This window comes from Sitophilus oryzae, unplaced genomic scaffold (assembly GCF_002938485.1).
Source record: "Sitophilus oryzae breed Bouriz unplaced genomic scaffold, Soryzae_2.0 scaffold_578_pilon_pilon, whole genome shotgun sequence".
Classification (NCBI taxonomy): Eukaryota; Metazoa; Arthropoda; class Insecta; order Coleoptera; family Curculionidae; genus Sitophilus; species Sitophilus oryzae.
In genome coordinates this window covers 984,626-1,272,983 of record NW_022147171.1, presented here as the reverse complement: position 1 = coordinate 1,272,983, position 288,358 = coordinate 984,626, and the positions used below count along the sequence as shown (strand labels likewise).

The following is a 288,358-nucleotide window of genomic DNA, read 5'->3' as shown; positions in this document are numbered from 1 at the left end:
ATTTAACCGATGTTTTTCAGGAACCGCTCTTTACCGTAGTTTACAGATCTGGTTTGCCTGGTTTTGCAACGGATAAGCCACGATTGATATTTGAAGCAGGGTTTCGTTAAAAAATTCACACTTTATTCAAGATTATTTACTGAAAATTACTTCCCATACAGCACACTTCGTCCCAGGGACGTACATTTTATGTCCATTTTACGTCGATACGTCCCGGGACCAATAAGGGACGTACTATTTACGTTATTGTAGGACTTCACTACGGACGTACTTGCGAGTACGTACTACGTACGTATCTTGAAAATTTTTGAAAACGCATTACAAAATGTTATTTAATTTTAATATTATGACTGGATTATTTTGGTCAGATATACCCAATAATAATGAATGGACTGGATCAGTGGATCTTTTCTAGGCTAACGTTAATTCAAATCACTCTAACCTAACTCTACTTCTTTTATTAATAAATCTAACCCGACCGCTATAAAAAATGATTTCCTAAATTATCCAATCACCATAATGCATGACAGCCTTTGAAGAAATCTGATGGGTTAAAAATGCAATATATTATGCAATCAAGCCTAACAGGAAAATTATGCAGTCCTATGTTTAAATTTCCCGCTAAGTTATTCGTTCACATTCGAGTCTTGTCGGAATCGGAAGTCGGGTGGTTTCTAATGGCGTTTTCGATTGGCAGAGCTAGAGCGCACGTGCGCACTCAGTGTAGTTCCATCTTTTATTCATTAACGTAAAAAATAAAAACAACAATACACTGAGTGAGCACCTACTCCGATCCAGTTTTCGATTGTGTTGTGTGAGTGGGTGTCATGCATGGTGTCATGTGTCATGGTGGCCGTAGGTTGTTTCAGTTGTTTGGCTTAAGCCTTGTATTTTTTTGTCGTTGCCTTCGTTGCTCGTTGTTTCAAGGTAAGTTAAAGTGTAATAATATAATGTGACTATTTCACCTAGCACAGTCACAACCTCGAATGATTGAGAATCGGCTCCTTCAATTTTTTCAACACAGAGGCAAGAATTAGATATTTGAATACTTAGTTTTCTTTTTGTAAACTTTTTGTGTTTTTTTTAGTTAGAAGCAGTTCGAGAATAAAAAAATAAAATATCTATCAACATCCAATAAAAGACAAAGTGCGCTAAGGGTGTAGTTGCCGGACCGAAGCCAGACTCACGGGTGTATCAAGACATAAGGGATGACCCTGTACCTGAGTTTTTATATTAATAAATATTTTAAGCTGACTTCCATTGAATTATTTCTAATTAAATTCCTAGGTCGTATACATCGTTGAAAAATGTACGTCCATAGTACGTACTTTCGGTCATATTACATCCAGTTTTGGTCCGGAACAAAACATAAAATGTACGTACCTGGAATGTACGTACATGCGACGTACATAGTACGTACTTTACCACATCCCAGGGACGTACGTAGCGCTGGAAAATGTACGTCCCTAGTTCGTACATAGTACGTACCTGTACGTACTTGTACGTACCAGGGACCTCTACGTTCGTCCCAATATTACGTACCGTGGCTGTATGGGTTCTTCTGAAAAACTCGTCGAAATAACACTACTGGTTCAAAATAATAATATAAGTAATATCAGTTGAAGGAGGCTATTTTTTCATTGCACGTAAACTATAACTTTTATTAAGCATCGGTTAATGCCGTGAAAACGACTCGTTTAACCTTTGCGTGCGATCGACCAAATTCAACGACACTAAAATAAAACCAAACCAATTAGTAAGAGGAAAAAATCGCGGCGGTAAAGCCACGCAAGCAAACAAATAAACGGTAACAACTTGACAGACAGCCGTCACTCTCTGAGTCCATTATCTCGGCCGGAAGTAGTCTTTATGAGCGGGTGTTCGTGTTAACCCGAGTTTCCGGCAGGGACGTCGGCGAGGGCTACGTTAACAGTGGCGTCTACTACTCTTGGGTATTATTATATATTACACAAAATTTTCTGAGTATGTCGCTGTTAGGATCATAAACAATAATTATAAATACCGACTTACTAAAGAATATAAATATTTGATTTCAGCAAGCCATATAATATAAAAATATGAGATAATGCAATTTTAATTTAATTAAAATTAGAAACCAAATCAACAGTCGTGTATTAGTTATATTCTTTCTCCGATCAATTGTTACGCTCATTGTTAAGCTTAGATTAATATAGAAGAAATAGGTACATCATTCCTGTCTTCAAGCGTTTAGAAGTTATATTATATGTTACAGTAAAAGTTGGAATTCAGTGATAAACAATTACTAGTAAAAGCTCACATTCCCTGATTTGCCAAGACTACTCCAGTAAAAGTTGAAGTTGAAAACATGAAGTCATAGCAAAAAGAAACAGGTGAGTATATAGGAACCTAGTGAGTATGAACTTATTAAACATTTTGATATGCTTGAAGTAGTGGGTTTAAATAAACGAATAACTCTAATTGACGAAAATTCGGTTATACTTTATTTTATCCACGATGAAGAACTTTATTAAAAAAACCTTCTACCAATAAGTAATCTTATATTTATAAATGTTTTTTTTAAATGTTTTGTACCCTTTAAAATGTTTACTATGTTTTCTCTTTTAATCTTTAGCAGGTTATGTCGTTGTTTTCTATAATGTTTAATAAATATACTAAGGAAGTAAATTGTAATTTTAAGATATGTGGGTCAGCTTGAATATTGAGGTGATCCAATATTCTTAAAAGTTTTATTTGTTCTAACTTCCACCAACATTCTTCCTCACCACACTCACACATACAATAATACATATACAATAGTACAACGCACACATACACAACGTACAATAGAATAACTTTTACTGATAACCTTTAGTAAATGTTACTTTCGCTAGGGAATGATAGAAATTACTAAGGAAAGTCGACAAATTTGTTTAAAATATCACATTCACTGCGGTCCAATGCGTAATTGCTAGCATTTCCTAGTGAATGTTAACAATCATTGAATCTCCAACTTTATAAACATATATAAAAAACATTTGTTTGTGTGTCGGAGTGGCACTGTTCTTTTAGAAACAGTGTGCTGACACTGATATCGAAAAAGATGCCTATAGGTATAATATAACTGATAATCAAGCACCGTTAAAAGCGATCAGCTCAATATTAATAAATTCGAAGTTGGTCAAAGAATGCCTATAGAAACTGATTAAATTAGGCAAAGAAGACAAAGTCATTCTATTCTGGGTGCCAGCACGCCAAGGGATAGAAGGTAATAAGAAAACAAATGATCTAGCTAGAAAAGGAGCCGAACGCTGAACCTACCACTAACTGGACCAGAACCGTTCTGCTTCCCAAGTGGAAACCAACTAAAATTGGAACTCAAGAACTTGGAAGACTCCATCTGTTACCTGGAATGGGAATCCTGCAACGGTCTAAGATACTCTGTAGTCGAAGAAGTTTCTCAGGACTTATAACCGAGAAAAGATTTTCCTTGATTTACCAAGAACAATTTTACTTTAGTTGTCTCACCCTGTACAAGCCTCAGTATTTAGTACTACATCTATATTACGATAGTGAAAACCCTAATTATAGAAAAACTAGATCCAAACTGTAAATTACAGTTGGGGGTTGGAACCTTTGGTGTTACAACAGCAAAATAAAATACTAATTCATCACAATACACCAAAACATTTTACTTTTGCACTGGACGCGCGTTTCACTAACAATATTAGTATCATCAGCAGATTACAACTGTATATGATCATATTCTTGGAAAAAAATAGATAGTTATATATAATTGAGTACCAATGCAATCAATTTGTTAATAATAAAATTATTTTTACAAAAAGTGAAACAAAAGATATAACAATAACAACAACTTAGAGATTAGGATACCTCATTAATATTCAGGTAATTCGTGATAATGTAGAAGATATATATTCTGCGTTGGTATACTTATTCTGGAGAATGCAGAAATATTGACAAATTTTGAACTTTTTGAATAACATAATTCTGACAATAACAAATTTTATTGCTGGTTTTATATTTTGAATATATGAGTTTTCAAATTTTCATATATTCCGGTTTTTGTTAAAATAGGCGAAACTCGTCATATTTAATATCTTATACTTTTTCGTATAAATTAACTTTTCTATGTTTCTATTTATAAAATTAGCACGTCACTGGTTTAGGGCATGATATATTAATTACCACTGTTTTAGAATCCCTCAGTTTGTACCTAACGTATTCACATATAATTAATTTGTCATTACGGATCGTATAGCGAAAAAACGCGATACATAATATATTATCGCAGAGTTGACTTTTAAATTGCTCCATAGCACCACGTTTATTGTCCCGTGATTATATGATATATTTTAATATCAATATAAAAATATATAAAACATAAAAAAGATTATTCATTACATAAATTGATCATCATGCTAAATATAAAATAATAAAAAAGAATTAATATAAAAATTATAATATAAATATGTCAAATATTTTGATTGAAGAATGGCTTTTGCAACGAAGATAAACAGAGCGGTAATCGTGCTCGCGCCTTTTAAAATAAATCCATTTTAGATAAATAGTTGTAAATAAGTTTGTAAATAGTTCTTTAAGTGTTTTATCGTTATTGTTTTGTTACAGAGTAAAATAAATTGTGTTTAAATAGACTTTTTATCCACACGGAACCGACGTAAAACGTAGCAATATCACTGCTATCTCCTCTTCTTGAAACTTCATTAATCAGTTCTTTCATACTGCGAGTTTTGATGTCCTTGCTTTTTACCTCCTGCTTGAGCGTTTTCACTTTTCTCTAACACTTCCACCCTGTTATTGGGGGAGATTGACTTTCACGGTTAACAAACTCTGGATTAAAATGTGACAAAGACTTAGTGTAGAAGTAGACAGTAAATCAATATCCATAAGTTTACTTTCTGGAACATACTTAAAAAAATGCATGTTAATCTTAAAAAACTATGCGCAAATTTGTTTTATTATAAGAATATTTTTGCTAAAATGTGTCTTACATGTTTAACAATTTTTCTTCGATGCACAACCATCCAAACCAAACCAAACCAAACTTTGCAGTCAGTCCTGTGAGTCCTGGCTCTATTATGTAATCCAAAGGAAGAAAATGTCCCTTTTTTAGTATTGAAAATACTACTGGGGTCATTTTTATGTAACATTGGCTGTCGTGACCTCGACATCGCAAATCGACACCGAAACAGCGATATCGGTTGAAGTAACATAATTACATAATACCTTATGATAAGACCATATAAGACGTATCTTAGTAGAGAGTAGTTCGCATAATAAACAAGATTAATTTGTGTGTATTCTTAATGTTTGGCAAATGAATAGTTTTGTTCGATGATTAATAATTTGTGTATCGTTAGTTCGCTAGTTGGTTAGTTTACTAGTTCGTTAGTTCGGTTGATCGATAGTTCGGTAGTTTGCTACTTCGGTACTTCGGCAGTTCGTAGTTTGGTAGTTCGGTAGTTCAGTTGTTCGGTTTAAACATTTCAAAACATAAAAATGAAGGAAATCTGCTAAAAAAGAAAATCGAACGATGTCAGTCAAAGCGTACTGACAATATAAATCAAAAGGAGGAAGAGGTTTTGCTGATAAATAATACCGGTCTGATAAAAAAAAGGAAAAGGAAAGTTAAAGAATTCTTGTTGTAACAAACGCAGAACAATGTCGGAATTATATGCAACGTAAACTACAAGCAAATTCTCTACCAACAACTAAATATTCGTTAGTACCACAAAGGAAATCAGAAAAATCAGAAAATAAACAAAGTAACAGCTGTATATACAACGCAGAAAAATGTCGCAGTTACAGATACAATTACTTGAATAGAAGTAATGCAATTTATACGTATATAGGAGCCTTGATATAGCTAGTTCGTTAGTTTGTAGGTACTTCAAATATATTTAAAAATCCGAGCAAAAACAAAAAAGGAATTTTATTATAGATAGATATTGATATTGCCGAATGCAACAATATTTGTATCGGATCGCTATTGCGTCTGAAGATCACTTTACATTGTTCATTAAAATCATTATCTGTTATATTGGAAAAGCTGTAAATAAAGATAAACATAGTATAAATAGTATAATAGGTAATTAATTTATCATATTGGGAGAAATTAACTCACATCACATAGGAAGAAATGAAAACTTAAATGTTGTGCCAGGTATTTTCAATACATAGGAGGCTTGCGTAAGGTGCGAGATCTGTGAATTTTTCCTACGCTATGATTTTCCCAACCCACAGGACAAAATAATAGAAATGTATTAACCTATATAGTACGTTTTTATTTAAAATTAGGATAGCTATTTAAACTAATTATTTAATTTAACTAATTAGTTATGTACACTAAAACTAAATCTTAGAAACTTACATATGAAAAGGAATATTCCTCTTATTGAGTTACTTTTGAGTTATCGTGTTACAGACAGACGGACGGACGGGCAGACAGACAGACAGACACCATGAAAATATTTTGTATTTAGGTCATTTATGACCCAAATAACTCATTTTGAGTGAAATTAAAAAAAAATTTGCCGAAATAGCCTACCATACCTGTTGGTATGGTCGGCTAAAAAGTAACACGTAAACCTTTTTAATAGCACTTTTGATCGAAATATCAAGCAGTGACGAATTACATATTCAAGATACGGATCTTCCTAAAAATATACAGTGGTTAAAACTAGGAAAAGCCTTGGTACCTATGTAATAACTTGTTGTAAAAACTGGAATCATCCTTTGTTCACAACATTTTGTATATACACTATTTTCAGGTGGGAAAAAATCTGAACTTTTTTAGCAAACTCGTCCGTTTTTCAGGAAAAAAAAAATAAACATTGAATTGTTCTTAATTTAAGCCTTACATATACATTCACGACGTATTTAAATTACCAATACCTATCAACATTGACATAAATTAAACATGCTGGTTAAATATGTAGTTATTATAGACTGAAATCATATATTTGAAATGTTTTTTTCTACCAAAAGTTCAACAGAAACTGTTTTATCATCATTTTTTGGAAGAAAAATTTATGATTAATTTAAAAAAAATAAAAAGTACCCAAATTTATCATTTCAGTCTTATTTAGGAAACTATTTACTCAACATGCATGTTTATTTTTTGTCAATGGTTGTACAGTATTGCCTATTTCCATTATAAATATCTTGAAAGCGGTTGCTCCTAGCGATTTTTACCAAGAGACCTTTTCTACGTAAAAAACGTCGTAAATGTATATTTTTTTATTCGGTAGTTTTATATAGGTATAGAAGAAAAGTTATTACTTTTCAAACCCGTTAACAAATATGTAGGTAGTGCCCTAATATACAAGTTGGAATCATATTGACATCAAAATTAAATATCTCATCAAAAAACTCCCAGAGACCAATTTTCATCCAAAAATTACTTCACAAATTATTTGAAAAAAATAAATATAAAAGAAATAAAAATGAAACTTCTACACTCTATATCTCCGAAACTAAGCATTTTAGGACATAATTTATACGAACTTTTTTACTTATCTTGCTATCTGCAGAATATGTTGCCGAAGTTTCCGGAATAGCACATTCTAAAAAAAACTGGATATCCCACCAATGCATTGTAAGTCAATATTGACAACATGCGTTTAATTCTGAAAATGCAAAAATGTATAAAAATCATTTTGCTCTTAACTTCAATATCTTTTGTTTTTCTCATTTATTATTAGCCTGTACGTCGTATAGCTTATAATTTTTATCAGAATTAAAAAAAATGAAGTCTAAAAGCCATCTAAAATAGTACCGATCGATTCTATTGTTAGGGTTCGCCAAAGTCTCCGTTATTTATCTAAATGTATAATCTGACATTTGACTGCGCTCAAGCAATAACCCCGTTCATTACCCTTCTAGTCAATATTGACATTTAAGTCTCAGTAGCAACGTCCTTCGGTTGGCGACTATTCCGTCGTTTGTTTCATCAATTTTTAACATCTTTACAATAATTCATCAATATTTTTGATATAATAATCGGATACATCCCGATTTTGTTTTTAGAATGTGTCATTGCAGCTTTAAATATGTATATATGTATAATATGTAAACAGCCAAAGGGCCTAATTTTACCCTTCTTTTTTTCTTAACAAAATCAGGGCGAAAAGATTTATTTTCACTTATAATACATTCTTTTTTCATTTCCAATTATCATTCTTTAGGTTACATGAAGTTTGATTAGGATTCATTCCAGGATCCATCGATAGCCTCAAATGTTTTAATTATTAGCACATTAAATTCTCAGGCTATTTATCACCAATATTGTATTCAATTGAAATTAAACCAGAGAGTATATTATCCAGTGTGCAATATTTTGTCACATTTAAGGAACAGTTACGTATCTGCGTTTTATTTTTTATTTCTTACTAAATGGCTACATATAATATTTTTTATTAACTTCTGTATTTTAACAGTAAGCTAGGTGTAAAAAATTATTGTCTAACATTGATTAATACTTACCTTAATATTTTTAGTGTTTTGCTTTCGTTTTGATAAAAGCAGCATTGATCGGCATAATAAATCAAGATAGAAAATTGTTGACAATATGGCCGTTAACACAGGGTTCCTTAATTGTGCCTGATTTGTGTCTATAGGCACAATACAAGCAATGTGCAATACACTGAAAAAAATATTGTTCGTAATATTAATGAACATTGATTATTAACTGTTGTTTCATTGGGACAATGATTTTTTTCATTATATTAATAATTTGTTAATCATAGATCGATGCCTGATTTATTAATAGTATGAATCTAATTGCATCAATATAATGAAAATCTGGTTATTAAATTAATGTAAGATTTTCATTAATATAAAGAACGCGTTCATTGTCCCAGTGAATGCGTTCTTTATTTTAATGCTGACACTTTAATGACCACATATTCATTATATTAATGTACTAAATCATTGATTAATGAGTTGTACATTATTACAATGAACAACGTTATTAATACAAGGAACACACTACATTATATTAATGTACGCGGTTATTAATATCAGGAATAAAAAATGTCTGTGTGGTTGTGTTATTCAGTGAGGCTTTAGTTTCATTTTTCATTAGAGCGGTAAGTGTTCTCTTCAATATTTTAAATATTTTAAGTAGAAGTCCTATCGTATTGTAGTTAATTTGTTGTCAAATCAAATTCCGCTGTGTGAGATCTCTGGTGTGGGTATTCATTAAAACAGCGGTTTCCATATATGTTTCAGAAGATAAAAAACAAAAAGAAGAAAAACATAGTAACAAGTCGAGGCACGAAACTGATTATGGTAAATTCGAATGTTCTTTTAATATTTGGCAATTTAATTATTTTGATATACGTCGCTTTTAGAACCGAAACAAGATGCTGAGACCTGCCTTCAAGCCCTCAAATTCGACAATTTAACATCGGACCCACTTGATGCGACTTGGAAGGCCTGTTTCAAATTCGTCCAGACGATACAGCTAATATCTATAATGAAGAAATGGTCTTTTTATAAAAATCCCTCAAGATATCGACTGGTAAATTAATTTTCTTATTATAATTTATTCTAAAATTACGAATAACATTACTATTCTCTTCGTCGATTCGATTTTTTTTTAATTTTTAACATGTATATGCTATTCCAAATTTGAATAAATTATTATTAGTTTATTGCACTTGTTTTTTATTGCCCTAATGGAAAAATTTACTGTGCTCGTAAGTAAGACGGCACTATTGGTAATTTTGTTACCTTTGTAGCTAAGAGCTTGTTCACATGGAAATCTATTTATAGTAGAATTATTTTAGGTAGTTGACTGGGAAATGCATGACTATCAATGACATTTCATATCAATGACAGCGATCTTCATCATCGATTATATAATACGGTTTAACAAGAGTTACTAATAGTTTCGACTTTTAAATGTAAAACTAAACAGGTTATGAAATTATTTCATTGTATTAATGATACGTTTCATTAATATAAGGATTTAGGTACGTTATATTAATGGAATTTGTTCATTGTACCAATGAATGTGTTCTTCAAATTAATGAACACTGTTCATTGATTTAATGAACTTAAAATTCATAGAGTTAATGAATTACTTTTCATTGTGCCAATGAAATCGTTCATCGGATCAAAATTAATGATTTAGTTCAATATATTAATTAACTTTTTCATTATATTTATGTCGACTTTTGGTTCAGTGTACACTTCCCTATTAGTTTCACCCAGTTCCTACTATGTGTCATTAGTGACACAAACGAGGTATCTTGTTTTAACACACTTATATTCCGTAATTGCGTGGTCGATATCGATCGATGCCACAATGTTTGGAGATCATTTCTATTTTGTGACTTGTAGTACTAATAGTACATTTTCTGTTTTTTAAGCCAACTTAGGCACCACTCGTGGCGTCACTTTTATTTTTGTACTTTATTTGGCAAAAAAGAAGGTCCTGGTTTTAACAACCAATTTCCTCGAAGGAATAAAATGCTCAGTGAGTAGTATGTGACTATTATAACACTATTAATGGTCAACCAGCAAATTTTTTAAAATGTTTTTTAAAGTTTACATTGCTCACTTTTGAGGTCAAATTTTTCTCTGATTTTAAATGCATGGGATATCATTTGGGAACTTTATGCAAAAATCAGTCACACTATATTGTACTCAGAGGATATTAATTTCTGACCCAATTCCAATATTCCAATATTTTCAAAGATGTTTATACTTATGTTAAGAAATCGTCAAACCAATTGAAGATTAAGTAAAATCAAAATAAACATACCTAATCACTAAACAACAGCAAAAACAACCACCTTTGTGTCTTGTTAGTTTTAATTAATTTACACTATAATTTGTTTAACTGGATTTTGTATATTTACATATTACGAAATATCATTGTACAGGGTGGGTCAAATTCGACGCTTTTAAATGGAAACACCCTTTTCTATAGGAGATAGACAAAAACTAACATCGGTGTCTGAAGTTCAATTTTTATCAAAAACATGACGGTGAAAACCGCACATCGATATCTGTTACCGTTTGTGAGTTATGGGGTACTTTTCAAAAATGTGCATTTTTAACAAATCACTGTAACTTTTTTGCTATGGAAAATTTTGTATTTTTGTAAAAACATTTCGAAAGCATTTTTTTACGTAGAATTTAATGGTTTAAGTATAATTTTTTAAAAATTAATAATTTAAGAGTTATGAACAGAAAAATTGATTTTTTATATGGGACACTCTGTATATTTTTAGGTGAAAAGAACTTAAAATTACCTTTCCAAAAATATAGCACACTTGTTATAGTCCCCTTCGAAATATAGAATTTTCAGAAACAGAAAGTTCGCGACTTTTAACTAGTAGGCTTTGGACCCCTTATTAATGATCTGCCCGTAATGGAACTCGAAAACATATTTTTCCAGCAAGATGAGGCACGGCCTCAGAACTCTGAAGTTATCAGCAAATTCTTGCAACCAATTTCGAGAATAATTGAATAGCTAACCAAAATCCCAGCCGTTGCGTTGGCCGTCGAGGCCGCCGGACTTAGTGCTTGTTATCCTTAGTGGATTTTTATCTTTGCGGAAGAATAAACATTCTTATTTTAAAATTGCCCGTGTAACCTAGACAAGAATTTGAAGTACGTCGCGGTTATGCGAGGATATCTTTCACCCCCACTGAGTTAATGAATTCCGCGAGAAATGTTCAAAAACGGTCGCGTCTGTCCATAACAGAAGACACCTGTAGCAAAATATCATGTCTTGGTTTGCTATTAATTTTTATTGTTATTAGATATTATAGTTTAAATGTGTTGATGTTGAATATATCTCCGACCCGTTAAAATTTATTGAAGTGGTAACAATGGAGTTTTTGCTTCTAGTATAATACCTCCCCAGAACATTACAGTTCCTCCTTTATATCTTGGTAAAGATTTGGCAGCCTGAAGTCTCGCTCGTCTTCCTGGAGCTCTGAGAACCCGAATTCGATGCTTATCTGATCTTAGGCCAATTCTGGTCTCATCCGAAAAAAGAACATTTTGCCAATTCTCAGTTGTCCAGTTTTGATGTTGAAGGCATCAATTTAGCCGGTCAATTTTATTTTGCCGAGATAACTGTGGGATCCGTAACTCTCTCCTACCGTAAAACCCTCGGCACGAAGCCTTTTTCTTATGGTTTCAACTGAAATCACACTTGTAGCTGCCAGAAGTTGTCTTTATTGCTCTGGATGAGAAACATTGGGATTTATTCTAGCAATTTAGCACATAAGGCGGTCTTGTTGTTCAGTTGTGACTCTTTGACGACTTTTTATGGGCCTATCATTGTGTGTTCCTAATTCCAAGTATCTTGTATATGTTTTCGATACAACACCCTGGCTAACACCTACTATCTCTGCTACGTCTCTCTGGAGCATTCCTTGTTCGGTGAGAGCAATAATTCTTCCCCTCTATACATCTGTTAATCCAACATAAGGGATTTTTTAATTTTTTTGGGTTGAATGAAAATTACCGGACAATCGTGATTTTACCAATGAACACAAAATTCAAAAGAAAATAAATCGCAGCAGTCGTTTCTTCTTTATTATCATGTTTATTTAAAACAAAAAGTTTTATCTTAACGGTGTATACCAATTTTTATCCTTGCAAGAAATTTAGTCAGAAATAAAGAGTGATTCCATATAAGTTTGGTTGTGTGTAGTTTAAATTGTTACAAAATTCTGCATCTCTCATTGCAAATATTATTTTCGTTTTAATTGCTGTTCGCAACTAGAATGTTTTTGCGTTACAGCCGGTGTCGTTTAAAGCCTATACTTATTCAAAGTGGGCGAATTTTAAAAAACTCTATATCTCGAAGAGGAATCGAGCAAAATATCAAGTATGCTATATTTTTGGAATGGTAATTTTAAATTCTTTTCAATTAATTAAAAATATACAAGGTGTCCCATCTAAAACATCAAATTTTCTGTTAATAATTCTTAAATTATTAATTTTAAAAAAATTATACTTAAACCATTAAATTCTACGTAGAAAGGTGCTTTGGAAATGTTTTCTTAAAAATCCAAAACCATCATGTTTTTGATAGAAATTGAGCTGCAGACACCGATATTAGTTTTCGTCTATCTCCTATCGAAAAGAGGGTTTCCCTTTTAAAGCATCCAATTTGGCCCACCCTGTACATAAAATGCTAAAATTATTTATTTATGTACCAAGAAACAAAATTGCTATTGTAGATTTTCCAAACAAAAATGTACTCTCGCCGGTTAACTTGTGTAAAAAAGTCCTCCGAGGCCCCTGCAATTGTTACAAAACAATAGAAAAAAACCTCCAAAACCCAATACAACTGTCCGTGTTTTTAGATCTCTATCGCCCTATTTGCGTCTATTTCACCTACAACTGTTTTTAACCGTTAGCGGAAGTCCGCACCGTTCCGATATTTTTGTTTTTCGGTCGCCAAAATTTTGCTTTTACTTTTTTTTGGTTGGTGGTCGTTATCGATGTTTTTAGTGGAATTGCATGTCGACTTAATAATAGATGGGCACTTTAATGTGATTTTCTGTTATTCTGGTTTAATTTCGACGCTGCCTGTGACACTGGCAGCTACTTAATATTCATGGGTCGTTATTTCGAGCCTGACGCTATTGTCATATGCCGCTTTACTGCTTAACTAATGCGATAGTTCAGTTTGTTAACGCGATGAAATTTTTCGCGGTTTGGATATTAAAAAAGGTGCCACTGGTGATATCCTTTTATATTTATAGACATGTTATTTATAGCTACGTATTATTAATATTATATTTAAAATACACGGATAATTGCACAAGTAAATAAATTCATATAGAATTAAAAAATAATAAGTGAAATTCATTGATTTCGTATAGAGATGAAATTATTATTTCATTTGAATATGTTATATTGTTTTCTTTGTATGTCAATAATGTAAAATTAACAGGTCAAGAGATAACTAGCATAAATATAATTAGACAAGAAGAATGGATAGGTATGTCGTAGGCACAAAGCAATTTTAGGAAAATGGTAGGAAAATAAAACTTTTGATCATACCCTCTTGAAATAAGCAATCTTAATAATTCTGAAAATTAACAAAATCAAAGCCTATTTCAAATAAGTTCAATTTTGGCCTCAAAATGAGTTTGGAATATTGCTTTTTTACATACGATGATTTGAAGAATAAATATTTCGTGCGTATTATTGATGTCACTTCTTCTTCTTCTTCTTCTTACAGTTCCATACTCTATATAGAGCGTCGTCGACTATCTCTCGCATGTACTTGTGATGTGTGTTTATCGCCGAATCCGAACGGCACTATTTGAGAGTCTGTACAAGGCAAATATACTTAAGGTGGTTTGCCAGTGCCTTCCTTGATGTGGCGGCTCGCTGGTCGCTCTATTTAGATAAATAAATATTTTTATTTAAATAAATAAAGCGACCGTACTGGCTGTGGATCGAACCAAGTACCATACCATGTCTCGCACCGCAGATCGACACACTAACTGCTTGCGCTACGGCCGGCCACCACGGATGTCACTACTTGATAAACCCTTAAGTTTTATATTGCTAGATGTTATAGTAACGACTTTTCGTACAGAAAACTTTCGTATCCCATTGTACTCTCGAAGGATATTAATTTCCTAAATTCACTTTGACTAACTAATTAACTCATAGCTTTTAAAAAAATCTTTGTTCCAATTTTTATATGTTTTTTTAACTACTTTCAGCAAAAATGGAATTATAATGACGCATTGGTATCTAGCTTGCATCAATTGCAAATTTTGATAGAGGATTGTCGTTGAAAGATATGTAGAACTGTATGCAAAAAAAATTAGTTACTGTTGAAAATGCCTTGGAATAAATATGTTGCATCTAGACATAAAAGAAGACCTTCTTTTGTTATTTTTTTCGAAGCGGTCCAGATGCCTTCCAAAGCTGTATACCGTTTACATTAAAACTGTTCTCATTATATAACATGCACATATTATATATACACGTACTTCAACTTATATGTTGCATGATTCAGTTTAGTTCACGCAAGTGACGCAAGTTCATACAAGACGATATTTTGAGGTAAAGTGCATTAAGACAAAGCTTCGTTTTTTACTGGAGTAGGAACTGGTAAATATATAGATTGTCTTAAATACATCAGAATCAAATCTTCTCAAAAAAAGGTAAGAAGAATAGTGGCTTTAACGATCGACTTTTTGACTACTTCTACACTGAAAAAAAGGATCTCTCAGTCGAAATGAATATGACTTTGATCCAAAAGATTGGCGCTTTTCAATAGGGCCAAGAACGACGTTTCTTTGCCCAAAGCCTTAGCTATCTTTTCTTAAGCTTTAAAAAATTATTTTAGAGAATAGAAGAATCTATCTGTCCAAAGTATTTCACTCTTGACCCAAAATTAATATGCAAAGAAGTTCGTGCTACAAGAACAATAGTCTCTTTGATTCATGCAAAAATTCTTGATTGAAAAGGGACATTTCTTGATTAAAGAGACACTTTTCTTAAACCAATAGCGAATACCATTGACTCAACTAAAATTTATTTTGATCTAAGAGAAGTCTATACATCATATATTCAGGCATATTACGAGGTATATTATTTTCTGATAAATTTAGGTTTTCCTGGTCTGTAGTAAGTAAAGTGATATTATTTTCCTCGATAGTAGTTATTCCTGCTTCTTCACTTCTTGGTATTTTTTGTGGTGGTTCATCACTCTACAAATTACAAAAAAATATTACATCACGATTAATCAAAGTAAAGCAAACAAATTATTAAAATTATAAGCTTTGGTCACATTTTGAATTTTTTAATACGACGACTTGAAATTCTAAAATTTTTGTAATTATTTGCAGAAAAAAATCGATACCTATATTCTTATTCTATCTATAGTCACGCATGCATTATCTAAACAGGTGCATTAGGTAAATGTCTCTTACCTTCAAATATAGCAAATAAATACTCTAATTTCCATTTTTTAGAAGCTCCTTTAAAGAATCCATATATCACTAATTTGTTATACGATATGCATTTAAAAAACAAATTATGCAAAATTCCAAGTGGAAAATTCCAAGCAACAAAACCCGTGCGTACTATGATGTGCCTATGAAATGCGACGTGCGACTGATTGGACTGCCGACTGATTGTATATACCGTCCTTCGTCATCGTCTTTGCGTGTCGTTATTACTTTTTATCAAAAGAGTATTTAGCTACTGGAAAAATGGCCATGTTTCTTGAATGAAGTACTTCCTAGCGTATTTTTGTTATTATCTTAAAACAAAGTAACTTGCACTTGGTTGAATGAAAATAGATTCAAGAGAAATTTTTGAATTTATCAAGTTTTCTTGAGTTAAGAGAGTTTTTCTTCAAGCAAAATATTTTCTTTTACGCTAAAATAAATTCTCTTGCCACCAATTTTTTTTTTCAAGAACGATGACGACTTTAGTTCAAGTCTATCTTTTTTATCAGTGTACTCTCTTTACAAGATTGGCGGATTGGTTAGCTTTCATACAATTCAAGAAATTGGATATATATTTATCTTCTAATACAAATTATTAATTTACATTATTACCCATAGTTTAAAATTTACCATTACCCTAAGCTTGAGGAAATTCTTTAAAGTGACAATGCCACCCGAGCCCCTCTGGCCAAGTTCAGCCTGATATACGATATAAGATAATAAATCCTATCCCCGAATTGTCTTTACAAGAGGAAAACCTTTTTTATTATTGACATTTTGGAAAAAATACGTTCTTCATAAAAATTTTTGCTTCTTCTAAAATGGTCAATCTTCTTCTTTATGTGCCCTGTCCTCGAAGAACGTTGGCTACCATCAATGACACTTGTATTTTTTCACCGGCTCTTCCAAACAGCGTATTGGTATTTACTCCGTACCCTCCCGCAAGTTCTTGATCCAGGACTTCCTTCTTCTTCTAGCTGAGCGTCGCCCTTCTATTTTGCAACATGCAAATTTTGCATGATGTTTTGCAATAGCTGGTACTTCTTCTGTCTCATAAGATGTCCAAAGTATTCCAGTTTTCTGGTCTTTATGCTTTTTATAACCACGGTACTCGTATTCACAATCTCAAACACTCTGATATTCCCAATTTTGCCCACCCATGATATTCTTAATATTCTCCTGTAACACCACATTTCAAAGGCTTCTATTTTTTTCATATCACTCTTATTCAACTTCCAAGACTCCATTCCATAAAGCAAGGTCGAAAACACAACACTTTAATAACCGTATTATCAGAGGCAGTTGAAGGTCCCTACAACAAAGCAAAAAAATTGTCAATACCGTTTATATTTTTCCAGATTTTCATTCCATAAAAATAAAAAAAAACATAAAAGTATGGTTGAAGTCTTAAAAATAAAAAGGCATTTCTATGGTAATACAATTCCGATTTCATTCTTTGATAGATTAGAAAATTATTTCTAGCCCTTTCTCGCGGCAGATGCAAAAATATCTGATGATGATAGTTTTGGCGAAATATTTATTTACTAAGCTTTTGTATTTGCTTAGCTAATATTACATAGTTACTAACAGACTGTACCTATTGGTTTAATAAGGCGAAAAATATTAGTCCTCCTAGATACGTACTTGCAAAATTAAAGAATAAATAACTTTATCAATTTTTTAAAAAAATCAGTCAATTAGTCGGAATATCAGTGTAGCACACGTATTTTTACATTTTTAAGATCATTAGATCATAGAACATTAAGATCGTCAAAAAAAGTTTTTTTAATTTCACTCAAAATGAGTTACTTGGGTCATAAATATTTTTATGGTGTCCGTCTGTCCGTCTGTCAGTCTGTCCGTCTGTCCGTCTGTCCGTCTATCCGTCTATCGGTACCGCTATCGGTAAACCGCTAAACCGATTTTAACCAAATTTGGCACAAGAATACTGTAGCACCCGAGAATCTCTGGCCATTAGTTTTTGGTGGGGGTGGGGGGTTGGTAAGGGGATATGGGAGGGGGTTTAAAATTTTAAAAAATCGTAACTCCAAAATTACAGTAGCTAACGAAACGCGGTTTTCAATTTAAGATTAGGAATAATATTTGCAACAAAATTTGTAATATCAAAATCAAAGTCGCAGTTTTTGAGATAAAAAAATTGGAAAAATTCCTTTACTTTGAAATTAAAACAACTGCCTACCAACTTTTTATTAACATATTTTAGTAGGGCCAATTTTTAATTATACACTTAAATGCAATAAAAACGCAACGAAGAAATTTTTGGTCAAATTTAAAGAGTTACAGGGTTAATGAAGGGGCTCTTTTTTTTACCCTAACTTTAAAACACCTTGTGCAATAATTTCGTGTTTAAATGTTCCTAAAATATAATTTTGGATCATGTCAATACCATGCCTTGGTTAATTTTGAAGAGCAAAATGTAGTTGCCACCAACAATTTGCAATTTTTTCAATTATCATTTCCTTTTGAAGTTATTTTTCAATATGACAAGGCGACTTTGGTGATTATTGTGAACTATATACTACTATGAACTGCCCATCATGTACGATGTTTAGGAAATGCTTCGCATGAGGGTTAGAGGTCGCCAAGCGGTACCAGCTTCATTAAATGAACTTCGCTTGGTCCTTAAAGAAGAATGGGAAAACATAACGCAATATGATATATGCAGCCTCAATATGCGCGTATGAGCGGCGACCTATACAGGCAGTTATAGCAGCCAAGGGAGGCAATACAAAGTATGAGAGTATTTTTTACATTTTTTTCTGTTTGTATACTTGCATACTTTGGTATAGTTTGTCATACTTTGGTACAGATGTCTTTTTTTAATATCGTTAGTTCTGTTATTGCTATTAATATTTATTAAAACCCGGGCTGTATCGTTAATCTTCAACGTTTTTTTTTAATTTAGTATAGAGTATCCAATGCAGCGTATTATGACGGTATGACAATGGTCACCAAAACCATCTCGTCATATTAAAAAATTACATCAAAATATAATGATAATTGAAAAAATTGCAAATTGATCATGATCAGTTCATTTCGGTCTTAAAGATTAACCAAGGCATGTATTGACATGATCCAAAAACAAAATGCTCAGGAGACATGGTTCTGACTGTAAAATTATATTTTAGGAAAATTTACGAAAGAAATTATTGCACAGGGTGTTTTAGAGTTACGGTAAAAAAACAACCCCTCGATTAACCCTGTATAATATGCCAAATACCAAAGTTTATAAAAAACTGAGTTTACGAATTAAAGTTGATATAATTATTTATGAATTAAAATAAATGAATTTCCAGTTTAAGTGAAATATATTTATGTTTAATTTTTTAAATGAAAATGACACGTATGTATACTTTATGCTTTATGGGAGATTTAAAGTTGGTTTTTAAAGTTAACTGCACAGTATAAAATAAGATAATATAAATATAAGAACAATGCTAAAGAATTAAAAGAAATAATGGTCTCCCAACAAATTAGCAGTACATTATCAAGCATGCACACTTTGGCGCAAACTCTAGAAATACAAATTCGTTGGCGTCGTTTTGTGCGGATAGGGAGTCATGCGCCCCTGCGGTGGGTAACTGGCCAGGCCGCCCTCATTAGCGTGTAAAACTCGGGTTAGGTACAGTTTTATCATGCGTTCCGCACTAAATCCCCCGATAGCCGGGCACAAAGATTTATTCTCATTGCGAATTTAAACTTTTCTGCAGCGTTAATTAAAACTGATTGCATGGAGTTTTGGTACGGTTTGCGGCGCCCCGATTCGGAGTTATCTGTTTCGTTTTTTATACTCTTATATTCTTATTGATCGTTATTTTTAATGTTTCGGGAATTTAGTAATGTGTCAAAATTCCATTTTATTTTCATTTATATTTACTTTAATAAAACTCTCTCCAGCTAAAATCAATTAATTCTCGATAATTACATAGAATGGCTTTGAAAATAATATAATTAATCTGGACTATCATCTTTTCATGTCCTTTTTCACAATTTAAAATGAAAATATAGTATATTATAAATAATTATGTGTTGGTTTTAATAAGAAATAAATAAAAAAATTGGCGCCGGGATTAAATATGTTAATAAAAAGTTGGTAGGCAGTTCTTTTAGTTTCAAAGTAAAAGAATTTTTCCAATTTTTTTTATCTCAAAAACTGCGACTTTGACTGATTTTGATGTTATTACAAATTTTGTTGCAAATATTATTTCTAATCTAAAATTGAAAACCGCGTTTCGCTAGCTACTGTAATTAAGAATACGGAGTTACGATTTTTTAAAATTTTTAACCCCGTCCCATACCCCCTTACCAACACCCCAACCCCATCAAAAACTAATGGCCAGATTCTCGGGTGCCATAATATTTTTGTGCCATATTTGGTTTAAATCGGTTTAGCGGTTTTTAAGTTATCGTGTTACAGACGGACAGACAGACAGACAGAGAGACACCATGAAAATATTTTGTATTTATGACCCAAATAACTCATTTTGAGTGAAATTAAAAAAAAATTTTGCCGATCTTAATAGCCTTAATAGGCTATCTTAATGGCCCAAACCTATTGGTATGGTCGGCTAAAAAATGGTAATAAGAAAGACGATTGCAGAAGACATCAAAAACTACAACAAAAAACTTGTACAAACTTCAATCGAATACAGAAAAAGCTGTAAGGGCACTAAGAATTCCCTCATAATCGGAAAGAAGCAGCTAATCGCATTAACACACAACATGAAAATAACAGAAACGAAATAATAAGCATGGTAACAAGATTGTACAGCGATCTATATAAAACCCCAGAAAATACACATAAATAAGAAAGACAGCTTCTATCAGAAGACGACGCCCCAAAAGTTCTCGTGGGAGAAGTAGAACAGGCGCTTCAAGATGACGAACTTCAGGGAACGACGGAATATTTAAGTATGCTGGTAGAAGAAGTTGAAAAATCCTGAAAAATTCCAGCTTTCTAATGACAAAGAAAAACACATACAGCAAGGCTGGAATAGAGCAAACATAATTCTAATTCAGAAACAACAGAAACTATAGACCAACAGGCCTACTACAAGTCACATAAAGATATTCACAATAGAAAACAAAACACGCTAGACGCTGCACAACCAAGACAACAAGCATGCTTGAGAAGCGACTTTAACACGATTGGTCACATATATACACTAAAAGAAACTAAAAAAAAAAGACTAAAAGAATCAGCCGAACAAAAAAATACAAACTTCCACCACAATCTAAAACTGACTGAAAAGCCCGATACGTGATGTTATCCTTATATGTTATCTGCCTACCGCACTCCGGACATTCAAAAATCTCATTGCTTTGATGCCTCTTTTCTTTTTGGTTGTCGCTGTTAACTGAGTTTACAATTCTTCTCCACTGAGTTCTATTGTGAGCTGCTTCTTTCCACTCCTTCTGCATGTTAATCCCCTTTATGTTTTCGTGGAAAATGTCCTTGTATCTTTTCAGTTGTCCACCCGGCCTCCTCTTACCGTCTACAAGCTCACCGTAAAGCAGAGATTTTGGTATGCGGTTTTCTTCTATTCTGCATACGTGACCAGCCCATCTTAAGCGGGATTTTGTAACTATGACTTCAATACTCTCGCAGTTAGCTTTTTCAAGGACCGATACGTTTGAGACATGATGGAACCACCGAATTCTTAAGAGCTGTCTAAGGTGTCTCTGTTGCAACTTGTTTAATGCCTTCATGTGTCGGCGGTACGGCACCCAGATTTCGCTCCCATATAACCTGGTGGGGATTATAATTGTTCGGTACACTACAAGTTTCGTTTTTATATTCAAGTCATGATTATAGAAGACCCTGTCTTTTAATTTCCAGAATGCTCTTGAGGCGCTGCTAATCCTGTGCTGAATTTCAGAGTCAATATTGGCCTTTTCCAAAATCAAACTGCCGAGGTAATTGAATTCCGCCACGTATTCCAATAGTTCTTCTCCGATTTTTATAGCATTATTCTGTTCATAGGTGGAGTGCACATGATTTTAGTTTTGTCGATGTTTAGCTTAAGACCCAAAGCCTCGTATGTCCAGGTATATGTGTTCAACATTTCTTGTAATTGTTGTAACGTGTTTGCAACTAGAGCGCAGTCATCAGCGTATTGAAGTTCTGTGTTCTGTGATGAATTTTGTACGTTTTTTTTTTGTCCTGAGTCTTTTTATGTTGAACAGACCGCCGTCGTATCTGTATCTAATGCCCAATTTGTTAGAAATGGATCGCTCAGTGATCCATAATGTGATACTCTTGACTGGTTGTTGTTATGGAGGCTTTTACACACTGTAAGAAATTTGTTGGGTACTCCGAACTTTTTCATAATTGCCCAAAGAGCATCTCTGTTCACAGAGTCGAAGGCTTTTGTTAGATCAATGAATGCAATATAAAGTTTAGACTGCTTTTTCCTGTAGTTGGCGGATGGAAAATATGGAATCGACGGTACCGCGGTTGGAACGAAAACCCGTTTGCGATTCTGGAAGGATTTTTTCTAAATATGGGTGCAAGCGGTTTGACATAATTTTTGCAAGAATTTTTCCTCCGATAGCCAATAGTAAAATTCCCCGGTAATTTCCGCAGTCTGATGCACTTCCTTTGTTCTTAAATATATTCACAATATTCGCGTTGCGAAAGCTCTGAGGTACCTTTCCGCTTTCCCATATGACATCGAAGAGAGCCATAAGATGACCAATAAGTTCTTTACTTGCACACTTATAGATTTCCGCCGGAATCGCGTCACAAAAAGATTTATGGAGGTCTTTATTTCCTGTTCTGTTATTGGGATGTCTAATACATTGAGGCTGTTATACTGATTTCTGATTTGTTCTTCCTCTTTTAGAAGCTCGCCATTTTGTGCCATGATTGGGCAGCTTACCCATTGGGACAGCTGGGGGAAATTGCTTAGCCGACTATTAAAAATAGTTTGGGTACCTGTCCGATTCAGCCTTAAATGAATACTTGGGATTCACAAACCTGAAGTAATAATAGGCGGTTTAAGCGTAGGGCTAGCCCATTACCCATTACTTTTCTTGTATACCAACGTCTTTAGCATGGCAGATACCTCGTTATATAAAATGCAATATTATATAATTATTTATAGTGTGATTTCTTTTTTGAGGTGGTATTACCGTAATTCTGTAATGGCTTAAGGATATGAATTAAGATTAATTAACCGGAAAGGAGCCTAAGAACGGAATTTTATACAGGAAGTTTATATGAAACGTTGTATTATTTTTGGATTTGTATTAGTTTTGGGTTACACAGAGCATCTAATAGTAGACTAATTTAGTAATATTGTTTTTCAACGATATATCAAAATTTATATTCCTTTCTCGCAGTACCTATTTCAAATTAAATTTGGTATACAGCAATACATTACAATCCATCAAATTCAGTGACAATAACTACGCATGAACTGCCAGTTTCAGAATTTTAGGGTTTCGCTACGATTAAAAATAATTTATCCCTTCTTATGTGCCTTAATTTGGCTACAAATTTATATATTGCAGATCAAATCCATGTTTTTATTTCAAAATTAGACTAAGAGAATGTGAATGCAACTAACAGACATTATATTCTCCAAATCCATTTCTCCAGAAAAATAAAACTCTACTAATCTAATAACTGCTGCAAAATATGCTTTTTTAATTATTAATTTATTCCTCCGAATCTATAAAAATAAATTTATTAATAAATTAAAATTATATCAAGTGATCAGAAAGAACCCCATTTGCTATTCAAGAAAAAAAAACAGTCTACTCTTGGTTCTTTTATTCTAATGTTATAAAATATTGCAAAATTATGCGAAATTATTTCTTTTCCACTAGTAAAATATTGATAGATAGAATACTCTACACTCTACATACTGTATATATGGTATGGCAAAAGAAATACTCTACATATGGTTACCACTTAAACCTAGTTGAAACGGTCAAAATGTACTTGGACCAAATACACTTGGATGCTGTTTGGATCGTAAAAACTGATTTAAAATCGGTACCATCCAAATGTGATGGCGATGGCGCAGCGTCCAAACGTATATGAACCAAGTACATTTTGACCGTTTTAACTAGGCTTTAAATGAAATTTCTATCCTTTTTTAATTATAGAAGGTATACACACATGGCCTGAATTATTGCATATATATCGTTTAAAAATATACGGAAAGGAATTTAAAGAATATTTTTTTATACATAGCTTTGATAAAATCTGTAATAAACATTTTTTTGTTAAAATGGATATGGTAAACAATGTTTATCGTTCAGACCAAATATTATTACAAATTCTTGCACATTTCGATTTGTGGTCTCTTGGGTTTCAGAAGAAATTTGGAACATTATTTCACAGTTTAATAGAGTCAGAATAGTAACACTGTCTCAACAGGGCTACCGGCAAGTTGCAATAGCTGAAATTGTAGGAGTTAACCAAACCGATGTTTTGCGAATATTAAAAAAAAATCAGTGAGACAAACGAGGTTATAGACCGGCCTGGAAGAGGTAGAAAGAGAGTTACTACTGCTGTGCAAGACCGTCAAATATCCCTAATTGCACGACGCAATCTCCTGCTTTCTAGTACTGCTATTAAAAATGAATTAGCTCGCCTTGAAGGAGTAAATATGTTTCAAGAAAGACCATAGCAAGAAGACTCCATGACAGAGGATTACATTTGAGGAGGCCTCTACGTGTTTCAATGCTTAATTTACAGCACAAAATTACGCTACTATAATGGGCTGAGGAGATGAGAGCAAATGGACCTAATTGGAATTTCGTCATGTTTAGTGATAAAACAAGAATAGGCCTAGTGTCAGACTCGTGACGAACTTTGGTCTAGACAGCATCAATCTGGAAGACGAGCACGCTTGAATGCATCTCAACCCCGTGTCCCGTTTCAAGGTGGAAGCATTATGGTATGGGCAGGTATAATGCACGGAGCTCGAACTCTTCTTGTTTTTATTGATGGAACAATGACAGGTGCATCATATCTTAGAGACGTTTTAGAGCCTATTGTGCGTCCATTTCAAGGGGCATTGGGGGATGAATTTGTTTTCATGGACAATAACGCTCCTCCCCATCGCACTTTAGCGGTTCGCGAATTTTGTGAGGAAGAGGGTATAAGAAAACTGTGGTGGCCACCGATGTCTCCAGATATGAATGTGATCGAGCATGCTTGGGCCATGCTAAAACGCCATATTGCCAAAAGGAATGATCCCCCCACCCCTACCTTAAATGAATTGAAAATTGCTGCGCGCGAAACATGGGAAGCCATTCCTCGACATCTTCTGGACAACTTAATTGAGAGCATACAACGTCGTCGTCTCACAGCTTGCATTGAAGCTCGAGGAGGCAATACAGACTATTAGTTGTGAGAAATAATTAAAATTGTTTTCAATATTTTCTGTTTAAAATGAAATTTGTTTTTGTTGATTTTCACTCATTATGAAATAAAATTATAATAACAGCCTAGTTGCACTTAGATTTTTAATTTTATATCAGTTAGTCGTGTAGTAAGCCAATATGTCCAAAAATATAAAAAGAATCATATTAGGTCCAAAATAAAATAAAAATATCGTTATATGCAATAATTTTGGCCATGTGTGTAGATGTCCGACTCACTGTTACAACACCCTGTATAAAAATGGTGTGAAACGGGATTAATATGTCTATTCTAAATCTATAAAAATATAAACCTATAAAAACTAATGCCCAAAATATTATGGCGTTATGATAACAAGAATATTTTTGTGCCATTTTACCAATGTGCAAAAATTTATTTTTTTTAAATTTCTTTAATGAAATACGACATATTACCTCTAGGTATAATATAAATTGCTAAGTACAATATATGTTCGTACTTTGATGTTATCATAAATTATTGACGTTTCTCTTGTTAATTATCTAACATCTACATAAAAATTACTAATACCTGCACAAAACAACCAAAAGCTGTTTATAATCTACAAGCTGTCTAAGTTGTATCCTTTCTATAGCCAGGGCTAATAAATGGACATGAAAATCGCCGTAAAATTAGGGCAACAGCAGCATACGTTTGTGTACGCATCGTTAAATTGCTCATATATTATCATTTTTTATGAGCCGTTTAAAAAACGTTTATTGTTTTCTTCCTGCAGTAATATTTTAGAACGTCCGTTTTGTTAGTAAATTAAATTTTAACTCTTTTAGTTTTATACTAGTCTTGGGCACATTGTTAAATAAAATTCTAAAATTATGTTAGTTACTAAAAATTAAGATAAATGATTACCATAAGATACGCTGGAAAAAAATATAATAATTAAGTAGATTCCTAGTTGATTTGCAACAACGAATAATCATATAATCAGTACCTATCATTTTTATAACCATGTCATACTGATCAGCAAGGTGACAAATAAAAATCGATCAAAATTAAGTAAAAGCTGAATCTGCCGTTTTGTGATTTAACTACGAGGGTTGGCAAAGACGAATAACGCAATTTGTAGTCTGTGAAACTAATTGCAGCCTGGACAGTGTTTTAATGAAAGCGGCCGAAGTGGTAAGCCTGGCACCTAGGGGAATATGAATTGCAATTGGTAAGGCTGACATATCGTAACTTCCGCCTGCCGAACACTGAAAAGTAGTTGGACGCTTGATAGACATGGGCGCACACATTTTATTTGTAATATTTCGAAATTAAAATATTTCCAGCAAAAATATGATCACATCAACGATAAGCGTCGTTAATCTGTTTTAAATTGTCCAAATAATACATATACATTATGTACAGGATGATTCAAACTTGGCGTCTTGAACTAATACATACCTACCAGGAAAATGGCAAATAATGATGCAAATTTGGTAGATAACATTCCAAAGATAAGAAATACTAATAATATTTTTTATATATAGTCATTATACGTATGTGACGGTATAAAATGTCATATGTTGTGACGACTTTTCTGTCGTTACCCAAATAGAATGAAAAAAGAATCCGTTGCTCAGGGTTAGAGGAAAGCTGGGTTCGTAGGTAAGGCTTCTGACTCACAGTGACTTTCTAATGTTGTTAAATATTAAAATAAAAAAATGCTAATATATAGGCTGCAGAGATTTTAATATTGATGTTAAGAATTCAAATAGGTATGGTCAAAGACAGTGAAAAGGGCGCCACTTACTTTGTTTATGAGAGAAAGTAAGAAACCAAAAAGAAAATACGATATCACAACATAGCTAAAATAAAGTAATCAACAGCATTAAGGGTCTATTATGTTTATCAGGAATAAAAGTCAGAAATAACTATCCTACATTAAACATTTATTGAAAACGAACACAAGTATCATCAATTCGTCACAGTGATCCCAATAAAACCGCAAGTTATTTTAAATAGATTCGAATTTTTGAACTAAGTAAGCTACTTAATATAAAAACAGGTGAAATTTATGTATGTCTCAATACGATGATGTTTCGAAACATGTCGTGTACAAAAACCTTTAAAATGAATACGTGTTAATAATTTTCATATAAAATATCATAGCTAAGCAAGAGTATACTGTACGAATCAAATTATAACTTAAAACGTTAAATAAAAATAATTTTGACTACAATATGTGGGATAAATAGTGATAATTTACCAGGTTATTAAATCTGTTGTCTCAAAAATTATAAAATAAAAGCGTACCTTGTGTATCAAACTTAAGACTTATCTGTATATAGTTTCTTATGATGTAAACAGGTAGTTAGGTATTCTCCAGACTAACAGAAGTGGATGCAGATGACTATGGCAGGAGAAGTCTTCGATATCAGCCAAAAGAAGGATTGTAATGTCAGGAACATTGTCTTAAGGTCCGCATGGGTCCATACAAAATGAAAGTGGGTGAAACATACAATAATTACGGCATACCATGTGGTAATTACTGAGTACCATGTGGTAGTTACTGAGTACAATGTGGTAGTTACTGAGCACCATGTGGCAGTTACTTAATATCATGTGGTACTTTTACTGAGTACCATGGGGTAGCTTTACTAAATATCATGTGGTACTTTTACTCTATAAATAAAAAATAGTTCTCAGGACAGATACTAAATAAAAAAAACAACTTACGGTCTGAAAATCAGCTTTACATAAATATATTCAAACCATATGCCGATCCAAACCAGTAATTAAATACTCAAGTAAACGAAATGACAAACGGAAATAACTGAAATAGAATTTAGTTAGATAGGGCTATATAAAATGGCGGATAAACTTACGGTGATCATTCCAAGAAGAAACCAAACAAATACGATCTATACTCTGAATTGCATACTTTACAAGGTTTTCAAATCTCCAAATCGGATACCCATGCAATCGAAATCGAAAAGTGGATTCAGAGTGCTTTTCACTGAAAATTTGTCGGACGCCGAAACGCGTCTTCTTCAGATCCAAATTCCCAGAAAAAAAGACCTTCTTCTCAGTTTCAGAAACGAAACCAAAAACCCTTTTCACCACAGACAAAATGAGAGAAAAAGTGATATCATATGATCGAAATCATTAGAACAGAAAATCGCAATCCACAGCGACGTGAGATTGGGACAAGTGAAATGCAATTAAGGAAGTTTGGCATATAGCGAATAGATGGCGCTAATAAACAAGGCAAGTAAACTGTAAGAAATGAAGTTTGACATCTAGCGAATAGATGCGCTAATAAAAATTAAATATCGAAACAAGTGACCTGTAATAAATGGAGTTTGGTATCTTTGGCATCTAGCAAATAGATGGCGCCAATACTAAGAAATTTAAATAAAAATAGAATTTTAAATTCAATTTTATTAAAGGAAATAAAAAATGCTACACTGCCCCCCTCCAAAAAAAAAGAAAGGCCCTCAAAGAGGACTTTCGCCCAAACAACACTAAGGAAAACTAAATTAAATTGGTACATGTTTTTAGATTTTTGAAATTAAATTTGGTGGATGATAGCTTCGTGTATCACACGTCCATAAAGGAGTCACAATTGGTAAGTCGCAATCGGTATGTCAAATCAGGGAGGTTACACAATCGGGAAAGTCAAAATCACCACATAATCCAAAAACAAAATCATATACAAAATATATGATAAACTAAAACTAAACTTAAAACTAAAAAGGTATGGGATAGGAAAGAAAAAAAGAATCCCATGGAAGCGCAGATGTTTCTGAAGATTAACCGGTTAACCACTCAAGGTAACTCACCTGTATGAGAAAAAGAAGGAAAATTACAATAGAAAACACAATAGAAAGACACAAAGAAAGAGAAAAAAAATATTGTCACTAATGACCCAAAATATCCGTAACATAGGATTCCAGCCTATGAAACGCTATTGCAAATATGGAAAGAAGATCACAATAATATCCAAAACACAGTAAAACTTACGAAGTCATGAGGTTAGCTACGTCTCACTTCTAGGTTGCAATCAAAATCATAACAACTTTTCGTTTTTTCACGAAGTTGTGTTCTCAGAATACACAAAATACAAGAATCTCTTACATTTCAGATTCTTGTGAACTGAATAACAAAGAATAGAGCAAATGACATAAAACTATATGAGTGATTAACAGAATTACCATCCCACAAAATATTTACTCAAAATTAGGTAATCTGTAGAATACTCGAAGAAAAAAAAATACTGTCATATGCTCGCATTTCCAAATAGAAATACTATAACATATCAAAAATATAGGTACGCAAAAAAACTAAATGACAATATAGTTATACTGATTCGCGACAAATCCGAAAAAAAACGAGAAGCAAATGTTGTATAACTGTTTAATCTGAACTAAAAAGAAACTAAAATATAATCTATGTATCCGTTAGACTAAACCCTAAAAAGGAATCGGACATAATAGATTATTTGAATTACTGTGACGTAGTAGAGATATTTTCTGTATCATCGTCGTCAATCGTGTGACCTTGGTATGGTTTAAGATCTTTTATATGCCAGCGGCCTGCGTTAGTACCATTCTCGTCTACTAAAACATAAACTAAATTCGAGATTTTCTTTCGTACTGAAGATAAAATAAAACGAGGAGCTAACTTGGCTGAAAAGTTAATACCAGCATTTGATAAGACCTTATTACGTCTCCAAACCAAATCAACCTGAAAAGATAAATCACGCCTACGCAAATTATAAGACTTCGAGTTTCTTTCATAAGCAGCATGAAGTTTCTTACGGACTTCGCTAAAGACACTATAAAGATTTTTGAGTTCAGAAGCGTAAGAGTTGCGATCGCCAGGCATAATTTCAAAATCTTCAGAAAATTTAACTTGGCCATAATACTTACCAGAGATGGGAATATGTCTACCAAAAACTAAAAATGAAGGAGAAAAACCTGTGACCTCATGTTTAGAAGTATTTAAAGCAAACTGAATATTAGAGAGCTGAACATCCCAATCTGTATGCTGTTTAACATAAGTTCTAATAGCTGTTCCTACAGTTTTATTCATTCGCTCAACAAAGTTACATTGAGGAGAATACACAGCATTATACCAGATCTTCTGAACTTGGTATTTCTTAGCTAAATCTCTAAATTCTTTCGCAACAAATTGAGGACCATTGTCACAAATTATATGTTGAGGTACTCCATAGGTAAGAAAAACTTCATTCTCAAGATACTTCACAATATAGTGAGATTTTGATGAACGCAACGGACACAGAAGAACATACTTCGAAAACCAATCGCCAACAACTAAAAGCCACTTATGACCCTTTTTTGATCTAGGAAAAGGACCCATAAGATCTAAAGCGATTGTCTGAAAAGGCATATTAACTTGCTTTTCTTTTCCCATCTTACCTAACGGCATAGTATTAGAAGATTTTTGAGCTCCGCAAACACGACAACTCCTAACAAATTTAAGAACATCGGCTCTCATCTTGGGCCAAAAAATTGTTCTTGAAGTCTTGATAAAGTCTTATAGAAACCCAAATGCGAACAAGTTGGCGGATTATGACATGATTCGATAATATTACGACGTTGAGGACGTGGAACAACCTTCTTCCATTCTTGAAGATTTGATGAAAATAGTAGCTGTACCGGAATAAACTTAAAAAGAAAACCATCTTCAACTTTCCACTGTGGAAATGAACCAGGTGAAGCTAAAATCTTTTGCTTCATAGTCTCATACCATGCGTCAGTATGGTCTAAATCTATATTCAAAACGGAAATTTGCGGACATACAAAAGAATCATTATCTGAAATATCTGAAGGAGAAACTTTATGATTGGTAGTGGTGGATCTATAAAAATTCTTAACACATAATAACCACTTCTTCCAATCAGATTCTGAAAATAAATTTCTGGGTTTGAATTTTTGAACTGCACGACCAGAAACACGAGTTCGTCCAATTAGTTTTTTGAACATTTGGGACACGCCGGTGACTTAACACCTAAATTACCACATTTAAAACAAAAAACCTTACGTTTCTGTCGACAATCATGAAATGTATGATTTGGACCAGAACAATTCCAACAAACTAAACGCGAGGTTGCTTCCTTACCTGAATTTTCTACAGATCTGGGCATACTCGAAGAAGTATTTACCATATCAGGGTCAGAAGACGACGACGCTACAGAATAACTAGCAGACCGAACAGTAGTATTTTTATTTTTGTTTTGAGCATTGACATTCTTAGACTTTTTACAAAACTGTACTCGATGAGAATCAGACGAGCTAGAATCAGGAGTGGTATTCAATTGAGAAACATTTAAACTTCTAGATCGTTTTTCATTCTGATGTTTAGCATTTTCTAATTTTCTACACAAATTAGAGAGTTCAGACACAGATAAAACATCAACTAAAGCTAACTGAGTAATGTATTCAGGAAGTAAATTTTGTCTAATAATTTTAATCTTATTAACCTCACTAGGGCATTTACTTAATCTACTAAAAAGATTCTCTAAAGTTGCTATAAAAATTAAAATACTTTCATTTTTTCGTTGTTTATAAGATTTAATTTGCGACCAAATATTGTCATCATTATCTGGTGGCAAAAAGTCTTTCTTTAATCTTTCTACAAGAGATTTCCAATCTGTAACATGTTGTTTAATACTTCTGTACAAATAAAAGCATTCCCGGTAAAAAGTTCTACTGCGGAAGAAAATAAATCTTGTTCACTAACTTTACGTGATTCAGAAAGCTCAGTAACAGTTTCTAAAAATGAAAATAAATCTTGAGGATTACCATTAAATTTAATAGGCCAGTCTGAGACTGGACAAGGTTTAGCAACATAAGTCACAATAGGAGGCGGTACATTAATAACCGGTCCTGAAGGGACAGAACTAACATTTAAAATATCATGTGTCAGAAATTTTTGAAAATAAGTCAGCTTCAAGTTGATAACAACTAGTATAAACATCAGTTTGAATAGTCTCTGCATCAGCACGATTTTCATCTAAAATTACTCTTCTAATTCTACCAGCCAAATATACAAGACGAGATTTTATAACTTTAAACATTGAATCATTTACTCCACCCTCGAATTCAGAAATTGACAAAGAAATTGAATCTAAAGTTGCTTTAATTTCGAAAATTTCTTGATCAAAAGAAAGAGGATACTTAGAAGACCTGACAAAATTTTACGTTTACTCTCAACATTTTTAGATGTCTTAATACCCCTAATAAGAAGTTCATAATCTAATTCTACTTGTCGTAAATGATTAACTTTAAAAGATTCTTTCTCCATTGTAATTCAGTTATATACGATATTAAAGACTAAATGATTCAGAAAAATTTACTAATTTTAACAAAAAGCTGTTATGACTCGACGCAATCTATCAGAAAGAAATTATGTTCAATGTCAAAACCAAAAAAGACTCAAATATTCAAAACAAATTCCAAAATTTTACGAAGTACTAACAACGCTACCCTGTATACTAAAATTATGTCCACTTTGTATATTCAAAATATAACCTTACCTGTATATTTATATCAAAATCAAAATTTCAATAAACTATGTAGTCAGAAGTATCAAGTTATTTATCTCTGAGTTTTAAACCGATAAACACCCTCTATAACATAAAAAACAAAATTGCTGTTGTACTGAAATTACAAAAATTAAATTACAGAAATAATGAAAACAAAATTTCAAAACTATAGTCTTTGCCTTAAAGAAAATTTATCTGAGCCTAATAAAAATCATTTTACTAAATTAAGTTTACCAATAAAAGTCAAACAAAATAAACTAAGTTGATCCAATTAAATAGAGCATGAGCCAATCAAATTAAGCTGAATCAATCAAATTAAGCTGAGTAAATCAAATTAAGCTGAGTCCCACGTTACAGGGCGTCATATACTTTATTCTTCTATGTGTGACGACTTTTCTGTCGTTACCCAAATAGAATGAAAAAAGAATCCGTTGCTCAGGGTTAGAGGAAAGCTGGGTTCGTAGGTAAGGCTTCTGACTCACAGTGACTTTCTAATGTTGTTAAATATTAAAATAAAAAAATGCTAATATATAGGCTGCAGAGATTTTAATATTGATGTTAAGAATTCAAATAGGTATGGTCAAAGACAGTGAAAAGGGCGCCACTTACTTTGTTTATGAGAGTGGTAAAGTAAGAAACCAAAAAGAAAAATACGATATCACAACATAGCTAAAATAGAGTAATCAACAGCATTAAGGGTCTATTATGTTTATCAGGAATAAAAGTCAGAAATAACTATCCTACATTAAACATTTATTGAAAACGAACACAAGTATCATCAATTCGTCACAGTGATCCCAATAAAACCGCAAGTTATTTTAAATAGATTCGAATTTTTGAACTAAGTAAGCTACTTAATATAAAAACAGGTGAAATTTATGTATGTCTCAATACGATGATGTTTCAAACATGTCGTGTACAAAACCTTTAAAATGAATACGTGTTAATAATTTTCATATAAAATATCATAGCTAAGCAAGAGTATACTGTACGAATCAAATTATAACTTAAAACATTAAATAAAAATAATTTTGACTACAATATGTGGGATAAATAGTGATAATTTACCAGGTTATTAAATCTGTTGTCTCAAAAATTATAAAATAAAAGCGTACCTTGTGTATCAAACTTAAGACTTATCTGTATATAGTTTCTTATGATGTAAACAGGTAGTTAGGTATTCTCCAGACTAACAGAAGTGGATGCAGATGACTATGGCAGGAGAAGTCTTCGATATCAGCCAAAAGAAGGATTGTAATGTCAGGAACATTGTCTTAAGGTCCGCATGGGTCCATACAAAATGAAAGTGGGTGAAACATACAATAATTACGGCATACCATGTGGTAATTACTGAGTACCATGTGGTAGTTACTGAGTACAATGTGGTAGTTACTGAGCACCATGTGGCAGTTACTTAATATCATGTGGTACTTTTACTGAGTACCATGGGGTAGCTTTACTAAATATCATGTGGTACTTTTACTCTATAAATAAAAAATAGTTCTCAGGACAGATACTAAATAAAAAACAACTTACGGTCTGAAAATCAGCTTTACATAAATATATTCAAACCATATGCCGATCCAAACCAGTAATTAAATACTCAAGTAAACGAAATGACAAACGGAAATAACTGAAATAGAATTTAGTTAGATAGGGCTATATAAAATGGCGGATAAACTTACGGTGATCATTCCAAGAAGAAACCAAACAAATACGATCTATACTCTGAATTGCATACTTTACAAGGTTTTCAAATCTCCAAATCGGATACCCATGCAATCGAAATCGAAAAGTGGATTCAGAGTGCTTTTCACTGGAAAATTTGTCGGACGCCGAAACGCGTCTTCTTCAGATCCAAATTCCCAGAAAAAGACCTTCTTCTCAGTTTCAGAAACGAAAACCAAAAACCCTTTTCACCACAGACAAAAAATGAGAGAAAAAGTGATATCATATGATCGAAATCATTAGAACAGAAAATCGCAATCCACAGCGACGTATTGGGACAAGTGAAATGCAATTAAGGAAGTTTGGCATATAGCGAATAGATGGCGCTAATAAACAAGGCAAGTAAACTGTAAGAAATGAAGTTTGACATCTAGCGAATAGATGCGCTAATAAAAATTAAATATCGAAACAAGTGACCTGTAATAAATGGAGTTTGGTATCTTTGGCATCTAGCAAATAGATGGCGCCAATACTAAGAAATTTAAATAAAAATAGAATTTAAATTCAATTTTATTAAAGGAAATAAAAAATGCTACAATGTGACGGCATAAAAACTATTTAATCTACAATCATACGACTGTGTGATCTATAGACATAATATAGTCGTCACATCAGTTCTGTAAATCAAGAACAAATAGAATTTCAATTAGTATATTATCAAGAATATATCGTTTTAATAATTAAAAATAATTTTCATTTCTTAGAAGCATTGCTTTAACAAAGTAGGAAAAACTAGCTACTAAATAAGCTAGATAGCTAAAGACTAGACGAGGCCCAATCAACAATCTTAGGTAACTTTGAGTTTAAGTTACTATACAATTTATAGCTTTAGGCTCTGATATGCTCCTTATTTTCTTTTTTTATTTTTAATCTCCAAGTTCATCTAATAATATAGACACACCATACCTACGGACGAAAAACCAAACGTGTCTGGGACTATCACTTTTCAGCGGATTCGATCAATAATTATTTTCTCATTTTTATTCAATTTCCCGCAATATTATCTCATCTTTTTTAAATAAATTATGATCGAAAAATTGCGTTAAATTGATAATAAAAGGATAAGTTAAAGAAAGAAGAAATACATTGTATTTTAAAGATACTTGCGTATTTTTTTTCCTTCTTTTATTTTCCAGTTATTTTTAAAAGACTGAAATAATTGTTTTATACATTTTCTCATTCTATTGACTTCAAGCATATTATTGTTTAAATCAATATACATTTTATGTACGCCTCTGATATCACTCTTTCTATCGCTATCCACTTTCTTACCCTCCGTTCCTTTAGTTTGCATCCATTTACATTCATTTTAGCTGCCGGTGAATTGTTGCTGACCCTTTTTAATTACACTAATTGAGAATTGTTACACATTTGCTTGTATTTACGACTATATGACGTAGAATCTATATACTAACGGCATAAAAGTCATGTTTAGTTTATTATAACTTTTATGCTGTTTTTAACATTATCGTTATTTCAGTTTAGAATATCTTTAGACGGTGTTTCAGTTATTCTGTTAGTGTCTCTTATGATATGGTGAGTATTAAATAGGTGGAAATTTTTTTGGGGTGGTATATCTCGACACCAGAAACACTTCTATGAGGTTTTTTGGCATTTTTTTTTAATTTAGTATTTTTCGAAAAAAATTGAATTTTATTTTAATATTTAGTTAAAAAACGTATTATTTGGTATTATAGTAACATAGGTAATTTTAATAAATAGGTAAACATATTTTTTACTGGGAAAAGTAAACAATGGTTCTCAAAATATGATCTTTTTTTTAATTTTCAAAATAAAAAACCTCGGTTATTTTGGATTTGGAAAAAACGGTAGAGACAAAATATATTTCTTTTCTCGAGATATATCAGCCCTAAAAATATTCAGACTTATTTAAGACTCACCCTGTATATCTATAACATTAGGTTTAATTGGAAATATTCAAGAATATTGGAAAAATACATACATAAAATTTATTAGAATATAATTTGAAAAATTATCAACGAACAGTTTTATTTAAAGGTTTATTTTTAGTTGCATTATTCAGAAGTTTTAAAATCAAGAAATAATAATATTATGTAAAATAATATATTACTTTTTTTATTTATTTATTTTTTTTAACATTTTAACATATCTCTGGAATTAGATTACAAACTATCGAAAAGTATGGAGACAAAGATTAGAACTAATTATGTGTATAGAAAAATAGAAAAAATGACTCACTGAATCCATATTTTACCTGGTTGATTTTTAGAAACATAACCTCTAAAGAAATATCTGATCCGAGCTGTCTGTAGTGCTAAATTACAATTTCCGTTTTTTTGGTTTTGTTATGATGAGCTACTTGCTGCTGTTTGATTTTGAATTATACCTTCCATAGACTATTATTTTGATGCATATATAACTTTTTTAACACTGATGTCTACTGTGTTAACACTGTGTCTGTTTTGGACTTTTTTCCACGGCCTATCTGATAATTATATGAACTTATTGTATTTAAGTCTTGATTTTACAGTCACTCCATAATAATATTAACAGACTATTAAATTTTTGTGGCACTACACCTGGATTTCCATATTAGATAGCAGAGTATTTTCTGTTTCCTTTGAAATTGTCTTCCAATTATTGAAGAAAAAACTTACTGAAGAAATCTAGAAATTATTTATTATTACATTAGAATAATTCGAGTCATCATCCGACTCATCTTTAGTATTTTACCATTTTATTTTTTCTAATGCCCAAATTAAATGCTTGAACACATTATTTTTCGGAGCAGCATAACTAAAGTCATACTACCTCATACTATATAGATATGTGTACTATACTAAAACAAAATATCCGTTGGACGTAGGTCTGTGGTGTCATTAATTATTCTTATTTGGAGATATTTGACACCCTTGATCGTAGTAGTTGCGATTTAACTAGCGATTTTGCTGCAGTAACAATTCTGTTGTAAAAGTGACAACTACAAAAGTAGCGGTACCCCGTGCCGCTACGCGCTCCGTTATGTAAGTAAAATAGTTATCTTATTATTATTATTTATTTATTTATATTGCTTTATTTGGTGCAGTTTTTAATTAATTATTTTTTCTGGTTACTTTTATAATAACCTGTTAAATATATGTTATATAATCTGTAGTTAATTGGAGGAAAGGACCAGTATACAAACTCTTCCCAGAGATTTGCAAGTTTTCCTCGCTAAATATGCTCCAGAGGTAAAGGCACTAGTTACAAACATTTAGAAGCGAGTTGGACCCTGTCATGATTTCAAAACCTGAAAATCAACAATAAATATCAACGAAGGGGTGTGCCTTTTAATAACTTATTAATATTTAGGGAAAACCTGTCTACATTTTCTTTATTCATTTCATTAAACAATTTAATTTGAAGAGTCCAGTAAATATTAAGTTTGTTGAAAGTAGGCCCTTCTTTATTGCCATTTAATTGAGCCGCATCAAAGCCCTACACATATGTGGGTTCTCGTTAAACTTTCATTTACCAGATGACGCACGAGTAAAAACTTATTCATCAACGTGCCAGTTTAAAATTCTACGCCTTAAATATTTTATTCTAGTTAATGAGCGTACCCTTTTAATTTCAGGTTTAGGGCAACTCACTCTTTCTCTATCTCTTTCCTAATAAAGTGGTTGGGGGGTGTTTCAGTGCAAAGGGTCCAATTAAAAATGTTTATATTGTTTTCTAAGCACTTAAATATTATCGAAAAAAGTCTTATGGGTATTTCGCTACTGGAAGAAAATATACAAAATAAAATAGTTATTTTTTTTGTAAACACTGCTGGGGGCCTTAATCCAAACGGAGACTAAAAAAATATAAACCAATAAAGTTTATAAAAAAATCAAACGTACCGTGCAGCTCTTAGCAAATTTTTCATGAAATACTAGCCAGTTTTTTCATGAAAAATAACCTAGATATTTGGTGGCAGCATATGACCTTCGAACTCTATTGGCTTTAGTAAGCTATCTAGAGTGAGATATTTCCCCGGGCCCTTTTAAAGCCAAATCGTTTTTTAAGATTCCAGTGGAGATTTGCTTCACATTATCTCATACATGTACAGGGTGGGTCAAATTCGAAGCTTTTAAATGCAAACACCCTTTTCTATAGGAGATAGACAAAAAATAATATTGGTGTCTGGAGCTCAATTTTTATCAAAAACATGATGGTGAAAACCGCATATCGATATCTGTTACAGTTTCAGAGTTATGGCACAAATTACCTATAACAGATGCGAAAGAAAGCGACTGCATCGGAAACCGTTCGGCAAACCCGACACGCCTATTGAGTGGTGTAAATACACCAGTCGTTTAGTCCGGAAACCCATGCTGTGTCGTATTCGCTTGCTAGAGTGACATAGTGCGTGGTTATATGTTTCTTTTTAAAAACGCGTGTAGGATTTTTGTTGAACTTTTGAACTGTTATTTTTAAGTTTTGGTAATTTGTATATCTTATTTAAAATGGGATACAAATGTGTTTATTTATAAGGAAAAATAAGATATTTATAGTATAAAAAATTAATTTATTTAACAAAATTTAATTAACAATGTGACAAAATAGTTACCTTTCTATTGGTTCTATCGGACTTTTTTCGACTATATAAATCTTTATTTGTAAACTTTAATACATCAATATTTTCAATCTAATAAATCATTTAATGATGTAAATAAGAGGAAATTTCTCACATGGGTGGTCAAATTCTATAGTTTTCATTATATCAAACAGCCTCTGAGAAATGTTTTCAACTCAAAATGCCTTTAATTATGTTTGACTACATCAATTAAAAGGGTCTTCAAATACATCAATGTGATATTTGTCTAAAATTTGCAAAAGAATCCGAATCTCTGGATAACTCGAAATTATTTACCCATTTAAAAGCCTTTGATCATGAAAGTGGAAAAATTTGTTCATTTTATTTACTGGAAATGGAAAAATTATTTATATTAAATTTTGATGAGTTTTGCACTGAAGAAAACATTCAGAGGCTGTTTGATATAATGAAAACTATAGAATTTGACCACCCATGTGAGAAATTTTCTCTTATTTACATCATTAAATTATTTATTAGATTGAAAATATTTTATGCATTAAAGTTTACAAATAAAGATTTATATAGTCGAAAAAAGTCCGATAGGACCAATAGAAAAGTAACTATTTTGTCACATCTTTAATTAAATTTTGTTAAATAAATTAATTTTTTATACTATAAATATCTTTTTTTCCTAATCTCCTACGAACTGATATAATATGACGAGTAATCTATTAAATTACTGTGAGATTATATGCCTCGATAACTTATTGGTGCAGATTATTTTCACCCAAACAAATAATAACTCAAACTATACATTGATGCGGATTGTCTATGAACTTTCTGAAGGTCACAGAAACCTGAACGCGGAATTCGGTGTTCTTTCGCATCTGTTATAGTTAATTTGTGGTTATGTTTTTTTTTCAAAACTATGCATTTTTAACAAATCGCTGTAACTTTTTTGCTATGGAAAATTTTGTATTTTTATGAAAATATTTCCAAAGCACCTTTTTACGTAGAATTGAATTGTTCAAGTATAATTTTTTTAAAATTAATAATTTAAGAATTATTAACAGAAAATTTGATTTTTTATATGGGACACCCTGTGTATTTTTAATGAACTGAAAACAACTTAAAATTACCTTTCCAAAAATATAACACACTTGATATTTTGCTCGATTCGTCTTCGAGATATAGAGTATATAAAAATTCGCCCGCTTTAAATAAGTAGGCTTTGAACGGCACAGGCTGTAATGCAAAAACATTCTATCTGTGAGCATCAATTAAAACAAAAATAATATTTGCTATGAGAGATGCAGAATTTTATAACAATTTAAAATATATTTAACCAACATCAACACATTTAAACTACCTATATCTAATAACAATAAAAATAAATAGCAAACCAAGACATGAGATTTTGCTACAGGTGTTCGACATATCGACCGTCTTCTGTTATGGACAGACGGGGCAGTTTTTGAACATTTCTCGCGGAATCATTAATTCAGTGGTGGTGAAAGATACCCTCTCATAACTGCTAAGTATTTCTAATTCTTGTCTAGGTTATACGGAAGAATAAGGAACTTTTATTCTTCCACAAATATATCCATAGGATTAGATCCATCGGCTCTAAATCAGACGGCCTCGACGGCCAACGGCTGGAATCTTGGTTAGCTATTCAATTATTCCTGAAATTGGCTGCAAAAATTCGCTGATAACTTCAGCGTTCAGAGGCGGTGCGTCGTCTTGTTAGAAAAATATGTTTTCGAGTTCCATTAAGGGCATATCATCAAAAAGGGATCCAAAGCCTACTAGTTAAAACTGGCGAACTTTTAAAAATCCTGTATTTCGAAGGGAATTATAACAAAATATCAAGTGTGCGTTATTTTTGGAAAGGTAATTTTAAATTTTTTTTCAGTTAATTAAAAATATAGAGGGTGTCCCAAGTAAAAAATCAATTTTACTGTTGATAACTCTTAAATTATTAATTTTAAAAAAATTACACTGAAACCATTAAATTCTACGTAAAAAGATGCTATGGAAATGTTTTCATAGAAATACAAAATTTTCCATAGCAAAAAAGTTACAGCGATATGTTAAAAATGCACATTTTTGAAAAACACCCCCTAACTCCGAAACGATAACAGATATTGATGTGCTGTTTTCACCATCATGTTTTTGATGAAAATTGAGCTCCAGACACCGATATTAGTTTTCGTCCATCTCCTGTAGAAAAGGGTGTTTCCATTTAAAAGCGTCGAATTTGACCCATCCTGTACAGGGACATCATTTTAAGTGTCTCACTCAATTTATTATTTTCCTTTTTCGTATTTAAAAATAGTAGAAAGATTTTCTAATGTCATTTTTCGCGAGGATGCCGATTCTCTACATCAATTTTTTTTAAAACGTCAATTATGACAGATACGACGCCATCTTGATTTTTTTAAATGGAAACCCCCATATATTTCAGCACGGTCCGGTAGACATATTTTAGCTAATTTCAAAAATATATAGTTTAGTATACTTTGCACTTACCGTTTTCGATATACAGTGGATTTAAAAATGAATTGTTCCAGAATCATTATATGTCTCACCCAATTTAAAATTTTCCTCTTTTCTATTTTAAGATAGTAGAAAGATATTTTAATGTAATTTTTCGAGAGGATGCTGATTTTCTACATCAAAATTTTTTAAAACGTCAATTTTGACAGATACGACGCCGTCTTGATTTTTTTTAAATGGAAACCCGTACATATTCTAACATGGTCCGGAAGACATATTTTAGCTAATTTCAAAAATATATAGTTCGGTATAGTTTGCATTTTCCGTTTTCGATATACAGTGGATTTAAAAATGAATTGTTCCAGAATCATTTTAAGTGTCTCACACAATTTAAAATTTTCCTCTACTTTGGTAAGAGTATGTATACCAAACTATATATTTTTGAAATTAGCTAAAATATGTCTACCGGACCATGCTATAGACTGTATATAAAAAACGGAAAATGCAAAGTATACAAAACCATATATTTTTGAAATTAGCTAAAATATATCTACCGGACCATGCTAAAATATGTGCAGGTTTCCATTTAAAAAAAAACAAGATGGCATCGTATCTGTCAAAATTGACGTTTTAAAAAATTTTGATGTAGAGAATCGGCATCCTCGCGAAAAATTACATTAGAAAGTCTTTCTACTATCTTTAAATACGAAACAGGAAAATTATAAATCTAGTGAGACACTTAAAATGATGTCCCTGTATTTAACCTTTGAATTTACAATTTTTAAATGAATCACAGGTAAAACTGACTCTATTTCGTCAAACTCCACCACAGGTGAGATTTCGCAAGAGTCAAGGATCTTGCTCCTATTTTTCGAAATTGCTTTTGGTCTAGTAGTTCTTCCGTTCAAACGGTTCAGTAAATGGCGCAGAGCCGCAAATTGTTTATGTGTATTAGACATATCATCCACTGCAATAGTCTTTTTAGATCTGATTTTATATGGTTTGAATCACTTCATTAATAACTGGTACTAACTACGGTTCCGTCACAACGTCTCAATATCATTTAAATCAACTGAATTTTGTAAAAAGTTCATAATTGATGTTTTAATTGCATTGGCTTGGTTTGGTTTGGTTGCATAATTTGCACGCATTATAATGGTTATTATAACATATAAAACTCTAAATCTAAACGGTGCAATAATATTTTACACCATTATTTTTATGTTATTATAATTCTTTATTAAACGGTTAATTTAATTCATTTAAATATTATTTAAATAGTCTTTGAAATTATTCGAGCGGTATATCAAATACACGTACAGCAATGTTAAAACAAAAGAGTTGATTTTTAATTAAAATTCAGTTGTCGGTTTTCCTTCTCATTGTCTATGTTGTAATTTTTCCACATCAGTGGATAATTATACAAAGTCAAAATAAACCCTCAACATGAAAACGTTATCTCAAGTTTATGGTTGATAAATCAGAAGAAAATGTAAAGAAGCCGAATATAACAGAGATATTTAATTAAATGAAATATTGAGGAAAGGGAAAGGCAAACCGAGTTAGAAATGCAAATTGATTTTATTAGATTCTTATGAAAACTTATTGTAAACTTAGCGTTAAAAATGTTTAAATATTCAAATACACATAACCGCAGTCAATTTTTGCTTTATTTTTTTATATCAGGAATTTCTATGACCACATGCAAAAACAACTTATCTATATTTTAGTTTGTTAATCTGTATTCAGTGAATTCCTGGACCTGTCAATGCATTTTTTGACCCATATTGTCAAGGAAAAAAACTAAACATTCCATAGTCAATTTTTTTTGCCTGGTAAATAATATTATCTCCAGTGGCGGCTCGTCAGGTGCAGTAGGTTAAGGGGCACTTAAAAAATATTTATTAATTTAGTTTAATATATTTTTACATGTATCTAAATAATAAAATGGTAATTTTATATAAATTATTTTTTTTCCGAGCGGACCTCTGCATACCGCATCGTTAATTCCGGCCGAAAAAGTAGCATTATTGGCCCGCACGCGCCTACGTTTCCACGAAGCCACAAGTGAAGTAAAAATATTTGTGAGCCGAGCGGCTGCACGGTTCCCATGGTAACCTGACGTCAGTCTAGCGGCAGCATGTAAATTCCCCGCTCCGAAATTTTTTATCGGCGACCGATGTGAATGAGATTTTGGGCAGTTCGCTTCGTCTTCCTTTATGCTAATATTGGGCTACTTCGGCGAGTAATTAACCGTGTAAAGACTGTAAAGTTGTTGTTGATTATTTATTGTTGTTTGTTAATGGTTTTTGTTGATTTAACTTGTTAATTTTTGCTGTTTGTTTTGTTGTTGTGTTTTAAAACTGTTTTGTGTGTGTGTATGTTTTAAAAATGAACCCAGTCAATGACTTTGAAACATGAAAAATTGAGCTCAGTTACAAAAATTAGTAAGGTTAGTAATATAAATAAGTCAAATTTATTTTGGTTAATATTGCTTAGTAAACATTAACGTAATAATAATTAATGTAATAATTGAATGGTTGTAACCAACAATTTTTTCAATATCGTAATTTCAGTGAAAAAAACGAGGAAAAAACGTTATACCTATGAAAATTACAACCTTATTTCACTGAATTCTCTATTTTGAAAAAAATGTCAGTTACAACGTTTTTCGGGGAAGCCATTCAATAAATACAGTGTGTTCGCCATAAAGTTGGATCCATATGGACGTTTTTTTTTGGTATTAGAGTTAAAAAAAACACTTTTTGTGGCAATCAATTCTGCTTTAAAAACAACTTAAAATGCACCAAGTCAATGGTGAAACATAATTTTGTTAGTCACCTTTTTTAAAATAATAATAATTTAACCAATTTTTAAAAATTTCTTTTAAGTATTTTCTATTTGACAGCTCCCAGATGTTAGCTGTCAACTTTGATTTGGTGTATTTTAAGTTATTTTCAAAGCAGAAGTGATTGCCACAAAAAGATTTTTTTAAACTCTAATATAAAAATAAACGTCTATATGGTTCCAACTTTATGGGGGACACATTGTATATAATGTTTATTATATTTAATTATATTTTCACTGGAATGCAAAATAATGTGTTTATCGAAAACTGGTTGTATCTCTTTTTACTTAATGTGTTTTAGCCCAAACTAAAACGAAAATATTATAGATATTAGTGTATAAATAATAACAAAAAAAATGTTGACAAAATGGTGAATGCAGGAAAAATTTTTCAAATAATATTTTAAAAAATGTTGACAAAATGGTGAATGCGCCAAAAAAATTAACTCTTTACCTAATTTTATACCCACGAGCCGCCACTGATTATCTCAAGTGTTTATTTTTATTTTTATCATTACTCTTGCAAATAATGCAGCGAAAACATTTAAATCGAAAAGGAATTATTATGCCGAGGACAGAGCTGATGAACGTTACCATTCGTTCGGATTCGTTCGCGTTGCAGCCATTCGCACCATTGCTACCCGTTTGCAGCTGCAAATATGACAATCATATTTCATTCAATATCAATTCAATATTTGAACGATTATATATATATATATTTCTTTGGCTAAAATTTCCACCGTTCGCGCTGTTTCCACTTCCTGCATTTTTACCGAAACTTCCACACAGCAACGTTTCCAATCACTAGCGGCTCGCATTTTTCTTTGATCTATTCACTTTTACCGCCTGAATATGGAAAGATTTCCTCACGAATGCGAACGAATGGTAACATTTGTCAGGTCTGTCCTTGGCACAAACAAAGGCAAATGCAGATTCTGTGGGGAGAATGGGGAAACACCAGAACACCTTATCACTGAGTGCGCCGAGACGACAACCGTTCGTGCCGTAAACTTTGGTACGGCTGATGTCGAAGATGGAGGGCTGGCCTCTATAAAAAGAACACTATCGTATCTACAAAGATAATATCATTATGCCAAACATACTGTTGCGGACCCGTACCGTGTGAACTCGGCCTTAGGCCTGGCCACTCGCCTATGACTCATACGCCCAGCGACGCCGACGTTCTACAACGAATAAGAATTGTCGAGACAAACCTGGATTGTCTGTTGCTCTCATATATAAGCAGACGCCTGAGGCCTGAGGAGGATAGAGAAAAACAACCGGTCGACGCGTACAGTTACAATCGCCGCGCTAATTCAAAATAAATTCCTGGTAGATAAATAGTTAGATAAATTGTAAATAAGTTATAACTAGTTCTTTAAGTCTTTTATCGTTATTGTTTTTGTTAATTAGAGTTAAATAAATTGTGTTTAAATAAATTGTGACTTTCTATCCATACGGAACCGACGAAAAACGTAACAATACATTACTTTCTCCATGCCTCGACTATAACAGTTTTTCAATCAAAACGTATCATGTTATTGCTTACGGAATATACACTATCACTGTTTAACTATAGGAAATCATTGGTTTCCAATACATCATTTGACGATAACATTAATTGGATTTCAATGGGAGAGTATTTTTGTTACAAATATTATGAATTTGAATGAACTTAACCTTGTTTGAAGCAATTTGACTATGTATTGAAATTAAGTTTTTATTGTTCTTAGCGAGATTTTACTTTCATATTTAATTTAATGTATCACTATATATTTCATTTCATGCATTTTTATTATTGTTTAAATAAAGTGTTACATTTGATATAATAATAATTGACTTTATATTTTCTTCTTCCTTCGTATTAAACTAAAGTTTGCCAAATGCCACCTAGGCAGTAAATAACCATAAAAAATATCACACTTTCGACTACTACAATCCCTAGTTCAAAGTTTTTCTTTTTTCGGTGTATTTTTCCAACTCCTGTTCGACCACTGAGTGGTGCAAGTCTTGGCAAAACAGCAATTTGCAATGCTAATTTACTGTCTAAAATAGCGAGAGTGAAAAGATACTGATTTAATAAATATTAGAAATAACTAAATATATGTAGGTATACAGTTTATAGAATAAATACTCTTATTATGTATATATATATTCTGTAAACTTTGTCTACATGCATATTGATGTTGATGGCGAATATTTCCATTCGAATTTTGCAGGAAATTTCAGAAATTACCGAAATATTCGGTCCCAAAATCGCAAATATTCGCAGAAATCCGAATTTTGCAAGAAATTTCTTTTCAAAATTCAAGACATTGAGCAAAAATTTAACGAAAGTGTATCAAGTATGCCTATTCTTAAATCAGAAGAAAAAGAGTGCTTCTCCACCTTAGAAAATAGAAAACATATGGCTCTTAAACCAATGCATTTTGCCGCGAATCTCTTGGACCCCTCTGTTTCCTGCGAGAGCACCTTATCATTGAAGAACACATAGCCGCTATGGAATTTATCAACAATATCACCAACAAACATCCTCAGTTTGTCAATAGTAAAGAAGCCATTTTTACAGATAACAGATTTTTACAGGTAACAAATTATTGCGCCAAATCGGGTTTATGGGCTCTCGACTACGTTTGGATGTCAGTTAAAAATGTAGACTGTGTAAAAATACTCAGTTGAAATATTTAGCTGTTGCTCTGTTGTCTTTACCAACGTCATCTGCAGCCACTGAGAGAAGTTTCAGTACTTACTGTTTTATGCATACTAAAAAAAGGAATCGTTTAACTGCACAAAGAGCCGGCAAAATAATGTTCGTAGCTCATAACAATAAATTATTACTACAAAAACAAAAAGTGGATATGGAGCATGATACATCAAATATATCTGATTTGGAAATAGAAACTGACGAAGACAGTACTACTACTACTATAATACCCTATGAAGATGGGACCAGCTCGGCGCGGCGCCTGAAAGTATTCCGGAATAGAATAATTCAGTTATTTGTATTTTACGTTTTTTAAATTTATATTTCGTGCCTTTTTGTTTTTCTTTTTTAAGTTCATAGTCATAGTTCATGGTTTATGTACAAAGTACAAGCGTTACCAAATGAATTTTGTTGTGTTATGTTTATGACTTTTATGAGTTATGTATTGTTTATTAAAAATATAACAACTAATATTATGTTTATTGTTTTTTTTTCCACTTACATGTTGGTATCAAATGTCTATCTAATTTACTCGTTTATTGTATCAACAAGAAATATGTAAAATTGTAAAATTTCCTGCAACAATCAAAAATTTCTGAAATATTAACATCACTATACATGCATGATGAGTTCATTATGCTAATTCATGTATTCATTATGCTAATTCAACTTACCTTTAAAAACGGATTAGATGTGACATATCCCACGATTCTAATAAAGCATTTATTGATACCATAGAAACATCGTCGGTTTAATATCATAGAAACAACGTCGGTTTCCAATGTTTCATAGGTATTTCATACATGCGTCCTTATATAAAATAAAGTTTCTTGTATGCAACACACTGTATTTTATTTATAAAATTAAACGAAAATAATAATAAATTTGAATAAACAATATTTGGCGATATAATTCCGGAAAAAGCCGAACCGCTCCGAAATTTTCAAAAGTTCGGTCGCGACCGTTGCAAGAATAGCGCCAAATAGTGTTTACATTGTCCTTATGGGCACTTTCCAATCTAAACTTGTTTCATTTATCTATGTATTGATACTTCCGTTCAAAAGATTGTCATTTTTCATTGTTCATTTTTCATTTCATCAAAACAATTAAACACCAAGTATATTACCACCCTGTATATTACGAAAGATGGCACTTTTTGGGATTTTCCCTTGGGGCGAATAGCCATAGATTAATGAATTTTCTTCGACATAAAGTAAAGTTTTTTTTCTCGAAGCAATTCTGGTGTATAATTCATTTTGTCAATAGGTATTTCTACTGCCGCGAGACCGTCACATTACACACTGAAAATATTTTCTAGAGAATCTACATCTTAGCAAGGTACTACATAATATATATATATAGTACTAAACCAAAAAATATTTATATTTTGACTTGTTCGTGTATATCAGTCACATTGATAAATTCAGTTTCAGGACAATCTGAACTATTATCTCTACCATTAGTATACTCATTACAACAAATTAAACTAAAATTCTTTTTTAAGTTTTGTTCTTAACTTGCTTAACAGTCACATCAACTTTTTCATATATTATACATTTTTTAATGATTACTTTTTATCATGGCAAGTATGAAGTTAAGCGTTGTATTAAAAATACAGAAAAAACTGGAATAGATCGCAAACTATTAAAAATAGGTACCTATATGACATACGTAATAAAAGTTTAAAAAGTTTTGTAAAATCTATCTGAAAAATAAAATAATATATAGAGTCTACCATTAAAAAAATTCACAGTCCCTTACAAAGATGCAACCGGGGGGCATTGAAAATGATGAATAAAAACGTAAAAATATGATTAGTGTTAATATGAGTGTATTACATACATATGTTTAAATAACGAACTTAACAAAAAACAACAGATTTAAGGATTCACTGAAAAAGTAGTAATGCTAACATTAAATAAAACATTATCAATAATAATTATTCGATCGCACCTATCCGTAAAACAAACAAGCAAAAAACAAAATAACATACAAAACATCAGGTTAACATGATGACAGATCATGATCGATGACAGATAAAGAATTCTTACAGAAAGTTACACTTTACGATATAATTTTTTAACTGTTAAAGGCAAACCCCATTTAAACACAAAACTTTTTAATACCTACTACTGTATCTAAAAGACTTTTTTTTAAATTACTAAATTCTTAGCCACGCTTCTGTTCTTCTTGGCTGTTGTGCGTCACGTCACAGATTAACAGGCCCACGTTTGCACCACAAGGCGATGCTGCAGACCACTAGGTAGACCGGTCGTAGAAATTTATGTTATACAACTTGTAGTCAATCTACACAAATATTATCAAAAACTTTTTTTCTTTTAAAATGTGTTCAGATTTTGTAAAAAGTATAAGTCAAAATCGCAAAACTTAAATTTGATATGAGTTTCTTAGTTTTTAACTAATATAGTGGCGAATTACAAAAATTCCTTTTCAATGAAAATTAATGAGTTAAATAAAATAATTTAATAAATTACTAGCTTTTTCTCGCAACTACGTTCGCGTTACACCTCGAATCGTTTATGCATTGATTTAAATGATTTTTTACTTCTTTATAGAGAGCTAGTGAACATATAGATGTTTTTTATTTTTCATCTTTTTTTTATTTATTAAGAGCACTAATACTCTCTTTATAGGTTATTTTTTATTCTTTGAAGGATAATTGAGGAAGATATATTTCCTTATGATGTCACTAAATAAACCCTTGTATAAAATTTTATACTGTCTGGTTTATAATGTTATAGTATTGCATTTTCGTACAGCAAACTTTCATTCCCTATTTTACTCCCTAAGGGTATAAATTTCATAAATTCGCTTTACCTTTGTGCCAATTTTTATGTGTATAATCCAGACGTCACCAAGTTTTATATAAATTTTTACTAACTTTACCCATTTGGTTGATGAATTTCAAAAATTTCTTCTAATTCTTTTTGTAGGATTTCATTCTTCTAGACGAAATAGTAAGGAATTTTCATACAACAAACTGTTCCGAGATAATTTTACTCTCTAAGAGGATGAATTTCCTAAAATCGCTTTGTGTAGCTAATTCACTAATGTCGTTTAAACGAACCTTTGTGCTAATATTTATGTATCTAAAGCTGGCGGCATCAACTCACTCTAAAATATCTAAAAACGTAATATATAATCTAACTGACACACCACTGACAATGACAACTAATTTATTTCTGGAGGTATTGTGTGTAGGTGTTTTCAGGTATGTTTTAGTATTTAGTCGTTTTACACAAAGAAATAGCCATTAAGCACTATAAAAATACTTCATAACAAATCTACACATATATACCTTTCATTTAAAAAAAGAATCATCAAGATTGGTAAAGCGCTTTCGGCGGGATGGATGCAACAAAAAAACCCTTTGAGCTTTTATATATGTATGGACTAATTATTTTTCCAACATATTTTACTTTGCAAATTTTTAAAATATTCAGACTCGCCAATATCGTACTCCACCGTGTCCAGCCTGTTTAGCCAAACGTAGGCCGATTCCTCTTCGGCGGCGTCGTGACCCTGGCCGAAGGAAGAGTCTTGAAGACGCTCATCCGCGCATAGGAATAAGTTGACTGCGTAGCGTATTGCGTATTAATCGATTCTGAAACTTTCTATCTCGTGTATAACATGTTACGCAAGTTTATTATTTTAATCTCGATTTTAATAGATAAATGTGTGAAATGCCACCTGAATATCTTCCGCCATGACATGTTTTTACTTTTTTGTTATGGTAAAGTGATTTGTATAAACTTTATTCAATAACGTATATTTTCCTCCATTTGTGATTTTTTAATTTTAAGCGAAAATTAAGTATAACATTTTAGGAAAAAGAAACACTGTAATATTTAAAAGAATAAGAAGAAATTAGTCTTATTTTGAAAGGAAAATATAGAAAAAACTCTTTCTATAGAAAAAGTCTTTATACTAACCAGAATCCGGTGACATATACGCGGTCTCACCGGAAACATTACTTATTACTTCGCATAACTTGAAGAATATCTACTTTTAATAATGAACACTTCAGAAATACACCAGTAAAAACATTTATTATTTGAGATTAAAACTCGAATTAAATTATAAATATTAGTTACCTATGTTGTTATAGCTTTTATAGGCCTGTTTAACGACTTAATAAGTTACCTAGCGAAAAAATCTGTGCGCGTACCTACCACTATTGTTACAGGTTAATTCGTTAAAGAAATATGTTACACAAGTTAAAAACGCTAAAATTTTAATGGTATTACTTGTGCATTATTGGCCTTATAATGTAATTTGTTGGAATTATATCTTCTTTAAATATAATTAGACTTTTTAACGACTTTTAAGTTACCTAGGAAAAAATCTGTGCACGTACCTACCAGTATTGTTACAGGTTAATTCGTGAAACAAATGTGTTACATATTATTCGTGGTATTAGTGGTATTATATTGGAATCAGCTTGGCATTAGTGGGGCATTATATGAGAAATTTTGGTATTTAATTTGTATTTTTGGCATTACTTTGGCATTAGTATACAGACATTTGTCAGCGGTTTACTCCTTGTAGATAATCAAAAAGTTTTTTGATAAAATTTGCTTTTTATGTCAGATCATTTCTATGAAAAATTACATTAGATTTTTATTAAAGACGCTGGGTAATTAAAACATTGACTAATAAAGCTTGTCCACTTTAAATAAGGGGTCACGAAATATCCTCCTTGGAGTGTTTGGGTTAAGGGGTGTATAATAAATTAATCGTTGTTTTATAATAAAAACCATAAAACATTTATTTGTGAGTAAAATAATGCAATGGTTGGATATCTCTCCTTTATAATTAGGTGACTAAAAATACACTAAAATAATTAGAAAAAAAATCTTGTACTTATTTAGTAATTACGTCAATATTAATTAATTGACTTTCTAGTCTATTTTATTTTATGTACAAATATATTATTAAATTTTAAGCATTAAGTAATAAAACACTTTGTGCCCTCTTATATCGTAAGAGGTTACGAAATATACTCCTGGTTACACCCCTTACAGAAAACAGTGTAAGGGGTGTAAATAAATTGTATAATCACTGTTTTTTATAATAAAAACTATAAAACATTTCTTATTTGTGAGATTAAAAAAACAAAACAATGCATTGGTTAAAATAAGTACATTCAATACATATGTATGTGTTATAACATAATATAGCCATTACTATTATACTATTATTATTAAAATAATATGTGTGTAACATATTTCTTTAACGAATTAACCTGTAACAGACATTTATATGCCCAGTATATTTTTGTTTAACAAACCAATCAGGAAAAATCCAAAACCTACCGTTATAGGAGGTATAAGATGATTAAACTTATATAATGACAACTACTTATCGGATAACAAATTAATTACTACTGTCAGCTGTTCAGCTACTGTCTAGGTAGAATATACCTAGAGTACCTACACCTACCTATGATGTAGGTAGATTAAAGCTTATTTTGACGTTACCTCTCACTTCGGTGTCACAAGCTGAATTTTTCAGGAATGGAAGTACAGTACATGATATGGGGACCCTTATTCCGAAAGTAGTACAAAATTAGACCGGGTAAAAGGGCACTATCATCAAAAATCGATATATTAATACCACCGTATAGAGAAAACAAATACTTATTTTTTGATCCAGTACACAATAAAGTCTTCGTAGGGAGTAATTTTTATAATTATTTACGAAAAACATTTCCATTAGCGCTTATGACCAAAAAGAACTTTAAACATGAATAATCATTTCAATCATGCGAAAATTTGTTTAAAAATAGATTTTTTAATATAACTTTCATTTAACGAAAAACGAAGGCCTAAATGAAAAAAAGAAACAATTTAAAAGTTTCGCTTATGTCTTGACAAGGTATCAAAGCAAACCCCATATTTTTTGCTTTTAAACTAACAAAGATATATCAATAAACAATTAGCGATGTAATGGTTTTTGCGCGCGCTGGCCGACTGCCGCCGCTGCGCCGATATTTCCTATACCCTTGTATATATGACGTCATGGTGTGGCAAATGTAGCATTTTAATTCGATTTGGGCTCCCTTATATAGGATAACAGAAACATTTTCAATGTTAAAAAATTGAGATTTTTTAATTTTAATAGTTGAAATTCATAAATATATTTTGAACACCTGTAGCATCTAACTAAAATGTCTTTACATATACAGGGCGTTTCAAAAAACATGTGCCATCTCTCGTGGGGAGATTTCTCACGTAAAAGTAAGATTTATTTTTTATGACACCATAGGTCCGATCCTGCGGTTTCGTAGTTACAGGGTGTTAAAGTTATCTTAAAGTAATCTTAATAATCTTTGGATTTATTATAATTTTCTCCAAGTACTTTTAGTGATATAGTTTATATACAAGGTGTCCCAGAAATAAGTGCAAGTATTTTAACTGGTAGTATAGTTCAACCCCAGAAACACGCCTATGAGATTTTTTCCTCGAAAAAAAAAATTAAAATTCGAAATTATTTGAAAAATTTTTGGAATTTTTTTTAGTTTTTATTTAAAAAAATAATATCTTGATAATATGGCAACATAGGTAGTACATTAAATTTACAAGGAAGAAAATCCAGAAAAAATCCAGTGGTTCTCAAATTTTAGCAAAAAATATTTTTTTTTGGAAATTTTCAAGGTAAAATAACTCCCTTATTTTGGACTCCCTTATTTCTGGGACACCCTGTATAAATAAGTGCTACATATTTTAATGCTAAAAAAGCGTCAATAAATTCACCAGGGACGTGCATATGGGTATGCACTTGAATATTTAAAAAAAACATATGCGCCACTGATTCCTTTTTTATATCAAAATTGTGTAGGTCGTTTAATGCCAATTAAAAATTATATATTTTACCTAATTTATTATTAAATATTATTACCATTATTTATTATTACTATTAGTCCAATCTATACACAATTTCAAATAAAAAATAATGGTATTTAACATAATTATAAAAAACCTAATTTTAAAAATTATTAACATCCTGTAACTCTATAACTATTCGTTTTTATACCCATGTTTTCATAGAAACTTTTTTCATATTTTTTGATGAGGAATCAATGAGTACTTATTTAAAACTTTCGCAAGTTAATGATATTAAAAAAAAATTAAAGGGTGCTATTAGACTTGGATCAAGCCAAATTAATAAAATTGCGTTTATCTCACCAAGGAGGCCGAAATCGACAAAATATCAAGAGACAACTTTTAACCGGCATTAAACTGCTTACACTATTTCGCTAACACGAAAAAAAGAAGTCAGTGGCGTACATGCTTTATTTTAGAAAAATATTTCAGTGATAACCCATATGCACGTCCCTGGTGAATACGTAGACAGTTTTTTAGCTCTAAAATATGTCGTATTTATAGTAACTTGTGAAATTGTGAAGGTGAACAATTTCATTCGAATCGCTAAAAATACTTAAAAAATTATAATAAATCGAAAAAATATTAAGACTTTAACAACCCTGTCACCAAACCAAACAATGACATCACTGTACTATTAATTTTAGGTATAGAGCATTATACATATACAAAAAAGTTATAGCATTTTACGTAGATTCTAATAATAAAATAAAAGAAAGGTGTTTCATTAAAAAAAACATATATGTTATATCCGCCACACTTTTTGAAGCACTCTGTATACTCTAAAGTAATTTTACAATGTGTTAAGCTTCCCTATAACTTTTATATTTAACATTTTTTTTGTAAACCTCGAAACAAATGAGATATCCTTTATCTCTCTATTGTTAACTCATCCTGTACATACATAGTGTTATAGATAGTCCGCAATGTCAGTATTGCATGATTTTTTAATTATTGATATAGTTGAATTTTGTTATTGACATTATTTTTAATTTTATTTATAACTGGCAGAAACAATAAAAGAGGAATTTCGGCTATAAAAAATAGGTCTATTTATACCTAATTATTTTAATTTTTGTAAGATGAAGTTACCAAGAAATATGTTCTCTCAATGATTTATTAATATTATTTAGCGTATGGCATTTCAATTTAAATATTCTTTAAAAATATCAATTGATTCAATAAATCTTAATATCTAAATTATCAGATAAAACATAAAAACATAAATATCTGATTAGAAATCGGATACTAATATTTTTGCTTCAATCTCCAGAATCAGTTACCCGAGAGTTCCAGGTTATTGTAGTTATTGTAGTTGTTCGTTCATTTGAAATAAAAACTAATGTAAAAAAATAAACAATAAAGGTTCTAAATATTTTACCAATAGGTAACTAAAAATTTTCTGAATGCTTAATTAAAAAAGTTTTAACTAGTAATATATTATATGTTGGCACTTTTTAATTTATAGTATATCAAAAATTTGTTTTTCAATTATTATCAGATTTAAAAAAAGGTCGAATTAAAATATGTATATTCATTTAAATTAAATGTGTATAAAATTAACTTTCAAAAAATTAGTAAGGCAATCAATTTTGAATGCACATCTGCCATCTATGCTGTAGCAGCTGTATTAAAGCCATGAGCTTTCGACCGTTTAAAAATTGAAAAAATATACAGACTGCCGAATTCTTTAAAGTTTTTTCAACGCTGGCGCCATCTGTGAACAATCGTAGACACTATCCATTTTTATATTTTGTCGTTGCTTGATAGACGATATATTAATCACAATGTTAATTAATTTTACTGTTGCAATACCTGTACCTATATATTTCTGGTTTGGTTAAAAAAACTTTAAATTTCTAATATTCTTTCTTTGTTTGACACAGTTAATAAAAACTGAAGCCATAATAATTTAATTAATTAAAATAACGAAAATATATTATTTCGTATATATTATGTTTAAAGATGAATTATTGTAAATATTTTATTAAAATATTGTTTATCGTAATAAATGTTATTTATGTTTTATATTTATTATTAGATAAAGAAAATGTAAAATAAAAAAAGTGTAGGTTCCACCGAGATTTGAACTCGGATCGCTGGATTCAAAGTCCAGAGTGCTAACCATTACACCATGGAACCTTATATTATGAATTGAAGTAAACTAGTTAATAACAGTATAACATTGAAAAATCAGAAAAGAGCAATAATTAACGTATAATATTTGTTTAAATATATTTTTAATTTAATTATAGCGAGCTTGTGAAGACATCCCATAAAACAACAAATAAGTACCATTAGAATTACTCTTAGCAGTGTTTCAATATTATGAGTTCGTCATTTTGTGTTAATATACAGGGTGACGCCCCTCATACGACGTGGAGGCTCCAAGGAAGTTTGTATTGATATCAATTTTTGAATCTCCATCAGTTTGTATTGAAATGAATTTTTGTGAGTACATGTAGGTTCATTCAGAGCGCTTTTCAAAAATATAGAGAGTCTTACAGAGTGTCCCCAAAAAAAGTTACATTCATTCACCTCATTCGCCTCGGTTGATTATGCAAAACGGTAAAAAGATGTAGAAGCAAAATATTTTATGGGTATGTGTGGGAAGACAATGTGCATAATTTAAAATTATTTTCAAAAAAACAGGATGTGTCAGAACTAAGATCTATACCAAAGTTACCGAGCAAGCAAAATATATTGCTGAAACATTGCCAAAACTTCGCAAAACAAGGTGTAACATTGCTTTTTTCATTGTAGGGAGGTTTATGCAAGGTGGTATGATTGGTTGCGATCTTCAGCCAAATTACATTGCAGTGCAAGGTTGAAAAAATAATGTTGATGGCAAGTTTATTAATTGAAACCTTGTCACAACCTTACCTATTTCACAATATTATTGAAACGTTGAAGAAAGTACTAATTTGAGATGTATTAGCAATATTGTTAATTTTACGTCAATACAATATTGGTAAAATGATATTGTACCTATGTTTTAAAACTTATTATCCATTAAACTTTCTATTTTGTTATAACTTATTAACTGACTTATTGCTAAAATAATATAGCCAAAAAGAGATAATGTTTGCAATAAAAAACCATTTCATTAGCAACATTAGCAATTTTATGCAATTTTATGTTAACAATAATACATCAGTAATAGGTTATAATCAACAGAAACATTAATGGGTATTAAATTGTAGACTTTCAGATAGGTATAATATACTTTTACTAATATTTTATTGACGAAAAACATAAAATATATTGATAAAAATATGCAATCTCTATATCCAGTGACTTAGAAAGATTAAAAATGCTCGGTAAATATATCCCTACCAAGAAAGTCGAATTTGTCAAACAAATTGAAAAAAAACAAATAAAAACTAGAAATTTATCACTTACTCGTTTCAAAAATTTCAAAAATACTGTCAAGTACTGAGAACTTACTGATCTTTTCGGCTGCTCATTAAATAAGGAATTACTCAACGCTGACCTCTGAGTCGAATTTCTAAAAAAAAATCTTAAAGTTGAATGTCTGAAATAATACAAAATATATATAGGTACAGCATAAACATTATTATATATTTCTTATTCAAAAATACAAAAGGAAAGCATAACATTAAATATATACATATACAAGGAAAGGCAAACTTATATTTTAATTGATTTTATGGATCTTTCATATTTTGTCTTCGCATGTTGAATTGTCTTATTCATGGTTTCAAATTCCTCTTCGGTAAAGTTTTGAAATCTATATCCAATCATTTCCAAAGTAGTAAAAATAAAAACATCAGTTGTAATAAATAAAACAATGAGTCAATGAGAAACTTACCTCGTGTGACAGTAATCTTTGAGGCTCCTTTATATCCTTATTTTAAAAATCTCAAATGATTATAACATCTTATTATTGAGAATAATTAATACTGAATATTATTTGTGATTTTATCATTAGATTGATATACTGGTATCCTTGTTTTAAGTATCTATCTACTTCAATTTTCAGTTAGCTTCAAAAGTTAACCTAAAACATAAAATTTAGATTAAAAACAAACTAAACAAAATTTGTTATACTTATTAATGGCTAAGCATTATTAAAACACATATAATAATAAAATTATACTTACATTTACATTTACATTCATTAAAATCTCATTCGAAAAGCATAAAACGTGATACCAAAAACGTAAAAAAACAAGTGCGTTAACCTAACCTAACTTATACCCTTATACCATATGGTCGAAAAAAAGGCGTCAGCGATGAAAAGAAAAACACTGTCATTTTATATGTAAAATTATATAGGGAATGTCGTCGATATTCATTTCCAAGCCAACTAGACGCCATTTTCTTGGATCTTATGGTATATTTGTTATATTATTAATTATTATTAACTTGTGCGGATCTTTCATTTGAATCTTTGTTGCAATGTTGCAGAAAAAACGTTTTAATTACCATTCAAAAACAATGTTTCTGTAGCAAGGTTTCATCAATCACGACACAACATTTATAAATCAACATTACACAGCAAACTGTTTGAGGATTGACTGCAATGTTGCAAATGTAATGTGAGGTTTTTTGCTTGGTATGTACTTTTTCTTATGGAACACCCGGTATTTTATTTTATTTTTGAATTCTCGGGCATAAAATAAAGCATTTATTATAAAGATTTAATATGTTTAAAACCTTTGGTTTTTGAGATATTTAAAGATTCATGGTATAATAAAAAAGTTTGTCAACACCCTGTACAGGGTGGGTCAAATTCGACGCTTTTAAATGGAAACACCCTTTTCTATAGGAGATAGACAAAATATAATATTGGTGTCTGGAGCTCAATTTTTCTCAAAAACGTGATGGTGAAAACCGCATATCGATATCTGTAACCGTTTCGGAGTTACGGGGTGTTTTTCAAAAATATGCAGTTTTAATCGCTGTAACTTTTTTGCTATGGAAAATTTTGTATTTTTATGAAAACATTTCCAAAGCACCTTTTTACGTAGAATTTAATGGTTTAAGTATAGTTTTTTTAAAATTAATAATTTAAGAATTATCAACAGAAAATTTGATTTTTTATATGGGACGCACTGTATATTTTTAATTTGTTGACAAGAATTTAAAATTACCTTTCTAAAAATATAACACACTTGATATTTTGCTCGATTCCTCTTCGAGATATGGAGTATATCAAAATGCGCCCGCTTTAAATAAGTAGGCTTTGAACGGCACCGGCTGTAATGCAAAAAAATTCTAGCTGTGAGCATCAATTAAAACGAAAATAATATTTGCTATGAGAGATGCAGAATTTTATAAAAATTTAAGATATATTTAACCAACATCAACACATTTAAACTATATCTAATAACAATAAAAATAAATAGCAAACCAGGACATAAGATTTTGCTACAGGTGTTCGACATATCGACTGTCTTCTGTTATGAACAGACGGGCCAGTTTTTGAACATTTCTCGCGGAATTCATTAACTCAGTGGAGGTGAAAGATACCCTCCCATAACTGCTAAGTATTTCTAATTCTTGTCTAGATTATACGGAAGAATAAGGAACCTTTATTCTTCCGCAAATATATCCATAGGATTAGATCCATGGGCACTAAGTCAGGCGGCCTCGACGGCCAACGGCTGGGATCTTGGTTAGCTATTCAATTATTCTCAACTTTTAAAAATTCTGTATTTCGAAGGGGATTATAACAAAATATCAAGTATGCTATATTTTTGGAAAGGTAATTTTAAATACTTTTCAGTTAATTAAAAATATAGAGGGTGTCCCAAATAAAAAATTAATTTTTCTGTTGATAACTCTTAAATTATTAATTTTAAAAAAATTATACTTAAACCATTAAATTCTACGTAAAAAGATACTTTAGAAATGTTTTCATAGAAATACAAAATTTTCCATAGCAAAAAAGTTACAGCGATTTGTTAAAAATGCACATTTTTGAAAAACACCCCGTAACTCCGAAGCGGTAACAGATATTGATGTGCGGTTTTCACCATCATGTTTATGATGAAAATTGAGCTCCAGACACCCATATTAATTTTCGTCTATCTCCTATAGAAAAGGGTGTTTCCATTTAAATGCGTCGAATTTGACCCCACCCTGTACATTACTTTTCAGAATTAAATCTTGTGCTGACTTTAAAGCCAGAGAAATAAACTTACTAAAAAATTTGATTGCTTCCTAAAAAGTATACAGGGGCATCAAAAATTGTTGGTCTATTTTAAATATTTATTTTACATAAAAACTTCTTTATTTCAAATGCAACACTATGTATATTTAAAAATAAGTCAAAGCATATTTAAATGCTCTTTTAATTTATATTAGGGTTTCCTATACCTATCTGGACTTTCAATAAGATGGCTTAGTAGGTAGTTCGTTGATTTATATTACGATGACTTGTAGATATATTGGATTGGTTTGGTTTGGTTTGGTTGTTCTATAAAATAACCAATTAAGGCAAATTCATTTTCTTCACTTCGAACGACAGGTTTCTGCCTAATAGTTTTTATCAGCTCTGCGAAATAGGAAAAGTAATTATTGAAAGGAACGCTTGTCAAGAAAATTCCTATTTGGATATCTTTGGGCTAGGGCATTCAATCCCGGGATCCCAGACATTTTTTCAATCCCGAAATCCCGGGATTGTATTTTCTTTAATCCCGGGATTTTCGGGATTCATCATTACATTTTTTCCTTAATTTAAATCGTACACAAGTCTTTCATGATAGTACAATATCCGCTTATAAACAACCCTGAATGTTTGATCAAGTTTGAAGATGATGGAGATCTAGTTTGAGTGATAATACTCTTGATCGGCTTGTTTTTTTTAAGAAATTTTTTCAAAAACCAAGTTTAGATCCTCATCTTTGTTACTGCATAAGTTGTTATTTTAGTATCTCTTAGTAATCCTGTGTTATGCTGTATTTGATTGGTTATGTATATTAAATAAAAAATGTATATTTTAGTTCCTTTTATGTGTTTTTTTTGTTAAATAAACTTATATGTTATGTTGTTTTGTAATGGGTATGACGTTTAATTTATGTTAAATGTTTTTTTTGTTCAATAAAATTTTGTAAAGAAAGAAAATATAATATAATTCCAACGTAATTAATTTTTTCGTGAATCCCGGGACCAATCCCGGGATCCCGGGATCGAAAAATTATAATCCCGAAATCCCGGGATTGAAAATTTCTTTCGGGATTGAATGAACTTGAATTCTTACTTATTAAACCTTATTGTAGGTAAACTAAATAAAAGTAACGTGTTATAAATTTATATAAAGTCCATAAACTAATGTCGATTTAGTTATTATAGTTTATAGTTATTATTGTTATAGTTATATTTAAATTAATATTAGGTAAACCACTCTTGAGAATCATCCGGTATATTATGATCGTGGCTTTAGAAAAATAATACATTCTCTATAAATAAATAATATCAGAGAGAAAATTCAATCGCCGTTTACTATAAAATGCTTCGACAGACCACAAAATTACATTCGCAATAATATCGCAAATCGTAACTCCTAAAAATTCAAACTCGCAAATAGAAATCACAGTAGCAGTTTACAAAATCACAATATTATAATATATTTATGTGTAATATTTACCCAATATTACTACACTGCATAGGGTGTGCAGGGGTGAAACTCTGTAACGAAATAGCGATCGGTAGCGATGAAGAATACTCTCGCTTGCCATTTAGTTTGTACGGCCAAGGTCAGTGTTCTTTATAGTTACCAATTGCTATTTAGTTACATAGTTCCAGCCCTGATGACCTAGTCATGATTGCACGGGGCACCCTGTGTGATATTATCCATAGAGGACTCCGCATCGCTGAGAGATGGTGCAGGACTGTCGGGCTGAGTATCAACTTAGATAAAACCGCGGTAGTGTCATTGACCAGAAAGTAAAGTTTGAAAATTTTGAAAAGAATCCATCTAGATTGAAAGGAAATACTGCCATCACAGGAAGTGAAATATCTGGGAATAACCCTGGATAGTAAACTTCTCTGGAACAGGCATGTTAAGAACATTACCAACAAAGCCACAAAGGCTCTCATGATATTATGCAGAAGACTGACCGGAAATAGGTGGGGCTGCACCCCTAACATTTTGCGCTGGATATATACCATGATAGTAAGACCCATGATTGCTTATGGAGCAGGTTCTTGGTATACAAAACTAGAGCAACGTACAGCAAGGCAAACCTGTGCAAAGTACAGAGACTGGCATGTATCTGCATCACAGGTGCCATGAGAACATGTCCAACAGCAGCAATGGAGGTCATTCTAGACCTAACACCACTGCACATTGCCGTCGGTAGTTATGCCAATGCGACAATGATTAGAATGGTCATTGACGGAAACAGTACCGGGAGAATTTTCAGGTCAAGCGCTTGGAACACCCTCAAAAAGAAAATTCCACTTCTCCAACTCCCAGTGGATGACATACCAAGAATTTACAACTTTGAGAAATACCTCATTGTAGTATTGAGTAATAAAAAGGATTGGAAGGAAGAAACGCTTACTCAGCATATAAAAGACCATAACATAACGTGGTGTACTGATGCTTACAAAAAACCAAAGCTGGGACAGGGGAATAACCCTGGATATTGGTTAGTATTTTGGCCGAAAACTACTCCGAACCAATGGGCACCTACCCCAGTATCCTTCAGGCAGAAATTTACGCTATCGAAAGATGCGTACAACTTAGATAGGAACTATCGAAAACAGGAAATTGCCATCCTATCCGATAGTCAAGCAGCACTAAACGCGATCAACTCGGTAACCATCCATTCGAAGTTGGTCAAAGAATGCATAGAGAAGCTCAACAAATTAGGCAAAGAAAATAAAATCCTCCTACTCTGGGTGAGCAGGCGCTCACCAAGTGATAGAAGACAATAGAAAAGCAAATGATCTAGCTAGGAAAGGAGCGAACACTCCCCACTAACTGGACCAGAACCGTTCTGTTTTCTAAACGGGACCCAACTGAAAACGAAAGTGAAGAATCTGGAAGACTCCATCCGTAACTTGGAATGGGTATTCTCCAACGGTCTAAGACACTCGAAAAAGTTCCTCAGAACTTACGACCGAGAAAAATCAAAGGTTCTCCTTGATTTAAGTAAAAACAATATTCGGATTGTCACGGGGTCTAACAGGACACTGTGTCTTTAACGAACGCCTCAGTAGGATGAAGCTGAGAAACAACGGCGAATGCAGATTCTGTGGGGGAAATGGGGAAACACCAGAACACCTTATCACTGAGTGCGCAGAGACGACGACCATTCGTGCCATAAACTTTGGTACGGCTGATGTCGAGGATGGAGAGCTGGCCTCTGTGGAGCCGTCTCAGATACTTTGTTAAATCCTTGAGACTGTATGATGAGTTATAACTCGTTATAACTCAAGAAAGGGAACACACAATAGATCTGTAAGGTCGCAGTGATTAACTCCCCTCCTAAACATTCTGTTAGAAAATATCAAAAAAGGTACATGTTACGCCACCTATCAGTAGATGTCTGTACTATATTAAAATAACTTTTCTATTGTACGTTTTGTCTAATTAATAAACAGTCGTTTCCAAGTTATCAAAGAAGTAGCATCGTTTGATTTCCCGCAGCTTCCCGCGCAACAGGTTATGAGCCCAGGCAGTCCCAGGTCACAAAAACCGAATTAGTAAATTCAAGTTCGAACGTTGAATAAGAAAAAATGGCGGGTAATCATTACGTGGCTAGTGTTCCCAAACTTACTGGACGTGAAAATTATGATGAATGGGCCTTTGCAGCACAAAGTTTTCTAGTAATCGACAATTTAGAAGAATGTCTTCAGGGTACTGAAACCGATGAAAAGAAAATTGCTAAGGCAAGAGCCAAGTTAATTTTAACTATTGATTCAGCTTTATACGTTCACGTAAAGCAGACCACTTTAGCTAAGGATTTATGGGACAAGCTGAAATCTCTGTTTGATGATTCTGGATTTACGAGAAGAATAAGTTTGCTACGGCAGCTGATATCTATGCGATTGGAAAATTGTGAGTCCATGGGTGCATACGCAAATCAACTGGTAGAAACGGCTCAGAAACTCAGGGGTACTGGTTTTCAAATCGATGAAGAATGGATTGGTTCATTACTGTTAGCAGGTTTGCCTGAAAAGTTCAGCCCGATGATAATGGCGATAGAGCATTCTGGAATTTCAATTACGACACACGCCATTAAGGTAAAACTCCTTGACATGGAGGCAGATTTTTCAGTAGCCGGTAAAACAGGTAGCGCTTTTGTCAACAAATCGGAGCCTGCAGAAAAAATGAAACATGGCATCAGTGGCAGTAGATCAAATGTACCGTTTGTCAAACGTCAAGCAAATGTCAGATGTTTTGGATGTAAGAAATGGGGTCATTACAAAAATAAATGTCCGAATAAAGAAATAAACAAACAAGACGATTCAAGATTTTCCCAGAAATCAAAAGAAAAATCCACAGACGTTTTTAGTGTAATGTTTTTAAATGGAAAGTTTAAAAAAGAAGACTGGTATATTGACTCAGGAGCAAGTACACATATTACTGTAGTAGAAGACTGGATAGAAAATCCATTGAAGACTGAGATGAAGGAAGTTGTAGTAGCGAATAACAACAAAGTTCCTGTCAAATGTGTTTGTGATGTTAAAATTCAAACAATAACTGGTAAGAAAATGAACAATATCACTGTAAAAAACACTTTGTTTGTTCCAGAACTTACTACTAACTTACTGTCTGTAAGCCAGTTAATCAAAAATGGAAACTCTATAAATTTTGATTCGAAAGGTTGTAAAATTTATAATAGAGATAAGATTTTGATAGCTACGGCAGATCTTGTAGATAATGTATATAAATTAAATATTTGCAGTTCAGGAAAAACAGCACAGTGTCATTTAGCTTCCGCATTCACCTGGCATAGAAAGTTAGGTCACATAAATTTCTCTGATTTGAGAAAAATGCAGAATGGAGCAGTAAATGGATTGGATTGTAAAGGGAAAATAGAGAAAGAAAACTGTGAAACTTGTTATGAAGGAAAACAGACGAGAATGCCATTTAAACATATTGGAACTAGAGCTAACGGAGTACTTGATTTGGTACATGCAGATGTATGTGGACCGATGGAAGTGTTATCATTAAGAGGTTCAAGGTACTGTTTAGTTTTAGAAGATGATTATAGTAAAATGTGTTTTGTATATTTTCTAAAAAATAAAGATGAAGTTTTTCAATATTTTAAAGAGTTTAAAGAAATGGTAGAAACTCAGAAGGATAGAAAGATTAAAATTCTTAGATCAGATAATGGAGGAGAATTTTGTAATAGGGAATTTGATATTTTTCTAAAAAGAAATGGAATTGTTCACCAGACAAGTAACCCATATACGCCGGAACAAAATGGGCTAGTAGAACGGATGAACCGTACTATCATTGAGAAAGCAAGATGCTTATTATTTGATGGAGAATTGGAGAAGAAATTTTGGGCTGAAGCCATAAATACGGCTGTATACCTGAGAAATAGATCGATATCCAGTGGTTTAAATGATAAGACACCTTATGAAGTATGGAATGGTGTAAAACCAGATTTAAGTCATTTAAAATTATTTGGAGCAACCGTGATGGTTCATATTCCTTATAATAAAAGAAGAAAATTAGACAAGAAGTCGGAAAAAATGATTTTGGTCGGATATGGTAACAATGTGAAAGGATACAGGGTATACAATCCAAGGACAAATTCAATAATTACAAGTAGAGATGTTAAAATATTTGAAAATACAGATGAAAAAGAAGTTATGATAAAGCTTGATTATGAAGAAAACAAAGAGATTGATACAAAAGACAACACTGAATTCCAGCAGGAAGAAGCTTCAGTGGGGGAAGAAAATCAAAGTTTTCAGTCAGACAGTAGGTCAGAAAATCAAGATGATTACTATGAGACCATAGATGACTTGAATGATAGTGATTTTGTACCCAAGAATATTGAATTACCAAAAGAAACAAGAAAGTCAGATAGACAGAAAAAGCCGAAACAATACGATGACTATGTAACTTTTCAATGTCAGAATGAAGTCAACTTAGATGATGTGCCAATGTCAGTGTCCGAGGCGCTTTTCAGAGCAGATGGCAGCAAGCGATGGAAGAGGAGATGGATCTTTTAAGAAAAGTGAAGCATGGGAACTAGTTGATTCACCTAATAGTGGGACATTAGTTGAGTGCAAGTGGGTGTTTAAGAAGAAAATCGATCAAGAAAACAAAATGTGTTATCGTGCGCGATTAGTTGCAAAAGGTTATACGCAACGTGAAGGCTTAGATTATGATGAGACATTTTCTCCAGTGATTAGATATTCAAGTTTGCGATTATTGTTAGCACTTTCATTGAAACTAGATTTAGAGGTCACACACCTAGACGTGAAGACTGCTTTTTTGAATGGCAATTTACAGGAAACAGTTTTTATGTGTCAGCCAGAAGGCTTTATTACTAAAGGCAATGAAAATAAGGTTTGTCTCTTAAAAAAGGCAATTTATGGGCTGAAGCAATCTTCACGTGCATGGTATCAAAAAGTAAATGAAGTTTTAGTTAAACTTGGTTTCAAAAAATCTAACTATGAATCTTGTATTTTTATTAAACGTAAAAATAACAGTTTAGTTATAGTAGCATTATATGTTGACGATTTTATTGTTTTAAGTAATGATAAAAAGGAGACAGATTTTTTGAAAAAACATTTAACCTCAAATTTTGAAATTAAAGATTTAGGAGAAATTAAGTTATGTTTAAGAATGAGGATTCGTAAAGAAAAAGACAATTTAATTTTAGATCAGAGTGTTTATATAGATCAGTTACTAAGAAAATTTAATATGTCTGATTGTAAAGTTGTCAGTTCACCGATTAATAATTTTGATTTTTCAGAAGGTTGTTTATCTGAAAATGAGGCTGAAAAATATAAAAATCCATTGTATCAAAAATTAATTGGTAGCTTAATGTTTTTAGCGGTACTGACAAGACCCGATATTGCATACAGTGTAAGTTTTTTGAGCCAATTTAATAACAATCATACAGAATATCATTGGAATTGTGCGAAAAATGTTCTTAGATACTTAAAAGGCACGAAAGATCATTGTTTAGTTTATAAAAAGGATGACCTTAAATTAATGGGGTTTGTTGACTCAGATTGGGGTTCGAACAAACAGGATCGAAAATCTTACACTGGTTACGTTTTTAAATTATCAGGTGCGGCAGTCTCTTGGAAAAGCTGTAAGCAAAAAACTATTGCACTTTCCAGTACGGAGGCGGAATATATGGCCTTGAGTGAAGCAAGTAAAGAAGCGATTTATCTTAGAAATTTGTTGTCTGAAATTCAAGGAAGACTGGATATTATAACTCTTTATAATGATAATCAAGGAGCTCAAAAATTGTGCAGCAATCCAGTATTCCATGAAAAAACAAAACATATTGATATCAGACATCATTTTGTCAGAGAAGCTGTTGAAAATAAATTAATAAAGTTAGATTATTTAAGTACTGACGAAATGGTGGCGGACATACTAACAAAAGGCTTAAAAAATGTTAAGCATTCTAAGTTTTTAAGGGATTTAGGCTTAAGAGTTTTTTGATAAGTGGGGGTGTTAGAAAATATCAAAAAAGGTACATGTTACGCCACCTATCAGTAGATGTCTGTACTATATTAAAATAACTTTTCTATTGTACGTTTTGTCTAATCAATAAACAAACACGACAAAAAAGTCGTTTCCAAGTTATCAAAGAAGTAGCATCGTTTGATTTCCCGCAGCTTCCCGCGCAACACATTCTACATTCTACTATTTACCCAATTTTGGCAAATTGACAAATGACACAAAAGAACTTCCAACCTGGCTGGCCGGCTGGTACACAGCTCGCCACGGCTTGTAGCGTTTCCTTAACACGACAATTGCAAACGACAGCTTTTTGTCTAGGTGAGCAGTCGTAGGTTCGTTTTTTTAATTAGACCTTATAACAAACAAATGAAAATAAAAATTGTTGGGCGCCATGGTATTCATTCATAAATAATAGACCTCTTTACGCCAAACTTAAATTTATTTATAATTTTAAAAATTATTTGACAAACACAATAATTGATGGGATGAAGTTAAGTTTTTTAAAGTGATTGAAAATTTAAGAAGAATGAGTAAGCAAATGATTTGCAAAATTTAAATATTTGAGATAAAAAAATAGTATTACTTGTTTTTTTAATTAAAAATTATTGATCTATGCGCACATAAGTCCGTTAATTAATTAAAAGTTAATTAAATAAATATGTCAAGTGACACTATCACATAATACTTGACAATATATTAATATACCGGGTGCGCGTCTCAAAAGTGGCTCACCCCTATTTGGCATTTGGTATCTTAGTATATGAGATGAATTAGGATTGATTGATGTATTCAATTGTTTTCGGCCATTTCCTGTTTTAATGGAAATAACTACAACTTTTAATTTTTAAATGGCACCCTCGGTATTTTTTTACTTTGTTCAATAGAAAACGACACTTTGAATAGAATTGCATATCATATCATACGACAACTTTTGACATTTTCGCTTAAAAAATCGTTTATAAATTTCATTCTAGAATGCCATGGATGTTAAAACACTAATTTTTCATCAAGGAGCGTAAAAAAAAAGATTTATAGGGAGAAAAGAATAATAGATTTGATCTTATAATGATTTTTGTGTCTTGTTCGGGCCCGTTATAAGATGCCCAAATCGTATTTTTAATCATATCTCGATTTTTTCAAATGGAATGAGGGTGGCTCATTAGAATATTTGGAAAAACCATTTTTTACGAATAATTTGGTACCATACACTTGGTATTTCAAGTCAAATTGTCATTATGAACCGCGTGATACAATTTCAAATAAAAAATTGACATATGATATGTCATTCTATTCAGAATGTCATCTTCTCTAAAATATAAAAATATACCGGATGTGTAATTTAAAAATCACAAGTTGTAGTAATTTCCGGTTAAACAGGAAGTGAGCAAAAGCGACTAAATACGTCAGTCAATCCTAATTTATGTCATATACTGACATACCAGATCTCGTTTTTTTTCTTATCTGAAAAAATGAAAAAGATATATGTGTGAGCCATTTTTGAGACCGCATTCGTTTTCGCCAGACCCACGACGTTGCCGCTTTTAATTCTTTTATATTAGAATTAGACGAACGGACCTTTTGACGCGGTAATTGATCACAGTGCAGAAGTAAAAACGGTGCATTTCTGCTATAGTGAATATTATTGTACTTATTGTTAGTATTAGATATATTCTGTCTTATAAATGCATCTGTACGAAAGCGTTTTTATCTGAAATTTCTTTGTAATAAGCATAATCAAGTTACAATGCATTATCAATTTCGTTTAGTAGATTTTGTAAGTGTTTACTAAGTGATGATGGAGAACCCCGTTTATTATCTTTATACTTTAAAAGAAAAAAAGTTTAGCTACTTCTACAACGAAATCATAGCATCGAAATAAATTTTTAGATACTCGTACAATTTTTTGACACGACGATCGATTCCGACAAAAAAAAATTTAGTTACTTCTACAACGATATCGTAGCATCGATATAAATATTTAGGTACTCGTACAATTTTTTGACACGACGATCGATTCCGACGACTGTCATTTCTAAGGTAATTTGACGCCGTGTTTTGGAATCATAGGGTATGTGTGTATTTATCATTAACCTTTTTTCTATTTTGTTGTAAAGAATTATTTTAACTTATTTTTTTATTACATACAGATATGAGGGCGGCAATTTAAAAATTTGCACTGTGGGCAAGACGGGTAGAAAAAAGATGCTCATTTAGAATATTAAGAAATTCAGACAAAAAAATTAAAATAAGCATTCTTTAAAGATTGTTTCTACTAGTTTTATTTAAAAATATAAATAATATAAGGTCTAATCTGGCGAGTTGAGTTTGGATGAGACTGTAAACAAAATTTTTAAAAGTATAAATGTAGTAATTTAAATTTTCTGCGTCTGATAAAATTCATGTAGCAGTAAAGTAGGAAAAAAGTTTAGGTTTAAAAGCATTAATTTCTGGAAATTCCCTATTTGTAGAGGCTGGGAACCACCTACTTTTCTGGGAACCCCATATTTTCAAGTTTAAATTATTAGAACTGTGATTAAAACAAATCACTATTTTCATTCATATTGCAATCAACGAATAATAAGAATATTATATTATCAAATATTACACTAATTAAATTTTCGAATACAAAGTAAACATAGAAGATAAAATATATTATAGAGATGCAACCATAAAACGTGTTTGTCATATTTACATGGTGTTGGTAGATAGCATCCAGCCGTAAACTGAATATACAACGTATTACTGTACCCCGTCAAAATTTTTGTTTCACTGAAATTACTATTTTAGATCTTACTGAACGAAATAATGCAATAAAATTAATTATTGTGAAATAACTGAATTCTATCATATTTATGATCGAAAAAAAACGGCGTCAGCGATGGCTATGAAATGAAAATTGCTGTCATTTTATATGTAAAATTATATGGTGAATGTCATCGATCGTCATTTCCAAGCCAACTGGACGCCGCTTTTTTTCGATCATACGGTATCTTTTTGTTTAAACTTCTTCTTGTGGGGAGAAATATCATACAAAACGGCCTTATCGTACAGTCACTATCATATATACGATGATCGTAATTATTTTGATGTAATTACTTCGACAATGAAATCATACCACCGAAATAAATCTTTAGGTACTCGTACAATTTTTCGACACGATGATCGATTTAGATGAAAAAAAACTTTAGGTACTTCTGTATATGTATAACCATATGCGAAAATGTCAAAAATTGACATATTATGATGTCATTCTATTGAGGGTGCATCCACACTATCCTAAAAACGGCGTATCGGCGTAATGACCTTGAATAGATTTCCAGTAATTCTATTGGCTGAAAAATTCATCTGTCAGAAATATCAGCTAATAGAATTACTGGAAATCGATTCAAGGTCGTTACGCCGTTTTTAGGATAGAGTGGATGCACCCTCAGAGTGTAATTTTGTATCGAATAATGTCAAAACACAGATACGACGACTGATTTAAACGAAAAAAATTTAGGTACTACTACAAGGAAATCATAGTACCGAAATAAATTTCTAGGTACTCGTACAATTCTTTGATACGACGATCTGTTTTCTGAGGCGAAAAACATTTTTAGGTACTTCTACGTAAATTTCTAGGTACTCGTACAATTTTTGACCCATGGATCGATTTAGATGAAAAAATTTTTAGGTACTTCTGTAACGAAATCATAGCACGAAATAAATTTTTAGATACTCGTACAATTTTTTGACACGGTGATCGATTTAGATGAAAAAAACTTCAGATACTCGCACAATTTTTTGACAAAACGATCGATTCTGACGATTGTCATTTCAAAGGTAATTTGACGCCGTTTTTTGGAATCATATATATGCCATGTGTATACTTATCTAATAAGTAAAGTGTATTCATTTAGAATATATTAAGAAATTCAGACGAAAAAAATCAAAATAGGTAGTAAGTATTTTTTAAGATTGTTTCTACAAGTTTTATTTAAAAATTGTAACAGAGAACCATTATTATTATAGGGCCCCTCTCGGACCGCTTGGACCAGTCCATTATAAAAAAGAGCGAGGGATAGTAGGTAGAAAAAACATATGATTTGATTTGTCACGGAAACGTGAAGTTTATTAATAAAAGTGTTTTGTTGAAATTCTTCGAGTTTTATCATAAAGTTTATGGTTCGACACCCAATAAAATAATTGTAACGAATCCCCGTCACAAAATATAAATAATTTAAAGTCTAATCTGGCGAGTTGAGTTTGGATGAAACTGTAAACAAAATGTTTAAAAGTGTAATGTAATCATTTAAATTTAAATAAAATTCGTATAGCAGTAAAGTAGTAAAAAAAAGTGTAGGTTTAAAAGCATGAACTTCTGGGAATTCCCTATTTGTATAGTCTGGGAACCACCTACTTTTCTGGGAAACACATACTTTCAAGTTCAATTTATTAGAATTGTGATTAAAAGAAAGCACTATTCTCATTCATATTGCGATTAATGAATATTAATATTAATAATATTATATTACCATATATTACTCAAATTAAGTTTTCGGATACATAGTAAATAAACATAGATAGAAGATAGAACATATTATAGAGATGCAACCATAGAACGTGTTTGTTATATTTATATGGTGTTGGTAGATAGCATCCAACCGTAAACTGAATATACAACGTATTACTGTAGCAATAACATTTTTGTTAAAAAAAACACCACTAAAAAAAACAACACTAAAATTACTATTTTAGATCTTAGTGAACGTAGTAATGTAATAAAATTAATTATTGTACTGATTAACTACCATATAATCGAAAAAAAAACGGCGTCAGCGGTGGCATGAAATGAAGATTGCTGTCATTTTATACCGGGTGCGTCTCAAAAGTGGCTCACCGCTATAATTTTTTAATTTTTTTTAGATAAAAAACGAGATTTGGTATGTAAGTATATGACATAAATTAGGAATTATTGACGTATTCAATTATTTTGGTCACTTCCTCTTTCACCGGAAATGACTACAACTTTTGATTTTTAAATGACACCCCCGGTATGTTTTTGCATTATTTGATAGAAAATGACACTCTGAATCGAATGACATATCATATGTCAACTTTTGACATTCTCGCTTTAAAAAAATTGTATTTTAAATTTCAATCTAGAGTGCCATGGCTGTGTTAAAAACACTAATTTTTACTCACGGAGCCTTGGAAAAATAAATTTGATAATCTAATGATTTTCGTGTCTTTTCCGGGCCCGTTCTTATAAGATGCCCAAATCGTATTTTTAATCATATCTGAATTTTTCCAAACGGAACAAGGGAGGCTCGTTAGCATATTTGGAAAAAGCATTTTTTACGAATAATTTGGTACCACACACATGGTATTTCGAGTCAAATTGTCATTATGAACCGCATGTTACAATTTCAAATAAACCATATGCGAAAATGTAAAAAAAATGACATATTATGATATGTCATTTTATTGAGGGTGCATCCACACTATCCTAAAAACGGCGTATCGGCGTAACGACCTTGAATAGATTTCCAGTAATTCTATTGGCGGAGGCGTCTCAAAAGTGGTCCACCGCTATATCTTTTTTATTTATTTTTTTTTTTGGATAAAAAAACGAGATTTGGTATGTTAGTATATGACATAAATTGGAATTGATTGACGTATTCAATTGTTTTTGGTCACTTCCATTTTCACCGGAAATGACTACAACTTTTGATTATTAAATGATACCCCCGGTATGTTTTTAGATTATTCGATAGAAAATGACACTCTGAATAGAATAATCTATATTATTCTAGTTGACATTTGATATATCAAATGTCAACTTTTGACATTTTCGCTTAAAAAATAGTATTTAAATTTCTATCTATTATAGAGTGCCATGGATGTGTTAAAAACACTAATTTTTAATCAAGGAGCTTTGGAAAAATAGATTTGATAGTCTAATGATTTTCGTGTCTTGTGCGATCCCGTTATAAGATATCAAAATCGAATTTTTAATCATATCTCAATTTTTTCAAACGGAACAAAGGTGGCTCGTTAGCATATTTGGAAAAAGCATTTTTCTACGAATAATTTGGTACCACAATTTGGTACTCGAGTCAAATTGTCATTATGAACCGCATGTTACAAATAAATCATATGTGAAAATGTCAAAAATTAACATATTTATGATATGCCATTCTATTCAGTGTGATTTTCTATCGAATAATGTAAAAATATACCGGGGGTGCCATTTAAAAATCAAAAGTTGTAGTCATTTCCGGTGAAACAGGAAGTGACCAAAAACAATTGAATACGTCAATCAATCCTAATTTATGTTATATACTAACATACCAAAACTCGATTTTTTATGTGACAAAATAAAAAAAGTTGTAGGGTTGAGCTACTTTTGAGACGCACCCGGTATACGACGATCAATTTAAATGAAAATAATTTTTAAATACTTCTACAACGAAGTCATAGTATCGAAATAAATTTCTAGGTACTCGTACATTTTTTTGACACGGCGATCGATTTAGACGAAAAATTTTAGGTACTTCTACAGCGAAATCACAGCATCGAAATAATTTTGTAGTTACTCCTACAATTCTTTGACACGACGCGACTATCGCTGATCGATTTAGATGAAAAAAAAATTAGGTACTTCTACAACGAAATCATAGCATCGAAGTAAATTTTGTAGGTACTCATTACAATTTTTTGACCCGCCGATGGAAATAATTTTTTCTAGTATTTATTAGCCGAACGACCGGTTTCGACAATAAAAGTTTAGTTACTTCTACAAATCCGATGATGACAGCAATTCAAAAAAGATTAGACCGTAAATTATTGATATTTTTAAATGAAACTAGTAGGAATAATTTTAAAAGAATACTTATTTTCATTTTTTTCGTATTTTTTCGAGTATGAGCATTTTGTTTTCTACCAAATATAACACGGCTATATCTTCGTTTCCCTTTAATAGTTTGCTTTACCGTGTTGCCGGTTCTTGGGTCTGAATACATCGATTCAACGTAAATCGGCTTATACACTTATACTAATGTCGAAGGTGGCGCCGCCCGTGACAATACCGGTGTACCCCCAATCGTATATAAAAAACATAAAACCATTTTTTCAGGCCCAGCTGAAATTTGGTCAGGGGAAGTGGGGAAACCGTTCTAGACGATAACCACTGAAATCGTACTCAGACCCGACCCCGGGCCTGAAATGTCGAAATCGGGTCTGAGCCCAATGAAGCAACGTAGTTTTTGGGCTCGTATAAGCGGTTTAATAAATCTATATATATATATATATATATATATATATATATATATATATATATATATATATATATATATATATATATATATATATATATATATATATATATATATATATATATATATAAAGTTAAGAAAATTATATTTTTATGATGTTACTTTAAAAATATTAATAATTACATAAATAATTACGTAATTCATAAACAGTAAGTAAATAGACTTGAAATAAGTTTAATAAAAAATATATATGATATATGGCTAGTAGTGGATACAGAGGGGGCCCATGAGGCCTAAAATCCATAAATTGGGTTAAATATTAGGCTTTTGGATTTAAAATGGCGCCCTGAAAAGCATATTCTACATTATTTTTTATTTGGCCCCCCCTAAAATAAATTCCTGTATCCGCCTCTGTATATGGCCTAATTATCCGGTGCAATTCCAGGCTTCTGGAGCGGTCCTTCTGGATGGTGTGTGGACGTTAGGTGTGGAAGCTCATCCCCAATTTACCACAAACTCGAATAGCTCCTTACAATAGAACCAGCCATGTAGAAACTAGACATGGATCGTAGATATAGGCTGCTATTTCTTCAAACCACCAATTACGACATAAAACAAACCCTGAAAACGATGCGAAGCTTATGCACATGCAAATGTATTTTAACAGTTTTAAAACTTACTTAACGATGCTGAGGATTCACTGAAAAATGAAATAACATAACTAGACGGGACAACCCACAGGACCAAAACCACGTTCAGAAAATCTGTAAAGAGATAAGGATGAACCAAAAGAGCATAATGCGACAAAGACCAAACTTACTACAATAATACCCATTAACCCCATGAATACTAAAAATATATTCCTCAAATGTCAGGAATATTGGGACTACATCCCTAGTTTTTTTTAATGTTTAGCAAGATATATGCTTCTGCCGATGACTCTAGATAAATATCGTTGATGTCTCTTCCACGAAATCGGAATCAAAAATGATGACATCCGATGGTCAAAAAGATGCTCTAGTTCTGCGCCGATAATGACAAGTACCGATCAACAGAGTGTCCGAAATTAGTAAGAACTAATTCGGTAGGCTGTATGTTGGGTGGCCAAGAGTAGCGTTTTATGTGTGATTTTTCATTGTTGAAAAACCAAACCAAACCAAATCAAACCAAATACCTTTGTAATTTCATATATTTGATCATTGCAAGCGTTTCTTTGATTGGTTTGTGTTGATCTCCTAGTGAATGGAGTTGCAGGGGTCTGGCATCCGTTTGCTAAGTTAATAACACAATAGGTTGCGCTCGTCCTAAAGGAAACGAGTGTATGGCTAGCGAGGTCCTATAGACCGCACGTTAGCGGCTAATGGTTAAACAGAAAATCAATTAATGAAGCTCTATTATTGGCACCAAAACAATAATAATTGAATAATTAAATTGACTAATTACTTTTCTAAATAGATAGGGGATAAAATCACCACACACATATTTTTATTTTTATTACATCAATGTCATATGAAAATATTTGATTATACAAAGAACTATTGTTTATTTCTCATTATCAGCTGAGATCATTGATATAGTTTTTGTTTTGAACAACTTCGAACTCAGCTATTTTTATGATTTAGTTGACTATTTTATATAATTTATTAATGTCTATACAATTTAGTTCTTTACTGTTGTTGAACTATTTAATTATTATTTTTTATTATTAAAATTTAGTTCAACTATTATTTCATATACATATACCTCATATAATAAAGAAATGTTTTTTAATCGTTTAAGAGTTCGAAGTTGAGAGTCTGAATCCAATACGTGTCTAATTAAGCATTACCATTATTCTACTAAAGTAAAATTGCACACACAACCTCCGCTATCTTTCTTTTGAACCTTTATATATTCACCCCTTGGACAGTGTCCGAACCGACTCACCCTCCAGTAGGGGATCCTCAATCCCTTCCCCCATTTCAAAGAGTCGGCAAACGCTTTAAAGCTTTTGTGAAAGTTTCTTGTTTCGGGTTATACTTCTCGTAAAATATTCAAGTTACACGCCCGTTATTTGCGTAAATATATATAGTAAAATATTTTCTTTCCAACCGTTTATAATTATTCAGGATTTAACAAAATCTCTATATAAATAGATAAAGTGTGTCTAGGGCTCTCTTAAATCAAAATAGTTTTGTTAATGTGTTATTGAAAAAATTTATGACGAACCAATTCAGCAGATTTAAAAACAAAAAAAATCAACTTGCAACAAAAAAAATTGTTATGACAAAATATCAACAACTCTAAAACATACCCTGTTTTACCAAACCAAGTAGCATGAATCTCTATAGGATGTCCCAGGCTGAGCGTGCATTAGAAATTTCTAGAGAATCACAATATCTAGATCGGAGATTTTTTGTACATTATTGTTTTGTAATTTATTTGTTGAGATGAGAGTTTAAATGAGATCTATCGATTAAAAATATTCTCAATATGGCGGCACTTCAGGAAATACCGGAAATTGACAGCAACTTTCTTATTTTAAATGGGTGCCCCCATTTTTTATTACATACTTACATTATCTGTAAAATTCTATAAATATTGATGTTAAACACTCTGTACCTAACATTAACCGTTTTTGACAAAAAAAAATATTTACAATTTTTGGACGAAAAAAACTACCTGTCAAAAAAATTTGTATGTCCTAAAAGTCAAATTTAGTGATTACTACAGCTACTCTGACATAAAGAGAAGACATCTATTCAAAAAAAAAATCTATCTATTTCAAAAATTAAATTGTTCAAATGTCATATAATGGCGGTAGCTGTCATGGAATTGAGCGATTAGAAAATTATCATTAATCATTTTTTTCAAATGAAAACCCACATTTTTATTTCACTAATGAAAAGATTTTTCAATTCGTTACTTTTTAACCATACATGTTCCTATACCTAAAAGAAATCGTTTTTAAGTTATTTAAGATTTAATTTGAAAACGTATATTTTTCTTGATTTTATCTAGCTTCCTTTGACATTAAGTGTCAAACGGTCAGACAATTTATTTCCATCTGTCAGAAAACGAATTATTTGAATTTTCTATATTATAAATACTGTCTGCTTAAGAGTTTAAAAAGTGTATTTTTAAAAATATATCTCGTATTTTCGCTCTTTAGTGATATCTAAACTTGATATTATTAATAATATTCCGTATGATCGAAAAAATGCTGAAATGATGCTGCTTTTTGAACAAAGCGTCAAATATGACATGACCAGATCTATTGTTTTACATCACTTGACGTTTAAAGTCATAGGCTACTGGTTAAAATCAAGAAAATTATTATATGACAAACAAACAATTTAATTTTTGAAATAGATAGCCACATGTTTTCTCTTTGGGGCACAGTGGCTGTGGTAATCACTTGATTTGTCGTTTAGGCTATGTACACATATTTTTGACAGTTTTTTTTGTTCAAAAATTTTAAATATTTTTTTCTCAAAAACGGTCCACGTTAGATATAGAGTGTTTAATATTAATATTCATGAAATGTTACAGAGAATTTAAGTATGTAATAAAAAATGGGGGCACCCATTTAAAATAAGAAAGTTGCTGTCAACTTCCGGTACTTCCGGAAGTGCCGCCACATTGAAAATATTTTTAATCGATAGATCTCGTTGTAAAACAATGTGCAAAATGTGCAAAAAATCTCCGATCTAGATATTGCGGTTCTCTAGAAACTTCTAATGCACCCTCAGCCTGGGACACCCTGTATACCAATTTTGAAAACTATGCAAGGACTTTTTTTCTTATTGTCAAGAACAAGAATTTTAGATTTATCATTAAAATAGATCACCCAATATACTAAATAGAATATATTTTTATAAACATAATATTTGCACAATAAAAATTAAACTAGAACAAGTTGACGTCAGACTAAGATCTGAAGGTGAACTTTGTTTAATTCTATTGTATTAGAAATTAAAAAACATGTATTTTTTGCTAGAATTATTGCATAAAACTATCAGGAACAATTCTTCATAAAATATTTTTTCTCTTATTCTAACTATTCCAGAAAAAAATAAAATTGTAACTTATGACTACTGATTCATTTATTTCAGTGTTCATGGCAATGGTCTGTAGATACCAAAAACATCAACTGAACACATTGTTCTTTCTGCAAAATAGACAGTCATATAATTTACATTGTTTTAGAATATTTATTATTTTGTTAATTAAATTTTTGCGTTTTTTCTTTTTTATATCAATCTTGTTATCGTTGGCCATCAGCGGTTACGTAGTAAACAATTGACAATATAATTTTATGAACCTAGCGAGGACCGCGATGAACCTAACCTTCCGATTGTTAATCTATTTTTTTTTAATTCACAATGTTTATTTTAAAACAGAATCTAAGATTAAGATTAAAAGACGTTATAAAGAACGACCTTAAACAGATTGGTCATATATCAATTTGGTTTACTAATTACAATTTCTTCAATGAATATAATTCAAACGGCCATAATTTTGGTTCTTTGATATTATCATAGCTTATCTAAACTCCAAAGTTCTGGCGATTTGATAGATTTAAACTTTGGAAAAAAGATGCTTTTGAAGTGATTTGAGAAAGTGAGTTTAAACGTCAAAGTGTTATCATATCAACATTTTGATAGTCTCAGCAGCGATTGTTATCATTTGATTATTGCTTTCTAAAAATGCCTTAGTTACTTGAAGAAGCGGTTGATATCACTGCCACCGCTATCTTTAATCTAACACTTCCTAGCACCTCACACTACTGTGCATATGAATTTTAATAGAAGAAAAGTCAGTATTATTTATAAAATAGTTTGTTATAAATATATCAAAGACTCTGACAATTACCGTAGTTGGGGTTTAAATGGCACATATGCCTAACTATTTATCGTGTTTTAATTTCAGTTTGACCTCTATGTCGTCATCGGGGCATTGAATACTTTCCGTAGTACGAAAACGGCAAGCCAAGCGATTAGAATAGTAATAACAGTAGAATGCTACTGTTATTACGACTACTGTCGTAATAACAAGCCTCTGAGGATAATAAGCCTCTGAGGATATAAAGCCTTGCAACAATTTCTTGTTGTTGTTTCAAAACATCTGCTTCTTCAAGTAGTAGAGTCATTTTAATAAGCAATTAAATGATAAAAAAACGCTGATGAGACTATCAAAATTTTGATCTAATAACACTTTGACGTATAAACTATTACTTCAAATACAACTTTGTTCCAAAGCCTACCATGACTTCATTGAGGCTTCGTTTTTTGATCACTGTCATTTGGCATTAATAATAATTAATTGTTATACATATTTTATATTAATACTTCTGGTATTATGGTATGTTATCGATATTAGAATGAATTAATCGTTTCTAATTTATTTTTTATTAAAATGTGCATAATTAAAAGGAGTTACTCATACTCGTGTTATAAAAATAAGGTAAGATATAAAAATATATCAAGATGCGGCTTTCACTAACTTTTTAAGCTTTTTTTCCTCTTTACCATCAGCTACTAGTTATACTTGGCATCGGTGGTACGATTATCTAGATCTCGTCATTTTATTAGTACCTTTGAAACTCAACTGCGATATATGGGTTTTGTTTGTCAGATCGTACGATCCAGCAAAGTAGGCTTGATGATGGGAATAAATTCTCGAAACCAGTCGTCGTGTGGTTGGTTCCTTCGGTCTAATAAACTTAATGCAGATATTAGCAAAGTCAAGGCTTTTTTACGTCTCTGTATATTATTTTTATTTTATGATATCTAGTAAAACTCCACCGTATTTGTACAAGATTAGGTTTAGTGCTAAAGCATGACGTTTAAAATTGACACCTCTGATTGGTTGTATTGCGTCTCCACCTCATCGAACTTCGAAATATACAATATATCAGAAATATCTTAAGTGACTAATTCTCATTGCTATTACTTTTATTTTGTTGTGTAAATTATTGTTTATTTTACAGATATTCTTTTTTAATGTCGTTAGCAGGTTCTGAGCGCAATGGCCCCAAGCCACAATAGATATAGTAATTGAAGAAAGAATGGAAAGGCAAGAACATTCAGGAAGAATAGCGGAAGAAAGTAGAAATAGAATTTTGAAAATATGGTTTAAAAGATGGTGTGAAAACAGAAATGGGAAAGGTAAATGGACTAGAATACTTATAACGGATCAAGAGTGTTGGATAAACAGAGAATATGGAGAACTGAGCTATGCCATGAATCAATTTCTTTCTGGCCACGGTTGTTTGAGGTATGACCTATATAAAATAATGTTAATTGATAGTACGAGATGTTTCTATGGCGACTCCAACGCTGATACGGTGGAGCATACCCTTTTGGAATGTAACTGATGGACAGCTGGTTATTGCTAGTTCAAGTTTTTCTTTTTTCGGTGTGTTTTGCCACTCATGTTCGACCTCTGAGTGGTGCAAGTCTTGACAAAACAGTAATTCGCAATATCTAATTTACTGTCTAAAATAACGAGAGAAAACAGGATTCTGATTTAATAAATACTAAAAATAATTAACTAAATATAATATAATATACCTATATTTTATGTAGGTATTCCTGAGTATATTTAAATTAGTTTACTTTCAGGCAAATTTCCGAGCTTTCCACTATAGTAAGTATACCTATCTTCTCGTATAGTATCTCTAGTAGGTTACTAATATTTATTATATTAATATCTCTTGGCGCAGGAATTTACTGCAGCAGTCCAAAGACTGAGATCTATCACAGTCTTGGAAAACACACCACAATTTTCCAAGCTGAGCTATATGCTATTGAAACCTGTGTGCAACTGCTGGTAGAACAGCAAGTAGATAGTCAAACCACGTTGAAAGCACATGAGGCAACGAAAAGCACGTCTATGACGATTCTTTAGTGTAAGTAACTACTCAATATATTAGGAGACAGGAACAAAGTGTCGTTAATATAGATACCGGGATATGTCGGCCTAGAGGGAAATGAATGTGCTGATTCCCTCGCCAAAACTGGTGCAGGATCGCCATTCGTGGGCCCAGAACCGACACTCAGCATACCAAAAAATCTCGCAAGAGACAGGCTCTGTGAATAGGTTAGGGGTGCGATGTTTCGGGACTGGTATGACATTCCCGGAATGGAACATGCCAAGACAATGAAGCACGTTATGTGTACCTGCCCCGCTGGGGGCAGGACCAGGTTTGAGGTGTTTGGCAAACCCACGCTAGACCTATCAGACCTAGAAGACATATCACCCTCGGACATAACGGCCTATGTTAAAAGGCTGGGTCTTGAGGGTGAACTTTAATGCTCTTTTTCTATTAAAGAGCTTGTAGAAACTGAGCCACAATAGGCCCTCGCGGCCGCAGTGGAGGGTCCCACCTGGGACCCACTCTCAGTTAAATACAATACAATCTCTAGTAGGTACCCCACGATTTTAATAAAGCCTCCATTGATTTTATCCTTTAGTCCAAAAGATTATGCATTTTCCATTTAAATCATCAAAAAACAACACAAAAAACCCACCAAAAGAGAATAAGTAAAATATATTTTTAGAAGGCGTCCTGCCACCATACAATACCAGCAAACATGTGATTCTTTCCACTCCATCCAAGAAGAACCACAAGTATAGTATGGTCGTATAAACAATATTGGGCGAACGGTAGTATATCTCAATGATATGCTTGTTCAATACAAAATTTACTGCTTTCGGTGTAAATCTGCGTTATATTTTACATGACAGTTAAATAATTGATTCGTTGTAAAGTAAAATGTGCTAAATTATATGTCTAACCGTTGTAATGTAAGTTGTTAATAATATTAAAATGTTCCTGCAAAAGATGTAATATTAGCTTTACTATTAGTTACATTACATTTAATTAGTGGGATCAGTTTACCATAAATGAATGTTTTTATTTATTTGTTGAACATGTTTTGTTCTAAATGGAAAAATAAAATGTCAGTTTTAGCAATATGTCTATATTTAGACTAAAATGATTATAATATTTCTGATAACTGTACTATGTTTGCTAAATGGGTTTGCTCTCAAAAATAAGACCATCGTTGAAGATACCTTATTGTTTTTTTTCTGTGTATTATTAATCATTACAAGTAAATCTAATTTTGGAATAAAGGATTAAAATTTCGCTTGATCGATTTTAACCCTCTCAATTATCCTGGGTGATTTCCTGAGAAGCCGAGATAAAGCGAAGGTATTTTTAATTGATTAACCTCGGAGATATGCAGGGCGTGCGGGTCAGTCTGATAAATTATGAGAAGACGGAACGAGAGGCGGCGGGATCGGGATTCCGTAGCTGGAAGCTAATGTTGTGAGGTCGAAGGAGGAAGGACAGGGCTGGCGACCCCCCAAATTAATACGGCACCCTCGGTGCGGAATGTCGTAGATTTAATGCACCGAGCGCGCTCCCTGGTCACTGCCCGATATTTATGGATGACGCTTATTACGCCTGTTTATCAAAATAAGTACGTGTAGCTCCGTTGAATTAACATTGGTTAATGGCGACATATGTTAACCAGAGTTCGTATTAATTTAAAACTAAATATTAAAATTTCTCATATCATTCACAATAAAGTGTCGTCCGAATTGTATTTGGCAAACTTCAGCAACATATTCTGCAGATAGAAATAAGTAAAAAAGTTCGTTTAAATTCATGGCCTAACATGGTGCGTTTAGGAGATACAGAGTGTAAAAGTATTATTCTTATTTCGGCTTTTCCAACTAAACTCTGATCTAATGTCGATATCTAGATAAAAATTGGTGTATATTTGACATGAGCGGTACATTTTTGACATGAGAATTTGTATTTCAGTGTTAATATGACTCCTATTGGTAGAGGACGTCATCTACATATTTTTAACAATTTAAGTAAGAGTAATTTTTTAACAACTAAGTAAAAGTAATAACTTTTTTTCGTATTCCACTTACTGAAAGAAAAAATATACATTTTTGTCGTTATTTTGTTTACATAAAAAACGACGGAAGTATATATTTTTCCCTTACTTAATAGTGTATTACAGGTACGGACGAAAAGTTATGACTTTTCAAAACAGTTAAAAAATATGTTAAAAACTACTACTACTGCCATTACTCGCTGATGAGTATTTGACACGCATTAGAAGATGGTTACACGCATGAAGAGATGATTTCTTGAGTTTTTCTGTGACTGAAAAGCCAGATACGTGATGTTATCTCTCTTTCGCACTCCAGATATTGTATTTTTTGAGTTGTAAACCTCTTACCGTCTACAAGATCACCGTAAAGAAGAGATCTCGGTAAGCAGGCTGTTTTCTTGTATCCTGCATACGTGACCAGCCCATCTTAAACGGGATTAAGTAATCATGACCCCAACACTTTCGCAACTAGCTGTCTCAAAGACCGATACGTTTGAGACATGGTGGTACCATTTGATTCTTCACAGTTCTCTAAGGTGTCTTTGTTGCAACTTTTGAACCTAAATACAGACCTTTTTTCAGGAAATAAATCTGTCACAAAGGAGTAGACATTATTTTCAATAATTGTCTCTATTTGTACGAAAAAAATTAAGAAAAATGAGAGAGAAGGCAAAATGAAAGGAATCCTCTATTTTTTCTCTTAACTTATCTGTATCTGATATACCATTAATAATTAAGCAAAATGTAACGAAGATGCATGTACTAAATTCTGAACGAATTTAGACTTTTTCTGTTACTTAATACTAAAATATTTAGTACTTTATATCTTGAGTTTACTATTTACAGCTTCATCAGTTACTTTACTTTTCACTAAACACATAATTATCGTCTTTAAAGGGTCAAATTTTAAGCCTTAAAATGCGTTCATGTGCCAGCGGTACGGCACTCAGTTTCGCTTCCATATAACATGGTGGGGATTATTATTGCTCGGTACACTGCAAGTTTAGGTTTTGAGCTCAAGCCATGATTGTAGAAAACCTTGTTTTTTTTAATTTTCACAATGCTTTTGAGGCGCTGCTAATTCTGTGCTGAATTTCAGCGTCGATATTGGCCTTTTCCGAAATCAAACAGCCGAGGTAATTGAATTCCGCTGTATATTCCAATTCTTCTCCGATTCTTGTAACATAATATGTTACGTGTCCATATTATGGAATATCTATATCTATACTAATATATAAAATCCTTAAGTGATTAATCACTGATTAATCACGATCCTGCTCAAACCACTCAACGCAAAAAGCTCAATTTTGGCATACAGGTTGATTCTAGGATGTAGAGGTTCGATAAGAAGGGATTTTTCGAAATTTCAGTTCCAAGGGGATGAAACCAGCTTTCAAATATTACAATATTTTTAATTTAAAAAACGGTCAAGTTTCCGAAGAAACGCTTAAACAGGTATATTTTATTTTGTTTTTTTTTACATATTTTAAGATTTTTAAAAATGTATACAGGGTATTCCAAAAAGTTGGGTAATTGATTAACCACGATTCTGCTTGACGTAAAAAGCCCAAGTTATGATAATACTAGCTAATATAAATTATACTAGCGTGTACCCGCGACGTAATGGTGATGATAAAGCAAAGCAAGAATTTCCATTAACATAGAAACTGAATAAAATTTTCTCACATTTATGTCAGCATGAGATAAAACAATATGGCGATATTATTATATAATTTGGTAATATTTGAGAGGTAGTTTCATCTCGTTGGAATTTGACTTTCGAAATATCCGTTTGTCAAAAATAAGCTTTTTACGTCAAGCAGTTTAAGCAGAATCGTGGTTAATCAATTACCCAACTTTTTGAAACACCCTGTATGATTTTGTAAAATATTTCAAAATATGTAAAAAAACAAAATAAATTATGTGTGTCCAAGCGTTTTCCCGAAAGACTAACCGTTTTTCAAATAACAGATATTGTATTCTCCTTATCCTCTCCTTATCGAACCTCTACACCCCACAGTCAATCCGTTTGCCAAAAATCAGCTTTAAACGTGAAGCAGTTTAAGCAGAACCATGCTAACTCAATGGTCATATTTTATAAAACACCCTGTATAAATTTTTAAGAAATCTTAAAATATGTAAAACAACAAAATAATATATACGTGTTTAAGAGTTTTCCGAAAAACTCACCGGTTTTTAAATAAAAATATTCTAATATTTGAGGGGTGGTTTCACCCCCTTAGAATTCGAGTTTCGAAAAATCCCTTCTTACACCCTAAAGTCAATCCGTTTTCCAAAAATCAGCTTTTTACGTCAAGCGCTTTAAGCAGGATCGTGATTAATCAATAACCAGATTTTTCGAAACAACCTGTATACATATATCCAAAAAATCCTTTATGGATATTTTGCCACTGCACTGCAAGAAAAATCTCCAAATTAAAATAGTTATTTTTTGTAAACACTTCTGCGTTAAACCTAAACGGACGCTGCTTGTCAGAAGTTGTGTTTACAGTAATAAAAATTTGCCTAACAAAGAAAAAAATGCTTAACGTTTCGGAAAGTTTTCTCTTTCCGTCGTCGGAAGCAAAAAAAAATATAAAGAATCAAGAAAAAAATGATTTAAAATATTTAAATTGAACTATTCGAGAACACTTCTCGAATAGAGAAGATTAGATTACTTTTTAAAACAGATACGTCTACAAGAAATCGTTGACGTTCTGTTAAAATGACATTATATTAAGTTAAACTTCAAAATTAACAATTACTTACCTGATAACAATTACTTAATAAGGTAAAACCAAAAGCCCAAACTTTCTGTATGATTATTTTTAAATAATAGCCACATAGGTATAGACATTTTTTAACCTGTATACATTTTTAAAAAAATTTTATATAAAAAACAAAAATTAAAGTATGTAAAAAACAAAATAAAATATATGTGTTTAAGCGTTTTTTTTCGGAAACTTGACCGTTTTTTAAATTAAAATTATTGTAATATTTGAAAGCTGCTTTCATCCCCTTGGAACTGAAATTTCGAAAAATCCCTTCTTATCGAACCTCTACACCCTATAATCAACCTGTATGCCAAAACTGAGCTTCTTATGTTGAGTGGTTTGAGCAGGATCGTGATTAATCAGTGAGTCAGGCATTTAAGGATTTTATATATTAGTATAGATATGATATTTACTGCATTATTTAATTTTTACGTTAATGCAATTTTATATTAAAGCGTTACATCATAATGACCTAATCATAAATACCACATATCCTCAGAAGTATAGAGGATTGTTTTGTTTCTTACCAATCAAAATCGGCAAAATTTTAAAGTAGCGCTATTTTTTTCTAAGTATGTTGGTCATATTTATCAGTAAAGTACTGTGTGTTTTAAAATTGTGTTAACACGACAGCACAATATTAGTCCCCCCCCCCCATACACCAATGATCCGACCCAGACTGCGGACTGGTCATCAAAACTCTCGTATTTTGGTCGGCGGACTTGGCCTGCCGATTAAATATTCTTGTTTAGGACTTGTTGGACTCGACATTTTGAACAGTTTTTCGATTATGTTTATCGGCATAAAAACGGCCCCTTAGAAAGAAAAAGCGTTACAACCGCCGACTTTACCCTTCGTTCATTTTTTTAGACAAATCTAATTTCACTTGGCTTGGCCTGCCACAGAATTGATCTGGCCTAAAACCGCAAAAATTTCATCCGTAGGCCAAGTCCGCAGACCAAATTATTTAGCCCTTATGTATAAATAAGGGTAGAGACTTATTTACTTGTGAAGTGCCTATGATTAACTTCAACTCAATAGCCCCCCCCCCCCATACACCAGAAGATTTAGCCTGCGGATTTGGTCTGCGGACTTGGCCTCCGGATAAAATTTTGCGGTTTTAGGCCAGATTAATTCTGTGGCAGGCCAAGCCAAGTGAAATTAGATTTGTCTAAAAAATGAACGAAGGATAAAGTCGGCGATTGTAACGCTTTTTCTTTCTAAGGAGCCGTTTTTATGTCGATAAGCATAACCGAAAAACTGCTCAAAAAGTCGAGTCCAACAACTCCTAAACAAGATATTTAATCGGACAAAGATTTAAGCGACTAAATAAAAAAGAAAAAAAAAGACTAAATTATATAGTCACCATAGCAATCAAGACTTTGTGCTTTGTGGTCATCTGAAACACAATGCGTGATTTAAAAATCATATGAATTAGTGTGTACTGTCTATTTTGCGAAGAACGTATAGTTCGACTTACTACTGTATTAACTTACTTGTAACTATTAATAAGCGGATATTTGAACATTAAATTAAATTTTATTGCAATTTTAAAAAAACTTTATCAAATCACTTTATCACACCACACGTATATGATTAAATCCTTCCATTCTAACATTTTAAATAGTTTTATTTATGTATTTATTATAGTTGGATAATAATCACGGATTCACTTAGCGAATTTATATTTGGAATTGACTATATCGCATTTTATAGATATTACAAAACAGAAAATATAAATGTCGATTAACGAACTACTTATATAGCAATAAAAATAATTAAAATATTTTAGTAAACCAACTGTGTTACGGACTGATTACTGTTTTATACCTTCTTTCGTAGAAAAATCCTTTTTACTCTTTTAAACTTTTTCATTCCCTTCAACTTTGAGAAAATGTGCCAGAGAGAAGCAGTTCAACCATCTGTCTGCGGTTAATTGATTTTTTCCGTGAGATTAGTTCATTAACATTTTCTATTACTGCTACTTCTGATATTAAAAAAGAAAAAAATATATATTTGTATATTTATACGGTTATGTTTTTGATTATTCTTTAAATTTATATTGAAGTTATGATTAATAAACAATACACTTAAGAGTTAACATATACAGGAAAGAATAAAACAAAGTTTTAAACCAAACGCTGAATAGATTTTAAACTAGTAACTCTAAACTAATAACTAATATCAAATTATTTTTTTTAGATTTGATTACATGTGGAAATTTTAATAATCCTTCGGACGGCTGAAGTGACAAACATCAAAGTTTTGAAGACAATAAAAAACTGGAGGTGATAAACACAATTAATATGAGCTTTAATTGACATAACTAGACAAGAGGTGGCTGAGGCGTAGTGCCAGTAACATTACCTTCCGTGTATACCGAACGGCTCCAGTTCCAGTAGAGCAAACCATTCCGTATACTACTACCAATGCGTGTAAATGCTGTATGATCATCATTTTCAGCTTATTCAACCATTTCCAATGGTTGGTGTAGCCTCCCTCACATATTTAGATTTTAGATACATCGAATCTTAGATGGTTGATATATTCTTCATCCATTTTTAATGCTTTGTTGGTCCAGTCCAGTTGACAGAAGATTTCTTCTAGTGTTGCCGTAAACAGCTTGTGATATCGCGTATCCCTGTCGTACGCCTTTGCGAGTTGGGAACTCTAGGGTTGTTGTAACACACTGCCTTCAATTACGGCGGTGAGACGGTCGTGACTAGAGAGACAAAAAGTGTTAGCAGCAGTGTCGCCACAGCTACCCTATTTGAAGTAGGGTATTGATCGCTAGGTGTGTAGCTTCTGAATTGCGGTTTAGGTAAAGCATCTAGCTCATTTGCCACCTCAGGCAAATCCTGCTTTTCCTAAAATAATATAAATAAAATGCTGAGGTAAACTAATAATAATAATACAGTTGTCAGGCCAAACAGAGTAAAGTAACCGGGATAGGGTTCTTTACTGTGTCCGCTACGGTACGCAGGGCAAGCCGTACAGCCTGTGCCATATCCCTACGGGAGTGGGCTCCACTAATACAGACTATCTTCCCATACACCTAACCCCATACAGACACATAACACAAAACTTGACCCTAAACGGTCACAACTATTCCTTTGGCGGGCTAACCGCCCTTCAAATGAAGATAAAATAATCGGTTCTACAAACTAGAAAACAAGCCTCGGATGCGACAGGTGGAGGATCCGCGCCTGTTCGCCAGACTGAACCGACCTTAGCGTAGACCTGTTCGGTGTTGAGATTCGAACACCGGTGTTAGGTGTTGATGACCACCGGTATTTCAGTCGGTGTACCGGCGTCAACACCGACACCGGTGTTTATCTCAACATCGGTGTTTATTAGACACCGGTGTTTATCACGACACCGGTGTTTATCTGAACACCGATGTTTACGTCAACACCGGTATCGCGATGAAAACCGGTGTCGAGATCAACACCGGTCTCGGTGTCGATGTCGATGGTGCCGTTTGTTTGTCTTTTTTTTTAGTTTTTTTTAATGTAATATTTTTTACTTTATTTTACAGCTACAGAGTTTGTGTTTCTTTATGTTTTGTTTTGTTTTCTGTTGTGTTTTTCATTAAACAATTTTTTACTATATAGTTGTTTATCTCATGCTTCCACTTTATTTTAGTGATTGGTCTGGCAAAAAGTATATTTAAATTTGAAAGCATTAAGTTAAAGTCTGTGCGCTTTAATAAGCGAAAAAAATAAGCACCGATACGACATTATTATAATCAGGGTTTATTTTGAACTTATTAATTAACATTATTTCTTCTTTAACCCGCTTACCAAATACTGGTGTAGTCAAAACCGGTATCGAGATGAGCACCGGTGTCTAGACCAACACCGGTATCGAGACCAACACCGGTTCGATATCGGTGTTGTAGATGAACACCGGTATCGAAATGAACACCGGTGTCGGTATCAACAAGTTCAGTATTTTTTTATTCGGTATCAACAAGTTGATAGCTGTTTATTTCGGTATCAACAAGTTGATAACTGACATCCGTTGGGTGGTTTTGGCTATTAGCTACTTAGAAATTGTGATGTTGCCAATATGTACTCAACGCGTATCCAGAACACGATTCGCATGGCAACGAGAATACCAAAATCGACTGCCTTGCGTTTCGCTGATTGAATACTTGCGCTCACCGCTTTGAAAGCGTAACGTCTTTATGTCAAAGTTACAGAATTCGGGCCCAGTCTTAGACCCGATTTCCCTAGAGAATCGCAACAACTTGCAGACCAATTACGCTCAGTATTGGGTATTACGTAGCAAAGTTATATCAAACGCAGAACTGTCTAAAGCAAGCAGTACTAGCAGAAACACAAGACCCGGAACAGGAACAGAATGACAACCTAAATGAAATTTCAGAGACCACTCATAACACACCTCAATCTCGTGAACGGGCATCTTTAATTCGCAGACAATCACGGCACTCCGTCATGCCACACCCTGAAGAAAACATAGTAACCGAAGAAATTGGACGGACATTTCAAGAGTACCGTATGAAATATAGTGGTGTTGACTTCGTAAGTCGTCCAAGGCTTCCTAAAATTAAATATAATAATCAAACAAAGTCAATTGTCGCCATCATGAATAGAACATCCGACAAAATAAATTGGAAGCTGGTTCCGTTCGTATTCTAAGGGAATTCATGGACAACCTGAAACAAAAAATAGCTGCATTAGGGTGTCGTTTGCGACGATATAATGAGAGTGATAAACGGCCCAAACCAAAACAATTTATTCCCAACCAGAAGTTGTTTTTCAGAGCACTGAGCACCCAAAAAGAAGAACTTGATAGGGCGCTAGTTAAAGTTGATGAAATGTATAACTTCTGGAATAATATCTGGGGAAATGAGCAAGAACATCAAGATGCTTACTGGATTAAAGAAGAAATACGCCGCACGCAAGATTTACCTAAAATGAGGGAAATCCAGATAACAGAGAACGATATTAAACAGGCCGTTAGCTCACTAGGAAACTGGAAAGCACCCGGAATTGATAAAATCCAGGCAAACTGGTGGAAACAACTCACACATGTCCATGCAGTCTTGGCAATACAATTGACCCAAGCAATAAAAAATTCCGCTGAAACAATACCTGCTTTTTTCACCATGGGCATCACGCATATGATACCAAAAATAAATTTATTGATGATCCCAAAAACTTCAGGCCAATAATTTGCCTACGAGTCATATATAATATATAACATATTTCACGTCCGTATTCGAAAAATCAATATCAAAACACCTAACAAATCACCATATACTGGCAAGGGAACAAAACGGCAGCCGAAAAGGGTCTAGAGGAAGTACAGAGTGGCTTATAATTGATAATATAATCGGAAAGCAAGCATATAAAAACCAAAGAAACATATCTATCGCTTGGATCGATTACAAGAAAGCATTCGACTCTGTACCACACTTATGGCTACTTAAAATTCTGGAGATCTACAAGATAGATGCCTCAATAGTCAGAACACTTCAATATTTAATGCAGCAATGGCAAACATATCTTCTCGTTACTTCATCAGAGGACAGCTATCAAATCAAACCATTAAAAGTCCGAAGAGGGATATTCCAAGGTGATAGCTTGAGTCCATTAATGTTTTGCATGGCCATAAACCCACTAAGTTTCATGCTTAAGTCTAGCAAATATGGCTATGCTGTAAAGAACAATCCCTAAGTAAATATTTCCCACTTGCTTTACATGGATGATTTAATATGTTACGCGAGCAACCCAGGACAACTTAAAGGACAAATGGAACTTGTAGCATCCTTTAGCCAAGTTGTTCATATGGAATTCGGTATGGAAAAATGTGCATACTTGTAAAAAAGGGAAAATCCAAGAATCTAACGGGATTATTTTAACTAACGAAATAACATTCTCGCCGTTACATCTAGGTGAAACCTACGAATATCTTGGTATCCACCAAGCTCTAAAAATTGATGATGGAGTAATAAAGAAGACTGCGGAGGATGCATTTATGAAGAGGGTTTGTAAAGTCGTGGGAACAGAGCTTCATGCGAAGAATAAAATAGCTGCGATCAATGTGTGGGCAGCACCTGTAATTCTTAATACATTCGGAGTTCTAAAAAGGTCACAAACCGACCTAGAATCTCTCGATAGGAAAGTCAATGACAAGGCATCGAATGCATCACCAACATGCTTCAACCATTAGACTTTACATGCCAAGGGACAAATGGAAGTGGAATAGGAATTATTAGTCTCATTGCTATGCATAAAAAGCACATCAGGAGTCTGCACATTACTTTGACCAATCAAATGACCGTCTCCTTTCAGCTATCGAAATCATCAATGACAAGGCATCGAATGCACCACCAACATGCTTCAACCATTAGACTTTACATGCCAAGGGACAAATGGAAGTGGAATAGGAATTATTAGTCTCATTGCTATGCATAAAAAGCACATCAGGAGTCTGCACATTACTTTGACCAATCAAATGACCGTCTCCTTTCAGCTATTAAGACCGCTGACAGGAATTTCACACCTTTAAACTTAGCAGGTCAAAGATTACCTGTAGGTACTAGGGGTGCTGAGGAACTAACCGAAGAGTGGAAAGGGAAAGCCTTGCACGGAAGATATCCCTCCAACTTATATAACCCGATGTTGACCGAAATCTATCATTACGTTTTCTCAGAAATGGAGAGCTCAGAGCTGAGACCGAAAGATTTATTATAGCTATACAAGACCAGCAAATACCAACTAAAAATTTCCTAAAAATAATAGCCAAAAAAGACTTACCTAATGACAGATGCCGACTATGCAATGCCTTTCCGGAAACAATTCAACACATCTGCTTTGGATGTACCTATCTTGTACCGCGGCATTATATGGACAGGCATAACCGGGTGGCTGGTATTCTACACCAAAAAATCTGCAAAAAAGAAAATCTTTTAAATGAAATACACCGTACTACCGATACTTTCCTGAAAAAATAGTAGAAAACGAAAACGTAAAAGTATACTGGGATACTGACATCATCACAGACCGTACTGTGCAGCTATAATAGACCTGATAAGTCTTCTATCAAAAGTCCTCTATAGTCCTCTATAAAAAATATTAAAAATGCGAGAAAAGAGAAAATTACAAAATATGAAGCACTGGCACAAGAACTAAAAGCCATATACGATTTGAGCACGACTTTTATATTGCCAATAATGCTTACCTGTAACGGCCTAATAGACGTAAACCTTGTTCAAAGCAGTAATAAACTCCAACTTCACAACCCGGAAAGAATCATCTCTACCATGCAGAAGTCCACAATTCTTTCTACCTGTTCTATCGTTCGCACTGTGTTGAACCGCGATTAGGTCGTTGATAAGAATTATCCCGACTTAGTCGCTAAAACCCGCTTTAAGCTGAGAAAAAAAAATAATAATAGCTCCCGTAACTAATAACTAAGTTTAATAAAATGGAATAATGTAATGATATGAAAAGATTGGTTTTAAATTATTAGTTGGTACATTGTATGTCAAGTAAGATCACTCTTATAATTTGTATGTTAAATCAGCACTGTTCTGAATATTATGATGATAATTGTTACGTTAAAAATGTCTTATTGTAAAAATTTAAAATTTGGATATTTGGCAACATTGCGCCACCTGTAGGAATACTTCTTCTTGTCATGGCTGCCGGCAACTGAACACTGTTTATATTTTATTCACAACAATAAGTTATTTTTCAAGAATTAAACAAGTTGAAAAAGCTCGCGAGTGTTTTATTCAAAGAGACAAGCTAGTAGAGAATCAGTGCAACAATAATTATTTCGCATAAAGTCTAGAGTTCTTTGTACAAAAATGTAGGAACTTTTTATTTAAAAAAAAACTGTAGGTACTTCACCAAACATGATGAAATGAGAAAATATAAGGATTCGCATCCCGAAAACAGAAGAATGGAAAAGCAACCTAGTAAGGAACACTCAAGAGGTGGCAGTCTACATTCTACACAGATGCTTCGGAGACTTCAAGAGGTACAGATATAGTCATCTTCTCAAAGGAATTAGACATCCGACGGTCTTTAAGACTATCGAGTGGCTGTAATGCACAGAACACACTAAAGAAGAACGCTAACTCCCATGCATTTTTTAGTTTCAAAACGGTTTCAAATTTGTAAAGAAATCTGTAATCTGTATATTGAAGTGGCGCCATCTAGCCGCCCAGGAAAGTAACAAAGGTGGCGGCAAATTTAAATAGATGCAATTTATTTTTAAGCAAGACGTATTGACTTGTTCGCCAGTTAGAGCCAATCTGACTGGTCCCAAGTTGGCAAACAAGTCAAATGGTAAAAAACAAGGATTTATATATAAAGGTTAAACTACTGCAAAGTGTTAAATGGTTTGCTTATATCATTTTATGTGCATAAAAACTTACAATAAATAATTTATTTTAATTTACATAAAATACCATGAAACATTTTACAAACAAATAAAACAACAAATTAAAAAGTATAATATTTACTATAGTACCAGATTTAAGAACACATAACAAATATCGTTGTGTAACAATTGTGTAATATAACATTGTGGAGTTTATGTACAAAAATATGGAGTTGATCGATTTTTTTTTGCAAAAATATACGGCGTTGTAAATATTACATTGTTAAAAAATAAAATTCACGAATATTTGGACTTGGTTAGGTTCCTCACCTCACTTTCTCGGATTGTTAAATAAAAGTGTTAGATAAATCAAAGACCTTTAACTCAGACCTTACCTTTAATAAAGATCTTAAAAATCAAACACAAAACAAAGTTCAAAAATACAAAATAAGGATTGTAAAATGAAGATTGCAAAAAAACACAGCGAAACAACCAGAAAATAGCGAAATGCACATCTCCGTTCAAAGACAAAACACAACTGAAGAGGAAGGAGGAAGCCGGAAACGGAAAACTGATTTGACATACAGTAACATATAGTACATATACATAATTAATAAGCCTATTTAGGCAACTACAAAAACAATTTTCTACGCAATTTTTAGGCAACTATAAAAATTAAAATAAAAATACGCCATCTAGCCCTCCAGGAAATTACTACCCCAAAAACAGATCGTTCAAGGTCGTATATCTCAGTTGACTGGCCCTGCTGTAATGTTCTACAAGCAAAGGTTTACGCTATAAAGGAAACAGCCAGTTGATTCGATGGAAAAATCGCTGATAGACTAATAGGAGCAGATATCGTGATATACTCTAACAGCTTGTGCGCTTTAAGAAGCATCACAATGCAGTGGGTGAGATCGAAAACTGTGATGGACTGTCGAGAAACACTGTCCTGGCAGCGTCAAGTCAGGGCCACTCGGTGCTGGATGCCAGGCCATAGCAATGTGGTGGGCAACCAAGAAGCGGACATACTTGCCATAGAGAGGGCCACAGGAGAGGCAGTGACAGATCACCCATCACTTGTGACGATCAACACACTGAATGAGTCTATAGGAACTACCATCAAGGCAATGGAGCAAGAGACGTGGCAACACCGTGAAGAGTGCAAGAAGCTGATATCTGAAAGACTGTGACAAGTGATATACAGAAAGGTCCACAGACTTCGAGACATAGGAAAAATCAAGTCCATTTAGCGTGTGTCGCAATTTTCACACCTTAAAAAATTAGTTTTTATAGCTATAGGAACTGCAGCGACTATGAAAAAAGCTGTGTGGTTTTCATAGAAAATACGGGTACCTGTAATTCATTTGAGAATGTTATAAATCGCTAAAAGAGGTTTCAAATCTTTTGGATTTCTATTAATATTAAATAAATTTTATTAAAAATTGAACTAAAATTAAAAACAATTCAAATTCAAAAATTGTATCAGTCAAATTCCCTCATTTAAGGTGAACATTAAAGTAAATATAAATACAGCTCATTCTAAACTCTACTTATCTTTAAGAAAAATTTAAATAGGTGCAATTGGGCCATAATGCCATTTCGAATGAATAATAGTATTATAATAATGTACATTATAACACTTTAATGTAATTTAATTATGTAATTAAATCTAATGTACACAAAACACTTTTAAATTGATATTATATTAACAACTTTTGTTTTTTTTAATCAAAAAAAAATAAAAGTAACAAATTTCTCAATCAAAATATTTGTGGTCCTGAAAACCTGGAATAAAAAGGACCTTTATTTTCCCATGTTCGTCAAGGTAGGTAATGGGTAAACGGTAAAAAAAACAGGATAATGAAATTTAAAAAATTACAAAAATTGTTCAAAAATGCCCCCCTCTTGCAATTTAAACAATAACCCAAACGAGCATAAAATCCCTTCCTCACATTGGATAACATATCAGAGGTGACAAAGGCATTAAATATTTTTTGTCTTAACTGCTCCAAGTTTTGAATTTCTTCATGGCCGTAAATTTTAGATCTTATGTACCCCCATAAAAAGAAATCATTCACCGGGAGGTCAGGTGAAATTAAACGTCAGTCTAAACAAAACTGTCATTTTTGAAAACTTGTCAAAATTTGGACACATGCTAAATGGACTTGATTTTCCTATGTCTCGAATCTGTGGACTTTTCTGTATAGCAAAAAGACAAAAAACTATTAGAGCACAAAAAGAACTTAGTACGCATAATTGTAGGTTTAGTTACTGGTAGATGTTGGTCACTGCCCCACGGGCGTCAACCAAAAGTGCTTGCGTCTCCCATGTCCTCTTCTGCCTTACTGTAGAATTATGCATAACGTATTTTAAATTTCTCATAGAGACTCTATAGTGTAATAAGGCAAACTAGGTATAGTATCCTGATGGGCTTAATAAAAAAGTAAATAGATTTAAAACATATAAAATGAAAAGATCTGGCCTTTTTTATCCTTCCTGTTCACAAATTGGTTATGGCGGGCTGCAAACAAACTGGCTCTCAGCGGACAGAAACACAGGGTTGCAAAGTTCAGATAACTAACGGCAGTTCTCTCAGTTATCCCTGATATGAAAAGGGGAGTAACCTTGACATGTGCAATGTGAGACATCAAGAAAAAAGGTAACAGTAATGTTGCAAGTACAAAACTCTATATAAACTAAAAATGTATAAGAGAATTTAGAACTAGGTTACTTGAAAAATAAAAAAGTTTATACGCAGAGGCTCCGAGGGATTTTTCACACGAATGGCTTCGAATTGAGCCAACGAATTCCGGTAGCTCTAACAGATATTTGCGCCACTAATATGGCGAGGAAAGTTGGGAAGAGACCATATATCTTCGAGACAAGAAACAAGTAGTGTCTCTTCACGACCAGAAACAAAGTGTATCCATAGTGAAATTCTTTCGCAGATTAAAATTAAACTAAATGGCCAAATGAACTAAACAATAGTCACAATGCCATCTCGGTGTGAGAAACTGCAAATGAATTTAAATAATTTTCTGTAGATTTTAAAAAACTTCTACACTTATTTCATAAAAAAATCATATAAATCAATTTGATTGACGTCATACATATATTGTATGCGAAAGCCATAGACTAATGCCATGTACTAGATGCGACACTGATATAAAACAAAAAGTCCGTCATTTAGAGCCACCTGGTGATCCGGAAGAAACATAACATAATTTTAGCGGTCCGTTACTTATTAACGCTAACTAAACTGTAACGTTATTCAATCGCAATTCTCGTATAGAAAGCTTTAATCCCTATTCTACTCCCCAAGGGTATGCATTTCGTAAATTCGCTTTGTCCATCTAATTAACTCTTGCCTTTTAAAGGAAACTTTGTGCCAATTTTTATGTCTGTAATCCAGCGGTCACGAAGTTTTATATTTTATAGATTTTTACTAACTTTACTCAAGAAGAATTAGAATAGATTTTTGAAATCCGTCATCCAAATATCTGATGAATTTCAAAAATCTGTTCTAAATTTTCTTCACTTAAATATACTTCTTGCAGAACTTCATACTTCTAGATCAAATAGTAGGGAATTATCATACAATAAACTTTCCGACGTAATGCTACTTTGTAAGAGGATGAATTTTGTAAAATCGCTAGCCTAAAGCTAGCTGTAAAATGCTCATTAAAAAGCTTTGTGCTAATATTTATGAATCTAAAGCTAGCGGTATAAACTGATCCCTAAAAAACAAAAACTAGATATATAATCTAAATGTTACACCACTGACAATGACAAAAAATGATCTCTGACGGTATTGTGTGGTAGGTGTTTTTCAGATAGTTTTTGATATTTATTAATTTTTGCATAAACAATAGCAGTTAAACAATATACAGGGTGGTCCGAACTATATTCCGGAAACTTCGGGAGCATATTCTGCAGATAAAAAGAAAAAACTTCTTATAAATGTATGTCCTGAAATGCTTAGTTTCGGAGATACAGGGTGTAGAAGTTTCATTTTTATTTCGATTTTTTCCAAATAATTTCTGAAGTAACGTAAATATTTGGATGAAAATTGGTGTCTGTTTTTTGACATGAAAAATTTGATTTTGATGTGATTATGACTCCTATTTGTAGAGGGTGCCACCTATATGTGTTTTAACTGTTTTGAAGAGTAATAGCTTTTTGTCCGTACCTGTATAGAACTGCTGAGTCTTTTGCTGAGTATAGAACTGCTGAAAAAATATACATTTTCGTATTTTTTACGTAAAAAATGTCTCTTGGTAAAAATCGTTACGAGCAACCCTACTCGAGATATTTAGAATGGAAATAGTCAATACATGTCATTATTGACAAGAAATAAACATGTTTAGTAGATAGTTTTATTGGACTAAAAAGATAAATTTGGAAAAATTTTATTTTTTTAAATTAATCATAAAATTTTCTTCGAAAAAATGACGATTGATGATGGTTTGGCACAAAAACATTTCAAATTTATGATTTCCGTCTATTAACTATTTAGTCAACACGATTAATTTATGTCAATGATGACAGGCATTGATAATTTCGATTTCAAATATCTCGAGAACTATTACTCGTAGAGATTTTTATTAAGAGATCTTTTTACGTTAATAACGTCGTAAATGTATATTTTTTTGCTTAGTAGTTTTATACAGGTACGGACGAAAAGTTGTTACTCTTCAAACCAGTTAAAAATATGCAGGTGGCGCCCTTTACAAGTAGGAGCCATATTGACATCAAAATCGAATTTCTCATATCAAAAAACTCCCAGACACCAAATTTCATGCAAATATTGTTAATATGTTACTTCAGAAATTATTTGGAAAAAATCTAAACAAAAATGAAACTGCTACACCCTGTATCTCCGAAACTAAGCATTTTAGGACATACACTAATAAGAACTTTTTTACTTATTTTTATCTGCAGAATATGCTGCTGAAGTTTCCGGAATACAATTCGGACCACCCTGTATAAATGCTTCATACACAATCTGGAAATAATAATATGTAGATACCTTTCATTTAAAAAATTGAGATTGGTGAAGCAATAGCCGCGTTGAATGGGAATGGGAATGGGACAAAAGAAACCTTTGAACTTTAATATCCAGTACGAGGTAGTGCATCGCGTTGAAAACTGGAAAACCCATGCAAATTTTTAACCGTCCTAATATTGGCGCCCCTGTTAATCTTACAGCGAAGTTGTAAATAGTTTTATAAAGGTCTGCGGTATGTAGACTGCATATATTTTTAAATTAAACTGAGACTAAGGAAAACTGCATATGTTTTTAAATTGAACTGAACCGGTAACAGAGCAAAACCAGGTAAATGTCAACATACCTATGTTGTCAACCTATGATTTTATCATTGTCCAATGTAATTTGTTATGCTGTTTACACTACTATGTTACAGTACCTATGGTTAGGGTCCGTAACTTAAGGTATATTGGCATTTGCCTGCTTTTACATTGTTATCTGTTCAGTTTCAATTTAAAAATAGATGCAGTTTTTCTTAAATTAGTTAAAATCGAGTTGTTCAAAGTTGTTCAAGTTTGGCAAGTATATTCAGTATACGCAGACCTATAAAAACGTATATACGACTTTTACATGAGATTTCCTGCTACCAACGACGATGCACCACCCTGTATATTGATACTCATGAAGACAATAATAGTAAATCAATTTTTAGTAGTTGATGCCTGATGGACATTAACAAAAAATAAAAAAAAAAATAGGAAATCTGGCCTTATGTATCCATAGATTATACCTATACATACATCCATGTATTCCAAGTGAAAGTAAAAATTGTTGATATGAATATTGATATTGAATGAATATTGAACAAGAATTGAACCTTGAACTCGTTCTCATATTACAGTGACTAGACGGATCCATATAAATTTCCTATGGGAGATATGGAAATCAGTTAATCAACCATCAGCAAAGGTAATTTTCAAAATTGTCTTTAGTAAACTAAAAGGGATAACCTTGACGGTACAAAATGAATAGGGTATGCCAAAAAATGTTTGATGGTAAAAAAATTGTATTTAGATTTCTCTCAAAATTATAGTCTCTCAAAAACATGTTCCAAACTTAGTCACAGTCCAAAGAAATCGGTCACTCGATCAATAATTGTAGCCGCCAAAATGACAGAACAAAGACGATCAATGATTCATATCTCCCAGATACCAGAACGAAATGTCTAAAGATCTCAGAATATTATGTTGCGTGCAACGGAATACGGATATATTATTTATAGATGTTGCAAGATTGAAATTAATTAAGAATCAAATAAAGATAAAAGAAACAAAGACAAGAAAATGGTAACCTAGTTGAGACATTATAAAAAATGATATTTAAAGTAGATTCCAAAATAGAATTCCCATATACTAGGCATGTTCGGTCTTCCGGCATACCGGTAACAGAACCGGTACTTTTGAAATAGCCCGGTATCGGTATCGTCTTTTACAAAACCGGTATACCGAAAACCCATATACCGGACCGATTTAAACTGAAAGACCGGTTTAAATCGATCCCGAAAGATCGGTTTCAATCGATACAGAAAAATAGATTCATGATAATATGGAAATAAAAAAACCTGTATAAAACGGTTCCGGTGCCGGTTTTTGTGCAAAACTGATAGTGTTCTCCTACTCTAGGTACCGTATGATCACCAATGAAAATCACTCATCATTTTATATGTAAAATTATATGAGGAATGTAATCGATGTTCATTTCCAAGCCAACTGGACGCCGTTTTTTTCGATAATTTGGTATAATACGGCCAGGAACATGCAATGTAATTTATCTTAATGTATGTTTAAGGCATTGCTAGTCTAGTTTTGTCTAGTAATCTAGTCTTATTTTTTTAGCGCATCTAAAATTCAAGTAAAACATCTTACTCATGAATCACTCATGTATGTTATATAACTTAAAATGTCCTTAAAACTCAGGCCGATATTCAATAGCGTCTACTCTATTATTTAAAATATGTAAAATAACATCTAATTTCCGTTCCATTTATATCTCCAAGAACAGCAGCTTCCAGTACGTTTGGACAAGAAATCAAGAATATATGCCGGAAATGTGAATATAAACAATGAGTATCTTAAGTTAGATCAATAATGTTATAACGACAAGGGATAGATTTACGATACATTCAGAGAAATCTAATTTATCCCTCAATATACCGTATTTATTACGTTACCGTATTTACTTAACATTACAGACACGAACACTTTCTATTTACATTTTTTAATACGGTATTATAATGTATATGCTCATGCACTGGCACAACAACCAAAACTGTTATTTCGGTCTTTCCGATATTCCGGTTCACCTGGTCTTCCGGTCCAGTCGGTATACCCGTTCAGTATCGGTCCCACCGATCTAAATGTTTGAACCGGTCGGTATACCGGTTGTAGGACCGGTACTTCGTGATACCGGATACCGGTACTGAAATTTTAGGACCAAACATCCCTACCATATATACCGCTGGTAAGTGTGCAGGACCGCCTGGGCGCGATTTACAGGGTTTGCCTTACAGTAGTTAGACTGATTAACTTGAAGAACATCAATATTATTGATTTGCCGCATGTGGTCTTAGAGCTACTAAATCATTACATTTATACTCATATAAGTAAAGAGCTTTAAAAATCAATGTTGTTTTAAAAAAATATTCTACCTTATTTGACACTCCGGTTCTCTAATCGATAAAGATAGAATGGTATACCGGATGGTGCATCGTCGCTGGAAACATAAGAAATCGCATAAAAATTGTGAACTGTTCAGATATTGACTCCCCTGTTAATTATACAGCAAAATTATAAATAGGTTTATAAATGTATGCTTATCCTGAATATACGTGCCAAATTTGAACAATTTAGGACAAGCCGATATTAAGTAATTTATGAAAAACTGCATCTATTTTGAAATTAAAACTGAACAGATTACAATGCACAATCATGCAAATGCCAACGTACCTTAAGTTGTCATCCTATAATTTTGTCAATGTCAAATTGTATTTTCTAAACTTTAGGCACTTTTTTAAATTACCTCATTCGAACCAGCTTTGAATTACAAATATAAGTTTGGGGGACACTAACGGGACACTAACCGAGGTACGATAACGTAGTAGTGTAGACAGCACAACAAATTACATTTGTCATTGATAAAATCATAGAATGACAACTTAAGGTATGTTGATATTTAACTGGTTTTGCATTGTTACCTGTTCAGTTTTAATTTAAAAATATATGAAATTTTTCTTAAATTACTTAAAATCGGCTAGTCCAAAATTGTTCAAATTTAACAATGTGTATTTAGCATACACAGACCTTTAAAAAATCTATTTACGACTCAGTTCAAAATTTGTATGGGATTTCCTATGTTTCCAACGATGATGCACCACCCGGTATAGTCGACGGAATAGTGAATAAGTTAACCGATTAACAACTGCGCTCAATATGACTATTAAAAAACAAAAACTGATATTTTAAATATTAGTAGTCACAATCTATAATTATAATGAAAGAAGCGATAGCCTCTAAAAGAAAAATAAAAGAGGCTTTTTTAATTCAATCTAATAAAAATAAATGTATAGTTCATGCATCTGTAGATGTTAGTAATATATGGCAATTCGCTTCTTTGATTTTAAAGAACATAACATAAATAAACATAACATACGTAAAATTTAAAAATAATCATACAGAAAGTTTGGGCTTTTTGGTTTTACCTTATTAAGTAATTGTTATCAGGTAGTAATTGTTAATTTTGAAGTTTAATTTGATATAATATCATTTTAACAGAACGTCAACGGTTTCTTGTAGACGTATCTGCTTTAAAAAGTAAAGTGTTCTCGAATAGTTCAATTTAAATATTTTAAATAGTTTTTTTTCTTTATTCTTTATATTTTTTTGTTTCCGACGACGGAAAGAGAAAACTTTCCGAAACGTTAAGCATTTTTTTCTTTGTTAGGCAAATTTTTATAACTGTAAACATAACTTCTGACAAGTAGCGTCCGTTTAGGTTTAACGCCAGAAGTGTTTACAAAAAATAACTATTTTATTTTGTAGATTTTTCTTGCAGTGCAGTGGCGAAATACCCATAAAGGATTTTTTTGGAGAGATGAATTCTCCACATAGGTATAGACATTTTTTACAACCTAATCTGTATTTTTTTCAATTCGGTAACAATTATGTAAAAGCAGTATTATTGTTTCCTTTCTTCCAATGCGAATCTTATAATAGTGTTTCGAAATCTACTTGCAATATTTGTAAAATTTACCGATATTATTGTTTTAGTTAAAAATTTTATTAGGTAGAACCTAGAGTTGCAGGATATGGCGAAGAGAGCAGATCCAGAAGGAACGAATTTCTTCTGGTGAAATTCGCTACTTGGAAAGCGGTGGTTGTTAAAGACAAAACACATGACAATCGGCAATGGCACACTGTCGTTGCGGCCACGCTATCTCCGTCCTTCTAGCGTGACGCCTGCGCCGCCTATCTGCGGCCGAAAAACCGCGGCGGCCCGCGACCTTATCCCTCCAACGCCAATTTGTATATTTCCGTCCTTTATTTCGCCGAAGCCCGGCCCGCCAAAACCGCAAACAAGATGGTCTCTCTCTCGCCGCATTCGATACACTGCACTTGCTCTCTATCTCTCGTGTACCCCTTTATGTTAGCTTCGGTTTTAATCTGGCGGCGCGCCGTCTTTCTCTGGTCGCCGGAAAAGCCCCGGCACTTTTCTCTGTCGCGCTTTCCCCTGATAACTAAAGGGTTATCAAGCGCGCGAGTGCTACTGCCGCTTTTGGAAACGTGGAGCGACAAGACTACGATGCCTCGTCTTGCTCTAGCCGCACCGCCATGGGTATTTTTAGGTGGGACGTAGACCTCAGCACGCGTTTCTCGTAGTTAATCAACAACGCGCCGATAGAACTTTAGTTGAAGTCTCGGGCCGTGGCCTACCGATCGGACGCACACAACTCCGCAACTTTCAGTTTCCCCGCAGCGGCCGCTTCCACACACCTGCCGCGCGCTTATGATGTGAGTGCGTGTGCCACCGCCACCCCCCGCCCTGAAAAAGTTTCCATTCAGAAAAAGTGTTGACATGTGTTGCTTAGCAACGACAAAAACGTGCTCTGTCGCGTGCTTTTTTTAACGGGGTGCTTCCGGATTCTTTGCCTGTATACTACAAGTGGACGAAGAATGCGAGTGCGAAACCCATTTCCATGGTGCCATTTATGGATCTTCGACATGCTAATGAAAAACGAGTACCTTAATGTACCATTGAATTCAGTGTGACTGGAACAAATCCGATCCCGACATGCATCTAACCAATACCCAGACCCCGTCTAGTGGTACTGCCGCTTCGCCCGAAAGTGCAAACATTGTCAATGAAACTTATAGTAAAATGACGTCGGACATTCTAGCCGAAAGAACCCTCAACGACTTTCTAGCGGAACATCCAGGAGAGCTTGTGCGAACTGGTAGTCCGTTGTTTGTTTGTACCGTTCTACCTCCGCACTGGAGATCGAACAAAACCTTGCCTGTAGCTTTTAAAGTAGTGGCTCTTGGCGACGTGGGCGACGGTACTGTGGTGTCCGTCAAAGCCGGTAATGATGAGAATTATTGTGCGGAGTTAAGGAACTCAACGGCTGTGATGAAAAATCAAGTGGCAAAATTTAACGACTTAAGATTTGTTGGAAGAAGTGGAAGAGGTAAGAAAGGTTGTTATAACAATCATTGTAATCTTTTTTATTCCTGTTAATATTAAGCGTATATTTGTTTACTTTAAATTCACTATTTGTTTCAAATTTAAAGTAGTAAAATAATTATTGTTAAAATATTTTACTAAATTAAACCTTGTTACTAAATTAACCGAAAAAATTATATTTATTTTATTATTTTATTGAATTCAAAACTTAGATGCTGAATTTAAAGTAAACACATAGAGGTACGTTTATTATATATTTTATAATATATTGCACATACTTATCGCCTATTATATAGGAGTATAAAATTCATAAGAATATAGAGCAGAATTTAGCACTAGTATGATTAAAGAAAAAAAAAAAAAGAAAATATCAATGTAATTTTGTGCGTAGCTAAAACAATTTGATAAACAATAAAGGTATCTCATTTTAATTTAACATAATATAAGTAGTTGTAAAAATCTCTAATCGGGTATACATAATAGAGTAACGATGCATACTCAACACTAAGTGAATTATAGAAAATTTCTCCGCCAAAAGGTGAATATACATAATTGATATGTTAGAAATATTCACCTCTGGAATGTGACTATATAGCTTAAAAGTAAGTTTAAATAATAATATTATTATTATTACACCAGCGCACAATTCATGTCAAAGAGAATTTGTTAATTTCAAAAGATCGCTAGCTTTTCTATCGAAAATAATATATCCAAGAAGTGAATATTTTATTCTGACTTACTAAAACATTCATCTGAAAAACGGTTTTTATATGCTACAAAAAATATATATTATATCACTGGGATTTTATTAGATATTTTGAAATCATTTTTTACATACAGGTTATAGATGATACTATAAAGAGAACAACAAAACTAAACTTAAAATGAGGTTTACTTTTGAAATCTCGTTCATAAACTAAGATTAAAATTTGAATTTATACCAAAAACTTCTTTGGTACGACTTAAGCATCTAGAAAATTAAATATGTTTTAGCATATATTATTATTTATTTACGATTTGAGGAATATAAAATAACTCTGAAAAGATAAAATTAACCCGAGCAAATAATATCATATTTCAATATTTCAGTCCCATAGAGAGACGATGTCCCCTAAATGAAGATTAATGTAAATTAAGACATTTTCCCACGCAATACCTCGTTTCGCACCGCAAAATTTCATGCTTCTCCAGGCGCATTTTTAGAGAGAGCCCCGCCTTCTCTTTTCTTCCAGACGTTGGATTTCCTTCGTGTTCGTTCCGACGGCATTCAAATCTCCAGAAAAATTTCTTGAAGCTTGTTTGTAATAATTCTATGTAACTTTTTAGATACTGGAATTAAGTTTTCAATTTCATTTTAGATTTTTATTTTAGTAGAATAGTTTTAGACGCGTGTCCAGTGCAAAAGTAAAGTGTTTTGGTGCATTGTGGTGAATTAGTGTTTTATTTTGCTGTTGCAACAACGTCCCAACCTTAAACCCTAGACTTAATTCTTAATCATTTTTTAAAGGCTGAAATATCGGCTTTGTCAATATATGATTATTATAAAAATATTACGAGATTAAACAAATAACAAATGGTGAATACAGTATGATCGACATAAGTGGAGTTATGTTAACTTAGAAATGACTATCGGATACACTATAAGAAGTGACTATTTGTAATAGGTATTTGAGACTTATCTCAGGTACACATATGAGGATTGGAGAGTAAACCAAAATGATTCACCCTGATTTTCCCCTTAGAGTCTACTTAGACCTAGACACCACAATTTTTTTCAATATAAACACAACATCGTTACAATGCTCGTCGTTTTATCTTTGCTGTCTTGTACGAGTAGTAAAATTATGAAAAGTATGACAACATTTGTTTAGTGGATTTTTGAAAACTAGTAGACATTTCTATACATTTTAGACTTACGTGTTTAACCCTCAACTGGCGTGGTGGGGTCCAGGGAACCCCAAGCACTATTTAAACCTCTGTAAAATGTTTACGTTTAAAAATTAAGCCTCGCCGCGCCATTTACCTTTAAGTTAGGGTACCAATGCAACTGTTAAATGCGCACTTGATTTTATCAAGTATTGTTTCTACTAGCGAGGGCTAAAGTTTCCTTGTGGTCTGTGTGGCACCACCACACCAAGAACGTTACATTATTAGGATTGTGGGTAGTCTAAAAAGTGTGCCTCACTGGGAGGCTAATTTTGAGGAAGCATTAATTGAGTGGTTTGATGAACTTAAAGAGGCTTAAGTGAGATGAAGACCATCGAGACATTGATTTTTCTCCGAAGAGTAACCATAACTGCGATTCTGAATCTTTTATAATAATACCAGAATAATCAATACCAGAAAGGAAAGAGATGTGGTATATGGCAACCATACGTCAATGAAGAAATGACAAAAAACAAAAATCTCATGAATCAAATGTGCACGATCCATGTGCGGCAAATGCAGATCCTGTATTAGCATTAACTGTATTTGAAAATGTTATGTACATTCAAGGTTTGCAGTTTTGTTGAAAATAATTTATGTTTATTACTTTAGCTTCACATTTCAGTTGTTTGTACTTTTAATAATACGGTAAAATCATAAAATATATATATTTTTAATTTCTTTGGGTTTCTTAGCCAAGTTATATTTTCGTTGTCAAAAATACCTAAAAACGTGTTTTACTTTATTTCTGTGTCCGTTCTTATTAATTTGTTGAAAATTAATGAAATTGTTTGTTCACAAGTTTGAATATATTGTAAACAGTGTTAAAATAACAAGCTTTTTATGAAATCATGTATTTTAAACTGAAAAAAAATTGGGGTCCGTCGGACCCCACCACGCCATAAGCGTTACAAAAATTCACAACGCCAGTTGAGGGTTAATACCTATGTTAATTAAAAGACATATAATACAGAAGTCAAGTAACAAATCATATAATCATATTATATATTTCAATTAAAATGGATGCTTCTCTAGTTTTAAAACAAACTAACCAGCCATTTTGCAAACTAACTAAAATAACGCTGTTATTTTGAAGAAATCCGCTCATTCTTACAAAATACCGTGCAACCGTCTAGTTTACAATCTAACTGTAAATGTTACAATCTAACTTAATGTTAGTAGGTATGGAAAATATTATTTATTTATTAACTATGGGGGCAATGTGACAAATTTCATAATTATTTTAATTGTTGTTTGTAAAACCAAATTTTAAATAGATACTTGTTGAATTTGGTAACTATCAACTTATTAAACTCCTTCTTACGACGATTGTACTTCCTGAGTTACTATCCGGTTTTCCGCTATTTTTATTTTACTAAGAAGCTACGTAGACAGATTTACTTGTGCTACTACAGTGAATCCAAATATGATGTACCTAGCAGTAGGTTTACATTTCTGAAAGTTTCTGGGTCACATAGTAACAAAATTAATAGTCGTTCAATTTGTGATATCATGTTAGTCATTATATTACTAGCACAGTAGTAAATCTGTATAATTAATTTCTTAAAAATTGCAAAATACTACATAAACGTATGGTAACTAATTATCTTAAGTTGACAGCATGCACTAAATATCTATTATAATAATATGCACTACATAAATACATTTATACGTGCGCGTGCACGAGCACAAGCAACCGGTAGGAAATTAAGACATATCCTCACAATTGCACAGCAAGTAGTAGTAATAATAATAATAACTAGTTTTTATTGTAATCCGTACATAACATAAGAATCACAATATGCGAAGTTGAAGCATTCCTTCCTAACACACTAACTTACAATGTATACAAAATATACATATTCCATAATTAAATCTAAAAATCTTCAGAGTAAGAAACCCTGCTATATTTAAAGAAAAGAACTATTCCAATGAATTCTATTAAAAAAAAAAGAAAACTAGTTTGTCTGAAAATTTACAATTTAACTGTTTACTTCCAACAAAAAAATACCAATCGAAAAAGAATAAAAAAGATGAAATAAATATAATATACATATTAAGAAATGTGGTTTATTATCAGGCTTTTTGCTGCCAATTTGAAATTTTCTGGCGGGTTACTTTTTAAATTGATAGGGGATATCAATGTAAAGAGCTGATATATTGTAACTAAGAGCCTTTCAAAAAGGGTCGTTTTATGCATAGGCGATGTTAACAAGGATTTATGCCGGAGATCTAAATTGTGCGCCTCATAACTAAATTTTATTTTTTGGTACAAAAATTCCTTTTGGTACAAAAGTTTTTTAAAGATAATTTTATTAAAAAGGACTAGACTATGTAACCGTCTTTCCTGACTCATATTTAAACAATTAATTTCTTTGAGTTTTTGCTAATGCGTGCATCGTATTTTCTCAACCCAGATACAATTTTGAATACATGCTTTTATGTTATAATTGTGTTATAATAAATAAATAAAAATGTTTTAATTATTACCAAACCAAACCAAACCATAAGTTTTGATTGGCGTTACAGTGTTGACAGGTGACTAGTTTGAAATATCTACACAGACAGCGCTAAATCGAGACATTTTGGAAACAAGGTTTCCATTTATTGTCGATTCATTGTCGAAACACGAGTATCTCTCTTTTTAGATACAAATATGTTATAATGTAGATGATTTGTGTTCGACTCCATGTCAATTTTATAAAATAATGAATAAAAATTCCGCAATGTTGGCTAGTGATAGCATTTTTAACTAAAAATATATGTTTTTATCGGCTGTTCTGTTACAAGCACGCGTGGTTCTACTTACAATAATTTATATATTTTTTATTTTCAGAGCCATGATATAGAAATAAAAATAAAAATCTATATTTCGAACAAAAATATTTTGTAGCAACAAATAATCATATAAAAGGGGCATTAAAAATATGAAAGTACATTATTAAACGATGAATTTGCTTTTGCCAGACATTTTTTGTGCAAGAAAACCTAAAAACAAGGACCTTAAGATAAAAAAAATTATGGTGGGGGCCGACATTGTTGATGGTTAGGTTTTCATTTAGAAATCCACACACATTTAGAAATCCACCACATTTGGTTGGGTATTTTGTTTCTTCACATTTCAACAAGTTTCAACAGTGGCTGCTGAAAACGGGAACAGCTTGGACACAAAAATGTTTCGAAACTTTTCCTCTAAAAGGTTTGATTCCGTATCGAAACCTTTCTGGAAACGGCTAATGCCACTACATTGAGAACACATGTAATAAAGCCATATAAAATATATAGGTTTCGAAAATGTTTCCTATTTGTGGCTTACCGTTTCCATTGTGTGTCAAGAAACAAACACGATTATTAGAAACATTACCTAAAATATGTTCAAATATGCTACTAGGGACAGAATGAGTCTTAGAAATATCAGCAGTCAACTCTAGTGATGCATTTAGCGGTAAATTGTTGTCCTTGGATTTTTACTGCTTAACTTCCTCCAGTGAGATAACTTTTGATAAGTTTCCAAGTATCGTTTTTAAATCCTAGGTGCTGCAAAAATGACGGTAATTGGTGGTTTATTCTGTCAAAGGCCTTACAGTAGCCAATAAGACAAGTGTTGTGAGTTGACCACGATCAGCTGCATGTGGCGTATATAGCTATAATTCCTTCAGTCCACGAAAACCGGACTGAAGAGAAGGTAATAATTTGTATACATCAACATAATTTCTGATCGGTCCCTCCAGAATTCATTCAACTATTTTGGACATAGTGGGCAATCTACTTATAGGCCTAAGTACAGATAGTTGAGTGGGTGATGCGACCTTAGGAATTGGTAATAAAAAGGAACTTCTCCAGATGCTCGGGAAAGAAGCCGTTTTAATGCAGTAGTTATGAACAATAAATGGGGAGTAATGTAAGGACAACAATTTAATATCATAGACAGACAGTTGTGGCTAAGTGGAAATGAACATCTCCGCTACCTAGTTCTATATTATGTTGGAAGAACACCAACATGTCAGGATGCGGGGCAACAGAATTTGAAGAATTTATGAAGGACATATTATCTATTTCTTCAGCATTATAGAGTTGAAGAGGGATAGTAATCCTAGAAGATTTGGCATGAATGTCAAGTTCTTTAAGCAATTTCCAATTATTTTTAGTATTTCCCAGCTGAAAGTGGTTTTCGACAAAAAAAATATTTTTATTTTCTATGGCTATAGACACTTGGTAACGGAGTCTGTAGTAGCATTCTCAAATATTTTAGTTTTTTTTATCTTTGGTTAATGATATCTCCTCGGATATCTCAAAGATGCCACAAAGTATTTTATATTTTTAGTTAGTCATGGTGTCCGATTTTTGGTATCTCTAATAGCTAGTATCTCTAGCATTTCTAATAGAGGCTAGCTAGAGATATTGATCATATAAATTCAGAAGATAACTTTATTTTATCATAAATATTTTGAAGATAGAAAATATTTTTAGAGGCAAATTTAATAAATGTAAATATAGAAACGGTCACGATCAAAAAGTTTAAAATCCCGATAAGTAACTATGAGAGACGGTGGTTTAAGTATTCGCAACCGCATATTTATTTAGTGAGATCATTCAAGCAAAGGATAAGGTCCAAGAAGGAGGCGCTGTTATTGCAACGTCGTGTTGGTTCACTGAGAACTTGAGTAATATTATATACTTTTGAAACTTCCACCAGCAAAACACTAGGTTGTTTTCGGCACACGGCCCTTGAACTCGTACATTTTCTCAAACATTCGGAGATTGAATTTTTGAAATAAATCTTCTTTACGCGCGTTGGGAGTAAAAATTCAAGGCCGTGATCCACGCAACGGCAGTGTTGGACCGTGATCCACGCAACGGCAGTTGGCCCTTTGTAAAACAATTTAACCCCGTTATCTCGTGATAATCTACCCCGATGAAAAATAAGCTTGTAGCAACACTGGATAACGATCTGTGAGGCTAAGAAAATCGGGGATAACGCAGCTAACAAAATCTCTATGATAAACTTGAAACTGTACCTGTGTACCAGACTGTTGAAACTGTACTAGAAGTTGAAAATCCGACTGTTGACTGCTGAAAAATATCAAATTTAATAGCGATTTTATAAAAGGTCAGTGATTGATATAATCTATCTACTAAAGCAGGAAACTTATTGCATCCAAAAAAATAGGGTTTAATGTTCCAATTTCTCCACAGTCGCAAAAGGAAACTGCGTTTACAACTAAACGATGCAAATGGGACGGAATTAGACAATGTCTACTTCATAACTTGAAGAAGAAGGTTAATCTTTTTCTGGAAAAATCTTTTAATGATCTAAATCTAAACCAGAAGATTTTGTAAGAAATAACAATGTCTGCATAACTTTTCCTTTCTACGAGATAACTCCTTTCAGCGGCCTTTCCACAGTGACCAAAAGCAGACCAAAACTTTTCCTTAATGATTGGAATAAAACCAGTAAATCAAGATTTAAATTCTACGTTTCGACCACAGATAACATACGAAAGTATCGACCATGTTATTTATACACACTTTCAGATCTGCAGGGTTAATCGATCCAGTTACATTCTTTAACACCTCATCGCTATTTAATGCATTATTTTAAGCTGGATTTTACTAAAAGCTGCTGTTGGTTTGGTTTGGAAACCTTATAACAGCTGATTCATTATTTACTTTTCGAGGCCAAGGTAGTGCTATAGGAAATTCCCCTTTTTATCGATGAATTTGTGTTGATGTTAGAGTCAATGGCATTCTTATCATTTATAATTTTTTGCTGGCATTCTTCCATTCTAGATTTTAACAATTTGGTTGAACATTCCATTTCTGTTAATAATTTAGGTATTTAATAAGCATTTTTCTAGATTAAGGCAGTCCACTTCTTTTCTTAGCACTGCAATCTCACATTTTAAGTTGGTTGTTTTAAGATGTATTGATATGTTGTACTCGTGCAGGATAACCAGGATTCAGTTCACAATATTGGTTCTAAAACTACATGACGTTGTTAGATTCACTAATAAATTTGTATTGTGCATCTTTTAAAGCCGTACAATTATTACGTAAACTATTACAGCATTTATTACATTTTAAAAACTTTTGATTCACTGTAAAATTATCTGAGCAGCAGGCACATACACGCACGTCGTCCGACATCACTTGACCAAATTATTAAAGTAAAGTTATAGAGTCAATAATTAATTATTAGAGTTCTCATATGAATATCATAAAATGTCATTATACAAACTAAGTAAAATAACTGGTAATATAAAATCCTGACATTAACTAAAAGAAATATATAGTTTGCAAACTAACCAGCTGGTTTGTAAATTAGCTGCTGGTTACAGGCTATTTTACATAAATACATACTGCCATTACTCGCAGACGAGTATTTGACACGCATCAGAAGATGGTCACGCAAGGCGTTTTCTTTTATGAGCTTTTCTGTGACTGAAAAGCGCGATACATGATGCTGTCTGTCTACCGCACTCCGGACATTCAAAAATCTCATTCCTTTGTTGCCTCTTTACTTTTTGGTTGTTGCTGTTAACTGAGTTTACAATTCTTCTCCATTCCGTTCTATTTTGAGCTGCTTCTTCCCACTCTTTCGGCATGTTAACCCCTTTTAAGTTTTCGTGGAAAATATCCTTGGACCTTTTGAGTTGTCCACCCGGCCAGGCTATTTTACACAAATATGCGGACTCTTTCAAAATAACAGCGCTTTTAGGTTTAGTTTGCAAAATAACTGGTTAGCAACTTTTAACCAAGTATCCATTTTAACAGTAACATAAATAAGCACAAATAGCGTCATTAGCGTTATCACATCACTATTGAGGTTATCTCATTAAAAGTGACCGGGTTAATCAATAGTAGAAATAACAACAAATTTATTAAACTTTAACATAAATTAGACCATATATAATTTATTCGTATAACGTTGATTTTACAATTTTAAATTAACTTTTTTCGAATCAAAACCTAACTTTTTCATCGTATTTGACGTAAGATTAACAAAGCTTGCCCGTTTAATCCTCAGAATTTCCCAATTTCTACCCTTTCTCATTGTAGGACACTGTCATAAGTTTAAACCCTCTTGTCAAACTGATAGGATTTAATTTAAAAATAAAAGTTGGCAGAGGGAAAACATTTACTTTCCCGTTTTTCGCTTTTCTGTTTGTGTTATGGTTTTGGGGATTTTCGGCTTGCCGAAGTTGGTCCATCGTTCAAAATTAAATTAGTTTATTTTCGCCAAAACTTTGTTTTTAAACGGTTGGCTTTTGCATTATTTCCAGCTCCATTTTAAAATATTACGTTTAGATTTTCGTTTAAGGAGATCTAGTTTATAGAAAACATTTTTAAAATTGTTTAGTAAAATTATAATAATAATCGTTTACAGTTCATACCAAATAAACTTTTAGTCACGTGATTAAGCTTGCCCACTTTTATATATTTTCTTTTACTAAAAATATTTTAGGAAACAAAAAAAAATAGTTATAAATATATAAACAGTATTTATTTATATCAACAGAACGCACCTTCTTGACAGAACTTAATGGTCATAAAGGGTCATTGATACCGAGAGTAGGAGTTAATTTTATTTGTCTAATTTGTTGAGCTTCTCTAGGCATTCTTTGACCAACTTCGAATTGATGGTTACAGAGTTGATCGCGTTTAGTGCTGCTTGACTTGGTTGGCAAAAGCGAATTTAAAAATCGCGCGAATTTAAAAAAAACTGAAAGTTTAATTGATATCAAATATACAAAACAAACCTTGTTAAACAATATACTAATTAAAAATTTTAAATAATCCCACATTCATAGCCAAACGGGAGGTAATATTTTTATTTTCTTCAGCATAAAGAAGAATAAAAAGCAAAATAAAAACACTAAATCACCACAATACACCAAAACACTTGTACTTTTACACTGGACGCGCGTTTCGCTAACCATGTTAGCATCATCAGCAGATGATTATAAACTAAAGTACAATCTATAAGTTGAGCGTTTATATACTCGCTCAGTGGGCACCGAGTGGGCGTGGCAAAATCTAGCCAACCGAGTCAGAGCCAACTGAGCGTAACAGTTAGATTTCTGCCACTAGAGTAGTAGGAACAAAGAACTTGAAGGAATTGGACCGTTGTCTCTGTTCATACTATCTTTACATTTATTAATTCTGATGCTTTCATATGCATTTAATTGTCTGTAATTTGAGACTTGTTTAATTAATTTTAAATTATTAAGATCTATACAATGTTCTTTATCAACAATATGTTCGGCAACGCAAGATTTATCCGGTCTACCATATCTTATCTGAGCTAAATGTTCTTTAAATCTAGTTAATATTGATCTTCTAGTTTGCCCAACATATTTCTGATTACAATCTTTACAAGAAATTTCATAAATACCCGACCTTTCCAGTGGAGGGTGTTTTATCCTTTGAGGATAATATATATATATATATATATATATATATATATATATATATATATATATATATATATATATATATATATATATATATATATATATATATATACATGCAATCCGCCTTTATCAAGACCGAAACGTACCATGCGCCATCATTACGAAGCCCGATTTATTTTAGGAAGCCCGATTTCGGGCTTCGTAAAAACCGCGTGTATATATTTAATATAGGCATCAGGAAGGTCATCTCTATCGATAGCCGAAAATAGGTCGGGCTTCATAAAATCTTAAAATATATCAAAATATACACCTCTAGTACCCATGTATGTGACCTAGGGGCGCGTAAGCGCGTAACAGACATATCAAGAGTATAAGAAGCCCGCTGTATATGTTTGATATATATTAAGAGTATAAGAAGCCCGCTATATCCGGCAACATCGTACCCTACCTAAACGAAAGATTTTAGATCTTTCTACTTAAGATTATCATTAGAAAATTAATGAAATAGTTTTTTTAGATGTTTATATTGAATTTAAAATAAATTTATTTTAGAAAATTATTTTAAGACTTAAGATTTTTAATTACATTAAGAAAATATAAATGGAAGCTTTAAAAATATACAGTGTTATAATATAATAAATATAAAAAACGTAAATATACGTAAATCATATTTTATAATATTATTTTGTTTTAAATATACAGGGTGTACACGATGATACATACATTTCCTACGATGTTCTTTATGGGTATCTCGGAAACTACTGGAGCTAGAGTCGGTTAAATGGGGAAAGAATTGTAGTTTTGTGGGGTCATAAATATGCGCTTTTCAGATTTTTTTTCAGATTTTTTCAGAATTTTCAGAAGTTCATGGCTTGCTAGATATTTCGAAAAAAAAAAATAAATTTTGGTTATTTTAAAAATTATCCCTAATTCCATTATAATCTATTTTAGACAAAAAGTTTTCAGATTAAAGTTGTAGATAATCACATCCTTAATGAGATTGTGTTCTCCGTTTTCTTCTAAAGCCTGTCATTTTTGACATATGATACAAACATATCTTTTTTTTTAAATGGAAACCATAGTTGGCCATGACTTCATAAAAAGCGCCATTTTTTAAGCTTTTTAGCGATATAAGCTGTAATATGTCTTTTTTCGAAAAATTACCGAGTTATAGCCAATTCTTATCATTTTTAAACAGTTTCACTTAGTTAGCCATGGAAACAAGTTCAATCTCCGTTGCTCTCAGAAATGTGAAGCTGTCACATCCAAATTTTGTAAATCAAAATGAAAAAAAATTGTAAATATGAATTTTTCAAATGAAAAAAAGCGTGTAGATACTCGCGCATCAATAGAGTGGTTCCAACATGACTTTCATTATGACCCCCCCCCTTAATGAAATAAATGTTAAAATTTATTTATATCATAATAATTATGCAAACTCAAGAATAGGAAGAGATGGACCAATTGCATGGGCCTCCTCGATCACCTCACCTAAAGTGCGAAACATTTAAGTTGAACAGCGCGGCATCGGTACGGGGGGTATGGCTTCAGTTGAATTTATCCGTAATTGCCCAGTGGTTTGCATTGGCCCGCATTCCTTTCGCTGTTCAATTTAAATGTGTCGAATATTATCCATTTTAGATTTTGTATGCGGTATGGTTAAGAATAAGGTTTACAAAAAAGCTTATGAATTAAGAGAGGCACTCGAAGTGGCAGTACGAGAGAAGTTTAAATCGACCGGTCCTTCTGTGTGAAATAGGTAGTAATTCAGTTTTAAAAAGATGCAACTCAAAACAAAGGCGGATTTTTTGAACATTTCTAAAATAACTTAAAGTGTGTAGTGATATTATTTTTTAAGTTTTAGTTTGTGTAATGTAAATTGTAAAGAACCGTTTAATACTATTTTCTGACTTTTTATAAGTGATAAATCATAACAGAATAAGGGTATCATGCAATCTAAGTGAAATTAGTCAAGAAAGATAAGAATTGGCTATAACTAAATTTAACTTTTATAACATGTCTTGAAAACCGTTCTCTAAAAAACGTAACATTCACCTGTCAACGTATCCTCGAAAATGTATGGTCAAGAAAAGTCAAACCAATAATTCTACACGCTTTTCTTCATTTGAAAAATTCGTATTTACAATTTTTATTTATTTTAATTTACAAAGTTTGGATGTGACAGCTTCACATTTCGGAGAGCAAAGACGATTAAACTTGTTTCCATGACTAACTAAGTAAAATTGTTAAAAAATTATAAGAATTGGCTATAACTCAGTAATTTTTCAAAAAAAAACATATTATAGCTTATATCGCTGAAAAGCTTAAAAAATGGCGCTTTTTATGAAGTCATGGGCAACTATGGTTTCCATTTAAAAAAACATATGTTTGTGTCATATGTCAAAAATGGCAAGCTTTAGAAAAAAACGGAGGATACAATCTCATTAAGGATGTGATTATCTACAACTTTTATCTGAAAACGTTTAGTCTAAAATGGATTATAATGGAATGAGGGACAATTTTTAAAATAGCCAAAATTTGTTCTTTTCGAAATATCTAGTAAGCCATGAACTTTTTGAAAAATCTGCAGGGCGCATATTATTTATGATCCCACTAAACTTATTCTTTCCCCATTTCACCGACTCTCTATCTCCAGTAGTTTCCGAGATACCCATAGAGAACATCGTAGGAAACTCACCCTGTATTAATACATAGTACTTATTTGTATATTTAAAAAATAATAAGTTTATAAACTTGTGACGTTTAGGACTTGCAGTTACAGCTTTAAAAATAAACAGTCTTTTACTTTAGATATTTTATTGAAAAATAAACTTAAAATCATATAAAACATCATATAAAATATACAGGGTTGTTCACCACATACGACACGGAGTATTGTAGCTAAACGATTAGATTTTTACAAATTGTAAGTTTTGGGTTCGTTGAAGGACTATTAGAGATAAAATTTAAAAATATTTTTACAAGATACAGAGTGTCCCAAATATGTAAAAAATATTATAGTTGTATTTTTTAAATGGAACTCCCTGTATATTATTCTATTTTTAGATCATACGATTAAAATAAAGGTAAATTTGATTAAGTTTTATCACACTTAAACCTTACCGTTTTTGCAATATTTTCAATTTTATGAAATTGCAGTAAAAATATTAAGGCTTCATTTCTCCAAGGGTACCAAAGTTTTTAATACTGAATATTTACTGAAGATTATTTATTGATCAGATATTGTGTTGCAATAATAAAAATTTTACTACCTTATACAGAGTGTCCAAAAATTTATATTAAATAATGACTAGCTTTAAACGGCAATGAATTTAAATGGAGCACCCTATATATTTTACGTGAATCAGATGCACAATGTAATTGTCTATCAAATTGTATTATACCATTTTTTTTTTGCCCATCTCTTCAAGTTTTCGTAGAAAATGCATTTTCTTATAATTTAAACCTCATTTATCACTATATCCATGAAATATAGACATTTTAGATTATTTTTAAAGATGTAACAAATTTTCAAAAGGTACAGATACTAATATTGTCGCCTATTTCATTAAAAAAATTTAATTTTATTTGTCTTGTTATGAGCTTTCGAAAAATATATCCTATACTTGTTTCCATAAACAAGATACATTAATTAATTAAGTTTATGACATAGGCGGCTGATTTACATGAGATAATCAAAACAATCGAGTCGACGTAAAATTTTGGTTATTGTCTATTCTACGCTAGTTTCTGTGTGTGAAATTACGTATGGGACAAGTTCATAAAAATATCAATATCTCTGACTGACAGCGCGTTATCTGCGAGTGTGAGTGCAGTTTATTAAGATAACATGACGAAGAGCAAAATTCTCTGGTTCAATTAAATTAAATAAAATAATAATACTCTTAAATTAGGTTGATTTATGTTAAAAAGTTAAATAATGCATTAAAAAATACAAATATTCTATTTAAAAACTGCAATTATAATACATTGAAATAAATTGTATCCACATAATGATAATTGTTATATAAAAAACCATATTAACTTACAATAATGGGCTAATATTGTATATGCAGCTAACTTAGTAATATTTTTTTAGTTATTAAAGAAGAAGGAAGAATTATCGGAATAACCATTTTTTTAATTTTCCGGTGTATTGCTTTCATCAGAATGGAGAAAAAAAGAACACAAGGAACATATGAAAGCCTAAAGTCCCAATTTGCAAACTGTTGCTTTCTTTATTGATTTATTGAACGAAGAGTTATAGGGGTTGAGCCACTTTTGAGACGCACCCGGTACAGCATTCTATTTGAAAAAGTTTAACTTCAACCTGGAAATAACTCTGTTAAAATGACACTATAGATTAACATTTTTAGTATTGAAAATACTTCTGGCCGCGTTTATATGGGACCCATCTTTGAAAAAACGACATGCTAGAAGCAACATGGGTTCAATAACCTGCCTGTCAACACGTACTTGAGTTGATAGAGCCGGCGTTAATGAGCGAATAGGGCAAGGTCGAGTCTGGACCGGCGGATAAAGAAAGCGATATTATTTTAAAAGAAAATATGTCAAGGCATGGGTTGTTAGGTACATTTTGGCTATTTTAATCTAACTATTTCCATATGAGAAACAAGGGACAAATTATACGAGAAAGAGCAGAATCACATAAATAATAAATTTAGACTAATTACCATATTTTTTTATATGATTATAATTTTTTAATTATCAACTTAGGACAACGAAAAAGCTTGCATGGTTTCCACCGCCAACAGGCGTTAAAACAAATGAATCCAAGGCGTTGTCAAATATTTATTGGGATAAGTTGATAAGTTTTTACCGTTTGAATATTGTTGTAAATAATAATTATTATCATTTAATTAGTGCTAACTTATCAAAATTCACAACACGGCGAAATTTCAACAAAATTGGCCAACGGATCTTTGCAATATTAATAAAAAAAATGTCTATTAGGACTTGCTGTATCATTAAAATTATGCATTTCCGGACACACGTTTATATTAACTTTTTACCTTAAAAACACAAAAAATCACCTTCTGAAGTTGGCTAGATACTTAACTAACAGCCTGTATTTAAAAATCGCTAGCTAGCGATTTTGTAAATAAAGCTATGTTTATTTTAATAGAAAAAAAAAACATTTCATAAAAAATAAATAAACCCATAATTCAATTACTATACACTAATTAATTAATTTTAAATGTATCTAAATAGGCACTTTAATAATTGAAAAATGGACATGAGCACTTCATAGAGTCCAACATGTAATTACAAACAACATGCATTACAAACATGTAAAAAAATTCCAATAAAAAAAACACAAATGGCACATTAAAATCAATCAAACTATAGGCACATTAAAATCAATCAAACTAAACGGCCAATCAGCAGTCACAAGACGCCGACATCAAGAACGCGATGAGCCGTTTTTAATAATTATTCCGAGTTAATACTTCAAGTAGCATTCCTTCAAATAAATTTTAATTTAAGTATTGTTAATACATATAGTCATATTAATGATTATAGCCTGTATGATTTCTAAAATAAAAAATCCAGCGTGTTTTTATCAGAATAATTATTAAATGATAGTATATAATAGTTAATATTTATTAACTTCGTAAGTATTATATTTTAATATAATTATGGATTTAATAATTAAATAATTATCTTAAATTTAAATTGTGGTAAACTTGTTATGAGTTTCAATCATTTATATTTAAAATCTTAGGGAAGGCAATATAGATTTTAGGCAGAAGAACTCAAGGGAAGGACTGTGTAATTAGTAATTAAAATTTTACATTTTTTTTACTTGCCATTTTTCTTGTCTTTCACGTTGCACGTTCACTCTTCGTTGTGTCACACACAATCTGAATTTCGGATATGATGCAGAACTGATAAATTAGACCAAATATATTAATTGCAAGGTATGCAAAGAAATATTTTTGTTAATTTTGCAAATACTTAAGGCATGCAATAATTTTAAAAAAATTTTACGTGAGATTACTTCATAATTCTTGAATGTCTTGGATGATAAAGATTTGAATTATTATGGGTCTGTTTTGTTTAAGAAGCTAACAAATAATTTCAAAAACTCAACTATCAAAATATAATGGTAGAAAATGTTTAAAAGCATGTATAGGTATAATATTCCATATTAATTGGACATACCGAATGTAAACTAGGAATATATAGTTGCTGCAGTCGATAATATATTTTGCTGCTAATTTTCCTCATAACAAAAAACCGTCAATACTGCTACTAACATTATGGGCACCTTTTTATACTTAAATCTCTTAATGATGTTTAAAAATACATATGTAGGTACATACTATAAGTAGTGGTTGTCACGGTTTTTTTATTAGGTATGATGAAAAGAAGCTGCAAACTAAATTATCATTGGAGCCAACTATATTTTAATTTATTTTTATCTACAGTAACTATGCACGGTAAGGGTTCAAAATATGCCTATACTGTGAGGCAACTCAATTCGAGTATAAATTAACACTTACATTCCAAGTATCTTCTGGGTCTACCGGCACCCCGTTCATCCTTATTCCATAATTTCTATAAAAAAGAGTATGATTTATATCTTTTAATTTTTATTGAGAAAATTGGTGAAATTTTGTTGTACGGCGAATTTAAATGTATGGGTCCTCCATAAATTTACACCGTAAGTTCGAATATTAGTTAAACCTAGGAATACCCAGATAATAGCCGGAAATATGCAAAAGAAGGGGTGAGTTTAGGTTAGATTAGAATTAGGTTTTAGTTGGTTTTGAATTAATAAAAATATAGACCTAATCTAAACTTAACCGAAACTGACCCACTTTTTGGTATATTTCGGGCTCCTACGTGGGCAACTCTAGGTTTAACCAATATTGGGGCTTTTACGGTAACATAATACTCATTCTGATTGGTTTAATCTGGCTCCTTAACAAAACTGTAGGTTCGAAGTGCTATTGCAAATTAATGCAATTAATTCTATGTATACCCTTTCATAAAAAGCCATTACGATAAAAATTAAATATCAAAACTATTTAACGTTGCGAACGGTTCACTTGTTCACTATACGTATCGGGAATATATTTGCGAATGGCGATCAGCGATACGATGGTGCGTCCAAACCTGGGGAGACGAGCGCGAGACATTCCAAATTCGCTGTGTGGACGAGTCTCGCGAGAGCGTCGCGAGTCAACCCACGGAGCCTCGTTGCTATCCGTCCCCTGTCGGTTTTCCAACGGCCGATCAAAGAAAGCTCGAAAGTCTGGACGTGTTTTTGGTAGGCCCGCCCGACTGCGAGATAATAGCTCTGATTTATAAATTTCGACCATTTAAAATTAAGTAATCTCAAATTTTTAAATCGTACACCGTATGTATTATCATTTTTTCTGATAGAATTTACAAATTTTCTGTCACTGATAATTTTTACCCTACCGAAATCCAACATTTCTTTAAACAAATTGAATTATAACATCTATTAATTTTAGATATGTAATATCAAAAAATGGCAAGAAAAGTTACCGAATTGTACGTATATGTAAAATGTATATTTAAAATGTGCTTTTTAACCTTACCAATAACTTTTTATTTAACATTTTGTTCTAAAAAACGTTGAAAAACGTATTATGTAAAAAAACGTCGTGTAAGGGATAAAGGGGAAAACAGCCAAAAGGGGAAAACCGACGATGAATTCCATGTTAAAGACCGAATATCATATTAAAGATAGAAAAATTCATTACTGTATGCGTTATTATTTGGCCATCGTTTGTTATATTCAATTGCAATTTAATATGTGTTTGGCTTTCTTTCACTATGATCCCACTCGGCTTGTCTCGTGGCAGGTTGGCGTAAAAAATGGATAGAAAATGTCTCGCTCTTGTCTCGCTCTTGTCTTGCTCTCGTCTCGCGCTCGGCTCGTCAGGTCTGGACGCAACATAGACTGCCGGAGTGGTGACCTCACGAATGTCAAATTGCTTTCCACAAGGTTTAGTTCTTTATATTTCTATTGAGCTCTTCCAAATGACGTCACAAATTAATATAAAATGTAAAAAAACAGGTGATTGCCGACAACCGCCGACTTGTATCTGGTATTTTCAATACGCCTATGATGGTTGCGCATGTTGCAAAATCTGTGAATTTTTTATTAATTTAGGCTACTATTGCTAACCAATTTTTGTAAAAAAATAAAAGAAAATTATTTTATTATTTATTAAATACACAAATAGAAAACCTGCTAAAAAGTTTAATGAAAACAGTGAGTCATTCTGCAATAGTTATAAGAAATGTTTAGAAATAAGTTTTTTTTTCAACTGCTTACTATAATTGTAAATTTAAAATATAAATTTAAAATTTTACTACTTTACAGTTGAGGGTTGGTGTTACAACAGCAAGATAAAACACTAATTCACCACAAAACACTTTATTTTTGTCATCATGTATTTTAATCATCTTCTGATGATGCTAATATGGTTAGCGAAACACGCGTTTAGTGTTTTAGGTGTTACACGGTGAATTAGTGTTTTATTTTGCAATTTTACTATTATTGAAAAATGAGATATTTTGATATCACATGAGTCATAAAAATCATCAAAATACATTAAATAAATATTACTTATATAATTTAAGTAGCAAAGAGTAAAAATTAAAGATACGGCAACAACGCCGGGCTTCCCGCTACCGCGCAACATGACGCCCGGCCGATATACGCCGTCAAAATAAGAAAATATTCCAGCCGAATTAAATTCGATTTCGGGCTTCGACGTGTCCGCGTGATGTAGGGGGCTGCGTATTGGTGGCGTTGCATGTATATATATATATATATATATATATATATATATATATATATATATATATATATATATATATATATATATATATATATATATATATATATATATATATATATATATATATATATATATATATATATATATATATATATATATATATATATATATATATATATGTATATATATCCTTTGAAATGTTTCCTTGATATAAATGGATTCTCGCATGCTACAAAGTCGCACTAAACTGATTTGTTCGACTGAAGGGTTTCCCAAAAGATTGTTGCATACATGTTGCCTTGGTGTAAGGCCGGCTTTAGGTATGATTCTCACTACCGTCACCGTCTCTACATAAAACATGAAGTAAATCGGAAGTAGACGTTGCGGATAGTGTGAATAATATGTTCATTATTGGCAATGTAAGAAGATTTAATGTAACCGTGTAGTCTTGTTTCCATGTACCATTTTTAGTAAAATTTTAAGCAATAAATAAATATTTTTAAAGAATGGGATTTTTTTTCTAAAAATCATAATTTTCATCAATAAATATAATACAAAAAAATAACAAATTTTTGAACAATAATAGTAAAAATAAAAAATATATATTTTCAAGTAGACTTTTACAATTAATCATAACAATTAAAACTTTTTGAAAAAAAATATTACTTACTTTTTTTATTTTATAATTTTCAGTTGTTAATAAAAAAGTGGTAAATGAAAATTGTTAATTTTTTTTAACGCTAATTCATTTGTTCGCCTATTAAGAATAATTTCACTAAGTGAAAATAATTTTAGGCTTTTAGTTTAATAATTATCGGGGTTTTTATATTAACTTTCAATTTAGAAAAAGTTATTAATTAATAAATACATAATTAATGTAAAAATTGGGATACAAACTCTTCGAACGTGGATTACTGTTTATTCATATATCCCAACACTCCATGAAGTTTCTTATTCCTTAATATTAATATTTAATATGGTTAAATAATTTTTAAAATTGTCTTAAATTGACGCAATGCGCGCGGGAGCCAGACTACCTGTCTTTAGCTCTGTTGCCAGGGCTCTGCCTAAAAATTATAAATATTTGAGCTACAGTTCCGGAAGCTAGAACTTTTTTAGTAAATTTCTTCATCCCTTTTGGATTTTTTTTTAAATTTCGGAAATCTTCAATACTTTTCGAGATATTAAAAAAAAACACTTTTTTTCTCTTAATTGTTAATAACTTTAGTAATTTTTTTCAGCGCCTTTTCGGCCTTTTCCTTAAACTTTCTAGTTGACAATACGAATCTAATGACATAACATTCGTAATTTTCGGAGAATACTGAAAAATTTGACTAAAAATGATACATGTGAAACAGACTAGTGACGTTGGCGGTGAGAGTCGCGCCTTATTTAGTAGTGATGGGATTACTCGAGCGAAATTTCGCTCGAGTACTCGAGTATTGAAATAAACGACATAGCTCGATTATGAACGAGCGATGCAAGTGACGAGTACCAAGCGACGAAAGCAAGCGATCCTAGAATGAAATAAATTGAAATCCGATTTTAATGTGACATACTCGATAAAAAGCCGAGCGAATTCTGCATACATTGCAGGTAGCAAATTTATACGACGCCGTATATATATATTTATCCGTTTCGTATCTGAGAGACAAAATTTTACGACCTACATCGACAATGCTTTGAAATAAACTAAATCAAGCGAATCGCTCGTCGTTTGCTACTTGCCATTCATCACCGAAAGAATCTGTACCCTGGGCACGCAACTTACTGCTTGGCGCTTGGCGTTAACGAGTACTTACAACAAGCGGTGGACGAAAAACCGTATTTTTAAATACGAGCGATATTTCGCTCGAGCGATCGCTCGGTTATTGCAATCACTTGATACTCGAGTACTCGATTATTGAAATTAATTAATTTTTCCCATCACTATTATTTAGTATAGGTCTGTGTGGACAAAGAGCTGCGAACATATCCGACACAGTACGGAGACTATTTCCAGCAAAATGCCATTTAACCATCATAACTTTTTCGGCGGTGGTGTAAATCACTCTTAAACAATCACTTTTAAAATTCTTTTAAATAAAATGTGAGCAAAATAGAGACACTAATACACCAAAACAATTTACTTTTGTGCTGACCGCGCGTTCCGCAAACCATGTTAGCATCATCAGCAGATAATTAAAAGCAGAGTTTTACTCATCTGCTGATGATATTAACAAGATTCCAACTTTGGTTCCAACCCTCAACTGTACACTGTATTCATATTTTTGCTGGTATTTTAATTTTAGTTTTCTCTGGGTCATGTATTACAAATTTTATTAATTTGAAAGTAACCGCAAATAACATTGAAATGCCGATTCCAAATAATACGAAATTTTATACCAAAGTACAACTTTAACGCTAAAACTAAGTCTAATACAATTTTAGCATAAAACCATACGGGGAGATAATATTTGACTGTTTCAGAATTTACATGGGATTTCCTAATGTCTCGTTTTCCGATGCACCATACGTTATATGCTAATTGTGGAATAAATCAAAATCCAAAAAAAAATCATGGAATATTAAATTTGTAGGAGAACTTATTAGTACTTTTGTTTTGAATACATTCAAATTCAAGCTTCGAAGTTCTAAAAAAACGCAAAAATATTTTTTTAACGTTTTTTAGAATCATTTTCTAGTAAAATATTATTAATATGACAAAGCAAACAATAAACAATCAAAACCTTGAAAAAGTACAAATATGCACAACGATCTTGGAACAATCTTCAAATCAAAACAGGATCTCGGAGCAGAGATTATACACTAAATAACAAAGTTCGAATCACGATATGGAATGTAATGCTTTTGCGACGGCAGCTAACAGACACCCGCTGCAATACCTTTAGCCGAGTAATAAAAAGAAAGAACTTTATTGCGAGGGAGTAAATAAAGTACGGAAAGAGCGATATCGGCACAGCCCTTTAGAGAGTGATCATCCGCAAACATGTGTTTCAGGCATATGATCTTTATCAGTAAGGTGCATCTAAGTTATAAACTTACAACTTGGATATGAAAAAAATTCTATCGACTTTGTGTCTATACTGAAAATATGTTATAAATTTACATATTTACTAATTTATTTTCTCGTAGCGCTGAAAAAAAAACACATTAGAAAGCGTGAAGATGCTTAACATTGTGTACAAATTTTAAACAAATATGACGACGTTGAGTTAAGTCGAAAGTGAAACATTATAGCCAATGCGCTGCTAACTAACTACCCCTAAAAATATTTGCACTTATTTAAGCACTTATTTAAGACTCGGTATTAAGAAGGGTTCAAAGTAGAACATAAAATAAAGGTACACCTTAAATACCTATTAAACAACGTAGTAATTTAAAATTCACTCTATTTAATTAGCTTATGTTCCACAACCACTTGTTTAACAAGACTTTACCTCTTTTAAGGCGTATGGTTTAAAAAACTTACTCTTTGTTTATGTTTAGCATTAATATTATTTTCATATATTTTTAAGTGTCAAGAAACAAACCACTTGTAAAGGTCACTTCTATTTTATTATTCTGTGAACGATAACTCTATAAGCTTAACAGTATTGAGCAAAATCAAATATTTTTGGCGTGACAATATCGATTACTGCCATAGCCAAATTATGACCTGAAGTGATGTATAATTACATTTTCTAATATGGCACGATAGTTTTGATACGATCTGATTTTGCATGAGGTTTAAGTCCATTTTGCGGATCGATGTTTCGAGCATTATGCTACGTTGCATTATGCGCACAAATTCGTTTTGCGACCGATACATACCGAAAATTTCGTTGTTTATTAGATTAAAATAGGTTTACTAGTACTGCGAATCATTTGCGAGTAGAAAGGGTAGTTGCGACGCCATATTTAAAATTTATCCAGCTAATAGAATCGTAATAAACACGTATGTACAGAGTGAGTCAACGACAGAATAAAGTCCAAGTCATTTTTTTCTCGAGGTTTGTAAAAAAAGTTAAATATAAATGTTATAGGAAAGGTTAAGATACACATTTTAAAATTATTATAGAGTATACAAGGTGCTTCAAAAAAGTGTGGCAGATATTACATATACAACTTAACAAGTATAGCTAGAGACGTGAGAAATATAAAAAAACACGCGACGGGTGCTATCCCCAAGTCTCTTCCTATATTTGTACAACTGTATCGTTAATTTAATTAACTAAAGATATAACCTGGCCATTTGTCATATAAATAATATGGAAAATCTTTTTTGAAAAAATGGACTTACTAAATTTGCTAACACAAGTCGAACGAAGTTTATATTTAACCACTAACTAATAGTTTATAGTAAACTAAAGTTTTTTATTTAATTTCTTTTTAATTTCAGTTAACGTCTCCTTTTTCCTGTCAGCGCTAATCTGGACGGGGCCTACTTTGTTTACGCGGAATCGGAACCGCGGTCCTCGGCCATATCATGGTCAGTGGCCTACCGGCTTAGGAAGTGTCTAAATTAACTCTTACTCACGAGATATCCGATCTCATCCGGCCTCGAACCGGCGTGAATGGGCAGTGTGTATTAATAGATTTTACACTTTTCCCTTGAACAACAGCACGATACAGAGTTTCGAACCTGTCACCCGTCCATCCACCAGTATCGCCTTACGTCGCTTAACTTCGGTGTTCTAATGGGAACCGGTATTTCAACGTAGCTAGGCCGTATCTCTATAGTTTATAGTGAATCAAAATTTGAATCCATCCAAATTCGGAAGAAATAATTGAAGAAGAACCTCACAATATTAGCCTTATAGCATAGAAAGAAACCATTCCAGTGCAAAACATTAATAATACTACAATAGAATACATTTTTCGTCAAAATTACTTGGTTTCAAATTGTTGAAAATGTGTTAGCATTGAAACTAAGCGTGGAAGTCACTTCGAAAATTTTGGCATTTGGTCGCTACATTAAATTATACCAGCAGAAAAAAAGGTGTAAATAAAATTAAGATGTTTCCTCTCGGATATAGTAAGAATTAAACGATTAGTGGGGCCTCTACACATAGAGCTAGTGCAGCTCTATATTCGCTCTACATTTAAACTGTGCTTCGAAAATGCATAGTTTTCGATATATTTAATTTGAATTAAGGTTTCGATTGTTGATGATCTGGATATACCCCTTTGAATAAAATATTTTTTATTTATTAACTTTTTTCACCTAAAACGGTGAGAAGACGTTAATGTAATAATTCTAAATGGAACTTGACCCTCTTTTTAGGTTATGTTGTATTTTAAAAAAAATTGCCGAAAATGAAAAAATTGTTTTTTATATTTTTTTCTCACCCTGTATGTAATTTTCCATTGATCCACGCCCAAAAACCTCTCAAATCGGAATAAGTGAAAAAAGCTCGATTTTGACCGGGAAATTTTTGGAAATTTTGCTTTTTCAACTTTTAAGGATATCTACCAAACCCTTCAATTTTAAGAAACCATTTATGCACCGTCGGATAGACGACTGATGGCGCCCTCCCATGGCCTATTTTTAGTTTTTTAGATTTTCATAAGGACTCGTAGAAAACGAATTAAAGTTGAAATTTTGCCAAAATCCAAAAACGCAAATATCTCGGAAACAGTAAATAGCTAAACGACTAGTGAAGCCTCTACGGATCCCTAACATCACCACATTTAAACTGTGTTTCCAAAATTTTCAAAAAGTTTCCCTGTCAAAATCGAGCTTTTTTCAGTTGTTCCGATTTGAAAGATTTTTGGGCGTGAATCGATGCAGATTGATTAGTTAAATTTTTTAGTATATACAGTTTGTCAAAAAATTACGTACAGGGTGAGAAAAAAAATAAAATCCAATTTTTCCATTTTCGACATACCTAAAAAGTTGGTCAAATTGCATTTAAAATTCTTACATTAACATCTTCTGACCGTACCAGGTGAGAAAAGTGGGAAAAGTTAATAAATAAAAAAATAGTTTTTTTTTTCAAATGAATATTCCAGAAAATCGACAATCGAAACATTTCAAATTAAATATCTCGGAAAATGTGCATTTTCAAAAAACAATTTAAATGGGGCGAATATAGAGCTGGTGGAGCTCTATTCGTAGAGGCCTCACTGGTCGTTTAGCTACTTACCGTTTCTGAGAGGAAACATCTTATTTTTATTCACACCTTTATTTTCTTTTCTGCTGGTATAATTTAATGTAGCGACCAAATGCCAACATTTTCGTAGTGACTTCTACGCTTAATTTCAACGTTAACACCTTGAAAATTATTCCGAATCATAAAAAAACGGTCCCCTTCTAAAAACACGGATTTTGGCAGCTCGACCGGACCAATAAGCCCGATACGATGTTGAAAAAAAAAACACTTTATATAAAATGACAGCGAACGTCATTTTTACGTAACTCCTCATTGACCTTATTTTTTTATTGTATGGTATCCCTCTTGTCGTTTGATAATATCTACAACATATTTTTATACCTAGATTATAAAAGGTATCTCAACTTTGCAAGACACTTATAATATTAATGAAAAATGGTCCGAAATAAAAAAGGTAATCTCAACAGTAGGCCAAAAAATCTTAACTGCAACCAGAAAAACAAAACAAAGATGGATGACCGATAAAATCTTGGATATAATGGATGAAAGGCAGAATAAGAAAAACAAAGCCGCTAAATATAGAGAAATACAGAACCTGATTCGATGGAAGATCAGATACGCCAAAGAAGACTGGGTCTGTAGAGAGTGTGAAGCCATTGAAGAGTATGAGAGAAAGTATGATAGCTTTAACTTGCACAAAAAGATCAAAGAACTGTCTGGAATGGCGAAATATAAACAATCGACAGTAATAAAGGATAAAAATGGTACTTTAATCATTGATATCAAACAACAGCTGCTTCGTTGGTCTGAATATATAAAGACCTTCTTTACGATAATCGTCCGGACATGGTGCCCAGTTTTTCAGAAGCCACAGGTCCTACCATTTTGCGAGAAGAAGTATTACACGCAATTAAACAGATTAAGAGTGGCAAAGCGAATGGTCCTGATGAACTTCCAATCGAGCTTCTGAAACTCATAGATGATGAAGCCATTGAAATTTTGGTTAATCTTTTTAATGTTATATACACTACGGGCATTATATTATACTAAAGGTTTGGTTAATGTCTAGCTTTGTATCGTTGCCCAAGAAATCCAATACGAAAGAATGTTCCGACCATCGAACAATTGCCCTGTTGAGTCACACACTGAAAGTGTTTTTGAGAATTATTTATAATAGAATTTTTGCTAATGTGAACTCAGAAAGAGTACAAAAATATAAATATCTAGGCAGTTGGTTGGCCGAAAACTTGATCAATCAGCAGAAATAAAAGCTCGAATAGAAATAGCCACAGCATCCTTTGTAAAACTCAAAAAATGTCTCTGCAGTGGAGACATCAGCTTAAAGCTTAGATTAAGAATGCTAAGGGGTTACATATTTGCAACTCTACTCTATGGTTGAGAGGCTTGGACACTTAAAAAGGCCGAAATGGAGACACTTGAGGCATTCGAAAGATGGTGTTTTTGGCGTATACTGAGGATTGCATGGACTGACAAGGTCACAAATGTAGAACTGCGACCCAGAATTCAGAAGGACGAAGAGGTGATTAATAATAATAATAGCTCCCGTATATAGCGTTTAACGCCTTGGGAGTAACAAGGTACAGCTTGCTATACTAGAGCCGTTCGGTATACAAGGAAGGTAATGTGGCTAGCACTACGCTTCAACCGCCTATTATTACCTCAGGATTGTGAATCCCAAGTACTCATTTAAGGCTGAGTCGACCTAGGTACCCAAACTATTTTTATTTTAATAAAAATAGTCGGCTGATGAAATGCCGGGTGTGGGAATCGAACCCACACCTTGAGATTGATAGACGAGAGCCTGTACCTCTACGCCACCGGGCACCTCGAAGAGGTGATTACATGGCACACGAAGAGGTGATTAACACCCTTAAAAAGAGACAACTTGAGTACTTTGGATACATAATGAGAGGACCGAAATATGTCCTGCTGTAGAACATAATAGAAGGAAAGATAAAGGGCAGAAGGAGCCAAGGAAGAAGAAGAACATCATGGCTCAAGAATTTCAGAGAATGGTTTGGAATGACTTCAAACCAGTTATTCAAAGCAGCCGTTAACAAAGTTAGAATTGCCATGATGATTTCCAACCTCCATTAGGAGATGGAACTCGAAGAAGAACCTAGATTAAAACTTTAGAACGTTTTAATAATAGAGTAATTTTACGTTATTTCATATATTATGTTCCTAAATTATGCCTAATATAAATCATATTATTAAAATGATTACAATTTGCATATATCTAACTGTTCTCTAGCTACTATATCCCGTTTTCAATATCAACTGGAATCAAAACGCACGGGCGGTTTGAAAATGAACGCGCGAAACCATTTCGTGCAATTTAAACAGTATAAATATCAGGGCGAACATTAAGTGGTTGACTGCTAATCGATACCGTTTGCGTTTTTCACTGTGTAACGAACTATCCTGATCGTGCACTGCTGCGGATCATTCGCGGTATTTGTTTGGGTTTTTGCTTCGCCTGGCTTTAGGCACGATATTTTTTAAAGCTTTTTTTTCGCTATATTTGTATGTAACTTTTCTTCGTCAACGTAATACAGAGATGGGTATTATCACTTTAAAAATTATCAATTTTAATAAATTTTTGATTTTGAATGATTATTACATTCGGCCCAGTCGTTAAGTATTACTGACTGGGATAAATTTATAAATTAAATAAGATACGATTAATTAATACAACTAATTAGACAATTAATTAAATAAGATAAAGATCAAAATTTCTACATAGAACTCAAGATAGCAGTTCAGAGAAAGTTCAACACTTTTTTAAAATAATATATCTACAGAAGCCCGAATACGAAAAAAGTCAAGTTATCTTAGGTATTAGAGGGTATTAGTTACGTTGTGATGACATTTACCATATAATATTACATACCGTATGTCATCAATCGTTTCTAGGATACCTTGACGCCGTTATTTTTTTTGGTCATACCGTACCTATATCGGTATTCAAATTACCTTGAAAAGAGGACTTAATGCTGAGACAATTTTAGAACTTTTACTGAGACCATTTAATGGCTTTTAAACCAAAAAATTTCATTATTAAACCTTTTTTCAGTTAGCTCTTCAATAAGATATTTATAATATGTATATACAAATCAGTTCATAACGCGCTTCGACGTTTTCTAATTTCCAGTCTCCATTGGGTTCTGTGTCTCCAGTTCAAGTTTTCGTCTATTCCTCTTGTTCTGATGTCCCCGTCTATTTCTTCTCTCCAACTCCGTCTAGGCCTCCCTCTCTTTCTTTTTCCTTGTGGTGTGCAATTGAATACTTTCTTTGGGATTCTGCTTTCTTCCATTCTTTGTATCCTGTGCTTTCTTCCATTCTTTGTGCTCATACTACCTATATAAAAAATGACAATGAATCTTAAATAAGAGCAAATCTTTTCAGGGACAAGGGATGGTAAACCTCGATAAAAGAAACATATTTTCTTTTTACCGTTTTTCAAATCCGAAGTCCAAAATAACCGAATTATTTAACTGAAGATTTCCAAAAAAAATATTTTTTGCTTTAATTTTGACAACCACTCTGGGTTTTCAATATTCTGGGGACAATCTTCTGGGTTTTCTTTCTTGTAAATTTAATTTACTGTGTTGCCATATTATCAAGAAATTAAGTTTCTTAACTAAAATTTAAAAAAAAATCTAAACAATCTCATATAACGTTAACGTATAACGGGGTCATAACGTTCTACGTCTTCCGATTTCTAGTCTCCATTTTTGTTTATCTTGCTAGAGGTTTTTGTCTAGTTGTCTCTATGTCTTCTATTTTTTGGTCTATTCTCTCTCTTCAGCTTTTTCTTGACCTTCTCTTTTTGCGCCTACCAGTGGGTGTCCAATTCAGAATTTGTTTTGGCAGTCTATTGTTGGTCATTCTTTGGACGTGCCCGTACCATTTAATTTGATTTAGTTTTATATCTTCCACTATAGAATGCTTGACGCCTATTATTTTCCTAATCCTTTCGTTTGTAATTTTTCCCATCCTTGATTTCCCGGCTGATCGTCCCCAGAAGTCCATTTCGGTTTGGCGTACTACCTTTTTTATAGATGGGAAACGCCTTTAGTGCCGGAATGTGGGGATCTCCCTCATGCGAGAGGGCCTACCCATTAAAAACCCATCTGTGCTCTAAACTCGCCAATCTCGGTACCGCCGAAGGCATTTCATCAAGATTAGAGACTTATCATTCTTCTATGTTGGTCTTGTATGTACCCAGATCTTGTCTTTTTTGTCTTTCGCCTTTTTCTTCATAATGTTCCTTAATATGCCGCAAATCGCTTCGATATTTTCATTCGATGATGTTAGAAGGTTTCCGACGTTTACTCTAGTAATATTCGTACCACATACTGTTGTGTAGAAGAGTCAGCCTTGCGGATCCTGTGAAGATGCTCGCCAAATACTCCATGACCAGTCATGGCTTGCGTGATGTAGTAGTCCGTGTTTGCTTGGTCGCATTTTATCCAATCTTTAATATTGGGTATGAAAGTCTTTGTCCATCCGCTATATGCTTCCAATCGTGTCTGCCATTGCTCTAGTACCATGTTTCTGGCCTCTTTCCGGAAGGAAGTTCCATTTTTATATATTTGATTTCTTTCCTGGATCAATAGACTGACTGGAGGTATCTTGGCAAGACACAGTACCGCTACTGTTGGACATGTGCAGTATGCCGATGCAACCCTGAGTGCTAACTTCCTATTTATGCTTTCTAGCATGTTTTTGTAATGCTTGAAGCGCACAGATCTGTCCCAGATCGGCGATGCGTAGGGTATGGTCGAATGAACTACCGAAGCGAGAAGTCTTCTTTTTTCCGCGCGAGTTCCTCCGATATTGGGAGTTATTCTCGTCAGATGCTGGATGATGCCAGTCGTTTTATCCCTGATTTCTGTGACGTGTGAAGTCATTCGCATGCCCGAGTCGAACCAAACTTACATATATTTAACCTTCTTTTGAGGTTTTATAACTAAATTATCCAGCTTTATGCTTAGAGCCTTTGCCTTGCGTTGTCCAACGAGAATGACCAGCTTAGTTTTTTCTGGGGCCAGTTTGACGCCCATGCTTTCCAACTTATTTTTATTCGCTAGCGCAGCTGTCTGAATATTTTCTTCAAGGATCGTGTAGGTAGATGCAGTTATTAAGAGGGCTAGATCGTCCGCATAAGATCGTGTTGCCCAGGATGCCGTACTACGTAAGTTGGTTAAAATTAACCAACTTCTATCAAAATTGATATCTTTTGTTATTCTATGTTTAACGCCCATACTGTTCTGAATTCTCTCATTTCTTACTCTGGAAGTGGCAGCAGTGGTTGTTTATTTGTTTATACTCTGCCCTTTATAATTCGTTTAATATTTTTAATTTATATCTCAGAGTACAGACAATACATGTTCAGATAATAACCGAAATACATACATTTGAATATCTATATGAATATACCAAAATCGGACAGCTGATTTTCGTATACTACAAGGAACGGGATTGGGCACATGATTAGTGAGATTAGATTAAATTTTCTCAAAATCAAGGGAAAAGATGACAAGGGAAAAGAAGACAAGGAAATCAAAAGCCCTGGAACGTAACGATATCAACAAGTTCTTGGAAGAAGCCCCGGACGGTGAGTTTTTGTTGAATAAAACGGCACTTATTATGGAAATCACGGGAGCATGCAGGTGTGATGAGTTGACGAATTTGAATGTGGAGAATATACGATACGAAGTCCAAGAAACCACGAAGTTTTACCATAACGCCGGAAGGATTTCCTGTCAATAAATAAATAAAGCTTAATAATTTCTATAAAATGGTGTGGCCTTGAAGTTATAACACACTAGTTTGTTATAACTTCAAAAACTCACGCGTGTATTATTATTTATTTTATATGCATGCGTATATGTGAGTAATGTCTGTATAATTAGTGGCTGTTGGATAAATTAAATTATTAACAACTATTACTATTATCTAGTAATACTACGGAAAATACTACAATACCATTACAACTGATACAATTACTTGAATAGAATTAATGCAATTTCTCTATATAAGAACCTTGATATACGCAGGTACTAAAATAATCAAAAATCCGATCAAAAATAAAAATAGGAATTTGTTATTACAGAATGCAACAATATTTGAGTCGGATCGCTATCGCGTCTGAAGATCACTTTACATTCTTAATAAACATCATTATTAATTTGTTATATTGGAAAAGATATAAATAAACATAGTATAGTAGGTAATTAATTTGTTATATTGGGAGAGATTAACTCACATCAAATAGGAACAAATGAAAACTTAAATGATATGTCAGGTATTTTCAATACATAGGATCTTACAGTATCTTACAGCTTCAGTACACGGTTCCAGAATAATAATATCTGTCATTACTGTCACCAATTACCAGCCAGCGTGTAAAAGCTGTTTATTCTATGTGTTGCTTATATGTCATTCAATATTTTTTTGCCTCATATAAAGACTTTAACTGTCTGAAATGTAAAAATTCATTTACAAATATTTTTTCATATTAAACTTCAATGAAAAAATGATTCAAGCGTATAATAATTGTATAATAAGGATATTGAAATTTAATTAACGTGAACGTTAAACATTTCAATAATTATTTCAGCAAGGCGTTTCGTATTTAACTGATATATTTTAGGGACCGACTCTTATCGTACTTTACCAAGCTGGATAACATGTTTTTACAAAGGAATAGAGCCTTATTTATCTAATTCACTGATCTGGATCACTTAATTTGAAATTTTATAAAACGATCTAATTATAATTTGTTTCTGTCCAAAGCAATAATTTCATACATTTTAAATCTTAACATAACAAAGTAGATCAGTTTTAAATTATCAACATTTAGTTAAAATATTTATATTATTGCGACCCTGGTTTAAAGGGTTGCGGGTAGGGACGTTTTATATAATTAAACAATGATGTTCTGACAACGTTTTAAAATCACTCCAACAAGTCCAGACACATTATATGAATTACTTGTTTAGTTATATTCTGCTGATATGGTAAAATTGGTAATTAACGTCATCTACCCCTATAGTGGCAAAAACTCTATTCATTTTTAAAAATTTTAATGGGATTTTTGCTCCACTGCTGATCGAAATGAAAATGGAGTGGCATGCTTCGATAGTTTCAAATGTTGGAATTGTGAAGCCATTTCAAAGTGAATGTTGGATCGTGCAGCTATCACATTCATTTTTCGCCTAGACCATACGTCCAGCTTTTTTTCCAAGAATGAACTGATATATTTATTTATGTTTCATTTCAATTGTCAACAACGTTCTTTTTTGATCTATGCTACATGTTTAACGTTAATCAGGAAATTGTTATTGTTTAAGACATATTATTCAAAACCTTCTATGATGTATTTTTCATATTTGTTAACAAAAGAGTGCACTCGACAACTCAATAATAAAAGCTGCAATGCGCACACTATCATTATCCATAATGATTGTAACACGAATTTATTAACAAATATTTAAATCAAACGCATATTACAAAGTTGGAGGCATTGTGTTTAGGCACAGTTTGACAGTATTTGACACGTTCGTCAATCGCCCCCATTTAAACTGTGTTTCGAAAATTTCCAAAAATTTTCCCGCTCAAAATCGATCTTTTTTATATACCTAAATATTTTAAATGATCGTTTGCTCCTTTTTAGATAGAGCTATAAATTATGTATTAGAGCTAGTGAGCTCTACAATTACACTATTTAACATTTCGGAGGTCGCGCTTTATTTTTTACTCGAAAGGTCGCATGCGGGCTTCGAGTCCGCATGCTAAATTCAAGAGGTCTTAAGCGTTGCTAGTGGTGTAAAGATATAAAATAATTTGATAATCAAAATAACAATTATTTATTGATTTGCTTCATTACAAATAGCAAGCATAAACATAAAATATATAACATAAAACACGCAAAAAACAAATTAATAAATATTATTCAAAAAAAAAAATTAATAATAATGAAACAATCAATTCATATGACAGTGATTTACAGAATATTTGTGTGTGCTCAAAATATACGAAATTGTGACGTGACACTGTACAAAGAGTAACGAGCTGGTTTGTTTTTCCCAGGGTTGCCAGCCGTCCCGATTTCAAAAGTCCCGCGTCCCCACGCAAAGCCCGTATGTCCCTGTTTTAATTTGTTTAATACCCACACTTTTATTAAACAATAAAATTGTAAAATTTATTATTAAAAATACATGTTTATTAATTTCTTGAATTTTAAAACAGTTCTTTTCCACGAATTAATTAATATCTTAGAAATTTTACAATTAAAAGAAGTAGATATTGATTGCTTAATGAATATTCGATAATAAAAACTTGCGTAAAGGAAATTTACCAAAAAGGATATAAAAATTATAGTTAATTTTTTTTTAAAAACTAGAGTAAATTATATGCATTCATTGTCTAAGGTTGTTATTTATATATTTTCACGTATGATGTTGAAGTAGACAGATTTCGAGATAGACGCTAGAAATAGATGTTCAGTTAACCTCATTAGAAACGGAACTTCAAATCTCATTTAATTTTAATATATGGCATATAAGAATTTTTGGATTTTATTAAAAATTGGTACATCTAAAAAAATACTTATTTGATAAAAAAAAGTTGATTACTCACTTTATTATAATAATTTGCTCATTTTCAATTAAAACAAATCAGTAAAATAACTTAACTAAATAGTATCACAAACGGTCACGCGCGGACTGCCACTCCGCATATGAGTATAAAGAGATACTAACTACCCTAAATGATGTGCAAACGTTCACTTCTCATAAAATATGCAGAGACAGGAAGATACTAAGCGGCGCAGCATCGGGTGTTTCCAGATTTTCGAATTATCGGGAAAAATAGGTACCTGTGGACTGTGAGTCCGCGCGCAACCTTTAGACTCTTGAGGGTTAAATACTTCGAAAATTAATAGTCTTAAAGCTATTTCAAATGAAAATTTTCAATTGCTGATTTTCTGGATGTGCAATTTACTCGGTGATTTTTTTTAATTTTTCAATTTCTTACACATATTTTACACAAAATTAATAAAAAAAATCCGTCAATATAACAGTATCAAGAGCCTATTAATCGTCTTTGAACGTTATTATGTAATTAAAGAAAATCAGAAATTTTTAAAGCCGTTTTATGAAAAACGTTGTTCAAATTTGTTGTTTTTCAAATTTTTATTATTTATTACTATTCCATTGACTGCAACTAATAATTATGTACAGGGTGGGTCAAATTCGACGCTTTTAAATGGAAACACCCTTTTCTATAGGATATCAACAAAAACTAATATCGGTGTCTGGAGCTCAATTTTTGTCAAAAACATAATGGTGAAAACCGCATATCGATATCTGTTACCGTTTCGGAGTTACGGAGTGTTTTTCAAAAATATGCATTTTTAACAAATCACTGTAACTTTTTTGCTATGGAAAATTTTGTATTTTTATGAAAACGTTTCCAAAGCACCTTTTTACTTAGAATTTAGTGGTTTAAGTATAATTTTTTTAAAATTAATATAAAAAATAATACATCAATTAAAATTTAAATTAATAAATAATACATCAACAGAAAATTTGATTTTTTATATGGGACACCCTGTATATTTTTAATTTATTGAAAAGAATTTATAATTACCTTTCCAAAAATATACACACTTGATATTTTGCTCGATTCCTCTTCGAGATATAGAGTATAATAAAAATTCGCCCGCTTTAAATAAGTAAGCTTTGAACGGCACCGGCTGTAATGCAAAAAAATTCTATCTGTGAGCATCAATTAAAACGAAAATTATATTTACTATGAGAGATGCAGAATTTTATAACAATTTAAAATATATTTAACCAACATCAACACATTTAAACTATATCTAATAACAATAAAAATAAATAGCATACATGAGATTTTGCTACAGGTGTTCGACTGTTAAGGACAGACGGGACAGCTTTTAAACCTTTCTCACAGAATTTATTAACTCAGTAGGGGTGAAAGATGCCCCCTCATAACTACTAAGTATTTCTAATTCTTGTCTAGGTTATACGGAAGAATAAGGAACCTTTATTCTTCCGCAAATATATCCATAGGATTAGATCTAAGTCAAGCGGCCTCGACGGCCAACGGCTGGGATCTTGGTTAGCTATTCAATTATTCTTGAAATTGGCTGCAAAAATTTGCTGATAACTTCAGTGTTCAGAGGCGGTGCGTCGTCTTGCTGAAAAATATGTTTTCGAGTTCCATTAAGGGCATATCATCAATAAGGGGTCCAAAGTCTACTAGTTAAAAATGGCGAACTTTTAAAAATTCTGTATTTCGAAGGGAATTATAACAAAATATCAAGTGTGCTATATTTTTAAAAAAATTTAAAAAAAAAAAAATTGAAAAGTTAATTTTAAATTCTTTTTAGTTAATTAAGAATATAGAGGGTGTCCCAAATAAAAAATCAATTTTTTTGTTGATAACTCTTAAATTATTAATTCTAAAAAAATTATACTTAAACCATTCAATTCTACGTAAAAAGGTGCTTTGGAAATGTTTTCATAGAAATACAAAATTTTCCTTAGCAAAAAAGTTACAGCGATTTGTTAAAAATGCACATTTTTGAAAAACACCCCGTAACTCCGAAACGGTAACAGATATTGATGTACGGTTTTCACCATCATGTTTTTGATGAAAATTGAGCTCCAGACACCGATATTAGTTTTCGTCTATCTCCTATAGAAAAGGGTGTTTCCATTTAAAAGCGTCGAATTTGACCCACCCTGTACGTTTGGATAGAGGGTGAATGACGCTCTTCCATGACGGTTGTTGTTTATTCTAAAGTCGAAATTTTGCAAAATCCCTCTCTAAGAACTTTTAACCAAAAACATGTTTATTTGAATTAGATCTTTTAGAATTTACATATTATAAGATAAAACTGTGCATACAATATCTATAAGTTATCGTAAGTATCTAATACTAATACTAATACTAATCTATAATGATACTAATCACTAATCAATCTCATGATAATATTTTAAAATTTGATTTTTGTAATTTAATCAACGTGTTGTGACTTCAACAACCATAAATTTTCCCAAACAAACTCGAGGTCTAGCCGAGCACCCGAAGGGAGCTAAGGCGGCATCCCACGGTGTGTGTATCGGCGATCCTGGCTCGTGGCTTGAGTTCATCTAGGCTCGCCTAGGCTTGGCTCGTTATTCTGGGCTTGGCAAGTGGATGCGATCCCACGACGCGTGAAAGGTCGTGAAGAAGGCTCGTGTTGGTTTGGCAAATTTAGTTTTTAGTCGTGCCAATGGTGTTGCAATATGAACATGAATAATCGACGAAGACGAAATGCAGCTTGTGTTGCAGCCGCTTATTACATCATGTTGGGTAATTTTTTGAACCAGCAACAATGGCAAAAAAAGGCGTTGGTGGAGAGTGTCTTTGTATAAAAGCCGCAATATGTAAGTACTTTTATAGATTGGCCCTTTAAATTCAATACAATTTGATATAGCATACTGGGGGAGGGGGGTGAAAACTAGTCCTATTTATTTTTTTGTATCTGTCATTCTTCTGTATGTGAAAAAGTGAAGAATTTTTAGAATTTTACGTATGCAAAATTTAAACAGTACTCATTAACTTGTAGTTACAAATTATCTATTTGGTTGGTATGTTTTTAAAAGTTATACGGTTTTATTGAAAATAAAGATAATATGGCTGTAGATTGTACTAAATCACTTTATATTCATATTATAGCGATTGACTTTTTGTCTATGTATCTTTTTATTTTTTTTTTATTATTTTACTTATTAACTTACAATGTATGTACAGCGTGTAGACGACGCTGATACTGAACCGAACCTCCGTACTCGTTTCGAGGATCGTTGGATCGGGTTGAACACAACACGAGCCGAGCTCGAAGAAGCTCGCCTTCCTTTAAGTATCGTCAAGTTTCCGACAGAAAGCAGGTGCGGGTACGTCCAAGCCGCGCCAAAATTGACGAGCTGCCCTATAGCTGCCCGGTCCCACGACTTAGTTCAGTCATTAGGGATTTTTGCTTGGAAAAAAGTCCGGAAGTTTTGCAACTCTGCAGGTTTACAGGTTTTCGGGCCCATAACTAAAATCCAGAAAATGCACATTTCCAGACTTGCCGCCGGCGCCGCCATCTTGCCAAGATGGCGCCCAAAATCGGTATTTTGTGAATATCTCAAAAACTATGCGTTTTTCTCGAAAATTTTAGGAGAGCAAAATTAAAGAGAATAAAATTTCCTATAAAAAAGGTTTTATGAGAATTTTCGCTAAAGTCAACCGTTTAGGCACAAAATCCTTGGAAATTTTACAATTTTGCGTAAAATATGATATATTATGTATAGTCGATTTTTTGAAATCAAATGTCGATTAGGGTTCACTAGTACTAGTTTTAGTTTAGTTTCTTCAATTTTGTCATAAAACAGTGGCGTATCATTAATTCGCTCATTAATTTATGAATAATTAATTTTGATTATTGAAAATGAGTACTTGTTTCCACGCCACCAAAGAGGTAAAGTATATGGCGCGTTTATATTAACGTGGTCTCCCCGGAGGCCTACTCTACTAGATAAATTAAAAACTTTAACTTATCTGCACAAGACCGACGGATCTGGCTCATTGATGTCAAAGTCGATTGTGTCTGCTGTGCTGGGCTCATCAGGGTGGTCTCTCAATACGTCCAACTCTTTATCTTCAGCCGCCAGAGGGATATCTACAAGCAAGTCCAACTCCTCTTCATCGGATTCGTCGATTGACACTTCAGTGACGTTGTCACAGGATTTTCCATTGCAGTATGCACAAATCATTGAACATTTTAATCCTGCTTTTCTGCATCCGCAGGCTTTACCATAGTTGTTGGTTTTGCATTTACAGGATAAAAATGCCAAGAGGGATTTTGGAGCTGGATCTTTCAACGTTGTGACTGGAGTAATGCCTGTTTTTATTTTCTTCCAACCCCATTCTTCGGCATCTTTGGTACAACCAGACCAATGCTGATCCTGGTGGTAAGTTCGCAATGAATGCTGTCCAGCACGACAATTAATTATTCATAAATTAATGAGCGAATTAATGATAAGCCACTGTTTCATGACAAAATTGAAGAAACTTAACTAAAACTAGTTTTAGTGAACCCTAATCGACATTTGACTTCGGAAAATCGACTATACATAATATATCATATTTTACGCAAAATTGTAAAATTTCCAGGGATTTTGTGCCTAAACGGTTGAGGTTTAGCGAAAATTCTCATAAAACCTTGTTTATAGAAAATTTTATTCTCTTTAATTTTGCTCTCCTCAAATTTTAGCGAAAAACGCATAGTTTTCGAGATATTCACAAAATACCGATTTTGGGCGCCATCTTTGCAAGATGGCGGCGCCGGCGGCAAGTCTGGAAATGTGCATTTTATGGATTTTAGTTAGGGACCCCAAAACCTATAAACCTGCAAAGTTGCAAAACTCCCGGACTTTTTTCCAAGCAGGCCCCTTTTTTGATCCCCAGTGACTGAACTAACTCGGCAAGCCACGAGCAAGACTCGCCGATACACGCGCCGTGGGTTGTGGTCAACCTCCCAGTAGTGACCTTATTTCCATGTTTAAATAGTCTTTACCATAAATATGTACACAAGGTTATGTATTATCTAACTAAAGCTATTGATATATATTCGAACTCATACTCACCAGTATTTTTTGCCAACTGGTTAGGATTTAGTAGAAAATAAGTATTCTGGAAGTAGGAAGAATGCGTTGTCTTTATGTAGCGATGTTTCGAGCAGGTGAATTTCGGCATTGTATTCAAAATATTACTAACATGAAACATGACATTATTTACTGTAGTATGGTTGAAACGTTAAACCTTTGTTAAAATGCATCCCTGTTTCAGGTGAATTGGTTTTTCCTTTGTTACAAATAGACTGATGGTCACCTTGTACTCAAAGCAAAAAAGAAATGATTTGTAAAAAGCCTTTGGGGAAAAGTTTTGGGGTAGGTCTGATTTCTTCTGTTTATTATGTTTTTTGGGCTACTGAATTCAAATCTGATGTTTGAGAAAAATGCAAAAAGTTGAAAAAAATGGATTTTGGCGGTTTATAACTTTAAAAATATCAACTTTTCATAATAATCTTTCTATTCAAAATTAAAGTTAATAAAATTTTCTATAATTTTTGTTAATTAATTTTTTTTCTCTGAAGAACTGTTCGGGCTCAACAACCAGTTCAAAATTAGCGTTTTTTGGTTGTCTCCGGAAATACCTATTTTTGTACTCCAATATTCTTAATTTATTATTAAAATCTAGTATGTTTTTTTTTGTAGCTTTAAGTCAAATGATATATAAACAGCGACTTCAACAATATACACCTTCCAATAATAAAAAATCAAATTTATATTATATTTCAAATATATGTAAATACAAGTACAGGTATATGTGGTTGCAGATGAAAGAATCCACTGTCACTTGTTAAAAGAGAAAAGTATGGAGCGCATTAATGGGCAGTAATTCTTAAACTATGAAATTTAAATGAAACGAAGAAGTAAAACCTCTTACAATAATGAACAACTCTATACCTAAAGAAAACAGAACTATAATTATAACCTAACCACACTTTTTCAACGAATTGCTATGGTAAAACATGCAGATAATACATTTTTGCAGTGCGAGCTTAGTGCTTATTCTCTTTCTCTCTTGTAATTTTTAATGGCTACTCTGAGAAGCTTGTGGAAGCACCAAGAGCATAGAAAGTTCGACAAGAATGCAAAGAAAGCATATCTGCTGCAATATTATTTACTGATTCCATAGTGCCTGCTACTATCTCACATTAAAAAGCAAAAATTGTATCACATAAAGCTGAGGAGGATGTGATATGTCCATATTGCGAGAAGCACTCGTTGGCTTTATTAAATAATTACTTGACAATAAGGGGGTGGGGATATTTATCTTTTGGTAATTTTGATGGCCTATGTAGCCTTGTATAAAGACTGCCTTCTTTCCAAAAACTAGAAAAAGGACACGCATCTCAAACACTATGATACTTTTTCTTACAGTCGACATAACTATGTTGTGATACAATTATATATGTTGTTATAGAATTATTTCTTCGACTTGATTAATCTTTAAATTATATTAATCCTTCACGCAATAAATAAGTGTGACACAGCTTCGGAATTGTTTAACTAGAAGACATTAAAATTTCTTAAAGTTTTACATAAAAATAATGACGTGAAATCCGTCATTGGTGCCTTTAAAGATCTCCAAGCAAACTAGAACGATATTGCTGAATTCGAAAACTTATTTCTAAAGGACCGGTTGAACTCTTAGTTAATTTGCCCAAACTGGTTTGCTCATACCAAACTGCACCAATAAAATATTGTAAATAAAGTGTAAACAGAAATCGTTATAGTTCGGTCGACATGGATTTTGAAAATAAAATTTTCAAAATCTTTTATTTATTCTACATCTACATACAAAATAAAATCTACATCTAAATATATATTATTTAAGATTACATTGTACTATTAATTATAGAAATCTTAAAAAAGAAGCGGCAGTTAAAAAACTAATACAGAAATAACCTAATATAGAACAGTATAGTGAGTTACTTACTGTCTTCCATAACTAAATCATAAACAATTATTTCTTCGACTTGATTTTCTTTGTCCGTTTCGATGTCAGGTATACTTTGGCGTTGAATTAACTCTTGAAAGTCAGTAGAAGATAACCGTTTTGTTAGGCGTACATTCTTCCCAACCCAACTCACTATAAATTCTTTCAAGTGCAGGAGGGGTTGTCTAACCAAACCACATATAATAAACAAAAAAAGAAATCCAAACCAGTAGTAGAAAGGCCCGATTAAGTTGGCCTTATAATATGACTAACCTCGACCTCATCTGTTAAAGTGAATTCAAAATTATCATGTATTTTTTTATTGAAGGATTCTTATACATATTTAAAATTTCTTCACTTGGATTCACATTACTAGAAACAGTGTTTACAAAAAAATAATTGACTTCATCAGGATTACTTATGCCAACAGGTAGTGTGTTATTACGTTGTTTTATTAAATTAAGTAATAACTTCCTCCCATTTTTCTCTGTAAGTACAGTTAGTAAATTTTGTTCTTAAATAAATTCTTTTCTCAGTCCTTATTGCGTTTGTTGTACGATTCCTTAGCTCTTTGTAGTATTAATAATGAGAAGGATTTTTTGTAGTTTTATATCTTTTTAGGCTTTTATTTCGTAATTTCTGCATAGTTTTCACATTCACATATATTTTCGTACTTTTATGCTTAGGCCATGCTTAAGGCGTAAAATTGCTTTACTTTTATGTCTAGGCGTTAAAATGACTTTTTTATATTGTCAATCACGTCGCAAAAATTAATACTTTTATGACGTTTGAACAAAAATATTTTTTGCTTAAACTTTTTAAACCACTCTATCTTTTCTGTTTTTTTTTCTAAATTTAATCTACTACTTATGTTGCCATATTATCAAACAATTATGTTTTTTAACTAAAAACTGAAAGCTGTACCTTGCTACTCCCAATGCGTTGAACGCTATATACGGGAGCTATTATTATTATAACTAAAAACTAAAAAAAAATTCAAACATTTTTTCAAAAAAAATCGAAATTGTCAAAAAATTGTTTTATCGAAGAAAAAAATTCACAGTCCTTTACAAAAATGCAACCGGGGGGCATTGAAAATGATGAATAAAGACGTAAAAATATGATTAGTGTTAATATGAGTGTATTACATACATATGTTTAAATAACGAACTTAACAAAAAACAACAGATTTAAACATTCACTGAAAAAGGAGTAAAGAAAAGTAGTTTAGAACTCGACCTAACCTAACCTAACCAAAGTCGAGATTTTGCAAAATCTCAAAAAAGATCTCTCGAAAATAATAAATAGTGAAATGACATTTACCCTCTATGGATAGAACTCTACCTATGGTCCCATATAAACTGTATTACTAAAATAAATAGCTTTGACATATAAAGTTTTTAATTGTTGCTTTTCTTGATATACTGCCCTGATTTTATTTTATTTTTCCAGAGCACTCATACTCTCTTTGTATGTTATTTTTTATTCCTAGAAGGATGATTTGAAGAAGAAATATTTCGTTCATATTATTGATGTCATTATAAATAAACCCTTGTATAATATGTTATACTTCTAGATGTTATAGTAATGCATTTTCGTACAGCAAACTTTCATTCCCTATTCTACTCCCTAAGGGTATGAATTTCATAAATTCCTATGTCCAAATAATTAACTCATGACTTTTAAATGATCCTTTGTGCAAATTTTTATGTGTATAATCCAGAGGTCATGAAGGTTTATATAATTTTTTACTAACTTTACCCTTCTTATTCTTTCTGTAGAATTTTATTCTTCTAGACCAGATAGTAAATGATTTTCATACAACAAATCGTTTGACATAATTTTACACTCTAAGAGGATGAATTTTCTAAAATCGCTTTGCATAACTAATTCACTAATCACTAATGTTCTTTAAACGAACCTTTGTGCTAATATTGATGTATCTAAAGCTGGTTGTATGAACTGACCCCTAAAATATCTAAAAACTTGATATATAATCCCTATAATCTAACTGACACACCACTGACAAAGACAAATAATTGATTTCTAGAGGTATTTTGTGTAGGTGTTTTTCAGGTATGTTTTAATATTTATTCGTTTTACATAAAGAAATACCGATTAAACGATATAATAATACTTCATAACAAATCTAGACATATATACCTTTCATTTAAAAAAAGAATTGAGGATTTGTGGATAGATTGGTGAGGCGATTTCGGCGGGATGGATGTAACAAAAAAACCCTTTGAGCTTTTATATATGTACCCCACTTCGGTGTCACAAGCTGAATTTTTCAGCGAAGGAAGTACAAGTACATGATATGGGGACCCTTATTCCAAAAGTAGTACAAAATTAGACCGGGAAAAAGGGCATCATCAAAAATCGATATATTAATACCAACGTATAGAGAAAACAAATACTTATTTTTTGATCCAGTACAAAATAAAGTCTTCGTAGGGAGTCATGTTTTATAATTATTTATAATTACAAAAAAAACATTTCCATTAGCACTTATGACCGAAAAAACTTTAAGCATGAATAACTCATTTCAATCATGCGAAAATTTGGTTTAAAAATTGATTTTTTTAAATATAACTTTCATTTAACAAAAAAGGAAGGTCTAAATGAAAAAAAGAAACAATTTATAAGTTTCGCTTATGTCAAGACATAAGCGAAACAATTTGACAATTTGCTTATTGTCAAGACAAGGTAACAAAGCAAACCCCATATTTTTTGCTTTTAAACAAATAAAGATATGTCAATAAACAATTAGCGATGTCCGACTGCCGCCGCCGCGCCGAGATTTCCTATACGTATACGCGTGATGATGTCATGGTGTGGCAAATGTAGCATTTTAATTCGATTTGGGCTCCCTTATATAGGATAACAGAAACATTTTCAATGTTAAAACTTCATACTCATGTTTCTGGCGTCGAAATATGCTATCCCTAAAAATATTTGCATTTATTTAAAACTCACTCTGTATATGTAAGTATTCTATATGCTTTTAATTAAATACACTATTTAATTTTCTTATAATTTAGTCGATTTTATTAAGTATTCCTCCATGACACTTTACTGTCCCCTTCGTCTATCTAGTGCTTCACGTTCATAACGAATGATCGAACCATTTCTAATAATCCTAAAACTAAACTACACAACCCCCCTAATCTATCACAGATGGATTTTTGACGACTGTTCCATTAATCATCCTTTAAAGGGGGGTACGTAAAATACCTTAAAACGTAGGGATTTAGACAAAACAATTGGGGGATGACAAATTAAGATTCTAAATATTCTCGAACCGTAGAACTTCGAATAATCTTTTATTAATTTCCATAGATAAAATTGCCTACTCTTACAACTCTCAGTAACCTGTAGTAACCTGTAGTAACTAATATATAGCATAAACAAAATTAGAAAATTTTGGTAAAATGACTAAATTACATCGTACAATAAGAAAAACTTAATTCCAGAGACAAAATTTTCAGCCACTGTTTTTTATTTATATTTGATTGGGATGGTACTCCCCTAGTTTAATAGGCATATAACCACTTCCTGTTTACATTAAATCATAGGTGGTACTGCCATTTCTAAATAACAAAAAAATCATCTGAGTGGTACCACTGGTACTCTAGTAGCTACTACTACTACTACATCTTTTACCTCATCAAAAAGTAGGCAACTATGCGAAAACCACAACTGTTTCAACTCATAAGCGAGAAACACCATGAAATGCATGAAATAGACTAACTGATCTTTTTTAAACAACTTAATATCAAAGCATTTTTTCTTTTCAGGAAAGAGTTTTACTTTAACAATAATGGTTTCGACGACGCCTCCACAAGTTACAACATACAACAAAGCCATTAAAGTGACTGTAGATGGACCTAGGGAACCGAGATCCAAAACAAGTGAGTATGGTCATTTTTTTTTCTATGTGATGTTGTAAATCCGTTGTACAGGACGAGTCTTAAATAGGTGCAAATATTTTCAGGACTGGTAGATCTCGATAAAAGAAACATACTTTCTCTTTACCGTTTTTTAAGTCCAAAATAACTGAATAATTTTACTTTGAAAAATTCCAAAAAAAATTGCTTAAATTTTGAGAACCACTGGTACTTTTCTGGGGTTTGTTTCTTCTATATTTAATCTTTTACCTTTGTTGTCATATTATTAAGAAATTAGGTTTTTTAATTAAAAATAAAAAAATTTCAAAAAACATTCCAAATTTTCAATTTTTTTTTCGCGATAAAACCTCATAATCGTTAAACGTTCTTCAACTCAGTGTGAGTACATATCAAAGTAAAACCTCTGACGAGGGGTAGGGGACAAAAAACTCACAATATTTTAAGATGTTTATTTAAATTTAATTTGCTTCAAAAAAAAAGGCGGCGACATGTTTCGGGACTTAATAATTCCCATCTTCAGGCCCAGAAAGCTAAAATATTTACAATGAGAATAATAAACAAATTCTAATATAGTCATATAAAGGTCAAAATATAAAATACAATCACAAACAAATTAAAAGGTTAAACATTTAAAAAAAAAAGGTTAAAAAGTTATTTCTCAATCACAATTATTCAATCACAGACAACATTATGACAAGCTTAGTTTGAACATTAAAACAACTACATAACAATCATAAAGGGAAATAATACTAAAATTAAGTTCAACAAAAAACGAAAAAACTTCAAGAACTTTCCAGGTGAGGGGAGCCATATAATCCATTGTAATTAGTTTAAATGACAGAAAAAGAACACAATAAGAAAATATTTATGTCATATTCCAATGCACAATTCAAAGAAATTTACTTAACGTTTGTTTAAATAACGTTTTTGTGAGTATCCTCTTATTTTAAATAACATAATTATAATTAAATTGTAATAAAAATTAAATTTCTACAGGGTTATTCACCACATACGACACGGAGTATTGTAGCTAAACGATTATATTTTTACAAATTTCAAGTTTTGGGTTCGATGAAGGACTATTAGAGGTACAATTTAAAAATAATTTGACAAGATACAGAGTGTCCCAAATAAGTAAAAAATATCAAAGTTATATTTTTTTTAAATGGAACACCCTGTATATTATTACATTTTTAGTTTCTACGATTAAAATAAAGGTAAATTTGATTAAGGTTTATTATACTTAAACCTTACCGTTTTTGAAATATTTTCAATTTTGGGAAATTGCAGTAAAAATTTTAAGGCTTCATTTCTCCAAGGGTATCAAAGTTTTTAATACTAAATATTTACTGAAGTGTTGCAATAATGAAAATAATACTACCTTATACAGAGTGTCTAAAAATTTATTTTAAATAATTTCTAGCTTTAAACGCCAATAACTTCTTTAATTTAAATGGAACACCTTGTATATTTTACGAGAATCAGATGCACAATTTAATTGTCTATCAAATTATATTATACCATTTTTTAATGGTATAATATTTACATTAAAAATGGTATAATATAATTTGATAGACAATTAAATTGTGCATCTGATTCTCTTAAAATATACAAGGTGTTCCGTTTAAATTAAACAAGTTATTGCCGTTTGAAGCTAATAATAATTATTTAAAATAAATTTTTAGGCACTCTGTATAAGGTAGTATTATTTTTATTATTGCAACAAAATAACTGATCAATAAATAAACTTCAGTAAATATTTAGTATTAAAAACTTTGATACCCTTGGAGAAATGAAGACTTAAAATTTTTACTGCAATTTCACAAAATTGAAAATATTTCAAAAACGGTAAGGTCTAAGTATAATAAACCTTAATCAAATTTACTTTTATTTTAATCGTAGAAACTAAAAATGAAATAATATACAGGGTGTTCCATTTAAAAAAATACAACTTTGATATTTTTTACTTATTTGGGACACTCTGTATCTTGTAAAATTATTTTTAAATTGTACCTCTAATAGTCCTTCATCGAACCCAAAACTTACAATTTGTAAAAGTCTCATCGTTTAGCTACAATACTCCGTGTCGTATGTGGTGAACAACCCTGTATATATACAAATTAAAATAATTATAATTCTTAACTTACTCTAACTAAGATAACTAAATATAGAAAATTTATCCTACAAAATACATTTGACTAATGTTTAAGTAAATTTCTTGGAATTGCATGCATTGGACATTTATATATATATATATATATATATATATATATATATATATATATATATATATATATATATATATATATATATATATATATATATATATATATATATATATATATATATATATATATATATATATATATATATATATATATATATATATATATATATATATATATATATATATATATATATATATATATATATATATATATATATATATATATATATATATATATATATATATATATATATATATATTTTTTTTCTTATTGTGTTCTTTTTTGTCATTTAAACTAATTACAATGGATTACATGGCTCCCCTCACCTGGAAAGTTCTTGAAGTTTTTTCGTTCTTTGTTGAACTTTAATTTAGTGTTATTGCCCTTTATGATTGTAATTTAGTTGTTTTAATTTTCAAACTAAGCCTTAATTTTCTAACTTTGCCATAATGTTGTCTGTGATTGAATAATTATTGTGATAGAAATAACTTTTTAACCTTTTTTTAAAAAATGTTTAACCTTTTAATTTGTTTGTGATTTTATTTTATATTTTGACCTCTATATGACTTTAGATACTACTTATTAGAATTTGTTTATTATTCTTATTGTAAATATTTTAGCTTTCTGGACCTGAATATGGGAATTATTAAGGCCCGAAACATGTCGCCCTATTCTTTTTTTAAGCAAATTAAATTTAAATAAATATCTTAAAAGATTGTGAGGTTTTTGTCCCCTACCCCTCGTCAGAGGTTTTACTTCCTCATAATCCTCTTTCTGAGAATGAAATATACGACCCCTAAATATATTTGCTCTTATTAAGACTTACCCTGTATGACGAGTGCTATTTAAATGGTGACCCAAATGTTAAAGAAATAGCCCCGTATTCTATTTATTTTTGGATTTGCACATCAATCTTTTTTTTAAATGCAGGAAATAACTCCATACATTTTAAGCAATTATCCAAACAGTTAACTCGCATAAAAACTGGACTAAAATAGAGGTGACTCTAAAATATAACCTGTGTTACGAATCAAGAAAGATTTCGACAGACGAAAATGGCAAAGAATAAAATTTGACTGTGAATTAAAATGTCAGACACAACTGTCACTGTTAGGAGTCCTGTTGCTGGACAGACTATACATATAAGTGAAAAAAAAACTTATATAAAAACACTAATACACGCATGACCATATTTGTGACAACCGTGCAGTAAAGACATTTTTGGTATCATCTCTATTTTTGTACGAAATGATACGAACTCGCTGTCCACGACCTAAAAATATAATTTATATGTCTATACACTCCACCGTAAGAAAGTTATTAACATTTATTAATTGTGGAAACCTGTTCCACAAATATTATAATTTTAGAATGTGTATTTGTGCTACCACAAATACCTTGCACCATAAAAGTGTGTAATATAGATACCACAAATATACAAATTTCAACTTCCTGTAAAAAGGACTCCACAACTATTGTCTAATGTGAGCAATTATCATTAACCTTTTAATATAACATTTTTAGTAATTTCCGTGTAATTACGCTGATTCAGAATTAGTGTTTGTGGATGCTACATATTGCTATTTGGAATCATTGTTTTCGTTCAAGCCGCTATATTATCACATATTTACCGAAAAAAATCGTAACGTACCATACTATCGAAAAAAACACGGTGTCAAGGACGGCTGGGGAATGACAATCAATAATTATTATTATGAGCGAGGTCAAGCCCTAGATCTCCATTTACTTGGCCCGTACTATTCTTTTTTTCATGACGCGTACTGCCAATTGACTTTAAGAAGGTTGTAATTTATTTTTATATTAGTAAAAATTATTTTTTAATAATGTAATTTAAAATTAGAGAAAAAAATATGTTTTTGGAAGTAGATTTGTGAGTCATTTCGCCGTTTTTTTTTTCGATCAAACGGTATTTCTAACTCATTGTTCACAAATATTTAGCCAAAACAACTAACGAGATAAAAAAAACTTTCACTCAGTGTAAGTAGGGTTTCCAATTATTTAAAATCCCGGAATAAGAACCTATAATCTCGGAATCGCGGGGATCAGAATGAGAAATTTAATCTAAAGAAATATTTAATAAAAATGCAGCTACATAATATATCAAAAAGAAAATGAGGAAAGAGCTTTATTAAAATAGAATAAACAAAGTAATATTCCATATGTAGTTAATAAAAAAAATAAAATTCTTGTTGCAAAAAAAAATATAGCAAACACGGAAATATAACACTTAGATGTTGACGTTCGGCTTACAGCGCTTTCAGATGGAGCGGACCGTCCGCGCGGATGTTTTTTCAAGATAGCTCATCCGGACGGAGCATATGCGACCCATGTGAAATTATGTTCATTTAAATTCATGGAACTGGCGGACGGTCCGCGCGGACCCTCCGCTCCATCTGAAAGCGCTGTAATGGAACTCGCGGGCGGTACGCGTGGACGCTCCGCTCTTTCTGAAAACGCTGTAACAGCGCTTTCAGGACTCAGCGCGACCGTGCGCGCGGAGCGTCCGCACGGATATTTTATCAAGATAAGATAGCCGTCGACGATCTCATCCGGACGGAGCATACGCGCGACCCATGTAAAATTGTTCATTTGAACTAGTGGAACACGCGGACGGTACGCGCGGACGCTCCGCTCCATCTGAAAGCGCTGTTAGTATAAATAAAATATGATATTTGAAAGACTAACTCGAATCATTTTAGATTGGGCATTAAAATTTTTCGACATTTTCGGAATCCCGGGATTTAATATCGGTATTTCGGGGATAAATATACACCGGGCACCCGGTTTGGGAACCCTAAGCGACCGACTATCATATCATTTAGAATACGTTCGGGATTTTCCTCGCGGAACATTTTAATATGTTATAGTAATAATATATAACTAATATACAGTATGTCTCCGGATTGTCTTTACAAGAGGAAAAACATATTTATTATTAATATTTTGAGAAAAATGCATTCTTAATAAAAGTTTTTGCTTGTTCTAAAATGGTTAATCCCGTTTGAAAATGATAAACATGAAAATATCGTTGATTTTTTCTAAGCCCTAAAAATGAAAACGAGTTTTTATGGTACTCGTAATATAATTTAGATTTTATTCTTTGATAGATGGGTATTATTAATTTTGATTAATGACTTATGTTTTGCTATTGTTAAGGTATCACATATTCCGATAACCATTATCATCCATTCCGTAGCATTGAACTAAATAAAATTTGTGTTTCTTTATCATTTTAAAACACAAAAAATATGACGTTAATTAAAATTTTATCATAATTCTATCAATAACAACAAAGAACGAAAACCATAGAAACGCGTGTTGATTTTTAGGACTTTCAAAAAATTCAACCATATTTTCAGTTTTTTTTTTAATTTCCTCTAAAACGGTATGGAAATTTAAAAAAGTATAAACCGGATTAACCATTTTAGAACAAACAAAAATTTTTATGAAGAATGCATTTTTCTGAAAATATCAATAATAAAAAAGTTTTTTTCCTCTTGTAAAGACAATCCGGGGACATACTGTATAATTAACCTTTTAATAATATATTATGATATAAGGGTGTTCCTCAATGAGATTTAGACGCGACTCTTGAGTTAATTTTCCGCCAAAAGGATTCTAGGAACCTTGTCCAATCTGTATCTCAGTTATCAAGTTGATAGGTTTAGGAAATAGTTTCTTGTGAAGTTTTTTTTCTTAAAATTAACCAATAATTTCCCTCGTGAACCCAACTATATCATTAAGAAACACCCTATATATATTTTTATTAAATATTCTAGGTTTTATTATGTAGTTTTTTGGTGCATTTATATTTATACAAAGGAGTACCTGAAACACAAGATAAAACCGATCAAAATTGAATTGTTTTAAATGGAGAAACTCATAGCAGATATTGATTCTAAAAAAAAATTTGATTTGAAACCAAATTAATATGGAACATTAGTCACTTTTAAAAGCAGGGTGCTCCTTTATTTTAAAAGGAACATCCGGTATATTTTTCCGGTGTTCAGTGGCGAATTTGTATATCTTCAATATATTGATAAGGTTGCCAACCCCTTAGACAAATCATATTTTATTTTTTATGATTTTACGTCAGTAGATCTTTATTATTTGAAGAAATCTAGGGTGGCTGTGTGGTATTACCTTTTGTTAATTTAACAAAAATTAAAGATTGTAGAGTAAAATACTGAACGGTAATAAAAAGATACACGTTTAAAACATATTTTAATTATGACAGAATTAAAACTAGACATAAACCTATAATTATGTAACAAAAATGAAATCAAATGTTCAAAATGCTTCTTTTCCTGTTAACTGCGTAAAATAATTGTCTTTTCAAAAGGATCTTTTCATTTTAAAAGGCATATGTGAAGTTCTGCCTAGAAGAGCAGCTACAATAACTTCTCTCATGTTGTCGACAATAGTTGGTCGAGTTTTGTAAACACTGTCTTTAACATATTCCCATAAAAAAAACAGACTAGATAAAATGAGAAACATTTAAGTATTCTATTAATTGGTGAATGCCCACTGCAAATGCAACCTAACTTAACAACGCCAACTAATAGAATCATATCAATTCTTTCTGATGTAGGATAAGTTTGCATTTTCGGCAAATTTCTGAGAAATTTTTTTGTTTTAACTGACACAAAATGATAACTAGTTGTTAAAGTTGGATTAATTAGACAGCTATGTTGAAGTAACGTCAGACATATCAGAGCCACCTAGATTTTATCAAATAATAAAGATCTACTTAGATCAAATCTTGTAAATCTCTAGGAAAATCTTTGTTTGAGGGGTAGGCAACCTTAATAGTATTTTGAAGAGATTTAAAATAAAAGACTAACATTCTTTTAAAGGTGACCAGTGTTCAATATTAATTTTGTCTCACCCTGTATAACTTTTTGGGTCGAGTTTTAATTTGATTTAAAGTACAATAGTTAATTTAGCTATATATTAGGCTATACCGGGTAAATTCTAATTTAGGTAGCTTTTATTGTAATTTAAAAATTGTTCTTTATTTCTAGAAAATGTTAAATATGTCAAAAACCTTACATTTTAGTCATATAGGTACTTCTCTTATAAAACTCACCTTTATTTTTCTCCCAGAATCCAAAAATCGATTAATATATAGGGTACATAATTAATACATTACAAAAAATACAACTTTGATATGTAACTTTTTTTGGGGACACCCTGTAGAAGTCTCTATATTTTTAAAAAGTGCTCTGAATTAAACTACATATGCTCACAAAATTTCATTTCAATACAAACTGTCGTTCTCCTTAGAGCCACCGCGGCGTATGAGAGGCGCCACCCTGTACATTCCCAAATATTTTTTAAAAATTTGGGACGCAACAGAAAACATAAAAGAATAGAAATTAAATATGGTGTGTATTCTGAATCGGTACGTTTCGGGAATGTACGCATCTAAACGCCGGGTTTACCACAAATATGAGTGTGTATAAAAATGTAGATGGCGCTGCGATACAGGGAAGTTTAGGTTACCACAATTCTGAATGTGTATGATATCAATAAATACTTTGATTTGTGGAAACTTGCACACGTAATTTTTCGGATCTAGCCGACCAGACTAATTTTGACCCGAGGATATCGAATTTTCTATCAGAAAATTGTGGTATACGCGTGTATGTATACCATAATTGAGACGTATGTCACAAATACTACTACTGCACACACAAGGTGTCACAAATATGGTCACACATATAAGCCTGTTTAGAGTGTTTAGTGATCGATTTTCAGTGTGTAAAAATAAAAGGCATTTTTTATTTGATTAGTAGTACCTATTAATATTTACTAGGAAATCGATCAGAGCTCACCTGATGAAGGGTAAAGGCCCAGAAACCGGTCGTGATAGGTTGGTTGATTTTCCCGAAATGACAAACACAACGTGGACTTACTTTTTTAGTTACTTATAGTATCTATCTGTAACAAAACTAGAAAAATGTTTACAGAGTATTAATTAATCATGACTAATTAGTCATGATTAATTAATAACAGAAATGAATGGATATATGATTCTGAAGCAAGCTTACACATGATTGGCGAAAAAGGATGGTTTTTAAAACTAGAACCTCTCATTGAACCTATGTTTGTTAGAATAGCAAATAATAAGTTAATTTCCGCAAAGGGTAAAGGCGTGATTGAAGTGCGGGCGCTTGTTTCAGTGCGGAGTACTATGACAGAAAAAAACCTTAATCTATTGCTCTCGCAAAAATTTATGTGAATTTCTAGAGCACAATGGAAATGTTTCATGTGTTGGAGTTCGCGGGGACAATCTATAGGTTATCAGGTAGGTATAGCAGTTTAGAGTTTTAAGCCCATTTCACAGTGTAATTTGGCCAGTAAAATGCCATTAAAAATATGACATGATCGCCTGGGACATATTGATTTGATAACAATCTAGAAAAGAGCTGGGCTGGTGAACAATATGATAATAATAGATGATGAAGATTTTTTTCTGTGAAATGTGTCAGAACGGAAAGTAGTCAAGGATGTGTCATAAAATTGTAACAAGAACCAGATCAGAGAAACCAAGTGAAATGATTCATACCGATGTAGGTATATGGACCAATAAACATTTCGTCTCCCAGCGGATCAAGATTTTTTGTCTTGTTTAAGGACGATTGTAGTAGCTATTGAAATGTTTATTTTCTGAAGCACAAGTCAGATATTCTAAGCAAGTTATAATAAACAGACAAATAACAGTGGTTGAAAATCAAACTGGTAACAAGATCAAGCGTTTGAGAAGTGGTCAAGGTAAAAGAGAATATTTTAATAGTAACTTTCAGGGTTTTCTGAAGAAAAATAGGATATTACTTGACTGTTCAGCACCATATACGCCTCAACAAAATGTCGGTAGTAAGAGGAAATTAAGAACAATTGTTGAAAGTGCTAGGGTTATGCTTATGAACAAAAAGGTGGCCACAAGAATTATAAATTGAATATGCGTAAACAGTGCAGTGTATGTTCTCAATAGAACAGGTTCAACGCAAAGTACAAAACATGACACCAGATGAAAAGTGGTTTTGACAATTACCAGAACTAAAACATATCAAAGTTTTTGGTAGCGTAGCTGACATGTTAATAGATATTATCTCAGTTGCATAAGAAGTTTGATCCAAAATATAAAAAAAATGTCATTAAAATTTGGTATCCTTGAAAATGTGAAGACCAAGTACACAATATTGAGCATGGAACTGACACCCGAGAAACTTCAGAACCATCGGAGCGTAGTAGCATTTAAGATGTGGAACATGATAATGAGTATTTTTATTACAACCTGCACCATGGTTCTGACGATGACCATGTTGCGAAAGACAACTACGTAATAGGGAAACACTGTCTAAACCAGTTTTTATAGTTTAGCCAACTATTGTGATATACTTCAACCTAAATCTTATGAAAATTCTATAAAATGTAACGATTCTAATAAATGCAGCATGCAATGGAAGAAGACAGATGCTCTGTAATCATATAACACTTGGGACCTAGTGAAATTAGCTTGTTGGGGTCAAAGTGATAGACAATAAATGGGTATATCGTATTACGACTGATCTAGATGGTAATCCTGTTCGCTATAAAGCATGTTTTTTTGCACGCGGCTTTATAAAAGAACACGGTATAGAGTACGAGTTGCTACGAGGACACATTCATGCCGGTTAAGCGGTACGATTCAGTGCGAATTCTGTTAGCATTAGTAGTACAAAAACACATAAGAATTGTCAGCTTCGGCATACTGACAGATATTTGACTTTAAACAATTAAAAAGCGTGTCAGTGTGTTTTTGTTTAGGTTAGGTTAGGAATCAGGAACCTTTTTGACAGACGGCATCCAAAAAATTACAGAAAATACATTTTGATTGTGAATTAAAATGATAAACACAATTGTCACGAATTCTGTCGTTCGACAGACTATACATGATTTTATTATTTATTTTCATTTTATAAACATAATGATTGAAAAAATATAATGATGTTCGAAAAAGCTTTAGTATATTTTCAAGAATAACCAGGAAGTTTAGGGCTGGCTGTGAAAGTCCAATTGCCAGGCTAGCCGTGTTGGCGGTTTTCCTATGGAAAGGATTAAATAGCCATATCTCTGGTCAACAAGTTCAATTTGTAATCTGATGCGCATCGCTCAGTTTTACCGAGTACAGTCTCGTTTTCTTGTAAATATTTTTATTATTTTCTAAATAGACATGTTGACTGACATACTGATTAATCACGATCCTGCTCAAACCACTCAACGTAAGAAACTCAATTTTAGCATACAGGTTGATTCTAGGGTGTAGAGGTTCGATAAGAAGGGATTTTTCGAAATTCCAGTTCCAAGAGGGTGAAACCACCCCTCAAATATTACAATAATTTTTATTTAAAAAACGGTTAAGTTTCCGAAAAAATGCTTAAACACGTATATTTTATTTTGTTTTTTACATATTTTAAATTTTTTTAAAAATGTATACAGGGTGTTTCGAAAAATCCGGTCATTGATTAATCACGATCCTGCTTAAAGCGCTTGACGTAAAAAGCTGATTTTTGGAAAACAGATTGACTTTAGGGTGTAGAAGTTCGATAAGAAGGGATTTTTCGAAACTCGAATTCTAAGGGGGTGAAACTATCCCTCAAATATTAAAATATTTTTTATTTAAAAACCGGTGAGTTTTTCGGAAAAACTTTTAAACACGTATATTTTATTTTGCTGTTTTACATATTTTAAGAGTTTTTATAAATTTATACAGGGTGTTTCATAAAATATGACCATTGATTAATTACGATTCTGCTTAAAGTGTTTGACGTTTAAAGCTGATTTTTGACAAACGGATTGACTGTGGGGTGTAAAGGTTCGATAAGGAGGGGTTTCTCGAATCTCAAATTCCAAGAGGGCGAAAACGCCCCTCAAATATTACAATATTTGTTATTTAAAAAACGGTTAGTGTTTCGGGAAAACGCTTGGACAAGCATAATTTATTTGTTTTTTTACCTATTTTGAAATTTTTTAAAAAATCATACAGGGTGTTCCAAAAAGTTGGGTAATTTCTTAACCACGATTCTGCTTAAACTGCTTGACGTAAAAAGCATATTTTTGGCAAACGGATTTTTCGAAAGTAAAATTCCAACGAGATGAAACTACCCCTCAAATATTACCAAGTTATATAATAATATCGCCATATTGTTTTTTCTCATGCTGACATAAATGTGAGAAAATTTTATCCAGTTTGTACGTTAATGGAAATTCTTGCTTTGCTTTATCATCATCATTACAAATGATTAATTCGACGCGAACGAAGTCGCTGGTACACGCTAGTCTAACATATATTATTATTATTCTACAAAATGATTAGATTACTCTGTATAAGTATTCAGACTTCATAGCATTTCCGAACTCAAGTTTCCCAATTATAACAAGGGCTTGAAGAAAAGCCGATAATATCTCGACGGCGTTCTACGATGAATTTCTAGATAGCGGATTTAAATCATATATCCGAACTTTCCTGCTGCATTAAGAAACCACAACCTTGTACGCCAAATAGAAACTCGGAAAGTTTGCGCTAGTTCGCTCGTAATTGCTGCAAACTTGCAAGAGTATTACTAACACTTAACCTTAAAAGGTAGCTCTTCAGCAATACTTTATCATACTACAAAAAGTATGAAATAAAATTAAAAAAAACAGAAATTATGAAATTATGATTATTATTGTTCTATTTATAATAAGTATTATACACCAGCTTTTTTGCTTTTACAATGCATTGATATAAAAAAAAACAACAATTGTTACGTTTTTCTGCGGTTCCTTGTGGATAGAAAGTCACAATTTATTTAAAGACCATTCATTTAACACTAATTAACAAAAACAATAACGATAAAAGATTTAAAGAACATTTACAAACGATTTACAACTATATAGTTATCTAGAAAGAATTTATTTTGAACTTCGCGCGTCAACTGTACTCGTCTTATTTATATCTGTCCTCTCAGGCCTCAGCCGCCGGCTTTTATACCCACAGCTAAAGAACTCTCGAATAATCCGTAGATCGTTAGGTGCATAGAGAAGGTTTCGAATGTTCTCATATGTACTACTCCATTCCAGTGGAACTCGATTCTTCTCGAAACTTCGAATGAATTATTACGGTGTCTATTCTTTAATGCGAATTTAAGGTCATCTGAGGGCGGGAAATATAGTTAGGTTAGGTCGAGTCCACACGGGTCCGCAACAATATCTTTGTTCCTCTAACACAGAAATTCGGATCTCTAAAATATCATTATTTCTATCATATTTTAGGACCCACCAGACGTTCTAGGGCTAACTCAGCTTGTTGTGGTCTACCATATTATAGGTAATAAAAATTGCTGTATTGGTTTGCCTGACTTTCCACTCTAAAAAAAGTTAGAAAACTAGAATTAATCGATTTGATATCTGATTTTATTTGCATATCAATGTAACAATAATAATTGAAAGTGTATGAATTATCACAAGTCAAACTTCTTTCATATTATTTTGAAACATATATTACCCGAGAAAATAATAGGAGGATGACCTACAAAAAGAAATGAGATCCAATGACATCCCAACCCAATTCTTCCACTATTGGAAGAATTGCCACTGCAAAAAGTTGTGAGATCTCATGTAAAACCAAATCGGTTTATTTTATTTAGTTTCGATTAAAGCATGTATTCAACAATTTTGTTATAGATTATCAATATTGCGGTGGATAGGCAGTTCTAAAATGCTTATTAAAATATACAGGAGAGTTTCAAAGAAAATGCACGATTTACAACATCTTTTTTTGCGAAAAAAACATAGATGTGTTGCTAGGTCGAAATATCGTCACTATAGAATTAGGTTGTTCTATATCCACTTTTGGGGTAAAATGAGTTACATACATCATTTTTTTATGCAGAATTAGCTTGTTCTATATCCACAAAAACAATATAGCCAAATTCACAAATAAAGAAAAAAATCCAATATTTTGTACTATATCCATATTAATTTGTGAAAGTCGCGAAACCATATAATGGCCTACATCCAAAAATCACTATTTAAGGCTACATCCTACAGTTTGTAATAAAAAAATAGAATTATTGTGTTCTTTATCCTAAGAAGTGGATATGGAACGAAAATACCAGATCAAAAAATATGTTACTATGCATAAAAATTAGATTGTTCTATATCCATTTATTCTCGATCTCTTTCTCTCTAACATACAATGTATGTACCTGTTTTTATTTAAATTTAAGGCTTTTGTTTTAAGCGGGTGAAATTGCACCACTAAACGTTCGTTTGTCAAATAGGCGGCAAATCGGTTCGTTTGAAAAGCACTGATTGTCTGATTTATTAGCAAATTCGAATGTTTCACCCTTTGGAATCTCGTGAAACCAGCTGCTTCAGCTCAATTGACTGCTCAATCGTTTATTTGAAAAGCACTGATTGCCTGATTTGTTAGCAAATTTGAATGTTTCACACTTTGGAATTTCGTGAAAACAGCCACTTCAACTCAATTGACTGCTCAATCGTTCGTTTGAAAACCAATGATTGCCTGATTTGTTAGCAAATTCGAATGTTTCACACTTTGGAATCTCGTGAAACCAGCTGCTTCAACTCAATTGACTGCTCAATCGTTCGTTTGAAAAGCACTGATTGCCTGATTTGTTAACAAATTCGAATGTTTCACTGTTTGGAATTTCGTGAAACCAGCTGCTTCAACTAATTGACTGCTCAATAGTTTGTTTGAAAAACACTGATTGCCTGATTTGTTAGCAAATTCGAATGTTTCACACTTTGGAATCTCGTGAAACCAGCTGCTTCAACTCAATTGACTGCTCAATCGTTCGTTTGAAAAGCACTGATTGCCTGATTTGTTAACAAATTCGAATGTTTCACTGTTTGGAATTTCGTGAAACCAGCTGCTTCAACTCAATTGACTGCTCAATAGTTTGTTTGAAAAACACTGATTGCCTGATTTGTTAGCAAATTCGAATGTTTCACACTTTGGAATCTCGTGAAACCAGCTGCTTCAACTCAATTGACTGCTCAATCGTTCGTTTGAAAAGCACTGATTGCCTGATTTGTTAACAAATTCGAATGTTTCACTGTTTGGAATTTCGTGAAACCAGCTGCTTCAACTCAATTGACTGCTCAATAGTTTGTTTGAAAAACACTGATTGCCTGATTTGTTAGCAAATTCGAATGTTTCACACTTTGGAATTTTGTGAAAACAGCTGCTTCAACTCAATTGACTGCTCAATCGTTCGTTTGAAAAGCACTGATTGCGTGATTTGTTAGCAAATTTGAATGTTTCACACTATGGAATTTCGTGAAACCAGATGCTTCAACTCAATTGACTGCTCAATTGTTTTCTAATACTATCAATACTAGAGATAGCTAAAAAAAATTAAATAATCCAATGAAAGTTAAAAATCAGATTTAAAATCTGATTGAATTATTCTAACACTATACATACCAAACAAATAGGCGAAAAAAATGATAGTTTTTAATAAACAATGCAGACGAATAATTACTACATTGTATTTTAGGTTTTTATTTTTTTATGTTGTTTTTAGTTAATGTCCTAATGTCTCCACTTCAGTTATTTTGTGTTGAAATAATATTTTGAAATACAAATAGATTAGCTTAAAATGAGTATTATATTATTCTATATCCCCTTATTTTGTTCTATATCCCTAAAATCGGCTCAATGCACAGCTAATAGACACATTAGTTCTATATCCACATCTAAAATCACTAATATCTTTTAAATAATGCTTCTAAAAGTAAAATAAATACATATGTTTCATAGGTTTTTATATTACATTTAATTTATATGTTTAATAGAACCATTTTAGTATATAGTGTTCACGGATATCCAGTTTTAACTTTAAACTTTGTTTTCTCAGTTTCATCGAAATGGTGTATAGAACAATCTTATTCTAGGGTGACGATATACAACCCCTAAAAATATTTGCAATTATTTAAAACTCAGCCTGTATATGAATATGGATTTTTTTAATTAAAAATGTCAAATGTTGACATATATAATATGTCATTCTATTCAGAATGTCATTTTCTATCAAATAAAGTGAAAAAAATACCGAGGTTATCATTTAAAAATTAAAAGTTTCATTCATTTACGATGAAACAACTATTAGATGTCTTGTATTTAACTTTCTTTTGGGGTTCAAAATACAGCCCACTTTCATTTAAAATAAAAACACTGCTATGGTTGAATTTTGTATCTTAGTCCCATACCTTAGAATTTAAGCAGCTTAGGACAATAATGTCAGTTTTCGTTTTATTGCAATTATTAGTCAATTACTTGCTTGAAGCGTCACGGTTTACTTCAAAATTTAATAAAGGCGATGGAGTCCGAAAGAATGGGGAGCAGACGGTTTTACTTCGCGTTTGTCCATTAAAAGGAGTAGGAAGTTACACCAGACAGAAACACTAATAACAAGTAAGAACCACTAATAAACAAGAAAATACTGGAAGAAAAAAGTTAAAAAGAAACAAGAACAAACCGTTAAAAACCAGAGAGAACTAATAGTATTAATTTTATTTTTTCTCGGTACTTTTGTTAATGTAATTTATTAATATTTTTATTAGTAATTTGTTGTTTTGTTTAAATGTAATGTGTTGATATTTTTATTAGTAAAGTAGTTTACACCTGTTTTTTAGTGTTCTTGTATGGCGTCATTTTCAACTCCTCTGTTTTCCCCGATATGATGAAACCTCCTTATCCCTCTACTTCCCAGATCAGAGTTTTATATTTATATTTACTTTATTCCTTGATTAATATTTACCTACTTGTATAGTTTCTATGATACACTTGTATTTTACGCATGAGTTAATTTATATAATTTATAATTTCAATCTTCACTGAAAAAAATATTATTCATAATATTAATGAACATTTATTATGGCATATATTATAACTATTGTTTCATTGAGACAGTGATTTTTTTCATTATTTTAATAATTTGTTAATCATAGATTGATACCTCATTTATTAATAGTATGAATCTAAATTCATCAACATAACCCAGATCTGGTTATTAAATTAATGTAACTTTTTCGTTAATATGAAGAACGTTTTTATCGGAAAAATGAATGGGGATTCATTATTTTAATGCTGAAACTTTAATAAACACATATTTATTATATTAATGTTATATTCCTTCCTATATTATATTTTGCTTTAAAATGAATAATAACAGTTCTATTCTCTTGAGTCGATGAGATTTTTTAAAATTTTTAACTTACATATTATTACATATGCTATATCAAATTTGCATAAATTATTATTATTTAATTGCACTTGTTTTTTATTGCTCTATTGGAAAAATTCACTATGCTAATAAGTAAGTCGATACTATTGGTGATTTTGTTAACTTTTACCTAAGGGCTTGTTCACATGGAAAATTATTTATAGTAGAATGATTTTCAACAGATTAAAATCTTGAAATTAGAGACAAATTAAAAAAAGAAGAAATTAGTTATCTGTGTTTCTCTCACATATTTGGCAAGTTGACATTCCAAAGATGTAGGTTTAGTAAATAATTCTATTTGTATTAAAAGTGAAGAAGTTATGAACGATAAACCATATGACATATGACTAATGTACTTTTAACTTTTTTTTCTTAATTACCTCTTTTCGAAATATGTATAAAACGGTAGGTATTAAAATGATTATTTTTCCAAATAACGTGAACACCTAATGTTCCATTGTTTTTATTATGAAATTATTTCATTGTATTGTTGCGGACCCGTGTAAACCCGACCTAACCTAACTATATGTCCCGCCCTCAGATGACCTTAACATCGCATTAAAGAATAGACACCGTAATGATTCATTCGTTCGAGAAGAATCGAGTCCCACTGGAATGGACTAGTACATAGGAAAACATTCGAAAACCTTCTCTACGCACCTAACGATCTATGGACTATTCTAGAGTTCTTTACCTGTCGGTATAAAAGCCGGCGGCTGTGGCCTACAGGGGGCAGTTATAAATAGACGCGAGTGCAGTTGCCGCGCTAAAATTCAAAAAATAAATTCTTAGTTATAAATCGTTTGTAAATAGTTCTATAAGTCTTTTATCGTTATTGTTTTTGTTAATTAGTGTTAAATAAATAGTGTTTAAATAAATTGTGACTTTCTATCCACACGGAACCGACGAAAAACGTAACAATTGGTGTCAAGTGTGGCGTGTGTGAGTGATAGACTAGAAAAAAAATAAATAAGACTGACAATGACTTCGAAAAAATTGTTGAAAGACTTGAAAGTGTCCGAACTGAAATGCATATTGGAAGAGAGAGAGTGCGAGACAAATGGAAAGAAAGCATTTTGCAAGCTAGACTGAGAGACGTTTTGGTGGAGGAAGGTGAGGATCCTGACACATTTTACTTCGAGCTGGAAGGTGACCTTGACTCGTCATTGAAAAATTTACAAGACAATTTAAACGACAATTTGAATAGTTTAAATAGTAAAACAATTGACTTGGAAGTTAATTTAGAAGAGAAAATCAGTGATAAAATTAATATTTTGGAAGATAACATCGCAGAAAATTCTAAAGACATACAGGCCAGCTTTAATAATAAAATAATTAATTTAGAAGAAAAGATAACAGAAATTATAGAGAATTCTACGGAACTACAAGACAAAATAACACATATTGAGGATGATGTAAACCGAAAAATCGAAATTTTAAAAGAAAAAATAGCGAAGTCAAATTCACCAAAATGTCACGAAACATCGGAGGGACCGATTCGTCGAAGGGTCGAAATGAAGGGGCACACGTCGACCTGTACCCAACATGCCCCAACGAAAACTGCTCAAGTCGCCTCGCTACAACACAAATTCAACAGCATTTTTGTGGATGGTTTTGTTGATGGAGAGTTCCGGACCATGCTGTTGGATACAGGTGCGACGAAAACTATCATCAGACCGGACATCCTTAAAACATCGAAGAAGGTTAAAACAACACAATGGCGACTACGTACTGCTACGGGGGGCTCCGCTGCTGTCCATGGAGAAGTAAGCCTTAATTTTGTTATTGGGAGCACCAGTTTTGAACATCCAGTGTTAGTAGCAGATATCGAGGATGAACTTATTCTCGGAATGGACATCATGACCACTAAAGGTTTTGAACTAAACTTCAAACAGGGAATTTTGAAAATAAATGAAGAAGTGGTTCTACATCGAAAATGTGAGGAGACGCTTCGCGTGGTGGTAGCAAAAGATGTTTCGATCCCTGAGCGCTGTGAGATGTTTTTGGATGGTTGCCTGGAGCCAAGGAACCACGACAGCGAAATAGGACGAGGGATCGCTGTTGGAAAAGCCCTGCTGCGAGCGAAGAAAACTGTACCGGTGAGAGTTATGAACACGAATTATTATTCTGTATCCTTGAAGAAGGGAACCCTTTTAGGGTACTGTTGTTCGGTCTCCTCAGTCATTCGAAGCGTGGAAGCCTCAAAGTTTCGACTTCAAAAATTCGGACAAAATGGTGAAGGAGTTAGTGAACGTTAAAGGATTATCTCCCGAAAATAGAAGAAAATTGAGAAACCTGATAATCAAGTATCAAGATGTGTTTGATAAAGGAGAAGCAGGACAGAGAGGTCGTACCAATTTAGTACAACACAAAATTGATACCGGAGATGCACGACCAATCAAACAAAATCGAGAAGACTTCCGCTCGCCAAACGTGAAGAAGCTGATAAAATCCTTCGAGAAATGAAAGAAGAGGGTGTCATCGAACCATCTAACAGCCCGTGGACATCGCCGGTAGTACTAGTAAAGAAGAAAGACGGTATCACCAGGTTCTGTGTTGATTATCGGCAGCTCAATAATGTTACCAAGAAGGGTAGTTATCCCCCGCCGAGGATAGACGATACTCTAGACACGCTGGCGGGGTCAACAATATTCTCTACGTTAGATCTGAAGAGTGGATATTGGCAAGTCGACATGGCGCCGAAAGACAGAGAGAAGACCGCGTTCTCGGTGGGCTCCGGACTGTGGCAATTTACCGTCATGCCTTTTGGATTGTGCAACGCGCCAGCTACCTTTGAGAGACTAATGGAGTCTGTGTTAAAGGGACTATCCTGGACTACCTGTTTAGTATACCTGGATGACATCATAGTGGTTGGGAAATCCTTTGACGATTTTGGAAGAAGTTTTCAAGCGACTAGGGAGCTCTGGTTTGAAACTTAGCCCCAAGAAATGTCATCTGTGTCAAGAAAAGGTACACTACTTGGGACATGTAGTCTCCTCCCAAGGAGTTGCGGTAGATCCACAGAAGACCAAAACAGTGGAAGAGTGGCCAATACCTAAAGATAAACATGAACTACGAAGCTTTTTGGGACTATGCACATACTATCGCCGCTATGTACGGGGTTTCGCCACCATCGCAAAACCATTGACCAGACTTACCGAAGGCGAGAGGCGTTTCTCTTGGGACTCAGATTCTGACGAGGCATTCCGAAAATTGAAGAAGGCCCTGACTAGTGCGCCCATACTTAGCTACCCTCTTGGCAACGGAAACTTTATATTGGATACCGACGCTAGCAATGTTGCGTTAGGCGCTGTTCTGTCTCAGATCCAGGATGGTCAAGAAAAAGTCATTGGTTATTTTAGTAAGACCTTGTCAAAACCGGAAAGGAACTACTGTGTAACCAGACGAGAATTACTAGCAGTAGTTAAAGCAGTGGAACACTTCTACAAGTATCTCTATGGAAAAAAGTTCTTGTTAAGAACAGACCATGCTGCTTTGAAATGGCTGTTGCAGTTTAAGAATCCTGAAGGGCAGGTAGCTAGATGGATTGAACGATTATAAGAATTTAACTTCGACACAGAACATCGAGCTGGGGCAATCCATTGGAATGCCGACGCACTTTCCAGAAGACCTTGCGCTAAGGACTGTAAGCATTGTGCCCGAGCAGAAGAGAAAGAAGTGAAACTCCTAAGAACAACTGTGGTTAATGATAGTTGCCCAAGTAGCATTTGGACGTTATCTAACGTCGGGTATACGTCGCGTTCAATAAACCCGACGTCGGGTACCAACGTCGGTTCGACCGCCTGACGACCCTTATTTGCACCTAAATGGGGAATACAGATTCGGGTCGCCTCGACGTCGGTATCTGACCTAATAGGGAATGTAATTCTACCAATTACCAACGTCATATTACGTTGGATTTTAGTCACTTATAATTCGTCGCTAAGCACTTACGTTACGTTTGGTTTCATATTCGCTACCAAGAATACATAAAAATCTAACCAAACTACCTAATTACAAATGGATTCATAATCACTTCTCGAATATAACTATAAGTGCCTATCTAATTTCATATTATAATAATTCTGAATCATTAATCCAGACATCAGTTTGTCAACGGAAGTCACTTTTTTATATATCTGGTTAAAATACTCCGGAAAACAACGAGCGCCTTCAAAATTAGGTAGATTTATGAAATAAAAATATCTATAAAAAAAGTTACTCGCAAAATATTTTTTTAATTTTCTAGCTGGTTTAATCATAAAACTGTACTGTGGTTCCCCCCCAAACTCAACCTTATCAATATTATTCTACTAGAAATCGAAATGTGAATATAAATTTTAAAAACAAAAAACGATTATAAAATGGCTGACAATCGGATACGTGTTAAGAATGGCGGATTTCTGTGTCAGACTTAATATGAACTACCAATATACCAATTCCGACCGGGTCTCCAACATTTGTCACACGACCGAAGTCATCAAACCGGACGACCGGCAATCGTATTATGACGTATATAATTCCAACGTACGCCACGTAACCTCACTTTGCGTATCAGTGATTTGTGGATTTGTGCAACTATATTTTAGTTTTTGTTTTCTCCTTAAAAAAATGGGCAGCCACTTTTTTAAGCCTAACCTCACATGTGGGAGGAGGATGGGGTCTGCTGGTTTCCTAAGCTAAAAAATGAAATTAAGATGCACCAGTGTAATATGCAGCATCTCTTCCGGATAAAAATCATTTATGAGTGGAGGCAAGACATCACTACTACTATTATTATTTTGCAAAAGCCTCGACCTCTTTCTGTAAAATGTAGATGAATGTCTAAATGCCTTTTTAGTGTTTTTTTAGGCATAAGTTTGTTTACAAAAACTTTTTATTAGGTTATGTTCATGATGTTCATTAGGTCGCAAATGCTACTTAATGGGTTGTATTTACGGACGTAAATAGAGATACATAAATTAGGTTATAAATATGAACATAAAATGCAACAAAATATAATTGGACGTTACTTTAAGGATTATCAGTGAGACGTATCCTATTCGGACAACGGGTAGACGTCGGGCTAGTTCAAGTATATGTACGTCGTGCAATCCAACGTGGGAACGACGTTGGGAAATTAATAAAAATGGTACTTTGTTATTTTGTACGTCGACAGATCGTTGGATTTACCGACTCAGATCCAACGACGTCGGTGTTAATAGGAAAGCGACGTCACAGGTCGTATCACCAGCACCCGACCTAAATTTGCACAAAGTCTGACGTCGCTTCAGGTCAGATTTAGTTCGAAGTCAGATAGATGCTACTTGGCTGGCAACCCGAAGATCTTGCAAATGACCAAACCAGTGACCCAGAATTAGGTTTAGTAATTAACTGGAAAAACACAGGCCAAAGACCAACGTGGGAAGAAGTTTGTAGATATTCGCCGAACGTAAAGTCGTACTGGGCCCAGTGGAATTCCTTGGTAATAGATAACGGACTACTTCGCCGTGTGATCGAGAGACCGGAAGGACAAGAAGAGAGTAGGCAGATCGTCATTCCAAAGAAGAGGGTCCCAGAAGTCTTGGAGGAAGTTCACAATGGAACCAGCGGAGGACATCTTGATGTTACCAAGACACTTGGCAAGCTGCGTGAACGGTTCTACTGGGTGAACTGCACAGAAGATGTGAGGGCCTGGTGTAAGAAATGTGACATTTGCGCAGCCATTAATGGGCCACAAAAGCGTGGTAAAGCCCCTATGCGCCAGTACAATGTTGGCAGTCCCTTCGAACGAATAGCGATCGACGTGGCTGGTCCTTTCCCGGAGACGAACGATGGCAACAAATACATTGTGGTAGTAATGGATTACTTCAGCAAATGGGTCGAGGCCTACGCGTTGCCAAATCAAGAAGCGTCCACGATTGCTGATGCCCTTGTTAAAGAATGGATCTGCAGGTTTGGTGTTCCCATGGAGCTTCATTCAGATCAGGGAAGAAACTTTGAGTCCAATCTGTTCCAAGGCGTCTGTGAAGTCCTGAACATCCGCAAGACCAGGACGACTGCTCTACATCCACAATCCGATGGGATGGTTGAACGCATGAACAGAACTATCAACCGTTATCTGGCCAAAGTAGTCTCTGACCACCAAAGAGACTGGGACAAATTTCTTCACCTGTTCCTGTTGGCCTACCGTTCATCCGTCCAAGAATCTACAGGGCAAACTCCAGCCAGCATCGTTATGGGACGGGAAGTGCGCCTACCCTGTGATCTGAAATTTGGTTGCCGACCGGGAGAAGAAGTCGCCGGAGAAGATTATGTCCACACACTACGTCAAAGGATGGACGACATTCATCAGAGAGTCCGCCTAAATATTCAAAGTGCTAGTGACCGAATGAAGGAACACTACGACATTCAAGCTGAGCATGGAGGATACCAACCAGGGAAGTTGGTGTGGCTATATAACCCGCAGAGACGTCGTGGGTTATCTCCGAAGCTACAATCCTCGTGGGAAGGGCCATACGAAGTCATGGATAGAATTAATGACGTCGTATACCGTATCAGAAAATTGCCAAAAGGAAAACCGAGGGTAGTCCATTTCAACCGTTTGAGCCCCTACCAAGGCGAAATAGAAGATCGTGCTGGGACCGTGAGAACCTGCAGCTTTGATCCCCCTGATTCGGAGATGTCCTTTGACGATTTCATGGCCCGATACAACAGCAGTGAGAAGGCTCGCTATGGTGTAACCAAAGAAGATCAACGAGACCTCTTTTCCGTGCCTCCTGATTATTCGCTCGCTCATTGTGTGGCTCGAGATTTGCGGATGTCCAGAGGAATCGCTGCGACGTTCAATGAGAAGTTTGGGCGTGTCGGAGAACTACGCCGACAGGATCCAGAGGTTGGAAGCGTCTTGAGGCTAACCGACAATGCACATGGTCAAGCAAGGCACATCTTCTACCTGGTCACCAAGGAATGGTCCCCGAGTAAGCCGACTTATCTCAATCTATGGAAGACCCTGATTGAACTGAGAGAAGCCCTGCTAAACAACAACATTGCACGATTAGCCATTCCGAAGCTGGCGTGTGGACTCGATGGTTTGAGTTGGCGTACAATCCGGAACATGATTGAAGTCTTGTTCAGATTTACGGGAATCGAGATCCTCGTTTGCTGCTACAACCCAAAGCTGAGATCGGGAGAGAAAACTGTAGACTGCTATTTCTACCAGACTTCGCAATGTACCAGGGGCCAGCTTTGCAAATACCTTCATTCACCGTGTACATCTCGGGACGAGCATGTGCCTAAGAAGGGGGCAGTGTTGCGGACCCGTGTGAACCCGACCTAACCTAACTATATGTCCCGCCCTCAGATGACCTTAACATCGCATTAAAGAATAGACACCGTAATGATTCATTCGTTCGAGAAGAATTGAGTCCCGCTGAAATGGACTAGTACATACGAGAACATTCGAAAACCTTCTCTACGCACCTAACGATCTATGGACTATTCTAGAGTTCTTTACTTGTCGGTATAAAAGCCGGCGGCTGTGGCCTACAGGGGGCAGTTATAAATAGACGCGAGAGTGCAGTTGCCGCGCTAAAATTCAAAAAATAAATTCTTAGTTATAAATCGTTTGTAAATAGTTCTATAAGTCTTTTATAGTTATTGTTTTTGTTAATTAGTGTTAAATAAATAGTGTTTAAATAAATTGTGACTTTCTATCCACACGGAACCGACGAAAAACGTAACAGTATTAATGACACTGTTCATTGATATAACGATTCCTTACATTAAATAATTAATGAGAATCAACAATTAGATGAAGTGAGTTCATTAATATAAGTATTTAGGTACTGTTACTTTTCGGTCGGTATTTACATGTGTGAAACTAAATCGCATAGGGATCTTATTAAGTCGGAGTGAGAGAAATGCATCGGTGTGCTGTTGCGGCGTTGCCGGTACGCCTTTCCCTATCAAGTAAAGTAATATCATCATCGGAAACCGCTTATTTTTAAAGGATTTTTTTTTCGAAAAGATAATTAGATAAAATCATTAGATATGTTTCTGAGCATCTGAAATGGAATTATAAGGATATCGTTAGGGTGTCCATTTTTTTATAACGAGAAAACATCAGTAGTCGCGATAATATAAAAACTCTACTTTTTAACACATAACACGCCGTAACTCAAGACACACTTTAGATATTGAAACTTTTTTTATTTTGAAGATCGAATCTTTTACAATATTACATAAGAAAAATACGATAAGGTTCTTTTTTTCCATTCAAAAATTGTAAACAACCCATTTGTTTACTTTTAGAGCATAGCAATTTTCAGCAATTGTGGAATTTTTTTATTGATAAAGATTTTCACATACTGTCTACGAAGAAAATACAGCAAAAATATTAAGAAAGTTTTTGAAAGAACTACAATCAATTATTTCTAATAGATTTCGAGATATCGATTTCTGAATTCAGAGTTTTAATAGCGCGACCACTGTCGAACACCAACTCAATTCCACTTATTTTTACGAAAAATGCAAGTGTTTCTAGCTTGCACTTAAAATTTTTCAAGCTATAGGGAAAATTACAATTCGTTAATAAATAGACAAATAAAGTATGACGGGAATAAGTAATTAAATCGTGAAGCTGAACGCATGATGTACACCTTTCCCTAGAACTTAGAAGTACTGAAAGAGGCCCTGATTGGGTCGACCGGTCAACTGCGACAAATCTGCTATATCCCCTTCCACGCTCTTAGCAATGTGCACAGTTTCTGGGTTTATTTCATACGTTTGGCAACGTGTTTACTGTTCTCTCTTTGTTGTACATTATAAACGCATTGTACTCTTCTTACATACGGAAATCTCGACCCAAGACTAGCCTTTGCCAGCCCTTACATTAACATTAAGATTCCGTATATTAAAATGATAAAAATGTCATTAATTGTATTATTTTGTACATTAAATTAGTAAAATCTATTCATAGAAACAATGACTCCGTACATAAGAACAATAAACCAGTATTCATTAAACTAATGATGTAGTTCATTTTAACAATGAAATAATACTATTACACCAATTAGTGTGTTCTTCAAATTCATGAATACTCTTCATCGAATTAATGAACTTAGATCATAGAATTAAGAAATTACTTTTCATGGCGCTGACGAAATCGTTCATCGGCTCAAAATTAATGATTGTAAAATCGTTATTTTTGGGGCTTACTCAACCGGGTCTCACAATGCAAATTCACCTCAAATATCCATTTAGTTGGTCATTGGCAAGCACTCTCTCATTGTACATGAAAATAACAAAACAAACATTTACTGATCTTTTGATTTCATCTTTTTTTACGGAACATTTTTTTTTAACCAATTTTATTCATAAGTTCAGATTCAAAAAAGACCATCAATCAGAATCTAGTCGAAGAGGATCAGGCCCTTAATCCTCCGCAACCAAGAGTCCTCGAGGATCATTGTCAAAACCAAACATTAATTAATTTACATGTCTTAAGAACATGCCTTCGAAAACATTTTGATCAGACTTTACTTTCCAGAAAAATTTAAGATTAATTCAAAATTAATACTTAAGTTTAAACAGCTTTTTATTTTATTTAATACAGTTTTAAATTAGGAGACGATAGTCAAAGAAGAGGCATATAAAAAAGTTCAGTTGACTAACGATGAGAGAGACTGGAAAGATTATAAAAATAAACAGAATACCATAAAATCAGAATGATAGAAATGCGTTCTATGAAAAATAACATCGATGGATATCGTGCTAATTGTACGAAAAAGAAGCAAACAATTTTTAACTCTATGCAAACAATAAAAAATTGGTAGGCAGTAATGAAGTCATATTCTTACAATCCCTTTTCAAAATTGACGTTCGAGTATCCAAGAAAATGTTAACACTTCTTATGCTGAAAACATTATAGATATTTCCAAGAGTATATCAATTCAAACGAGCTGATTTTGTCATAGGAATTACACCACAACGCTAAAATTAGAAAGGTTTAAATTTACTCAAATTGAAAGAGCTACTTAGTGTTTATCTTGAAAAATAAATCGACATCTGAAAAAGTTTCCTGCGTAATTTTTGAAATTTGTTTGACGTAGACTATCCTCTATCGAATTTAATAGACACTCCTTTATCTACCGGATAAGTTTCAAAAGAAATGAAAACTAGTCTAATAATTCCAGTTCTTGGACAGCAAGACCATACAAAGACTTTAGACCGATATATTTCTTCCTGTATATTGACAAAATATTAAAGACTCTCATATGCTACCAGGTACGTACTTTCTTTGAAACAGATAGGAGTATTTATAAAATTCAATCCGAATAAATAAGATTTAATTGTAAAAAATGTAGATTGTTCTTAGTGACAATCCAACTGAAAATTCTACCTGCGTATTTATAGGCCTAGTCTGTGTCCACCTTTTTCTTTAAGAATTTATTTATCGATTTTTGCGAACCCTGGTATGTTTACTTTAAGTTGACAAAAAACGTCTATGTTTTTGTATTGTTTAGTTTTCGGCCCTTGCCTTGAACAAATATTATCGCCACGGAGTTATTCAGGCGTAGAGAAACAAAATATTCGAACACTGAAATTACGAACAAACTTCCCTTCCTTTAAGAAATGTGATGCAATAGAGTAATAGATTACACAAACACAAGAAATGTTAAAATGACAAATTTTTGAAATTAAGAATAACCTAAAATCATATATTAATGATCTCCTAGATGCGAGACCGGAAAAGCACTTGTAGAATATACGCGCTAAAAATAATTTTGATAACAAAATTTGAAAAAATGCATATATGTAAAACCTGCTAATCAGTGATGGAACCAGGCTATTTAATGTACTTTCTACTAATTTGACGAACGCTCTAGTAATGCTAAATTATTTCAAAAATGTATGAAAGTCAACAAAACAATAATAATGTTCAATATAAGTAAATAATATTGTTATGCCAAGGATATTTTTAGTGAACCGATTGCTTGACCCCACACCTGAATGTAAAATCGTAATTTTTGGGGCTTACTCAACCGGGTCTCACAATGCAAATTCACCTCAAATATCCATTTAGGTGGTCATTGACAAGCACTCTCTCATTGTACATGAAAATAACAAAACAAACATTTACTGATCTGGATAAAATTGATAGTTAAATAGTAAGACTCACCCGGGGGTACTCCGCCCCCTAGCCACTGACATCACTGACATTCTATTCAATATATCCCATTCCATATCTTCCATCTATTTCAAATATTATTCGGATCTATTGGTTAATAATCTTCAACAACTAGCTAGTGTCCCTGAAATAGTATAGGGGCTTCCCCGGACGCAAATCTGCCGCTAAACAGATTCGCATCCCAATCGATGGGGCTAATTGGGGTCCACACACAACGCCCCAGCGGTGTCAATCGAGAAGCAAGAGAGACCTCAAACTCTCAAGACCATCCTCGAAGGAACGACGTCAAGGGGTTTTTAACTCCCATAGTCAAAAGACTCGCTACTTCCAAATGTCAGCTCTGTGACAAAACACAACACTACACAGCCGGCCGGCCTATCAACAACTGACTAGCCTGCCGAGCTAAGCCTCCTCTTACATCACAATTTTACCTGATCACAAATATTTACATTGCTTGCCAATGAATCATACTGTTTTCTCTAATCGACTTTCAAATAGAGTGTTTTAGCATTACCAAATAAATAAATAGAGAGGTTCCGAAAGAATGCACATTGTTTATTAGAATAGTGAATAAATAAAAGCATTATTATAACGAACTTATTTTCCAAGTTTTACATGATTGAACTTAATAATAACTTGATGATAACTTAATAAAATGTTTCAATAAATTTATGTGGACTTTTGGTTCAGTGTTATAGCTGGTTTTTACGTATCCTGTTTAAATAACATATCCAGGAACACCAATGGCCTAGAAAACTAATTATGGAGGGAAAAGTGGACGGGAAACGTCCTAGAGGGAGATCTCCAAACCGTTGGGTGGACCAAATGAAGACGATAATAGGTCATAGACTGCACGAGGCCGCCAGTACTGCTGCGCAAGACAGAACAACATGGAGAGTTACAATAAATGCGATATCATAATGCCACCATACTCTTATAGAGTAATAAGAAGGAGGAGGAGGAGGAGTTTAAATGACTTCCAAAACACGGGTATTATTTAATACCCATGTATCTATTCTAGCTTTTTGCTAGAATATAAATTGACAATCAAAAATAAACTTATTTTTTGTATTTTGCTCAAATTTATATAAAAAGCGAAATAAAATTTACTCTAGACAATTCCAGAGTAAGTTTTATTTCCTCTTTATCCCTTTTCAAAGTACTGACTGTCCCAAATTAATTTCATGACTTAGCGGCCACAGCTTTGATAATGATACTGTAAAGGTTTGCCGCCGCAGCGGCAACGCATAAAACCAGTTGAAAATCGTATAAAATGTTTGTATAAGATCGTTAAGTACCATATGTTTCTATTTCAAACAACGAAAGAAATTAATCTGAAAATAACCGAGATCTGGAAATGCAGTTGTTGTGCGGAGGGAAAAATAACGCTTGCTTATTAAAACTTGGTAGAATTAGGCGAACTAAGTTTAAAGTCAAACGAAGTTTTAAGCCATTTTTAAAATCAAAATGATTTAAGTCTTAAGTCAAATTCAACATAAAGTTCAAATGATTTAAGTCTTAAGTCTTTGACTTAAATAATTTTATTTCAAGTCAAGTCATTTTTGTAAAGTCTTAAATCAATAGAAGGTTATTTAAGTCGTTTTTATGACTTAAGTCTATATTTTTGACTTAAATCATGATGATCTGCTAGTTAAGCCAGTAAAATGACTTAAATCAATATAATTGCCCTCAAGTCAAAACAACCAGAATTCAATTTAAAGACCTGTTTTTAAATGTTAATATTAATTTTCTTTTATTACTAATTAGAGCGATTTTCTTACTAAGTATCATAATATTAATTTACTGGCTTGTACCCGCGACTTCGTTCTCGTTGTATTAATAATTTGCAATGGTGATAAAGCAAAGGAAGAATTTCCATTAACATACAAACTGGATAAAATTTTCTCACATTTATGTCAGCATGAGAAAAAACAATCGAGAAACCCCTCCTTATCGAACATCTACACCCCACAGTCAATCCGTTTGCTAAAAATCAGCCAAACTAAATGTCAAGCAGTTTAAGCAGGATCGTGATTGTCATATTTTATGAAACACCCTGTATACATTTTTAAAAAATCTTAAAATATGTAAAAAACAAAATAAAATATACGTGTTTAAGCGTTTTTTCGGAAACTTGACCGTTTTTTAAATAAAAAATATTGTAATATTTGAGAGGTGGTTTCACCCCCTTGGAACTGGAACTTCGAAAAATCCCTTCTTATCGAACCTCTACACTCTACACCCTAGAATAAACCTGTATGCCAAAATTGAACTTCTTACGTTGAGTGGTTTGAGCAGGATCGTGATTAACCCATTTTCGGTCGGTCATTGAAATAGAGCAAAATTATTGAAAAAATCAAAAATATATTACGTAAGAATGGTTAATAACTACATATATTGTAATAGAAAAAATACAGAGCTATAATAAAAAATTCACAGATTTTGCAACATGCGCAACCATCAAAGGCGTATTGAAAATACCAGACACAAAAGTCGGCGGTGGTCAGCAATCACCTGTTTTTTACATTTTATATTAACTTGTGATGTCATTTGGAAGAGCTCAATAAAAATATAAAAGAACTAAAGCTTGTTTGGAAAGCAATTTGACATTCGTGACGTCAGCACTCCGGCAGTGTAACGTATCGCTAATTGCCATTCGCAAATATATTCCAGATACGTATAGTGAACAAGTGAACCGTTCGCAACGTTAAATACTCGTAATTTTGATATTTGATGTTTATCGTGATGGCTTTTTAGTCATCACGATTTTATGTAATATATCGATGGCTATGTAATATATCGATGGCATAAGCTAAGGGCTGGAGGATTTTAAGCATTGGCGTTACTACAGGGGTGCCCAGGAATGCCGGGCCCCCACCCCAGGTACCCACCCCAGGTACACCCCCCAGAGAAATACTGAATTATGACTCTTGGCTACGTATTAATTTTATTTGCTTGTGATGCAGTAAAAATGACGTTTTCTAGTTTTGTTTAGATAATATTATTTTGTTGTGTTCAAAAAATGTGTTAATTTTTATTTTTTTTAGAAAATTTGTAGGTATTTAAGCAATCTACGGGAACACGGTTTGATAACCAAGTCCAACAAATTTATTGATAGAGAAATTCATGTAAACGTTTTATTCAAAAAATGTGTCTTTAAATTATTTTTCATTTTTAAAAAAACAAAAGCCATAAGCCCCCCCTGCCCTGGGCTCAACTCCAGTCGGGGATTTACTTGAAAGACAACAGACTCACTACGCACACGTAACACGCCAAATATTCAAATCCGGCTCTGGAAAACTAACGTTTTATTTGCTAGTGATATTGAGCATTGTTTTTTTTTCTGCTGCTTGGCTGCCGCCCAACAGTTTAAAAAGAAATAGTGCTGTTAACAATTTATAAAAAAGATATATAAAAATCTGACTTAAACCATTTATAAAAGAACTTAAATCTTTTTAATAACTTAAGTCTTTTCTAAAGAGACTTCAATCTTTTTCTATTTCTGAATAAAGATTTAAATCACAAGTCATTTTGAAAAAGACTTAAATTTTAAGTAACCTATTATAATTTTATACCTATTTACGATAGACTTTGCTGAAAAATCAACTGGGGAGTCAGTATTTGGACAGTCAAAATTTGCGTTGGATTTCTTGTTTCCAATGACGATGCACCACCATTTATATCATCAATTGTGTCTAATAAATACATTATTGATGCTAATAAATACACATAGATGCTCATATAGCATCTTGGGTATAATTAAAATAAAAACAAACAATATGTTTTTATTGAAGTACTTATTTATTGAACATCTCCATGAGAATGTCCTCTAAAGTCAGGAATCCTAAAGTAATTATTTAAATAATATAACATTCACTCATCTAAATTTTTCATGCTAAATCGATAGCTTTATCGATTTTTTACCTACTTCAAGTGGGGCATACTGCTAAGCTTTAAAGGAAGTCTTGTTTAACGAATGCATCATTTCTATTTGTCCAAAATATACAGGGTTAGTCTTAAATGACTGCAAATATTTTTAGGGGTAGTATATTTTGGCTCCAGAAACTCGTCTATATGATGGTTTTTTTTTCGCGGAAACAAGATTTTGAGAATTTGGAATTTTTAGTTAAAAGATATAATATCTTCATAATATGCCAATATAGGTAGTACATTAAATTTACAAGAAAGAAAACCTGGAAAAGATCCAGTGGTTCTCGAAATTTAATCGAAATATCATTTTCTTTAGAGAAAATATGTTTCTTTTATCGAGTTATACATACACCCGCTATAAACGGTTCAATTCTGTCGCATGGTTGGTTCAATTTTGACGGGTGGGAAAAAAATCGGGTGGTTTGTAGGCTTGTCATCTGATCGGACCCGAGTTGGGTGGGATTTTAGCTAATACAATCTTTTTTTTTCGGTAATAAATAATAATATATTATAATAATATATGGGTAATAAATAATAATAAAAACCCTTTATATATTTATAATTCATTTATTTTTGTTTCCTAAAATATTTTGATTAAAAGAAAATATATAAAAGTGGGCAACGCTGTGCCGATCAAGTGTAATCACGTGACTAACAGTTTATTTGGTATTAACTGCATGAGAGCCTTTAACATTTTTTTAAGAGCAATAAAACCAAAATAGGAATTTGTTATTGCAGAATGCAACAATGTTTGTATCGGGTCGCTTTCACGTCTGAAGGTCAATTTATACATGTTACTTTGAATGTGGTAGGCAATATTAAACTAAAAGTAATTAGTACTAAAACTAAAAGAGTTTTGGACTGCCATTGTCTTTATTTATTTTGCTTACAAAAAGTTTCGGTCAGAAGTATCACTGAATCAGGTGTGAACTAAACTAAATCCTAAAACTCCTGAGCTTATATATTAGAGTCGAGCATTCATCCATGAATTTGTTGGGTGCAGTCAAGCATGAGGTTTTCCACAAACATCTGCTTTGGAGCATTTTATAAGTGATTGCCATATTGGTGAAATTTCCATACTTGGATTGCTAAATTTTATTATTGTTAGAATTGAATCCCAACAAATATTTGAAGGTAAAATGACGTGAAATTAACCACCTGGACTATTATTAACCAACTGGAAATTGGTCGAAATTTCCAAGAATTGACGTTAAAATTCCCAAAGTGGGGAATAAAACTAAAGTAATTTGGAAGTTAAAAACAGGTTAACAGGTTATAATGTCTTGTATGAAATATGGGCTATGAAGTCAAAAATAACCGACCTGAGGTCATAACATGGTAAAATAGAGGTAAATTTTACTAAAAATAGTCCTAATTTATACTACCTACATTTTAAGATGAGAAAGAAAGAGAAAGAATAAGGTAAAGCATTTTTCATTTTTCTTCTTATGTAAATGAATTTCCCAATATAGAAACCAGGAAGAGAAACAAGTGTAAGTAGTAATAACTGATGGCATGGCCGTTTGAACATTAATCCAATATGGATGAAATACCTACATATATGCACTTCCTAGTAAATGTAAATAAGTTACTGGTAAGAAGTGGATTACTGGATTCGCAAGATAACTATGTCTGCGGAGAAATTTTTTCTGTGAGACGTAAATATGATAGGCCCTAAAAAATTATGCGCTATTAAAATTTTATGTATTTTCAACAATTAATTTTACAATAAATCATTACTTTCAAGGTTCTAATCTAACTTTTTTTCAGCTAACTTCCTTGGTACACTTTTAAAGTTCTTAATTAGTTAATTTAACTTGTGGTAGGTAGTATTATTCATAAACGTCTGTTTATTTTTCTCAATAGTTTAGAACAATATCACAAAAAAAATATTTTTTGAAAACAAATTGGATAAGAAAATGACCGCTAATGATGTTTTTAACTATACGTCTATGAAGTTAGGTTAAGTCCGCTTTCTTTCTATGAGGTTAAGATTTCTTTAAATTAATAACCTCAAAGGTCAAGATTTATTGCTTAAAGTATTTTTCCTTTGAGGTGCAAATTAAAAAACGGGCTATATTAGGTCGAAGTCTTGACTACATTGTTGGAGTATCGGCGGTAAAACAGAAAACTTTTATTTCCTTTGAGTGACAGTTGTCAATGATATTTTATGCTTAAGTTCGGTAATTACATTTTTGATCCGATTAACTTTTCACAGTAATCATGTGTCCTAAAATGAGAATCTTTATTGAGAGTCACGTGACATGTCAAATTTTTATACTTTTGCTGGCCGATGCAATTACCGAACTGGCCTAAACTATAACACTAACTAACTAGAAAACCAAATTAGTTTTCTTTGTTTATTATTTTTAAAAGTTTTGTGTTTTGGGATTTTGAGTGTTATTATAGAGGACTTTTTGTTTTTATTGCACATAATGGACACGTTTAAGATTGTGTCGGTAATAAAAAAGAAACGCATTGAATATTCTTTCGTTTCCCACCAGTGGGAACAAGGTAATGTGCTATGACCTATAACTTAATAATCCTTCGAAAACTATTTTAAACGGAAATCAGCCGGAGGAAATTAAAAAAGGTAATTTTTAACCTGCCGTATGTCTGACTTTCTTCCAAGTCAAAAAACTAAGTTACTTTTACCTTTGAAGCATAATAGCGACTTATGAGGTCGAGATAAATTAAATTTTCAACCTAATTTGAACTCCTCCAAATAAGGTCCCGACTTCATTGTTTCACCTCTTTGCGAATGTTTTTTATGTTCATCTCTCGCCCCGGGCGCGCGGGCGTCAGTTTCAAGGGGCGCGAGCACCAAAATCATAATATAATATGGTTGAAAATAAAAAACTTACTTCACAAAATGCCTATCATGCAACTTCTATCAAGTATGTACTACATTTTAAAACGTATCAGTTGCCAATTATTATATATTTTTAAGTTTTTTTAAGTAACATGTATCAAACGTTGGAGAGAGGAGACGCTATTATCAAGTATTTACAAAAAAATTGAAAATCTGCGGCTGTTTAAGTACCAATGGTAAATATCGAAATTATCATCTGCGTTATCACCACCCAGTATATTTTCTTTCATATTATAGAATTATAATTGCAACCATTCAGTAATTTTTATACTTAAATAGTTTAAATACTCTATATACTACTTGCTATTTTTTAATATAAAACGAAGAATAGCTCGCCTTCATATATATAAAGGATTAACCACAGCAAAAGAATACAACTTTCAGTCCATCAGGCAAAGTGAATATTCATCAGCAAGAATTTCCCTAAATTTGCAAGAAGGTCCTCCTAGAAGCGAATTAATGAATCGAATTAGTTGATTAATTAATTAGAACTTGTTCATCTGGCTCTGCTTCACCGTCCTTTCCAACTATTCAGTCGAGGATTCTCAATTTACATCAATTGGCAATTATTACGACTGACGTGTGTCAGCGTGATGTTGACAAATTTCCTTTTACTTTGCTTTCACTTGATTGTTAAATTAGAATGTATTATAACATTTAATTTGTACTAGTATTTGTAGTATCAAGACTTATTAAACTTTAACTTTAGCTTTTTTCAAGCTCTATAATCTAGGAAGAAGATTAAGTCGGTGTTATTAAAGGATCTTATATCAAAAATATAAAGTTTTTAGCATTTTCAAAAAATGAAACTATTTTCTTCTATAATATAATCTGTATAGCAAGCCCTACAAGATTAAATTAATATTCAATATTTATCATATTATTTGGGCCCAAATTTGGGGGTTTAGGTTTTTTAGGGTTGCTTATATGGGTGTTTCAAAAAACATGTGCCATCTCACGTGGGGAGATTCCTTACGTAAAATTAAGATTTATTTTTCATATCAACATAGGTCCGATTCTAGTCTTTGTTTCCTAGCTACAGGGTGTTAAATTTGTAATATTTTTCGATTTATTTAACTTTTATTCCAAGTACTTTTAGCGTTTCGAATGAAATTTGAGGGCAAAAGTTACTATAAATGCGACATATGTATTTTAAGGCTAAAAAAGTGTCCTTATATTCACCAGGGACCTGCATATGGGTTATCACTGGAATATTTTTCGAAAAAAGCATGTACGCCGCTCACTTTTTTTCTTTTGTTTGCGAAATAGTGTAAGCAGTTTAATACCGATTATAAGTTGTCTCTTGATATTTTATCGATTTCCGCCTCCTTGGTGAGATAAACGCAATTTCATTAATTTGTCTTGATCCAAATCCAATCTAATTTTAACCTATAGCGTTTTTAAACCACTACCACTGCGAACGGCAGCTTTTCATCGGTGAGCAGTCGTGGATAAGGTATTTCACTGGAAAGAAAACTAATCAATAACAATAAACAAAAAAAAATATAGATATTGGGCACCAGGCATGTACAAAGAAAGAAAACACAGTTGTATAATACTTAAAACTAATGACTATATGTATTCATGGACTCTGATGGTAAATAACATTGTAAAATTCTAATCATTATAGTGGTTATGGGGGTTATGTCGAAGAAAGTTATGTTAAAAATAATATTAAATATGTTCAATGAAAGACCTTGCAAAATACAATATAGATAGAGCTATAGAAAATATTAAAAAGTAGCTTTACTTTAATTAATTTGTTAAATTTTATACGATATTAAATCTAAGATGTTGCAAGCGGAGATTCTAAGATCTGTTCGGTTATTCATTTTTAAAATCACACAATAGATATATACAGAATGTAATACTATTACAAGATATGTTCGTCTAAATCGTATTTTGAATACTAAACTGACATAAAAAGGTTAACAACTAAACGTAAAGTCTGTACGATATTACTCAAGATATATATTATTGTCTTAAGACTGAAAATATAAATGTAAAACATAAAACCGCACTTAAATCTAAACTTAGCTGATTGTTCTTCAGACAATCCTGTTTCAAAGAGTAGCAGCGTGAGGTGGGACTTGTATATCTGTACTCTCTCTCGGCCAATGCAACAAAAGGGGCCAGGATGAGGACACCATGAACCAATACAGCCGTAACTAACGATTAAGCTTAAAAACAGGAACAAAGCAGCATGGGGCCTACGCCACATCCACGCTAGGCCCTCTATACATAAGATAAACCATCCCTACATGGGACACTCGTCCACAGGACATCTGTACATAGGAACACTACCCGTACCTTGGAACACTACTAGGACCTTGGATAATGCTCGTACCTTGGACACAGTCCGTAACTTGGACATCCAACCATAGGATAATGTCTGTAACTTGGAAATAGTCCGTAACTTGGAATCAATACATATATATGGGACACCTGCCCATACTTGGACCCTAAAAATCGAAACTCTTGTTTAAAACCAAACAAGGTCTAATAAACAAAATAAACCTACCTCGAATTACTTCCAAGGGCTCAATAGTAAACAAAGAAACTGTCCTTTCTTCCATGTAACATTCTGGAGGACAAAAGAAAAGGAACGCCAACGTGCCAGCAAAATACAAATACAAGTTAAGTTGGGACATCCGAAACTCTACCCTAAAAATATTCAATAATAATAACGAATCTAATAAAGATAAGATCTCATCTTTACCTGTAGCTTCGAAATAGCAGCTGATTCAAATTATACAGCAAGATTTAAATAATTGCAATTTCTCTAAGCAGGGCTCTGAAGGTAACCGCAGAGTGGCAAAAGCAAAAGTGAGTCCACAGCGCAGAGAGCGAAAAATTGAAGCGATGTTGATAGCGCCTCTATAGAAGCACTGAAACGATAACAGGGTTGCTGACTAGAGAACGTAAAAATTACGCCAGGCGCGTCAAGTAAATTATCAGGCTTGAGCGATACGGACTCCGGTGATGATACGCCAGACATCATATATTATATATGAAACACATGTAACGAACTAAAAACGTTACAAACCTTTAAAAAAATAATATTATTAATTTGCGAAAGTTTTAAATAAATACTAATTGATTCCTCATCAAAAAATATGAAAAAAAGTTCCTATAAACATGGGTATGGAAATTACAGTTGAGGTTTGGTTTGGTTTGGTGTACTAGTGGTAATTAACACTTGATTTATATAACATGACAGTGACACAAAGAAAAGCAATGTTGCCAGTCCCACTGCTTTTTTTTAATTTTTGTATTTGTATTGTTATTTTGAAAAAATAACCATTTGTATTAATAATTTTAAATAAAAAAATGGACTAGATCCCAAATTATTTTATTATATTTTTGGTGCTATCCGTTTCTCTTTATAAACCTCAAAACCAACAAATTTACTTTAAATTGAAGTGTAAGTATATTCTAATGCTGTTTAGACAAAAATAACTTCCATGCATCATCCAACATCTGACGATAATAACTGCCAATATCGGAGGAACTCGCGCGGAAAAAAGAAGATTTCTCGCTTCGGTAGTTCATTCGACCTTGCTCTAAGCATCGCCGATCTAGGACAGATCCATGCAAGGATAAATAGGAAGTTAGCACTAAGGGTTGCATCGGCATACTGCACATGTCCAACAGTAGCGGTAATGTGTCTTGTTAAGATACCTCCGATCAGTCTACTGATCCAGGAAAGAAACCAAATATATAAAAATGGAACTTCTTTCCGGAAAGACGCCAGGAACATTCTAGAGCAATGGCAGACACGATGGGAGGCATATAGCGGATGGACAAAGACTTTCCTACCCAATATTAAAGATCGGATAAAATGCAAGTAAACACGGACTACTACATCACGCAAGCCATGACTGGCCATGGAGTATTTGACGAGTATCTGCACAGGATCCACAAGGCTGATTCTCCTACGTGCTAGTATTGCGAGACGTCAGACTCGGCTAACCATACACTATTTCAGTGTCACGCGCACGAAGATATACGGGAAAATGCTGAAACAGTATGTGGTACGAAGATCACTAGAGTAAACCTCGGAAACCTTCTAACATCATCCAATGAAAATATCGAAGCGATTTGCGGCATGTTAAGGAACATTATGAAGAAAAAGGCGAAGGACGAAAAAGACAAGATCTGGGTACAGACAAGACCAACATAGAAGAATGATAAGTCTCTAATCTTGATGAAATGCCTTCTTGATGAAGAGCTTAGAACACAGATGGGTTTATAGTGGGTAGGCCCCCTTGCGTGAGGGAGATCCCCACACTCTGGCCCTAACGGCGTTTCCCATCTATAAAAAAAGACAAAAATAAAGAGCCTAAGTTGAGGCAATTCTTTGTAAAATAAGAGAAAAAAATAATCTCAAAAATATTCTTGCGCTTTTTCATTTACGCTTATAGCGTGTTTTGATTGCTGTGGTTTCCCTTTTTGTTTTGCTGCTTATGGTATTTTGATAGCCAGTTTGTTAAACTAAAGTATCAATCAAACAGATAAATACGAAGAAACAAAAGAGTCAAACCAACCCATTTTCTTGCTCATATACAGTCTCAGAGCTTTGACAAAAGCCGGTATTTCAGACGGTTCCATATTATTCTAACCTTTTAATCCTTTAATAGCAGACAAGAAATTTATTCACATAAATCACAAAAATGCAAAATGCTCCTACATGCTCCAAATACTCGAATTAAGACAACTTTAGCTAACAGGAATTCTTTGTCATCGATTTCTTTCATAAAGCGTTCTATTTCCAGTTTTGTAAATACTTTTGATTTCTTTGTCTGATATCCGGAAGCTTTTCTTTTTAAAAATGCAATAAGGTTTGTGAATTTGCTAATATCTACGTTTCTGTTCAGGTAAATCATGGTGCGGAGCATCGAATATTTACTCCACAGAGTTGACGGCTTTAAGGTAGTGGATAACTTCAGGAAATAGCCTAGCAATACCTTTTCTGGGAAATTCTCAACATGTTTTTCTTTGACCCAGGTTTCAAAGTTGTTGTAGGTGGTCTCGTATAAGTTTTTCGACTTCTCGGGCTCTAACATGGATAGCGCAGTCTCAGAAGCTTGTTGAATATCCAAAGACTCATCATTATCACTCATTTTTTCACAAAACTTTGTACGAAATACGGCGACATTTGAACTCGACAGAACTTTGTCATTAAACAATGCATAAACAGTGCCTTAGAAATCGATTACCAACATTTTAAAAAAGGTTTAAAAGTAAATAATAATAACAGCATGAAAATCTCTAATTATCCGCTTTCACAAAAAATCTTGTATGAAATTCGTTGCGAAAAGAGTGTTTTAAGGACTCGACGCATTTTTGCGTCCCGTGCTTAAAACAAATTAATTTCGCAACTTGTTACATAAATAGCTATTTCGTATTTTTATGGCTAGGCGTTAAAATTACTTTTTTATATTGTCAATCACGTCACAAAAATTATTACTTTTGTGACGTTTGAAAAAAAAAATTTTCCACCCCTCACCTAAAAATAGGTATATATTTTTAGGAATTTTGAAAATATTTTATTGCTATTGACTTTCAAATATTGAATAGAAATATGTCGGGCGAGCGCCTGTGGATCTTGTCAAATATGAATATATAATTGATGATAGTTGTAGAGGTAGTAATGAGTACAACAATTATTTATTTCATACTAATTTTATTGAACATATTTACAGTTATTTATACAAAACTATTACCTACGTAAATAATAACGTTAATAGCACAAAACTGCTGAATCGCTATTCTTTCGAAGGTGAATGACAGTCCTAAAGGAAATGGCCGGGGAGAACATGATTAAAATGATGCTATTTTTGTTCGTATATCTAGTTGCTACGGGCATGTTTGATAAGATTGAGCAAAAATTTCTCGTTAGTGGTCATTCAGGGTGTATCCACATTATCTTAAAAACGGCGTATCGGCGTATCGGCGTAACGGCGTAACGACCTTGAATTGATTTCCAGTAATTTTATTGGCTGAAATTTTTGACAGATGAATTTGACAGATAAAATTTCTAACAGATGAATTTTTCCGCCAATAGAATTACTGGAAATCTATTCAAGGTCGTTACGCCGTTACGCCAATACGCCGTTTTTAGGATAGTGTGGATGCACCCTCATACTTGGTCTGTGACAGAGATTTTGCACAAATTGAACGCCGAAAATTAGTCACAATAAACTATACGTTCCGGACTATCTTGAAAAAATAATTAGGAATGCACAGTACAAAAATACGTTTAACGTTATACAACGCTATATAACGTTAACGTTATATGACATTATACAATCTTATTTATGAATAAACAAGATTTTATAAATTTTCAAGAAATTTCTGATTACTTTTTAAATACAACAAAATTTAACATATCGCAAGCTTGTTCCCCAATATAAGTATCTAAAAACAATCCATGAATGGTAATGGTTAGAACAAAAAAAAAGAGACTTGATCTCTTTTAACGTTTTAAAACGAGGAAGATCCTTAACTGAACTTAAAATAACACCTTTTTGCCACACCTAAATGCAAAAGTCGTATACTAAAAGAAAAGGCACAAAAATTGCAAGACATGTTTTTATTTCATTTTACTATATGCCACTTGTTTTTATTTCATTTTATGCAGACATCAAATAAAAAGGTAAATCAAGAAGATGCAGACTAAACTTTTTAAACTGGATTGATGGTTGCACATAGAGACCCTTTTACACTGAAGCTCAGCATTTTCACACATTCTATTTTTTTTCCATTGTGTTTTAAAATAGAATTAATTTCTCTTTTGTAAAATTTTTACTTTATAAAACTGTTGTAATGTTGCTTTAATAAATAAATTTGCACAATTTTTTGCTTTATTTGACATAGCCAAGATTAAATATATTCGTTCTTCTTTATTTACTCGCAAGTAAAATGTTGGCACTTGGACCAAAGAGTCGCATACACTCAAGTGAAGCGTGGCATTCTCAAAGGAGAATATCACGCTTCAATTGATTGTATCAAATACTGCAATATCTTGTAGTTTTTTAATGAACCATTATTTAATTTTGATTTTTTTAACAGATGTTTATGTACCATCATATTTTAGTTCTAGATTTACTTTTTGTGGGTTTCCCTCGACGTGTATTTTCATTTCATTTGATTTAGGTATGTATTAATGGTTGATTTTGGTTTGTTTCTTAAGATTTAATAATTCGATTTCTTCATTACTGATAATAGCGTGTATGAAATACCGCAATATCTTGTCGTTTTTAGGTAATAATTATTTATGTAATTTTGATTTTGATTTTTTAACAGATATTTATGTACAATCATATTTTATTACAGTTGGGGGTTGGAACCTTTGGTGTTACACAGCAAAACATGGGCGCCGGACAGGGGGGGCAAGAGGGGGCATTTGCCCCCCCCTGGATCACTGAAACAATAAAAATAAAAGCTATCTTCTTACATCCATCTGTAAAAAAAAATAATCATTATTATGAAATTGTTAGGTGTTACCTGTAAAATAATAAAAAATGTGGTAATTATTGGGAAAACTGGAAATCGTCCGATTTTTACCAAAAATGGTATACACACTATTTTGAGGTCGTAGATTAGGAATCTATTTTTTTCTTGGCGGTCTCTTACCGTTTTTCAGAAAAACGGAAAATTATTTCAACATTGAATTTTTCTTTATTTCGGCCCTTTAAAGTAATAATTTCACTATATTTTCATTATATTACAGTTTATCTAAAAGCCACACTTGATTGGGGATAGGAAAGTGTCCAACATTTTACTGAAAAACACTTTAACAAAATAGCAAAGAAAATTGAGACCAGATGGAAGTTTGACATTTGATATATCCTTCTTTCTCTCTCCTATGTAATAAGAGAGACAAATATATTCTAGACCTAATCTAGAAATTTGAAAATTTACAACGTTGCCATATCTTCTATTTTTTCGGGTGATTACGGATTTTAAATAAATTACCTATTATGAGATCGACAATAATTAAATATACACCTATATCCACAAAATTACGCGGAAGAGTTTTGATTGCATTGGTTTTAACTTCTTTGCGGAGGGGTTAATCTTTTTTTAGTTAATCTAATAATATAACAACAAAAGATTAACACCCTCTGCATGGAAGTTGTAACCAATGCAATCAAAACTCTTTCGTGCAACTTCGTGGGTATAAATAGTCAGATCTCGTTGGTAAAATAGCAGTTATGGGAAGGAGCCGTTCTTCTGGCGACCGCCTTTCGTAATTCCAGAATGAGCGAAAAAAACACGCTAAATTTAGGTTTAGCATTGGCAACGTTGCTTTAAATGCCAGAAACACATAAACTTACTTCGGGTTTCTCTTATTACCGATTCTGAACAGTCCTAGAACTGTGATGCGTATGCGCAGAAGGAAATATGAAGACATTTCATTTGCGCATGCGCTGCAGAGTTCTTGGACGGTTCAGAATCGGTAATAACAAGAACCCAAACAAAGCTATAATCTAACATTTTCAGATTCTTTACAAATTTATTTTAGCAAATTTTCCTCTAGTTTGCATAGAATTGGTTAAAAAAGTAACAGAAAATAGCAAAAACATTATTGATTATTGAATACCTAACAAAATATGTGCTAGAAAACCTTAAAAATATGAGAAATTAAGAAAAAATCGATATTGAAATTATTTTCCGTTTTTCTGAAAAACGGTAAGAGACCGTCAAGAAAAAAGATTCAGATTCGTAATCTACGACTTCAAAATAGGATGTATACCAATTTTGGTGAAAATCGGACGATTTCCAGTTTTCCCAATAATTACCAAAAGTGTCAATTTTTTATTCATTTTTACCTTGCCCCCCCCCCCCTAAATTTCATTCTTCCGGCGCCCATGCAGCAAAACAAAACTTTAAATCACCACAATACACTAAAACACTTTTACTTTTACACTGCTCGTTTCGCTAACCATGTTAGCATCATCAGCAGATGATCAAGCCACAGAAGATGATCTAGCCTTGATCATCTGCTGATCTGATATTTTAGTTGTAGATTTACTTTTTGTGGGTTTCCCTCGACGTATATTTTTATTTCATTTGTTTTAGGTATTGGTTGATTTTGGTTTGTTTCTTAAGATTTAATAATTTGATTTCTATTTTAACTTCTGATAATAGCGTATATGAAGCATTGGCATTATTATTATTATTACAGGGGTGACCGGGGATGCTCCCCCCCTAGTACTGCTGGGCACCCCCAGATTTAATATTAATTATGATTCATTCATATTGAATTATGATTCATGGCTACATATTAATTTTTATTTGCTTGTGATGTAGTAAAAATGATGTTTTCTAGTTTTGTTTAAGATAACCAAGTCTATGAAATTTATTAATAGAGAAATTCATGTAAACGTTTTATTCCAAAAATGTGTTTTTTAATATTATTCTTCATTTTTTAAAAACAAAAGCCCTGGGCCCCCTGACCCCAACCCACGCCCCCAGAATGAATTGCTAGTTACGCTAATGGTATGAAGTACTGTAATATCTTGTCGTTTTTTAGGGAACCATTTTTTAATTTTGATTTTTATTTTTTAACAGATATTTATGGACCATCATATTTTAGTTGTAGATTGTAGATTTACTTTTTGCAGGTTTCTCTTGACTTATATTTTCATTTCATTTGATTTAGGTATTAATGGTTGATTTTGGTTTGTTTCTTAAGATTTAATAATTTGATTTCTACTTTAACTACTGATAATAGCGTGTATGAAATACTGCAATATCTTTTCGTTTTTAGGGTTACCATTATTTAATTTTGATTTAACAGATATTTATGTACCACAATATTTTAGTTGTAGATTTACTTTTTGTGAGTTTTCCTCGATGTATATTTTCATTTCGTTTGATTAGTTGATTTTGGTTTGTTTCTTAAAATTTAATAATTTGATTTTTAACAGTTATTTATGTACAATCATCATTATTTAATAATGGTTATACTTTTTTTCGTTTAACTTGTATATTTTCATTTAATATGATTTAGGTATTAATATCATTAATAAGAATAATACGTAATAGCTACATAAACTAACGTAACGTTAAACAATTACCCAATTATTTAATTAATTTTTCTATCCCACGGTAAAGCTCCCTGTCCCACAATATAAATTAAAATACTCAACCTAAAAACAAACCTATTTTTTTTTGCAGTATTGATATACAGTATAGGATATACTCGTATATGAGAAACCTGAAATATCCCTTGAATGTCGTTCGAATTTCTGATACGTCTATGTTCGGATAGTTATTTTGCGTAAGTGAAAACTTTTACACCCCTCTTAATACGTGTCATCAGGAAACTGTCCAGCTGTCGAAGAAACCGTTTCAATGTAGCGGGAGCTTTCCGTGTCAATTCCGGCTAAAAGCAACTGCTACAGACGTTAATTAATATACACTCACAGGAAACAATTAAATTTCCTGTTAAACGGTTTCATTCTGCTACCCCCCATGTAGTAATTATTTTACATGCTTCATTATTGCAGGAATTGTAATTTTAAATTTGTTTACTTCGACTGGGTCTGCATTTGACGTTTTATTTGAAACTGCAGTATTGAACAATGGACTTTACAGAGAGAAATCATTTGAAAAATGGTTTTTATTTATGGGTTATGTGTAAGCTATTTTTCTGCATTTGTTTTTGATAAAGTTCAGTGTAACCATGATACAAATTTAAGTATTTGATGAATAATGTATTTATATTAAATTAAACATAAGCTGAAAGAAAATGTAATAATATTTATTGGGTTTCAAAATAATTATGTTGAATAGGGGGTATTTCTTTCGGTTTGAGTTGTCAAAAATATTCAGTTATACGTACTTTATATTAGTACTTTAGTTTTACTATATATTTATATTTAGTACTTTATCGTTGTGTGTATTATGGCTATGGTTTATAGTTTGTATTTTGTTTAATATTGTATCAATAAAAAATGGCGGATAGTCGTTTTTTATTAATGTAATTTTAATGTTGTTAATATCTTGTGAATATATTGTTTTTGTCCGTTCATCACGTAAACTTTTTATTATACAGTATGAGTCTTAAGTAAGTGCAAATATTTTTATGGGTAGTATATTTCAACCCTCATAGTCCTGTTTCTGAGGACTATGAGGTTTTTTTGAAAATTTGGAATTATTTGGATATTTTTTTTAGATTTTAATTAAAAAACATAATATCCTGATAATATGGCAACATATGTAGTAGATTAAATTTAAAAGAAAGAAAACCCAGTAAATATACACTGGTTCTCAAAATTTAAGGAAGAAATAATTTTTTTAATTTTCAAAGTAGAATACCTCGGTTATTTTGGTTTTATTTTAAAAATGACAAAGAATTTTTCCATTATTAAATATATTTTTTTATCGAGATCTGCCAGATCTGAAAATATTTGCCCTTATTTAAGACTCACCGTGTATATTAAACGTACATATATGTTTTTACACTTATACTGTTGTTTGATGTAAAATTTAAATATCTGTATTTGGCCACGTGTGTATTTATGTGTTGGCCAGGTTGAGGGATACCTCCATTTTGAAATCTCTTAGGCTATTCCTTGCCTATCTTCACGACCAACCATCCAGTGTGTGTTTTGAAGGACACACTAGTACCAGCATCAAATTGATGCTTGCATCAGAAGGGCTACCTAGTGACATGGACTCCTTGCGTAAGTTGTACTACCGCTTCCATAACGCCTATGGTATTGGTTAAACTGAAGTTGATGCAGATCTTTCAGCTTTTAAGTCATTCTTTTCTGCGGAGAACCTTCTACGACTTCAAAAGATTAAGGAAAGTCATGGCAAATATTATTCCAGTGGCTCCCCAAATAAGAGTAAAAATTTTTAGTTGAATTGACGCGAACAGAGGATCAAGCACCCTCTGAAAAATTAAGCGATAGCAAGCTTGGTCTATTCCTTATTAATATTCAGTCCTTAAGACATAAAACATATGAATTATATCTTTTACTAGAAGAACTTGAATTTCCAGATATCATTGCCATAACTGAGCACTGCTTAAATTTTGATGAGCCTGTGTTTGTTAAAAATTATACCACAGTAGCCAGATTTACTAGAACACATTTTTCTCATGGAGGTACTATGATAATGTCTTTAAACAACGACTTTTCCGAGGTAACTAGGTACATTGATTTGTTATCGGAAAAAGTATTCGAATTTTCCATTGTCCACCATAATGCTTATGACCTTTACATTATTTGTATTTATATAACACCTGACTCTGACGTACAATTATTCTGTCATAATCTACTAAACTTGCTTGAGTCCCTGCCCTTAAAAAGCAAATTAATTTTGTGTGGTGATCTTAATATTGACTTTCTTAGTGTATGTGCTGCTCAGGAGTTTCTTCAGTCCATTTTTGATTCTTTTGGAATAGCCATGCATGTAGGCTCACCTACCAGAATATCCAATACCAGTTCTAGTACTATAGACTATGTTGTGTCATCTTTTGATCCTAACTCCATCGCCTGCAACGTCTTTAGCTCGGGTCTCTCTGATCATGAAGCAGTTTTAATTTTCGATGAAGTCCAAAATCAAAAATGCCACTCGTAAATTATGCCGTATTTTTTCAGAAAAGAATGCTCAAAAGTTCAGCCACTTATGTAAAACAACCAACTGGGATACTAGCTCTTATGATGTCGACATCGAATTTTCTATTTTCGTAAATACATTAACCAGTCTAGCGTTCAAATCCTTTCCTCTTAGGCCTATAAAAAATAAGCATAATAAACCTTGGACCACTAAAGGTCTACGCATATCTTCTAAAAACATGCGTTCATTATCTCACTTAAAAAAATTCTCAGACAGTCTCTTCTTCCACAATTACGTAAAACTATACAGAAAAATTTATCATAAGACTATAAGAGCCGCTAAGGACCTTTATTATAATAGGAGAATCGCCAATTCTGGTAATGTTGCTAAAGAAACATGGTCTATTGTGAATGAGTTGAGAAACAAAGCTTTTCTTCGTCTAGCAATATCTGTACCTCACCTGAGAACCTTAACGATTACTTTGTAAATGTAGCGAAAAACTTAACTAATACCATATGTCCTCCTCATGATCCACTTTCTTATCTCTCTAATGATATTGTAAACTTACACAGTTTCTTTTTTTCGCCCGTAGTTTTAGAAGAGCTTCGCAGTACAATTAATACCATCAAAAATAAATCCTCTTCTGGGACCGACGGGCTAACTTTCAAAATGTTTTCGAATCTGCCAGAAAGCACTCTGAATCACCTAACAATTTTAATAAACATGTCGTTCCAAAATGGTATTTTTCCAAAATGTCTTAAGACGGCAATAATCATTCCTTTGCATAAAGGAGGAGACAAAGATGAAGTTTCTAACTATCGCCCAATTGCACTCCTTCCAACGCTATCTAAGGTCATAGAAAGGTTGGTTAAAAGAAGGCTGGTATCTTTTCTGTTTAAGTACAAAATACTTACTGAATATCAATTTGGATTTCTAAGCAACAAGTCCACAAATGACGCTATGTTTTCTCTCCTTAATAAAGTTTACTCCAGCCTAAACAACCATCACTCTACAGCAACAATTTTCTGTGATTTTTCTAAGGCGTTCGATTGTGTAAATGATAAGATCTTAATTAGTAAACTGCAGCACTATGGGTTCAGGGGATCATCTCTCGAATGGTTTAAGTCATATCTGAGTAACAGAAGTCAACTTGTGAGGGTGGATACCACGTTGTCTTCTAGCAAGCCAATAGAATGTGGAGTACCACAAGGCTCAGTACTAGGCCCTATTTTGTTTCTTCTTTTTATTAACGACATTGCTAACATAAACATCAGTGGCAAAATATGTCTTTTTGCGGACGACACTAGCTTCACTTGTAGCAACAAGGACATACGGCACTTCATAGGATTATATCAAATGACTTAATCACCATTAAATCTTGGTGCGCTTCGAACTTCCTGAGTCTCAACATTTCTAAAACTAAAGCTTTGTCGTATAAAAACTTGTTGCAGCCTTTTGTACTTAACAACACCACCATTGACGTCGTCAAGTCTGTAAAATTCTTAGGGCTTGTTGTGGACAATTCTCTGAAATGGGACATACATATCGAAGCTTTGTCGAAAAAATTGAGCTCTGCCTATTTTGCATTAAGGTCTGTTTCTAAGGAGCTTAACTTGTCAGTGGCTAGAACTGTTTATTATGCACTTTTTGAGTCGCACCTCAGGTATGCCCTTCCATTCTGGGGTGTGGTGGGGTGTTGTGCGACTCAAATTGACCGCATTTTCAGGCTTCAGAAGAGAGTTGTTCGATATTCACTGGGACTAAACAGCAGAACTCATTGCCGGGACTTTTTTAAAAAATTAAAAATATTGACTCTTCCTTCCTTATTTATATTTGAATCCGTTTGCCTAATACGTAAACATGTATCAGCTTCTCAAGAAAGGCCATCTCACACTTATCCACTCAGGAACGCAGAGCAAGATCTTTTTCTACCTACCCCACTCTCAGAGTTAGTTAAAAGTTCAATATTATACAACTCGAAAAAAATGCACAATCACCTGCCATTTGAAATCTAATCCATAACATCATTTTGTTCATTTCACAAAGCATTGAACTCTTATTTACTAGACAAGGCTTTCTACGCCGTAAATGAATTATATTTTGAAAATCAAATTTGATCTTGTAAACACTGGTCTAATGTTTGCTACTGCTATATTTACTAATGACATCGAAATGAATTTATTTAGAGGTCATTGATATTTTACTATAAACTAGCTAAATATTTTTGAATATTTTTTTTATTTTTTGTTCTTTGACATTATAAACATTTATAAATGTTAATTTTAACAATAAGACTGACAATATTATTTGTATAATGTTTTGTATTATCTTTTGTTTGTTTGTTTGTGTACCTTGTTTTTTTTACTTTGTTTGTTAGTTTACCTTTGTCTACAAATTGAAAAAATTTTTGACAATAAAGGCATTTATTTATTTGTTGGTTTTATATAAATATAAGTACGTATAATATAAAAAATAGTTTATTTTGAAACTTTGACACTAAAACATCAAGAAATGGAAAACGATTATCTCTCTCTACTTCTAAAGTAAATTTTACCTCCCTCTAGATTATTCGGAGAATAGTCCGAAGCAGGTCAAGGTGGCGTATCTTTGCCTAACTTTGTCGCGTTCAAGCTTATAATATCAGGTTATCTTGGCCTCATTTCGCCCGCTCATTTCGCTTCTATAGTGCCCGCGCCCGCCGGCGCCGTGTCTGTTATACCCGTGACAACGGACATTATTTTTTTTATAAATCTTAGTGAAATAAGTAACAGTGGCGGCTCCTGGGTAAAAAATTAGGTGAAGACGAAATTTTTTTTGGCGCATTCACCATTTTGCCAACATTTTTTAAAATATTATTTGAAATTTTTTTGCTGCATTCACCATTTTGTCAACATTTTTTTTTGTTATTATTTATACACTAATACCTATAATATTTTCGTTCTATTTTGGGCTAAAACGCATTAAGTAAAAAGAGATACAACCAGTTTTTGATAAACACATTATTTTGCATTCCAGTGAAAATATAATTAAATTTAAATTAAATATAATAAACATTATATACAGTATCCACCATAAAGTTGGATCCATATGGACTTTTTTTTATATTAGAGTTTTAAAAATTTTTTTTGTGGCAATCACTTCTGCTTTGAAAACAACTTAAAATGCACCAAGGAAAAGTTGACAGCTAACATCTGGGAGCTGTCAAATACAAAATATTTAAAAGAAATTTTTAAAAATTGGTTAAATTATTATTATTTAAAAAAAAAGTGACTAACAAAATTATGTTTCAACTTTGACTTGGTGCATTTTAAGTTGTTTTTAAAGAAGAATTGATAGCCACAAAAAGTTTTTTTAAACTCTAATACCAAAAAAAACCGTCCATATGGATCCAACTTTATGGCGAACACTGTACCTAATTATTGAATGGCTTCCCCGAAAAACGTTGTAACCGACAGTTTTTTCAAAATAGGGATTTCAGTGAAATAAGGTTGTAATTTTCATAAGTATAGCGTTTTTTCCTGGGTTTTTTCATTGAAATTTCGATATTGAAAAAATTGTTGGTTACAATCTAGGAGCCATTCAATTATTATTGAATTATTACATTAATTATTATTATATTAATGTTTACTAAGCATTATTAACCAAAATAAATTTGACTTATTTATATTACTAACCTTACTAATTTTTGTAAATCAGCTCAATTTTTCTGTTCTTTATTGATGCAAACTTATCAGTAATATCGTCATTTAATTAATTAATTATATTCCTTAAAGCCTATTTAAACGAACATTTTCATTAAAATTATGCTTATAGAGTCGAACGTTTTTTTTTCTAAAGCATCGGCTATTGTATTTTTTGTAATTTCTTAGCATTAACTGACATTTTAAATGTTCTGCAGAATCCCCTTGTACTAAATCAGTGAACCCTTATTCTTTATTCCAAATGCCATGTTTATTAGAAAATAGTAAACACGACCAACAAAATAATTTTTGTAAAACAATACCACTACATAGCCAATTAAAATCAGAAAACCAGGAAGTCTTAAATTTAATATTATAAGATTTACCACTTTTTCTTATTTCATTTTTGCAATTTATAGTTAAAGTTTCAGTTGGTCGCCCTTGAGATAAAACATCCCTCTTATCTTCATCTGTCCCCCGCCTTAAGGGAGTTTCCAATAAATTGCACACCAAGTCATTAATTGGGTTCATTTTTTAACACATACACATACACAAAACACTTTACCATCTTTACAGGGTTAATTACTCGCCGAAGTAGCCTAATATTAGTATAAATGCATAAATTATGCGCCACCGCGCCGTCACGTATTTCCTGAACAAAAGGAAGACGAAGAGAACTGCCCAAAACCAAAAACTCATTAGCCCCCCATACACCAGCGGATAACTGAACCAATTTGATATGGCACGAGCCAAATACGCGGATAAAACTTCGTGTGTATGGGCGAACCGAGCCGAATCCAGCCGTGCACTATCGCCCACAGATGAAATCACACCCGTCAAATTATATTTGGTTCTGTTTTGCAACGCGTATCAACTTAGTACTTAGCATATAACCTAGTTCATCTCTATGAGAAATCCATTTTTTTACCCACTTGCTTCGTTTTTTTACTTTTTGTTTATTGGCGATAAATACATACGCCATGGCACAAGCTATAGCGTGTCTTCTACGATTGTTGTTCATTTTTACAACTCACAGTACTAATATGCTGAGTAAATCCAAGACCGCTGGTTAAATCTTTCAGGACTTCCAAAAGATCGCGAGCCAGATCAAATCTGTAATAAAACGTCGAATTTTGTCCCATTAACAACACAATTTAATCAGGCAAATCTAATCGGGCTATAAAGTCGGGGAGCCAAATTCAAGCTCAAAAATGACGAGAGTTTTGGTATGTGCCGAGCCTAGTTCGCCGACACAATTCGGACGGATCAAATCGGTCCAACTTATACGTTAATGTATGGGGGCTATTCACATCGGTCACCGATAATAAACTTCGGGGCGGGGGGATTTACATCTGCCGCTAGGCTGACATCACGTTACCATGGAAACCGTGCAGCCGCTTGGCTCAAAAATAGAAACATTTTCACTTGCACTTCTGGACTGTAGGCGCGTGTGGGCCTATAATGCTACTTTTTGGGCCGGAATTAACGATGCGGTGGACCTATTATGCAGAGGTCCGCCCGGAAAAAAATAAATAACTTATAAAAAATTACCATTTTATTATTTATATGCATGTAAATATATTAAACTAAATTAATATTTTAAGCAGTAAAGTTTTTTCTTTAATTTGAGTATTTTTTCGGTGAAGTGCCCCTTCACCTACTGCACCTGACGAGCCGCCGCTGATAAGTAAACCAAGACGTTTCTAAAATATCTGTTGTTACGATGATATTTCGTTAATGACATCTCGTTTTATGTTGATATATATTCCACAAGATATTTAAAAACAAATGTTTTTACTTAATTTGCAAGAATATAATTACAATATTTTTTATTATTTAATTTTATTATAATTATTTAATTTTATTATAATGAATTAGTAACTTACTTTACTTTTTCGTATCCGGACCATATAGGTACATAATGTACAATTATAATTTAAAATGTTGCTGAAGTTCTTAATCTGCTCGGTACACAAATCGTCTTCGCCTGCTGCCTTCCCGTTTTTCATATTGTTTAAAGCGTAATTGAGTTCTTTTAAACTGTAGGGATTATCCAGGATGTTAATCTCGTTTGCTCGATCTCTCTCTAATCTTGGTATTCTAGTTCTCTTTTCGGGCTTTCCATTCTTCAGCAGCCGGTGGGCAATCTGGTTAGGTTTGATGTTACCGATTTGTTTCCTTTAAATTGGGTCGCCATCAAGTTTTTTTTAGGAAATTCCATCTTTTGCAACGATCTTACTACTGTATATTTCCAACGATCTTACTACTGTGAGTCATATCAATTTTCTCGTTGTTGTCTATCTATCTTTGCTATCTGGAATTACTCAGTTCTTGCATTAACATTGAGCCACATTCTAGCGTGTCTTCACTAAAAGGATCCTTTTTAAAGAGTTTTTTGTACCTGGTTAACAGTTCTCTAGAATCGATAGAAAGACCTGGAATATATTGTTCTCTGCAACCCCTTGGTATTGTATGTCTTGAGACTAACCTCACTAGATCAATAAATCGTTCGTAGTTCTTTGGTATGGGTTCCAGTTCACTAATAGCTGAATCCAATTCACTAGAGAAATTCTGCCAGTTGGCTTTTTTGAAATTAAACCGTCGCCTAAATGGAATATTTGGTGATCTGACGGCTGCGTATACAAAAAATTGGTTTGTGCTTGTTTTAGGCACGGGATGGTAGACTCTTTTAATACACTGCCCTTCCAATGTGAGGCTAGTGAAATATATATCGGGGTTATATCCACGTTTCCAGATGTTGCTGTAGAAAGAATGTGGGAGTTTGGTACCGTGTATAAGGGTAAGATCACATGATTCTGCCCATTCTTCGACCAGGCTTCCGTTCGTGTCGTAATATGTATATCCCCAGGCTGGGCTATGGCTATTAAAGTCACCCAAGACAAATTTAACCTTCTGAGAATCGAAATTCAATGGTGGTGTAAAGATAAAGGTTTCTGCAGGCGGCTTGTAACTGATGTAATTGCTTTGTCAGGTTTGACAAAGATTGCACTCCCATATTTGTTATGAGGCAGTTCAATGGCCAGTCGCATGCCAGGGATAGTAGGTTGTTTTTGTGTGTGGTCCCTGTGTGTCTCCTGAATACACAGAACATCGCATTTATCATATTATACCCTCTATATTTATGGACGCCATCGTCAAGGTCGGTTCTGAGAAGAATCCTTGATGATTATTTCTCAAGTTGGTTCGTACACTTCGGTCCGGTGGTGGAAGGATTGGCCGTCTAAAACAAGACGTTTCCAGGGGACGCCAACAGTAGTACTTTTTGTTTACTAATTTTGATACACTATTGCATACGTGGAGGCTCCTTCCATGTCCCCCATTAGTATATAAAATTGTATATGTTATGTTTGTTTACGGCCTTAATTGGTTAATTGAGCTTTGGAAATATATTTTTTTACTATATTGTAATTAACTAAGTATTCTTGTGTAACCTTAGAGGAATAGCCAATTTAATCTACCAATCTACCTTCTCGAAACTTTAAGCATTTTTTTGTCCGTTAGACAAATTTGTTTATTAGTAAATCACTGCGGACAAATCGGTCTCTGTTCGATTAATGCAGCAGTCAGTCTTTACATAAAAATAACTATTTTATTTTGTAGATCTTCTTACAGTGCAAGTGGCGAAATACCTATAGGACTTTTTTAAGAGACGAATCAGCCACAGAGGTATAAACATTTTTTAGAATGTGTTACTTTGTGTTACCTGTGCAAGGAGAAAAAAAAATTCCTGGTGAATATAAAAAAGAATTTTTGCGATAAAATAAAAACCTCGAACTATAAATTAAAAACTACTTGATCAATAATTATAGAAGAAATAACTGAAAATATGCTATTAAAACTAAATTTTATATGAATGGTTCAAATAACGAAACCAAACCAAACCAGTAACTGTAATTGGTTTTTTATTGATAGTGCTTCTGATCTACTTACAAATATTGAATACAACATACATACTGCCATTACTCGCCGACGAGTTTTCGACACGCATCAAAAGATGGTTACGCAAGACGTTTTCTTTCATGAGCTTTCCTGTGACTGAAAAGCCCGATACGTGATGTTATTTGCCTACCGCACTCCGGACATTCAAAAATCTCATTGCTTTCTTGCCTCTTTACTTTTTGGTTGTCGCTGTTAACTGAATTTACAATTCTTCTCCATTGAGTTCTATTGTGAACTGCTTCTTCCCAATGATTCTGATATTAGAATCAAATATTGAATATTGTTTTGGATTTGGCCTTTGACAGGTTTAGTAAGTCAAAGGCTTTGCCTGGCAAAGACTTGGTCTTGCTCACAAAGATTTCATCCGACGGAGGGATCTCAAGGCCAGGCCTTTCCGTGTATGGGCACCTATTTAATGTAAAGTACCGTATGATCGAAAAAAAAAAACGGCGTCATCGATGGCTATGAAATGAAGATCGCTGTCATTTTATATGTAATTTTTTATGGGAAATGTCATTGGTCGTCATTTCCCAGCCACACAATATAGATAGCATATTTTTCAGTAGAATATTTATAGTTTTTTTTTAAATAATGATGACCCAGAGCAGTAATTAAGTCTAATTTAGTGCTTTCTGTTTTAGGGCAACAGCAACAATTTCACTTTGCTTTCGGACAGAGGCCCTTCCCGTTTGCAACCTCGGATCCATTGTCTGGATTTAGGATGCCTCCTATTGGTAATTGTAATAGTAAGTGTTCTATATTAATTCTCTCCTATTTAAACCTAAGAATGAATATATTATTAATGGGTATATTTTACATTAGTTTTTTACTATTGTGCACAGTTTTTTTTATTGTGACTTACACTTTATTCAATTAATAAGTATATTATAAAATAAATATTTACAGTTTTAAGTTATCCAGACCTATTACAATTTATAAGCGATTATACATGAAATATTTAGCGGCTCTGTAATTTATGGTATAACAGCGAAAGAAAGTATTGGCTGTATGAGAAACATAATTGAACTAGAAAACAGAACACCAGTATATAAGTTAATATACGATGCCGAGAAATGGAGAGGGGAGCAGATTTTCTAAAAACGGTGAAAGACAGTAGTACAAAAGAAGTTTTAACACTAAAATCTAACTTGTGATGTTAATAATACAAAGAATAAATTCCTAAAAAAATAATTAAAGTTAAACATAATTTTTAAGTTATAAAACCTACTAATAAGTTAAGTATTTTTTGTCCGTGTGGCAAAATTTGTTTTATTAATAAAACACCTACAACAAATAGGTCTCCATTGGATCGACGCAGTGGTGTTTACAAAAAATTACTTTTTTATTTTGTATATTTTCTTCTAGCGGCGAAGAAGGGGTTTCAAGAAATCAGAGTGATTTTATGAAGTCAATAAAATTCAAATTTATGGCGAAGTCGCATGCATTTGGCAGTATAACAACTTTATACAGTACCTACTTTTTTACCAGAACAATTCTTAGGAGAAATCGCGGTAATCATTTTTGTTAAGAAGATATTCGATGGCAAGTAATTGTATATTCATGCCCACTTCGCTATGCATGCAAATTTGGAACGATATATTCTTTATACATCTTGCAATTTTGCTATAAAATGTGAGTTTCTACTAGTAAGTGGAATAAATTCATTATATCAAAAACAGAAATTAAACAAAATGCTTGGACACGCTTCAATTATTATTTTAAGTTGCTCTATTTTTACTTAAAAAATATTTCTACAAAAAGCCGATATTTTTTCTACAAAAAGCCGATATTTCTAGAGAAATGTTTCTAAAAAGAGGATCGGAAAATAAAATTGCCAGATTTCGAATAAGCTCCTTCAAAAAACCGCAAATACGTCCCACCAAAATAATTCTCGACTGATCATTAAGTCACTATTGGTGATTTAATGATCAGTTGAGAATTATTTTGGTGGGACGTATTTGCGGTTTTTTGAAGGAGCATTATTTGTCTTTTTGAGCATTATTTGTCTTTTTGAAGCAGCATTATTTGCCTGCTCAAATAATGTTGACGATTTTTTTCTGGCTATTTAGTATAGTCCTCTCTCATTCAGTCTGAATTTTCGTCTATCCAATAACGTCAGTTCTGTCGTTTTATATTCAGTTGATTCTTGTAAAATCTGCATTTAAGAGTCTAAAATGCAGATTTTACAAACAAAAGCAGATTTAACGTCTAAAATTTAGATGGATGAAAATGTAGATGCTAAATATCCACCCACACGCCATTTCACACTTATCCACTGAGGAACGCGGAGCAAGATCTTTATCTACCTACCCCATGCTCAGAGTTAGTTAACAGTTCAATATTATACAACTCGAAAAAAATGTACACCTGGTATCATTACTTGCCTACATCACCTGCCATTTGAAATCAAATCCATAACATCATTTTCTTCATTTCGCAAAGCATTGAAATCTTATTTACTAGACAAGGCTTTCTACGCCGTAAATGACTTATATTTTGATTATCGAATTTGATCTTGTAAACACTGGTCTAATGTTTGCTCTATATTTACCAATGACATCGAGGTAAATTTACCTAGAGGTCATTGATATTTAGTATAAACTTAGTAAATATTTTTGAATCTTATTTTTATTTTTTTGTTCTTTGACATTGTAAACATTGTCGTTGTTGTTTGAATCGCACTATAGAAATATTTTTTATGTAAAAATATGGTGGGATTTAAAATAATAATCAAAGTGTTCAAACATTTTTAAGGCTGCCCTTCCCTAGACAAACTATAACACTTGCGGGGAATCCGAAGAGACGAGGTAGCTTTTAAACTAACAGAAGGCGGCGCATCGACTATTTGCACTTACGAATCTCTCGATAAATCCAGGGTCAAAGGCGCCGGCGCGGCGCCCAAAATCCCAACGGTGGACCATATTTTATGGAAAAATTATTTTGCTGGTAGATATTATTCAATATGTGTTAAAATTACAAAGTCAATACAAAATATGAAAAAATTAACAATTATTAGTGCATAGGAAATGGTTTATACAGAGTGTTATAATATTAACCCACATAAAAAATCATATTTTCGCAGATTCAGGTCAAAGTCACACCTTAACTAGTTTCCAAAAAATACATGAGCCTAGAAGCATCATAATATGTAAAAAAAATTGTTATACAGGGTGTCTCAAAAGTCAAAAGTAATGAATTTTTTATAAAACTAGTTTTTTCTTAAAAATCGATTTTTAAGACTTTTGAGACAATTGCATAAAAATATGATAAGAGCTGTACCTTAAACTATTATTTTGAAAATGCCATATTTTATCAACTTACTTTGTAACTTATTGAAAAATATATATTTTTTATTTATTTATTAATATCTCTGAAACTATCCAAATATATTTACATCTTATCTAGGATTATGTAAAGTGATCAGAAAGGAAGCCAAAAATGCAACAATATACAGAGTGTTGCATTTAAAAAAATCATCCCGGTCCACTCACACTTTTTTGAGTCACCGTATAGAAGTTAAAATATTTTCCTGAAATACATCCTGACACATACTTTAGGTAGGCACTTATACAAAATTCCTAAATTTTTTATTATAAGAGCTACACACTACAGATGCCCGACGCACTGTTACCGGGCAAATTATTTTCAAAGATGAAGTTTTTTGGAAAAAAAAAACTAAAAAACTTTTACGGAATTCTACATAAAATGTCTTTTGACCGAATTGGTGGATCCTAGAAATATGCCTATTTGAAATATCTCTGTTAAAAGTTAAGTAGTCCATCGTAATCGTCCATTTTTTAAACAATATTATTATCTATTATAATAAATGTTTATATGCATTATTATTGCCTATATGTATGTCCATTGCCTTCGTATATGTAGTACATACCTTTTTAATAAAGTGGGTTTAGTTTTTTTTTATGTGGGTTAATATTATAACACTCTGTATAAACCATTTCCTATGCACTAATAATTTTTATCTTAGTACATCTCAGTTTTCAGTGTTTTTATTTTATTTTGGTTTGGTTTGGCTTTTTTTCAACGAATTATTTTTTGTTTGAACGAATTATTTTTTGTTTGTAGAGTACTACTATTATGGCACTTTAACTATCACCAGTATAATACATAGTAGTATAATTTTTATCACTTTTAACAATATTAATTTTTTAAACAATTTAAAAATAATAGAGCGAAGTAAGAATAGGTAGTAACAATTATTATATCATGTAATCTCTGGATCATGTATCATGTACTATCTCTTTATTTAATGCGATATAACGATTTTACCCTAATCTTTGCTTATTGAAGTCGCGCCGCGCGCAGGCGCCGGTCCAAGTTCTTGTGGACTTCCTTTACTTCACAGTGGTCAAACCATCTTATTAATTATTTATTGTTTTATGTTTTGTTACATTGCATCATGATTAATACGATAACCATACACACACAATTTATCCAAATAATTCGAATACGTACCTGGTTTCCTTTGCCCGTCTTCAAAAGCGTCAGCAACAAAATTCACGTGAGGGCGCCACATTACAAGCAACAAAAATGATCAAAATTTGGTTTGCAGAGGGTCGGCCCTCACAAAATTGCGACCATGTTTTTTAATATTTTGAAATAATTTTTGTTTCACTTTATTAAGGAAGCTTCCAGACATGCTCGTAATTAGTTTTAAAATCGATTTGAATACATTTAATGCTAAAAAAATTACTTATAAAACCATCTTTTTTTAGGGCGTTTAAGGGGTAAATTTGAAACAGTTTGAGTTGAGTTTGGGGAAGGAAATATAATTATAAGCACGTCTTAAGATGTATACAAACAAATAAAAAAAGATTCGTGAAGAAAGGTCACATGGTTTTTGCAGCATTTTGTGACAGCCAAACCCTTACAAATGCTAGGCTAGCGCCAGTGGGAAGGAGAGCCTTAACTGTGATTGATTTGATATAATAAATTTATTCCACTTTAGAAGCTCGCACTGGTTTATTGTTGCATATATGGTTTTCGGCTATTTGTGTATTATATGGAAAAAATTTATATACTCACATTCTATTGACCTTAGCGATTGCAAATAGAGTGGGGGAGGTCAACTCAAGCTCTTTATGTTTGTCTCAAGAGCATTAGAATAGACTTTTTATAGAAAATTTCTTTATTTTGAGCGCCATAAAGTGAAACGAATCCCAAATAGCACATATTATTAAAAATGGCTATTTTTTAAAATAAAAATTCAAAAACAAAAATATTAAAGAAAATTCAATGGGACTGGCAACATTCCTTTTCCTTCTGTCGCTGTCTTGTCAAATCGAGTGTTAAAATTCTCTAACGTCAAATATGTGTCAAATACTAAATTAAAATTTTGATTAAAATATTTTGAAATTCCGTACATAATCTATATTTAGTCAATTATAAATTAAAAATTCGACTTTACTATATGTGTATGTCATGTTTTACCCCCCAGTATGTACGCTTTAACCCCGCCCAGCACCCCTATTCGCTCCCCGGTCCCGTAAGTTTGTTTGGTTGAAAAAATACTTAAAGAAACAAAATTTCTCTCCTCCCCCAGTATATTTGCAATCTCTAAGGTCAATAGAATGTGAGTATATAAAGTTTTTTCTATATAATCCAAAAATATCCGAAGAAGAAGAAGAGAAGAGAGTTTTAAATAAAAATAAATGGAGATTATGCACAAAATTTTAAAATATTTTAATTTAATTTTCGTAGTTTTTGACGCATATTTGACGTTATGGAGAATTTTAACACTTGATTTAACATGACAGCGACAAAAGGAAAAGCAATGTTGCCAGTTCCACTAAATTTTCATTTCCTGTTTTTTATTTTTATTTTGAAAAAATAGCCATTTTTAATAATAAAAATGCGTTGGTAATGTGTGAATGGGAAAACTAAAAAAAACAACAGAAGAGTGAAACAAAAGCAACCAAAATATCAATCAAACAGATAAAAAGAAAAAAAACAACCAAATCAACCCAAACCAACCCGACCAAACCCTAACCAACCCATACAAAATCAACCAATACAAAACCAACCAATACAAAATCAACCTATACAAAACTAACCAATACAAAACCAAACCAAACCAAACCGACCAATACCAAACCAACTCAACCCGAGCCAAACACAAACCAAAGAAATGAAAACACGCTTACAGCATGTTTTCTTTGCTTTGGTGGCTTCCAGCTTACAGCGTGTTTTCATTGCTAGAACTATAACTATAGCAATTGTCTCACCGGCGCGCTAATTTAGCCAATTAATAATAAAAACTATATAATAAATAATAGATAAACTAAAGTAATCTAATTCGTATTAAAAAAAATTAAAACCTATGACGTAATTTTTTTCCCTAAACAAAAAAGATGCATGAAATTCCGGATCATTTACTAGCTGATCTGACAACCATGTATCAATTCGCAATATTTGTCAAAATTCGACCTTCATTACTGTCAGCGTAAACATATAAACGGATATAAACAAGTCCGCGACTCTTTCATTATCGGTTATGGAATTTGCTCTGGTATTTGCTATAAAAATCAAATAACATTTTTAAGAATATTTTTTATGTGAAACATGTTTGTGCGCATCAGATTTTAGTCAAAGAATCCAAAAAGTTCATTTTAAGGTAACATAAACTTCATTTTCTAAAAAAAATCGTGTGTCAGGATAGTTCACCGAAGCTTTATTTAATCGAACATGAATTAGTTTATTATGCAAATCGTTCAGTAAAAATAATATTGAAATACTTTCTTTTTTCTTTTTCCATAATTAAACTGACAAAACAACAATCAAAGTTATATGTTGAAGTTTTAATGTCAATGTTTGGCATTTTATATGGGGGCTACAATTTCATAAATTTCCGAATAATATTAAAAACTATACTTTGGATGGGATTTGATCAAAATCCGTTCTTAGTGAGCATCTATGTCCCGTAAGGAGTAACTATATAAGTACTAATTTTCAAATTAATATGCTGTGTAGTTTTGGAGATATCGTGATGAGTCAGTGAGTGCCAATCGCTTTTATTTATTTATATTATTTCCTAGTGAACGTTGACGACTGCCATGTTAACAACATCTCTGTATCGCTCTCGATCTTGCGCTACATGGAGTAATTCATCCGCGCTCACGCCTGTCCATTGCCGCAAGTTCCTCAACCACGAAAGCCTCTTGAAGGACTTGCGTCCAATCCACTTGTTTCCCTCGATTTTTCCGTTCAGGATCTTTAACGGAAAAATCAGGGCTGGTAGATATCGATAAAAGAAACATAATATTTTCTTTTTATCGTTTTTCAAATATGTCCAAAATAACCGAGTTTTATTTTTTAACTGAAAATTTGAAAATTTCCGCCACCCAAAGGGTATTGAAAAGGTGCGCTTCTTGTTTAATGGCGTTTGCTAGTAGCACTGTTATCCCATACAATAAATAAAAAAAGCCTACCTCTGATATTTAAATAGCATATTATGCTATTATGATATTATTTATTATATTCTTAACGTGAATGTCCTGCCATATCTATCCACCACACAGAACATGGAAAACACATATCTTCCCATTTTCTTAACTCTAGAATACTAATGTATCGTAATTTTTACGACACTTTGTTTTCTTCGGTCGATTTTGTATTGATGCGGTCTACATCGATTTACGTTCCTAGTTAGTCTTGTGATCGACGAACCTCTGCGCACATCAATGTGTCATCAATGTGTCATGACTTTCATTTGCTGAGCTTAGGTGAGATCGTCGTAAAATATACGAGTGATTAGTATAAAGTAAGGTTTTTAAAATAAGTAGTGATACTAGTTTGGATGGATTCACGAATGGATTCACGAAAACGACCCTTGCCCTTGACACATCAAGAGTTGGAAAATGAAATACAAAAAAATAATGAATGAAGAAGACGATATGGATGGTTCTGAGAGTGATAACGAGAGTGATTGAGAAGCAGAGTGGTAGACAATTTAGAGGTTGAAGAGAACTACAACGATGGACTGACATCTGATGAAAACATCGTCAAATCAAACCAACCTGATGAAGTTGAAGGCAGACGTTCAATATGCTTTTATTGTCCCAGAAGATTAAAACGGATGACGATTGCATACTATCGCTAATGCAAACACCCGATTTGTGGCGAGCACCTAAGCAAGAGAGGCACCAAAGTACCGAATGCTCAAAAATGACTAAATTTTTGTAGTTTAATAAATCGAATCTATTTTTTAAGTTTCAATAATTATATGTTAATTTTTATTCAATAACCTAACCAACTGAAGAAACAGAAAATTTTAGGTATATTAACATGATATATAATTGTTTGAATGAAATTTTATTATCTTGAGATTTTTTAAATAATACCTATAAATATATTTATTTTTTAATAATTCCGTTTGGAAATATATGTATAGTATACTGATACAAATTGTGGTAAATTCTTATTTATCATATATTGTTATATACGATTAATCACTAAAATATGTGATTAATTCTTAAATCCCAAGGGCTAAATAATTTCTATTTATAAGTATCTCTGAGTTTCTCTAACTTGATTTAATTTAGAGCAACTCGTTTTACGGATCTCTTGGGAATCAAATTCTAAATGAAAACAAAACCCATTCATTATTCCGTAAGCGGTCCGATCTGAATGTTAAGTAGCTCTATGTGATTTAAACTAAATTAATTTATAAACAAAACAGGACTATGATAATATAAATTAATGACAACAGACATGAACAGTTAAAATTGATAATAATAATATGTAATATCAGTAAAATTTAGATAGAGCGAGTAAATTCTTGGGAACCCCTAATAAGTACATAGGTACTGTTTTTTTCCTCATTCAATATTATATTTTAAATATAACTAAACATATTTTACTTTAATAATACTTTTTTACTTGGGGAAACTTCGAAATTAATATTGTATAGGTAGTTTTCTTAATTAGCTAGATAAACCGGTGTTTGATTTGGTTATGCCTTTACATTGCTTCTGTTAAGAGGCTTGACTGGTTTTTTGTTTAATTTTATTTTGCCGGTAACATATTGCTGGCTTGTGTTGTCTTTCCAACCGGATTGAAAAAGGCTTTGATGTAATTTATAATGTTAAATAGTAAAGTAAAATACACGAGTTTTATTGAATGAAAGTTTTAAATAATGAACGACGCTCGATGAGAATGACTGAAAATATAATGCTATTATAATATTAAACATATAGGTATTTACTATATTGTTCTGTAATTAAGGTTGCGACTTTGTTCGTCTTGAAAAGTACAGAAGTAAAAGACGGATATTAAGAAAAGCTAATTATGTAATTATCAAATCCCCATTTTAAGATTCAAACTCCAATTAGATTGAATTCTATTTTTATAAATACACTTTTTAAACTCAAGCAGCAGAATTTATAATATAGGAAATTTAAATAATTCGTTTTTTGACAGATGGAAATTAATTGTCTGACTGTTTGACACTTCATATCAAAGAAAGCTAGATAAAATCAAGAAAAATATACGTTTTCAAACTAAATCTTAAATAACTTAAAAACGATATATTTTAGGTATAGGAACATGTATAGTTAAAAAGTAACGAATTGAAAAACTTTGGAAAAAAATGACTTATGGTAATTTTTTAATCGCTCAGTCCCATGACAGCTACCGCCATTATTATATGACATTTGAACAATTTAATTTTTGAAATGGATAGCCACATGTCCTCTCTCATAGATTGTTTAACATCAATATGCATAGAATTTTAGAGAGAATTTAAGTATGTAATAAAAATGGGGGCACCCATTTAAAATAAGAAAGTTGTTGCCAACCTCCGGTAACTCCGGAAGTACCGCCATATTGAAAATATTTTTAATCGATAGATCGCGCATTTCGTTGTAAAACAATGTTGTGCAAGAAATCTCCGACCTGGATATTGTAATTCTCTAAAAACTTCTAATGCACGCTCAGCCTGGGACACCCTGTATAAGTTCCTTTTCTTGCTGTAAGTCTTTTTTGCATAATATTGTTCACAATATCGGATGTTTGGTGGTAAGATAGAGTTTTTTCCTGATAGATTTACTATAGTTGAAATGGCTGTCGATTTCTTTTGTAAACAGCTCCCGATGCGAGTAATAACATTTTCGTGTTTGTATCTAAAAATAGTTTCTGCAAGTAGTCGTATCATTATGGCTTTTCTGCTCTATGATTTCTAGATTACCTACATAATAGGATTTTTATTGTCGAATCACTACTGATTCAACAATAAAAATCGATAAATAAGACGGATGACTTGATGCTTCGCACACACCGTCTCGCATTAAAAATTATATCTGAGGCGGCCTTAACACATTCGCTCGATTAGCTCCGATAGATATATCTAAAAAATGTATTTTTGAGACTGATTTTGGTTATTTATATTTTTGTGAATCGATTGTTTCCCTCCATACTACAATGTAAAAGCTAACATTTTTTGGACTTACTCAAACGGGTTTTGTATTAAACATTCCCCTCAAATATCCATAAGAATTCATAGTAGAAATGGTGAGTTTATTTCTAAAAACTCAAAAATTCAAACACCAAAGAAAACTTTGTATTAGCACATACATAGATAGTTACAAGTATAAGAAGGCTACTTTTGCTCTGTTTTTTTTATAAAAAGTTATAGCGAAATGGTAAGGAAGTTCTTTTATTACGAACTCAAAAATTTAAAGGACATTGTAAATTTTTCGTTAGCAGATGCATATATAGTTTTACCAAAATTATCAGTATAAATCAACTAAAGACAACTGTTGCTGAAAAACTCTCTCATCTTTTTTAGGAGAATATAAAACGAATACGGAAATTTAGTAGGTTCCAGATTGAAGTTTAAAATTAATACCGCATTAAAAACTTTACATTAGCAGATAAATAGACAAATGTTTAATCACATAGATCGGATATAAAAAACCACCTTTGTAGAATTGTTCATTGTAATTTCGGTTGTTGAATTTACATTGCGAATTTGGGTTGAGGATATTGTTAATATTTGATGCTCGGTTTGTAGTGGGAGTTCGGACAATTATATTAACAGATCTTTTTACAGATAAGTTGATTGATGTTTCAATTATCTTTCACTTCTATGTCATCCCTTATTACATTAGATGTTCAAAGGTATGCGGTGTATTTAGGGGAAATGCGGAATTAGGAAATCAGTGAGACTGAGAGAGATATAAAGGTCTTAATAATGTCTCTGTTAAACGCTCAATCTTATGGACACTTGTAAACTTATTTATTTAAAAAATGTTAAATCATTGGTATATTTTAGTACCTACATCCTCTTCCGACAGTTTTTTAAAGGGCCGAAAATCCGTTATTCGTTTCCTATCATAAAAAATCTTCTGCAAGATGTCAACCGGTACATGTGCTATGCTATCGACAGTTATTATACAGGGTAGACCAAACTGTATTCCGGAAACTTCGGCAGCATATTCTGTAGATAAAAATAAGTAATAAAGTTCGTATAAATGTATGTCCGAAAATGCTTAGATTCGGAGATACAGGGTGTGTTTTATTTTTTTTTTTTAGATTTTTTTCCAAATAATTTCTGAAGTAATGTCAATTTTTGGATGAAAATTGGTGGGGAATTTATTGACATGATAAATATTTTGATGTCAATATGACTGCTACTTGTAGGGGGCGCCACCTACATATTTTTAACTGGTTTGAAGAGCCAATATCTTTCCGTCCGTACCTGTATAAAACTACTGAGTAACAAATATACATTCACGACGTTTTTTACGTAAAAAAACATCGTAAGCTAAATTAAATACCTGATCATGATTGACATAAATTAATCATGTTGACTAAATAGGTATTAGACTGAAATCATAAATTTGAAACGTTTTAGAAGATTAATTTAAAAAAATAAAAAGTTCTCCCAAATTTATCATTTCAGTCAAATAACTATCTACTCAACATGTTTATTTCTTCCCATTAAAGACATGTATTGACTATTTCCATTCTAAATATCTTGAGAATGATTTCTCGTAGCGACTTTTACCAAGAGACATTTTTTACGGAAAAATTTAAAAAAAATTAGGGAAATGTACATTTTTTCAGTTGTAGTTTTATACGAGTAGGTCGAGTAACCTACACTAAAATATTCTCAGTATTTTATTTCATGTCACTATATCATTCATGCCTACTATAACCAAGCAATCATCAATACTATTAAAAATTGTCTGCAATTTGTGTGTGTATAATGAATTATTCTCCGCAATGCAAACTAATTTAGATTATATTTGATTACAGATATGACACAGTTTGGCTTAACTACAACGAATTCTCATTGGGGTTATGGGGCAACTGGAGCTTATTCTCCCTATTTTACGCCCAGTACGTTAGCATCTTGTACACCATCTACCACTCAATTTAATACTCCTGCTCTTGGATTTTCTGGAGCCACACCTGATCAGACATCTACTCAAGACGCTTTTGCATCGAGTTCAACCGTCAGTACGCGTAAGTATCATTTAGTCTTTTATTAACTTAAGTATATTGATTAAATTAAAAAAAAACAATGTAGACCTAGGTAAAAGTAGTCAGATATAAATAGCAGCAACACTATACAATGTTCTCTTTCAGTTATACCTGATACGTCAACGTCAGATATTGATCAGCATCTTGGCCTGATATCACAAAATCACACCAATCACACTCAAAACTCCCACACATCATCGCTATTGGTGCCGCGATACTCAACGAATCAAGCAGACTTTCCTATTTCTGGCCCAAGATCGTTATCAGATAATTCCAGTGCAGCAGAAAGCCCCATTCAAGACGATCTTCTTACATCGCAGTCTTCCCTTGGTGTAAATCATATAAATAACAGTACTACAAATTTTTCACTTCATCAAAATATGAGCCAAAGTTCTTATTCACCTAGCAGTTGTAATAATTCGATATATCCAGTGCTTCCGGGTTTGTTATACTCACAATTGTATTCTGCAGCTAATCACCAATCTCATAACTTTCATACTTTTCATTCACATACAACACAGAGTCATAACGATTTACAAACGGTAATGGATCATTTATCAGGTAACTCAAATCATAGACAAATGAACGGAACGACAGATATACTTTTGAACAATGCAACGTGTGCAGCGGCTGTGCAAAGACAAGATGATGGACATAATCGAGTATTAAGTAATAGTGGTGCACAGAGAGCGCCGGGTCAAAATGGCGATGCCGTTGTTTGGCGTCCATATTAACGAAGATTTAATTGCATTAATTGCATTTACATCTAGACATTTTGTGATTATTTTTATTAGCTGGTGATAATTCTTTTTTTTTAAGGAAATAAGTAATTTCGATGAAACGAACTTTTTGGTATTTAGTTTGTTTGATATGATCGTTTTTAAATTATAATATTTTTATTGCAACGTTGATAATTTATAAGTATTTTAGGTACCATATATTAAGACACATGTAAAATTTGTACGTATGCAATTAATCTCAACTGTAAAATACATTGCAAAATATGATAAACTGATGTAAATAGTTAAGGTTATTTTAATATATAATTTTAAAAACCACAATAATCTATTCTCAAATTGTTTTAGGTTTTGTAACTTTTGTTGATTTTTTATATTTAACCAAACCGTGTACGTGCGGTCAAAAAGCCATAATCAATTGGCCTTTTACTTTGACAGTTATAAAAATTGTAATATAATTTTTATAGAAATTGTTTACTTGGAATAAAATATCTTACTGGACTGATATTGTCTTTATTTTTTTTAAATTTTACACGACATTTTGACTTATATGTATTATTTGTCGTTTTCTACGCTAATCCAATAAAATGAATTTCAACATAATATTAAATAAAATTTAGGTCACATTTGGGGGTTGGAATTATTGGTTTTACAACAGCAAAATAAAACACTGAATCACCTCAATACACAAAAACACTTTTACACTGGACGCGCGTTCCGCTAACCACGTTAGCATCATCAGCAATTGATTAAAACTAGTTTTAAAGTCATTTAAGGTTGTATGGGTATGGGTCACTGATTCTGGATCGTTATCAGTGACTTAAGCCGCTATTCAAATTAAGCATGTCGACATGGCTTGTTTTTTCGTTCAATTAAAAAAAAATGTGGAAAATTTCATGCTTCTAATCTAGATAATATCAAAGCTTTACCCATAATTGCATTCCTTTAGGAGGTAAATTTCCAAAAATCACGTAATAATGTAACCTCTTGGAATTTTTGTGCTAATTTGTTTACTTCTAAATCAAATAATAATGAATTTCCATACAAATATTATACATAAGTTTTAGCGTACGAATTGACCGAGAATCAAATGATTCACCGAAAGTCATAAAGCCAACTTGATACGTTTAGGAGCTACTTCAGAATTAATAATTAATTTACTCATTTATTAACTTTAAAAGTTAGTTAGAAATTATATCCGGAATATGCTAAAGTATGTGGAGGTTTCTATTTTAAAAAAATCAAGATGGCGTCGTATCTGTCAAAATTAACATTTAAAAAAATTTTCGGATAAAAATCGGCATCCTCGCAAAAATTACATTTAAATATCTTTTTACTATCTTAACCCTCGGGCAGACGCGTACTTTAGAATCACACGAGCGGGCGCGTAGCGGTATTCTGTACCGTATTTATATTTTTTAAGTATTCTGTAATTTAAAATATTTTATTGTAAAATTTAGCATGCTAAACAGTAACAAGCGATATTTTTGAAACATATTTATTAACACATAAAAAACTTAAACGCATTATAAAGAATGGAACCGAAAGAAACATTTTAACGGTGGGTAACTATTAGCACAGCTATTAGCCTTAGTCCTAACAGGTTGGGATATTTTATATTCTTAGGGCTAATGCTAATTCAAAACTGAATCGCGCATGCTCAAAACTAGGGATTTTAAGAATTCTCGAAATAATATCGACATGTTGAATTTGACAGTTTTTTTATGTTAATAAATAAATATATTTTTTGGTCTACAAATTATTAATGTAAAAATTAGTTCCTCTAGTATTAGAAATTTTAAAAATAATTGTGAATTTAGGTTAGTTCAAAACATACGTTTTATATGAGCCCAAGCGCTTTCGAGAATATTGATTATTTTCTTAAGACAAGTAGAAAAAGTATGAACGGCATTTTGCTTAAGTTCTGAAGGTTAATTTCGTAGGGTTACTGTTAAGGGTAAGGTTAGGACTAATACTCCAAGTATGAACCCACCATAAGTGAGACGCCTAGTTTCAAAACCCGACAAATCCTTTTTTCGAGAAAAGATAGATATCTACCAGTAATACAATAATTGTCTATCTTATTTGTCTATCACTGTAGTTTTTGTGAACAAATTTGTTGAATTAGTTTCAAAAAATAGTAGTTTTATGGGTTTCACATACACGGCAGGGACAAACTCGCTTCTTATTGTCTTTAACTAGTACCTTTACGTTTGGATCAAATTTAGCGAGGGAAACTTATATATCTGAGAAGAGTTTGTATATTGGCTTTTTCCGTCATTACTACAGGTTATATAACATATATAACAGATTATTATAAAAGCAATCGAGACAATTAATTAACAATTTAAAATTAGACCAAATAAAGCAAAATATTAAATAATATGACAATTATTTTACTTACATAAACGGGAGCGTAGCGACACGGAGTACCGCAACTTTTGTAGTTAACAGGTTTACGACAGAATTGCTACTGAACCAAAATTGCTGGATACGCAACTACTACGACCTAACGTGTCAAATATCCCTAAATAAGAATATTTAATGGCATCACCGATCTACGTCCAATGGATATTTTGTTTTTACCAAATTAGTAAAAATTGCGGTACAAATATACGGACGCGCCCGCTCCAGGGTTAAAATAGAAAACAGGAAAATTTTTACGATGTACTTAAACAGCCGTTAAACGGTAGCCTACTACAATGCCGTTAATAGATAGTGACGTCGTTCATGTCGGCGGAAAGTAATGCCTAACATTAAGCATTTTGCAAGAGCACCTGTGGCTCCGTGGCTGAGGCTATCGCTTCGTGAGCGATAGTGATTCAAATCTCACGCCGACCATGACTTTTTTATATTTTTTTTTGCTTCTAGCGTGATCTTATTGCATTGGTTTCACCCTTTTTGGTTGGATTGGTTTAGTTATTTGGCGGGTTGGTTAGCGTGGTTATTTGGAGGATGTTAATTCATTGGTTAGTTGGTAATTTGGTGGGGTTGGTTGGTTTTTACTAATTTATATTTGTTTTCTATATGTTTTTATGAGTGTCGAGGTTAGTTGCGTTGGTTATTTGGTGAGGTGGATAGCGTTGGTTAGTCCTTATAAAATTCCTATATTTCATAAAGCCGTCAAGTGCGTCACATCAACGACGTCATACCTATCAACGGCATTTTAGTAAGCTACCGTTTAACGGCAGTTTAAGTACAGCCTAAAAAGCCAAATTTTTAATTGGATGAGACACTTCAAATGATTCTAGTACATTTCATTTTTAAATGCACTATACAGGGTGTCCCAGACTGAGCATGCATTAGAAGTTTCTAGAGAACCGCAATATCTAGATCGGAGATTTTTTGCACATCATTGTTTTACAACGAGATCTATCGATTAAAAATATTTTCAATATGGCGGCACTTCCGGAAATACCGGAAATTGACAGCAACTTTCTTATTTTAAATGGGTGCCCCCATTTTTATTACACACTTAAATTCTCTGTAAAATTTTATGAATATTGTTGTTACACTCTATACCTAGCATTAACCGTTTTTGGTTTTAGCCTAAAAGTCAAAATTAGTGATTACCACAGCTACTGTGACATAAAGAGAAGACATGTGGCTATCTATTTCAAAAATTAAATAGTTCAAATGTCATATAATAATGGCGGTAGCTGTTACGGAATTAAGCGGTTAAAAAATTATCATAAATCAGTTTTTTACATTGGAAACCCACTTTTTTTATTTCACTAATGAAAAGGTTTTTCAATTCGTTACTTTTTAACTATACATGTTCCTATACCTAAAAGAAATCGTTTTTAAGTTATTTAAGATTTAATTTGAAAACGTATATTTTTCTTGATTTTATCTAGCTTCCTTTGACATTAAGTGTCAAACAGTCAGAAAGTCTTCCTTTGACATTAAGTGTCAAACAGTCAGTTTTATTTCCATCTGTCAGAAAACGAATTATTTGAATTTCCTTTATTATAAATACTGCCTGCCTTAAGAGTTTAAAAAGTGTATTTATAAAAATATATCTCGTATTTTTACTCTTTAGCGATATCTAATAGTTGATATTATTAATAATATTCCTTATGATCGAAAAAAAAGGTGCAAAGTTGGCTCGGAAATGATGTTGCTTTTTGAACAAAGCGTCATCCTTTGACATTAAGTGTCAAACAGTCAGACAGTCTTCCTTTGACATTAAGTGTCAAACAGTCAGTTTTATTTCCATCTGTCAGAAAACGAATTATTTGAATTTCCTTTATTATAAATACTGCCTGCCTTAAGAGTTTAAAAAGTGTATTTATAAAAATATATCTCGTATTTTTACTCTTTAGCGATATCTAATAGTTGATATTATTAATAATATTCCTTATGATCGAAAAAAAAGGTGCAAAGTTGGCTCGGAAATGATGTTGCTTTTTGAACAAAGCGTCACAATATGACATGGCTAGATCTATTGTTTTACATCACTTGAGGTTTAAAGTCCTAGGCTACTGGTTAAAATCAAGAAAAATGTATCCTTTAAAACTAAATCTTAAATATCTTAAAAACGATTTATTTTAGGTATAGGAACATGTATTTTTAAAAAGTAACGAATTGAAGAGCCTTTTCAGTAGTGAAATAAAAAACAGTGGGTTTCCATTTGAAAAAAATGATTTATTATAATTTTATAATCTCTCAATTCTATGTCAGCTGCTGCCATTATTATATGACATTCGAACAATTTAATTCTTGAAATAGATAGCCACATGACTTCTCTTTATGTCACAGTAGCTGTGGTAATCTTTAAATTTGACGTTTAGGCTATACACATATTTTTGACAGGCAGTTTTTTTCGTTCAAAAATTTTAAATATTTTTTTTCTCAAAAACGGTTAATGTTAGATATAAAGTGTTTGATATCAAAATTCATAAAATTTTTCAGAGAATTTAAGTGTGTAATAAAAAATGGGCGCACTCCTTTAAAATAAGAAAGTTGCTGTCATCTTCCGGTATTTCCGGAAGTGCTGCCAGATTAAAAACAATTTTAATCGATAGATCTCGTTGTGAAACTATGATGTGCAAAAAACCTCCGAGCCAGATGTTGTAGTTCTCTAGAAACTTCAAATGCACGCTCAGCCTGGGACATCCTGTATTTTGAAAACGGTAAACGCAAAGTATACTAAACTATATATTTTTGAAATTAGCTAAAATTAATATACCGGAAGATGCTAAAATACATGTGGGGGTTTCTATCTTAAAAAAAAATCAAGATGGCGTCGTATCTGTCAAATTGACGTTCTAAAAATTTTGAGGTAAAAAATTACGTTAAAAAATCTTTCTACTATCTTTAAATAGGAAACAGGAAAATTGCAAAATTGAGTGAGACACTTAAAATCATGTCCTTGTACATAATATCCTTGTATATGTATTTTATACATAAACAAGGATCCATCCTTGGTATATGCCATATGGATTGAAGTGAATGTTAAAACGGTAACAAGTGTCACTAGTCGCCTCTTGCTGGGGAAGTAAGTCGCACTGACCATAAAACAATTGTCTTTTTTAAAACCGCGACCATTGTCGCTGGTCGCTGCTTATCGAAGAAATAGGTCGCTGGAATTACCGGTTGGCCAGTGATGGACCGTTGACCAACCGATACAAAAATCTCACTCATCTTTAGCTTTCAGTTATATTCTAATAGTTATGTAGGATAACGACTAGTGGTACATACAAGTAGAAATGTTTTGTGAAGTTTAAAAATTAAAGATAATATCAGACCAGGAAGATAATTTAATTTATTATTCTTTATTGTCTACTATATTTAAATAATTTTTTATATATTATTTTACAACTTTTTTACTACACATTTTGATGATTCCTTTTTGATCATACTGTAAACCTTTAGAAAGTTCATTTTTTATATGTATAAAATCAATTGTTTATAAATATGTTCAAGTGTAAAGAGAATATAAAGTAATAAATTATAAATGTGTATTTATTTATATTTCCAACATCTCTGTAAACAAGATTCTCTGCAAACAAGTGAATTAATAACTACTATTTCCAAGATATAGAGAAAAAGTGCTTGAAAAAACATTATATTAAAATGCGAAACTTTGTATAAATAAAGAAGGATTTTTATTTAATTTATATACAAATAGCCATAAACCCAATTAATATACAGGATGAGTTTTCTAGGATGTTCTCTATCGGTATCTCGGAAACTACTGGCAACAGATGGTCGGTTAAATGGGGAAAGAATTGCAGTTTTGTGGTATTATAAATATGCGCCTTTCAGATTTTTGAAAAAGTTCATGGCTGACTAGATATTTCGAAAAAAAGAAATTTTGGCTATTTTAAAAATGGTCTCTAATTCCATTATAATCTATTTTAGACAAAAAGTTTTCAGATAAAAGTTGTAGATAATCACATCCTTATTGAGATTGTGCTCTACGTTTTTGTTTCTAAAGCCTGTCATTTTTGACATATGACACAAACATATGTTTTTTTAAATGAAAACCATAAAAAGCGCCATTCTTAAGCTTTTTAGAGATATAAACTATAATATGTTTTTTTTTTTCGAAAAATTACCGAGTTACAGCCAATTCTTTCTTTCTTGACTAATTTCACTTAGTTGGTATGGTATTCTTATTCTGTTATGTTATCCTGTTATGACTTACTTACTATCTTCTAAAAAGACAGTATATTTTATTAAATGGTTCTTTGCAATTTACATTACACAAACTAAAACTAAAAAAATTGTATCACTGCATACACTTTAAGTTATTTTAGAAAATGTTCAAAAAATCCGCCAATGTTTTGAGTTCATATAAATGCATCTTTTTAAAACTGAATTACCAACTTTTCTCACAGAACGGCCGGTCGACTTTATTAAACTTCTCCCGTATCGACTTTTCGAGTACCATTCTTAATTTATAAGTTCTTTCGTAAACCTTGTTTTTAACCATATACCCCATGAAAAAATCTAAAATGGATAGACCAGGTCCGTGCAATTGGTCCACCTCTTGCTATGCCTGTGTTAGCATAATTAATTATGATATAAATAATTTTTTAACATTCCTTTCTTTTGTCTTTTTGGGGTGGGGGGGGGGGGGTGGTGTAGTGCCATATCAAAAGTCATGTTGGAACTACTCTATTGATGCGCGAGTCTCTAAATTTAACTTTTCTAACATGGCTTGAAAACCGTTCTCTAAAAATCGTAAGTGCATCATATTCGTTCACAGTTCATTAAATGCGTTCGCGTATAGACGTTCACCGGTCAACGTATCCTCGAAAATGTATTATATTACCAAGAAAAGTTGAACCAATTTGAAAAATTCATATTTACAATATAATTTTTGTTTATTTTAGTTTACAAAGTTTTGATGTGACAGTTTGACATCTCTGAGAGCAACGACAATTTTGAACTTGTTTCCATGGCTAAGTAAGTGAAATTGTTTAAAAATCATAAGAATTGGCTATAACTCACTAACTTTTCTAAAAAAAACATATAGCTTATATCACTGAAAAGCTTAAAAAATGGCGCTTTATATGAAGTCATGGCCAACTATGGTTTCCATTAAAAAAACATGTTTGTGACATATGTCAACAATGCTAGGCTTTAGAAAAATAAAATGGAGAACACAAACTCATTAAAGATGTGATTATCTACAAGTTTTATCTGAAAACTTTTTGACTAAAATAGATTGTAATGGAATTAGGGACCATTTTTAAAATAGCCGAAATTCGTTTTATTTTTCGAAATATCTATATAGTAAGCCATGAACTTTGTGAAAAATCTGAAAGGCGCATCTTTATGATCCCACAAAACTGCGATTCTTTCCCCATTTAACCGACTTTCTATTTCCAGTTGTTTTCGAGATACCCATAGAGAACATTGTAGAAAACTCACCCTGTATACACAGTCAAAAAAGAATAGGTCCCTTTAAGTTGAGTTTTCTAAGACTTAATAATGTAGCTGAAACGGTTTTAATATAAAAATTTATTAATGGTGAGTTATATTGGTATAAACACAAGCAATATATGAATCATTAGATTCAATTTGGCTTAATACATAATATTTCCTAAAAATAATATATCATTATCAACGAGCCTGAAGTGTCCACTGCTCGACGTAGGCCTCCCTCAAATCTTCTCTTCAAATCCACTCTTCTCGTTTCCTCTAAATATTTTTAAGTCATGAAGTCATCCGACCATCTTGTCGGAGGTTTATCTGCCTCTGCTTCTGTGAGCATCATGTCCTATTTCTGTTAATTTTAGAATGGCAGCCAAGACGACAGGAATAATAACATATAATATTTCCTAAAATATACATAAATATAAACAAAAAACATATAAACATAATAATATATTTCCTAAAATATATTTTTCCGAAAATGTTAATTTTTCAAATAAATAAGATAAATCATTTAATTTGGCAGCATTCATAATATACAGGGTCGTCCGAACTGTATTCCGGAAACTTCGGCAGCATATTCTGCAAATAAAAATAAGTAAAAAAGTTCGTATGTCCTAAAATTCTGAGTTTTGGAAATACAGGGTGTAGAAGTTTCACTTTTATTTTGATTTTTTTCAAATAATTTCTGAAGTAACGTCAGTATTTGGATGAAAATTGGTGTCTACGAGTTTTTTGACATCAGAAATTTGATTTTGATGTCAATATGACCGTACACCTACATATTTTTTTTAACTTGTTTGAAGAGTAATAACTTTGTCAGTATCTGTATAAAACTACTGAGTAAAAAAATAAACAATTACCACGTTTTTTTACGTAAAAAAAGGTCTCTTGATAAAAATCGTTACGAGTAATGGTTCTCGAGATATTTGGAATCGAATTTATCAATACTAATATTTATCAATGCTAATATCATTGACATACATTATACATCATGTTGACTAAATAGTTATTAGTTCAACAAAAAATCAAAAGTTCAACAGAAACTGTTTAACTGTTTTATCATTTTTTCGCAGAAAAGTTAATGATTAAATAAAAAAAATAAAATTTTTCAAATTTATTATTTCAGTCAAATAACTATCTACTCAATTAATATAATAATAAATTATTTTTGTCAATACTGACATATATTGACTATTTCTATTCTAATTATCGTGATTTCCATTCTAAATATCGGCTCGTTTAAAACAGCTTTTCTTTCTTAATGATCTCCAGTACAATTTTTTTCCATATATTTTTTCCCGATAGCTAGAGGGCGCTCTTTGACATCATAACAGATATTGGGCTTTTGCATAAAAAAATTAAATAGGGGGTTCTGTTTCTTGTGCACAGTTATTCAAAAAATTTCCAAAATTTCAACGCAAACCGCAACTTTCTATCTTCCCTCTAACCGGAGATATTAAGAGTACAAAATATCATGTTAGGCTGTCGCCCAGGATTAATATGGTCTAAAAATTATAGTAGTAGGCTAGGAAACAAAAGGAGGTAAATTGGTTACGTCAAAATATCAAAACGTTTAAGTTTAGTTTTCGTGCATCCGAATTTCGGACGTTTTCTTAAAAAAATGACATCATAATTTTTAAACGTGTTATGTAACATTATCGTCCATCCATATATTTTTACGAATTTCTTGGTTAATTATACGTAGGTTGTTGTCAGATTAAAATGTCCGAAAGTCGGACAATCAATAATTCTATTAAAATTTTTAGAAATTTTGTGCCGCCATATTGCTTTTAACAGAAAATGGCCGAATTTCGTATGGGCGAAAACTAGGGGTTTATTCCATGTAACGTCATTTAGTTATTAATCCAAACTCGTCCTTAATTTCATTTGTTTTCGTGGTTTATTTGTTGTTTGGGTTATGTATTATTATATTATTAAGTTTATGTTGTTTGCGTCACTTTTCATATAGGCTGTACCGAAGGTGCGAATCTTAGCAATATGCACTACTGGTCCAAATATACCCTTAATGCAAGTAGTTCAGCACCAAGACCGGTGGTCGGTAAATGTTTGGGCAAGAATTTTAGGATCGCGACTGATTGGACTTTTTTAAACATCTGAATGAAATGAGCCATCCACAAATAATTGTAAGAGAGGAATAACAAATTTGTTAGAGGATCTATCATGATGAAATTTTATTTGTTGCCATTTTATCAGCAGGATGGTTCTGTGGGTGCAGTTGTATCGCTTATTTTATTATGAATGTGTAGGGCTTCTTGGATGTCACTTACTTTAGTAGAGACGCTGCTGGAGCGGCATATTTCCATGGGCAGCTAGGTCACCGGATTCATTATACCTGGGTTTTTATTTATGGGGTCGACTCAAGAACGAACATGGATAAATAACAATTAAATTGCATCAAAAGCAATAGAAACTAAAATATACATGTTGATGTAATCAATTCACCTCTTTTTGTTTCCTAGCCTACTATTATAATTTTAAACCTTATAATCCTAGGCGGCAGCCTAATATGATTTATTTTATTAATAACTTCCGTTAGAGATTAGATAAAAAGTTGCGGTTTACGCTGATATTTTGAAAATTTTGTGCTCTATTTACGTAAAAACGCAATATCTGCTATAATGTCAAACAGCGCCTCTAGCTACCATGAAAAAATCAATGGAAACAAAATTTATACTGGAGATCATTAAGGAAAAGCTCTTCTAAACGAGCCCTAGTTTGTTTAAATCGGCGAACCTAAATCAGAGTTATCCTTATATTAACAAACGCAAGTTTAACCTACCCCCACCACTTTATAAAAATGACATAAAAACTCATAAAAATGAGATTGAGCAAAATACCTATATTAAAAAAATCGAAATTTCTCGATGATTATAATAGTAATATTTAAAATACCTGTTCATCTGCAAATTTTTGAGAAAAATCCTGTTTTCTAATTGGCTATCAAAGATGCGCCTTCTAGCGGACATTTTTCGAATTTGAAAATAATTTCCAGCGATTCCTCTTGGCCGATTTACTTATTTAAATGTTTGTCCCAAAGTTATACGATAAGTAGTTCTGAGATACAGCCGGCGCCGGCGTCCATTCTTGAAAAATTCAAACATATTTCCATGCTTTTTTTTAATTTTTTTTACGCAGCGGTGTGGAAATTTGGAAAAGTATAAACGGGATTTACCATTTTAGAACAAGCAAAAATTTTTATGGAGAATGCATTATCCTTTAAATGTCAATAATAAAAAAGTTTATGATCTTGTGGAGACAATCCGAGGACATACTGTATAAAAAATAGATATATTATAAATATAAAATATAGTCATATTTCATTTCCATAAGCAAAAAGCTTAAATTTTAACACTTTGACTTAATGATCCCCAGGGTGCTCTGCTAAGTCAACCCTTCGTTATTCTTATTAACACGTACACTCTGTATTATTATTCCTCCGAGGTTCTTTAAATTTACCTTTAACAAAATCTGTATATTAAAATAAATAAAATAGTGTACAGGGTGTCTCATTTGCTTGAAATCATAGGGTATCTCCGTTACTAGTGAAGTTAGAACGGTGCGGTTTGCACAATCCTGTCCCACTTTTTTGTCAAACGGAAGATGCCGTAAACAAAATTTTCATAGCGTTCTTCGTTTCTGAGCTACAGGGTCTTTTTCAAAATTTTGCAATTTGTGACAGCCCCCGTATCTCCGTTATTGTGTATGATATCGAGAAGGTGAAAACCGAGGGGTGTCTCACTATTGGAATTACATGTATCTACATTTTCTTGGCAGTCGCTGGCAGTCATTGGCAGTCTTATGGCAGTCGCCTATAATAATTACATGGCAGTCATAGGCAGTCTTCTTCATAGTCATTGGCCGTCGCTTAGCAGTGGAAGGATATTTTGGCAGTACGTGTATAGGGTGGGTCAAATTCGACGCTTTTAAATGGAAACACCCTTTTCTATAGGAGATAGACAAAAACTAATATCGGTGTCTGGAGCTCAATTTTTGTCAAAAACATGATGGTGAAAACCGCATATCGATATCTGTTACCGTTTCGGAGTTACGGGGTGTTTTTCAAAAATATGCATTTTTAACAAATCGCTGTAACTTTTTTGCTATGGAAAATTTTGTATTTTTATGAAAACATTTCCAAAGCACCTTTTTACGTAGAATTTAATGGTTTATGTATATTTTTTTTAAATTAATAATTTAAGGATTATCAACAGAAAATTTGATTTTTTATATGGGACACCCTGTATATTTTTAATTTATTGAAAATACTTTAAAATTACCTTTCCAAAAATATAACACACTTGATATTTTGCTCGATTCCTCTTCGAGATATAAAAATTCGCCGGCTTTAAATGAGTAGGTAGGCTTTGAACGGCACCGGCTGTAATGCAAAAAAGCTGTGAGCATGAATTAAAACGAAAATAATATTTGCTATGAGAGATGCAGAATTTTATAACAATTTAAAATATATTTAACCAACATCAACACATTTAAACTATATCTAATAACAATAAAAATAAATAGCAAACCAAGACATAAGATTTTGCTACAGGTGTTCGACATATCGACCGTCTTCTGTTATGTACAGACGGGGCAGTTTTTGAACATTTCTCGCGGAATTCATTAACTCAGTGGGTGTGAAAGATACCCTCTCATAACTGCTAAGTATTTCTAATTCTTGTCTAGATTATATGGAAGAATAAGGAACCTTTATTCTTCCGCAAATATATCCATAGGATTAGGTCCATGGGCACTAAGTCAGGCGGCCTCGACGGCCAACGGCTGGGGTCTTGGTTAGTTATTCAATTTTTCTTGAAATTGGCTGCAAAAATTTGCTGATAACTTCAGCGTTCAGAGGCGGTGCGTCGTCTTGCTGGAAAATATGTTTTCGAGTTCCATTAAGGGCATATCATCAATAAGGGGTCCAAAGTCCAAAGCCTACTAATTAAAAGTGGCGAACTTTAAAAAATTCTGTATTTCGAAGGGGATCATAACAAAATATCAAGTGTGCTATATTTTTGGAAAGGTAATTTTAAATTCTTTTCAGTTAATTAAAAATATAGAGGGTGTCCCAAATAAAAAATCAATTTTTCTGTTGATAACTCTTAAATTATTAATTTTAAAAAAATTATACTTAAACCATTAAATTCTACGTAAAAAGGTGCTTTGGAAATGTTTTCATAGAAATACAAAATTTTCCTTAGTAAAAAACTTACAGCGATTTGTTATAAATGCACATTTTTTAAAAACACCCCGTAACTCCGAAACGGTAACAGATATTGATGTGCTGTTTTCACCATCATGTTTTTAATGAAAATTGAGCTCCAAACACCGATATTAGTTTTTGACTATCTCCTATAGAAAAGGGTGTTTCCATTTAAAAGCGTCGAATTTGACCCACCCTGTACATTTTTTACCCGAGTGAGACACCCCTCGGTGAAAACTGAATCTTAAAGAACTTTTTACGTAGAATACAGTGGTGTAGTCTGTTTTTCTACGGAAAAAATATTTTTGAAAATATGAACTAAAGTTATGTTTTTTCAAATGGAACACCATGTATATTTATAAATCATATGATCCGTCTTGCTATGAGCTTCTCAAAAATATATATCGCGCTATATTTATTTTCACTCTTTACTTCAATATTTAAAATATATCATTTTTTTATTAGTAGGCCGTGATAAATAACATAAAAATGAAAATGGCATTAATTAAAATAGTCATACACACATCAAATTTTTATTTGGCATTGATATATTTTACTTTTGAACTGTTATCACTGAATCTCTAAATATATATATTTTTTCTTTATAACGTAATTGTTATAATGGGATGGGTTTGCAAATATCTAAAAGCTTGCATTATTATTAAGTATTCGACATTGTTGTAGTTGCCACGATATATTTTATATTTTAAAAATCCCCAAAAAATCCGGGAATCAGGGATGGCCATCATATGGAGCCATTGTTTCCAATTCATTGATTTGACAATTTATAATTTAACAAAACTCTAATATTTTCATTTATCTTGCTGAAAGTATATTTCAAGTAAATTAGCTAAAGGAATATCTAAAAGTTCCAGTACAATAACTTCCAAGATTGTCAAATAGCGGTAGAGAGTTAAGTTTTTCTAATACAGTATATAAAAAAAATTATTAGTGGTCCCTAAAATAAAACAAGAGACAAATAGTATATTTTTAATAATTTGCAACATTTTCTTTTATTATCAATCATGGCCTACTAATAAATATGATCTTTTAATAAAAACTTTTAAATATTGCAATAAATAGTGAAAATAAATATAGAGTGATATATATATTTTGAGAAGCTTATGGCAAGCCAAATCATACAATTTATAAATATACAGGGTGTTCTATTTAAAAAAAACATAACTTTAGTTCATTATCTTCGAAAAGATTATTTTTGTAGAATAACAGACTACGCCACTGTATTCTCCGTAAAAGTTCTACAATAAACAGTTTTCACCTATTCGATACCTTTCGCAATAAGAGAGAGATATGGGTGTGTCCCAAATTGCAAAATTTTCAAAAAGACCCTGTAGCTCAGAAACAAAGAAAGCTATGAAAATTTTATTTACAGCATCTTTCGTTTGAAAAAAAAGTGGAACAGGTTTGTGCAAACCGCATCCTTCTATCTTCACTAATAACGGAGATACCGTATGATTTCAACTAAAATGGGACACCCTGTACAGGGTGAGTCAACGATATAATAAAGTCCATTATCTCATTTGTTTCGAGGTTTACAATAAAAGTTCAATATAAAAATTATAGGGAAGGTTAAGATACACATTTTAAAATTATTATAGAGGTGCCTATACAAGGTGCCTCAAAAAAGTGTGGCAAATAAAACATGTTTTTTAAATGCAACGCCCTATGTTTTATTTTATTTTTAGATACTTCGTAAAATTCCATTAGTTTTTTATATATAATATTATATACCTAAAATTAATAGTTTTTGTAATATTTAAATTTGTTTAAACAAATGTTAAATTGCAGTGTGGTAAAAAAAATTCTCAGCGGTGCCATTGTTCTAAAACTAGAGTACCAAAATTTGGTAGGAGAGTTTTATAGAGATTAGTTTTTGTCTATCTCCTATAGAAAAGGGTGTTTCCATTTAAAAGCGTCGAATTTGACCCACCCTGTACATTTTTTACCCGAGTGAGACACCCCTCGGTGAAAACTGAATCTTAAAGAACTTTTTACGTAGAATACAGTGGTGTAGTCTGTGTTTCTACGGAAAAAATATTTTTGAAAATATGAACTAAAGTTATGTTTTTTCAAATGGAACACCATGTATATTTATAAATCATATGATCCGTCTTGCTATGACCTTCTCAAAAATATATATCGCGCTATATTTATTTTCACTCTTTACTTCAATATTTAAAATATATCATTTTTTTATTAGTAGGCCGTGATAAATAACATAAAAATGAAAATGGCATTAATTAAAATAGTCATACACACATCAAATTTTTATTTGGCATTGATATATTTTACTTTTGAACTGTTATCACTGAATCTCTAAATATATTTTTTTTTCTTTATAACGGAATTGTTATAATGGGATGGGTTTGCAAATATCTAAAAGCTTGCATTATTATTAAGTATTCGACATTGTTGTAGTTGCCACGATATATTTTATATTTTAAAAATCCCCAAAAAATCCGGGAATCAGGGATGGCCATCATATGGAGCCATTGTTTCCAATTCATTGATTTGACAATTTATAATTTAACAAAACTCTAATATTTTCATTTATCTTGCTGAAAGTATATTTCAAGTAAATTAGCTAAAGGAATATCTAAAAGTTCCGGTACAATAACTTCCAAGATTGTCAAATAGCGGTAGAGAGTTAAGTTTTTCTAATACGAGTATATAAAAAAATTATTAGTGGTCCCTAAAATAAAACAAGAGACAAATAGTATATTTTTAATAATTTGCAACATTTTCTTTTATTATCAATCATGGCCTACTAATAAATATGATCTTTTCATAAAAACTTTTAAATATTGCAATAAATAGTGAAAATAAATATAGAGTGATATATATATTTTTGAGAAGCTTATGGCAAGCCAAATCATACAATTTATAAATATACAGGGTGTTCTATTTAAAAAAAACATAACTTTAGTTCATATCTTCGAAAATATTATTTTTGTAGAATAACAGACTACGCCACTGTATTCTCCGTAAAAAGTTCTACAATAAACAGTTTTCACCTACTCGATACCTTTCGCAATAAGAGAGATACGGGGAGTGTCCCAAATTGCAAAATTTTCAAAAAGACCCTGTAGCTCAGAAACAAAGAAAGCTATGAAAATTTTATTTACAGCATCTTTCGTTTGAAAAAAAAGTGGAACAGGTTTGTGCAAACCGCATCCTTCTATCTTCACTAATAACGGAGATAAATTTATTTAAAAAAAAGATTTATGTAAAGATATTTTAGTTCAATGATACAGCTCCTGATACAGTGTGTTCAAAATATATTTAAAAATTTCAACTACTTACAATTAAAAAACTCTCAATTTTTTTAAATAGTACACCCTATATGTTATCCTTTTTTCTTAGAAAACTCTTCAACTTTTATTAAGTATGCCATATAGCTATTTTTAGTAGTTTGCGACTTATTCCAATTTTTTCTTACTTTACCCATATTTTTAATACAATTACGCTATAACATCATAGTAGCCATGATAAAACAACAAACTTATCTTTAACAAGTACACTGATAAAAAAGATAGACTTGAACTAAAGTCGTCATCGTTCTTGAAAAAAAAAATTAGTGGCAAGAGAATTTATTTTAGCGTAAAAGAAAATATTTTGCCTGAAGAAAAACTCTCTTAACTCAAGAAAACTGGTTCTCTTGAAAAATTCGAAAATTACTCTTGAATCTATTTTCATTCAACCAAGTGCAAGTTACTTTGTTTTAAGATATTAAGAAAAATACGCTAGGAAGTACTTCATTCAAGAAACATGTCCATTTTTCCAATAGCTAAATACTCTTTTGATGAAAAATAATAACGACACGCAAAGATGATGACGAAGGACGGTATATACAATCAGTCGGCAGTCCGATCAGTGGCACGTCGCATTTCATAGGTCGCACATCATTGTACGCACAGGTTCTGTTGCTTGGAATTTTCCACCTGAAATTTTGCATAATTTGCTTTTTAAACGCATATCGTATAACAAATTAGTGATCGTTATTAACATGCATTTGTCATTTTTTATGGACAAATTTTAGGATATATGGATTCTTTAAAGGAGTTTCTGAAAAAATGGAAATTAGAGCATTTATTTGCTATATTTGAAGGTAAGAGACATTTACCAAATGCACCTGTTTAGATAATGCATGCGTGACTATAGATAGAATAAGAATATAGGTATCGATTTTTTTATGCAAATAATTACAAAAATTTTAGAATTTCAAGTCGTCGCATTAAAAAATTCAAAATGTTACCAAAGCTTTTAATTTTAAAAATTTATTTGCTTTACTTTGATTAATCGTGATGTAACATTTTTTTGTAATTTGTAGAGTGATGAACCACCCCAAAAAATACCAAGGAGTGAAGAAGCAGAACTAACTACTATCGAGGAAAATAATATCACTTTATTTACTACAGACCAGGAAAACCTAAACTAATCAGAAAATAATATACTTAATATATTTTAAGTAGTTGAAATTCATAAAAATATTTTAAACACCCTGTAGAATCTAACTGAAATATTTTTGCATAGGTCTTTTTCTATATCTCTATAAAATTCTCCTACCAAATTTTAGTTGTCCATCTTCAGAAACAATGGCATCGCTGACAATTTTTTACCACACTGCAATCTAATATTTGTTTAAACAAATTTAAATATTACAAAAACTATTAATTTTAGGTATAGTATACATAAAAAAGTTATGAAATTTTATGCAAAATCTAAAAATAAAATAAAAAATATGGTGTTACATTTAAAAAAACATATTATATTCGCCACACTTTCTTGAAGCACCCTGTATTCTCTGTAATAATTTTAAAATGTGTATCTTAACCGTCCATATAACTTTTATAGGTATTTAATATTTTTTTGTAAACCTCGAAACAAATGAGATAATGGACTTTACTCTTTCGTTGACTCATCCGATACAGTTTTTTTTCTATTATTGTCAACAACACTAGAAACAAATTATTGTGATTTTTATTGTGACCAATGAAACAAATTATTGTGACCAAATTATTTAAGCCCAAAGAAAATTACTTAAATGTTTCAGAAAACAGAAAAATATTTCTTTTGTAGATTTTCTCAAATATCTCGATATCGGAAAACGGTTTTTGGACAGTCAATTCTACATAAAATTAAATATTAGTGAGTATGTTTTTTGCGATCTGAGAGATTTCGGTTTTTGACAAAATTGACAGGGGGGTGCCGAGGAATTTTTTCGCAACATTTTGGAAAATTGATTTTGCTTATTTCGTATTATATTGTAGCGCTAAATGTGTACTTTAAAAAACCGTATCGTTTTCGAGATTCGTAATTTTTGTTCCAGAGATATTTGGTGTCAAATGTTTTGGAAAACAGAAAAAAATATTTCTTTGTAGATTTTCTCAAATAACTCGAAATCTGTTAGAGATATCGGAAAACGGTTTTCGACACTCAATTCTACATAAAATGAACTATTAGTGAGTATATTTTAGTTGCGATCTGAGAGATTTCGGTTTTTGACAAAATCGACAGGGGGGTGCCGAGGAATTTTTTCGAAAAATTTTGGAAAATTGATTTTGCTTATTTCGTAATATGTTGTAGCGCTGAATGTGTACTTTACAAAACCGTATCGTTTTTGAGATTCGTACTTTTTGTTCCAGAGATATTTGTTGTTAAATGTTTTGGAAAACAGAAAAAATATCTCTTTTGTAGATTTTCTCAAATAACTCGAAATCTGTTAGAGATATCGGAAAACGGTTTTCGACACTCAATTCTACATAAAATGAACTATTAGTGAGTATATTTTAGTTGCGATCTGAGAGATTTCGGTTTTTGACAAAATCGACAGGGGGGTGCCGAGGAATTTTTTCGAAAAATTTTGGAAAATTGATTTTGCTTATTTCGTAATATGTTGTAGCGCTTAATGTGTACTTTACAAAACCGTATCGATATTGAGATTGACACTTTTTGTTGCAGAGATATTTGGTGTCAAATGTTTTGGAAAACAGAAAAAAATATTTCATTTGTAGATTTTCTTAAATAACTCGAAATCTGTTAGAGATATCGGAAAACGGTTTTCGACACTCAATTCTACATAAAATGAACTATTAGTGAGTATATTTTAGTTGCGATGGATGATTTTGCTTATTTCGTAATATGTTGTAGCGCTAAATGTGTACTTTACAAAACCGTATCGATATTGATATTGACACTTTTTGTTCCAAAGATGGTGTTAAATGTTTTGGAAAACAGAAAGAAATATCTCTTTTGTAGATTTTCTCAAATAACTCGAAATCTGTTAGAGATATCGGAAAACGGTTTTCGACAGTCAATTCTACATAAAATGAACTATATGTGAACATATTTTAGTTGCGATCTGAGAGATTTCGGTTTTTGTGACCAAAATCGACAGGGGGCGCTGCCGAGGAATTTGTCGAAAAATTTCGGAAAATATATTTGCTTATTTCGTATATGTTGTAGCGCTGAAATGTGTACTTTCAAAACCGTATCGTTTTTTGAGGTTCGTACTTTGTGTTCCAGAGATATTTGTTGTTAAATGTTTTGGAAAACAGAAAAAAATTATCTCTTTTGTAGATTTCCTCAAATAAATCGAAATGCTGTTAGAGGTATCGGAGAACGGTTTTCGACAGTCAAAATGTCTACGTTAAGAAATGATCTATTAAGTGAGGTCATATTTTTAGAGTGCGATCCTGAGAGATTGTCGGGTTTGGTTGACAGAATCGACAGGGAGGTGCCGAGGAGATTTTTTGTGGAAGAAGGGAGAGTTGGAAATGCGATTTTTGGCTTATTTCGTAATATGTTTAGCGCTGAATGTGACTTTACAAGACCTTATCGTTTTTGAGATTCGTAACTTTTTGTTCCTGAGGTATTTGGTGTCAAATGTTTGTGGAAAACATAAAAAATATTTCTTTTGAAGATTTTTTTCTCAAATAATCGAAATCTGTAGTAGATTCCGGAAAACGGTTTTCGACACTAATTCTACATAAAATGAACTATTAGTGAGTATATTTTAGTTGCGACTGAGAGATTTTCGTTTTTGACAAAATCGACAGGGGGGTGCCGAGGAATTTTTTCGAAAAAATTTTGAAAATAATTTTGCTTATTTCGTAATAGGTTGTAGCGCTGAATGTATACTTTACAAAAAACCGTATGTTTTGAGATTCGTACTTTGTTTGTTCCAGAGATATTTGTAGTTAAATGTTTTGGGGAAAACATAAAAAGAAATATCTCTTTTAGATTTTCTCAAAAATAACTCAAATCTGTTAGAGATATTCGGAAAACGGTTTTCGAACACTAATCTGACAAAAATGAACTATAAGTGAGTATATTTTAGTTGCGATCTGAGAGTTTTCGGTTTTTGACAAAATTGACAGGGGGTTGCCGAGGAAATTTTTTCGAAAAATTTTGGAAAAATTTTTTTTTTATTTTGCTTATTTCGTAAAAATATGTTGTAGCGCTGATACACTTTACAAAAACGGTATCCGCATATTGAGATTGACTACTTTTTTCCAGAGTTATTTGGTGCTAAATGTTTTGGAAAACAGAAAAAAATATTTCATTTGTAAGATTTTCTTAAAATAACTCGAAAATCTGTTAGAGATATCGGAAAACGGTTTTCGACACTCAATTCTACATAAAATGAACTATTAGTGAGTATAGTTTAGTTGCGATCTGAGATTTTGGTTTTTTGACAAATCGACAGGGGGTGCCCGAGGTTTTTTCGAAAATTATGGAAAATTTATTTTGCTTTATTTCGTAATATCTCGTAGCGCTGAATGTGTACTTGACAAACATAACGGTAATCGTTTTTGAGATTCGTACTTTTTTGATCCATGAGATATTTGTTTGTTAAAGTGTTTTGGAAAACATAAAAAATATCTCTTTTGTTAGATTTTTTCTCAAATAACCGAAAATCTGTTAGAGATATCGGAAAACGTTTTCGACAGTCAATTCTACTAAAATGAACTATCGTGAGTATATTTTAGTTGCGACTGAGAGATTTGGTTTTTGAACTAAAATCGACAGTGGTGCCGAGGAATTTTTTCGAAAAATTTTGGAAAATTGATTTGCTTGAGTTGTAATATTTTGTAGCGCTGAATGTGTACTTACAAGAGGAATCCCGTATCCAATATTGAGATGTGTATCTATTGTTTGTTCGCAGAGATCACTTTGGTGGTCAAATGTTTTGGGAAAACAGAAGAGAAAATATTTCTTTGTATACCTTTTGTACTCAAATAATCTCAAATCTGTAGAGGTATCGAAAAAACGGTTTTTCGAAAGTCCAGTTTCCACTTAAAATGAACTATTAGTGTGTATATTAGTTGCGATCTGAGAGAATTTCGGTTTTTGACTAAATCGACAGTGGGGTGCCGAGCGAAATTTTTTTCGATAAATTTGGAAAATTGATTTTGCTTTATTTCGTAATATGTTGTAGCGCTGAATCTGTACTTTAACAAAACGTATCGATATTGAGATTGACACTTTTGTTCCAGAGATATAAGGTTTTAATGTTTCGGAAAACAGAAAAAATATTTCTTTTGTAAGTATTTTCTCAATAACTCGAAATCTTGTTAGAGTATCGGAAAACGGTTTTCGACAGTCAATACTACATAAATGAACTATTAGTGATTATATTTTAAGTTGCGATCTGAGAGATTTCGGTTTTTTGACAAAATCGACAAGGGAGATGGCCGAGGAATTTTTCGAAAAATTTTTTTTTTGGAAAATTTGATTTTGCTTATTTCGTAATATGTTATAGCGCTGAATGTGTACTTTACAAAACCTTATCGATATTGAGATTGACAATTTTTGTTGCAGAGATATTGGGTGTCAAATGTTTTGGAAACAGAAAAAAATATTATCATATGTGAGATTTTTCTTAAATAACTCGAAATCAGTTACAGATATCGGAAACAAAAAGGCGAAATTTACTTTAAAAAGAAATCCAAAATAAAAATTAAAACACCTTGCCATTTTTGGACTTATTTGAAAACTTTTATTGAAGACTCAATTCTGTATATAGTTCCAAAATATATTTAAAAAAAAAAAAAAAAAAAAAAAAAGAAAAAATCAAATATTTTAGCACTATTTTAATTTAATTCGGGGTAAATATATAAATAATCTGATATATTTATAGATTTTAGCTTTGATGGTTGAGTTCCTCCCTTTGATTTATTGAAGTAGAAAATTTTAGGTTTGCATTTATTCCATTTTGCTGCATGCATGTATTATATTATGGTACCTCTTGTTATGCTTCATGGTACCATATATTACAATATCACTGAAGATAAATGTTATACTGTAGTTTGCCTAACTCGAACGCCATGTATCAGCACATGGTACCATATTACGGTAATGCTCTTGATATGCTTCATGGCACCATAATATTGCAAATGTCACGAAAAAATACGCAAGAGATATCAAATACCGTATGGTACCGAAAAACGGCGTCCAGTTGGCTGGGAAAAGACGATCGATGACATTCTATATATACCCCATATACAAATGACAGCGATTTTCATTTCATAGCCATCAAGCAATCGGCGCCGTTTTCCCGATCATACTGTATGAACACAATCGAACGTCAGGAAGTGGTATTATAATAGTAGAACAATATTATTATATTGTCGCCGAATTACAATCAAAATTTAGGATTCAATTACAATCAAACATCACAAAGTGATTGTAATTCAGCTCGTAAGATTTAACTCCAACTAACATGGCATCATGGCAAGTTAAATACTTAAACGTTTGAAAAAAGAGCTCTAATCTATTTTAATATGTTTAAATGATGTAGCAAATTTGAACGTAGGCTTTATCAGGAAGTATTACAATATAAATTACACAATGGCAACACTGCATAAAATTCTTTTAAATTTCGTTTGTAGAAAACTGCTTTCTTTTAAATTTATCACCCTCTGTTATGTAGTAGTGAAACTACCGCATTAAAATATCTGATTTGGAGACAGGCTTTAAAAGCCTGTCTCCTTTTGAAACCTACGATTTTTTACATGTAACGAGGCTTCTGTTGCGTAGCTAGATATTCTGTGCTATGACCCACCTGCAGCCTAAATTTTATTAGGTAATACCAGGGAAATTTATCAAATCATTTTTAAATTTAACTGTTTATATGCTATGGTATAAAGCCTTGTTGTTGCTCGATTGTTGTTTAAAAGCAAGTGTTTTCCGTGCATTTTGTTTACGGTGTATAATAAAGGGCTATGTATTTACCGCACTGATAGATCTTGGGATTTTGCCTGTATTGCATTAGTGATTGTAATTATCAAATATACAGGGTGGTCCAAACTGTATTCCGGAAACTTCGGCAACAATTTCTGCAGATAAAAATAAGTAAAAAAGTTCATATAAATGTATGTTCGAAAATGCTTAATTTTAGAGATACAGGGTGTAGAAGTTTCATTATTATTTCTATTTTTTTCAAATAATTTATGAAGTAACGGCAATATTTGGATGAAAATTGGTGTCTGGGAGTTTTTTGACATGAGAAACTTGATTTTGATGTCAATATGACTCGTATTACGCGCCACTTACGTTTTTAACTAGTTTAAAGTGTACATTTACGGCTTTTTTTACATAAAAAAGGTATATTGGTAAAAAACGCTAGGAGTAATGGTTTTCGAGATATTTGGAATCGAAATTATCAATACCTATCATGCTGCCTCATCATAAATGCTGCCGAAGTTTCTGGAATATAGTTCAAACCACCCTGTATATTTTTTTAATTAGTTATATAAATTAGTAGTGGGAACTATCGAATGAATACTATCGAAACATTCGATAGTTGCAATTCATTCGAATAATTCGATAGCTAGTAAAAAAACATCCGTTGAAATCTATTCGAATAAAAATTATCGAATAGATGCGTCATCTGCCTTGAAATATTATATTCTAGTAATTCGGCAGCAAAAACCATTTATTTATAAAATTCATTCATTTATGAAATTCATTTATTCGTCAGGATCGATTATAATAAAATATTAACTGGATTTTAGTTGTCGCGACGCCAACGTAGGTTTCTTTCCGAGAAACCCGACAGGCGGTCGGTGGCAATGCTATGAAAGAAGCCGGCATCTTTGATTTTTTGTCATATAAAGATAAGGACACATTATTTTTTTATTGAGGTGCTAGTATTTACACAGAAAATACATTATGAAGGGCGATGTTGCCATATATTGGTATTAGTTGATATTAGTAAAGAATATTATTGTTTGGCTTTAGTTAGTTAGGGATAGTATGTCTGTATATTTTGCATTTTTTTATTAATATTCTGTTGTTACACTGCAATAATACTTGTTATTTTGGATGTAGGAAAATTATTTTTAATGTTTTTAAGCAAAGACTGGTTTAATAAAAATAATAATAACAGTAATAATTTGTTATACCTATTAATAACAAAATTTAAAATAATTTAATATAAACATTTTTTTTACGTAGTAGCAAAATATAAACAACAAATTAGATGTCAAAATTATTTATATTAGATCCTATTTAAAAATAATATAGTCTTTAAATTTTTTGGCAACGTTGGTTTATTAAATAATAATAATTACAAAACTAATTTGTTATATTAACAACAAACTTTAAAATCATGAAATATAAACATTTATTAATTTTCTAAGCATGCAGTGTAATGTGTAATGGGAGGAAAATATAAATAAAAAATTAGAAATCTAAATTATTTATATTAGGTACTTTATATTACTATTTAAAAATAATATTTACTTCTACTGGCATTTACTTAAAAAAATAAATGATATATTTCTTCGCAAAAAACTACATGTAAGAGAATTAGCATAAACAAAATACAAACATCGTTAACTTTTTTTTTAAATTGGCACGTGTAAACCTTCAAATTTAATTTTCATGGGGTGTGAAAATTTGAATTCGATAACCGTTTACTTAACCACATTACTTAAATATGATTATTAAGTTCAACTAATTCATATTATTAAAACATCTAAAATACAAATATGTATTTTTAAAATTAATTCATCTCATCTCTCTTAAAAATTGCTACTTCTCAAAATTTCCCATTAAAAAATAGACCATATATACCATATAAAATAAAATAATTGAAAGATCGGGCTACGGAAAATCACACAAATTTTCGGAAAAATTTTGACACCCGCACACGCACACAATCGTCAATTAAAAAAAACTACTATTTTAGTATTTTAAATATTTTAATAAACGCAAAAATAGCACAGTATTTATAAGGTGAAGTTATAAAAATTTGGAAGAACTAGTAATGCACTGACGTACACAAAAATCAAACGAATACTAAATTTCATTTATCAAAAGCATTCGATAGTCGTGGCTCAACGATAACCATTTAGTTGCACGGCGAGATTGTCACATATGCTTTAGTATATAAATGAATGAATGATTTTATTCGAATAAAACCATTCGATAGTTGAAATCATTCATTCAGTAACCATTCGATAGTCTAATTCATTCCATAGTTCCCATCGCTAATATAAATCTTGAAACCTGTTTAATAAAAAAAAAACCTTGTTTAAACGATTCCTCTTCTTAAAACTTCTTCACTGAAAAGTGATCATCGACATAAAAAGTTTGCGAACCAGTGTACTGTATAAATTGTTTTCCAAATAAATTCAACCCTCCTTCTCCGATCGCGATTAAATTACATTGGCAAAGAATCCCCTCGGTTTGTTGTTTTTGTTCTTACAAGGCGACTCGCATTTCCCAACTTTAATTCCCATGAAATATGTTTATAAATCTTTGAAATCTTAATTTGCGTCGCGCTGGGAAGTGCCGCCAAGATTATGAAGGATCAAAAGTTTCCGGAAGCAATTTTGGCGACTGACTTTATACTACTGAATTTCTTACTACCGATCACTTTCCTAATTTCCTTAGTTTGAAACATTAATTTTAGGAAAAAGTCGGCCGTTTTTTTTCCGCCAAAGAAAACTTAATTTAATATATTAAAATGTTTAGGCACGACATCGAGTTATTGAATAAAAACTTTTCGATGGATAATTTGCCGTGAAATTAACAGTTACAGTGCGTCAAAACAGGTTTCATTAATTAAAATTAATTTTATTTGACAAAACAGTTTTTTAAGTCACGTCTAGTTAATCAAATATTAATGAAAAGTTAATTGAACATTATAAATATATTTAAGGCTGTATTTAAAAAAAGACGAAGGCGCTTCAAGATATGAAAAATGGAAAAGCATCAGGGACGACGGAATAACAGCTGAAATATTTAAGTACGCTAGTAGGAGAACTCTCGAAAATCCTAGCAAATATACAGGGTGATTCCTGTAAGTCGGTCATGCTTTCGAGGAATGATAGACGTCAAAATGTTTATTTTGATATAGCACACTATGGGTCGGAAATGCCTCTTACGCAAGATACAGGGTGTTAAAGTTTTTGAAAAATTAAAGATATTCTTTAATAGTTTTTTAACAGTTAAAGGTATCGTTATAAAATTTCATTATAGGAATCTACCTAACAGAGATACTTTAAATGTGGAAAGAAGATGTTTTAGTTTCAATCAGTGGCGTAGATGTGATACGCATTGGGTAATTTTTCAAAAAAAAAATAGTACGCCACTGATAAAAATATCGGAGTTTTTTTATTTACTCGGTTTATTTCAAAGAAAAAATGTCTCTTGCAACTTTCTCCTATCTAACACCATTTTGTCACAATTTAAAAATAAATAAATTTTTAATGAGAATCTTAAATACAGCGAATTATTATTTCTAGAGGGCAGAAACACATGTGCATCGTTAGCTCCCAAATTTTTAAAAAATTATAAATTTAAACTAGAATTTTTTTTATTGTTAATAATAAAATTCGTAGTTTTAAGGTAGTTATAATAATTCGCATATTTCAGGTTCTCATTAAAAAAATATTTATTTTTAAATTGTGACAAAATAGTGTTAGATAGAAGAAAGCTGCAAGAGACATTTTTTCTTAAAAATAAACCGAGTAAATAAAAAAACTCCGAAATTTTTATTTTTATCAGTGGCGTACTATTTTTTTTTAAATTACCCGATGTGTATCACATCTATGGCACTGGTTGATACTAAAACTCTTCTTTTTACATTTAAAGTGTCTCTGTTAGGTAGATTCCTATAATAAAATTTTATAACGATACCTTCAGCTGTTTAAAAACTATTAAAGAATATCTTTAACTTTTCAAAACTTTAACACCCTGTATCTTAGCGTAAGAGGCATTCGACCCATAGTGTGCTATATCAAAATTAATATTTCGACGTCCCCTATCATTCCTCGAAAGCATGACCGACTTACAGGAATCACCCTGTATACACCAGCTCAGCTGTCTAAGTAGAAAACATATACCACAAGACTGGAATAACGCCACCATAATTCTAATTCAGGCAACAAAGAAACTATCAGAAACTATAAACCAATAAGCCTACTACCAGTAACATAACAACGAAAGTTTCTTGAATATAGAGAATTATAGTAAAATTTGGAAATTAACATAGTTTGACATAATGTTTTTAGTTGTATACAAACTACAAACGATGCAATTGATTGTAGTAAATTCAATTTTTTTGTAGTACTAATAATTAGCCAGAAAAAGTAAACAATTGTGCGCAATGTAATAAAGAATAAAAATATTGTTTTAACAAATGTCTAAAAATCTTCAAAATCGTTAGTAGTTTTATGTAGTAGCAAAAAAACTCAACGAAAGTTTCTTGAAATTAGAGAATTATAGTAAAATTTGGAAATTAACATAGTTTGACATAATGTTTTTAGTTGTATACAAACTACAAACGATGCAATTGATTGTAGCAAATTCAATTTTTTTGTAGTACTAATAATTAGCCAGAAAAAGTAAACAATTGTGCGCAATGTAATAAAGAATAAAAATATTGTTTTAACAAATGTCTAAAAATCTTCAAAATCGTTTGTAGTTTTATGTAGTAGCAAAAAAACTCACCGAAAGTTTCTTGAAATTAGAGAATTATAGTAAAATTTGGAAATTAACATAGTTTGACATAATGTTTTTAGTTGCATACAAACTACAAACGATGCAATTGATTGTAGTAAATTCAATTTTTTTGAAGTACTAATAATTAGCCAGAAAAAGTAAACAATTGTGCGCAATGTAATAAAGAATAAAAATATTGTTTTAACAAATGTCTAAAAATCTTCAAAATCGTTTGTAGTTTTATGTAGTAGCAAAAAAACTCAACGAAAGTTGCTTGAAATTAGAGAATTATAGTAAAATTTGGAAATTAACATAGTTTGACATAATGTTTTTAGTTGTATACAAACTACAAGCGATGCAATTGATTGTAGTAAATTCAATTTTTTTGTAGTACTAATAATTAGCCAGAAAAAGTAAACAATTGTGCGCAATGTAATAAAGAATAAAAATATTGTTTTAACAAATGTCTAAAAATCTTCAAAATCGTTTGTAGTTTTATGTAGTAGCAAAAAAACTCAACGAAAGTTTCTTGAAATTAGAGAATTATAGTAAAACTTGGAAATTAACATAGTTTGACATAATGTTTTTAGTTGTATACAAACTACAAACGATGCAATTGATTGTAGTAAATTCAATTTTTTTGTAGTACGTTGAGTTTTTTTGCTACTACATAAAACTACAAACGATTTTGAAGATTTTTAGATATTTGTTAAAACAATATTTTTATTCTTTATTACATTGCGCACAATTGTTTACTTTTTCTGGCTAATTATTAGTACTATAAAAAAATTGAATTTACTACAATCAATTGCATCGTTTGTAGTTGATAATACGCCAAAAATCGAAAAGTTTACTATAAAGCGGGTTCCAACGTGACAGAGCTTTAAATTATGTCTTATTAAACTTTTAACAAAAGGATGGTGTGAAACTCCTTGTATAACATACAACTGCATGTTCTGCTTTGCAAGTTTTTTTTTCTCAAAATGTCACACAGTATTAATTTTTGCAATGCGATTGACAATGTAAAAAGTCGTTTTAACGCCTAGAGCATAGTAAAGCACTTTTACGCCTAAGCACAAAAGTACGAAAATATTAAACTGACATAAAGTATCAAATTCAACAAGTGTAACCATAGTTTCTCGATACATAATTACTTACAAGGTATTATTTTTAAATATTTTTATATTATTTGCAACGTTTTAAATTGTTTAAAAAATTATTTGTGACGTTTGAAAAAAAAATGCATGTTCTATTCGGAGTATGATTTTTCTGTCTCTGCCTGTAGTGTCAACGCCTGTAGTCAAACGTTCAGTCTCACCACAAAATATATCATTTTTACTCCCAGTGAAACATTTTTTACCCCTGAAACTTTCTTTTTTTCAAATTTAAAATAAAGGCCATGATTTCTCCGTGGTTTCTTACTAGTAAAAAGTTAACTAAAACATTTAAAATGTATTTTATAGTACTATTTCTTTTTTCTTTAAATATACATAAGCAAAAGTAGAATTTAAACTACAGGCGAAAGTGTAAAAATACCACTCAGAGACTCAAGAAAAGTGGAGATTTATGTTTGAAGAAACTTGTCTCGAAGGTATATGCATCTTTAGGATTTATGTTTTGCGAATCTATGTAATGAAAATTCATGGAGAACTAAGGTTAACTGTTTGAAAAATTATTTTTAGCTAACAGCATTCGGAGCACATACATTACGTTCAGCTGTAAACCACTCGGCTAACCCTCGCAATTTATACAAGCCACTTTAGAGCGAGTAAACAGAAATATTATTTATGAATGTTTGAGATATGTGGCTATTAAGACAAGAGATTGAAAATAAAGTAGTATTTACAATTTACTATAAAATCAAATTCATTATGTAAAATAAAATTTTATACAGGGTGTTTCAAAAAACATGTGCCATTTCTGGTGGGGAGGTTGTTCACGTAAAAATAAGATTGATTTTTCATATCAACATAGGTCCGATTCTGCTTTGTTTCGTAGCTACAGGGAGGTAAAGTCTTAATATTTTTTCGATTTATTATAATTTTCTTCTAAGTACCTTTAGCGTTTCAAATAAAACTTTGAGGGTAAAAGTTGCTATAAATGCGACATATTTTAAAGCTAAAAAGTGTCGACGTATTCACCAGGGACGTGCATATGGGTTATCACCGGAATATTTTTCAAAAAATTCGATTTTAAAATTTGTATTCGATTCCTCAAAATATTCAAATTCAAAACGATTAGGAATACATTCGATTCCCGAAAGTATTCGAATACAAGATATTTAATTCTAAAAATTTCCCTTCATTAATATGATAAAATTTTGACAAACTTGTCACTTTTTTAGTATGGTTTCATACGCCGAACCTCAAACAGATATACCGTAACTAACAATTGATTCGGCTAAGCTGCTATAAACGATAAGAAGTAGTTTTTGAGCTAGTACATTGCGCAATTGATAAAATTTGTATATAAGTTTTCTGATTCTTTTAACCAGATAATCTATATCGGAAGTCCATTTTAAGTACCGATCGATGAATACACCCAGATATTTCACAACATTAGTTTGGATTACTCCGTCATTAAGACCTTTAATATACATGGAACCCAATTGTCTACTTTGCCCTGCAAGAGTCGGCGAGAAAGCCATATATTTAGTTTTTGAGACATTTAAACTCAGTCTATTAGCATCCAGCCATTCTTTCACATTTCACGTTGTTGTATCCTTGTTTACAAACATTCCGTTGGAATTGGTGACTGAAGTTTTGGAACGGGAGTGGGAATCTATAGAACTACATACTACTCTTACACGAGATAATTTTTTAAAACTTGTCCAGTTTGTAGTAAACAATTCATATTTTAGTTTTAACAATAAATTTTACAGGCAGATTTTTGGAACACCAATGGGATAACCTCTGATTCCTATTCTTGCCACAATAATCCTAGACAAAGTTTTGAGTGATGTTGTGAACATGTGACCATTTCCGCTACCTTTTATTTATAACTACGTCGATGACATTATCTGTGCGGTTCCATCTGATCAAATTGATATAACCTTAGATATTTTTAACTCTTACAGTTCTTATATTCAGTTTACAATTGAACTTGAAGCAGACCGTGGTGTACCATTTTTGGACACTAAAGTTATTAGAGATATAGATAATATCATAATATTAAATTTGTATCAAAAGACAACAAATTCCAACAGATTTATAAATTATTATTCCAACCACCCTAATTCTATCCCTTGGTGGGCTGGCACCCAGAGTACGAAGAGTTTATTACCTTTGCCTAATTTGTTTTGCCTAATTTCGGTTTTTCTAGGCATTCTTTCACCAACTTCAAATTGATGGTAACACTCGACCGTGAGTCACCCCGTATACAAAATGTTCCTAAATAGAAAACAAGCTCCAATGTTAAGTGATGTTTTATTACATTTTGCATACAACCACAAACAAATACTCGAAAAGATAAGTACATGTAATTAGAACACTTCAGGATTGATTACCACTTTTGCGCCAATACGTCGAGCATTCCAATTAAAAGTAGTTCTATTCAGGACTACGAGTGTTTGCTCGAAATGGCAAAACCCACCGCATTTTCGATATATAAGTGTTTCAATGCAACTGTAAACACATACATGTGCAAACGTATGCAGAAGGGCGGATGGCAATTTCAGCTCGAAATCAATTGAAACTGTGTCAACAGACCAGAAACTCAACGAACTCGATTTATGTTGTAGCCCTTAATGTGTACTTTACAAAGCCGTATCGATATTGAGATTTACTTTTTTCAAGAGATATTTGGTGTCAAATGTTTTTTTTTATTTTTTTAAAAAAGCTTCATTTTATTAGATTTTCTTAAATAACTCAAGTCTATTTAGAGGTATCGGAAAACGGTTTTCGACTCTCAATTCTACATAAAATGAACTAATACAGTGTGAGTACTTTGGATTGCGATCTGAGATTTCGGTTTTTGACAAAATCGACAGATGGGCGCCGAGGAATTTTTTCGAAAAATTTTGGAAAATTGATTTTGCTTATTTTGTAATATGTCGTAGCGCTGAATGTGTACTTTACAAAACCGTATCGCTTTTGAGATTCGTACTTTTTGTTCCAGAGATATTTGGTGTTAAATGTTTTGGAAAACAGAAAAAAGTATTTCTTTTGTATATTTTCTCAAATAACTCGAAATCTGTTAGAGATATCGGAAAACGGTTTTCGACAGTCAATTCCACATAAAATGAACTATCAGTGAGTATATTTTAGTTGCGATCTGAGAGATTTCGGTTTTGACAAAATCGACAGGGGGGTGCCGAGGAATTTTTTCGAAAAATTTTGGAAAATTGATTTTGCTTATTTCGCAATATGTTGTAGCGCTGAATGTGTACTTTACAAAACCGTATCGCTTTTGAGATTCGTACTTTTTGTCCAGAGATATTTGGTGTCAAATGTTTTGGAAAACAGAAAAAAATATTTCTTTTGAAGATTTTCTCAAATAACTCGAAATCTGTTAGAGATATGGGAAAACGGGTTTCGACACTCAATTCTACATAGAATGAACTACTAGTGGGTATATTTTAGTTGCGATCTAGGAGATTTCGGTTTTTGACAAAATCGACAGGGGGGTGCCGAGGAATTTTTTCGAAAAATTTTGGAAAATTGATTTTGCTTATTTTGTAATATGTCGTAGCGTTGAATGTGTACTTTACAAAACCGTATCGTTTTTGAGATTGACACATTTTGTTCCAGAGATATTTGGTGTCAAACGTTTTGGAAAACAGAAAAAAATATTTCTTTTGTAGATTTTCTCAAATAACTCGAAATCTGTTAGAGATATGGGAAAACGGGTTTCGACACTCAATTCTACATAAAATGAACTACTAGTGGGTATATTTTAGTTGCGATCTAGGAGATTTCGGTTTTTGACAAAATCGACAGGGGGTGCCGAGGAATCTTTTCGAAAAATTTTGGAAAATCGATTTTGCTTATTTTGTAATATGTCGTAGCGCTGAATGTGTACTTTACAAAACCGTATCGTTTCTGAGATTGACACTTTTTGTTGCAGAGATATTTGGTGTCAAATGTTTTGGAAAACAGAAAAAAATATTTCTTTTGTATATTTTCTCAAATAACTCGAAATCTGTTAGAGATATGGGAAAACGGGTTTCGACACTCAATTCTACATAAAATGAATTATTAGTGAGTATATTTTAGTTGCGATCTGGGAGATTTCGGTTTTTGACAAAATCGACAGGGGGGTGCCGAGGAATCTTTTTGAAAAATTTTGGAAAATTGATTTTGCTTATTTTGTAATATGTCGTAGCGCTGAATGTGTACTTTACAAAACCGTATCGTTTTTGAGATTGACACTTTTTGTTCCAGAGATATTTGGTGTCAAATGTTTTGGAAAACAGAAAAAAATATTTCATTTGTAGATTTTCTCAAATAATTCGAAATCTGTTAGAGATATCGGAAAACGGTTTTCGACAGTCAATTCCACATAAAATGAACTATTAGTGAGTATATTTTAGTTGCGATCTGAGAGATTTCGGTTTTTGACAAAATCGACAGGGGGGTGCCGAGGAATTTTTTCGAAAAATTTTGGAAAATTGATTTTGCTTATTTCGTAATATGTTGTAGCGCTGAATGTGTACTTTACAAAACCGTATCGATATTGAGATTGACACTTTTTGTTCCAGAGATATTTGGTGTCAAATGTTTTGGAAAACAGAAAAAAATATTTCTTTTGTAGATTTTCTCAAATAACTCGAAATCTGTTAGAGATATGGGAAAACGGGTTTCGACACTCAATTCTACATAAAATGAACTATTAGTGGGTATATTTTAGTTGCGATCTGGGAGATTTCGGTTTTTGACAAAATCGACAGGGGGGTGCCGAGGAATTTTTTCGAAAAATTTTGGAAAATTGATTTTGCTTATTTTGTAATATGTGGTAGCGCTGAATGTGTACTTTACAAAACCGTATCGTTTTTGAGATTGACACTTTTTGTTCCAGAGATATTTGGTGTCAAATGTTTTGGAAAACAGAAAAAAATATTTCTTTTGAAGATTTTCTCAAATAACTCGAAATCTGTTAGAGATATCGGAAAACGGTTTTCGACAGTCAATTCCACATAAAATGAACTATCAGTGAGTATATTTTAGTTGCGATCTGAGAGATTTCGGTTTTTGACAAAATCGACAGGGGGGTGCCGAGGAATTTTTTCGAAAAATTTTGGAAAATTGATTTTGCTTATTTCGTAATATGTTGTAGCGCTGAATGTGTACTTTACAAAACCGTATCGTTTTTGAGATTCGTACTTTTTGTTCCAGAGATATTTGGTGTCAAATGTTTTGGAAAACAGAAAAAAATATTTCTTTTGTAGATTTTCTCAAATAACTCGAAATCTGTTAGAGATATCGGAAAACGGTTTTCGACACTCAATTCCACATGAAATGAACTATTAGTGAGTATATTTTAGTTGCGATCTGAGAGATTTCGGTTTTTGACAAAATTGACAGGGGGGTGCCGAGGAATTTTTTTGAAAAATTTTGGAAAATTGATTTTGCTTATTTCGTAATATGTTGTAGCGCTGAATGTGTACTTTACAAAACCGTATCGTTTTTGAGATTGACACTTTTTGTTCCAGAGATATTTGGTGTTAAATGTTTTGGAAAACATAAAAAAATATCTCGTGTAGATTTTCTCAAATAACTCGAAATCTGTTAGAGATATCGGAAAGCGGTTTTCCACAGTCAATTCCACATGAAATGAACTATTAGTGAGTATATTTTAGTTGCGATCTGAGGGATTTCTCTGAGGTAAGTTATACTACGTATAGAAAATATATTGGATTAAGGTGCGATAGATATAGTTTATATTGGCCATTGTCCGCGTCATTCATAGAAGGATTTCTAAGGTAGGCAACTTTATATATACACCTCTTGTATTTGGTAGTTTACTAGACGATATAAAAACTGGCGGTTTTTGTCTTTGTCTAGAAACCAGCATGTTATTATTGTAATTTGTACTATTGTTTATTAGTTGAGAATCAAAATAGTCGATTAAGAAATAATATCGAGTGCATTATTTCGATTCAAAAATATATTACAAAATTTCAGTCATATCGCTGGAAAAATTTCGCCGTTTGAGCAGTTTGGGTGTTTATAAAAACTCAAATTATAAAGCAACCTAGGTTTTTGTATCGTTTATCGCGTATCTATAATGTTTGGTTTAGTCAGTTTAAATCAATATTTAAATTTTTAATATCGAAAAAAATTTTAGTTTTACTTGCCTAACCTAACCTAACCTAGCCGAGGGTATGATTTGGTGCACCAGCGCGAAATTTGTATAGGTAATAACTCATCATTTTCTGGTTCTGGAAAAATGATGAACTTTTGTTGACTGATTCTGGAATAGATTTTCATATAGACAACATCTGATGTTTAGTTTGTAAAATCGTGCGGTTAAAAGAAAACAATTGCTTAAATTTCGAAAAACGTTTAGAGAAAGCATTGACTTAAAATATAAAAAAATGTAAAATAAAACTTTTAGAAATGTGTATGTGTATTTATATTTTTGTGACATTATTATTTAAGTGTCCTTTAAATCCTACCGTGGAAAATTTGTGTAAGGAAAATTGACTGGATTTTTAGTGAAATGGCACTAGACCACCTGTTTAAAAATGTAAGGGTAGGTTTCATTTTAACATAATTTGTATTTATTTTTATTTATTATCCTTTAACTAAACGTACAAGTACCTTGTAAGAAACCAATTAAATTTGTTCGCGTCTTAAAAAAATCGACAATATTAACCACGAGCCGCCACGCATGGTTCACACTTCATAACGGTCAGTGATACTTCTGACCGAAACGTTGTGTAAGCAAAATAATTAAAGATAATGGAAGTCCAAAACTCTTTTAGTTTTAACGGAGAAATTATTATCATCAACATCACTATCATTATACCACATAAACTACAATACTGTTGCGGACCCGTGCCGTGTGAACTCAGCCTTAGGCCTGGCCACTCGCCTATGACTCATACGCCCAGCGATGCCGACGTTCTAAGAACGAATAAGAATTGACTAGACAAATCTGGATTGTCTGTTTCTCTCCTATATAAGCGGACGCCGGGGCATAAAAGAGATAGAGATAAATAACCGATCGACGCGTACAGTTACAATCGCCGCGCTAATTCAAAATAAATTTCTGTTAGATAAATAATTAGCAAAAATGTAAATAAGTTATAAATAGTTCTTTAAGTCTTTTAATCGTTATTGTTTTTGTTAATTAGTGTTAAATAAATTGTGTTTAAATAAATTGTGACTTTCTATCCACACGGAACCGACGAAAAACGTAACAATTGGTGTCAAGTGTGGCGTGTGTGATAGACTAGAAAAATAAAAAGACTGATAATGGCTTCGAAAAAATTGTTAAAAGACTTGAAAGTGTCCGAACTAAAATGCATACTGGAAGAGAGAGAGTGCGAAACAGATGGAAAGAAAAGCATTTTGCAAGCCAGACTGAGAGACGTTTTGATTGAGGAAGGTGAGAATCCTGACACATTTTGCTTTGAGCTGGAAGGTGACCTTGACTCGTCCTTAAAAAATTAGAAGACAATTTGAATAGTAAAATAACTGACTTGGAAGTTAATTTAGAAGATAAAATCAGTGATAAAATGACGGAAAATTCCCAAAAATTAGAAGATAAAATTAATATTTTAGAAGATAAGATTGCAAAAATTCCAAAGACATACAGGCCAGCTTTAATAATAAAATACTTAATTTAGAAGAAAAGTTAACAGAAATCCAGGAATCTTCCAGGGAATTAGAAGAAAAGATTATAGAAAATTCTACAGAACTACAAGACAAAATAACACAAATTGAGGACGATGTAAATAGAAAAATCGAAATTTTGAAAGAACAAATAGCAAAGGCAAATTTACCAAAATGTCAAAAAACATCGGAGGGCCCGACACTCATCGAAAATAAGTATATCTCAAAGTCAGTTATTAAGCCTCCACAGTTTGACGGAAAAACCGCTTGGGCCAATTATTTTTGCCAGTTTGAGGCCGCTGCGAGAGTGAACGGATGGACAATCGCTGAAAAGGCTACCGCTTTGACTGTTGCACTGCGAGGAGAGGCGACTGATATCCTGCAGACACTGTCACCATCGGAACAGGGAGATTATCAGCAATTCGTACGACATTTAGAAATGAGGTACGGCCAAGCTCATTTGGAACATGTCTATCATTCCCAGCTAAAAAATCGCATTCAAAAGTCAAATGAGTCTCTGCAGCAGTTTGAAGCCGACGTAGCCCGTCTCGTTCGCCTTGCGTACCCTACTACGCCCGAGAATGTTATGGAGCGGTTGGCACTACAGGCGTTCTCCGACGGCTTACGTGACAACGAGACAAGACAAGCACTTCTCCTAGCCCACCCAACGCGCTTGGTGGATGCTTTAGCACGTGCCCTAGAATTTGAGGCCGCGAAACAAAGTTCTCGGTCTTTAGTGATAGTACGAGCTGTCAACCAATGTTCCGACGAATCCGTGGATACATGGGCAAGAAAGGACCGACTTGTTGCTGGAATTGCGGCCAGGCAGGACACGTAAGAAGTCACTGTAAAGAAAAGGACGTGGACCTGGTTTCGCCAAGTGTCGAATCAAAGGGACACATATCGAGCAGTACCCAACAGGTTCCAACGAAAACTGCTCAAGTCGCATCGCTACAACACAAGTTCAACAGCATTTTTGTGGATGCTTTCGTGGATGGAGAGTTACGGACCATGCTTTTGGATACGGGTGCGACCAAAACGATCATCAGGCCGGATATCCTTAAAACATCAAAAAGGATTAAAACAACACAATGACGACTACGTACAGCTACAGAAAGCTCCGCTCTCATCCATGGAGAGGTAGATCTTAATTTTGTTATCGGAAGCACCTGTTTTAATCATCGAGTGTTAATAGCAGACATCGAAGATGAACTTATTCTCGGAATGGACATCATGACCACTAGAGGTTTTGAGCTAAACCTCAAACAAGGAATTTTGAAAATAAATAAAGAAGAAGTGGTTCTGCATCGAAAGTGTGAGGAGACGCTTTGCGTGGTGGTAGCAGAAGATGTTTCGATCCCTGAGCGCTGTGAGATATTTTTGGATGGTTGCCTGGAAGGTAAAATGAATAATGGGAGTATTATTCTGTTGGAGCCAAGGAACCATGACAGCGAAATAGGACGAGGGGTCGCTGTTGGAAAAGCCTTGCTACGAGCGAAGAAGACTGTACCGGTGAGAGTAATGAACACGAATTGTTATTCTGTATCCTTGAAGAAGGGAACCCTGTTAGGGTACTGTTGTTCGGTCTCCTCAGTCATTCGAAGCGTGGAAGCCTCCAAAGTTTCGGCTTCAAAAATTCCGGACAAAATGGTGAAGGAGTTAGTAAACGTTAAGGGATTATCTCCCGAAAATAGTAGAAAATTGAGAAACCTGATAATCAAGTATCAAGATGTGTTTGATAAAGGAGAAGCAGGGCAGAGAGGTCGTACCAATTTAGTACAACACAAAATTGATACCGGAGATGCACGACCAATCAAACAAATTCCGAGAAGACTTCCGCTCGCCAAACGTGAAGAAGCTGACAAAATCCTTCGAGAAATGAAAGAAGAGGGTGTCATCGAACCATCTAACAGCCCGTGGACATCGCCGGTAGTACTAGTAAAGAAGAAAGACGGTACCACCAGGTTCTGTGTTGATTATCGGCAGCTCAATAATGTTACCAAGAAGGATAGCTATCCCCTGCCGAGGATACACGATACTCTAGACACGCTGGCGGGGTCGACGATATTCTCTACCTTGGATCTGAAGAGTGGATATTGGCAAGTCGACATGGCGCCTAAAGACAGAGAAAAGACAGCGTTCTCGGTGGGCTCCGGACGGTGGTAATTTACTGTCATGCCTTTTGGACTGTGCAACGCGCCAGCTACCTTTGAGAGACTAATGGAGTCTGTGTTAATGGGACTATCCTGGACTACCTGTTTAGTGTACCTGGATGACATCATAGTGGTTGGGAAATCCTTTGACGATCATCTGAAGAATTTGGAAAAAGTTTTCAAGCGATTAGGGAGCTCTGGTTTGAAACTTAGCCCCAAGAAATGTCATCTGTGTCAAGAAAAGGTACACTACTTGGGCCATGTAGTCTCCTCCCAAGGAGTTGCGGTAGATCCACAGAAGACCAAGACAGTGGAGGAGTGGCCGATACCTAAAGATAAACATGAACTACGAAGCTTTTTGGGACTATGCACATACTATCGCCGCTATGTACAGGGTTTCGCCACCATCGCAAAACCATTGACCAGACTTACCGAAGGCGAGAGGCGTTTCTCTTGGGACTCACTCCTCTTGGCAACGGAAACTTTATATTGGATACCGACGCTAGCAATGTTGGGTTAGGCGCTGTTCTGTCTCAGATCCAGGATGGTCAAGAAAAAGTAATTGGTTATTTTAGTAAGACCTGTCGAAACCGGAAAGGAACCTCCTTGTCGAAACCGGAAAGGAACTACTGTGTAACCAGACGAGAATTACTAGCAGTAGTTAAAGCAGTGGAACACTTCTACAAGTATCTCTATGGAAGAAAGTTCTTGTTAAGAACAGACCATGCTGCTTTGAAATGGCTGTTGCAGTTTAAGAATCCTGAAGGGCAGGTAGCTAGATGGATTGAACGATTACAAGAATTTGATTTCGACACAGAACATCGAGCTGGGGCGATCCATCAAAATGCCGACGCACTTTCCAGAAGACCTTGCGATAAGGACTGTAAGCATTGTTCCCGATCAGAAGAGAAAGAAGCGAAACTCCTAAAAACAACTGTGGTTAACGATACTTGGCAACCCGAAGATCTGGCAAACGACCAAATCAGTGACCCAGAATTAGGCTTAGTGATTAACTGGAAAAACGCGGACTAAAGACCAACGTGGGAGGAAGTTTGCAGATATTGTTGAAGTCGTACTGGGCCCGTTGAATTAAGAAAGTAGGTAAAGTAAGTTGTAAACGTGAAGTCGTACTGGGCCCAGTGGAATTTCTTGGTAATAGATGACGGGTTACTTCGATGTGTAATCGAGAGACCAGAGGGACAAGAAGAAAGAAGACAGATCGTCATTCCAAAGAAGAGGATCTCGGAAGTCTTGGAGGAAGTTCACAATGGAACCAGCGGTGGACATCTTGGTGTTACCAAGACACTTGGCAAGCTGCGTGAACGGTTCTATTGGGTGAACTGCAAAGGAGATGTGAGGGCCTGGTGCAAGAAATGTGACGTTTGCGCCGCCATCAATGGGCCCTAAAGCGCGGTAAAGCTCCAATGCGCCAGTACAATGTAGGCAGTCCTTTCGAACGAATAGCGATCGACGTGGCTGGTCCTTTCCCGGAAACGAACGATGGCAACAAATACATTGTGGTAGTAATGGATTACTTTAGCAAATGGGTCGAGGCCTACGCGTTGCCAAATCAAGAAGCGTCCACCATTGCTGATGCCCTTGTTAAGGAATGGATCTGCAGGTTTGGTGTTCCCATGGAGCTGCATTCCAAATGCAGCTTCACTGACATTTTGGCAACATTTCTTCGCTGACATTTTGGCAACCTTATGCCAAAATGTCAAAAGTTGACATATCATATGTCATTCGATTCAGGGTGTCATTTTCTATCGAATAAAGTAAAAAAATACCGAGGGTGCCATTTAAAAATCAAAAGTTGTAGTCATTTCCGGTGAAACCGGAAGTGAACGAAAACAATTGAATACGTCAATCAATCCCAATTTATGTCACATACTAACATACCAGATATCGTTTTTTTATCCGAAAAAATAAAAAAGTTATAGGGGTGAGCCACTTTTGAGACGCACCCGGTATTAGGTACCGCAAAAAGTTAAATATAAAAATTATAGAGTTTATAAATAATATCTATTAGCGGGTAATAAATTTAGGTATACAGGGTCGGTCATAAAGTCGTGGCACATCAAAGTTTCATTTTTATAAAATGGAACCCCCTGTATATTATTGCAAATTTTGCAATAATTTCTTCAATTCTAAGCAAAAATCGAAATACACACAATGGACCTCATACCAACCGTTTCCGAGTTATTGAGTTTTGAAAACATCACTTAAGCAATTTGATTTAATTAATTTCGATATGTTCAGTTTCATTTAACGATGCCATTTTGCCGAAACTGTGATAATATTTAACATTAGTTCTCAAGTTAGTATTTATAGATGTATAAAATGAGAGTATAGCAAATCTGGAAATTACAAAATTTTCGTTTAACATTTCAATTCTTCAATTTATGTACATTGTGTATTAGATTACTGTTTAAAATTGAAGGAATAATTGTAATATGCAATAATATACAGGGGGTTTCATTTAAAAAAAGTAAAGTTTGATGTGACACAACTTTATGACTGACCCTGTATACTTAAATTTACTAGTAGCTAATAGGAATTCAAAAACCCATTACAATAGTATCACAGTTTCGGCAGAATGGCATCATTAAATCAAACCAAACACATCGAAATTAATTAAATCGAACTGTTTAATTGATATTTTCAAAAGTCAATAACTCGGAAACAGTTGCTTTAAGGTACAGTGTGTGTATTTCGATTTTTGCTCAGAATTGAAGGAAAATTTGAAATATGTAATAATATACAGAGAGTTCTATTTAAAAAATGAAACTTTGATGTGCCACGACTTTAGGAACGACCCAGTATACTTAAATTTATCACTCGCTAATAGATATTTAAAAATACTATAACTTTTGTATTTAACTTTTTGCGATACCTCCTATATTTTACCTTATAATCGACCGTTTCCATACATAAAGGCGACCCTGTATATTAAATAGCACTCTAAAGCCAATTATGTTAGACTTTTCAGAGCCAACAATTGTCAAAAAATTCCTATGGGTATTTCGCCGGTTAAAAATGCGCTCGCAAGATTTTAGCCTATCATGGATAATATCCTGCGTTTTATACAGAATAAAAAATGTGCGGTAGATCTAGACGACATTATTATTTTTAGTTTATCCATACAAGAGCATTTAGAACGATTAAAAAGCATATTTCGACGATTAAGAAATTGTCATTTTTATATTATTTATAGTTATTAATGACACAAGCAAGTTCGATACGAACATCATAATGAAACGCGTGTAACGTTAAGCCACGAGGCGTTAGCCGAGAAGGCCATGAAGGCCATAATGAAGGCCATAATGACATCCAAATGACAATGTTAAATGTGTCATGACATTGTCGTAGATTAAAAAAAATATTAATCACACTCTTCAAATGTGTTTTTGTTAATTTCCAATTTGGAAAACCAAAATCTGTATTCATACCTACTTTGTCTGATGCTAGAAAAAAAAACTGGCTAGGGCGCGGGCGATGGTGCAGCAAATTTTGTTCTGGTCCCGTCCATAGTCAGATGATATGATTAGCAATAGGCGCGTCCAGAGTAACAAGTAAAGTATTTGGATATATTGTGGTTGATGTACTTCTGTTTCATTTTGCTGGGCTTGTTTTAAGTTCAATTATTTGAATTGGCAAATTGATACATGAAATTTGGTACTTACAGTTTTAATCAATCAATTTTAAATTATTTTTTTTAAATCGTGGATATAAAGATATCATATAAAAGAAAATATATCTGCTATATATTTCTAAGTGAATAAATATAAAATAATTTTTTCAAAATATTTACAAAATAAAAAATTCTATATAACTTATTCTTTAGAATTTTGTACATTATTTTCATTCTAGCGCCTCCTATCGTTGGCTGCAAGAAGCGAACGACGAAGTTTTCCACCTTATTTAGAAAATTTTCTTACAAACCGTTCTACTTTCTTCCCACGTTGGGTCTCTCGTAGCGTGAGAAAAGATATCCTATAAAAGTTGTTTCCTTCGTTAGCGACAAGGGGAGAGTCGACTACTTCGGCTCTTTCCGGATTTTGTCGACTTTCCAAGTTTTATTGATTTTAGTTAAGAAGCCTTGTAGCTTTGCTGCAATATTGTAGTTTCTGGCCAGGAAATGATTAAAAATATTCAAAATACTGTTAAGTATAATCACTAATGAGAAACTGGTGGATGAAATAACATTAAAAAATTATAATACCGATCATAATTGCTATCGTAAATGTACAAAATGCAAAAAAACACATTTTATATAATTTTTTACTCTATAAAATGAATATATAAATGACAATGAAATTTTGCAAGCTTTATCAATATCAGTGAAGAATGCATGTATTTTTATCATGGTCAAATTTACATAAATATGTGCTGAATATCACGTCAAGGCTAAAATTCCAATCTTATTTCGACACTTTAACTGGTATAAAATTACTCCAGGATATTTTCTTCAGCTCTTTTAAGACATCGGAAAATCTTTACTAAGGTTTAGATGTCTTTCCATAGAGAGCGCTACGTGCATTTAAGGTGTAATTAAATTTTTATCAATATAATAGTAATCATTTTTTTAATAATTATCAAAAAATGATGTTTTGCTCTAGGTCTTTATTTTAGAATGCATTATAAATGTTAATGGAAATATATGAATATAACTTAGATATTTATTAGTAACCGTATGCACTGTTAAGTTAAAATATAAAATAAAACAGAAGGTTCATATTCCTGCATATAAAATTATGTGATAGGCCGTAAAGTCGGAATTAAGACGCCTATAGACCGTTGTAAATTGACGTCACTGCGTTTACCTTGGTTTGTGGTTGGTTTGCGGTTAAAATGGGCGGGAGCTGCGGTTTCGATTCGGCGTCTTATTGGTCTTTATTCCTGCGGTTTACGCATGTGGTCGATTATTAAATTTTTATTGGAGTGTATCTTCCACTAAAACCAGTGGGGAAAAAACAAATTTCCTGCAGGATTAAGATCCCTATAAGGCATCGTTCATATTGGAAATAGCTTTAAATAAAACAAGTAGCGGCTTAGACTCGGTCGGTATTGATTTCTCTCAACTGCTCGTTCTTGTGGAAGGGCGACAAAAGAAAGCATAAAGTTTATGTGAAGCGAAGCAATATAGGTGAGCGGTAAATATTTTGTTAATTATGTACATATAAATAAATGTAATGGTTTAACATATGAAAATATAAAGACAAAAATATAACATAAACGTTTTAATAAATAATTTGAAATGTTTAAATAAACAATTTTTTATGTAAGCCGAAAAATACATTTTGAAATTTCTTCAAGTACCGTGTCCCAACGGAGATTAGCCATCATCGTGGCTATTTTATCTTATTTTCGGATGGTCTGAATAATCCATTTCAGGTCACTGAATACCTTTCTGAGGTTCTTCAGACAGGATGTTATTCCTTTTTAGCCCCATTATATCCACCTTTGATTTCTTCCTCCATAATATCCTGCGGTCGGTACTTTATTGATATTTAGAATCTCTAATAACATGTGCAAAATATTCTAAATATCTAAAAATAAGGGTTTTATATACCTAGAAAGTATACCTAGAAAGTGCGTTAATATTTGTAACTCTGTAGACATTTAGTATGGTGCACAAAAGTTTTCAGGATATCCAAACCTGAATTGCTTTTTGTTATCTCCATAAATGGGAAAGTCATTCATATCTTGCTTGGCCCAAATACAATTTTATATAAGTAAAAAAGTATTTTTTTTTAGAAACAATTATAATGGATAAATTCAACTAAACATACATTTGATTTACTAACGGATTAACCATAAGTTACTTTTGCTTTTACCTCGAAAAGCAACTCCCTAAATCAATATCGATTCAAAAAAATCTAGATGGTTCAAAATTGATACTTGTGTGGTAAAATAAATGAAATATTTCAAATAAAGTTTTAATTCAAAAATTTGGCCTTGCGATGAGAATAAAAATTGAAGGCCGTAACACACGAGCTAGCGTCAGGAAAAGTAGTAACGTTGACTTTTTGATCTTGGAGCGTCGTAACTTGGGCCCTATGTGAGCTAGGGGCATAAAACTCGGAATGTAGATGGGGCTCGAAGTGACGTTTTCGAAGAGATCTTTTCATGGTATTTTGACGACGCTTCATGTACTATGAAACTCCATTATCATGGCGAAAAAATCGTCCGATTTAATGGGTCTATGGAGCGTCGTAACTCGCGCCCTATGTGAGCTAGGGGGCTGAAATTCGGAATGTAGAGATGTAGATCATTTTTTTTTCATGAGATTTTGACGACGTTTCGTGCACTACGAAACCCCATTATCAATGAATCAAATCAAAAAATTATCCGATTTAAATGAAATTTGGTATGTCAATAGATTGGACCAAGACCAACTTTACCGTGAACGACACGTGTCATTGTGTTTTGACGTAAGAAACGTCAAAAGTTGATGTCGTCTGATCGCGACCAAATTTGGTGGGTAGGGTATGTGAGCGAGGGTGCAGGGTCCCACCCTGCAAAGTTGGATACGACGTTTCGTTTGTTGTAAGAACTGCATTAAGGTGGGAATAAGGATTTGATTTTTATTGAAGAAAAATGTGGGTCGATTTCGGCATATAATTGGGGAGCGGCTACAAGATGACGTCCTCGACGTTTCGAACCGATATCTCTAAACGAACGAAATCATCAGGATTTTTCTTAATTATGGGGATTGGAACAAACCTCGTCAAGTGGATAGAGGTATCCGAATGGAGTTCTCAGACGAACAGACAGAAGTAAGAAGCAGTTTCGCTTAAAAAAAATATTACAATATTTTTTATTTAAAAAACGGTCAAGTTTCCGAAAAAACGCTTAAACACGTATATTTTATTTTGTTTTTTTACATATTTTAAGATTTTTTTAAAAATGTATACAGGGTGTTTCGAAAAATCTGTTCAATGATTAATCACGATCCTGCTTAAAACGCTTGATGTAAAAAGTTTTTTTTTGGAAAACAGATTGACTTTAGGGTGTAGAGGTTCGATAAGAAGGGATTTTTCGAAATTCGAATTCTAAGGGGGTGAAACTATCCCTCAAATATTAAAATATTTTTTATTTAAAAACCGGTGAGTTTTTCGGAAAAACTCTTAAACACGTATATTTTATTTTGTCGTTTTACATATTTTAAGATTTTTTACAAATTTATATAGGGTGTTTCATAAAATATGACCATTGAGTACTCACGATTCTGCTTAAACTGCTTGACGTTTAAAGCTGATTTTTGGCAAACGGGTTGACTGTGGGGTGTAGAGGTTCGATAAGGAGGGGTTTCTCGAATCTCAAATTCCAAGAGGGTGAAAACACCCCTCAAATATTACAATATTTGTTATTTAAAAAACGGTTAGTTTTTCGGGAAAAGGCTTGGACAAGCATAATTTATTTGGTTTTATTACATATTTTGAATTTTATTAAAAAATCATACAGGGTGTTCCAAAAAGTTGGGTAATTTCTTAACCACCATTCTGCTTAAACTGCTTGACGTAAAAAGCTTGTTTTTGGTAAACGGATTTTTTGAAAGTCAAATTCCAACGAGATGAAACTACCTCCCAAATATTACCAAGTTATATAATAATATCGCCATATTGTTTTTTCTGATGCTGACATAAATGTGAGAAAATTTTATCCAGTTTGTATGTTAATGGAAATTCTTGCTTTGCTTTATCATCACAATTACAAGTGATTAATTCGACGCGAACGAAGTCGCTGGTACACGCTAGTTATTAATTTACTAATTTATTTTTACCTATAAAGGGTGAGTTTTATATAAATGCAAATATTTTTAGGGTTGGTAGATCTCGATAAAAGAAACATATTTACTCTGTGCCGTTTTTTAAATAAGTTCAAAATAACCCAGTTATTTTATTTTGAAAATTAAAAAAAAATTGCTTAAATTTTGAAACCCACTAGATTTTTTCTGGGTTTTCTTTCTTGTAAATTTAATCTACTACCTATATTGCCATATTATCAAAATATAATATTTTTTAACTAAAAATTTTAAAAAATCCAAATTTTCCAATTTTTTTTGCGAAAAAAAATCATTGTCGTATTTCTGGAGTCGAATTAAACTTCCTCTCAAAATACTTGCACTCATTTAAGACTCACCCTGTCTATTATATAATCAGTGAATTAAAAATAAACTTTCTTTCTCAAATATGTCGAACTTTTTCGTTCATTGTCCAACGGCGCAATATTTGTAGATATTGATCTTTCTATGCTATAGTTGCCATTCTCGGAGACTAAACCAAACATATCACATTCTTAACTTTGAGACTTTTCGGTATCATCTAGAATTTTTCGTCTTTTTTTAATATGAAATATTTTATATATATATATATATGTATTTAAATATTTATATTTTGTTTACTTCTTTGACCCTCTTTTGTATAATTATTCTGTTTAACTTATTCCTGGTCTTTGATCTGCTTTTAATAACACAATTTAATTAGAATTTAGGATAATCTTTACAAGTATTCCGACGAAGCAGACCAAAGACCAAGAATAAGTTAACCATAATAAATTATTATGGTTTGGTTTGGATTATTAATAAATACATTATTATTAATAATGTATTTATTATTATATACCCATAAGATATAATAATACATCATTTATTTTTATCAGGTATTTTTTTAAATATTCATTTATAGGAATATAGCTCTACTTGTAAGCTATATTGGTAGTAATGTTCAATTCAGTTTATTTATTATTAGTCGTTAAGATAATTTGTTTGGAGAAATACTACTTATGTATTTAATTACATGTTTGCTGAAATCGAGGCTGTAATTGTAGGAGGGCTTTAGTAATATATATAAAATATATTTATCTCGACTAAAATCTATAACTTAAGATAATTTGTAGATATTGACATTCACAGATTTTCATTTGGCTTACAAAAATATATTAATATTCTGATCTTCTAAATTCATGAGGATTTATGAGGATTACTCTTTGCTTTAATATAATATGTACTATAAGAAAAATAAGTCCCATAAAGATATAGAGACATAACTTAAAAAATAGAGAAACATACAAATAGACAGACCTAGCTGATAAATAGAGAATAAATATTTCACATACATAATTGTACATAAGTTTGTATTAAAATATATTTTTTAGCATTTATTAATTTTAATTAATTAACCTTTTCAATACTAGATCCTTGAAACATATAATATATGTATTAAAAATATTATTCAGTCAATTGAAGACAGTCCTTTTATCTAATGGTTTACAGTCAATAATAATATTTATAGAAAAATTATAGTCTCTATTTCTTATTATGTCTTATTATGTCTTGTATTTGGGGTAAAGGTTTCGTGTCTAACCCCTCCCCCCCCTTTCCCGAATCTTGGATCCGCCACTGGATATATTAGGTAGGTACTAAAATGGTCTGTTCCCTTGAGTTAACATATTTTTTTAGTTCAATTGTTAATTTTTTTTTCAATCATCTATTTATATTTGTAGAATATATGGTTACTCCAAAAAATCCTATATGGGTATTTCGCTACTGCATTGCAAGGAAATCTACAAAATAAAATAGTTATTTTTTTGTAAATACTTCTGCGTTAAACCCCTAAACGGAAACTACATAATATTACTACCTGATAACAATTACTTAATAAAGTAAAACCAAAAATCCCCAAACTTTCTGTATGATTATTTTTAAATTTTACCTATGTTATTTTAATTGTTAATTTTAAAGTTTAACTTGATATAATGTTCTTTTAACAGAACGTCAACGGTTTCTCGTAGACGAATCTGTTTAAAACAAAACTAAAGTGTTCTGGAATAGTCGAATTTAAATATTTTAAATAGTTTTTTTCTTTATTTTTTGTATTTTTTTGCTTCCGACGACGGAAAGAGATAAACTTTCCGAAACGTTAAGCATTTTTTTCTTTGTTAGGCAAATTTGTATAACTGTAAATATAACTTCTGACAAGTAGTTTCCGATTAGGTTTAACGCAGAAGTGTTTACAAAAAAAATAACTATTTTATTTTGTAGATTTTCTTGCAGTGCAGTGGCGAAATACCCATATAGGATTTTTTGGAGAGATGAATCCTCCACGTAGGTATAGACATTTTTTAATATATGGTTAGTTTTTTTTTCTTGGGTGTGAGATTTATAACTGAATTATGGAAAACATTATTATTAATTGAATTATGGAAGCCCACCATGATTGGGCGAAACGTCGCATAAAAAATGTTTTCCATAATTCAGTTATAAACCTCGTACCCTAGAAAAAAAAACTAAACATATATTCAAAACATATTTTTTTAGTTACATTTATAACTTTTGTATTTATTTAATCTATTTTGAAATTCATAGGGTATTATTTCCGATATTTATTTAGAATTGGAATAGAACTGCTTTTGTTTAAAATACATTTTATATGTATGAACAATTAATAGTTTACATAATTCGAATTTTTGTTTTATTAATTATAATTATACATGTTTTTGTATTTACCAATACAGATGATCTTTTTCCTTATAGCACATTTAGGGTACCCTAATAAAAACAGAGACAGTTGTATAACACAATTAAAACGGTCTGGTATGTGAAGTATTCTCAGCGCCGCCTGCCCTTTCTCCTTAATTAAAAACTACCCCTTGTTGAGGGATGTTGACCAAAGAAACTATGCAAAAATTAAAAGATAGCCGCCAAGCTCCGAAATTGTTTGGCTAACTGGATTTCCTGTTGGGCTCTAGTTAGACACTGTGGTAGTTTTACGATAATTCTGGGAACGTCTGTAAGATTTCAGCTAATTTATATATTCTGCTGTCTTATTAAAATTTCAATAATTAAAATAGATTTTGTTAAATTAAATTTTATTGTAGATATTTCATAAGCAAAGAAACAAATCGCATTGAATATATACCGTATGATCGAGAAAAAACGGCTTAGGAATGACTATCGATGCTATTTTTGACGAGATAGAACTCTAGACGTCAGTTACTGAGAATTGACATAAAATTTGTCAAAAATTAATACCTTATATAGAAAAACCAGAAAAGAATAGAAAGTTTCCAGATACACATATCTATTTCCAAAAAATTGTTTTTTCAAATGTTTCGATCGGCACCAGTTCTACTCAATAAAAAATCGATATTAAATCATCCTTAATGCAGTAAACGCCTTTTTCAAAATAAAGAAGAGTAAGGCCAGTAAGACTCTAACCTAACTAAATCTCGTCGTCCGACAAGCCTCCGACCCCTCCGACCAAAACATTTCGACAAAATTTTTGATTATTGTGCTGTTAAAATGTACGGATTAGCCTTTTATTATTGTTTCATACACACTAGACCGTTCAGATTTACTAATATTGCATTGAACTGTAAATAAAAATGTGTGTTTAATACCAGTAAATAATCCGTTAGTTGATGAAAGAAGTATCGTGTTTATCGACAAAATTAATTGTAGGCTTTTAAATTTTGCTTAATATGGTCATATTTTACAATATTCAACTCATAATTGTTGATACTTCTAGTGGATGATGTTCAATTTATACATATATGAATTATAAACAAATCAAATTGAAGTACTAGAAACAATAAGGTGAGATAGTAATTTTACGAAATCCCTGTATTATTACTTCTTTACTTATAGAGTATCTGTTCCTGTGTATGCCCAAGTTTCTGTTTTCCAAGAAGCATATTAATTAAATGAACAAAACTGTGTCCAAGAAATAATCTATTTCATAGAGGATTTAATGAAAACAAAATTGGTGATGCTGTAATCACAAAGTTCCATGCAGGAATCAATGGTTATTGCTAAAATATGTTATTGCTGTATTGTCAATTTTATTTTCTTATATATTACGTTATTTAATCTCAATAATTTTAGGCTGGTAAGTCATTTATTTACATACCTAACTTTTAACGTGACTACTGGTAGATTGTAGGAAATAATATACACTTTGGAACAATTGAAGTAAATAAATAAATTAATATAATACATACATCAAGAAGTAATGTATCATTTTGGAAAAAGCTGTATTAATCATTTTCGAAAATCATAATTGTTTTTCTTAGTAAGTCGCAGAACTTAGACAAATAATTTAGGTTTGTTATTAAATTAAATGTAATAAGTAATAGATAAGATTTAGACTCTTGAACCAGGCATAGTATATTGATTAGTAGGGTCCACAGTAAAAAATATTTTGTAATACCATTCGAAAGAAAATACAGACCTATATTATACTGTTTATAAAGTGAGTTTCATTGTAACATAAATTAAGAAAACAATTAATATGCATATGTCAATCATAAGAATAGAATCTATTAATTTAATGAACTATACCCATAGTACTCGGCAAACAGTAAACCAAACCAAAGAAACTAAGACTTACAGTGTTAGATCATGAAGTATATAAGTATTTTAATTTTATCATTTAATAAATAAATACAATATAAAATTTAAAATGCCAATTTTTTTTTATTTTAAAACAAGTGATTTATATATGTATAAACAATTTACAATTCTTTATCATTTAATTTATTGCCCACATCTTCCGGGATTATAAGGCTAATATTTTGCTGCTTATAGTGCCTATATCTCAAAAAAAAATTAATTAGATTAATTAATGATTAAGTATCCCTGTATTTTTAAATGTTGAATCTTATGGACTGAAAAAACTGCTGATGATATTTCTACTTTCACTGACTGAAGATGCTGAAACCTAGAAGAAATTCAAAAACAAATTGTACAAACATAACGTATGACTATACATTTCGGTAAGTCAATATCGACAAAGCTTCGATTACAGCATCACCTATTTCGTTTTCTTTATAAATCCTCTATAAAATAGACTATTTCTTTGACATAGTTTTGTTCATTTAATTTGTTTCTTAGAGGCTATACACAGGGGTAGATATTCTATAAGTAAAAAAGTAATGTATAAGTTATAATACAGATTCTTAAAAATATCTCACCTTACCGTTTCTACTACTTCAATTTAGTGTGTTTATATTTTATACATGTATAAAATTGAACATCATCCACCAGAAGTATCAACAATTATGAGTTGAATATTACAAAATATGACCACATTAAGCAAAATTTAAAGGCCTACAATTAACTTTGTTGATAAACACGATACTTCTTCCATGAACTAACGGGTTATTACTAGTAATTGAACAAACATATTGGTTTACAGCTACAGTATTAGTAAATCTGAAGGGTCTCGTCTGTATTAGACAATTAAAAAGGATAATCCATACATTTTAACAGTAGAATAATCCAATTTTTGTTAACTCTAGACGTTATCGAAATGCCTGGGACTGGGACGGGCGATAGTTAGGTTAGAGCCTTTTTGATTTTTCTCTTCTTTACTTTTAAAGACGCATTCTGTATTAATTACGATTTACTGGATTTACCTAATATAGATTTTTTATTAATTAGAACTGGTATAGTTCAAATTATCAGAAAAAAATATTTTTTGGATATAGATTTCTGTATCCGGAAACTTACTATTATCTTCTAGATTTTCTACATTTAGTGGTATTAATTTTAATTAAAATTTAATTTTTTTGAAGATCTTTAAAGTGGAAAGAAGAAGAATTTTAATTAACTAAAAAAATCAAAATAAAGTTAATTAACTTTGAGCAGAGTTCGACCTCGTCAAAAATAGCATGGATAGTCATTCCCTAGCCGCCTTTGACGCCGTTTTTTCTCGATCATATGGTATTTTATATTATTAGTTTCAACATGAATAATTTTATTTCATTAATCTTTTCTTAATTAAGGTCTTGTAACAATATCTCTCTTCATGATTGTGAAATGTAATTTTTTTGCCTACACTGGATTTCTTTGAAACTTCTTGATGCCAATCACTCCAAATGTTTGATATAAGTTGTACTATTATTATTGTACATGTTGTTTATTTCCGAAAATAAAATACTTATTTTTTTAACGCACTGCTGCGTTAATCCAACGGAGGTTTTTTTAATTGTCAGCGGTGGCTTACTAATGAACAAATTTGCTTAATGGACAAATAAATGCGTAACGTTTCGGAAAGTATATCTCTTTCCGTCGCCGGGAGCAAAAAATATAAAAAGAACAAAGATAAAAACTATTTAAAATATCTAAATGCAACTATTCGAGAACACTTTAGTTTTTTTAAAACAGATACGTTTACAAAAACCGTTGACGTTCTGTTAAAATGACATTATATCAAGTTAAACTTTAAAATTAACAATTACTACCTGATAACAATTTCTTAATAAGGTAAAATCAAAAAGCTTAAAACTTTCTGTATAATATATTATATTTCTGATATGAATAGTTCCATTTAGATATTTTAATTATATTTTTTTCTCTGTTCTTTGTATTTTTTTTGCTTCCGACGATAGAAAGACTTTCCGAAACGTTAAGCATTTTTTGTCCGTTAGGCAAATTTGTTCATTAGTAGGCCACTGCTGAGAATTAGTCTTCGATGGATTAACTCCAACAGTGTTTACAAAAAATCACTATTTTTTTGTAGCTTTTTTTGCGGTGGCGAAATATCCATAGGACCTTTTTGGGTAAATTTATTTATTTATTTATCGTATCTCACATACATGCAAGAAAACCAGACTCTTAAACATGACATAAAATAAACTACAATGTAAATGAAAACATTATAATGTAAATATAACTAAAAGTATATTATGATAAAAATACAACATAAAAAACGTATTTACGAACACTATATAATATCAACATCTAGATGCTCTATCCATTCCAAAGCTGCTGGAGAAGCCTCCAGAAATTTTGGGTAAATGAATCCGCCACTTAGGTATAGACATTTTTTAATATAATGAGTGTATGTTTCTGGCATATAAACTATACTTATAACTTAACAAGTATAGCTAGAAACGTGAAAAATTAAAATAACACGCGACCGGTGCTATCCCCTAGTCTCTTCCTATATTTGTACAACTGTATTCCCAAATATTATATATCTAGATAGCAAATTATTGTCATTGTTTAATGTCAATATTTTATAGCAATGGCCATTTAAAAAAGTATTTTAAAATAATGCTATGTTGTAAATAATGCCTAAACCTTTGAGGCGGATTCATTTCTTCAAAAAATAACTGGATATTTCGCCACTAAAAAAAAATCTGTAATATAAAATAGTTATTTTTTGTAAACACCGTTTGCGAGACCAGTTTGTCAGCGCTATTTTACTAATAAAATAAATTGACGTAACGGACAAAAAAATTCTTAACGTTATTACCGTATGATCGAAAAATATAAACGGCGTCCCCATATAATTTTACATATAAAATGAGAGCGTTCTTCATTTCATGGCTAACGCCTTTTTTTCGATCATATACTTTGTTGTATACTATGTTGTATGAAGTGACTCACATTAGATCTTTCCACATCATTTCAAATGAAAGGATACCCTGCAATATACGAAAAATGAAACTACTCATTATAGCGTTATAATACACTTCTAAATTGTAATTGTCATTTTGAGCTGTATTAGCGCGATAAATATTATGTATTAACTCGCCAATTGAAAAGTTTATTGTAAAATATATGTATTAAGACGCCTTCGACGCGATTCTCACTATAACGTACCGTCACCGTCACGTCGCGTCGAGCCGCCGCGCCGGCAGTGTTACCAACTCCGGGATTTTATCCCTAAATTTAGGGAGAAAAAATCTATATGGGGATTTTTTTAGGGAGTAAAATTTTTTGGGGATATTTTTAGGGATAAAATTTCAATGGAATACCGCTACCAAAGAAGAGATAAGACCGCTACTGCTATTTTTCAAAATTAATAGGAAAGTATAAATAAAACAAAATAATTTATTTATTTTAATCACTGAATCTTGGATAACAGTTGTGGGGATGTTAGTTGATTTAAGAAGGTTTGGTATTGCTTTAATGGAAAGTTTCGAACAGTTGGCTACATTGCTGTGATCAGACGTTTCAAGGTCAACCACTTAAAACACAACAAATTGATTATTTATTATTACTTATATTTTTAGGGTTTTTTTCGGGATATTTTTTAGGTTTTTAGGGATATTTTGGGGATTTTTGATGCGAGCGTTTTAGATTTTTAGGGAGATAAATTTTTGAGAGTTGGGAACACTGCGCGCCGGCGCCGCGCCTCGCCGTCGCTGTCTCAATGCATGCCGACGCGCGGCGGCCCGTCGTGACGGTGAGAATCGCCGCCTTGTAACTTGTAATACATTTGATAATTTAAATAATTCTCACAATTGTTATTGTATAGGTAGCTTTTATTTTAATGTCAAATATTATTAAGATAAGACAGATCATTAAAAATAAATGCCTATATATATATATATATATATATATATATATATATATATATATATATATATATATATATATATATATATATATATATATATATATATATATATATATATATATATATATATATATATATATATATATATATATATATTTTTAAATAATTATGTTATACCATTATTAATAATAATTAAATTAATATCGATTTTGAATATAAGTTCTTAACAAAACAAAGCCTTTTATAAAATCTATGTTGATATTCGTGATATAAAATAGAGGTTTCATTGGAAACAATGGAGAAAAACTTAGATTTATTAAAAAGTAGGTAGACTATTGCAGACCTTCAGTTAAACTAGACCAATGAACGTAGATTATGTGACTTTGAAGGAGCTGTAAATATACAGGGTGGTCCGAACTGTATTCGGGCAACTTTGGCAGCATATTCTGCAGATAAAAATATAAGTAAAAAACTTCGTATAAATGTATGTTCTAAAATGATTTGTTTCGGAGATACAGGGTGTAGAAGTTTCATTTTTATTTCGATTTTTTCCAAATAATTTCTAAAGTAACGTCAATATTTGGATGAAAATTGACGTCTGGGAGTTTTTGGACATAAGAAATTGACATATGAAAATTGGTGTTAATATGTCTCCTATTTGTAGAGGGCGCCTCCTACATGTGTTTTAACTGTTTTGAAGAGTAATAACTTTTCGTCCGTACCTGTATAAACCTACTGAGTAAAAAATATACATTTACGACGTTTTTTGCGTAAAAAAGGTATCTTGGTAAAAATCGCTACGAGTAATAGTTCTTCAGATAATTGGAATCTAAATTATCAATACCTGTCATCATTGACATAAATTAAACATGTTGACTAAATAGTTATTAAACTGAAATCATAAATTTGAAATTTGTTTTTGTGTCAAAAGTTCAACAGAAACTGTTGTATTATCATTTTTTCGAAGAAATTTTTATGATTAATTTTAAGAAATAAAAAATTCTCAAATTTATCATTTCAACCAAATAATGTATCATGTCACCAAACAATATTCATCATGTTTATTTTTTGTTCATAATGAAATGTATTGACTATTTCCATTCTAAATATCTTCAGAACGGTTGCTCGTAGCGATTTTTACCAACAGACATTTATTACGTAAAAAATCACGGAAATGTAGATTTTTCATTCAGTAATTTTATACAGGTACGGACGAAAAGTTATTACTCTTAAAAACAGTTAAAACACATGTAGGTGGCGCCACTTACAAGTAGGAGTCATATTGACTGAATCAAATTTCTCATGTCAAAAAACTCCCAGAAACCAATTTTTAGCCAAATATTGACGTTACTTCAGAAATTATTTGAAAAAAAATCAAAATGTCCACCCTGTATATCAAATTTAATCTAAAAATTAGAAATCGCTTGATATATAGATTATATGGTACAGTATCATTTTTGAAATGAGAATATGTTTTCAAATTCTGTAGGTAATATAAAATAATATACAACATTTCATTTAAAAAATATTGATTTCCCATTTTTATGAATAAATAATAGTAATAGTAAAGCCATTGAATTTATATTTTTATACATACAGGGTGAGTCTTAAATAAGTGCAAATATTTTTAGGACTGGTATAAAGGACCGATAAAAGAAATATATTTTCCCTTTACCGTTTTTCAAATAACTCCAAAATAACCACTATTTACTGTGAAAATTTAACAAAAAAATGATTTTTTGGTTACATTTTGAGAACCACTGTATCTTTTTAGGATTTTCTATCTTATAAATTGAATCTACTACCTATGTTACCAATCACATAGATGATTATGATTTTTAACTTATTTTTTTTTTTAAATTCCAAATTTTCAAAATTTCTTTTTCGCGAAATAAACCTCATAGACGTGTTTTTAGGGACTCACTCTGTATATATTTTTTAATGATGGTAAAGTTATAGACCCATGAAACATATCCATTTCTAGCTACTTATGATTTTTCCTCTGAAACACTCCTTTAATATGATTTTTTAAACTGTAGCTGAAAAGAGCGTATTTAGGGAGCAAATTGCTTTACTAAAAGTCAGGAACTGCGTATTGACATTGAGGTAGTAAATAATATGCTCACACCCCATATTTTGAAAAGCTGTTAAATGAGGAGGCCGGGGATTGTATCAAGAATCAATTTATGAGGGCAATATTACATATTTGTGTTTCCCACGGGAGGTCTCCAATATCAAGACTGCAGTAAAATTCGAGGAGCTATTCTCTGGAAAATAAATTCTTAGTATGGTATTATAGATTTATAAAATGCTATATTTTACAGAAATGTTGTAGTTAGAATATTAAATAAAAACTTATTCTGAGTGAATAGACGATATAATAGATCAATCAATAGACCAATTACTTATGAATTGGCCGTCCGCCTAACCTAGCAGGCAAATATAGGTAGGTAGACACAAAAATTTAAGCCGAATTTTTGAGATTGGGCTATACAAAATCTGCATAAGTCGGTCCTTTTGATTCAACGATTTTGAACTACGCAAGCGTGAGAATAGTTTCGCGATTAGTTGAGTTATTTTCATACTAAGCAATACAAGTATTTTTCAGAGTTTCTATCTACTACGTAAGTCAAGTTAGCGTCTTATTGTTGGCGCCTTTACTTATAAATTTAAACTTAATCTCTGAAATATTTGAACAAAAACAATGAATGGATAGATATATCTATATTTCAAAAATATCTAAAATAACAGGTTGAAATAATGCCATTACGAAAAAAAAATATATATTAGAGTTTAAAACAGTGCGCAGTGTGCAGTCAGGTGCCAGCCGGTGACAGCGTTCAGCGATGAAGTAGACGAATCAGATAGTTTTATTTGTAGCGTGTGCATAAAAGTCGCGTTGAACCAAAAGGATAGATCTATGCAAGATTGATGTTCCCATTTCATTTGTTTGGCTTCACTTTCCACTCATTGTGTAAATGGGCTATTAACCATATAGTCTTTATATATATATATTTACTAGCATGTATGTATACCCTCAATGCACATATACTAATACATTATCCAATAAATATTATTAGTAAGAAAATAAATAACGTCTGGCGGCCCTGAGATCTTGCTCTAATACACACAGTTGTTGATAATAAGCTAAATATTGTAATTAAATTGACATCACGAACTTGATACAATATGTTCATTTCTTAGAGAATAGCCCATTCTCGTTTGAATATTACATATACTGTATATAGACTTTTCTCCATTTCCTTTTTGTCTCTTTTTCCATTCCATATTTTTATGGTCGGATTTATGTTTGTCTTTTGCTTTTGTGCATATTAAATGCACCAGGGCATGAATTTAGAAAATCTAAAAGGAAGGAAGTAAAGAGAATATTTATTTTTGTTCAGATAGTCGAGCAATTTAAATATTGTATATTTCTTTAAAATCTTACAGTTTTCTGTTTTTCTTATATTTATTACTGAAATATGTAAATAATTTCTGAATAAAATACAGGTTGTTTTCCAAAAGTGACCCACCTCTATAACTTTTATATTTTTGGAGGTAAAAAAACGAGATTTAGAATGTTAGCATATGGCTTAAATGAGGATTGAATAACGTATTCCATTAGTTTGGCTCACTTTCTGTTTTGTTGGAAATAAACCCGGTATTTTTTATTTTCTTTACCTATTTATTAAATTGGCATTTTGGATAGAAAATTTGTATTTCAAATGTCAATAATGCCATGGCTGTGTTAAAACCACTCATTTTAAATCAAAGAACCTTGGAAAAATATTATTTTTTTACGAGTCTTTTCCTGGGCCGGTTAAAGGATGCCCAAATCGTATTTTTTTAAATAGGACGAATGTGACACATTTTAGCATACTTCGAAAAAGCATTTTTTACGAATAATTTGGTACCACATAGTTAATATTTTGAGTCAAAGTGTTGTTATATTTACTGTCGTGGCACTCTAGATTGAAATTATTTGTTAAGCGAGAATATCAATAGTTGACATATGACATATCATTCTATTTAGAATATAATTTTCTATCATTATAAAAGAGAGAGAAGAAAAAAAGACCACGAAGAGGACATGAATACCACAGAAAATGACGTAAATTTTTCAAGTACACCGGTCATTGCTAACTATATGTATCAAAATAAAACAAGTGTAAAATAAAAGTGTTTTGGTGTATTGTGGCGATTTAGTGTTTTATTTTGCTGTGTAACACCCAAGGTTAACCCAACCCCCAACTGTAAACTATATGTACAAAGAAAGTCGCCGTTCGGCGGCACACTTTCTTAAAAAACAGAAATGCTGCCAATATTTTACCAAATTTTATTTTGGTAAAATTTTGGAATATATATTTATTTTGTAAAAATAAACACACATTTTATTGCATACAAATTCTTTTTTTTGACACGTTGACACTAAATAAGCAAGCAATAGACACTAATCGAAGTTCAAAAGTATGGTTATGTTATCATTTCGAAATGACTTCGTCTCCAAACAATGATTTGGCGGTCAGTGGACCTTAAGGTAGCTTAATGTCTAGCTACAGCTCTAGCACTATTACAATGTGTTTTGATTGCTTTGGTTTCTCACTTTAGTTTGATCTGATTGCTTTGAATATTTTGATTTTAAATGAAAATGCAAAGATACCTATTAGAGAGCAAGAGCTATTGAAAAATTTAAAAGGAGATTACGTTAGATATACATATTAACATAAATATATATTTTGGTCAAGAAGAAGTTTAATATAGGAATTTCTTTAATAATCTTAGATTCATAAAAAATATGATTATTTTCAGTTCATCATATTCTTCTTCTTCTTTACGTGTCGTCTCTTTCGTGGAGGTTGGCGATCACATTGGCAAAATCTTCACGATTCTCGGCTTTCCTTATGAGTTCTTCAAAAGTTAGGTGAAGTGGTCATCATATTACAAATATATAATTATAAAATAAAATTTATTTACAAACATTTTGTAAGATACTAAACCAATATGAAATATTAAAGTGGTGGTTGATTACAGTAATTAATAAAACTACAATAGCTAGATTATGTTTCAAGGATAAAGGAGTTGTAATAAAATTTTTAAGAAATTCATATTTTTTTCGTATAATTAAAAGAAATTGGCTAAACGTGTAAAACAGACAACAAACTCTTTAAAAACCTGCAATAAAAAGGTAAGGTTGATTTTAAAAAATATCTATATAACGTTATGTATAATTTTTAAACAGAAATTTTTATTTTGTAGAAACATTCTGCAAAAATATCTGCTGTCTTATTTTTACCTGAAATACGATCAATTTAAAACAATAATTCAAGTATTCGACCATTTTATTTATATATATACAGGGTGTGTACATATTTATAACTATACAGGGTGACTCTTAAATAAGTGCAAACATTTTTAGGGGTAGTATATTTCGATCCCAGCAACACGTCTATGAGGTTTTTTTCACAAAAAAACAATTTTGAAAATTTGGATTTTTTTTATTTTTAGTGAAAAAACATATCTTTATAATATAGCAACATAGGTTGCAGAATAGGTGGTAGATTAAATTTACAAGAAAGAAAATCCAGAAAAGATCCATCGGTTCTCAAAATTTAAGCGAAAAATCATTTATTTTTGAAATTTTTAAAGTAAAATATCTTGGTTATTTTGGAGTTTTTGAACAACGGTAAAGAGAAAATATGTTTCTTTTATCGAGATCTAACAGCCCCGAAATTATTTGCACTTATTTAAGATTCACCCTGTATATTTCATATAATGAGTTTAGTCCACTTTAGAACCACTGCATCTTTTCTGGATTTTCTTTCTTGTAAATTTATTCTACTACCGATTTTGTCATATTACAAAGAGATTATGTTTTTAACTAAAAACTAAAACAATTTCCAAAAATTTTTTCAAAAAATTCCAAATTTTCATTTTTTTTGCCAAAAAAATACAGATAATCGTGTTTCAGTGGTCGAAATATACCACCCCTAAAATATTTGCACTTATTTAAGACTCACCTTGTATATCAAAATTGAAAGATATATAAAAAATTCACAGATTTTGCAACATGCGCAACCATCATAGGCGTATTGAAAATACCAGACACAAAAGTCGGCGGTGGTCAGCAATCACCTGTTTTTTACATTTTATATTAACTTGTGACGTCATTTGGAAGAGCTCAGTAGAAATATAAAAGAACTAAAGCTTGTTTGGAAAGTAATTTGACATTCGTGACGTCAGCACTCCGGCAGTCGTTTCGCTAACGTATTGCTAATTGCCATTCGCAAATATATTCCAGATATGTATATTGATATTGTATTAGTATTTTGATATTTGATTTTTATCGTGATGGCTTTTTATAAAAGTGAAGAATTTAGTAAGAAAAATATTAATGATGGAGATGAACGTGTACGGATTCATGAATGGTCACGATCATGGTCACGACACTATAGAAATGTGAGGTATGCATGTGAAAATGATGAAAATGTTGTGTGATATGAAAAGCAACAAAATATATTATCGATTGCAGCAACTATACCTAGTTTACATTCAGTATGTCCAATTAATATAGAACATTATAGCTATGCGTGATTTTAAAAATTTGCTACCATTATATTTTGATAGTTGAGTTTTTGAAATTATTTGTTAGCTTCTTAAACAAAACAGACCCATAATAATTAAAATCTTTATCATCCAAGACTTCCAAGAATTATAAAGTAATCTCACGTCAATTTTTTTTTAAATTATTGCATGCCTTAAATGTTTGCAAAGTTAACAAAAATATGTCTTTGATTACCTGCAATTAATATATTTGGTCCAATTTATCAGTTCTGCATCATATCCGAAATTCAGAATGTGTGTGACACAACGAAGAGTCAACGTGCAACGTGAACGACAAGAAAATGGCAAGTAAAAAAAATTGTAAAGTCTTAATTACTAATTACACAGTCGTTTTCTTGAGTTCTCCTGCCTAAAATCTATATTGCCTTCCCTAAGATTTTAAATATAAATGATTGAAACTCATACAAGTTTACCACAATTCAAGCTTAATATAATTATTTAATTATTAAATCCATAATTATATTAAAATATAACACTTATGAAGTTACTAAATATTAACTATTTCTACTTAATCATTTAATAATTCTGATAAAAACACGCTTGATTATTTATTTTAGAAATCATACGGGCTATAATCATTAATACTTTATTAACAATAATTAAATCAAAATTATTTGAAGGAACGCTACTGTATTACGATAATTGTAAAACAAGTATGTAATATTAACTCGGAATAATTATTAAAAACTGCTCATCTTGTTATAGATGTCGGCGTCTTGTCTCTATTATTTTATTAGCCGTTTAGCTATAGTTTGATTTCAGATAAAGCAGATTTTAATGTGCCATTTGTGTTTTTTTTATTGGAATTATTATTTTTAGCATATTTGGTATACTCTATGAAGTTATTTTTAAGTGTTCCTGTCCATTTTTCAATTATTAAAGTGCCTTTAGATACAATTAAAATTAATTAATTGGTGTATAGTATTTGTATTATGGGTTTGTTTATTTTTTATGAAATGATTTTTTTCCTATTAAAATAAACATAGCTTACTATATCACTAGCTAGCCATTTTTAAATACAGTAAACTCTGCTATTAACAATAATTAGTATTAAAAAATTGTTAATTAAAAAAATTATTATCATATAAAAAATATAGGTCCTAATAGCCTAATTTTTATCAAAATATATCAGCAGATCCGATGAGACCCGAATTATTACATGTTTTGGAACTTGATGATTAATTGCCAAGAAAAAAGTTCCATTAGTCTAAATTTATTATTTATGTTATTCCGCTCTTTCACGTATAATTTGCCCCCTGCTTCTCATATGGAAAGAGTTAGATTAAAATAGCCCAACTGTACTTAACAACCCATGCCTTGACGCATATTCTTTTTTATAATAATATCGGCTTTCAAAGACTAAACATCCATATCCATAAAATAGTTGGCCCACACTAATAAGACCTCATTTCGGCCCTCGGACGGCCTTGCTCTATTCACGACTTACGTGTTGACAAGTTGATTAGGCAGGTTATTGAACTCCATGTCGCCTCTAGCATGTCGTTTTTTCAAAGATGGGTCCCATATAAACGCGGCCAGAAGTATTTTCAATACTAAAAATATATCGTTTCAAATTTGTATACACAGCGACATGGACAGGTATCAGCTACGAGTATATAAGATACCAAAATATTAAAAAACTTTAGTTAATTATTAAGAGTAGTTTCTTGTATATATAAATTTAAAGTGATAATTTTCTACTCTTTTAAATAGAAAATTTATTGTTTACAAAATTAAATATATAAATATTTTTATTTTTATGACCTAAAACAAAATTATTTACTGATATTTACGTCAAAATGCTAAGCATTCGTCTGTAGTTCCTACGTATCCATCAGGTCGTTGGAATCCGTCGGACGGGCTTAACGGAGGGTTAACTATCGATTTTAAATTTGCCAAAGAAATGTAGAGCAAAGATTTCGGTAATCAATAATGGGAAACATTAACTTTTACTTATTAAATTTAAAAAATAATGCTTTATAATTTAAATAAATGTGTTTGGTTTACATATACGCTCATAAATTACAAATATAAAACTTAACCAGTTAAATTATTTACAGTTACTAACTGTAAATGTAATACTTGAATACTTGAACTGGTAAGCTAAGTACTTCGATACTAGGAAATAAATATAAATACTCAAAACTTGTTCTTTTGTAAATTGCCACTGTGTTTATAATTCAACATTATATTTCAAAGTGCCTCCCGATGGAAAAAACTTATTTAATTAGTCAATAAAATATACTTAATGTTTCAGCGGTGAGCAAAACAGAGAGCGAAATAGAAAAAGGAGCAAAATAGAAATAGAGGAAAATTATTTTTTGTCTATGTTAAGATTGGTTCAGATATTATGCATAGACTCAATTTAACTGTTGATATAACAATAAACTGTTTGAATTAGAATATGTAGAATGTAGAGAACATACCTAAAGTCATTGTAATCTTTATGAATGAAATATTTTCTTTTTCAAGATCTATGCGTTACGTGTGCTAATTTAATCATCGCTAACATCTCAAAGATGCATAAACAATGAAGTTGTTTATATTTTACTGAATCCTACTTAATTTGATCTACTTTGGAAATTATTAAAGTCTATTTTTTATCTGTTTCCCATGAATATTGACAAATAATATATTGAATCTCCTCTTATAAAATAATCTTTAAATTCCTTAGTTCAGATAATAATAATAGTTCGAATAATAATAATAGTTCGAAAATAATTGGCGACATATCTAGAGGTACTCTCTAAAGGTATTCTCATCTATGGTCGTACATTAATCTCAAAAAGTTTTCAAATCCTTCTTATACTTATATAGTGAGTGACTCAAAATCACAATATTATCTACTTATATCACAAAGACACCATAATATATAAGTCAGCTTATATTTCTATTTTCCTCATTTTCTATTCAATTTCCGTTTCGTTAAATGCTTTTTCTTTCGGCATCGTTTATTATTATTATTATTTGTGTAAATGTTCTATATCTTTATTTAGTAAATTATTGTCTGAAAATTAAAAATGATACGCTACGTTATATTTTGTTGGTCTGGCTATAATGATTATGAGTATTAATGTATGAGTGACATTCTAATAACATTTTACTTAGAGAAAATAATTTTTTTTGGATTCCTGATTTTCCCCCTCGATTTGCACTAATAAATCGGCCATAAATGTATAAACGCTATTTGTATATTTTTTGTTCAAATTTGGTTTCAAAATTGAAAGTTTCTCCATTATTGCACGGAGAATATTGCTAAAAGTACATTATCCCTCAATCTTCCTTACCTGTTCAAATATTTAGGCGTCCTTTTTAGCCGCTTTCTTCCCCCTTGCCAAGGAAGACAAGTGTGAACTTGCAGCCAGGGCGTTAATCTCGCGTAAATATTTCCCCGTGTATTTAGCGACCTGCAACCCTTCTCATTAATTAGTGTAACTCCACCCGGGGGAGCTCTGTGCCGCCCTATCTTAAGAACCGCGCCAAACATTAAGGAAAGCCCGCATAGCCGCCCCATCTATCCGCCCTCCTTAATTCTTTCGGTGATAATTAGACGCTATAAAAGTAGCAGTTTTTAATTTAAATGATAAAGGTGCTGTAGGAAAACAAGGGAAAATAAATACATCGTGATTAAATTAATAAAAGGGTAGCATTTTTCAGCAAAACATTTTATAATACCATAATCCCCAACAAAAAAATATTTATGTTAAATATCAGTAATTAATTAAACTTGCAAATTTAATCTAAGATGTGCATCAGCTAATCTTAGATTAAGTCTTAGTACTTCACTTTCTCTCAATGATATAAGGAAATTGTGAGTTGTAATAAATAAGTGAGAAAAAGTTCATGTAAAATATTTTAACTTTTTTATGTGTACTAAACTTTTTCTTGGAAACTTATTCAGTAATACCAATACAGTGACCCAAAATCATAAATATACTATTATCGACTTACTTCAAAAATTGCTCGCACACTAGAAAATTGAATTATAGCGTGAGACACTGATAGAATATATGGAATTTTTATATAGAATGTTTTTTTGGGGGTGTCATATACCGGTTTTAGTATTGAAAATACTTCTGGCCGCGTTTATATGGGACCCATCTTTGAAAAAACGACATGCTAGAAGCAACATGGGTTCAATAACCTGCCTGTCAACACGTACTTAAGTTGATAGAGCCGGCGTCGATAAGCGAATAGGGCAAGATCGAGTCTGGACCGGCGCGGCGGATAAAGAAAGCGATATTATTTTAAAAGAAAATATGTCAAGGCATGGGTTGTTAGGTACAGTTTGGCTATTTTAATCTAACTATTTCCGTATGAGAAATAAGCAGCAAATTATACGAGAAAGAGCAGAATCAGATAAATAATAAATTTAGACTAATTACCATATTTTTTTATATGATTATTATTTTTTTAATTATCAACTTAGGACAAAGAAAAAGCTTGCATGGTTTCCACCGCCAACAGGCGTTAAAACAAAAGAATCCAAGGCGTTGTCAAATATTTATTGGGATAAGTTGATAAGTTTTTACCGTTTGAATATTGTAAATAATAATTATTATCATTTAATTAGTGCTAACTTATCAAAATTCACAACACGGCGAAATTTCAACAAAATCGGCCAACGGTTCTTTGAAATATTAATAAAAAATGTCTATTAGGACTTGACACCCTGTATCTTTAAAATTATGCATTTCCGGACACATGTTTATATTAACTTTTTACCTTAAAAACACAAAGAATCACCTACTGAAGTTGGCCAGATACTTAATTAACAGCCTGTATTTAAGAAAATGGCTAGCTAGCGATTTTGTAAGTAAAGCTATGTTTATTTTAATAGAAAAAAATTACATTTCATAAAAAATAAACAAACCCATAATTCAATTACTATACACTAATTAATTAATTTTAAATGTATCTAAATAGGTACTTTAATAATTGAAAAATAGACATGAGCACTTCATAGAGTATACCAAATATGTAAACAAATTCCAGTAACAAAACCACAAATGGCACATTAAAATCTGCATTATCTGAAATCAAACTATAGGTACCTAAACGGCCAATCAGCCAGACAACAGTCACAAGACGCCGACATCGATAACGCCGATGAGCAGTTTTTAATAATTATTCCGAGTTAATACTTCAAGTAGCATTCCTTCAAACAAATTTTAATTTAAGTATTGTTAATACATATATTCATATTAATGATTATAGCCTGTATGATTTCTAAAATAAAAAATCCAGCGTGTTTTTATCAGAATAACTATTAAATGATTAACTAGAAATAATTAATATTTATTAACTTCGTAAGTGTTATTTTTTAATATAATTATGAATTTAATAATTAAATAATTATCTTAAGTTTAAATTGTGGTAAACTTGTTATGAATTTCAATCATTTATATTTAAAATCTTAGGGAAGGCAATATAAATTTTAGGCAGAAGAACTCAAGGGAAGGACTGTGTAATTAGTAATTAAAATTTTACATTTTTTTACTTGCCATTTTTCTTCACACACAATCTGAATTTCGGATATGATGCAGAACTGATAAATTAGACCAAATATATTAATTGCAAGGTATGCAAAGAAATATTTTTGTTAACTTTGCAAATACTTAAGGCATGCAATAATTTTAAAAAAATTTGACGTGAGATTACTTCATAATTCTTGAAAGTCTTGGATGATAAATATTTGAATTACTATGGGTCTGTTTTGTTTAAGAAGCTAACAAGTAATTTCAAAAACTCAACTATCAAAATATAATGGTAGGAAATGTTTAAAAGCATGTATAGGTATAATATTCCATATTAATTGGACATACTGAATGTAAACTAGGAATACATAGTTGCTGCAGTCGATAATACCGTATGATCGAGAAAAAACGGCGTCCAGTTGGCTGGGAAATGAAGATCGCTGTCATTTTATATGTAAATTTATATGGGAAATGTCATCGATCGTCATTTCCCAGCCAACTGGACGCCATTTTTTTCGATCATACGGTATATTTTGCTGCTTATTTTCCTCATAACAAAAAACCGTCAATACCGCTACTCACATTATGGGCACCTTTTTATACTTAAATCTCTTAATGATGTTTAAAAATACATATGTAGGTACATACTATAAGTAGTGGTTGTCACGGTTTTTTATTATAGTCTAAGGGCTGGCTACATAAAAAACCTTATCATCGTTCCATGGCTAACTTTTTGTGTGAAGTATCCTTTTGTGTAGCCATTATGAAATAGTCATGTCTGCCAGCGCGATCCAGGGGCTTAAAGAGGGGGCGGCCAATCGAAAGAGTGAAATTTTGACACTAAAAATATTATAAGATACATGAGTTATAATTGCGAAAATAGCTTTTATTTATTATTAAGAAACGTGGAAAATTGTTGGCAGACATTTTTCTAGTCGCTAAAATGCCGACAGACAACGCGAAGAGGCATGAAATTGTAAAAATTATTAAAAAATGAAATTTGAAGAATGAAAAAAAATATGGCATATTTGCATGTCGATTGGTGAAATATCATATTTATTTATTTTAAAAGCCGTATGCAAAAGGGCAGACAAAAAGATCGTGGCTCAATCAGCTGCAGACAGTTATCAAAAGCGCGATATATTACTCTAGCGCTTTATTCAGGGAACGCTCTGGCCGCCTCATCCATTTAAGTATAGATAAATCGTAGGTATAATATACGATTATATTATAAATATATTTTTTTATTATTTCAATAACGATTTTTTGTCTGCCCTTTTGCATACGGCTTTTTAAATTAATTAACAATAAACATGAGATTCCACCAACCGACATGCATGTATGCGATGATTTTCTTTTGTCAAAATTCTATGCCTCTTTCGCGTTGTCTGCCGGCATTTCAGCCAAGGTGAAAATTGTCTGTCAAATGCAGCCAATTCTCGGTCTATTAGGTATGATGAAAAGAAGCTGCAAACTAAATTATCGATGGAGCCAACTATATTTTAATTTACTTTTATCTGAGATTTATCTCTATTTTTATTTGATATTTTTGAATGTCTGGAGTGCGGATAACATCACGTATCGGGCTTTTCAGTCACAGAAAAGCTCATGAAAGAAAACGCCTTGCGTGACCATCTTCTGATACGTGTCAAATACTCGTCAGCGAGTAATGGCGGTATGTATATCCGCAACACTTTTTTGAATTACCCTGTATACTCTATAGTAATGTTAAAATGTGCTTCTTAACCTTACCAATAACTTTTTTATTTAACATTTGTTCTAAAAACGTTAAAAAACCTATTATGTAAAAAACGTCGTGTAAGGGATAAAAGGGAAAACAGCCCAAAGGGGGAAAACCGACGATGAATACCATGTTAAAGACCGAATATCATATTAAAGATACAAAAATTTATTACTGTATGCGTTATTATTTGGCCATCGTTTGTTATATTCAATTGCAATTTAATATATGTTTGGCTTTCTTTCACTATGAACCCACATGGCTTGTCTTGTGGCAGGTTGGCGTAAAAAATGGATAGAAAATGTCTCGCTCTCGTCTCGCTCTTGTCTTGTTCTCGTCTCGCGCTCGGCTCGTCAGGTCTGGATGCATCTTAGACTGCCGGAGTGGTGACGTCACGAACGTCAAATTGCTTTCCAAACAAGGTTTAGTTCTTTATATTTCTATTGAGCTCTTCCAAATGACGTCACAAATTTATATAAAATGTAAAAAAACAGGTGATTGCCGACAACCGCCGACTTGTATCTGGTGTTTTCAATACGCCTATGATGGTTGCGCATGTTGCAAAATCTGTGAATTTTTCAAGTAGCTGCTCTACTCGCACAATTATATTTGTTTTTTTCTTTTTTTTAACCACTCTGTAT

General features: G+C 32.2%; 1 protein-coding gene and 1 non-coding gene across 4 annotated transcripts; one reads left to right on the top strand and one right to left on the bottom strand.

Moving 5' to 3' along the window:
- Positions 1-56,198: 56,198 nt before the first annotated feature.
- On the bottom strand, positions 56,199-56,270 carry Trnaq-uug. Its single transcript has one exon. It is a non-coding gene; the product is annotated as a tRNA-Gln (tRNA).
- Positions 56,271-104,732: 48,462 nt separating this feature from the next.
- On the top strand, positions 104,733-220,211 carry LOC115887589 (runt-related transcription factor 2). Of its 3 annotated transcripts, none has more exons than XM_030907057.1 (5): positions 104,735-105,791; positions 150,478-150,591; positions 205,949-206,053; positions 217,581-217,790; positions 217,914-220,211. In XM_030907057.1, exons 1-5 carry the CDS (start codon positions 105,398-105,400, stop codon positions 218,540-218,542), a joined length of 1,452 nt encoding a protein of 483 aa, XP_030762917.1. In that variant the 5' UTR covers positions 104,735-105,397; the 3' UTR covers positions 218,543-220,211. The 3 variants fall into 3 exon arrangements, with proteins under 3 accessions (XP_030762919.1, XP_030762917.1, XP_030762916.1); XM_030907056.1 differs by having other exon boundaries at positions 205,934-206,053; XM_030907059.1 differs by lacking the exon at positions 205,949-206,053 and having other exon boundaries at positions 104,733-105,791.
- Positions 220,212-288,358: the final 68,147 nt, after the last annotated feature.

Coding starts and splice junctions, on each gene's coding strand:
- LOC115887589 (XM_030907056.1), top strand. CDS start 105,398: ATGCATCTAACCAATACCCAGACCCCGTCTAGTGGTACTGCCGCTTCG. Junction 150,592..205,933: donor GGAACCGAGATCCAAAACAA/GTGAGTATGGTC, acceptor AGTCTAATTTAG/TGCTTTCTGTTTTAGGGCAA. Junction 206,054..217,580: donor TCCTATTGGTAATTGTAATA/GTAAGTGTTCTA, acceptor ATTTGATTACAG/ATATGACACAGTTTGGCTTA.